The sequence below is a fragment of the Coffea arabica genome, chromosome 4c, assembly GCF_036785885.1.
Source record: "Coffea arabica cultivar ET-39 chromosome 4c, Coffea Arabica ET-39 HiFi, whole genome shotgun sequence".
Lineage (NCBI taxonomy): Eukaryota > Viridiplantae > Streptophyta > Magnoliopsida > Gentianales > Rubiaceae > Coffea > Coffea arabica.
The window spans coordinates 5,417,363-5,696,537 of record NC_092316.1 but is presented as its reverse complement, the minus strand read 5'-3'; the positions used below and the strand labels follow the sequence as shown (position 1 = coordinate 5,696,537).

General features: G+C 36.2%; 32 protein-coding genes, 1 long non-coding RNA gene, 4 other non-coding genes and 1 pseudogene across 56 annotated transcripts in view; 21 read left to right on the top strand and 17 right to left on the bottom strand.

Annotated features, from left to right (window-relative positions):
- Positions 1-4,375, bottom strand: part of LOC113740031 (uncharacterized) — a 5,929-nt gene extending 1,554 nt beyond the window's left edge. Inside the window, exons 1-7 of the mRNA XM_072045709.1 lie at positions 4,230-4,375; positions 3,559-3,796; positions 2,981-3,215; positions 2,571-2,740; positions 1,267-1,409; positions 924-1,101; positions 181-760 (exon numbers count right to left, since the gene is read on the bottom strand). Coding sequence (XP_071901810.1) covers positions 181-760; positions 924-1,101; positions 1,267-1,409; positions 2,571-2,740; positions 2,981-3,215; positions 3,559-3,785 — 1,533 coding nt within the window. The 5' untranslated portion in view covers positions 3,786-3,796; positions 4,230-4,375. The remainder of the gene's footprint in view (positions 1-180; positions 761-923; positions 1,102-1,266; positions 1,410-2,570; positions 2,741-2,980; positions 3,216-3,558; positions 3,797-4,229) is intronic.
- A 25,765-nt stretch (positions 4,376-30,140) lies between these two features.
- On the bottom strand, positions 30,141-32,058 carry LOC113741468 (transcription factor BEE 3-like). The gene is made up of 6 exons (XM_027269003.2): positions 31,596-32,058; positions 31,347-31,475; positions 31,094-31,159; positions 30,909-30,977; positions 30,742-30,819; positions 30,141-30,468 (listed from the first exon to the last, which is right to left on the bottom strand). The coding sequence occupies exons 1-6, from the start codon at positions 31,995-31,997 to the stop codon at positions 30,337-30,339; spliced, it is 876 nt and encodes a 291-aa protein (XP_027124804.2). The 5' UTR covers positions 31,998-32,058; the 3' UTR covers positions 30,141-30,336.
- Positions 32,059-33,445: 1,387 nt separating this feature from the next.
- TRNAN-GUU (transfer RNA asparagine (anticodon GUU)) lies at positions 33,446-33,519 on the top strand. Its single transcript has one exon. It is a non-coding gene; the product is annotated as a tRNA-Asn (tRNA).
- Positions 33,520-34,642: 1,123 nt separating this feature from the next.
- Positions 34,643-37,700, bottom strand: LOC140005196 (uncharacterized). Its single transcript, XR_011812954.1, has 2 exons — positions 36,526-37,700; positions 34,643-35,376 (listed from the first exon to the last, which is right to left on the bottom strand). It is a non-coding gene; the product is annotated as an uncharacterized lncRNA (long non-coding RNA).
- On the top strand, positions 34,934-35,838 carry LOC113741276 (uncharacterized). The gene is made up of 3 exons (XM_027268773.2): positions 34,934-35,075; positions 35,205-35,274; positions 35,504-35,838. Exons 1-3 carry the CDS (start codon positions 34,934-34,936, stop codon positions 35,646-35,648), a joined length of 357 nt encoding a protein of 118 aa, XP_027124574.1. The 3' UTR covers positions 35,649-35,838.
- Positions 37,701-41,549: 3,849 nt separating the features above from the next.
- Positions 41,550-43,309, top strand: LOC113741853 (uncharacterized). Its single transcript, XM_027269501.2, has 3 exons — positions 41,550-41,858; positions 41,969-42,098; positions 42,385-43,309. The coding sequence occupies exons 1-3, from the start codon at positions 41,693-41,695 to the stop codon at positions 43,034-43,036; spliced, it is 948 nt and encodes a 315-aa protein (XP_027125302.1). The 5' UTR covers positions 41,550-41,692; the 3' UTR covers positions 43,037-43,309.
- An 11,578-nt stretch (positions 43,310-54,887) lies between these two features.
- LOC113740149 (small ribosomal subunit protein eS7-like) lies at positions 54,888-57,889 on the top strand. The gene is made up of 6 exons (XM_072045708.1): positions 54,888-55,042; positions 56,093-56,177; positions 56,255-56,328; positions 56,416-56,539; positions 57,065-57,247; positions 57,611-57,889. Exons 2-6 carry the CDS (start codon positions 56,103-56,105, stop codon positions 57,728-57,730), a joined length of 576 nt encoding a protein of 191 aa, XP_071901809.1. The 5' UTR covers positions 54,888-55,042; positions 56,093-56,102; the 3' UTR covers positions 57,731-57,889.
- Positions 56,702-56,795, top strand: LOC113740468 (small nucleolar RNA snoR69Y). The gene has a single exon (XR_003460468.2). It is a non-coding gene; the product is annotated as a small nucleolar RNA snoR69Y (small nucleolar RNA).
- Positions 57,890-58,440: 551 nt separating the features above from the next.
- LOC113738679 (uncharacterized) lies at positions 58,441-61,708 on the bottom strand. 5 transcript variants are annotated; one of them, XM_027265919.2, is made up of 10 exons: positions 61,441-61,708; positions 60,954-61,049; positions 60,592-60,676; positions 60,359-60,480; positions 59,978-60,002; positions 59,806-59,889; positions 59,627-59,656; positions 59,439-59,544; positions 59,250-59,314; positions 58,441-58,821 (listed from the first exon to the last, which is right to left on the bottom strand). In XM_027265919.2, the coding sequence occupies exons 1-9, from the start codon at positions 61,480-61,482 to the stop codon at positions 59,251-59,253; spliced, it is 654 nt and encodes a 217-aa protein (XP_027121720.1). In that variant the 5' UTR covers positions 61,483-61,708; the 3' UTR covers positions 58,441-58,821; position 59,250. The 5 variants fall into 5 exon arrangements, with proteins under 5 accessions (XP_027121720.1, XP_027121719.1, XP_071901807.1 ...); XM_027265918.2 differs by having other exon boundaries at positions 61,393-61,707; XM_072045706.1 differs by lacking the exon at positions 61,441-61,708 and adding an exon at positions 60,769-60,881.
- Positions 61,709-63,048: 1,340 nt separating this feature from the next.
- LOC113739021 (cysteine-rich receptor-like protein kinase 10) lies at positions 63,049-66,602 on the bottom strand. 2 transcript variants are annotated; one of them, XM_072045703.1, is made up of 5 exons: positions 66,232-66,602; positions 64,491-64,701; positions 64,165-64,402; positions 63,898-64,048; positions 63,049-63,787 (listed from the first exon to the last, which is right to left on the bottom strand). In XM_072045703.1, exons 1-5 carry the CDS (start codon positions 66,427-66,429, stop codon positions 63,389-63,391), a joined length of 1,197 nt encoding a protein of 398 aa, XP_071901804.1. In that variant the 5' UTR covers positions 66,430-66,602; the 3' UTR covers positions 63,049-63,388. The 2 variants fall into 2 exon arrangements, with proteins under 2 accessions (XP_071901804.1, XP_071901805.1); XM_072045704.1 differs by having other exon boundaries at positions 63,236-63,787; positions 66,227-66,364.
- A 1,762-nt stretch (positions 66,603-68,364) lies between these two features.
- Positions 68,365-70,679, top strand: LOC113738435 (probable pre-mRNA-splicing factor ATP-dependent RNA helicase DEAH3; annotated as a pseudogene).
- Positions 70,680-88,148: 17,469 nt separating this feature from the next.
- Positions 88,149-94,211, top strand: LOC113739996 (AMSH-like ubiquitin thioesterase 1). The gene is made up of 14 exons (XM_027267452.2): positions 88,149-88,619; positions 90,022-90,086; positions 90,265-90,340; positions 90,413-90,577; positions 90,660-90,754; positions 91,278-91,383; positions 91,456-91,502; positions 91,697-92,054; positions 92,255-92,344; positions 92,447-92,509; positions 92,584-92,658; positions 93,366-93,428; positions 93,723-93,775; positions 93,858-94,211. The coding sequence occupies exons 1-14, from the start codon at positions 88,482-88,484 to the stop codon at positions 94,030-94,032; spliced, it is 1,569 nt and encodes a 522-aa protein (XP_027123253.1). The 5' UTR covers positions 88,149-88,481; the 3' UTR covers positions 94,033-94,211.
- Positions 94,212-99,323: 5,112 nt separating this feature from the next.
- On the top strand, positions 99,324-102,028 carry LOC113738624 (uncharacterized). The gene has a single exon (XM_072045702.1). It carries the CDS (start codon positions 99,884-99,886, stop codon positions 100,742-100,744), a length of 861 nt encoding a protein of 286 aa, XP_071901803.1. The 5' UTR covers positions 99,324-99,883; the 3' UTR covers positions 100,745-102,028.
- Positions 102,029-106,376: 4,348 nt separating this feature from the next.
- On the bottom strand, positions 106,377-107,988 carry LOC140004889 (uncharacterized). 2 transcript variants are annotated; one of them, XM_072045042.1, is made up of 3 exons: positions 106,915-107,988; positions 106,707-106,781; positions 106,377-106,581 (listed from the first exon to the last, which is right to left on the bottom strand). In XM_072045042.1, the coding sequence occupies exons 1-3, from the start codon at positions 107,560-107,562 to the stop codon at positions 106,567-106,569; spliced, it is 738 nt and encodes a 245-aa protein (XP_071901143.1). In that variant the 5' UTR covers positions 107,563-107,988; the 3' UTR covers positions 106,377-106,566. The 2 variants fall into 2 exon arrangements, with proteins under 2 accessions (XP_071901143.1, XP_071901144.1); XM_072045043.1 differs by lacking the exon at positions 106,707-106,781.
- A 3,214-nt stretch (positions 107,989-111,202) lies between these two features.
- Positions 111,203-123,017, bottom strand: LOC113740223 (zinc finger protein BRUTUS-like). The gene is made up of 14 exons (XM_072045701.1): positions 122,278-123,017; positions 119,132-119,341; positions 117,702-117,896; positions 117,184-117,554; positions 116,745-116,973; positions 116,263-116,431; positions 114,969-116,171; positions 114,678-114,849; positions 114,300-114,518; positions 114,085-114,222; positions 112,568-112,802; positions 112,365-112,424; positions 111,891-111,962; positions 111,203-111,536 (listed from the first exon to the last, which is right to left on the bottom strand). Exons 1-14 carry the CDS (start codon positions 122,599-122,601, stop codon positions 111,378-111,380), a joined length of 3,756 nt encoding a protein of 1,251 aa, XP_071901802.1. The 5' UTR covers positions 122,602-123,017; the 3' UTR covers positions 111,203-111,377.
- Positions 123,018-124,887: 1,870 nt separating this feature from the next.
- Positions 124,888-131,530, bottom strand: LOC113740120 (uncharacterized). 5 transcript variants are annotated; one of them, XM_072045696.1, is made up of 13 exons: positions 131,254-131,530; positions 130,661-130,851; positions 130,430-130,558; positions 129,188-129,352; positions 128,679-128,882; positions 128,429-128,506; positions 127,882-128,201; positions 127,663-127,773; positions 127,100-127,584; positions 126,511-126,679; positions 125,592-125,831; positions 125,359-125,493; positions 124,888-125,210 (listed from the first exon to the last, which is right to left on the bottom strand). In XM_072045696.1, exons 3-13 carry the CDS (start codon positions 130,545-130,547, stop codon positions 125,079-125,081), a joined length of 2,157 nt encoding a protein of 718 aa, XP_071901797.1. In that variant the 5' UTR covers positions 130,548-130,558; positions 130,661-130,851; positions 131,254-131,530; the 3' UTR covers positions 124,888-125,078. The 5 variants fall into 5 exon arrangements, with proteins under 5 accessions (XP_071901797.1, XP_071901798.1, XP_071901799.1 ...); XM_072045697.1 differs by having other exon boundaries at positions 131,288-131,530; XM_072045698.1 differs by lacking the exon at positions 131,254-131,530 and adding an exon at positions 131,103-131,241.
- A 941-nt stretch (positions 131,531-132,471) lies between these two features.
- Positions 132,472-135,833, top strand: LOC113740204 (AP-3 complex subunit delta-like). The gene has a single exon (XM_027267737.2). The coding sequence runs from the start codon at positions 132,696-132,698 to the stop codon at positions 135,624-135,626; it is 2,931 nt and encodes a 976-aa protein (XP_027123538.1). The 5' UTR covers positions 132,472-132,695; the 3' UTR covers positions 135,627-135,833.
- Positions 135,834-136,642: 809 nt separating this feature from the next.
- On the top strand, positions 136,643-138,803 carry LOC113740205 (uncharacterized). Its single transcript, XM_072045041.1, has 3 exons — positions 136,643-137,928; positions 138,212-138,244; positions 138,697-138,803. Exons 1-2 carry the CDS (start codon positions 137,356-137,358, stop codon positions 138,227-138,229), a joined length of 591 nt encoding a protein of 196 aa, XP_071901142.1. The 5' UTR covers positions 136,643-137,355; the 3' UTR covers positions 138,230-138,244; positions 138,697-138,803.
- LOC140005040 (glycosyltransferase BC10-like) lies at positions 138,721-139,345 on the top strand. The gene is made up of 2 exons (XM_072045112.1): positions 138,721-139,206; positions 139,310-139,345. The coding sequence occupies exons 1-2, from the start codon at positions 138,721-138,723 to the stop codon at positions 139,343-139,345; spliced, it is 522 nt and encodes a 173-aa protein (XP_071901213.1).
- Positions 139,346-143,521: 4,176 nt separating this feature from the next.
- LOC113740460 (glycosyltransferase BC10) lies at positions 143,522-148,965 on the top strand. The gene is made up of 2 exons (XM_027268089.2): positions 143,522-144,576; positions 148,076-148,965. The coding sequence occupies exons 1-2, from the start codon at positions 143,938-143,940 to the stop codon at positions 148,715-148,717; spliced, it is 1,281 nt and encodes a 426-aa protein (XP_027123890.2). The 5' UTR covers positions 143,522-143,937; the 3' UTR covers positions 148,718-148,965.
- Positions 148,966-155,782: 6,817 nt separating this feature from the next.
- LOC113739496 (protein SAR DEFICIENT 1) lies at positions 155,783-159,339 on the top strand. Its single transcript, XM_027266719.2, has 7 exons — positions 155,783-155,968; positions 156,133-156,208; positions 156,581-157,139; positions 157,684-157,844; positions 158,262-158,456; positions 158,606-158,702; positions 158,801-159,339. Exons 1-7 carry the CDS (start codon positions 155,874-155,876, stop codon positions 159,034-159,036), a joined length of 1,419 nt encoding a protein of 472 aa, XP_027122520.1. The 5' UTR covers positions 155,783-155,873; the 3' UTR covers positions 159,037-159,339.
- Positions 159,340-161,466: 2,127 nt separating this feature from the next.
- Positions 161,467-164,267, top strand: LOC113739400 (LEAF RUST 10 DISEASE-RESISTANCE LOCUS RECEPTOR-LIKE PROTEIN KINASE-like 2.4). The gene is made up of 3 exons (XM_027266609.2): positions 161,467-162,516; positions 162,712-162,783; positions 162,889-164,267. Exons 1-3 carry the CDS (start codon positions 161,628-161,630, stop codon positions 163,995-163,997), a joined length of 2,070 nt encoding a protein of 689 aa, XP_027122410.1. The 5' UTR covers positions 161,467-161,627; the 3' UTR covers positions 163,998-164,267.
- Positions 164,268-164,589: 322 nt separating this feature from the next.
- LOC140005195 (LEAF RUST 10 DISEASE-RESISTANCE LOCUS RECEPTOR-LIKE PROTEIN KINASE-like 2.1) lies at positions 164,590-168,255 on the top strand. Its single transcript, XM_072045695.1, has 3 exons — positions 164,590-165,729; positions 166,617-166,646; positions 166,728-168,255. The coding sequence occupies exons 1-3, from the start codon at positions 164,955-164,957 to the stop codon at positions 167,888-167,890; spliced, it is 1,968 nt and encodes a 655-aa protein (XP_071901796.1). The 5' UTR covers positions 164,590-164,954; the 3' UTR covers positions 167,891-168,255.
- A 5,638-nt stretch (positions 168,256-173,893) lies between these two features.
- LOC113740116 (LEAF RUST 10 DISEASE-RESISTANCE LOCUS RECEPTOR-LIKE PROTEIN KINASE-like 2.1) lies at positions 173,894-181,048 on the top strand. Of its 2 annotated transcripts, none has more exons than XM_072045694.1 (4): positions 173,894-176,046; positions 177,242-177,280; positions 177,368-178,507; positions 179,917-181,048. In XM_072045694.1, the coding sequence occupies exons 1-3, from the start codon at positions 175,275-175,277 to the stop codon at positions 178,492-178,494; spliced, it is 1,938 nt and encodes a 645-aa protein (XP_071901795.1). In that variant the 5' UTR covers positions 173,894-175,274; the 3' UTR covers positions 178,495-178,507; positions 179,917-181,048. The 2 variants fall into 2 exon arrangements, 1 of the variants encoding a protein (XP_071901795.1); XR_011812953.1 differs by having other exon boundaries at positions 173,895-176,046; positions 177,368-178,664.
- On the bottom strand, positions 179,851-188,598 carry LOC113739985 (LEAF RUST 10 DISEASE-RESISTANCE LOCUS RECEPTOR-LIKE PROTEIN KINASE-like 1.2). 2 transcript variants are annotated; one of them, XM_027267439.2, is made up of 4 exons: positions 187,751-188,598; positions 181,412-181,447; positions 181,038-181,298; positions 179,851-180,950 (listed from the first exon to the last, which is right to left on the bottom strand). In XM_027267439.2, the coding sequence occupies exons 1-4, from the start codon at positions 188,535-188,537 to the stop codon at positions 180,022-180,024; spliced, it is 2,013 nt and encodes a 670-aa protein (XP_027123240.2). In that variant the 5' UTR covers positions 188,538-188,598; the 3' UTR covers positions 179,851-180,021. The 2 variants fall into 2 exon arrangements, with proteins under 2 accessions (XP_027123240.2, XP_027123241.2); XM_027267440.2 differs by lacking the exon at positions 187,751-188,598 and adding an exon at positions 181,720-182,991.
- A 2,314-nt stretch (positions 188,599-190,912) lies between these two features.
- LOC113740441 (protein NPG1) lies at positions 190,913-196,385 on the bottom strand. Of its 5 annotated transcripts, none has more exons than XM_027268070.2 (6): positions 195,954-196,385; positions 195,151-195,337; positions 194,221-194,470; positions 192,828-194,038; positions 192,408-192,555; positions 190,913-191,390 (listed from the first exon to the last, which is right to left on the bottom strand). In XM_027268070.2, exons 2-6 carry the CDS (start codon positions 195,322-195,324, stop codon positions 191,071-191,073), a joined length of 2,103 nt encoding a protein of 700 aa, XP_027123871.1. In that variant the 5' UTR covers positions 195,325-195,337; positions 195,954-196,385; the 3' UTR covers positions 190,913-191,070. The 5 variants fall into 5 exon arrangements, with proteins under 5 accessions (XP_027123871.1, XP_071901794.1, XP_027123868.1 ...); XM_072045693.1 differs by having other exon boundaries at positions 195,151-195,672; positions 195,954-196,384; XM_027268067.2 differs by having other exon boundaries at positions 195,151-195,389; positions 195,954-196,384.
- A 2,190-nt stretch (positions 196,386-198,575) lies between these two features.
- LOC113738611 (kinesin-like protein NACK1) lies at positions 198,576-204,723 on the top strand. Its single transcript, XM_027265853.2, has 15 exons — positions 198,576-198,772; positions 199,576-199,959; positions 200,112-200,198; positions 200,280-200,380; positions 200,527-200,643; positions 200,738-200,819; positions 200,914-200,981; positions 201,082-201,141; positions 201,225-201,349; positions 202,003-202,201; positions 202,315-202,425; positions 202,527-202,616; positions 202,749-203,684; positions 203,831-204,156; positions 204,266-204,723. Exons 2-15 carry the CDS (start codon positions 199,722-199,724, stop codon positions 204,588-204,590), a joined length of 2,865 nt encoding a protein of 954 aa, XP_027121654.1. The 5' UTR covers positions 198,576-198,772; positions 199,576-199,721; the 3' UTR covers positions 204,591-204,723.
- Positions 204,724-206,802: 2,079 nt separating this feature from the next.
- LOC140005039 (non-specific lipid-transfer protein 2-like) lies at positions 206,803-207,087 on the bottom strand. Its single transcript, XM_072045111.1, has one exon. It carries the CDS (start codon positions 207,085-207,087, stop codon positions 206,803-206,805), a length of 285 nt encoding a protein of 94 aa, XP_071901212.1.
- Positions 207,088-210,107: 3,020 nt separating this feature from the next.
- On the bottom strand, positions 210,108-214,656 carry LOC113740094 (L-Ala-D/L-amino acid epimerase). Of its 2 annotated transcripts, none has more exons than XM_027267603.2 (7): positions 214,156-214,656; positions 212,953-213,063; positions 212,555-212,771; positions 211,985-212,318; positions 211,626-211,687; positions 211,424-211,496; positions 210,108-210,515 (listed from the first exon to the last, which is right to left on the bottom strand). In XM_027267603.2, the coding sequence occupies exons 1-7, from the start codon at positions 214,654-214,656 to the stop codon at positions 210,500-210,502; spliced, it is 1,314 nt and encodes a 437-aa protein (XP_027123404.1). In that variant the 3' UTR covers positions 210,108-210,499. The 2 variants fall into 2 exon arrangements, with proteins under 2 accessions (XP_027123404.1, XP_027123405.1); XM_027267604.2 differs by having other exon boundaries at positions 210,108-210,512.
- A 206-nt stretch (positions 214,657-214,862) lies between these two features.
- Positions 214,863-217,824, top strand: LOC113740096 (reticulon-like protein B9). The gene is made up of 6 exons (XM_027267605.2): positions 214,863-214,996; positions 215,861-216,296; positions 216,493-216,673; positions 216,952-217,093; positions 217,184-217,253; positions 217,337-217,824. Exons 2-6 carry the CDS (start codon positions 216,194-216,196, stop codon positions 217,504-217,506), a joined length of 666 nt encoding a protein of 221 aa, XP_027123406.2. The 5' UTR covers positions 214,863-214,996; positions 215,861-216,193; the 3' UTR covers positions 217,507-217,824.
- Positions 217,825-220,259: 2,435 nt separating this feature from the next.
- Positions 220,260-220,340, top strand: TRNAL-CAG (transfer RNA leucine (anticodon CAG)). Its single transcript has one exon. It is a non-coding gene; the product is annotated as a tRNA-Leu (tRNA).
- A 2,234-nt stretch (positions 220,341-222,574) lies between these two features.
- LOC113738447 (uncharacterized) lies at positions 222,575-226,309 on the bottom strand. The gene is made up of 4 exons (XM_027265653.2): positions 225,979-226,309; positions 224,938-225,336; positions 223,339-223,750; positions 222,575-223,029 (listed from the first exon to the last, which is right to left on the bottom strand). The coding sequence occupies exons 1-4, from the start codon at positions 226,211-226,213 to the stop codon at positions 222,828-222,830; spliced, it is 1,248 nt and encodes a 415-aa protein (XP_027121454.1). The 5' UTR covers positions 226,214-226,309; the 3' UTR covers positions 222,575-222,827.
- Positions 226,310-227,352: 1,043 nt separating this feature from the next.
- Positions 227,353-228,423, bottom strand: LOC113739490 (uncharacterized). Its single transcript, XM_027266709.2, has 2 exons — positions 228,099-228,423; positions 227,353-227,665 (listed from the first exon to the last, which is right to left on the bottom strand). Exons 1-2 carry the CDS (start codon positions 228,406-228,408, stop codon positions 227,469-227,471), a joined length of 507 nt encoding a protein of 168 aa, XP_027122510.2. The 5' UTR covers positions 228,409-228,423; the 3' UTR covers positions 227,353-227,468.
- A 6,799-nt stretch (positions 228,424-235,222) lies between these two features.
- On the top strand, positions 235,223-239,438 carry LOC113742096 (uncharacterized). The gene is made up of 5 exons (XM_027269802.2): positions 235,223-236,324; positions 237,065-237,220; positions 238,649-238,747; positions 238,849-239,004; positions 239,112-239,438. Exons 1-5 carry the CDS (start codon positions 235,671-235,673, stop codon positions 239,244-239,246), a joined length of 1,200 nt encoding a protein of 399 aa, XP_027125603.2. The 5' UTR covers positions 235,223-235,670; the 3' UTR covers positions 239,247-239,438.
- Positions 239,439-239,707: 269 nt separating this feature from the next.
- On the bottom strand, positions 239,708-245,050 carry LOC113742095 (uncharacterized). The gene is made up of 11 exons (XR_003460793.2): positions 243,754-245,050; positions 243,585-243,662; positions 242,903-242,987; positions 242,575-242,670; positions 242,242-242,449; positions 241,953-242,055; positions 241,113-241,213; positions 240,829-241,006; positions 240,237-240,407; positions 240,045-240,145; positions 239,708-239,962 (listed from the first exon to the last, which is right to left on the bottom strand). It is a non-coding gene; the product is annotated as an uncharacterized protein (transcript).
- A 588-nt stretch (positions 245,051-245,638) lies between these two features.
- LOC140005194 (uncharacterized) lies at positions 245,639-248,861 on the bottom strand. 3 transcript variants are annotated; one of them, XM_072045688.1, is made up of 5 exons: positions 248,399-248,861; positions 247,436-248,296; positions 247,179-247,287; positions 246,456-246,648; positions 245,639-246,130 (listed from the first exon to the last, which is right to left on the bottom strand). In XM_072045688.1, exons 1-5 carry the CDS (start codon positions 248,455-248,457, stop codon positions 246,018-246,020), a joined length of 1,335 nt encoding a protein of 444 aa, XP_071901789.1. In that variant the 5' UTR covers positions 248,458-248,861; the 3' UTR covers positions 245,639-246,017. The 3 variants fall into 3 exon arrangements, with proteins under 3 accessions (XP_071901789.1, XP_071901790.1, XP_071901791.1); XM_072045689.1 differs by having other exon boundaries at positions 246,513-246,648; XM_072045690.1 differs by lacking the exon at positions 245,639-246,130 and having other exon boundaries at positions 246,562-247,080.
- Positions 248,862-250,278: 1,417 nt separating this feature from the next.
- LOC113742067 (uncharacterized) lies at positions 250,279-253,250 on the bottom strand. Its single transcript, XM_027269771.2, has 2 exons — positions 251,911-253,250; positions 250,279-251,407 (listed from the first exon to the last, which is right to left on the bottom strand). Exons 1-2 carry the CDS (start codon positions 253,098-253,100, stop codon positions 250,558-250,560), a joined length of 2,040 nt encoding a protein of 679 aa, XP_027125572.2. The 5' UTR covers positions 253,101-253,250; the 3' UTR covers positions 250,279-250,557.
- A 3,142-nt stretch (positions 253,251-256,392) lies between these two features.
- LOC113741492 (lipid phosphate phosphatase 2-like) lies at positions 256,393-258,445 on the top strand. The gene is made up of 7 exons (XM_027269023.2): positions 256,393-256,635; positions 256,755-256,842; positions 256,942-257,051; positions 257,143-257,236; positions 257,587-257,775; positions 257,869-257,928; positions 258,211-258,445. Exons 1-7 carry the CDS (start codon positions 256,417-256,419, stop codon positions 258,363-258,365), a joined length of 915 nt encoding a protein of 304 aa, XP_027124824.2. The 5' UTR covers positions 256,393-256,416; the 3' UTR covers positions 258,366-258,445.
- The last annotated feature ends 20,730 nt before the right edge of the window (positions 258,446-279,175 follow it).

Genomic DNA, 279,175 nt, shown 5'->3' with positions numbered 1-279,175 from the left:
TTGTGAAACAGGCAAGAACTAGATTCTCCAACAAGGATTTGAGTCATTTTGAGCATGCTTTTCCAAGCAGTTGAGAACACCTTTTATCCCTTTCCTATGCTTGGAAACAACACCTTTTATCCCTTTCCTATGAAATAATAAACAAAATTGACACAAGAATGCACCATATATTAGAAATACCATCATGACTGCCAAGTTGGTGTCGATTCCGTCAACTCTAACTCCATCAACAGTAGCTTGTGCTTGTACCACTTTTTTGTAGCTGCTTCTAGATTCCATTACTGCTTTCTCCAATGGAGTAGTTTCACCTACTGCAATTTCACCAACAAGAAGTCCTGCTGGACTAGGAACAGTAGAACCTGTTCCAAACATAAAGTCCAGTGTATTAGCCATGGTCGAAGCTGAAGCAGAGTACATTCCACCTCTAGGACTACCAGAGTTAGATCGATCTAGTTCCCTCGTGGTTGACATGTTAGCAAGAGTTTCCAGTATGAGGTCCCGCCCAGGGAGTTGATCGCATATGTTGAACATGAGAAGGGTATCGAAACAAAGAGGGATAGTTGAACTCATTTCTTTCAGGGCTTGTACTCGCAGGATTCCAAATATAGCTTTCAGAAGAGCTTCATCCCGCTGAATTCCAGTGATTTGGAATTTGTGGATAAACCTTTGGACATAGAGAACTTCTCGAATAATGGCAAGCCAGTAATCACGCCGTGTATGTCCCTTAAGCTCAGGAAACTCCATAATAACTGGTTCTGATCTACAATAGAAAATTCAAATGCTTTCAAAAGCGTCCCCAAAAAATAAGAATATTTATAAAAATATGAGAGTGAAAGAAATTCTGTACTCTTTTCCTAAATCAATAAACACATGAAAGCTTCATTCGAAAGGTACATAAAAACATCAAATCTCCACTGCTTTACATGAAAGTTGACTTGTACAACACTGCCTTGTCGAAGAGTCGGGTTCCCAATGGTCCTGTAAGCTCAGGTCTAACAACCTGGTTTAAATCATCAGATAGATCATATACTTTTGCCTTATCATAAGAGACAACACGAAGAGCTTCAAAGTAGAGAGCCTGATCGGTCAGAGTTAATCGACCTGCAATCACAAGTATTTGCTCAGCATACTTAAACAACTTGATCTAGTCACACTGATGCAATAGTTTCCCCATACCCCAAAATATGTCTCATGCTAATAAAATATATTTAATTGATGGACCGCAGGTCTTGAACATTCAAACTATAGCATGGGCTAATGACATACCAGGCCATGCGGAAATTCCCACATGTTCAAGAACTGGTTGCCCTGTCACTGTGCCATCCACGTCCAGGATCTTCTCACCTCTAGCAGATCGTACGGCAGAAAGGAGTGAGGACTCAGATTGGGTCTTTAATTTTCTTACTGCCCTGCAGGCAGAAACCTCTCAGGTATAGGATTTGAAATAGCTTCACCTACCATGGATTTACAATGCCACATAATGGGAGAATAATGGATTGACTAGAAAATTTCCATTTGCATGTATAGAACTTCAAAGCTTTCACCACTACTGGAAGACAGAGTAAATTTTCTGTCCTTTTAAATTTCAACTTGATCAGACTACTACAATCTTTGCTGAAGGCAATAATGATAAAATTGCACCTACCTCACAATTCTGCTCTAATTCTCAGAATGAAAATTGCCTAGAAGTTCATATGTATCCCATTATGCTAAGCAGGCAAGTGGAGGAAAAACACACTCAGTAAGGTAAGCTATGAAATAATGGTTCAAGTTTGTGGGGCCAATTACAGGCCGACTACAATACCTTCAAGAGAAGAAACTTTTAGGCAATAAAGTGTGCTCTGGTAGGCTCTTACAAATAACTTCCAGGAAGGAGTTAATGCACTTTGTAAGTGGCTTTCTAATGACAAATGATGATACAAGAGTGATAGAGACATGTCAACAGTTGATGTAAGAGTAAAGAAAAAAGAAAGAAACAGAAGAGAGCACCTGATTCATGAAAGCATTATGAAAAATACTCAAATATTAAGTCCAATCTGTATAACAATAACCTAGACATGGATGAGAGGTGCTTGGAACGATATACTTTGTTAAGCTTGTGAGCTTGAATATGACTAGACATACAAAATTTTCAACATTAATCTCCCTGCTAGATATGTAGTTCTCTGCTAAAAATTCAACAAAAAATCAATCAGACAAGTTCGATGCTTAGGAAGTACATCATAGAACCATAATGACGATTATACACAAATAAGATGGTTTCTGATAACCACAACATACAATCAACTGGTAACCTATTTCTCGACCAATCAATTTTTTGCAACTAAACTAACCCTAATCCCCAGCAAAATAGGCCAAGATAATGTCAGATGAAATTCAAATGCATCACTCTAAAATTTCCACCAATAGAGAGAGAGATATAGAGAGAGGGAGAGTCAGTGTGTGTGTGTGTGTGTGACAGAGAGAGAGAGAGAGAGAGAGAGACTCTAGACAACTGATTCAGGTTAAACTTTCATTTCCATCATCATTGTGTTAATGAATATATGATTATCACAAAGGCAGACCAATACCTTGCCAATGCACCTAGGTACTTATCATAGACCGAGAAATGCAGCCTACCACCACTTGAGGCAGTAAGCACTTGAAAAAGCTTATGACTAACAATGACATCGGCAATGATGGGGACTGCAGGAGCAATTCGAGAAAAAGCCTCCAAGGCTACTGAAACATCCTCATCCATCTGCAATAGAATTTCTTTTGTGAACAAAAATGACAGGGCCTGTGCCTAACGGATTTCACATAAGGACAAAACCTACAATAACACGTAGACCCCTTCTTCTCATTGAACAGACTGTATTTGAGATTCTAGGAATTCATGGATATGTACATACACTGTAATGATAGAAATAACAAATTATAGAAGGTATCACCCAGTAAATAGTCCTAGAGATACACAAGATAACTTGTACAGTATGCTCACATTAAGAACTGGTTGGCTGCCAGCTGCAGGAATCTCCCATGCAACCATCATATCAAATGTAAGGCGGCGAAATTTTTTGTCTTCCAAATAACCAGCAACTTGAGCGGACAAAACAAGAGCCCTGAAGCTACTGTACTCCAAAAAGTTACGTGCATACTGAGATGGATGTTTTAAAGCACCAGAAGCCACTTCATCAAAATTTTCTTTGAGCTGCTCCATAGCAACACCAAGGATTCTACATCATTCACATTTGTTGTTTCAAGAAACAGAAATGAGAGTTACTAAGGAGATAGATTAAGGAAGCCATAACGAAAGTCGGTACAAAATTTTATTCTGGACTCAAGTATAGCCAATTTCAAGAAAAAAAATTCACCACACTGCGACTACCAGACTTAGGGGTTCGGTCCCGGGGAAAAATGCAAGAATTTCACTAGCTGTAAGATGATTCTGGCTATAGTGACTTGCTAATTACAAGAATGACATAAAGCACAATTTTGTCTTCCTCGATACACGTAGAAATAGTAAACTTTTGCAGTCAAATTTGAAGCAAGAAAAAGAAACATAAGACTTAAGCTTACTTTGAGCATCTACGGACCACCACATTTGCCACAGGAGAGAGGTCTGGCAACCAATTCTTCCCCGCTGATGGAGACCGTCCCATCTCCTCAATCGCTTCATCATATGCACTCCGGGTTCTTGTTAACCATTTGAAGGAGCCCTCCTTCACCAGACCCTCAAGCATGTTTCGGGTTTTGTTAGCCACAGCCATCCCCAAAACATCCCCTTTGTCAGCATCAAACTGCATTAAAACTAGGCCTGCCCAATCACAGAATCAACATCTCTTATCGTCCCATTTCAGAATGCAACTTAAATAATCCACGTTAACCACTTTCTGAGGAAATTATCCAAGAGAACGAAAAAAAGCCATTTTATCAAAATCCTTCCAGAAACCTCAATAATGGCAAAAACTTCAGCACCAAGCAACCAAGATATTGTTTTTCCAATAAATATGAATCAAGAAAGCTTCCCTAAATCATAACTCCAGCTCGCCACTTACTTTATTAATGATTATACCACATCAAAGCCGCAATTTGTCAAATAAAAACTGTCATGAATTCCCTCAACACATATTGAACTTTTCATAAGCGTCGGCATAGAAATGAGAACAATTTATAAACAAAATTAGAGTGATCTGCATCAAATTAATCACTAAATAAATTGTAGTAAAAGACGATCAAGATGAACTTACCTGAACAAAGAAGTGAAAATGAGAGAACCCTTTCAATATTGCTAGCTTTTCCTGGGAGTTGGATTGGATCAGAAAGAGTTAAGATGTTTTATGATTAACGCAGGTCGGCCGTTTGCGTAAAGTTTCGATCTTGGGCAGCAAAGTTCAGATTCTGTCGTCTTATGAGAGGCTAGGAACTTGGGACTAAATCCGACTTTTTTTTTAGAGATAATTGCATAAACCTCCTCTGAGGTTTCTGACATTTGCACTGACCTCCCCTGAGGTTACTAATCCTTTGCAAATTTAGTCCAAACGATTAAAATATTATTTTAGGGAGTGAAATTAGAATTTTGTACCAGATTTGCCCTTTGTTCTACATATCCAATGAATGACAAAGTATTATAAATCAATTAACAATTAATAAATTTTAAGGAGTATAATTTATGGGCAAACACGCATTACTCATTTAAACTACCAGCTCTTTACGAGTATTTTACTTTCAAATATTTAATTTATGATAAATATATCAATATTTGTAAGTAAAATTCAAAAATTGTCATAGTAATATTCTCGCAAAAAGGAAATCAATAGGTTATTTATTTAATATAAATTAAATATTTTTTTAAAAAATAAATGGCCCATAAAGTATTAATTTTTTATGGTTTTCATCTATTACACGAGTAAAGTATTCGCTCTTTATGTGCATTTTATTTTGAATCATTTAATTTATGTTAAATACATAAATGTTTGTAACTAAAATTGAAAAAATGTTATATTAATATTTTTACGGAAGAAAGATTGGTAGGTTTTGTATTTAACAAAAATTAAATATTTGAAAGTAAATACAAATCTGATTTGAGCGTAAATATTTGTATTAAATTAAATGTTTGAAAGTAAAATATCCTTAAAGAATCGGTACTTTAAATAGTTACCGGCTCTTTATAGGCAAACACGCATTACTCATTTAAAATATCAAATTTTTACGGATATTTTACTTTCAAATATTTAATTTATGATAAATATATCAATATTTGTTAGTAAAATTCAAAAAAGTGTTACAGTAATATTCTTGCAAAAAGAAAATCGGTAGGTTATTTATTTAATATAAATTAAATATTTTTTAAAAAATAATCCATAAAGTATTAATTCTTTATGGCTTTCATCCATTACGTGAGTAAAGTATTAGCTATTTATGGATATTTTATTGTGAATCATTTAATTTATGTTAAATACATAAATATTTGTAACTAAAATTGAAAAAGTGTTATATTAATATTTTTACAGAAGAGAGATTGGTAGTTTTTGTATTTAACAAAAATTAAATATTTGAAAGTAAATACAAATATATATTTGAGCGTAAATATTTGTATTAAATTAAATGTTTGAAAGTAAAATACCCATAAAGAGTTGGTACTTTAAATAGGTAATGCATATTTGCCTATAAACTATACTCTTTAAAGTTTATTAATTGTTAATTGATTTGTAGCATTTTGTCATTTATTGGACATGTAGTACAAAGGACAAATTTTGTAAAAAATTCTAATTTCACTCCCTAAAACAATATTTTAATCGTTTGGACTGAATTTGCAAAGGATTAGTAATCTCAAGGGAGGTCAGTGTAATTTTTCAAACCATAGGAGAGGTCAGTGCAAATGTCAGAAACCTCAGGGGAGGTTTCTGTAATTATCCCTTTTTTATATATATTTTTTGGGTCGGGGAAGTTAGGTGAATGTGTAAGAAAAAGGAAAAAGGGTCCGAAGGGGGATAATCGATGAGAATCGCGGCTACACCAAGCGGTGCATCCCATGTCACGTTCAGGGGTGGAAACGAGCCGAACCGAGTCAAATTTTAGTTTAATCGAATCGAATCTCCAGTTAATTTTATGAAACTCAAATTCGAACTCGAGTTCGACGAGTTTAAAATGTTAAGATCGAGCTCGAGTTCGAACTTAAAAAAATTAAAAATAATTATTATTTTTATTTTAAAATAATAATTATTTTATTTTAAAAAAATAATTATTTTATTTTTAAAAATGAATAAAATAATAATTTTTTAACAAATAATAAAATATTAAAGATACATATATGTAATTTTACTATTAAAATAAAAAATAAAAAATATATATATAATCGAGCTCGCGAGCCCCAACGAGTTTAAATCCGTATTCGAGCCGCTCGTGAACAGCCCTAGTTACGTCTCTATTTGATGCAGTGTGCTAATGTAACGCCCTTGTCTATGCTACACGCTAACGTCAATTTTAATAAAGAAAATGGAAAATGTTATCTAAAAAAAAAAATGCAGGAGAAGAAGGGAAATTATTTTGTTTTATGGTTTTAAATTAGATCCACAATCTAAGAAAAAAAATAGCTAGCCCATTATTCTGCCCTCTTTTGTAATTATAAATTATTAGAAGATTGTAATTGCAGAAATGGGAGTGAAATAGATTTTAGTTCCTTCAAAAAAAAAAAAAATTCATTAGTTCAAACTCTTGTTGAGATTCAACTGTGAAAATTTGGGTTTTGAAGGGCTCTGTCGATCTTCTATAAGTACAATTATTATCATATTGTACCATATCTATAATTGGATGATTCGGTCACTAATATGACCAGTATTGAAAAAGGAGCAAAAGTTCGTAAAATTCATAATCGGCTCAAATTGAGTTCCAGCAGTGCGGTTTAGTCGAGTAAAGATACCTAAATTTGAGCTAGATCAAATCGAAGGCATATCCCTATATGTACTTGCGTTAATGATAAAAGCCATCAAACAATATTGCTCAAAAGTTAAATAAGAAAATTCACAATGTTTCAAACATTAGGGGTGCAAGTAGATTTAATCCAAAACTATAATATAATTAATAAAAATAGGAAAATGCAGATAACCCCTTACATTTTACTATTGGTATTCAAACACCCAACCCAATGGAAATTGAAAGAACGTGCCAGTGCCCTGTGCATACACGATGACTCCCAGCAACCAGAAGCCTGCTCCTTCAGCTAACAAGAACTGAAAAGCTGTAAAATCATGAGTTCGTATCTACTGAAAATTGGTTGTATCGTTTCTACTTTCGTAGGCTGCTTTTATTTTTGCTCAAATTATATATTGTTCTTATCAGCCCCTCGGCGCCATTATGTAGTAGATCATTATGATCATCATATCCTTGAATTTTAGATTTTTCTTCTTGTTTTTGCCTTCTCTATCTTCAATTAGGTAGGAATTTTGACTCGTCAAACTAAAACGCTAGGTATTTGATTATTTTTGAGTTTATTAGATTTTGTGCATTACTAAGTTAATAGTTATTGAATCTTAAGAAAATAAAAAAAAACTAAAATATGATATATATATATATATAACTAAAATAAATATGATATACATATATATATATATATATATATATGAAAAAGAAATAATAATATAATAAAAAAAGTGACACAGAGAGTGTGGCACAAAAAATTGAATTTTCTCTTCCAAATCTATTCTGGTATCTTTGCTAGGCACTTCATTTGGATAGGAAATTATGTGAGATGATTTTTTTTAAAAAAAATACTATAGCACTTTTTTGATGTGATATATGTGAGGTAAAAATGTGATTGAAAAATATATTTATAATATAAGCAGATATATTTGTGGTAATAATTTGCTATCCAAATATACTCAGAGAAAGTTTACTTTAATTTTAAATTATTTATTTTATTAACGAGGACCAAGTTTTTCCTTTAAATAAGATCCTTGTACATTGATAGAAGCACAAGTCTGAAGGCCCGGCCGACTTGGTGATCTCCATGTGCATCAAAGTTGATATTCCTGCTCAATATGTTTCAAGTTGAAATTATCAGTCCCTCGTCCTCCTCTCATGTTTAACCACTTGGGCATTCCAGCTATACAGGAGGTAACGTTCCAGTTGGATTATAGATGATATCAAAGTATAATAAACAACCCGACTAACACCATATGGAAGATGTACAGTGCTGAGTAAGGTTTGGTCTAGCGGCTAAAAGGTTATGGGTTCAAATTTTTGTACCTCGTCCGTTTCTTAAATTTCACCCCTCTCTTGTCAAAAACAAAATGAAATATGTATGGTACCTAAACAAATTTTTGAAACAAGCACAAGGACATTTAGGTCGGTGCAAATCAACAAGATCGAGAACACACAACATATGTGATATCCTCAGATTGAAGTGATTAAGAAAAGAATAAGTGCTGTTTTTACGTCTTGATTTAGAGTTGCCATTATCTTTTCTGACCCTCCGCCACTCTCGGATGTGCTTTTGTTTTTCTAGTCATCCAATAATGTAGCCTACAGAGGTAGCCGTAAATAAACAAAGGTAATGTAGAAACACTTATTCACCACAAGAAAATTATTATATTAGCAAGATTTATTATGTAGACAAAAATGGCACGCTTGCATGCGAAAGCAAAAACCACACTGCATAGGCGTCATATAAGGTAATGTTCTCCTTTATAATGCAAGTAGATGTCTCACAAAGATAAATAAAGTCACAGCTACAAAGATGTCAAACCTAATGGGCTGTAACTGCAAAATGCAGCATCTCATCTCACACCCTAGGGAATTAACAAGTTTCATTTCTTAATTTTCTCTGCTAACATACGTTCAGGATAACTCAAAGAAGGAAATCATTTATGGGAAAAAATGTATGAGAGAAAAGTTATAGAGGATATAATTTCTAGATGCTTAGGTCAGGAAAACTGTCAGTTGGTCCAAATGGGGGAAGATGGATTTTGAGTTCAAAGGGAAACGAGACAGCAAAGATTGATGAACATATTAACTGCGCAAGAGAATAAAAGATTGCAAAAATTGAGACATTCAATTGTAACAAATAATCTGTTTCCAATGGGGTAAGGTAGATGGAACTACAATGTATTATATGTATTACCTATCGAGTTCATAACTTTGCCAAATACATTGTATTATATGTATTACCTATCGGAGGATGTGAAGTCATGAATTGCTTTGAATTGGAGTGGTCATTCGATGGAAGCTTCATCGCTGGTTTGTCAAAGAAAATTAAAGGCCAACCGAAGCTGAACCCGCAGAGGCGCCGGTGGAAAATATGTTCATGAAAAATGTAAAAAATTTTCTGCAGAAAATCACAATCCAAACAATATTATCTAACTCGTAAATGAAAGGAATATTATGATTAAATTCTCAATGTTAATGTAAACATCAAAGTGAAATTAGAACTTTACACTTCTTGAAACAATAAGAATTAGTACTTGTAAGGAGTTTACTTAAAAGGAAAAAAAGAAGAAGAAGAAGAATTTTTACACTGTGGACACGTGTCGCAACTCGTTTTCTGGTTTTCTTTGATGCGAATGCATTCATTAACATAAAGATTCCTATATATATATAAAAAGGAGTTGTTGTATGACTCTTGGGTGATTTTCATCTAACATTTGTAGGGGCGTTTTGGTAATGGTAAAAATATAACAGTATTAATTAAGAAAAATGCACAAGTTTCTGTTGCCTAATTTTGCCTGATTTACCTACTGTATCCTTTAATGGCTAATGGTTTGGCTACTTTGCCATTGATTTAGCAAAGTGGGTAGAAAAGCGAAATTAATTCCCCTCAAGTATGTTTAGCTGAATTGATTATGCAAATTAAATGCATTTAAGATAATATTGGTGCATAAGGCTAAACATGAATGCTTGAATTATAACCGTAGAAAGTTTCATCTTCTTCATCATTAAAGCTGAAGAACCATTAATTCAACTCTTGCAACAAATGGCACTTATTTGAATTAGTAACTGTAGCACATTGATGAGGCCATTAAAGTGTGAGAGGTAAAGAATCATTTGGAATAAATGTTACAAGAGTAATGCAGGACCTCCCATTTTCTTCAACATTTGCTCATCAATTTGTAACGTAGGTTACAATAATGGCTATTGTTAAGGTACAAAATTGTGGATTAAGAAGGTTTGCACAATACCAAAGTTGGGTTTGTAGAGGTATGCTCAATTTTGCTCTTGCTTTCTGGTCTATGAGTTGCATAGTTTCCATTTTATAAAATCCTGAATAAGCCTTTGTGCTTTCTATTGCAAGCGGGCGAAGTATGGAGAGATTTTGCTCTTAGATTGCACTTTACTACCGAAAGTACAAGGTAACTCTATATTCCCACTTCATGCATGTTATTTATTGATTAAATATTATTACAATTATACTTGATCCATTTGAATCATGTGCTTAAATGAACAAGTGTGTGAATGATTGTTCCACTTTGAAAATTATCTTGTAGTTGATGCAATTTATTGGTTCAATAGTTAAGTGACTGAGTTGTTGTGTGTGGATAGAAATTGCCATTTGAATAGATAAACGGCTATATTTACATGCTTTTTTATTTTTGTATTGAATTCTGTAGACCTGATAATTATTTGATATAAGTTAGTGTTTGTAATGAGGAAAATTAATTTGCTCTCTAATTATTTGTAGATGCATGTATTGATCGAAATAATGGTTCTTAGTTGTAGTAGTCAAGCAAACAAATGCTATATATAAATTTTCTATGTTTAAGTTTAGGGCTTGTGGGTTGAAATTTAGGATGGATCAAACAAACAATATTGAAAAACTTAATGCTAAAAAGCAATTTGGGAATCAAAAGGCAAGAAAAAGATATGTATTGTTATCAGTAGAAGAAAAAGATAAAGTACGATTGGAACAACAGAAAATAAGCGAAAAGCACTAAAAATTCATGTTCATTTTGTTAAAACTATTAAACAAAACAATGGTGAGTGTTCCTGATTGAACAACCTAATTTTGTTTGAAAGATTAAACTTAGGAGAAAATGATACATATGATAACACCATGAGTTTCCATTTGTATTAGACATGGAAAAGGAAAGTAAGGAACTGTGCCGTTATTGCTCAAGAAAAGAATCTAGCCAAGTACCAGAAAAATGTAATGCTAATTTTGACAATAGAAAGCTTAAAGAACATATAAGTGTGTTTCACTTGATATCAAGTTATCAAACACTGTTAAATTATTTGACCACACCACAGGTATCAATCCCCACGCTTCGCGTGGGACTTCCCTCTAGTATTGAAAGAAATGTCATGAGAATAAATTCAATGCTAATCTATAATCAAACAGACAACTATGATGGAAGTTCTATATATATGATATATGGCCAAAAATTTTAGTACTGGGTACCGAACGTCAATGTGGTGAAAATGAGGAAAAGAAAGAAGAGACAAAAGGAAATAATGCCAAACTGCGATAAAATAACTCTTCTTCTCTCAAATCATTTGGATATATCTAAGTCTGTCCTAAATTTAATTGGAGATTTCTTCTTTTTTAAGTCAGGGAAGAAAACATCAAGCACACCAAAATACACAATCTCATGAATTAAACACATTTACTGCCTTCCTCATAAGTGAAAAGGAACGGATCATTTCTTCTTCGAGCCGATAATAGTTGGACCATGCAACTTCCTTTTGTTAGCCATTCGGTCAATTTGAAAAATTTTTAACACTGCTTGGCATTATCCATTTGATTCTAAGGGAAACATTAGCAATTCGATCGATTTGAAAATCCATTTGCAATTAGGATCTTATTTGCTTGAAGTAAAAGTCGCTATTTTATCACGTACCCCATAAAGCTTTAAAGGTCGAAATAATATTTTGTCCTAACAATATCTGTGCATAAAATTTGTATAAAAATATGACATTTATAAGTTCCTATAGCTAGGATTGAGATTCTAAGAAATAATAATTAAATTTTAGTTTCAGATCTCCTTTCCTTGCTTTCTAAATCCCACTCCTCCACTGCTAATAAATAAATAAATAAAAAACACATCCAATTTATATAGAAAGTGAAAACAGGCCGAACTGTGAAAGCATCATTCACCATGAGTAATTGTAAAGTTTCTTGTCCGTCGCCGCATTCTAGCCCCCTCTATCATAATTTAAGTTCATAATTACCTTAGATTTGACACTTGCTAGATTCAGAAAATTGACCTGTAAATGTATATGTCATGAACCTCAAAAGAACTAAGCTCAAATTTCAAAAGAATTGAAATCAAATCCATCAATTTTGTTGCAGCCCATACCAAAGTATATGCTTATGATTCTAATTGTGATTTTTGAGTTATGAAACTACATAAATACCATAGTATTATTGGATTGAGTGTCGGGTGGTTTACATGATGGCGTGTATATATCTCTCAAAGGCTCAAATAGTAACAGAACAACTTTGCTTTCCTTTTTTTTTTATGATTCTCATTCTCTCCCCTAAAATAGAAAAAAAAAAAATCAATCTTTCAAATGCATTGCAGTTCGAAAAAAGCAATTAATTATTATCATATTGTACCATGCCTATAGTTGGATGATTCGTTCACTAATATGACTAATGTTGGTAAAGAAGCAAAAATCCGTAAAATTCATGAAGAAAGAGTGGAGGCTAAGGCTGTTATTGAGTCAAATTGAATTCGAGTAGTGCTGTCTACTCAAGTAAAGATACTTGAATTTTGTTGAACCCAATCAAGATTAAAGAGTCCTAAAAAGAGGAAAAAAAAGAATGAGCATAGGAGATTTTAGTTTCACTTTTGGTTGCAAAAAATGTTTGGATGGTTATTATTAAGAGCCAATGTGTGCTGCCGGGACTATAGATTACTTATAGGGTATCATCAGCCCATCTACTAATATAGCCCTTACATTGTCCACAAAAATTCTCACAACTTCTTTTGTTTGGGAAGTGATCCATCCTTATTAACGGGAGTCTATATCTATGTGTATTCAAGAAGGGGTTTTTAGCAAAAACCCTCTCAATGGCTTCTAAATTTCTCATTCTTTTTTCTAAATTTTTGTATTTATTTTAATACATAAGAAGTATGGGTTATAACCCACCTTATTACCAATTAAATTTAAATTTAAAATATTCCCACTATCTCTTAATTCATCCTACAACCACTCCTACAAATTCTCTAATCATCATCCCACGTTTCCCCCCACATTTCCTCCCACGTTTCCCACCCCAATTAAGAGTCCTCCAATTTAAAAATTTCACTGAAATTAAAACTCCTCCAAACATAGCATCATCCTTCAATTTAAATAATTAATTAATATGTTATTCAATATTTATAGATATTCGATATACACCTCTGATTTATCTGGACCTTCAAAGATGTACATGGAATGTAAAGGTTAGATTATTTATCTTGATTGATATGATGATATCTGGAGTGTTTCAGCGTTCAGGGTGCATCAAAATGCTTTTTATTGATGATCAGATAATCATTCAAATCATATCTTATTTATTATGTTGAGTTTTAATATTTACTAACTTTTTTTAAAAATTATTCGAAATTTGTCATGCAAAGAATAATAAGAGGGAGTAGTATGCTTAGTATTTTCGGAGAACACCTCTGTAAAGGTAAGATATATTTGTTTCAGAATCTATATCTATATGTATTCAAGAAGGGTTTTTTAGCAGAAACTCTCTCAATGGTTTCTAAACTTCTCATTCTTTTTTCTAAATTTTTGTATTTATTTTAATACATTAAAAGTAGTGGGTTATAACCCACCTTATCACCAATCAAATTTAAATTTAAAATATACCCACTATCTCTTAACTCATCCTACAACCAATCCTACAAATCCTCTAATCATCATCCCACGTTTCCCTCCACGTTTGCACTTATCAAAATTTTGTTAACACAGTGTGACAGTAGCTCGATTCATATTGTGGGATAAATTTGCTAATGATGATGATGAACGGTTGTATCAGTCTGCTATAAAAAATAATATTTTACTAGCATGCGGTATTTGCGTACGAAATTTTAGAGGTAAATAAATTGCTTTTACTTATATTCTATATATTTTGAATAGCTTTTGAGCGAGCATAACCATACTATGCAGGTCCATCACTGTGTACAATTGAAACTATCAAATTGTATATTAATCACAATTTAGATTTTGCTCGATATCTGCGCAGTTAGTGAGTTTCTCATTAACACTATATCAAACTATTAATATTGTTTCGTACTCTTATTGACATTTATTTCAAAAAAATTGCAGGTTTGAAAATAATACATGTGTCCGCAAGTTAGTTACGTGGTTGAGATCAAACAATTTCACAACACCACAAGCACTGTTGATAGCAAATTCAAAGAGAATATGGATATTTGAATGTACAATCATGCCTACGGTAAGCTTACTCAATTTTGATTAATTATTGAATGAATTTTTTTAAATTTATAATTATAACCTATATCTTTTTTCATTCTTATTAGGTTAAATATTTTCGAATACTTGCTTACATTCAGAGCATTAACATAGAAAATATGTTCTACAAGCTATGCAAAAATTGTGGACAATTATGTAAAGGTCTCAAAAACAGTGTGTATGCATTGTAATAACGCAATTGACACTGTTATTAGGTAATTAATTTCATATATATTTAACTTCAATATATTTTTCTGTATTGCAGGTAATATTTTATTTGTCAAACAGTTCCAATGTTAACATACAAATCAGAGATTCCAGTGGTAACATGCATCTTAATCTACAAGACAGACATGCACGATTTGTATTTGGTTGTGATGCTTCTTATCTCAGAGAATTACAAAGGAAAATAGAATTTCTTAATATATATTTATTTTTTATAGTACTATTTATAAACTAAATAAAAAAATACACTAATTTCGTACATTCTTAATTATCAGGAAAATGGTGATAGGTTGTTCAGCCAACAAATTAATTCATGCAAAGATCGCACATTTTCATTTATAGTATGCACTCCACAAAATTCAACAAAGTTAATTAAATCATCAATTTTGACTTTCGTACTAAAAGTGAATTGGTGTGAAGAGTGTTCGCACCTTTAAACAAGATTATCAAATCGAATGCTTAGTATTTGTAAGTATTTCATTTTAACAACATTCAATTACATTCATTTGTAGAAATATATTATTCCCCTTTTTAATATAAATTTTTATTTTTTTTTCAGAATCCATCTTCCGAAAAAAGACAGTTCTTGAATGATATACATATTCTATTATATTTCAAACTATTGTTAAACAGATATTACATTTTAATTTTGTTGGTTCAATTTTTTCACTTTTATTTGTTTACCATTTTATTTTATTTTTTTTAATAATGTCAGCACCGTGCATAGTATGGATATTCACACTAATATACATGTAATCCCAGCAGATGCCAAGTACCGGATTGCACCACATCAGTTCCAGTTGTCATTTGAGAATGATACAAAAATAGTGAAGATTTTAGATGATTGTGCAACCATCCCCCGTTTCAAGTTCAATTTGGTCAAATTGAGATGTATAGAACAGTACATGGATAATGATCTGCAATTGATAGGTACGTCCTCACAATTAATATCATTTTTATTATATTTCTGAAAATCACTTGCTATTATTTAAAATTTTTTATTTATTACAGATGTAATTGGTTTAGTTGTATCTGTTGGTTCATATTATCAGATATCTACCAATAACAAAATTGGTTGGGAGATACTATTAGTTGACAAAAGGTTAGTTAACAAATCTCGACATCTTTAAAACTTTTTATTTTTAGAGAATTTAGATTTGCACTTATTAAAATTTTGTTAACACAATTTGACAGTAGCTCGATTCATATTGTGGGATAAATTTGCTAATGATGATGATGAACGTTTATATCAGTCTGCTACAAAAATAATATTTTACTAGCGTGTGGTATTTGCGTACGAAATTTCAGAGGTAAATCAATTGTTTTTAGTTATATTTTATATATTTTGAATAGCTTTTGAGCGAACATAACCATACTATGCAGGACTATCACTGTGTACAATTGGAGCTAGCAAATTGTATATTAATCACAATTTAAATTTTGCTCGATACCTGCGTAGTTAGTGAGTTCCTTAGTAACACTATGTCAAACTATTAATATTGTTTCGTACTCTTATTGACATGTATTTTAAAAAAATTGCAGGTTTGAAAATAATACATGTGCCTGCAAGTTAGTTATGTGGCTGAGATCAAGCAATTTCACAACACCACAAGCACTGTTGATAGCAAATTCAAAGAGAATATGGATATCTGAATATACAATCGTGCCTACGGTAAGCTTACTTAATTTTAATTAATTACTGAATGAATTTTTTTAATTTATAATCATAACCTATATCTTCTTTCATTCTTATTAGGTTAAATATTTTCGAGCATTAATATAGAAAAAATGTTTTACGAGTTATGCAAAAATTGTGGACAACTATATGAAAGTCATTTTTCAAAGACAGTGTGTATGCATTGTAATGACGTGGTTGGCACTGTTATTAGGTAATTAATTTCATGTATATTTAATTTCAATATATTTTTTTGTATTGCATATAATATTTTATTTGTCAAACAGGTACAATGTTAACATACAAATCAGAGATTCCAGTGGTAACATGCATATTAATCTACAAGACAGACATCCACGATTTGTATTTGGTTGTGATGCTTCTTATCTCAGAGAATTACAAAGGAATGTAGAACTTCCTAATATATATTTATTTTTTATAGTACTATTTATAAACGTAAAAAAATACACTAATTTCGTACGTTCTTAATTATCAGAAAAATGGTGATAGATTGTTCGACCAACGAATTAATTCATGCAAAGATCGTGCATTTTCATTTGTAGTACGCACTCCACAAAATTCAACAGAGTTAATTAAATCACCAATTTTGGCATTCGTAATAAAAGTGGATTGGTGTGAAGAGTGTTCGCACCTTCAAGCAAGATTATCAAATCGAATGTTTAGTATTTGTAAGTATTTCATTTTAACAACATTCAATTACATTCATTTGTAGAAATATATCATTTCTTTTTTTTAATATAATTTTTTATTTTTTTTCAGGATCCATCTTCCGAAAAAAGACAATTCTTGAATAATATACACATTCTATTATATTTCAAACTATTGTTAAACAAATATTACATTTTAATTTTGTTGGTACAATTTTTTCACCTTTATTTGTTCACTATTTTATTTTTATTTTTTTCAATAATATCAGCACCGTGCGTAACACGGGTTTATATGTATTAGCGATTTTAATTTCACTGCAGCCTATGAAACTCTAGTGTATAACAGAAACGAGCCTAAAATAAATTTTCTCGATATCTATTAATTTGTTTTCCTTTTATGATATCTAATAATTTTCTCGATAGTAGTTCTTTTGTGAGTCTAGTAATGTAGGCCACTCGTACTCAAATCACAGGGGCGATCAGGCCCAATATATCTTAAGTTACCATCAGCCTTTAGCCCAAAAAGAACTTCTACTCCAATTTGGAAATAGCTTGAACTTGGAGTACCCTATCCAAATTTTTCTTTTTAAGTAGTACAACATTATTATAATTGGCCCTATAGTAAGGAAAAAGAGAGAAAATTAACCTATTAAATTTATTGAGAGATTTGAAGGAAATTCTAGAAAGGAAACGCAATAGAGGGATTTGACCGGACTTATTCCCTTATCTAATGGCCAACTAAGCCATGGGGGTAAAAGGGAAGGGAAATGAACTTATTAAATTTATTGAAAGATTTGAAGGAAAATAAATAATCTATGATCAAATTCCAGGAAATTTTATAAAGGAAAAACAATTAAGGGGATTCATCCTTGACCTCCACCTAGAGATCCCTCATCTGGTGGCCAACTTTGTTCCAATCTTTATCAATTGGGAGAGTTATTGGAGTATATAATGACGAGAGGATATAATTTGTGGGATTAGGAACCCACTGATACTATCAAACAAAAGAAAAGAGATTACTTGTGGTGTTCAGACTTGTAACTTCCCTCCTAGGGGAGGGCATTAATAACCTGCAAAAAATCACAAATATCAAACCTATGTTTTTAGAATCGGACCGGATATCGATTCGGTCGAGTTCAGGGGTCAGAAGTCAATGAGTTCAATCGGGTTCGATAGGGGTTGAACCGGATGACGTCATAAATAAATTTTATTTAAAAATTAAAATATTATATGTAAAATACTTAATAACATGTTAATATTAATAAAGGTATATTCATATATATTTGATTTTCAAATATATTTAATAAGAAAATACAAATAAATTAGAGCAATCAAGTAGCAATTTATATTATTTAATAAGCATTAACAAGTTTAGAATTAAAATTATGGATTTAATTGAAAAATAACACCAAACTTTAAGACAACATTTATAAAGTATGAAATATTTGACGTATGTTAATAATTTTTAACAACTTAAGGATCAAAAACTCAAATTAAAAATATTCTGCCCTTTCAAAAATAGTATTAAAAAAAAAAAAAGAGACCGGGTTCATTTTTCCGGTCAAATCAAGTCAAAACCCTTGTTTGACCGAATTTTTTATTTTCCGATTTTTAGGATTAACTCTGACCGGCCGGTCCGGTCCAGTCCGAGTTTAAAAACAGAGCAACAAACAAAGATCCACCATGCGCGTCCTTAGCCACAACACAACATACGTTGCAGCAAACTGCAATCTTAAAGAGAAATCATACCGTCTCGGCAACCTGAGTATGGGGTATGAATCCATGTCAAAATCAGCTATAGCCACTAATCATGCAATCATTCCCCGTCTGACGATCTGCTTTTTAACACAATCTAGGTAATCGGCAAATTGATTCAACTCACGAGGAATGTGAGAGACATGATAACCCTCCAAATCCCTTAACACAGCCAAAAGATCCATGAAATCATGGAACAAAATCTCTGGGATCTCAAATTTGCCCTCTATGATATTAACAAGGTACGCGGAATCACTCTGCAGTTGGATTTTAGGCTGTTTGCGAGCCTTAGCAAGTTCCAAACCCGCCTTCATAGCAATCAACTCATACTTCATTATGTATTGACTCTCCGTCATGCCCTCGGGTTTTTCTGTGTATGGAATACTGCCACAAGAGAAATCATATATTTTACCATTTGGCTTCCTCAACACTGCACCGAAACTGGTTTTTCCCGTCAAACCATGTTTTGGAACTGGTCTCAAAACGAATGCATCCGTTTGCAAAATATCATAATCTCGAATCACAAAGTTATGCCGAAACCTCCACAATCCCCCAGGCCTTTGCTTATCACGAATAACAGTTGGGTCTACCCCTAAATCTTTTTCTTGCATAAGAGAAGACACGGCACTCTAATCCTTCAAACGATTCTTAAATAGCGATTCTAAAAACATATTTATGCTAATGAAATGCAAAGGGCTCTCCATCTTCAAATATTTTTTTCTCGATATCTATTAATTTGTTTTCCTTTTATGATATCTAATAATTTTCTCGATAGTAGTTCTTTTGTGAGTCTAGTAATGTAGGCCACTCGTACTCAAATCACAGGGGCGATCAGGCCCAATATATCTTAAGTTACCGTCAGGCTTTAGCCCAAAAAGAACTTCTACTCCAATTTGGAAATAGCTTGAACTTGGAGTACCCTATCCAAATTTTTCTTTTTAAGTAGTACAACATTATTATAATTGGCCCTATAGTAAGGAAAAAGAGAGACGAATGAACCTATTAAATTTATTGAGAGGTTTGAAGGAAATTCTGGAAAGGAAATGCAATAGAGGGATTTGACCGGACTTATTCCCTTATCTAATGGCCAACTAAGCTATGGGGGTAGAAGGGAAGGGAAATGAACCTATTAAATTTATTGAAAGATTTGAAGGAAAATAAATAATCTATGATCATATTCCAGGAAATTTTAGAAAGGAAACACAATTAAGGGGATTCATCCTTAACCTCCACCTAGAGATCCCTCATCTGGTGGCCAACTTTGTTCCAATCTTTATCAATTGGGAGAGTTATTGGAGTATATAATGGCGAGAGGAAATAATTTGTGGGATCAGGAACCGATTGATACTATCAAAGAAAAGAAAACAGATTACTTGTGGTGCACAGACTTGTAACTTCCCTCCTAGGGGCGGACATTAATAACCTGCAAAAAACCACAAACATCAAACCTATGTTTTCAGAACCGGACTGGATATCGATTCGATCGACCTCAGGGGTCAGGGGTCAATGGGTTCAACCGGGTTCGATAGGGGTTGAACCGGATGACGTCATAAATAAATTTTATTTAAAAATTAAAATATTATATGTAAAATACTTAATAACATGTTAATACTAATAAAGGTATATTCATATATATTTGATGTTTCCAATATATTTAATAAGAAAATACAAATAAATTAGAGCAATCAAGTAGCAATTTATATTATTTAATAAGCATTAACAAGTTTAGAATTAAAATTATGGGCTTAATTGAAAAATAACACCAAACTTTAAGACAACATTTATAAAGTATGAAATATTTGACGTATGTTAATAATTTTTAACAACTTAAGGATCAAAACATCAAATTAAAAATATTCTGTACTTTCAAAAAAAGTATAAAAAAAAGAGACCGGGTATCCACCATGCGCGTCCTTAGCCACAACACAACATATGTTGCAGCAAATTGCAATCTTAAAGAGAAATCATACCGTCTCAGCAACCTGAGTATGGGGTATGAATCCATGTCAAAACCAGCTATAAGCACTAATTCTGCAATCATTCCTCGTCTGATGATCTGCTTTTTAACACAATCTAGGTAATCGACAAATTGATTCAACTCACGAGGAATGTGAGAGACATGATAACTAGGGGTGCAAACAAGCCAAACTCAACTAATCGACCTGAGTTCGAGTTAATTTTGTGAAGCTCGAACTCGACGAGTTCAAAATGTGAAACTCGAGCTCGAGTTCGACTCAAATTCGAGTCGAGCTCGAGCTTAAAAAATAAAAAAATAATTATTATTATTTTATTTTTAAAAAATAAAAATTAATTATTTATTTTTAAAAATGAATAAAACATTAATTTTTTAACAAATAATAAAATATTAGGGATATATATGTAATTTTACTATTAAAATAAAAAATAAAAAATATATATAATTGAACTCGCGAGCCAACGAGCTTAATGTTTTTTAACTCGAGATCGACTTAATTAGCTCGAGCTCGTATTCGAGCCGCTCGCGAGCCAATCGCGAACGACTCGATTCGCGAAACACCCCTAATGATAACCCTTTATCGCGAGCGGCTCGATTCACGAAACACCCCTAATATTTTTATTGATTATTGCTGTTATTATTTTTCGTCTTTAAATAGGAGTGAAATGTTAGGTAATAGATCATCGTTTTAGACTTATTTTTTCATGATTCAATAACAACTTATTACACAACGGTAAGTATAAAAATTTATTTTATGGTCAGAGCAATAGATGTCCATCACTGTTTTTATGTCATCTTTTTCCGTATGGCACAAGTATTAGTATTTGACTTTTGATGGAACTAAGTTCGCTCCACATACAAAAATGATGGAATTTGATATAAGAAATTTTTTAAAATAGAAAATTTACATCTTCAGATTGTTTGCGACTTAGTTTGGATTTTTGGAGTTCGATAACTATGTATAGTATTTGATATTGTCATAATGACAGTTTCCATACTTTTAGGTCTAAATAGTTAACGTTTCTCATCACAAAAAGATTGTCATTATCTGATTTTTTGTCACTTTGGTCTGCATTGTAATGACGTGGCCGACACTGTTGTTAGGTAATTAATTTCATATACTTTTAATTTCAACATATTTTTCTGTATTGTATATTACATTTTATTTGTCAAACAGGTATAATGTTAACATACAAATCAGAAATTCCAATGATAACATGCATCTTAATCTACAAGATAGACATGCACGATTCGTATTTGGTTGTGATGCTTCTTATCTCAGAAAATTACAAAGGAAAGTAGAATTTCTTGATATATATTTATTTTTTATAATCCTATTTATAAACTATATAAAAAATTACACTAATTTTGAATTTCGTACATACTTAATTCTCAAGAAAATGGTGATAGGTTATTCAACCAACGAATCAATCATGCAAAAATCGTGCATTTTCATTGGTAGTTCGCACTCCACAAAATTCAACAGAATTAATTAAATCACCAATTTTGACTTTCGTACTAAAAGTTGACTGGTGTGAAGAGTGTTCGCACCTTCATGCAAGATTATCAAATCGAATGCATAATATTTGTGAGTATTTCATTTTAACAACATTCAATTACATTCATGTTTATTCATATATCATTCATTTTCTAATATGAATTTTTATTATTTTTTCAGATCTATCTTTCTAAAAAAAGGTAGTTCTTGAATGATATACACATTCTATCATATTTTAAATTATTGTTAGACAGATATTACATTTTAATTGTGTTGATATAATTTTTTAACCTTTTTTTATTCACTATTTTATTTTCATTTTTTTTCAATAATGTCAGCACCGTGCGTAGTACAGGTATTCACGCTAGTTAAATCGTATTCCTGATAAACAAAAATATAATAAATACTTGCTAAATATAAGTAAAACTCGAAATAGAAAAAGAAAAACCGTCTAAAGTTACACAAACTCTACCGCTACTACTGAAAAGGGGGAAAAATACACCTATTATGATACACACTCCAACCACCAATATAATTAAAAAATCAACCAGAAAGCACTCCACAAATTAGGCTGCTTACATTTCTAATACTCAGCATCAACTTCTAATTCCTCCCTAAAAGATCGGCTATTAATCACAGACACCAAGTTCTTGGGTATACGGTTCTTCCAATTCCTGGTATGGAGGATTCAGCGTCCAGAGCTTAAGTTGTTTTGCATTTCGAAAGTTGAGCAAACAGATCTCAACTCTCAAGTTGAGAGAAACACAGAACTCTACACTGTACTCTTAGACTCTTACATTGTCAGTTTACAGACCGTTTAGGTTGTTTGATGACCGAGTAGAAATGGAGATCGGGTGAAATATGGGAGGAATTTGAGCGATCACCCATTAAACCGTCACATTTCCTCTGTACTAATGGAGAAAATAGATCATGCGTGGCTTGGTAGATTCAATTTTCCGGTGGTTGACAGTCAGGTGAAAACCCTTGTTAAGAGCATATTTTCTCTTAGGGATAATTTCAGATACCTCTCCTTAGGTTTCTGATAGTCTCACTCTCCTCCCTTGTAGTTTCAAAAATATCACAAACCCTCCTGTCAGAATTTAGGTCCCATTTGTTACATCATCATGGCCAAAAAGACTTAAATACCCTCACAAGTCAGCTAATTTTTCGTGATTATTAGGACAAATACATTCCAACTCACGTAATTACTTTTTTCTATGCTATATCTAATCTCTCTTTTACATATATACATATTCAAATAACTAACACCTAACATGATGTATATTTTTTTAACACCTAATCATTCCAAATTTATGCGTACCATTACACTATCTTTTATAGACGTACAGAGTCCAGTAACTAACATCTAATATAATGTATATATTTGTAAACTGGTTGTACTTCATAGATCACCCCGTGTAAAGTGTTTATAGGCAAATTAGTATTAGTCATATAGATAAAATTACATACCCACTGCAACTTGTAAGGAGATGCACAAGTGGGTCAAAGAACCAATAACCATTCCAAATGTATGCATACCATTGCACTATGCATATTGCTGCAATAACTAATTGCAATATGCATGTGAATAAATAATTGCATGTTCAATAATTTCTATGCATCGTACTTGGTCGATAACACGGTGTATATTATTTCAACTAGATTGTACATTCACTAAGTATTTATATACATGTTACTTATTGAAATAAACTATCTCTCTACTAAATATTTAATGCACTCTCATAAGTACTAATGGTTGATTTAATATGCAATTGCAACAAATATCCATATAGTAAAAGCTTTTTATATAATATTATTGATGAATAACATATTGTATTTGAAATTATCCCTTTTTTCTAATTTATTTTTGGTTTTTTATTAGTTTTCATTATTTCATTAATATAACTTGTACACTTATCTCAGGGGCATTTATGGAAACAAAATTCCCTCTCTTTTCTGAAAACACTTTTTTATGTTCACTTTTGATATCATGGACTGATTTCTTTACAAAATCCTAAACCTTAGGGGAGGTTTGTGATATTTTTAAAACCACAGGGGAGGAGAGTGAGACTGTCAGAAACCTCAGGGGAGGTTTCTGAAATTATCCCTTTCTCTTATTGGATCGACGCTGTCAAAAATGGATGAGTCGGCGTTGATGTCAAATTGGGCTCCGCAGACCCCAAATAATAAAAAAAAAAAAAAAAGAAAAAAGAAAAAGCGCCCACCTTAAAGTTCATTGCGCGTTGAGTTGTGGGATAATAATGATTGAGTAACAAATATTAGGAGCCCAGCCCGTATGGTAACTAATAGCCACTAATATCGAGGGGGAAAATTCAAAATAAAACCAACACAACTAAAAACAGCAGGGGAGAAGATTGTTACCGACCTAAACTACGTACATCCATGTAATCTACTTTTACGGTTAGGTTTCGTAATATTATTTGCTTTGGACAAGGACCGAGCAAAATGGATTAGTAGATAATGTCACAAGAGTCGGTCGGTATCTAATAATAACTAGGAATAAGGTATGATTATTTTGAATACACCATGCCTGAAAATGCGTTTCGAGTGGATAAAATTAAGGAATTGAAACTTGGAGGCAAAATAAGTGCAGTGATTAACACAATACCGTGTGATTCTTTTCTAGGGACCCATATAAAGCTTAGGATGTAATAAGCTTACGGTGCAATGACCTCTAAAAGGGTTGAACAACTTGTACTTCCCAGTTTATTATGTTTGCGCGAGTCATTTCATAACGAGATCAGTTTTCATAGTAGCTACCTAGTGGCATAAATTCAGGCTTCTTTTGGTCTTGATTTTTTTTCTTAGTGAGGGCATAAATTCGCACTGTTCCATCCTAACCCGTACCCATTCATCACTTGGGTACAATGACCTCTGCATACGTAACTATTATTGCTGTTCAAATTTGAGAACATTCCTCCACACACACGCACAAAAGGAAAACAAACAAAAAAAAAAAAAGAATAAATGAAATGTATATGCAGTGAATACTTTTCAATGAGATTTTCTTTTGCAATAAAGGGGGATTTGATCCCTTGACCTGCACCTACGGAGGAACTTATTTCCTCATCTAGTGGCCAACTGAGCGAGGAAACACAATCAAGGGGATTCGACCCCTTTACCTCCACCTAGGGAAGGACTTATTCCCTCATCTGGTGGCCAACTTTGTTCCAATCTTTATCAATTGGGAGAGTTATTGGAGTATATACTGGCATTAATTTATTGGAATTAATCTTTCTTGTCACCAAAATCTCAAAAGGTGGCCGCAAAAAAAAATATTTTTTTTTTTTTGGATTTGACTCTTGGTATTGCCATGAAATTATTGCTCATCTTGCCTAGAGAGAACTTTTAATGTATACTATATACTTTGTTAGGTTAATTTGTAACCCAACGAGTAGACAAAGTTACATTGTAAGTATATAACTAGTAGCTTTAATGTTCGTCTTTTTGCCATGACAAAGGTAGGAATACTTTATCTAACGTATAGATTGTCTCCCATCCCAATCGTATTAATTACACTTAGCATGTTAGTTAAACTACAGACCTGTTGTAAAAAGTTGTCAGCATCCGACAGCAAATCAAGTTATCAAATGCGAAAGGCCGTAATAATCTTTTCTAATCCTCGTACAATCTGCTCTACTGAATTATATTTATTATATAATAACAAGCCAGCTACTTCTTGTTCTTGCTTATGTTGATACAGGAGTTCATTAATACAATCGCTTTCTTTTTTCTTGTACAGATTAATGAAGTAGCTACTTATAAGTTATGGTCAATGGAATGAATCATGGGAATTAGCTTAAGTTTGTACCCCAAGCTTATTTTGTCTTTTATGGGGGGGGGGCCAAAAATGCCAAAAAAACAGTGTACTATAATACTTTAATTTACCCAAAATTTGAACCAACTCAGAGATCACCAACTAATTTATGCAAGCAAAGAATCAATAGCCAGCTAGTTGTGAATGTGTTTAGTAGTACATCAGACGCCACGAGTTTAAGCATCAACCAATCATTTGTTTTACTACTTTGTCAAGTGCTGTCCTACTTTAGTAATTTTTTTTTTTTTTTTGGTGTGAAGGGACATTGGTATATATGTAGATGAATCAAAAGACGGATAAAGAAAGGTGATTGCAGAAAAATTTGGCAAAGTAAAATGAGAGTGGGAGTACAAAATCGTGCTTGTGCTGCTGTTGTGATCTTCTGTGAATAAACTGGTAACAATGGCTGCTCTTATCTCCACCAAACAATACATATAATCTACAAGAACCTTTTGCCTTCTGGGCAATATATTATAGTTGTACATTAAGGTTCATGACTGGCTAACAAACTCCACCATCTCCAAGAATTGATGATAAAACTTTTGTAGTTTGGATCCTTGAACTCGCCCATATTAGTTAACTCCCAATCTGTCCCAAGAATCCACCTACTGGGCAAATGTATGTGTGTGCATGTGTGATCCTCAATCTATATTGGGAGTATGACTATATCCAATTTGCATTCAATTCAATAGATAGGGACCCATTGATTTCCCTTGTTCATGCATGCTCCAAGAAACAGGCAAAGAAAATGAGTCAAAAGGGGGTCAAAACAGAGAGATTGAGTTACCAAGAGAGAAACAAAAGTTGCTTTAAATGTTCATTCATAAGCTCTTATCATCATATCATTTTGGAAGGGTAATACGTTGGAGAACCCACAATTTTTGCCCCTTGCCCCATCCTCTTTTGGGCACGCTTTGGCCCATGTAAGCTGTCTTCCTCTTGCTCTCTCTGCTTGACGGATGCATTGAATCTGTACCAAAAACAATTTTCCCTAATAATAAATTTTAGAACCCACAAGCCACCAGTGAAAGTATATGTAAAATATTAGACAAAAAAAAAGCTGTTTTGTCTCGCAAAATTTTCCCTTTATCAATCATGCATTTGATGAATTGGCAACATCCATTAGATTTGGTGTATCCATCTATTTCGTGGGCACCACTTGCTTTCTTTAGCCGAAGTGGATTTGTCAAGTGTTTCATGTTACAAGAAATGCTGTTGTTCCTCGAATTGACACTCATTTTTAGCACCATTGAATCAGGACCTTAATTTGGGAGTGCTACAAGATAGAGTTGCTTGATTACAACAACAAACAGATTTTTCAAGTTGTTGTTGCTAGTGTATTAGTTAAATTTGGCCCTGCCCTACAAATAATTCCGAGATATTAATTGAACTTTTATCCATTTGCCCTGCCCTTCAACTTAAGGGGTCAGCGCGATAAAACGGCTTATAAGTCGTGTTTTATCTTCACATTATTCAGATATTGCATCTGTCGATGCCGACTTCGTCTGGATTGAACTACTTGGAAAAAGACGGTTTCTTATTTATCACAAAATACGTTTCCAATCATATTTTTATTTCATATACATTACATTTTAAAAAAGAAGTACTATACGAATAATGGTTTGGTCGGCAGGTACTGTATGGGCACTTATTTATGTGGATAAAGTTACTATAAACGAAGAATTTTAGAATTGAAGGGGCGATATATCGAATTTAGAAAAGTTTTGGAAAGGAAAATTTTTTAAAATGAAAAAAAAAGACTATTTCAAATAGGGTAATGTTATTTGCACTCCCACTATCTCATTTTCATCTTGATGAGATCATATTACCCCTGTTCTAATTTCTTTTCCTACCTTATCTTGTGTTCACGTGCAAGGAAGTTGGGCACAATTGTCGTACGTGTCTAAAAAGTAAAAAAATTTAACTTTTGCTTCTTTTTTTCTAATTCTACATAATTGTTTTAATTTATTTTTCATATTATTATTTCAATTTCAATTTTATAGATTTTTTACGAACACATTTGATGTTCCATTGCATCATCTGGATATTAGATGTTGTTATGCTTTTGTTGAAATATATTGGAAAGTTTCACTCCCTCTATGGTGGTTATATGACTTATTCTTAGTAGAATTTTTAAAGTATTAGTGTTTTATTTATGAGATATTGTAGTTATACTAAATTTTTGGTCATCTTTGACGCTCAGGATTTTTTATTTATTTATTTTTTAAGGCTTGAAGTTTGGAATCTGTTCATATTATATGTTTAGATTGATCTTTGGCATCATATAATTTTGCGAAGTTTTGTAGAAAAATACATAAATACATATTAGTGACAATTTTAAATTAGCCATTTAATGTGTAATGGAATAATCAATTGATTTTAAAATGTAAGAGAAAATCTAGTAAAGTTAACTCATAGGCAAGGAGATGAAATTAGGGAGGGGGTAATATGGTCTCATCAAATGAAAATAGAATAGTGGGAGTGTAAAAAACATATGGGAAGTGAAAAAAACATTACCCTTTCAAATAAACTAACAAAAATAGTGAAAATTTGACACGGTTATTTTTACTTTAGCTTCAATCCCTTCTTTTGGCTTTTCCTTTTTAAGTGTAGTTATCTTTTTTTTTTTTCAACATATGTTTAGAAATCTAATAATTCTTTTTCTTACAAATAAGAACAAAAATGTGGCTAACTTTGTGCTATTGTCTCTCGCTTTGTCTAAAAGAAGATACATAACATCGTCAATGTTCCTAAAATGACTTATTGTTTTATTTATTTTTTTTTTAACTATAAAGAGTAGCAGGTTCCCAAATTCTAAACCAAATCAAAATAAGATCATTACGGCTAACCCAAAAAAAATAAAAATAAAGAAGGACCATTATGAAATTGGAACTATTTTGACCATAAGATGGCAAATTGAAAGGAAAAAAATACAATTTATTTTGGAAGGAAACACAGAATAATAAAATTTTAAGACTTGTAAAAAAAAACACACAAAATAAATGGTAAGTAAGTTCTATAAAATTTGACAAAACTAGCAAATCGTGTATGATATGCTAATTCTCTTAATTAAACAAATTGTATCTGCTTGGTTTACTAGGTTTGTTTCTAGGAAAAGGGTTAGATATGTCATTTACATGTGAATAGCTTAAAAATAGCTTTCCAAAAGATGACATAATACATGCATTCATTAATTCTTAACCATATTAACTTGGCACTTATTAGAAAATCCCATTAGATAATACCAAAAAATTTTCTAGCTCTAGATACATCACATCATAACACTTATAAGATCTGTCAAGAACGGGTGAAGTAGGTAAATAATATCATATGATGCCTCAAGACATGAATTTAAAGGCTGCTTCTCTTTGTAAACCTTAAAAGAAAATGAATTATAGAAGAGGCCTCTTTTTCACCTCTTTAATTTATGCCAAGACTGACAATTCTGAATCACAAACGATGGGAAATTAAAAAATCTTCTTCTTTTTTTTTCTTTTTTGGGTGACATTGATCTATGATTCTCACGTCTTCAAGAAGAACGAAAGAGCCACAACTATGACTGCAGTTTTTATTTTACTCTTCTTTCTTTATAATTTTTGACAGGCATTTGAAAGAATTAGTGATGTATAACCTGTGATGCTGACAAAATACAAGTCATTATTATCATGTATTACCAACAATCCCTCGATTATTATATTTCCATCCAACAAGTGATGGCATTCCTTGACGAAGACAAAGAAGGAATTACATCAGTCTAATCATTGCTATCAAAATCAGAAAGCAAAGGATCACCACTAATCTTTGATAAAGGCCAAAACCAAATGACAAAACATTTAACGCTATTGCTCAATAGTTGTGCCCATTTCATGCTTAATGGGAAATTATTGGAGTTTAAAGTCAAAAACATGTTTAGGTGGTATGCAGTCGGCATTTGAGTTGAGAAGACATTGTAAGCATTTCTTGACTTCTTGTTGTAGTCCACCACTGATTAAAGCCATTAGGTGTTTAATCACACTTTGGATTGGAAGGCAAGATTGTAATACACATTATCAACTTGTCGGGAACCAACCACTCATTTCAATGTTTAAATCATTCCAATCAAGTGTCATCAACCAACATAGGAATAAGAAAAATGAGATTGTACACTTCATTAATTATTGGTTAATTTGCTACATTTGTGAGGAGGCATGATCATGCAAGTATAATTTTCATATCAGCTTGTGTAAAATTGAATAGAATCAAGTGGGGGCAATCCTCTTCTCCTTTCTTGGATTTGCTATAACAAGTGGGACAAATTTGATTAGGGAACATGGAACATCTTCATGTGTTGAATGGCAGTGAAGGATAACATCCAAAAGTCTGGTCAAGAGGTCCAACTTGAGTGGAAGGAACCCCATCAAACTCTTCCTTCATTAGCTTTTGCATCTTCATTGCTTCAAATGCCTTTGCTCTCTGATAAACAAAAAACATTCTCATTAGACACTCGAGGCAATGCACGAATCCACTGAAATTTTGTACTTTTAACTATATAACTTGGACTAAATCATATATAATGTGGCGCGAATTAATACATATTTGGGTTTACCAACAACATTGATATGGGACTTGAATTTGAGATAATTATATTCTTGCAAGTATAAAAGGAGCATGCAAGCTTTAATTAATAAGCAAAATTAATGAGCTATGCAATGCGATAGTTCAAATTTCTCCAAATAGTCAAAGCACCTGGAGTGTATCTATGGTGTCTGTTTCTCTGTTGAAGTCGTAGAAGTTGCTTGCTGCTGTAAGCTTCATGGACAAAAACTGAAACCGACCAAATTAATTAAACTGGTTAGTGCTTTGTTTTTTGTTTCTAAAATTGTGTAATACTTGATTAATTTGTTTCAACTCACTTCAACTTGATTTTGTAAGGACTGCACGTAATTAATTATCTCATCCAACATCACTGCCATGCCCATTGTCTGCAATTCAATGACGTACACCGTAGGTTTAATTAATACTGCACCTTTTTTTTTAGCATATTAATTGAATTAAAATCAGAAATAGAGCAATATAATACCATTAAAGAGACATATACCTTGTGGCAGCCTGGAACAATGTCTTGCAAGCACCTAAGCCTCTCATTGATTTTTCCTCTTCTGACCTGATCAATCGACAAATGTGTTGGTCTCATAATACAAAATTGTTATTCTCTATGATGAGTCGAGTGACACTAGCTTCTAGCAGACATTGACATTGTTGAAGAAAAAGGCAGAAAAAGGTAAAAGAAAAGGAACCTCTGACTTATCCAAAATGGGGAATTTGGTCGAAATAACATTTCAAAAACTTACCCTTTCTGCTAAACTGTGACTATCGGTAGCTTGGCCTCTTTTAGCTCTAACATGTACCACTTCTTTTGGTTTCTCTTCGTCCTTCCTATTGCTTCTTATCCTTTTTCCTTTTCCTGTAATCTGTGAACACTGAAGGCAATATAAACATGTCAATTCTACCTCAAATAAATGGCTATGAAAAAGATTGAATTCTAGAATGTTAAGAAATACGATGATTCATTGAAGTATTGAGAGACCTAAGAGCCTTACATTTTTTGTTCTGCTTCCATTTTCGGAGATTTGAGCAGATGAATTAGCTGAACTACTTTCCGGGGTGTCTGTTAATTTCCTTTTCTTGCCTTCATGAAGGGTATGATCATATGCAGGAGAACAGATGGGATCAGGAAGTGAGAGGACGTTCTTGAAATCGCTAGGGAAAATGCCAGGGAAGTTTTCTGCTAAATTTCCAGGGAACTGATCAAGGAGTTGACTGATATTACTTTCATGGAAAGAAAATCCCATTGAAGGCTGCACATTCGTAAAGTTTGAGGAATCTAAAGCTCCTGGATTCAACTCTGGAAACTGACTCATCATTTCCATGTTTGGATCAACATCAGATAAGGAGAATGATTGTCTGATGTTTTGCACATCCGAAATGAAGTGTTGAGCCATGAAAGATTATTGAATATATTGTATTGGCAGTTCTTTTGGTAGTGGGGGAGTCAGTGCCTTCTATATAGCGGAGAAATACTACTGATTACTACTACTGCTACTACCTTTTTTGTAAACGGTACTATTTTCTATAGCATTAGAAGATTGGAATGGTGCAGCATTTTAGAGGGCCACGTGGCTTTTTGAGTTTCTGTAGTTTTGTTCCCCGGGTAGGACCATCTTCAGGAGATAGATATCCAATTAATCTGGACCCATCAATTTCCCTTTGAGCTTTCCATATCAGAAAAACATACTTGCAAGGTAACAAACTTCATTAAGAAGAAGTCTAACCAACTGTTTCTTTTGGGGCACAATTTAAGTTGAGGGAGACGCATCCTTGCGGCTGAATATCATCAGTGAAAGTGGCAATGGAAACATCACAATTTGAAAGATCAGCTGAATAATTTTTACTCCTTTCTGATCTGAAGATGATCAAAAGTTGTGGACAAGTGTAAAAGCAAGATATAGTCCTATCCTGGAAAACAGTGGTTTGGTAGGCAGTTCCTTTTGCTACGTTTAAAACTGAACCATCTTAGTGCTATTCTGTGTGGAAATCTTGCAGACAGCATCAGAATAATTCATTTCACGGATGAGGTGAGACCATAAGAATGATTAGTATGCAATTCATTTGGTTATTAGCAATCGCTTTCAGAAGTGGTTGAGGACTACAGATTGAATTTTGATTGACCAAAATTATTTACATTGGTGAAAATGATCTTTCATCAGACAGACATGAGGATAAGATTCACCACAATTCCCCACTCTTCACTAAATGCAAGTGGTTGTTTGCTTATGACCAGAAAAAGGGAAAAGATTTCTAGTGGAATGAGATAAAAGATTAGATGTTTCATTTTCATTTGCCTTCAACTTTTAAAGAAACCCAATGGGTTCAACCCATCTAACAAATATTGTTAAAAAGTGATCAGAAATTAACATATTCAGAGGCAAGAGCTACTTTTCAGTCGGCTCCTTTTAAAAACTGGATCAAAGAATCATTAGCTAGCAGAAACGAGTTGTTTCTTTTTATTTCTTCAGTTTTCATGTTTCCACGTTGAGTATTCACTTTTTAGATGAATTTTCTGGGGCCGCCCTCTGTAATTTCATTTGCCTAATGTTTGACTCCTGATGCAATATGTGAGTGCAATTTTTGTATGCAATAACTTGAATTTCTTTGAAAGTTTTTTTTTTTTCATTGTTAAAACTTTACATAACTTCTTTCTTGTTTTGAGGAACCTTGACATAATTGAGCCTTTATGGCTTTATCTAACCGAAGCCTCTTTTTTTTTTTTTTGTCCCCTTAGGTTTTTGTGGGGGAAGGGAGGAGGGCTGGAATCTGGGCTGGAAATAGGAGTTTCATACAGCCCTGTCTACTAATTTAATAACTATAAATTTGACCTGCCACTAACAGAGCTGGAATAGCTCAGTTGGTTAGAGCGTGTGGCTGTTAACCACAAGGTCGGAGGTTCAAGCCCTCCTTCTAGCGTATAAATTCATTTTTTTTTGGTATTTGCTGTTTTTCAAGTTTGTAATAATTTATTTTTTTGGTATTTGCTGTTCCTCAAGTGTGTATTAATTTATTTTTTTGGTATTTGCTGTTCGGCAACTTTGTATGCTTTTGTAGTATTAGCACTTGCTGAGATTTGGTACTTGTTGTTCCTCAAATTTGTATGTTTTTTGAGGTATGAATTGGGGATGCTATCGAATCTAGTCAAGTTTGAGTATCGCTATACTTGAGTTTAAACACGGTCGATACTAGTGCTACTGACAAGTGCGTAACATTAAGGTCGAACTTGAATCAAGGCTATCGTAATTAAGTTTGAGCTCAAGAATATTATGAGCCTTTTCAAGTTCGAGCTCGATTTTTGCAAAGACATGAACATATAATAGTTAATTCATAATTAAAAAATATATATTATATAAATAATATAACTACTCAATTAGGCTTTTCGAACATTTGATGCTAAATACTAATGCTCGAACTCGACTTATTATATATATGAAACTGAGTTTGAACCGAGTGTATGGCCAAGTTGCTCACGAGCTACTGCTTGCCCAAGTTTGTATGAGCACTTGCTATTCCTCAAGTTTGTATGCTTTTGCAGTATGAGGCTATGAGCACCAACAATATACAGTCCTGTAGACTAGTTTTCTCACCCCTTTTTTGGATTTTGGTTAGTATAGTTATTTACCACAGTATCCACGAGACGAATCTGGTCATCAACACTTGGGTACTCGCATACAGATTAGTAATTCTAATTAAAATAAATAAATAAATCTTTGAGCATTATATCTCATCCCTCAAAGTGCAAATCTTCACTAGATAAGGACTGATGCATCAGCTCCATAATGATGTATTTCAAAAAGACAACTCCTTGTTGATTCACGCCTTTTTTTTAGGTCATGTGAAAACTTCAACTTAATCAATTGTACTAAGGTTAATGAATGGTTGATAAATATATTGAACTGTGATATTATTGCAGTCCTAATTATATCTTAAAAAATGGAAGCTAGTAACTATACAGAAAAATAGTGGGCTTAGTTGTTTATATATTTGCTAATAGTATGGTAATATGGTTTCCTCTTGGGTTGGGCTGAGCACAAGGGAAAACTTGGAAGCAACTACTTTATTAGGTCCAACCTCAGTCAAGCACAGGACAACAGATTTTCAGAGAGCCCAGAATGTGAATGTGCGCCACGTGTTCAAGACAAATTGATGTATGGATGAGGCACTTTTCTGTCTAGACTCCAGATATTGTAAAATAGAGGAAGATATCAGATATAACTGCAATCATATCCACAACTAACGAGATAGATTCCAGATATACATTTGATTTTGATGGTCTACTTATAATATCCACTTGAAAAATAACTCCTAGTGCTGATATTTTGCTGCAGCAATGGCAGCCAAGGTGGCAATTTCTTCTGCTCTAGTCACAAAATTTGCACCAACCCACAATCTCCTCTCTCCATCTTCTCAACCTAATGCTTTCAGCTCATCAAAGAGAAGGCAAAATTCTGTCCAAATATCTGCAAAATTGGGTAAGAGTGAAGTGTTGCTTATACATTTTTTTTTTAATTATGTTTTACTAATTTATGACTGTTTTTATGTGGTAATTGGAATGAGGCTAACGTTTAACTTGATGACCTTTTCCCCTTGATACTGATTAGGAGGAGAGGAGGGAGAAGTCAAGCAGGGAGGGAAGAAGAAATTCATCACTAAAGAAGAAGAACCAACGGAGTAAGCCTCTCAAAACTCTCAACCACTCGTTTACTTATCTTCCAGGAAGGGATAGCCTTTTCCTGGCTCACTTTCCTTGTCCACATTGGCAGCTGTGGCGACCTAATAGGATTATAATTAGTTAGTTTCAACAATGTATATAAATAAAGTATTTGAATATAGCATTAACTTTTCATAGCAGTATTTTTGTTGAGGGGATTAATTGGCATAAGATATTTGCTAAGTGTAGGTATTGGCAGACAGCAGGAGAAAGGGAAGGGGAGAATCCCATGAAGACGCCTCTACCTTACATTATCATATTTGGTATGTCGACACCCTTTGTAATCTTGGCCATTGCTTTTGCTAATGGTTGGATAAAGGTCCCAGCTCGATGATTCGTTACTGGCTAAGTAATGCAGGAGCAGGCATGGGTGCCAAAATTGCTATGACTTTGTTGTTCTGGCTTTTTCTTAATAATTTGAGTTTGTAAGTATAAGCATATCCATGTTCTGTACACATTTTCCGCTGATGACAACTATTTTGTGATAATAAAATGTGTAACACGCTTAGAGCCTTGACAAGGTATCTCCGTTCTCCATTGAGCTGTTTTGCCCTTGGCGGTATGAGTTCTCTCCATCATGTATGGTATAGCAGTTTCATTTAATGCCAGGTATATCAGTTCCTCGCTTCTCTTGTTCAAGCTCTCAAATATATTCGTATAGATGTTACACTTGCTTATTTTTCCTAGGCAGTTCCCTGTATGTTTTAATTTGCAACCTTGTTGAATCAATCCACATGAATTAGAACATAAATGGCAGATGTAGATGACAGATGAGAAAAGAAGAACCTCACTTGCGTACTTTAGTCTGTTCAATTAAGAAACTTATGCATTCACGCTGATATCTTAAAAAGATTGAGAAACAGCATATAATGTTCCATGCATGGATCATTACTTCATTCCGTAGTTGGCATTTTGAAGTTGAAAAAGATCAATGCAAATTTCGAGATAAGAATCATCAGCTATGCTAGTACAAATGTCTTGTCCAGTAGGGACTAGAACTGCATCATAATATGAAGGACAAATTACGAATTTAAACAAGTCTTGACAGCAATGCAGATTTAAATGTGTTGAACAATAAGTTTCCAGCAAGACATCAAGTAAAGCCCTTTAGAGTAAGTTCAATGGTGCATAAAAGTAGATGTCTTAACTCTGAACTTGAATTTTTAGCAGAAAGAGATTCAACTTTAGTGTAGATGCAGAGTGATGCTTACTGTTTGATAAGGAGAGGATGCACAGAACCAGAGGGTGCAAGAAAACATTTTGCTATTTTGGCTGATCAAGATTTGCTGCTAAAGACAACCCTTGCTGCATTGCCAGTTTATACCTCGTCCCATACAACTTTAGTCATATACCCCGTCCAATAAGCTGATCAAGATGGAGTCTCACTGGGAAGGCTAATTTGAAAGAGAATAATCCCAAGTCTATTTACGAAGCAAGTGTAAATCCAATAGGTACTCATCTGCAGTAGCATCCTAAAGAGAGAGACATCTGAGGGATGGGTTGGATAAAGAAATGGAAATTTGATGAATATCTTGGAAAACATTATTAATGGTTTACATCAATGTCAATTTCTCCGTCAAAAGGACTCAGGAGCTTAATCAGTAGGGTTCCCTTTCCTTCGAGTAATGCATTAATGAGGTGTTTGCAGTGGATGGAATTTTTTTTGTTCAATTATTGTCATTATCATGACACATTCTTGTGATGTCAGAATTTGGCCATCTGCATCAAAGATAATCTCAGAATTAACAAATTCTTGCCGTATACAACTTATTTTTCTTGTGATGACACAGTCACTATAAGGAAACAGTGCAGTATTTTGTCATTGATTTCATTTAGTTCTCAAGTAATACAAATCACGATTGCGCCATTGATCGCGCATGATTGATTATCTTGATTCTCATCCTTAAACTTCATTATCTTCATCCCATTGGTGTTAGAAGAAAAGAAAGAAAGAAAGAAAGAAATTGCTAATCTTCATCCATGGATTGCGTGGTCTTCTTGTGGTCTTTGTACAACTTCTGACTTGAGACTCCATGCCATGCCATCCTTTCTTCCTAGCTACTAATTAATCAAATCTTCAACATTCCTAGTCATATTTCATGATTGTTTGAAATGATTGGCGGAGTCTCTCTACTATGTATGAAGTAAATGTTTCCAGCGGCTAAGATTACGATTTTAACCCTTATCAAAAAAAAAAAAAAAGATATTTAGTTGTACCGTACAAGGTGAGAGAAAAATAACTTAGAAATGCGAATAAAAAAAAGAAGGGATACAAATGACGTAGAAAATCAATTAAAGAAGGAAAAAAAGAGTCCAAACTTCTGGAAGATCAGAGTTGCACTTCGACACCAAACCAAAATCACAAGACAACATTTGGAAACGTAACGCAACGTAATTGCAGGTGATGGCCATCGTGTTGAAATCAAGTCAAAGCTGTTTTTGCTGTCTTTCTTTTGAGCCAATTGGAATTTGATATGATATAAATATCTTTGCCTTTCTGTTCTTCTTAAATTCTTCTGAAAGATTAATAATACTGTAGTAGTATGTTAAGTAATCTTATCCGGTCATCCATCATTCTTCCATTCATACCCATGTTCGCCTGGCTTGTACTAAAATAGGCTCCGCTGGACTTCTCAACTTGAGGGAACTAATAATCTATTCTAGAATTACCAACCACAACATAATAGTAATAGTTTTGTGGGGAGAAGAAGAGAAGTCTTGGGCTTTCGAGTGCAACAACTCAGCTTTAAGACTAACCAGCTATAGGCTCTCTTTTTTTTTTTCTTTTTTTTGGGGGGGTAATGGATAAGTAGATGACAGTTCTCACTCACGGCCAGTTTGGAAGTTCAGGATAGAGAAAAGAAAAGAAGAGAAAATTTTATGAGAGAGAAGAAAAAAAAAAGAGAAAAATAAGAAAAGAAATAGAAGAGATGTACATACACTATTGAAATTTTGTTTAGTGGCCATCTAAGGAAGGCATTATTAGTATTTGAAAAAATTTTCTCCAATTTTGTGTCCAAATCAGTCCATAAATGGGCGGAAAAAGCTTTTAAAATTATAATAATGTTAAAATCAACTCGTCCAAATCAAGCCCTTTTTTTTTTTTTTAATCTTGAAAAATCTGGCTAAATGATGAAATGTTCCATTTCTCTCACTTTTTTTTTCTTTTCTCATCAAATATTGACTGCCAAACTAGTTGTTAAATTTGATTTACAGTTAAAAAATAATTTTTTTGGCTAGGTGTGGAAGTCACAAGTACCACTATGATGATGATAATTGATAAGTTCTCCTCCTCAATTAAAAAAAGCAAAAAACAAAAAACAAAAAAAGAATGTTGTGCTAACTGCTACGAAAGTCCAATTATTCTTCTTCCTGAGTTGTGAAGGGGGGGAGCATGTTGTCTTACCAAAAATAAATTATAAGTAAAAAGTGGTACGAAATTAAAAATAGAAATGCAATGAAGAGAACCACGACCCGCTTCCATCAGTCCAAACGAATAATTCCAATCGCTGACTCTCAAGTAAGATCGAGGAAACATGAGGAATTCTTTTTTTTTTTTTCTTATTGAAAATTTCTAGAAAAAAACGTGAGAATTTGATTGCTTTGCACTAGCATGTTCCTAATTGTTTTTTTTTTTTTTTTTTTTTTTGGTTTTTAAGTTAGTAAGTTAACGCCGTCCAAGCTATATACACTTAACCTTGACTAGAATCAGGAGACTCCAAAGTTGTACTGCGCTGGATATAGTAGCTTTGTATGAAGCATTGAATGGCATCTAGAAGCATAGAATCAGCTCATTCTTTATATATATTCCTTTAGGATTGTCGTCAGATGTTTATATTCTATTTGCCCTGAATCTTGACGAATTGCAGCCCTTCTGCGAATAGTATGTGACCTGTACTCGGGCTCTCAACGTGAAATACTAGTAGTAATTGCATTTACGGCAGAAATAATACCGTCACTAAAACAATTGGCTTCCATTAAAAGAAGGCTGCATATTATTATTATTATGGCAAGAGCATATCAGCAGAGAATAAGAGAATGCAAGAACCTTCATGAGCATCGCATCCAAGGGATTCCTGATATTCAAGGAGTCATCAACCCGAAACATGCATTGGAGGCAAGATGTAGATTATAAAAGTCAAATTTAGCTGCATTAAGCATTAGCAGCCTCTTACAATTGTCCTACTCCTCGCGTGTTTCCAAAATGGATGTATTCTGGAGAAACCAGAAGTCAAGTACCAAATACTTAAAAAACGTACCACTTCTGCTTGAAAAAGAAAACTACAACTCTTAAGCAAAATTGACAGAAAATCAGATGACAGCCATGCAATTGGAAAAGGGAACTGTGTTTTAAGATTCCAAGCAAAAGCTAGATGCCTAGAAATATGGTTGCCGCCCCTATCAGTTAGACGGACATAAATTAACCCACGTTTTGGTTTTGATTCAGGGTTTCATCTTGGTTAGTCAAGTACGTTTTTTATAATTGGAAGAAACTAGAAATGACAAACCGCGGAAGTTTTTAAAAACTAATTCCTTCTAATGATCGATTCAAGGTTTTGTAATTGTCATTGTCAAGAATGCTGTGTTGCCTTCAATTTCTTTGTCAAAACTGCCTTTTCTTTGATGATCTAGCTCTTCATTGATAACGGTGGGTATTATCTTTTTTTCCATGTAGGAACTTTAGGACTAGAGAATTATTTTTTAGTAGACCTATGATGTAATTAAAAAGGAACCCCAAGCCTCGTGGTATCTAAGCTGATTTAACAATTTCGCAAAATCACCCTATTCCTCCTATTTTCTTTTCAAGAAAATGGTTTGAGCTCGACTTTACCATATTGAAGAAGACCAAAAGCTATTTTGATCATTTACTTTACAAGGTAAAAGTCCTGATCCGGCCACCTTAATCGACCCTACTTTTGTTCCTTGATATTGATACTCTGTGTTACTTACGGGGATGGCATATTGAGATTTTCTTTAAGGTGGCATGCTGGGATTTTAATTGCCTCTAAAAGATTATTGTATTCCATTAAAAGTGCATGTAAAGCTTTAGTTCTCAACTTCACTACATAGGGGAAAATATTAGGTATCTTCATATTGTAAAATATAAAGTTTTGCTAGAATTAAAATAAAAAAAATGTTTGAAAATTATATTCAAAACACATTATTTAAAAAAAAAAAAAACATACACACACACATATTATATTAGGGGGAGGAAAGGGTTAGGTGGTATGGGAAGAAGGAAGTGTAAGTGAAAAATCTCGAGTTCGAGACCTTTTCAATTATACTAAAAAGCAAAAAAAAAAAAAAGAAAAGGAATTGTACTACTCTATATTGGCATATGGTGGATCTCTACTAAAAGCACAACTATTTTCATATTTCAATCTAGACATGGTCACGATTCCAAAACCGTTGGTTCCAATTTAAAAACCAAGGGTTTCGATTCTTTAGAAAGGTAGAACTTGAATTAGCCCATAGAGGGACGGTTACGGTTGCGATATTTGAACTCCTATATATATATATATATATATATATGTGTGTGTGTGTTTATTGCATTATCATGTGCGATGAAAAAGAAAAAATGTGTAAATTTTTTGAAAAATATCGCATTATTGATTAGATTAGATTGGTTTTAGATTTAGATTAATCATTGATTATAGATTTACTAAAAGAATGGGACAGTAGATTATTAGATTAGGACTTTAATTACTGGTATTAGGTGCTAACTATTGATATTGGACTCTAAACAAGACAAACAGGTTTAAGTAGTAAATATTTTTTTTAGACGATTTGAACAGATTCTAAACCGCCGGTTCTGGTTCAAAATTTTAGTGAATCTAAACTTGAACCTTTAGTCATGGTTATGATTTCGGTTTCGGTTTCGGTTTCCAAAACCTAATTCAACAAACCTTCGAGCTAATTTCGGTCCGATTTTGGTTTAAACCTAAACCATGGCCACCTCTATTTCAGTCCTTAATTTTCTCGATGTAGAAGAATAAAAGAAAAATTAACCTGGAATTCTGCTTGTGGGCGATGTTATAGGTACAATATTCCAGTGATTTCTTATGTTTTGACTGGTTGAAATTCTAAAGGAGAGTAAAAATTCCAATAGAAATCCTATGCTACATTGACCAAAAAAAAACAGAATAGGGAAAAGAAAAGAAGCTGTGCATTATAAAGTCTGCTTTCGCGGCTACTTCCTTTGAAAAGTAACATGTGAACAGTGGGTTAGAGTACTAAGACCTCGTACCTTATAAATCATGGATTTGCTGCTGTTGCGTCAGTGCTTCGCCTTCAAAGCTTAGACTCGTAAGCCCAATTATCAGTTTGTCTTGAAATTCCTCAAAATTCTCGGTACCCTACTCAAAATAGAAGCCAGCCATGTGTTCCCTGTCTAAGAGTACAACTACAAGCAGTTGTAGTGATGATGATGCCGCAGGTGGTGAGCTCAGGAGAGGTCCCTGGACTGTTGAAGAAGATTCTCTTCTTGTTCATTACATTGCTGCTCATGGTGAAGGCCGATGGAACTTGCTAGCGAAACGTTCAGGTAAGCACATATGTTCGTTGCCACGAAAGCTGAGCACAAAATCAATGTTTCTTTTCATCCAAAGTTTCAACTGTACAGTTTTGCTGAAATTTCGTGTTGTGTACACATAGGATTGAATAGAACTGGCAAGAGTTGTAGATTGAGATGGCTCAACTATCTTAAACCGGATGTTAAACGAGGAAATCTTAGTCCAGAGGAACAGCTCTTGATTCTTGAGCTTCATTCCAAGTGGGGCAACAGGTATTCATTTGGTAATTGGCTTTTTGCGCTCAAATGCACACTTTTAAGTCTGTTTAGATGAAATTTGCGCGGATTTGGGCCCGAATTTGCATCCTCATCCCTACCATTGCATGTTTCACCTTCTGCATTCGTACTTGTCCAGTCCCATATGATTTTGGATCCTGAAGTTGAAGTTGTACTCGGATGTGAAGAAAATTAAAAGGGCACGATTCAAATTCAATTTGCTTCCTAATACTGAATTTGGACGCCGATGAAGCTAATTTGTTTCTCATAAATGATAATGAAGGTGGTCAAAGATTGCACAACATCTTCCGGGAAGAACAGATAATGAAATCAAGAACTACTGGAGAACAAGAGTACAAAAGCAGGCCCGCCATCTGAAGATAGACTCCAACAGCAGTGAGTTTCAAGAACTAGTTCGCCGTGTCTGGATTCCTCGGTTGCTTCAAAAGGTACAAGGAAATATTGCATATTGGGACTCATCAGAACATGACAATTTAGCTGAAATTCAGGCAGCAGTTAGCAATTCAATGGCAGCAAAACAACCGCAACAGGTACCATACAGTTTCCCGGATAGTCATCAGAGAAACATGATTAGCAGCAGCCCATCAAGCATGTCTTCATCAGAATCCACGAATATCTCTCCGGTCCCTCAATTTTCCGAATACATAGAAAATCCCTTTTATGACATGGCTCCCAACAATTCCTATGGTCATTCTCAAAATGAATGTTACAATGTTGACAGCACTAGTTATCAAGATATGGAAAACTTGAGCTCAGCAGCACCTGTTACAGCGATGGGCGGCTCTACAGGGCCAGCTGGTGATAACTACTGTGCACAAAACAATTGGCTGAGTGACGATCTGGGATATTGCTTGTGGAATATGGATGATCTCTGCCAATTGAAGCAATCGCAAGAAAGATGCACTCAGATTTGATCGTGAAATAATCCCAGGAAAGCAAATTTGTCGTTTATAGGGATGATTAGATATTTTTTAGGCAGAGTGATATTTTTCTTTACGCAACATACAAGATGAGGACGATTAAATGTAGAATACAGATTTAGACAGAAAGACTTCAGTGATCATTTGGAGATTCCTTTCGAGCTTTGGACATTAAGCACACAGTCCAAAAATCCCGTAACACATGTGGGTTGTCTGTTTTGCATTATGTGTATAAAATAAGATTGGGAGAAATAATTTGTATAGGAATTGTAGACCTGTTCTTTCAATGTAAGCTTTTTTTTTTCTAAATAATTGTTATATTCAAGATTGGAAGTATAAAAAAAAAGGTTAATTTTTCTTACACTGACAGTGTATACACCGTCAGCATTGGATGAACGATAACTATATAAAATTTAAATTTAAAATTTAACTTTGGCACACGTGTCATAAATCCAATGATAATAGTGTATACATTGTCAGTGTATATAAGATTTAATCAAAAAAAAAAGAAAAAGAATTATGAACAATGATATATAGGCAAATTGAGCTAATTTTGGAGAGAGAGAGGGAGAGATAGGCTGCTTTATTTGTGCTTCATTTGATTATTGTGGTTATTGTCTTATTTAAGTTTTATCCCTCTCCAGGCTACTATTCATATTTACCAAGTTTCAATCAAAGATTTTCATCCACGAGCAGGGAAATTACTAGTTTGCGGGATTTTGGGAACTAAAGCACATTTTATTGTAACAATTTCAATTGACTTGGTAAGAATCAATAAAGCATATTTTTTTCTGCAAACATGTGCCAGTTATAACCAGCTTTTTTTTTTTTTTTTTTTAAATATAAAGAGAACGTCTCATTTAGCAAAATTCAACAATTAAAACCTGTTGATATTGAACTACTCCAACTCATCTAAATAAATTATCTGAATTGTCTCTCGGTTTTATTTTAGAAAATTTTTACTCGTTGTCTTTTAGCCAACAATCAAATTTTGGTATACTGTCAAGTAGCAATGTTTGATCACAATCTTTGGGTCCTAACAGGCCCACGACAAGTGATACGTTTTTTTTTTTCTGTTTGTTTACCTCTCACCCTTCCTAATCTCAACTATTAAGTTTAGGTTTCGAATTCTGAACCTAAAAACTAGAATTCAAATCCTGAAGAGTTCTTCCGAATTACTAGACCAATTTCAGTGATTCCCTAACCTCAACTATTAAACATAGATTTCCAATGTAAACTTAAAAACTAAAATTCGAATTCTAAAACTGACAATAGAGAGAATTCTAAGAGCTCTCAGCAATCACTGGACGGATACGTTGTTAACTTATAGCTGTTGTTAAAGTCTCAATTATACGTTAGTACGTAAGATAATGCTTCCCAACTTCATTATTTAGGTTCCTGGGACCAATCCTAGGAAACAAGGTTCTGATTTCCCGTAATCATCATCACCACCTCCACTACATAAGAGACTTTTTTTTTTCCCGCAGACTCCGCATTCTTTGAAAAATGAAAGGCTTTCCAGAACGATAACCACGACGGAGAAATTTGGTGTGATAATAAGAAGAACGAAGAAAAAGTCCGAAGTTACATATCTTTAAGAATTCGGTTTGTGAACACGTTCGAGTTTGAAAAGATTGGAATTAAGTATGTGAGTGTTTTTTTTTTTTTTCCTTGGTTTGGCCTGTGGCGCGGCGAACATTGCACATGTTACCTCACGAATTTCGTTAATGGGGATAGTCAACATCGTGGTCTAACTAATGATTAATTGTGACATCACGTTAATCCCAAACTTTGATGCAAATAAATCATCATTACATGATGCATGTGAAGTTTAGAGGATTCGGTTGGAATAATATACATTCTATTTTCTGCTAGAAACAAAAGCAATATGTATGTTTGAATTGTGTCTGCCTCCAAAGTCAAGGTGCCTTTGATAAAATTGAAGTCTGAAATCTGAAATCTTGAAGTCTGAATTCATTAAATTATTAAATTATTAAGTATTAAATCTAATATATTTAAGTTTATATTATATTTAGTGATAAGTAAATAATTTATCACTTAATTTTAGGAGCAAATTTTATCTAGAAAATTCAGCGTCACTTAATGATGTTCAATTTTTTGTTATTAAACGCGTATGAATATGTTAAGGTCTGAATTCATTAAATTTAAGTAATGAATTGAATTTTTAAACATGGGTTAAGTGAGGATCGTGTTCAATGGCTCATATATATATCATATATATATAGTTCATCTTATCTTATATATAACAATTCACCTAGCCAAATGGCCATGAAATAACATGTTAAGCCCTGGAATTGAATTATCCAACCAATGGTCCAACACAAGCACTTCTGCAAACCACTCCTTCATGGTGGACTAACATAAATTATTTGTCTTTACGGGTTTAAATTTTTCGAATTGCAATTATTGACGGTCTATCTTTTGGGCTAAAACTTGTTTTATGTGATCAAAGCGTGCAGATCAAAACACACTACTATGTCAACAACTTAGGTCAGAAATTTGGGCAAATTCTACTTTGGCTGCTTAAACTAATAATAAAGATGCAGTCTCTCACTTTGGTCTTTGTACTTGTAGGTTACATATGGAATCTATCACAGTTTAGTTCGTAAACTTCACTTGAATATTTTATTCCTTAAAGTATGAAACCAATCTCATAAAATTGTCAAGACTAACAGAATGATAAGTAAACGATGCTCAAAGTTCAAGAATTAAAACAGGACGGATTTCATACTTTAGAGAATAATTAAAATATCCAAAATTGAAGTAAAGGAATAAAATGAACTAAAAAACCTGTCATACCTCAAGTAATTAATCCCACGAAAGAAAATGCGCTCAATCAAATAGTAGTAATTAAGAATGGAAGACCGTTGGCCTCTTAACTGAGTGCCATTATGTATTAATGTTTGTATAATTTTACTTAAAAGTTTCAACTCCCCGGTGCTCTTTTTCGTTGTCTCTCCTAACCTTGCCGTTCTTTTTTCACCTCTCCACTTGAATGTGGAGCGTGGAAAAGTAGTGCTGAACCATGTCAAAATTAGATAAATTAGAAAATCGATCCAGTTCAACCCGAATCTCGTTTGAAGTGTTCAAATAACACACTGAGCTGATCCTTTCCAACCATTGACTTTTTGTTTTGAACAAAAAAAAAACACACAATTTCTTTACTGCTTGATAGTTATATTTTGACTTCCAGTGAGATGTCATCTTAAAACACCAATAACAGATAAGCTTGCTGTTGCTGGTGAAGAACATACCAACTTAATAATAATGATGCTTGAAATTTGAAGCTATGGAGCGTTAATGTGACAACATGAAGAACCATCAATCAATCTTAGTCTAATATTCGTTTGAATATATACTTCATTTGCGGCGAATAATTCTGTAAAGAATCAAAGACGTGCTAACCAAGAAAACCGAGTGATGACTGATGATTATATCATATCAGACATAATAGACTCAGTAATTCGTATGAGAGATTCAGAGTGACGCGTCTTGAACTGTAATTGAAACACAACGGGAAATTTTTGAAAATTGGGAATAGGAAAATGAAATAGTCATAAGAAGAGCGTAACTTGTCTTTTGATAGATAATGTGTGAATGGGAATGGGCTATTATTCGCACATTTAAATAGGTAATAAATTTACCATTAAATGACTGGATCAGCCTCATAATAATGTGTACCTTGTTCAATAACACTGCTATACAGTTACTCAGCTTAATAAATAAAAATATGCATTTTGATGAACATACGTGCACGCGTGCGCATATATATATATATATATATATATATGAATATGCATATTCAAAACCATATATGTGCACGTATGTATACTGAATTATGCATTTTAAAAATTTTTAATAGTTATATCCTACTTATGAATTTTTAATCGCCTTGTTTTCTTTTTTCAAATTTTCCCAAGATATTGATGATTGAAATGGTGCAAGTTTCTACAGCCGTATAATTCTTCGCTGCTAGGCGACAAAAAAAAAAAAAAAAAAAAAGGCCTTCACTGGAGGCTATGTATTACCGGCACTCATTGCACCACGTGTGTACTTAATAACTACAGACTTTTCGTTTGGTAAGTTAATATTCTGTCAAAGTATACGAAAGTTCGTCTTAACTAATTGCTTAATAACCACATTCTTTTCGTTTGGTAAGTTAATTTTCTGTCAAAGTATACGAAAGCTAGTTTAGTTCGTCTTAACTAATTGGGTGTGCGTGTTCTTTCTGTCCATGGAAAAAACAAACCATTTATTTGACGAGGATGTGCTCGGGAGGGCCCACATCGAAAGATTATGGGTTCTTTAATGAATCTGGGTTTAAGGTCATTAACCGCACCTCCTGTCACCAATTGGTTGGAAGGTGTTGGTTTGTGGGTCCCCCTTAGATTAGTCTCTGACTCAATTTGGCGATGACTTTCTGAGCATTCTAATCTAATTGGGTGTGTGTGTTCTTTCTGTCTATAGAAAAAACTAATTGCTTACATGTTTCATTTGCTGAGTAGCTTTTGCAACCATTTGGAGTTGATGAACTATTGCATCTTGCGGTTGGCTTTTAAGTTTTAACAGTTAATCAGAGGACATTGTTGACCCCTGTGAAATTTTTTTTTCCAAAATTTGTCAAATGAATTGTGCTGGACGATTTTCAACAATCTAATTAATAAAATTGCTATTCTTTGCTACCGAAAAGTAAGTTGGACCAATATATTTAGGTAATCCATAGATTATTAGTATTATCAATCGTCATGCATTAGTGGAGAATGCTTATTGGCAAGCAGAAAGCTGAGAAGCACCCTTAAGGCTAAAGCAATCGTTGATCCCATCCATCTTATCTAATCTAACCAAAAAGGTCAAGTGATTTTTCACAAACAACTTCATTTCGATTTTTTTATTTGCATTCACAAATCACGTTTTCAGTGTCTTTCTTGTTTTCAAGCTATTAAAAGCTGATCTTGATCGTGATAACTGATAATGGTCAAGTTGGACTGGTAGATGTTGAAAAGAATAGGTGGCTGCCAGCACTGGAGAAAAATTGACAAATCCATGGAGAATCGGGTTCCCAGAATTAGAGAGAAAATTCTCAAATATGGAATGAGGTAGCTGTCACTGGATTAGGATGATGACCCACCAAAGCTTAGATTTGATTTGAATTTGGTGACATTTCTCCATGACCATGGGTCACAAATTAAAAATCGACTTAGTCTATAGTGGACTCGTGGAGTGAAAGATTGGAAAACACGTACCTACAATACATTAATTACTTATAAACTTCCCATTGTGAGTGAGTTTGACAACCCCCTTTTGCTAATTTGCTCCCTTCTCTTTATATTTTTCGCTAAAAACAATTTTAATGTCGGGAACGCTAACGATTACTCTACCAGCAACATCATCACGTAGGTGAAAACAATAAACGGTAAAAACGTTGATCATGCTTGTTACATTCTACTGTCTAATTTCACAGCGCACAAAATTTCTTTAGGCTAATATCACGTTAAACAAAACATCTTCAAGATTCCAAAGTTTTGAGAATTGTGAAATGTCCCCCGGCGATGGTGTAAAGATCAAACAACAATTTACCATTTTCTTCTTAGGTGATTTCAAACTAGGGATAATATCAAAAAACCTCCATAGGTTTCTCCTAATATCACTTATCGGTTTTAAATTAACCACTTACGTCCTCCTAATAATTGTAAAATGACTATATCAACTCTCATTTGATACATTATTCACATATCAAAGAGATGGAGTTTAAAAAATTAAAGAAAAAGAAACAAAAGTCACTTTCTTGATTCTCTTTTTCCCTTTCTTCAACACTCTTTCTGACTCTTTTTTTTTTTTTGGATAACTATGCTATCTTTTATTTGTAAATTATAGTAAATTGAGTTTTGTTCGCCTTTTTCATTTTGTAATTGTAATAGAGTGGCGTATGATTTTTGTATTTATTTTAAGCTGATTTTTATAATGATTTAGCACAATCTAAAAGTTTGGCCATGGGTCGATGGAGAAGAGGTTGGCGGAAAAAGAATCAGGCTCATAAAAAATCAAATTTGAACATATAAAATGAATTGATACTAGTGATATTTTTAAAACTTTGGAAGAGTTAAGTGATATTAAGAAGAACCTCAGGAGGGAGGTTTCTGATATTATCCTTCAAACTATCAAAATTAATGCTAGCAAATAAGAATGCCGACGTTTCATCTTCTCGGCCACTAAGCTGCACGGACAAATTGTGTGTAATCCAATAAAAATGGAATTGCCGAAGCGGCTCCCTCATGGGTTTCGAATAACCTTCTTCATTCTATTGTCGCAATCCCAAATCCGTGATAAGACTGAACTCTCATGATCCGTCTTCTTCTGCAGTTGTTACTTTTCAGTGCTCACAATCTTCTGAACCCCAAAAGCAACGAAAAGCCATCACAGTTTTCACAACACAAAAGATTTCTTCACAGAAGTCGGTGGATTCGAGTTAAGATGCATGAATGGAGAGATTGACTTTCTTCTATTACAGCGCTCCTGCTGCTCCTGGGAACCTTCATATAATTCCATATGGTCCACATGCAATTTTAAGTGGGAGGAAATCATGACTTCAAAAAAGGAGTTGAATTTCCTTTTGGTTGAGCAGACTTTATGTCTGTAAGTTTTCGAAGGTTTTATCAAATAAAAGAAACGTTTTTACTAGATATTATGAGGAAATTAGAATGTCAAGTAAATATTCAAATGATTGATCTTTCATACATATTAATGCGCCTAGAAGAGATGCATGCACGCCATATTTAAATTTGAATTCCAAATTTTGTGCATCTTGCATGCAGTTAGACTCCTTTTGTATACCTTATGAGTGTAAAAAGGATTAATTCGTATTCAATACGTACAATTTAAGAAACTGAAACAAATTCAAAGTTTTTTTCTTGCAAGCAAAGACTACGACTTTAAAACTATTAAAGCCAACTACCATATTGTCCCGTCTGAATTTTCACAACTTTTTCCTGTATGGGCATTGGAAAAACTAAAGAGGTGACATTGAAAGAGGACAGCATTTGTGTGGGGACGGCTGAATACTATCTTTGACCTTTCCTAGTCATAAACACATACCTAAGGGGGGGGGGGGGGGGGAGATACATCAGAAATGAGTGGAAAATAATCGATGTCAACCCCAATCACCATTTGGAAATCGTACTAAACAAGTGAAAAGCTGAGACAAATAAGCGTGCGTGAAGTTGCCAACCAAGATGGCTAGCTAGAAAGCCTTGTTGGTCTACTAGACGGGATGTTGAGATAAGAAATCACAAACGAGGGACATTTTCATTTTGGATTTGGCTTCATCCTCGATGAATAGGTCTTTTATGACTCATTTTTTAAAAAAAATAAAAATATTACTGAACCGAAGTGGAAAGAAAGAAGTAGGTTTTTTTTTTTTTTTTTGGTAGGTTTAGGTTTAAATTGTAATTGTACCATTATATCATATGCTAAAATAGGTATTACTCAATGTGCAGGGGTCTTTAGGTTATTAGGGTCACGCTCATTGCATCTATTACTGTTATATTGGACTAAAAGGAAATTCAAAAGTGCATATGATCAGGGAGTAAGAGTCATTTAACGCGATGAGGCTAGTCAAAAAACTAAATTAGGCAGCCTGACTCGGCAACCTGCAAGTACTTTTGGACCAGAAAGAGAGGAAAAAAGGGTAGTCTACATTGCTATTTTCCCTAGGTCGCAATTTTAACTTTAGGAATTGTCGTACCAAAGTAATCTCTGTGTGGTAATGATTTGAAAGCTCATTCAATGGATTGATATTGCTAGACAAAAATCTAGCGTTTCTGAGCGTCTTATTGCATGTTTTAGCACATTGCAATTTGTGCTCTGTTCTGAAGAAACATCAGAACATGCATGCGGTTGTTGAAGGTCTTCTTGATGAAAAGCTTGCACGTTACTGCCTTTTATCTTGACTTGATAATCTTTGGACTCCGTAATCAACTTCTGAAATTTCATTAATGATCTATTCCTTTGATAGCTTATTTTATATTTCAATTGTACCCTTTTTGGGCAACCGTATTCCAATATTTTCTTTAGGAATTTAAGGGTTTTTTCTTTGCTCAGCGAATTTTAAAATTTGAAATCAATAAGTCAGAATTTAGTCAAACATTCAGATGTTTCGACTTAGAAATAGTCGAATTAGGATACATTACGATTTTGAGATTTTTCATTTCAAAATCACTGATTTCGAACTTAATCAAAAACAATTGAAATCAGTAAGTCTGAGTCAAATATTCGGATGTTTCCACTTAGAAATAGTCGAATTAGGATACATTATGATTTTGAGATTTCTCATTTCAAAACCACTGATTTTGAACTCAATCAAAAAGCGTAGAATTCTTGTATAGGTAGAGGCATTAAATAATAAATCTTAAAAAAGAGCACATAAATGAAAGGGAAAAAAAACCGCTCAAACGTTATCGCCAAAGCACTAACCCAACGGCAACAAACCGCCATGCACAATGCTCACATTCTTGAAACGACATCACAACCATTATGCTAGCAATAGCATATTCCTCCACAAGTCGGTCGGTTATGTAAAAGTAGATCATGACTTTATTATATTGAGCCATCGTTTGGCATAGAGCATTAATTAATGCCTTCAAGTAACTTAAATTATTTCGAACTTTTTATGTTGCAAGATATTACTTTGAATTCAAACCTTACAGAACCTGCTGCACTAATATTTGTCCTTCAACGTTATCTCGCAAAATAAGTTTGAAATTATTTTTTTTTATTCACGTAAACTTTCAGAATAAACTAAAGTTGACTTGGAAAGATGATGATAACGCTCAGGATGGATCGTTGGATACCATGTGCGTGACCTTACAAGTCATAACATAAATGGAACGCAGATATAAAATTGGAAAACGATTTAATTATCAACCCCAACAACCCCATTTGGAAGTCATACTAACCAACCAAAATGTTCAGAAAAATAGGAATGTCAACGGACTAGACTTTTTTTTTTTAAAAGAATTAAATTAGACAAAATTTCTCCCCGTTACGCCTCAAAAAATTAATTTAAAAATAACACCGTTCATAATATATTTCATTAATTCTTTTACTTGTACATAAAATTTCATATAAAATTGATTAGGGTTTGCTACTTGATTAATTGTTACGAATTTTGTTACAATTTTAACCTATTTTTCACCATTCAAATATATTGTTTTTTTTTTTGTAAATCAAATGCTAAAATATTTTCAGAAGAATATCATTGTTTAGAATCTTGGTCTAGAGATCAATAGAGATCATATGAATAATCTAGATATGAATAAACGGAGAGATGAATGAAGAGCATCCTAATCCAATGTCAACCCGGATAAAGCTTTTGTCGGTCTAATTGCAAGAGCTATTGAGGTAAGAAATTATTAGCAGCAATTCATTCAGCATTCGGTTTCATCTTGATGACATAGGTCTTTTAGACTCGTGATGAGTTATTATTTAAATCATCTTTATTGACCCAAAGTTGAATGAGGCAGGATTTTGCGCGCAGTTTAGAGTTGTACATCTACATGCCTAACAAGAATGATTGTAGGTTAAGATTTGCGTAATACCATTATATCATGCTAAAATAGGTATCATATACTGTGAAAAGAAAAACAAAAAGGAGTATATGAAAGGGTGAGAGTCGATTAACACGACTAGGCTTGGTGTCGAATATAGTCACAATGCTGATTTTTTTTTTTTGTTTTGTCAGCAACGATACATTTGTATAATCTACTCTATCCTAATCTAGAGGAAGTGGGAGCCTAAGGAAACTGTTGTAGGGACTAGTGGGTATACATATCCAACTAGATTGAGTGCTATAATACAACTCTTAAATTTTTTTGCTGCTAATGAGGTTCACCAACAGCCCAAGAAAGGACTTAAGTCCCTCCTTGGTGGTCACTGAGCCATTGGCCCAGTGGTTGTCAAAATGCTGATTCAGGCAGCCTCATTTAGTGCCCTGCAAGAACTTTTGGATACTGGGACCTGCTTTTTCCTGACATCGCAGTTTCAACTTGTAGGAATTGTCGTGCCGAATTAATTTCTACGAGGTAATAATAGCAAAGCTCATTCAAAAGATTTTGATTTTGCTAGACGAAATAAAATATCAATCTTTTGTTACTATGTTTTACTACACAGCTTGTGTTCTGTCTGAAGAAACGTCAGGATGTAGACGACAGACTGAAGTGTGACTCAGTCTAAGAATATGCATGCAGTTCTCGAAGGTCTTCTCAGTGGCCAACTTGAGCATTGTTGTTTTCTATCTTCATGATGATCTTGTGGACTCCAAGATCGGTTTCTGGATTTTCATGAGTGGTCTTATTGTTTCCTCGTGGCTTTGGTGGAAAAGGAAGTTTTCCTTGTGAAACTTGCCATGAAATCATAATCGCAAGAAGAAATTCGTTTGACCTGATCAATCAAGAAGAGTTATTGGAATAATTAGCTATTTACGGTGGTCGCATGAGTTTCTCGGTGCCACCTTCTAGTGATAACTCAGTGCGACTTCTATATCTATACAAATTATCGTATTTATTTAAATTATCAAGTGCTCTTTAATCTTTTAATAATTTAAATTGATTTGGTTTAACTCAAATTTTCTTTTATTCTTAAATAATAAGTGAAATTGACACTCGATTTAACACCAACCAGTGATATCGACAATCCCAACTGATTTAGAGTACCTCTTTAATGTTTTTATACGTTAACACGACACAATTTGTTGCTAGGCCTTTTCTTTTGGTTGTTTAGTAACTTTAGTTCAAGGTAGGCTCCAAAAAGAAATTCTTCTGTCAGGCTTCATAAATGCACAAAATTGGTCCATCACATATTCAAATTTTATTATACGGAGGCCTTCACACCACAACCACCTCTTTTTGCTCTCCCCTGCCAAAAAAAAAACAACACTCTCTTGGGCTTTTCCATATGTTTTCATTCTCTCTCCTTGCTAGATTTGGAGTGTTCTAGTTTATTAACTGGATTTGTTCGTGGGTGAGATGGGTTATTAAGTGGTTTGGACTTGCAAATTTCGTTAACAAAACAGCCTCCGTGCGATGTCTCGAGTGATTTGAACAAAACCAGATACACATGGGCTTCCTCAATTGCTTCACTTGCTACTCTTTTCTTTTTCTTTTTTTTTTTTTGAAACTCTAATCAACACTAACCAACACCTCGGAGGAATTTAAGTTTCTCTCGGTGATCACTGAACCAAAACTCGGTGATTACTCACTTGTTGCTTGGTTAACAATTTTCTCGTCATTTGGCCACCGCCATTTGAATTACTCTTTTTCCGACATTTGCATAATGTTTGTTTCATAATCCTTTCAAGAGACCCAATAGGGAACTATAATATAATGGTTAAACAACAATAACTCAATTAACCATTTTTAACTAACTCATCTTCAACGAATTTACCATATCATTGGGAGGTTAACCATTTTAGGGACGCAATTTGGCAATGGACAACCATGAATACGAAAATTTTAAGGGCCACTATACTTATGCATCAAGAAGAGTGGGAAAAAAGACAAACAACCAATAGAGATCAATTCCAAAAAAACACCAAATCCATTATTTAAAAAAAAAAAAAAAAAACCTGTGCAATTGGGCCTCTCCCAAAATTGTGGAACCACTTTTGGAAACCTTGAACGCATTCTGGGCCTCACAATTTATTGCATTAGGACCTATTCAAACTTCATTGGGCCTGTTTGGAGAAATATAATCGGACCATCCGTCATTCTCATCCTCAAAATATTGCACATGAGTTGCTTGCATTCTTACTCACGAAAGCCCACGCGATCCCCACCGTTGATTCTCCACCAGAGATGAATATATATCATCCCTCTAAACCCTAGTCTTCTCTTTGAGTTTCACTTCTGAAGACAAAGTAAGAGCTGGGCTTTGCCGTTCCCTCCGGCTTATTAGCAGATCTGCTCTCTCTCTTCTCTTCCCCAGAAGGTACTACAAAACTTCTCATCCTCAATTTATTGATTGGTCAAAACCATATTTTTCTCGAATCAACGCCCCCATTTTTTGGGTTTTCCTCTGGTGGGAAGAAGATGGCAGAAGAGAAAGCATGGAAATTAACGTTTTATGATGAGATAAAAGAGACCCTCTACTCTGTTTTTGTTACATCCAATGATTTAGAAGTAAATGATGTTTGTTTCGTGAAGAAAAGTTGAGCTTCTTTTGATTTTTGCTTGTTGAGAAAAGTGTTAAACTAGGTGAGAAACTATGATAATTCTATATGTTTACGTGGAAAAATAGGACCTTTTATTATTGCATGGGGTTAATTGATGAAACATTTCTGGATGGCTGGGTAGTGTTTGATTTCGGCTCTTATATCTGGTACTGAATACATTTATTTTGTTGCTTGTTTGTCTGGGGAAGCGTGGGAAATTGTGCTTACAGGCGTTTAATGGAACTCGTTGCAAAATGTTAATCTGATTAAGTTCGGATGTTGATGTGGGATGTGACACTTAGTAGTTCTTTTTTGTTGCCTCAGAATGCTGATTTAAATTTTTAAGCCTTATTTTGCACGATATAAGAATTAGGCTAGAGTTCCTTGGGCTTGTTTTCTTTTTGCACAAAACACGAGCATTTCAGCGTCTCTTCTGCTACCAAGATGTTTTGGAGCACTTCATTTTACTTTTGCTTGTGCTCTTAGTTTTTCATTATATTAGAAAAGGCCGTTCATAAGTTATTGCTGACAAGTGTGATTCTTTAAGTAGATCCTATGTTTTGAAACTTAGAGGCCAAGTCCATGATTTTTGTACATCTTCATCTGGAGTTTATTCAGTTATCTTGACTAGTTGTAGATGAGCTAAAGCTAAATGCAAAAGTAAACCCACTTGCTCGTTTTTGTGCTTCCATGAATGCTTCTGTTAGGCAATATTTGACTATTTTCCTACATAGTCTCTGAACAAGAATGGACCTTCCTTCTTTTATACTGGTTTTCTTTTCTCCATTTGAATATACTTGTGACTCGCAATCAATCATTTCAAATAGGTCTGTGAAGATGTATACATCGAGGAAAAAGATCCACAAGGATAAGGATGCTGAACCTTCAGAATTTGAAGAGTCTGTGGCACAGGTTCTCTTGCTTTTTGCTAAGCCAAATTTGTTAGTTGTGCATTTGGGCATACTGGTTTTGACAACTTTCTAATGCAGGCCTTGTTTGATTTGGAGAACACCAACCAAGAGCTCAAAAGTGACTTGAAGGATTTGTACATCAATTCAGCTATGTAAGAATAGCTTAATATTTGCAGCCACTTGAAGGTATTTGGCCTTTGAATGGTTCTGATGTTTAATTCCTTGTCGTCTTTCTGCAGCCAAATTGATGTCTCAGGAAATAGGAAAGCTGTTGTAATCCATGTGCCTTACAGACTGAGAAAAGCTTTCCGAAAGATTCATGTTAGGCTTGTCAGGGAGCTGGAGAAGAAGTTCAGTGGGAAGGTACCTGTATTATTTTGCCTTTCTTTTTCTACTTGAAATTTTTTAGGTCATTCAGAGTGAGTCACATATTTCCTTGAACATTGTCTTGTGCATATATGTTCACTGCTCAACATACGTATGATACCTTTGTGGGAACAATTCTCTTCTCCACTAGATCATATGATGTGGCAATGATGATAAGTGTTAATCCCAGCTCATTATGAGACCTTCCTAGGTCAGGGAATTGAACTGATTAAACATCTTTCTGAGCTTACATTTTGGCTCAAGGCTTTATGACTAATAAAAGTTTTGTTGTGGAGGGCATTAATTAATGAGTTCGAGCATTTATTTCTAATTATACTATAATTTGTAAAATTTGGAGTGCTTCTGAAGTGGCTGTCCTTATCATAACTCCCTCTCTTTGTAGTTTGTACTGTATAAGAACAACATTCTGGGTTGCTTATTGAACCATAACATTTGATTTGTGTGTGCATAACTTGAAGCTCTTTCTGTAATGCTGTCCTAACTGTGAACTATGACTTCTAGGATGTGATTTTGATTGCAACCCGTAGGATTCTGAGGCCCCCAAAGAAAGGTTCTGCTGTTCAGCGCCCCCGCAGCAGGACTCTAACTGCTGTGCATGATGCCATGCTAGAGGATGTTGTTGTCCCTGCTGAGATTGTTGGGAAGCGTGTTAGGTATCGCATTGATGGATCTAAGATAATGAAGGTATGTGTTTGGTAATGATTAGCATACCTCTGTACAGTTTTTTGGTTGTTTAGTGATCAAGTTAATTGGTGTAGTGGGATTAGATGCTCAATTGATGACAGTCAAAAGTAGTCACTGTCATAATTTTTCTTTGACTTGAAGTGTATATGCATCTTTCGTTGCAGAAGATTACTCTAAAAAGTATGACATAAAGACACTACTTTGGAGGCTTTCTGATTTTTATTTATGAAGTCTTTTCTTCCTTTTGACACTTTTCCTTCTTGTGGAGCATGAGTATGGTTCACAGTAATGGTGTACACTATAATGTTTGTTTAATAATCAAAATTTAGAAGATTAGCCCTTATTTGTTGCCTTTCTTGACAGGTTTTCTTGGACCCCAAGGAAAGAAACAACACAGAATACAAGCTAGAGACCTTTGCTGCTGTTTACAGAAAGCTTTCTGGCAAAGATGTCGTGTTTGAGTTCCCAATGGCGGAAGCTTAGATTTAGTACCAGATTATTTTGCGTAGATCTTTAAGATCCTACAATTGGTGTAACTCTTTTGAAATTTTGATGCTCAAATTTATGTTTTAGAATATGCTGAACTTGTGACGCTTGCCAACGAGTTTTCTTTCTTTTCAATATATAGCGGTTGTTCTGGGATTCTGAATGGTTGAAGAAGTTTTTCAATTCTTTGCAATGGATTCGTCAGGCAAACCTCTCACTGCTGAACATTATATACTTGGATGGTACACTGCTTGTGTTGTATGGAAGATGTTCGTGGAAAAGTATGAAATGTTGGTTCTCAATCTGTATCGTTCTGCTCTCAAGCCAAAAATGTCTGCTGAGATTATTATGCCCTCTCGGATCTTTATTTGTCAATTTATTAAATTATGCATGCAAGACGCCTGCAAATTCTGATATCCGATGTCCCAAGTCTTTGATAGAGTCTCAATCTAGATTTAATGCCCTAGGTTTTCTAGTGGTGTCACTTTCAAGTTCCTTGTTCTGTTCTGAGTCTTAGTTCGCGATCTTCTTGTCACCCAAAGTTCAGAAAAAGAAAATTCTTGTCCTTTGATACATTTGATCCCTTGTATTTCTTCGCCTTGCATTAGTTTTTGTCGAAATGGCATGATTTTACCAATATTCAAATTAGCAAATACGTTAGTATGGAGACAAAACGCTAAGTTCGGAAGATAAAGAGCACGAGAGACTTAATAATATGTTGTAGTTGCATCTAAATATGCATCTGTATAAACACGAGACAATAACTAGCCCGTGGCATATGATGTCAAACAATTTGTATAATCCATCATGAAAGCTACAAGGCACAGCAATTTGGCAAACAACCAACTCGTGGTTCCCTAGAATGTTGGCATATTAACTTTGTAACACGGCTACGCTATCCAATGAATGTTCCTCAAAGATCAGATATTGAGCTTCTTCATGAGGTCCAGAAGAGTATAAACTTGATTCTGGAATCTTGTATCTGCAGTTGACCCTGTACTAGTAGGGCAGTTTCATGGAAGTGCACCCGTGTTGCTCCTTTGTCTCACAGTTGTCACTTGCGTCTATAAAGGGTTGGTTTGACAAGGCTGCAGGAGAAAAATCTCATGTCAAAATGGAGATAAAACCCAGAAACATGACAGTTCTGCCTATGAATGGCAGGGTCCCTAACTTTCTATCCCTGCTTTTCTCCCATTCTCTTGTCCTTGGAGAAAGTGTGTTTTCACGTTAGTGGAATTTACTAAGGGGATTAGCACCTTTTGGGAGAGTTGGTGAATACAAATGTTGGCAGGGAATAAGCTCTGCCTATATATGTGTGCATAGATCCAGCCAGCAAAATAGTATTAGAAACATGGCACATGAATAAGCACAAAAGATATCTAAAACTTTCTCCTGCATTCTATGATCAGTGAATGCAATGTGTGCATTATGCACCTGTTTACTTGTTTTATGTCTATGTTGTGTAGCAAGCAGTTTTGGTGAAGTGTTCAGAACTTCTATAGAGCTTTAGCCATACCTCAGGACAGGATCACCATACCAAGATATGCAGCCGCACAAAGAAAAAGCAAAGAAATAAATCCCCTGAAAATGAAATTTTTGAATGATTGAAGTCATCAATGTAACATCAATCTAAAAACTTTAAAACTAGTGAGGGAGAAAGATCTTCTGATTGATGTTCCTACAGGGTACTAACAACTATGCTCACCAGATGACACCCCAACCAACGCCATTGCAAGGACATGGGCACACCTCAGCAAACTTCTCAGCATCACTAATGTGGACTCTACGAGATATCAGATCACCATATATGTCTGCAAAAATCCAATATGTGAACCTATAATTATCCAGCATTTGGTGCACATGTTATGAGTTTTCTATATGTGTAAATCATACCATAAATGGAAAACAAGCTGTTCATGACACCTGCATTTTGCCAAACAAAGTAATCAAATGTCATATCGCCACAGTATGGAGAAGTCTCTCTCTGAGTTCTGTGCGTGTCTACGGTCAGGGGAGGATAGGGCAGTTACATGCGTTATCTTAAGCAGGAAATGCAAGGAGAACACACATACCAATGAATAGGATGATGTACCGAAGAATGCGAATCCTTGTTGTTTCTTGCAGAACCCAGACAATAGCAATGAAAACTATAAATCCTGTTAATTTGAATCGAAGATATCAGTAAGATCAGTACTTTTTTAAGTTCCAGATGATGGAATATCTGCCGGATCTGAAAGGTTTTACCAATACAAAGCCCGCGAAGTGTCCACTGTTAACCAATAAAATAGCCATAATTAGTGGATTACATATGTTTGGATGACTCTAAAGGGCAATCATAAGCAAACGAGACGAATGATCACAAATTTCATTAATGAACAAGCTTCCTGCTTACTGTACATGCAAATAAACAACATTCCTATCTTCCTAAAATCAATTCAGACAATGTTCTCTCATTACCATTAAGACATGCTTTTCATTCCCAGTTTAGCTCATTCAGGTGCAAAGTCCCACCATGCAGATTTTGCAGATCTAGGCTTAGAAACTAAGAGCAACATGCAATGTCCAAAAGCCGCTGCAGCATCATATGCATAACAGAGAAACTTATTGAAATCATTGATCACTTACATTCTTTGCAATAAAAAGTACAATGACTAAAGCTACAGCTAAACATCCAGCAGCAATTCTAGCTGTAAGAAGATTTGTAGAAGCAAGTATCAAAACCATTCCCCAAAATGACGAACCAAGATCTGTAGAAGCCAAAGAACGTATTTTGATTCCATTATATTGTTACATAATCAACGACTATATCTTATAATTTTCGAGTTAGAAGATGTTATCAAGAATATGAGAGGAATTACATCCAGCAGGCAGGATAAACCAGTATACTCCACCACGTGTATGCGTAGCGCCACCTTCATCAGCATGAACCTGTATCCCTTCCACCTGAATAGCAACACACACAACTATTCTCATACAGGTAAATCATATATAGACCAGCACAGGAACCTCATATGATGAACATGGTAACATTGTACCACAGCGTTGCCAAAAAGGTCGAAGTAACTACTGCAACAAGTTGCCATGAACTTTGGGATCCATCTTTCACTTAGTACTCAAATGCCAGGTTGCCAAATCAGTAATCTACACGCTATGGTCAAGATTTTTGGATATCCTTTCAAGTCGAAACTCAAAATATGACAGAGAGAGAATCAGTTCTTACATGGCCACAAGTAAGTTTGCAAGCAATGGCATGGCTAGCTTCGTGAATAAAGACAGTTATAAGTTTGAACGGCATCATCAATACAGTCCTCCAAAGCTGCAGTCCAGATAAAGTATTCACAAACTGATAAACAAGGACTAGATAATTGATTGTAATGACTAGATAAACAAGGACAGATAAAGTAATAATAATTCTTAGGAAGGCCATGAAACACCAGTTAATGGACTACAATTTTTAGCGCAAAAGATGCACAAAAACGGTTAAAGTATAAACCTTTTTACATTTTTTTCAGAAGAAACCCATCAAATGGACCACAAAAATGAAGTGCATTTTAACAAATTAATAAACTTTATTCCATTCACAGCATATTTAAGAATCAACCCTGCGTTTTCGTGTGTGTGTGAGGTAGAGAAACAGAGAGGGAGAGAGAGATGAGTACAGCAAGGATGACAACACTACAGACACCAAGAAAGGTGAGGAAGACCACTTGCTCATGGTTGCAGCAATGCTTCAACTCCCAATTGGCCATTGAATATCAGTACAAAATCCTTTTACTGCGCTCGTATTAATCTAGTACGTAGCAATCGGCACCCAAGCATATAACTATGTTCTTCAAATTGAGAAGAAGCCCAGCTGGGCTTCTCCTACAAACTAAATACTGGTCAGTTGTGCTTCCTTTGTTTGATTTTGAAGATTTGGAAACTGAAGAACGATCTATTGAAGTGGGTGTTTTTGGGAGTTGAGCTGAAAAAGTGAAATACATTTTTTAAAGAGAAAATTGCAGTTTTGGTATCAAATGTTTGGAACATTGGCAGTTTTAGTTCTTAAAGTTTGGACAAAAGCAAAACTAGTTTTAAATGTTTTAATTCCTATGATTTTGTCAAACAGTTACTGGAATTCGGCCACATGAGTAGCAAGTGTCGGCAATTGAATTTTAAAAAAGAAAAACAAAAAGAAAAAATTTTAGTGATCATAATTTGTAATTAAAGAGTACTAATTACTAGTATGTAGAGTAGTCATATGGTTAAAGAATAAATATTAATTATTCAGCATGTGACTAATTAGAGCCCTTTAATTTTAGATTATGGCTACCAGTACTTTTTCCTTTTTTTCTAATTTTGTTTCAAAATTTAGCAGCCGACACTTGCTACTGAGATGATCAAATTCTGGTAACAATTTGCTGAAACCATATGTGCTTGCAAACTGACACATTTAGGACTACATTTGCTTTTGTCCAAATTTTAAGGACTAAAATCGTGGATGCTCCAAACATATGATACCAAATTGCAATTTTCTCTTCTTTGAAAAAGATTCCTAACTAGCTAACTAGAGATACACGCCGTATTATTTTTTGTACTGACGCGAAATGGGCAGCGGGAACGGTGTTCCTGACCGCTGCACCGCCCAACTAGGAAAATTACATCAATTGTCCTGTTTTCGGCCAATTTCTAGCATTTGTTGAAGGGTTATTTGACCAAATCTTGCCATTTTAATCGTAATAATAATAAAATCTGGATACTTTATTTTGTCTTCCAAAATTGAGGAAGTTGATTTTCAGAATATCAAACCAAAGAGCTGGCATGGACTTCAGTTGAAAATAAAAAGTAAATAAAAAATTGTATGAAAACTATTATTGTTTACTTTAATTTATCTTCCAAAAGTGAGGAAATTGATTTTCAGAATATCAGATCAAAGAGCTGATATAGACTTCAGCTGAAAATAGAAAGTGTAAAAAAAAAAAAAAAAATTTGTAATCTGTAGAAAGTTGTGACTTCGAACATTAAAAAGTCTTTTTCTTAGCATCAGTTGCAGTCTTCTGATTAGAAGGAGATCAGGAAAACACGTTGAACAACTGGAATATTGAACTTCATAGTTACTCTTCCTTTGCATGGATGAGAAGTAACTATTGGTGAACAATTTAATTTAGCATACAAAAGCTAGGTAATATATCAGATCAGCATAGCCTTGTTCTTGTTTGCTTTTAAATTTTGGAAAATCTGAGAAGTGATTAGGGAGAATAATTACAATCACCAAAAGCTACTGATCGGTTGATTATGAATTTTAATTTTTTTTAACTATAATCTAAATATAAAAGTAAACAAGAACATTACAAAAAATTTATTACCCAAAATCAGAATTTATAATAATCAGTTAAAATAATTAACCGAGGACAAGCCATCTTTCCTAGACAACATCAAATATTAATTGTACATCTTCTTCTAGTACTACAAACAACGAACTTTGGGGGGAGGGGGAGGGGGAGGGGGAGGGGGAGGATATACTGAGAAAGAATGAATGTTAACATTCTACAAAATAACTCGAAAAGGAAACAAATCGCGAAAGGCGGTGCGAGGGAGAGGAAAAAGGAGGAAGAAGGGAGAAAAGCTATCCTGTCTATTCTGGAAAAATAAAATGATAAAAAGCTCACGCATATTTCATCTGCCTTCGTCCAGAGAAGAATAGGAGATTGAATTCCTGGAAAATTCCTCGAGAAAACTATTAGCTGAGGAAACCTTGGTGGCACCAGTATGTGTGGTGGTAGTGTTGGTGTTGGTGTTGGCGTTGGTGTTGGTTTTATCAGTAAAAGCTGTGGAACCAGTTTGAGAAAACCGTCCTACACGGCCTTGAATCCCAGGTTTTCCCGGTCTGGGTAGGCTAAACGAGTCACTAGACAATGTGAGGTGAACTGAATTCATATCCAACCTCTCTGCAACACTAGCTTGACAACATAGCAAACCCAACTGGATGCACATTGCTGCTTCAACAGCATTGTACTTGTTAAGGCCTGCATCAACTAATTCCAATGCATTCTCAGCTTGATAAAGTGTCCAAGCCTGGAAAAGAACCAAGTGATCAGATTCTTAAACTTCTATTATCAGCACATGAATCCTATGTGGACTAACAATTCAGCATTTGACTGCTTAAACATGGGAACGTTGCTTACATAGTTTAAGAGGTCCGCCTTTTCAGCTCCTAGCCGCCCATCAAGATTCTTCCTTCCACTTACCATCTCCAAAACCAAAACACCGAAGCTAAAAACGTCCGTCTTCACAGATAAATATCCATGCAGTGCATATTCTGGTGCCATATAACCACTGCAGTGATAGATAGAGATGCTAGGTTCTCAGAACATTATGCCGACAACACTTTATCAGTGACAGTGAGTGGTACTGAGTGGAGAATAAACAGAAGAAGATAATTGGAAACTTACTGAGTACCAGATATCCTAAACGTATTCAAATGGGTGTCATCCCCCGGAAAAAGTCTTGCCAGACCAAAATCTGAGATCTTTGGATTCAGTTGATCATCCAACAATATATTACTAGCTTTGATATCCCTGTGGATAATCCTTTCAGGGGCTTCCTCATGTAGATAGAGAAGCCCCCTTGCAACACCTGTAATTATTTGCAGCCTTTTTGTCCAATCCAAGGATGGAGACTTCTCTTTATCTGCAAAGCACCAGCTTACAAACTTTTGTAATGCTTTGAGAGGATGGAGTGTTTGATTAAAATTTCTTAAAATGGACAAGATATTTACCAAAAAGGAAAAAGTCAAGGCTCTTATTTGGAAGATATTCATATACAAGCATCTTCTCAGGTCCTTCTATACAACACCCCAGCAATGTGACTAGGTTTTTATGCTGAATTTTCAGTAAAAGTTTCACTTCATTAGCGAATTCCCTTACTCCTTGTCTAGAGTCCAATGATAATTTCTTCACAGCTACTTCTTCACCATTTGGCATCAATCCCTGAAGGTGGAGGGAAATTATGAAGATTCAATTAAAGGATGTACTTAGGACTAAGAGACTCTTGTTTAAGGAAAAGAAGAAACCAATACGAGTGGTTTAGTTCAATGGCTTAATCAACAAAATGAGAATAGATTAGTCAAAGTTGTTCACTTCAATCAACCTAATTGTAAAAATAAACCCAACCATTAGTCCCATCAGCAAAAAGAACGGGTACTCAAAACTGAAAAAGGACTCTTTAACTACATTCTGGTATCATATTGTTTCATACTTGTCTCTTATACAAATATCATCTCATGGTTCAAATCAACCCAAATCGAGTTGAAACGCATCAGAAATGTCAATTTTTTCATATACTTATGCAGGCAAATGTGATCGTCCTGCAATATTTCTTAAGGCAATATAATAGATTCTCCCTTGTAGAAATTCTTGACAGGAAGTTTATCAATTAGGTTTCCCCGTTTCTGTTCCTTGCAACTACTAAAGTAGAAAGGCAACAAAAAGAGTGCACGAAATGCTTGCTACCATTTAAGATCTTTTGTTTTCTATCTCCTTATAAACGCTTGAACTCTCTCGCCTCCTCACAAATGCTTCATAAACTGAAACTATATCTGAGGCAGGTCCACAGCAAGGACATGGCTTTCTTCTACTATCGCTGTGAGCGCAAAAAATTTAATCGTAAAAAATGTAACTGCACAAGAACTAGTCATAAGCTAGATCTATATAGTCAAACCCTCGTTCAAATTCAAAGCAGGTCGTGGAAGAAGTTCCAAAGAAATTAACTTGTTACATTTTTTACTGGCTGGTCAAATACAACCTAGTTGAAATCTCTATAATGATCCAAACTCTATCAATTTGTCATTAGGTGCAACCAAATCCATGTTATTTTCAACGGTCAAAGTACATAACCCACGTACCTAAAACTCTGACCCAGTAAGAATATATGGCAGGGAAAGTCACAACAACCACAAACAGAAAACATACATATCCAACATGCCCTGGTTAAAAATGGTGGGGAATTCCATATTCTGTAAATTTTTTTCCGACTTTGTCCACTATTATGTATGGTACTAGCATAAATCTGCAGACAAATTTATACATTCAGTGGAAGAGAAATTGACTACCATTAAATGTGTAACAACTCACAATGAATAGAGGTTATAGTACTGTACTAAAAACCTAACTAGACAAACAACGTATTCACTTGACTGTATCTCAATTCCATGTCCAAGATTGTTACATTTAACGTAGGAAGTTAATGAATCACAGGAAATAGTATGACAGAATCAATGTCATAATTATGAAGCTAAATAACCAATTTGCCAAGCATGCAGAAAAATATGTGCTACAATAATCATGAAAGAGGTCTAACAAGAACTAATTATGGGAATTCACTGCTAGGACAACACGAAAAGAATGAAAATTAACAAATCTCTGAACAGAAAATGACATGTATGTTTAAAAGCAGGAAATCTCCTATTTCACAAAGATAAATGAAGGAAATCTGAATTTCTTGATTAATGATTACCTTACCTTGTAAACAGGGCCAAAGCCACCATGACCGAGCCGGTTTAAATCAGAAAAGAAATTGGTAGCAATCTGCAGAGCCGTGAGCTGGAAAAACAAACCCGATGCAGCTTCTTCATCAGCGTCATCCTCGTCGGCCTTGGAGGAGGCACCCCGCCTCAGGAATTTAGCCAAGCAAGAACAGCAATTCGAGATCAAACCCATGTAGACTTGAATCAAGAATCCCTGCAACTCCAAATTAGGACAAGAATCTACTCTCCATACTACTGTACTTCTTTAGAAAATTTTGAGCGGAACCCAACAACAGTAACGGCTAAGAATGAGAAGAGAAGATGAATGGAGACAACGAAGATAGACAACTAAATTTGGTTTTGAATTGTACTCAGAAGTTTCCCGGGACGGGGATGAATGTATAATTTGAAGTTCTGGACACGTTTACACAATTTAGTTTCCCCGTTGACTTTTCAGACGGGCAATAATTACAGACCTTCTCCTTCTGCTGTCTATACTCTGTACTAGTTTGCCGGATTGGGTTGGTTGGCAGTGGCACTTGGCAGTAAGTTTTATGTTTCATCGACCAATACAAGTGGGGTTGTCAAAGCAGGTGACGTTTTGTTGTCCCATCATACACTTTAATTGCAAGTTGGAATTGGACTACTTGATCCATTCTCTGTTCAAGTCTAGCGTTTGATTCCTTCAAAACAACAAAAAAAAAAAAAAAAAAAAAGTCTAGATTTTGACAAATCAAAAAAGAAAAGAAGAAGAAAAGAAAAGTAGACGGGTAGCTAATAATAATTCAGAAAGCTAAATTTTTTTTAAATAATATTTCGCTTAAATTATAAATATATTTTTTAACTTATCTTTTTTTATATTTTTTAACTATCTTTTCATTTTACATATATCATATCATAAAAAATATTACAATAATTATTTTAAATAGTACTCTATCCAAACACACTCGATTAACTCCAACTTTTTAAAAAAGTTAGGGACGTCCCTTTTGATTTTGTTTGGATAGAGAATTTTTTAGACTAACATACTATTGGGGCCAAAATGCAGTTAAGAAACTATAAATGAACTGAGACAAATCTTTTACTAATTAATTAGAACAATTGTTTTATAACCTCCTTACTACGATAGATATTTATTTAGAATGAATTTATTACTTGTGGAAATGTATCATAATGGATATTTTTTTAATAGGTGTGTAATAGTTAATCATTAATATGTCTAAATCGCACTCAACCCACTATGTGAATTTGAATGCATACGATAACAATTATTACCCTTAAAACATTTTGTACGTGATAACAAAATGGAAGGAGATTCAAGATTGTAGAAAGTAAAAAAAAAAAATTGTGAAGAGTTCGGAATTAAAATTGTATAGGAATTATAGCATGGAATTGAGAAACGGAAAAGTGAAATAGTTATGAATAGTAGGGTAATTTGAATGCAAATAAAAAATATTCTAATTTAGAAAGCGATTCATTTTTCAAAATAATTGGACCACTTTACCCTTACGACTGAAGATATAGATAGGAGTTCTAAAATTGCCCACCATTAACATCAAATTTTATGGGTTTGTTTGGTTCACAGACTAAATGCTATTGCCTTGGACTTATTTCGACCAAATTTTCTTTTCCACCAAAAAGGGGCTGAGAAAATGGAACAGCAACAGGAGTAATTGGGCACAACAACAAAGTCCATAACTTTTAGGTCGGTCCAATTAACAACACATGGGTAGCTGATTGAATGAATCGGTAGGCGTGTTCTATTTGGAACCAGTGTGACTTGGCTGTCGAAGCCCAGATTAAGCGCTGCAATTTTCCATTTTTTTCCTCGTTGTCTTTCAGAAAATGGCATGTTTGTCGAGTTTCTGTACTTCTCCGAAATTTTCACGTTCTCTTCCAGGTTGAAAATTAAATCGGTGGATGAACCTTATCCCTTCTAGGACTCAAGAACTTCACTACCCTGTATATATACATATATCTTTTTCTGTAACCTTCTTATCATTGTAGTAGAAATTAGGTTTTGTCTCCAAAATTAGTAATTGAATATGGTCAGTCATCTATTGCTGATCAAGAGTCATCAATTTATTCTCTCTACCTATTAAGGATTTTAGGGGCGTGTTTGTATCAGATGGAAATTGGGACGGAAATTGAACTTGCGAAGTTGGTCGGCGAGGGTGGACACGTGGCGGAGGCGACTAGAAACTTTGGCCGGAGATGCAGTAGGTGGGGCCTGCACAATGAGGTTCTGGGGAAGAGGGGTAATCTCCCAATTTGGCAGCACAAGGATGAGTTCCTGAAGGTCTTTACACGACATCAAGCCCTAATCTTGGTCACTGAACCTAGTAGCGGCAAATCCACCCAAGTATGTCTCTGTCTAGCTCTCGGTTATCTAGATTTTTACTACTTTATATTGCAGACCTTAGTGTTATGTCTTTCTTTCAAGGATTCTGCGATCGAGTTAATTTTTTGACTCTACCTCAGCCTTCTGGTTCTTTAATCCTCTACCTACTGGCCTATAGGACTGTGTATATACGGTCCCGTAAGTTCGATTGGTTGGGTCAATAGCATTACATGATTTACTGACTCTTGTATGGTTGGCTTGTTGTGTTGTTGGGAGCCATCTATAGAGTTTGTGATTGGTAACGAGCTAGAATTGGACCCCTCATTAGGTTTTGTTGTTTTCCTTTGTTTTGTTGGTGTCGGCTATTTTTCCTAATCTGCAAAGTACTGGCATTTTTTTTTCTTTGTTCAGCTCCCTAATATGCATGTCTACGTTAGTTGAGCTTTTTGTGCTTTAGGACCTACTAGTATATTTGTTTCTTATCCACTTCTCTCGTACAGGTTTCTCAATTTGTGCTGGAGGCTGTTACTAATGATACCCAGACCACCACCTCAGAGAGTCAGGGGAGCAAGTACATGATTGGCTGCACCCAGCCTCAAAGGGTTGCTGCGATGTTTGCTTCTCAACGAGTTGCTAAAGAGATGGATATGACCCTTGGAGAGGAAGTTGATTACTCTGTTCGTTTGAAGACTACACTAGTGCAACTACTATTTTGAACTACTTAACAGATGTTATGCTTCTGAGAGAGGCTATGACAGATCCAATGCTGGAAAGGTACAAAGTGATCATTTTTGATGAGGCCCACCAACGAACGCTGGAAATAGATGTTCTCCTTGCGCTACTTAAGAAACTGCTGAAAAAAAGACCCGATGATCTCAAGCTAGTGGTTATGAGTGCCACTAATCACGAAGCTGAAAAGTTTAGAGGGTATTTTTGTGGTGCATCTGTCGTGGAAGTCCCTCAAAGGCTTCACCCTGCAGATATCGTCTACTCACTTCAGGAGCAACAACCTGAAACTAATCACCTGGAGGCAGTTATTCAGACTCTTTCGCAGATTCATAGTTTTGAACCCCCTGGAGACATACTTGTTTTTCTCAATGAGGAAGAAGAGGAGATTTAAGATGTTTGTCGTAGGATTGCCTTGGAAATGGTAAATTTAGGAAGTCAGGTTGGACCTGTAAAAGTTGTTCCTGTTTGCTCTACACTTCCTCTGGCCATGCAACAGGATGTCTTTGAACCTGCTCCTGCTTCACTGCTGAAAGGTGGTGCTGCTGGAAGGAAGATTGTTATCTCTGCAAATATTGCTGAAATTTCTTTGGCCATAGATGGGATAGTTTATGTTGTAGATTTGGATTTCTCCAAGCAAAAAGTACGCCCTCGAATAGGCACAGAGTACCTTGTTTCTTGGATATCAAAGACAAGTGCTCACCAAAGATCCAGTTGTGCTGGAAGAACACAACCAGGAAATGTTTTAGGCTCTACATAGAGAAAAACTTTCACAATGACCTCGAGCCACATACAACACCAGAAATAACTCGATCTAATCTGGTAAGCATTGTTCTTACTTTGAAGAAACTTGGGATAGATGACATAGTCCATTTTAATTTCATGGACCCTTCAACCCGGGTGTCATTACTGAGCGTAATGGAGGTATTGAAGTACTTGAATGCCTTGGATAATGATAGGAACATGACCAGACTGGGTGAGATTTTGAGTGAATTTCTCGTGGATCCATATATGGCTAAAATGCTTGTTATCAGCTTAGGTTTTTACTGCTCCAATGAACCTCTCTCTGTTTCTGCCATGCTTCTGGTTCCAAATTGCTTTATCCGGCCTCAGGAGGCTTAAATTGCTGCTGATGATGCAAGAGCTTGCTTCCCTCATGGTGATGAGGATCATCTCATGCTGTTAAATGTTTATAATGGATACAGGCAGAACAAGGAGGACCTGTTTTGGTGTGAAAGAAATTTTATAAATCGCAGAGTACTTGTAGATGCTGAAAGTGCAAGAGAGCACCTATCTCGCATCATGGTCAGGTCTGGACTTAAGTTATGTAGCACAGACGTGAACAACCCTGACTATTATATCAACATTAGAAAAGCCATGTTAGCTGGCTATGTCACGCAGATGGCTCGCTTAGAGCACCCAACTGGCTACTACTTGACTGACTGTCAATCAAATAGTTAAATTGCACCCTTCAAATTGCCTTGGCCACAAAGCCGAGTGGGTTGTTTATTTTGATTATTTATCAACTACTGGAAGAAAGAAGTTTATCCGTATGGTAACGGATGTTCGTGGGATATGGTTGGCCGACTTAACCTTACATTAATTTGATCTCACAAAGTTGCAGAATAGTTTGGCTAAGTGTTTTCTTGAGAGACTATACAAGTAGCAGCAGGAGAAAAGAAGAAGGGAGTGCAGAAGGTGTGAGGCGAAGCATGTTCTTGAGATACTGAAGGAGCAGCAGGAGAAAGAGCTGGAGCTGACCAAGAAGGAAATGTGCATTGCCAAAATGGGGCTTGGATTGATGTCCTACCGTTATTAACAAATATGTATTAATCATTTTGATAGGCCGTTGTTGCTTTTGATAATTTAAGTTGTTAATATCGGCTGGATAGATGTAATGACTCGGTGGGGGTTGAAGAAAGAGAAAAGGGAAAGAAGAAGAAATTGGGTGAGAAGAGAGAGAATTTTTATTGAGAGGATAAGTAGTAGTTACATCAAGAATCAACTATCAGGCCTTTCTCTAATTCCCTTATTCATACAAAGTAATTATCGGTCACTACTATATGTCGGTCACTATCTATACAATTGTTTACGTGGATTCCATGACTAACCACCGACACAACAGACTTGTAATAGCATCTAATTGGGATGTTACAACTGCCTTCTCCTAAAACAATCCTAGTCTCTAGGATTAACTTTAGCAAATTCTGGAAATTGAACATCGAAAGTGACCCAATCTTCCCAGGTAGAATCCTCTGCTGTCATCCCATTCCAATGCACTAGTACTTGTTTTGCAGAACGTTCCCTCTTGTTAACCATCCTCTGATCGAGAATAGCTAAGGGTAATACCTTCCCAGCATTTTTATCTATCACTTGAGGTAGCAGGCCCTTTACTGCAGCTCTTTTAGTGGACTTCTTTAACATGAAAACATGAAATACTGGATGAATCAAAGAGTTCTCTAGCAATTTTAGTTTGTAAGCTACAGTCCCCACTTTTTGTAGGATCTCATAGGGTCCATAGTACTTAGCGGAAAGTTTAAATTCTTCCTTATAGCAGCCGAGCTCTGCCTATAAGGTTGTAGTTTAAGGTAAACTTAGTCCCCAATCTCAAAACTCCTGTCAGTCCTGTTTATATCAGCCAATTGTTTGATCCGATTATGTGCTTTAAGTAAATTCTCTCAAAGCACAATATTTAACTGTTGTCTTTCTTTACACCAATCATCAACAACAGCCACTACTGACGTACTAGGTGAAATGGCCAATTGAAGTGGAGGGTACCCGTATAGGGCTTGGAAGGGAGTCATCTTCAGTGAGGTGTGATAGTTGGTATTAAACCACCACTCAGCAGCTGCTAAGAACTGCTTCCACTTGTGAGGTTGATAGAAACACATGCATCTTAAGTAGGTCTCAAGGCAACGGTTCACTCTTTCTGTCTGTCTGTCAGATTCTGGATGATTGGCCGTAGAGAGATTTAACCTAGTCCCCAATTTCGTAAACAACTCCTACCAAAAAATACTGGTAAAAACCTTATCTCTGTCAGTCACCAAGCTCCTAGGGAGTCCATGTAATCTGTGGATTTGATCAAAATATAGTTGGGCCACACTTTTGGCAGTATAGTGAGCAGTTAAGGGCAGAAAATGGCTGTACTTAGTGAACCTATTCACTACTACCAAGATCACATCCGACCCTAAGGATTTTGGCAATCCTTCTACAAAATCCATTGACACATCTTGCCAAGCTTGCTCTGGAATTGGTAGGGGCTGTAGCAATCCAGGAGGCTTGCAATGCTCATTTTTGTTCCTCTTGCAAGTATCACATTTTTGTACAAATGCTTCTACTGACTTTTTTAGACCAAGCCAATAAAAGAAATCCTTCATTCTTTGATAAGTCCCCAACATACCAGAATGACCACCCACCATGGACGCATGCATGTATTCCAGTAGCTTTGCTCTTAATCCATTGCTTTCTCCAACATATATCCTCCCTTTATATTTGATAATGCCATCCTTATAAGAATACTCAGGTATATCCACTGCTTTTGTAGCCAGATCCATCAACAAGGAAGTAGTCTTGTTATCCCCCGTATATGAACCAGAGACTTCAGATAGCCACGCTAGTTTGACCGCTGACAAGGCCGATATAGCAGCAACATTTTCCTTCCTCTTAACCAGAGGATCTCCCTCAGAAATTCTCCTAGAGAGGGTATCAGCTACCACATTCTCTTTGCCCCTCTTGAACTGTATCTCATAATCCATTCCTAATAGCTTGGTAAGCCATTTTTGCTGCAAAGGAGTGGAAATCTTCTGTTCCAATAGGTATTTGAGGCTCTCATGGTCAATTTTGATAACAAAATGAGACCCCAGCAGATAATGTCTCCATTTTGTCATTGCAGTGATTAAAGACAATAGCTCTTCTCATATATAGAAAGCCCCTGATTCTTCGGTCCCAACACCTGGCTCAGGAATGAAATGGGCCTTCTCTGTTGCATGAAGATTGCCCCTATGGCTTTAGTGCTAGCATCTGTCTCTAACACAAAAGGTTTGGAGAAATCAGGTAGAGCCAGTACTGGAACAGAGCATATGGCCAATTTCAGCTTTTCAAATGCTAGTGCTGCCTCATCATTCCAGCAAAAGCCGTCCTTCTTTAGGAGATCCGTTAGAGGTTTTGCAATTTCACCATACTCTCTAACGAACCTCCGATAATACCCTATCAAGCCGAGAAATCCCCTCAATGCTTTGATGTCCTGTGGTATGGGCCAATCTCTCATACATTGAGTTTTGGCAGGGTCAGCTATGACACCATCAACAATAACTATGTGGCCAAGATACTCTACTTGAGTACAATCGAATAAGCATTTGGAGAGTTTAGCATAAAGTTGGTGGGTTCTTAAGATTTTTAAGGCTGTTTTGAGGTGTTTAAGGTGGGACTGGACTATATACGAGTATGTTGTCAAAAAAGACTAATATGAATTTTCTGAGATAGGGAGCAAAAATGGAGTTCATGAGAGCTTGAAAGGTGGCTGGAACATTGGTAAGCCCAAAGGGCATTACCAAGAATTCATAATGCCCTTGGTGAGTACGAAAAGTTGTTTTAGGAATATCTTCTAGTTTCATTCGTATTTGGTGATAATCGGTACGAAGATCAATTTTTGTAAAAAATTTGGCTCTAAACAATTCATTCAAGAGGTCATCTATAATAGGTATAGGAAACTTGTCTTTCACTATGATGTTGTTGAGCTATCTATTGTCAATGCATAATCTCCAAGTGCCATCTTTTTTTCCGAACTATTAGCACTGGGGAAGCGTAAGGGTTGTGGCTGGCTCTAATAATCGCAGATTCTAACATGGAGGCTGTTCGTTTTTCTATCTCAGATTTTTGCATGTGGGGATATCTATAGGGGGCTAGTTTAAAGGGTTTAGAATCAGAGATTAGTGTAATATGATGATCAAATTCTCTGGAGGGAGGTAAGGAGCGAGGTTTTTCAAACACATCATCAAATTGAGTCAAGAGAGTAGTAATGGCCTCAAGAATTACCTGATGATTGTTAGCTGTCTCACTGCCAGTACTCAGTAGAAAGGTGCATGGATCATAAAGTTGCCGCCTATGCCTGTTATGGATCCTGGATGCTCTGTCCCCCTTATGCAATGTCACACCAGCAGTCTCTAAATCTCCTTGCAAGGTAACCAATTCCTGTTCCTTATCAAAGACTAATTGTAATTTCTTGAAATCAAAAGTAAGAGGGCTGCGTGCTTTCATCCAATCAACACCAATGATCATATCATAAGGTTCTATATCCAGTATGTAGAAATCATGTGAGAATTTATGGCCCTGCATTTCCCATTGCAACTGTGGTATCCGTTTATTACACAATAAATTATCTCTATTAGCTACCTTTGTGACGATCCCACCTCCCCCTAAGGCGTACCAAAGGGTTCGGCGGAGCGCCTGCCCAGCTCTCGCCAGGACTCACTCACTATCTCAATCGAGTCATGTACACACATCCATGAACCATAAATAATATCCGCAATTCAAGCTTATAATTTACATTGATAGAAATCGAGGTACAAAGCCTCATTACACCAAACTAGTTCAAAACCTATACAATCCAAGTACAACATGTTCCATTCGAGGAATAGCGCGAGTACAAGACCAAAAGTCAAAAGTCAAAACAAAAGGCTACGCTAGTCTTTTACAAGTCTCACGCGTCACTCGTACCCCCTGTAAGGAAAACAAATAGGTGGTATGAGCTAAAAGCCCAGTGACGTTCCAAATAGCAAATTGACCATTATTTATAAGTACAAGTTTTCGATATAGCAAAGTAACGAGCACGAAGAGTTCATAAATGTGAGCAATAACACGTCAAGTAGCAATCTTAAAATGAGCGAGTGTAGAAGTTTTTCAAAAGAAACAATAATCCAATAAACAATAATCACTCCAAAGTATAAGGATACGGATGGCTCTCAGGAGCCAAATTCCCATTGCATTACCAGAAGCTTGATCACGTAGTAGTTGACACTCCGTCAACTTTCAAGTAAGTAACCAATCCAGTAGAACACCACTTACACGACTCTCCGTCCACCGTTCAAACCCCCAGCTGGGCCCAAAATCCTCAAGAAAGACGGGTGGTAATACTCGAGTATACCGATTAGTCGAGAAGATATCACTCCACTCGACAATACAAGAGACCCAGGGTTCGTTACCCAATCGACCAAGCCCTTGCCGGCTCGACTAGAGTAACTCGCCACAGGGTTTCTGGAATTCCAGGGAGTGCGCGCATCATAACAAGTATGTCAAGTCAATTGCAACCATAAACAAGTGTATATCATGTAAGGGCAAGTGCGATAAAGTACACTCTTGCCCTAACAATTCACGTATATAACAGGTAATCATATTGGTCACATATCAAGTTCAAGTATCAAGTTCAATTCGGTATTTGAAAGCACTCACCAAAAGATATAGTGCCTTCACTGGTCACTTTCAAGTTATACTCCGGGTTCGGAGTTCAAAATCTGCGATAAAACTTAGTTTGAGAACTTTGAAACATGACTAAAATTCGAAACTTATACGTTTCGTTCAATAAGAATCAAGAAATGGAAATTCACTTGGAGAATACTCGTGAAATACTCGCTCACTTTTTAAATGATAAAACTTTGTAACATTTATACTTGAAATGGTCATGCGAGTCGAAAGTACAAGGAAAACGTACTTTGAGCAATCATTATTTCATTTCTCAAGGGTACAAGTTCGGCCAAGTCCTTATTTATATATCTTGGGACAAGAAGACTTAAGTACCCTAGACGGTTCAAGCAATAATCACTCTTAACCCTTACTCAAGTTGCAAGTAGTTCTCTAGTCTTCGAGCGTAAATTTGGGCAGCATGCCCTTTGTGTTTACCTAATTTTCCAGCCTTTTAGGCTTCATTGTTTTCTCAACAAGAACCCAACATCACACATAAAACAATTCAAGCCAAGAGCCGTTCCCTAGGCTCACAATATCATAACAACAAGAATTGCATCAAGTACAAGTGCAGAAATTCAATGTGGCACAAGACAGATTTGACGTATAAAAGCGGAAATAACTTGTCCGAGGCTACGCTTATCGGATTAAGGCGAAACCTATGCCGTTTCGAAGCTAAGACACAAAGCTACAACATTCATGAAGGTCACTTAGTCCATTTCCTAATGTAACTTAGTCAAAATCTCAGATTACTAAACCAGAAACCAATTCACCGGCTGTTTAAACGCAGAACACTGTAATGGACATAACTCAGTGCACACAAGTCCGAATCAGGTTTTCTTTGAGGCATTTTAAAGCTACTTCAGAACACTACAACTTTTATGTTTTAGCCCAGAGCTAAATCAGAATGGATCCTGGTCAAAAATCGTGATAAACTGGACTGAACTGAAGAAACGGACTGCTGGGAAATTCTTAAAATAGTAGGGGTATTTTGGACTTTTCACGTTCTACGTTGCTCCGTTTGAGCTGAAATTTTGTAGGCACCTATAAAATGTCATTTTCTACAACTTTTATTCTTTGACCTAAGGCCAAAACAGCCTCTAGCATATAGATAAAAATTCGGACAGAATGTTAAGACCATTTTCCAGATTTTGGAAATTTTAAGTTTCTAGTGAATCTTTCCTCAATTTCTTGGTCCAATCACTACCAAAACACCATATAACACCTCAATTGCAACATATAAACATCATACAATCATTTGGGCAGAATTTCCATAAGCCCTAGTGCATCAAATAAATTGGGGAAAACTACTAAAACATGCTCATCATCCATAATCTCACCATAAAATCAAGTTACTAGGCTTAATATAACAAGATTAGAAATAAAACTTGGAGAGATAAACTCTCTTACCTTGAATAAAAGTCACCAAGAGTAGCACAAGCTCTCCCCCTCAAGAATCACTCCACAACTCACTAGCTAGTCACTAGAAAACAAGTTTAATCGGTTTACTTTGCTCGATTCCTCACTTATTTGTTGGATTTGGAGATGAAATGAAAGATTTTCCTTTGGAGTTTCTCTCCTTGTTGTTCTCAGCCAGCCCAGCAGAAATGAAGAAGAAATTGCTAAGTGTTGGATTTAAATGGTTACTAATGGTCTTGGTTAAGAAGCCATGAGGTGGTGACAAGTGTCACCACCACCACCCTTTCTTTTTCTCTTTCTTTCTTACCTTTCTTGGCCACTAATTTCGGTCAAGGCTGCTACAATATAAGAAGATATTATGTACAAAGTCAACAAACTTGTTGGGTAAGAAAAATGGTGGTCAAGCAGTGCGTTCAATCGGTAATGCGCGGGACCCGCCGGTTCGCGCCGTTTTTCTTAAAACTCACGTACTAGGATTTTTACTTCTCATTCACTAACCTTATATCATTGCTACTACTCACATATTATTTCTCACTTAAAAGTCACTTTTAATCACCCAATTTGGTCCTTGCTTCGTACCGAAAATTCATCCGGCAGAAAATCGCGAAAACCCTAATTTTGCTCCAAACTTGAAACCGAAGAATAAAACCTTATTTTCTAGGTTTATTTACACTTATCATGGAATAATTGGATAGTAGGGTTTTAATAAATGATAATTTTCAAATAAAAAGAAATTTTTAAGAAAACGTGAGGAATTTTCCAATTCCAGTAATTTAAAATTAGGGTTTCAATTAAAATATGAGAGATTTAGGAAAACCTATTAGTCACAAGTAAACTAGGGTTTTGGGCTACAATATTAGGGTTTCTAGTCTTTTTAAAACAAAATTAGGTTTTAAATCAACCCAAAGAAATGCACTTTAATATTTTCTTCATAACCAACCTCCTAATATTCGGGATGTTACAACCTTCACCCTAAAGGGCTTAATTTTCCTGATCAACTCAGGATGTTGAAAGGCTACTGAAGCCTTAATAAAACTATGGGAACTGCCCCTATCTACCAGGATTGAAACCTTATTGCCCAACCAATCTCCTCGCACCTTGATGGTGTTTTGCACCATAATTCCTGGAATAGAGTGTAGGGTGAGTTCAACATGATTTTCAGTTTTCCTTCCTTGGTATTTAATCTCTTCCTCAATCATTTCCTCCTACTGTCTCAACAACCTCATCCACCACCAGCAAGTGCACCTCCTTATTCCCACATTTATGATTAGGAGCGTACTTCTCGCCACATCTGAAACATAACCCCTTTGCCCTCCTATGTTGAATCTCTGCTAGGGTGATTTTCTTAAAAGAAAATGGTTCCGATTTCCTGTTTGGGTCACCCGATAGAGTTGAGGCTCCCCCGCCTTTGAAATTCCTTCCCCTACTGCTCGTTGATGGGAAAGTAGCAATTTTGCTACTGGGCCTATACTTCTTGGCATAAGCCTTATTTGCAGATTCTTGGAGTTTAGCTTTTTTAAAGACTTCACTCAAAGAACCTATGTCATGTATCTTTACCGTCGACCTGATCTCATCGTTCAATTCGCTAAGAAAACAGGAAATGTAAAAAGACTCTGGAAGGGATGGTGCCACAATCACCACTTCGGCCATCAATTCCTCAAACTTCTCCTGATATGCTTGGACGGTGGAAGTTTGTTGCAGCTTGTTAAATTCTTCCACAAGATCCATTTGCTTCACGTTTTCGAACCTTTTAATGAGTTCCACAGTAAAATTTTCCCAATTGGTCACTCCCCTGCTGATTTTGAACCCCTAATACCAAATGTCTGCCTTTCCTTCCAAGAATATCTCTACCATATCCATCTTCTGAGAATCGGGAATATGGAATGTATGGAAATATTTTTGACTTTTTCGGATCCATTCCCTCAGGTTTCCTCCATCAATGACTATGAATTCCATTCTTGGAATGGCCAATTGCAAAAACTGCCTATTTCCTCCGAAATTTTCTTCGGTATGCCCCAAGTGATTTTGCTTGTCTGAATACCCTATAGATGTCTGCAAAATTCCTCTATCACCATGAACCGTCCTCATCGTAGCTCCGAATTGATTGGATAGAGCTGCAATTAAGTTCTTCAATTCATTGTTGGAAGATTCGATTTTCTCTTCCAAATGTTGCCGATCAGCCGCCATCACATCCCTCAATTGCTTCTCTGCCGCAATCCAGCTATCTATTATTCCTTAGGTTCTGATTTCCTGCCTTTTGAGTTGTTCCTCTAGACCTTTCAATCTAGTTCCTTCCGCCATAGTGGAACTACCTACCTCAGATCAGGCCGAGAAAAGGTAGCTCTGATACCATCTTGTAATGACTCGATGGAGGGTTGAAGAAAGAGAAAAGGGAAAGAAGAAGAAATTGGGTAAGAAGAGAGAGAATTTTTATTGAGAGGATAAGAAGTAGTTACATCAAGAATCAACTATCAAGCCTTTCTCTAATTCCCTTATTTATACAAAGCAATTGTCGGTCACTACTATATGTCGGTCACTATCTATACAATTGCTTACGTGGATTCCATGACTAACAACCGACACAACAGACTTGTAATGGCTTCTAATTGGGATATTACAATAGATGAACAAGTACTCTGGTCTTGGAGACTGTTATTGTTGTAATGCTGGAGTGGCTTTTTTGGCTTGCAATGCTGGAGTGCGCTTACATTTTTGTTGGCTTAATTTTTTTTCTTTTTCCTTTTGTGCGTGAAAGTACATATGCTAGCAATTATAATAAGCTTTTTCTGCCGTACTTAGATACGTGACAGACCACCAGTTTCTTGTTTCGTTAATGAAAATAGTAGATGGGAGGGCCATAAGCATTGTCGTTCGATTAGGATTGCATGTCTAAATGAAAACACTAATACCATATGCCCAGAAATGCTAGCCAATTTAATGAGTTTATGAAATGACAGATAAACAGCTCAAGATAGAGTAGTGATACTCTAGAAATAATCCAGGGATCCGTAATGGTTAGCAGCAAGAAATATTCAGGAAAAACAGAAAAAGAAAGAAAGAATTGAAAAAGGAATGTTTTGTCATTTTTTATCAGATAGTGGACGCATGTGAAAGCTAGAGATTTCTAGACAATAAAGCAAAAGAATTATAGAGCATAGACAAATGAACTTTTGTAGTCTTTTGTCTATTCTCTCCCCTTATTCTTCTCTTCTTGTAGTCTCAAGTAAATTATATAAAATGGTGTAGTAGTTTCTGACATTTTTATGGTAAAGATATTTTGAACCACTAGAAACTAAACAACACAACAAACACAGATTCATATGTGGTGTTAAATAGGACATTCACAAACTAGGGTTATGTTTATGGTGAAAAATTCACTTTTCTGCCCATAGTAGGCAGAAGCAATGCAAGGAGACCAACTGTGTTCTATGGGGACACACAAAGACAGGCAGAGAAATAATGTACCGAGCACAAGAGAAAGTCGGTTGTGCTTGAATGAAACAATGCAATAAATTTTAAAATTGCAATAAAAGCCCTCTTAAAAATTTGTTCATCATCTAATGTCTATTACTTAGAAAATATTTTGTGAACACTTCAACCGAGATACAGTTCCCAATGAATAGTAAAGAGCGAAAAAGTGAATGTCAAAGAAATGTGGAAAACAAATGTATGAAATGATAGACGAAATTATTGTAATAGAAAATAGGTGAAATTTTTAACATTATTTAGTGAATTTTGTACATGCCAAAACAAATATTGTAGTAGTTTTTATTTTTTTAATTGAGTTTGATATTTGAAATAATTGAAGCATAAATATGAAATGAAGAGTTAGGATATCAAACATAATTAAAATAAAGGAAGATGTGCAATTTTGGTCCCCCAACATTTGGTTTATGAGTTAAACTAGTTCCTGATATTTTGACCAAATAAAATATGGTCCCAAATTTTTTATTTTAGGCAAACTGAGGACAATTAATAGAAAACTACAATATCTAACTGTCAAAATCAAGTTAAAATTAGTCAAAAGTTTGACTTTATATTTTTTGGTCCCTTATATTTGAAAATTTAATCAATATGGTCCCTTTATATTTCAAATGAAATAAAAATGTGAATTAGATTAAATGCATAAAAATGTGTTATAAATCTCATTAAAATCCTTAAAAGTAATCCACATTGTCAAAACATATCATTTACCCTAAAGAGCATCTTTTCATTAAGAGCGAATTGCGCGAAATGTCACGAAACTATTTCAAAGTGCCGGTTCTGGTCACTACACTCTTTTATTAGCGCAAAATGTCACCGAACTAGTAAATTTGTACCATTTTGGTCACTCTATGTATTTGTACCGTTAGGAGAGACGGAAATCAACTTTTTAAGGGGCAAATTCGTCTGCACAGCCTTTTCCTTGAAGCTTTTACATAATCAATGGTTCGTATTCGGCAAAGACATAAAGGAGATGGCCGATTTGAATGGCGGCACCGTCAAACTTCAACCAAAAAATGCAGGCACTATTTTTCAATTGGAAATTGGTCTCTGACTCTCTGCCTCTTTCAGTTACCCACTGCCCAGTCTTGATTTTTGTATTCTTTCACCATTTGTAACAAAACCACAGAGCACCAGCTCCAAACGGTAAAAATTGGAAATTGGGATTTGGGATGTGGGGACTGGCTTCTTTTAGATTTTAGATACTCTTGATTCCTTTTCCTTTTTTTCTCCTTTTTAACATTTGGGAAGGGGATTGCCTTCCTCTTGTCTTTATTTTCCCTTTTTTCATACACCAGAACTTATTCAACCTAATTGCTTCTTAGGAAATAATTTTTGTCCCATTATGCAGAAAAGAAGAAAACCCTTTTTCTTATTTAAGGGTTTAACATGGTGGGTTTGAAGTTTAACTTTGGAATCTGCTTTTATGCAGAAGTACAAAAGCTCCCTAGATGCATTTGCTCAGATCTTAAAGAATGAGGGTGCAAGGTCTCTTTTCAAGGAAGCTGGTGTAAACATCTTACTGATTTTGAAGAATGAGGGTTCAAGAGTTGGTTTTTTTCCTCAAGATTTCAAAGATTAGGCAATGAGAAAATCTCCCATCTCAGAGAAGTTTTAACCTATCCAACAAATCAGAGATTCCAAAATAGTTGGTAAACCCATCTCAGATTTGGGCACAAAATCACAAGAGTCTGATGGAAAGTTCAACTTTGAACATGAAATATGCATCTGTTAGAATATGGAGTACCTTCTACAGCAGTTGTGTCAATCCTGAATCTGTTAGTGAAATGCTAACTGGACTTATTTATTGCATTGGTCAACACGGGAAAGACGAGAAGGAAACCTTTGTTAGTGGAAGCACAGTTTACTCGTATGGAAATGCCCAGGCAGTCATTTTTCAGATTATGCCAAGGTCCCTACCATGAAGATTGGCTTTCCATCTCATGTTTTATTTACAGTTGGGAAAGGTAAGTAACGATAAAGGGTGTTCTTTGTTGCAAATGGTGGAAGAGGAAGGAGGAGGAAGAAGAAAAGAAAAAGGCAGAGGAAGGAGAGTAGAGGTGGAGGTGATGGCGATGGGTGGCAATGTAGGTAATGGGTGGTTGTGGGTGAAGAAGAATGAGGGCATAATTTTTTTAACAATTGTGCAGACGAATTTGCCCCTCAAAAAGTTGATTTCCGTCTCTCCTAACGGCACAAATATACGGAGTGACCAAAACGGTGCAGATTTACTCGTTCAGTGACATTTCGCACTAATAAAAAAGTTTAGTGATCAGAACCGACACTTTGAAATAGTTTAGTGATATTTCGCGCAATTCGCTCTTTCATTAAATTAATTACAAACAAATGATAACACATAAATCATATTAAAAAAAATTAGTAGAAAAAAGAGAATTTTAATTTGAGTATATAGTAAGTTTAATTGTAAACAGTATAACACAAAATCGTTGCACGACCTGTGGATATGAGTTTCAATCGGTTATGATTAGGTATGGTGATTACAATAACAAGTAAACGTGATTACCAATATAAAGTACTCACATGAATTCTTAAAAAATTTCTTGCTATTTCTTCTTATCTTTCCTTCATATTAAATCAAATATTTCAATAATACAATTTAATGTATTTATATTTATGTTCATCTTAAATTGATAATTTTATTGAATAATTTAAATAATTATAAAATCTTTATTTCAATTAAAACTTAATTGACAACTAGTTGAAATGCCAAAAAAAGAAAAAGAAAATATTATTCAATCAACTCAATGACATATAGTTGTTTATATTATAATAGAATATTTAATTAACTGTTTTAATTTATCAAATATAAGTATTGGGCATTAGATGATAAACAAATTTTTAAGAGTACTTTTGTTGTGATTTTAAAATATATTACATTTTTCATCCACGCACGACTGTCATTCTCTAGTAGTGCCCAGATATCCTTCTTTGTGCGTCCCCACTAGGGGTGCAAATGAGTCGAGTCGAGTCGAGTTTTAAAATTATAAAGTCGAGTTAGGTTTATTTATGTGCCAGCTCGAGTTCAAACTCGAGCTCGTCAAGTTCGTATAATGAAGCTCAAGGTCGGCTCAATTTAGGAAAAGACAAGTTCGAGATCAACTCGCTTACGGCTCGCGAGCCTAACTCGAATTCTGGCTTGCGAGCAACTTGAGTTTCGCTCAATTTTCTAGCTCGTGTTTTGCTCGAATTTAGCTAGATTTCTGGCTCGTTAGGAGCTTGAAATCAGCTTGAGTTTGTCTACAAAAGAAACAAAAGATAGTCCAGCAAAAGAAACCAGCAAAAAAATAGTCCATTGCTTGGTTTGTCTGCCACTACTTCAAATGTTTGTCTGCCACTACTTGGTTTGCCTAACTTCTTTGAAGATGACTCTAAATTTCTTCCACTCATATTCACGAGAGCCATCAGCCCTCCCCGGACCTAGAACTTTTCCTAGCAACTTCGTTGTTAAAGAGAAGGAAAATAAAAAAAGCAAGACAGAGTGAGAAGACATCGGCTAGATATCTAAGACCGGGTGAAGAAGCCTCTCCAGGTGGTGAGACAAAGCAAAGCTTTGGCCCTGTTCTTCGCTATTGAAGGAAGAAGCCTTGCACAGGTTTGCTGCTTTGACTTGTTCATTTTTTTGTGATGAAAGAAAACAAAGAAACTCAACTTCTTGCGTGGCTTGGAGGTTGCTGAAGTGGAGCTGGCGGAAGTGGTGGAGATGGAGCTAGCAGAGATAGCATGGCGGAAATGGGAATTAGGAGTTTGGGACTTGGGACTTGGGACTTGGGACAGTCAGCAGAGAAAGCTTGGAGGTTGCTGAGGAGCTGGCGGAAGTGGTGGAGGTGGAGCTAGCAGAGATGATGGTTGCGGAAGTACGAATTAGGAGTTTGGCAGCTAGGACAGTCGGTGGAGGAAGAAGTTCGATTGGAGAAAGTGAGGAAGGAAAATTAGGTAACCTAATAGAGGAAGTGAGAAACAAAATAAGTTGTAAATTTTAATTGATTCAGGGGTATTTTTATAATTTCACATTTACTCGAGCCTAACGAGCGGCTCGTCGAGCTATCGAGCCTAAGAAACGAAGACTCGAGCTCACCTCGTTTGTATTAACGAACGGCTCGAGCTCTGCTCGAACTTGTGTTGATCGAGTTCGAGCCAAGTTTTGACTGGCCTAGTCCCCACAGAGCACAGTTGGCCTCCTTGCATTGCTTCTGCCTATTATGGGTAGAAAAGTGAAGTTTCCACCGTAAACGTAACCCATAAACTAGAAACCAAGTGCTCTATTCAATGGCAGTAATAAAAGTTTGGGACCTACATAATATGACTATTAAAGAAAGTCAACTAACTAGTTTGGCCATTGGTAAATTTCGTTTAGCCCTTTGAACTCCAAAATCTCAATTTAATTGAGTTAAATTGGAAACGTTTTATTTGGTCCTTTGACATACTCTGAAAGTATCAATTTGGTCCCTAACACAAAATCTCAATTTGAATTAAAGACTTCAGTTTAGTCATATGAAGTGAGAAGATTTTTTGATTTAGTCTTCCAAATATATAATAAATCTTATATATATATATATATATATATATATATATATATATCATCAATGTAAATTATACTAATAAAAGTATGGAAAAATGATCGGTTTCATCCTTCACATTTTATAAAAATATTCTTTTTGTCTCTCACTTTTAAAACAAAACAATTTCGTTCTTGACATTTAAAAACTGAAGTTATTATATCTCTGAACCCAAATTTCAATCTGAATCAAATCACCAATCAACCTGATTACAAATTTTGGGAGTGTAATTGGTAGATCATTTGATTAACTCAACTTGATATTCATGTGAAATTTAATGAACCTAAAAATAAAAAATAAAAAATTATAACATAAAAAAGAAAAATTAATCTTTCCTACATTATCATTGTATACACTGACGATTTTATGTACCGTCATATCATTTTAATTTAAATTTAAATGTTAAAATTTATATTTATGATACACATCTAGATTCGCAATCGAAAATACTAATAGTGCATGAAAAGATTTACAAAAAAAAAAAACTCTACTATTCCAAGACAAAAAATGGTCTTTTATGTTATAAATTTTTTTGGTTTAATAAATGTCATGTAAATATGATGAAATTGACCGAGTGATCTGTCAATTTTATTTTTGAAATTTATTACTGGGTTATTGGATGATTTGATTCAGATTGAAAATTAGATTCAGGGATATAATAGTTTTAATTTTTAAATGTTAAGGACAAATTTGCTCCATTTTAAAAGTGATGGACGAAAAAAATATTTTTACGAAATGTGAGGGATGAAACAAGTCATTTTCTCTAAACGTATCTCCTTTTGCTGCGTGAAAGTATATGTGCTAGCAATTATAATGAAAGTATCCCCTTTTGTCTATTCTCTATTCCCTTAAGAGTAAATGTACCAACCTTACGTCATCTACCTTTGAAACTATCACACCCATTGATTTGTTAATTGCCACATGGGATTGCATGTTTGATTTCTTCCATTAATTTTTTCTTAAGCAAATAATCAAACCTCAATGTCAAAATTTGAAAACATAAACCCAATGTTTTTGAAAATATAGTCCAGGTGGGAGGATTCTTGCTACTTTCTTCATATTTTCAATGTCCTCATAGACTTGTTGAGTGGCCTCATGGACAGAACTATAATCTTGTAGTAGGGTTCGAAGGTTTCTGTGCATTGTACAGAAGTTGAGTTGTATATGTGCGGGGTCCAAGATATCAAATTGAAATTCATTCTTCGCCATCTGATTTCCCGTGATGAAGCTGTGATTGACAAGACTAGACCTGATCAAAATTCATATACAACTAAATTTAAAAAATTAAACTCTTTTCGGATGAACTAACCTGGTGACCAACAAGATTCTCAAGATCATCGCCATTTCCGCCTTCATCATCTAAAAACTCCAAACAAAATAAAATAAGAAATAAAAATTAACCAAAGACAAACAGAAAAAAAGGAGAGGAGAAGAAGAATGTACTTATGCCAGAGTCCATGGCTGCAACGAGGGAAAGGGCAAGTAAGTTGTCTGGGACTCTGGGTTTTTTCTTATGCACGTATGTGACTGCCTGGACCTTTTTTTCTTTTTTCCAAGTTGCACCACCAACGGGTAGCTTAATTTAAATATTTTTTATGGGATAATTTAAGAAACTTTCTCTGAGGTTTTCGACAATTTCACTCGACTCCCTTGAAGTTTACATAATTACAAAGACCCTCTTATTGTGATAAAAAAACAATAATGCTCTTTATTAATTGTCAAAAACTCTATCAAATATTAAAACTCTCTCATCTATTATTAACCAATAATTCAAACCACAATTTTTTCTATTAACTATTTATTCTCTTCCTCATATATCTATTTTTCTTTTAAACTCATTTATTTATTATTATCAACCAAATGTGTACTATCGCTAATAATAAAATCGCCATACACATTAATCCACCGATATTTATATATCTTGGTATCTATTCCCAATTCTTGATTTTCTATTATTAGTAAATAATTTCCTTGCGCCCATTTTTGTTTCCAAATTTTGATAGGTATTAGCAAATTGAAATTGTCAAATAACAAGTTGAGTGTTAATTTCTTTATCAAATTAGATGGAGATAAAGATAGTGACAGTGATAAAAAATTAAAATTAAGGATAAGAAGTGGAATAGGAACTAAATATAGGTTATACTGTTATGGTTATCATGGAAAAAAGTGTTTTTGATATATATTTATAACTGCATTGTGGTTCAATTTTTTTATTTACAATTATTGATATTATTCCTATAGAGAGAATTTGATAGATTTTGAACTTTGTGCCAATGGAATATATTGGATACTGATATTAGTAGTGATGGTTTAGATTATTTTGTATTAAAAAGGTGGCACCCATGGAATTGAAATTTAGGAATATTGATGAATATTGTAGTATATTAAGTAAAATCTGATATTGTTATAAAATTGTAGATAAGTTTTTGGGTATATGATGTAGCATTTATAGTTGATACAATGGTCTGCATCAGAAATTTTTAGGTAAAAGCGGAACATTAGAACAAAAATAAGTGTTTATTTAGTGGTGATTTAGATGTCGATAAGTAGGTAATAGTTGTAAGAAATAAAGATAAATGAAATAGAAACTGTAAACTATTTTTTTTCTTTACATTTTTGTTGTGAATTATAATTCAAGGGCATTATAAGAATTTTGGAAAAAAGTATAACCTTTTGGGTCTAGAATGTTACTTAAATAGTGAAAATAGGGGAGGTAGGTATAATTTTTAGAAATTGAGGGAAGTTTTCTGCAATTGTTAAAAACCTCAGGGGAGGTATGTGAAATTAACCCATTTTTTATTGTTATTGTTTGAGTGATTTATGATGGCGAGGCTTTCCTGGGGTTTTTTTTTTTCTTTTTTTTTTTGGGTTATTGTTTGAGTGATTTTTTTTTGGGCCGTCGTTGTGAGAGTGATTTATGCTGACGAGGTTTCTTGGGTTTTTTTTTTTGAGTGATTTATGATTTTAAGAATTTCTTGGTTTGATTCTTGCTTATTGTCTGTTGTACGTAATCTTTTGTGACCCATTTTTACCCTTCTACGTCTTTGCTGACCTGTCGCAGCCCAAATACTCCCCCAGCTCTGCCGTTTAGAGCGATCTGGAGCTCCGCCGCTGAGAAATCGGGTACATAGCCCACCAGAACTCTCCGATCCGACCCTGAACATGCTTTTCACCCTTGCCCACCAACGATTCCCCCATAACCCAATAATAGAAAAGAAAGGTAAATAGTGAAGTCGCAGAAGCATGTTGACTCGGTCGTCGTCATCGTCGTCGACGGCGGCGGTGAGGATCAACATCGCCTCCAGTGCTCGGAAACTCGACGTCAACAATCGAATCGCTCTGGGATTCTATTATCGCATCGCCGATAATGTCCTCAAGCAGGTGAACTATGCACCCATGAGTATGATTATGCCAGTAACGGGACAATTAGAAACAACAACAACTTATAATCCTATTTATTTATTTTTTGGTGAATTATGCATTAATTTACACATTAGCGGAATTCTGCGGAGAACTTGCTTGCATTTCAGCTGGAGACTTGCATATTTAGGAGCAAAATTATGATTAGCTAGAGTTTTTAGGACTAGTCAAAGAAGAGTAGATGTTTCAGCAATTTTGACTTGTAGGTTGAATGTTGAAATACTTCTAAAATTGAATTGCTTAAGGTGTTCTGAGTTTGAAAAATTGAAATGGTTAGGTTGCTTGATTTATTCGTCCAAGGTCTTAGCTTTGATGCACAAACACTTGATATTGTAGTATAGGCAGAGGATAAATAACTAGAATAAAGTAGGGAACTTTTCAACTCTGGGAAGTTTGTGAAGGAGTTTGTTGGTATTTATGCTCGTGTTATATTTCATATCAAATGGGTGCTAAGTATAGTTTATCGGTTAGAAACTAGTTCTGGGTCGCTTTGGAAATGTGCTTTGAGTTGGACTTTGATATAGGCATGCTTTGTTATACCAGTGAAGTGGTTGATGTGGCTGCAATGCTAACAGATTATGTAAGAAATTTGGATGTAGTGGAGCTCGGATTTGAAAATAGAAGGCAAAAATGAGGATATATTAGGATTTCAAGGCTACCCTCAGTTTTGTGTTTCTTTTTTGCAAGATATTGGAATATTATTGGTTTCTTAAGAAATCAGTTCAAAGATTTTTTTTCCTTTGCTCGTGTTCTTTGATAGTTGCACATGGGTTCAAATTGAACCTCAAACTTGGTTGAAGCAGCATGACCAAGGCTTATATATACTGTGATAATCACAACCATGTTGTCAATTTGTTTGTTTTCAAGTTTGCACTGTCAGATGTGTAATGGTCTTGAAACCAGCTCTACACTGGGCATGAAACAATTATAAAAGAACCTGAGATATGAGAGAGCTTGCAGTGTCTGATGATTTATGTATACAAGCACTAAATCAACAGAAGAGAGCTTATACGACACTGCAGTTCTAGCTGTTGTCATACTAGTCTTGCCATTTCCCATTTCCCATTTCCCATTTCCTCTATTATTCTTGTATAATGCTGTCCTGGTTTTTTAGTAAAATTAATCCATTATCAATTTTTACTAGATATATGATTGGATATCCATTATCCATTAGCTTATGTTCTTTCAGTCTCATCCTTTGCGAATTTCAGTTCTTTCTTAAAGGAACTATCAAAGACATAATCTTTGTTAATCAAATGCATTCGAATTGTATAAACTAGCAGAAGTTTATGTGCATGCGCATCCTTTTTTTTTTTTGGCTATAAATGGACCCAACAAAAGCTGACACTTTTTGTTGTTTTAGGCTAACATCTTTCGGGAAGAGGATAATATAATTGATTTGTACATTATGCTCCTAAGGTATTCAAGGTGAGATTGAGTTTTAGTGACTTAAGGTCAGTATTTGGTCGCTTTGTGTATTGTGTTCCCTGATTGGCATGTATTGCTATCTAGTATGGTAGGAAAATGGTGCTTTCAAGTTTGTGGATGTCTGAAATTCATTTTGAAGTGGCACATGTAATTGACCTTCATTGTTCTTGCGTTCTAGTTTGGTCTCTGAGACAATACCATGTCATCGTGATTATAGAGCAGCTCTGCAAAGTGACAAGATTTATTTGAAGAAGGTACACTTGTTTATCTGCTCCTGTAATTGTTTTATGGGTTTATACCTCACAATGGTCTTTTTTTATATGCAGAAACTAATGAATGCCTTGGCTGAGCTTGAGAAACTTAAGCCAGTTGTTCAAAGGAAGCTTGAAGACATTAACCAACAACAGAGGGGTTATCAGCCTCAATTGAATTTGTCACTTGTTAACCATCCTGGCAAACAGCAAAATTTGAATAGTTATGCCATGACTAAGGTAACACTTCCTCTATAATGTGGACATCACAAATCTCAGATTTAAGAAACTATTATTAGAAATTCTCGTCTTCTTTTGATAGACTTCACCATACGTTGCTCGACAATGCAATCATCAAGCTCCAAGTACTCAGCAATGGTCTCTTACTAAGCCAGTAGATGAACAGTTTCGCCAAATGTAAGTCTTCTACTAGGAACTCACAAGCTTTGTTGGTTCCGCTGCCTCAAAATGTAGTAAAATTTTATGTAAAACTAGGTATTTTGTCGTTTGTTATATACTTGTTCTTGCTGTTTCTGTACTTCTCTAAGCAGATATTCCTTCTTTCCAAATGTTTTCTATAATTTGTTGATATTCATGGAAAATAGGACCAGAGAAGTTGCAATTCTGTGTTACTCTTTTAGGTTTAAGTGATATGTACGGCTCTGATGCTTTATATAAATGTTGATAATTTCTGCATCACATTGCTGTACTAAATGAATTTCATCTGAATAACATTACAGTTCCTGAATCAACTTTATTTGTGCTAGTGTACCCTTTTATGCTTTAAAGACATTTTAAAAGTTCATGAGACCGTGTTTTCCTAATTTGGGTGTACTTTGATGTTAATAAGCATCTTTTTTTAGGCTCGTCTGATGTTTGTATTAGCCTCCATAAATTATTTTTCTCCATTATGCATTACTTACATTTATCACTACTGTAGAAGATTAAGTATTCCCCGTCCAAAGGAGGAAACTCTTTCCAGACATTCCGTTTTCGGCCCGAATGGGCTTAATGGGCAATGGCAACCTCCACCTAGTGATACAGGGGTATGATGATTTTCTTCTTTGTCTTCAATTTCTCAGAAGCCGATAAAGGTTTAACTCTCATACTTAATGCAGGTGCGCTATCCAAGTAATATAGACTTTTCACCTGTTGAGATCCCAAGGTTAGGCTCCAAATGGATTTATTGTCGACTATTATTCAAATTATATCTCCATTAGTGTAAGATTTCGGTTGAAGAAATTAATCCTTATGTTATGACAACTTTACAATGGAAATTGATTAAAACTTTCTTGTGGGACCTTACATATTTCTAATTAGTGTCTCTTTTGTCCTTTCTGCTTATGCTAATTAATCTAGGACATTTGCTGATATTTCACGAGAAAGCAATGGCCAGAAGCCTGTGCATGATGGTACCTCAATAAAAAAGCATGATAACAACTTAGAATCTGAAGTATCAAAATTGAAACCATTGGACCTGGAAAGCAAAGATGACAAAAAAGATCAGGTTGAAGAACCTGATTCCTTGATTTCCTTTGAAACAATGGAAAGTCCTGTGCAAACGAAAATCATCAGACAGCCTTCTCCTCCTCCTGTTCTTGCTGAGATACAAGATTTGATCCCATCTACTTCACCTGCAGTTGTGGACAGGGATTGCGGACTGACTTCTAATGCTGATGGTGTCATCTGTGCTGAAGCTCCTCTGGAACTGCACATTGTGAGGATCTTTATCAACTTTTTGTGTTTTTCCCTAATTTTTTGGTGTCCCCCCCCCCCCCCCCTTTGTATCAAACTTGGATTTCTTCTGGGATGTTTGGTTGTCACCTGTGCTCTCAGGCACCTGGTTGGAACTCTCTGGAGGTTAGATTAAATAAGGAAATTGATAGTAGATTATTCTATCTATGTTTGTTTTGACAGTCAACTGCATTGATGGACAGTTTTATGAGGCTGGCTAAGTCAAATACGGACAAGAATTTGGAGACTTGTGGTGTTCTTGCTGGTTCACTTGTATGTGACATCAACTTAATGGCACAGTTGACCTGATGTTCCATGTATTACTTGTTATCTTAACAGATTATCTATTGTCATTGTTTAATTTGTTGTGTACAGAAAAACCGAAGATTTAGTGTTACTGCTCTTATCATCCCGAAGCAAGAATCAACATCAGATTCGGTAAGTTTTAATGTCATTTGCCCCTGCCAACCCTGTTTAAAATGTTATTCTCATTTACTTGTTTCTCTGAGCAGTGTCAAACAACAAATGAGGAAGAAATATTTGAAGTGCAGGATAAGCAATCTCTTTTCCCTTTAGGGTGGATTCATGTAAGCGCAATTATTGGTAATTGAAGTCTGGTTGCACTTTGTTCAACTTTTGCATAATATTACAATGACAGATGACTGCTTTAGGTTGATACAACAATTTAAAACCTGGCATGCGTTTATTTGCAAATATTAATATTACCATCTAGATATTAACTGAGAGGTCTCCTCTAGATATAATTTTGTGTAGTGGAATTACCTGTCTGAGAATATATAAGAAAGATACTTGGGAACACTTGTATTTACCTTCAAGAACAAGGACAAAAATCTCTGCTGTCAACTTTTTCTTTGGAGTTGCTAGCTGATAATTTTCCTTCAAGAGTTCTATTTTATTAATTCAACCTAAACTTTTAGAGGTCATTATTCATTTTTAAGTATTCAAGTAGCTAATAAATTTGATAAACGTTCCTGGAACTTTTTTGCTTTTGGTATTCACTTGTTGATTTTTTCGAAGAGCTATTTTTAAAAATTCATTGCTCTTCTTAATATGTTCTCAATTACTAAAGAAGATCAATTGAAAATTAAAGCTGCATTTCACTTCCATAAGATGAGTCCAGAAAAAGGGGAAGGAGAGTTTGGTTTGTAGCTGCAAGGATCTGGCAGTTTCTTTTGTTAATCTTCTTTAATGTCCTAAACATGTACAACTTGTCAGTTTTTGTGCAATTATAATTTTTGGAGTTATTGATTGCATGATGTTTATTCTATTGCAGACGCATCCCACACAATCGTGTTTTATGTCATCGATAGATGTTCACACTCAATACTCTTATCAGGTTTTGTACTCTCTTAAGATACCTCATCATTATCCTTACACGGTTCCGTATTCTTATTTTTACTTCCTCATCTTGTTTTGGTCTGTGGAAATTTATTTATTTTGCATAGAGAAGTTGGGATTTAGCATGCTATGCCTGTTCATGCTTCCACCTAAAAATCTTCTCTGACGCTTGCACCAATATAACGAGTTTTTGAGTTGTTTTTGATCAGTTTAATGCCCTTTGTCTTGGAAAGATTTCACTTCCTATAGATGCTGGAAATCTGTTCTTACACTCTATTGATTTCCTAAACAGATCATGTTGCCCGAAGCTATTGCAATTGTGATGGCGCCGAAAGATGGCTTGAGGTGAATGTAGTAGCTATACATACTTTGATAGTTAAAGAAATTCAATTTGATTACGAGTAACTCTAGATTTTCCATCATGCAGAACCCATGGCATATTCCGGTTAACAACTCCAGGTGGCATGAATGTCATAAGGCAATGCCCTAGACGTGGTTTTCATGCTCATGACCCTCCGTCTGATGGTAGCCCAATTTACAAGCAATGTACAGACGTTTATATGAATCCTAAGCAGAAGTTCGACGTAATCGATCTGCGATGACAACGGTTACACATTGTTTCATTTGATTTGCAAATTTATTTACTCCATAAGTGAATTTGGTTTTGGCCGTGGTGTTTGGTCCATCCATGAGATGTAAAAGTACACTCTCGTGTAACAGTAAAATATGCTACCTTCTTTGCAATTGTGCAGTAAAAAATATGGAATTTCATATTCTGGTACCCTTGCGTTCATTTAATTTTTTTTTTTTTGGTTTTATAATAGAAACCTTCAAATTGTTTACAGTAGAATTTAATTGACTTATCATGGAAAAGCACACAAGTAACCTTCTTGCACAGAATTACAAGGTGCAATGGATCTAACAGGTACCTTGCCAGATTCACGACTGCAACACACTAGTTGGAGAAATGCATACAGCACTGGATTCGGTTCAAGCATTCCTCTGTTCCTTCTCGAGACAAAGTAGTTGCAAAAAAGAAGTATCAGTGCTTGGATAATGTGCAACAGTTGCTGTTTTAATCATTTAGATCAACAGCTTGTGTTGCTGTTGGGTATTGATAAGGACTAAAGAGAGGTCCATTATTCCTCTGATATGTCTCTAAATTAACGATCTTTCGCTTTCCAGACTTGAATCGAAGCATTTGGGGAGGGAGCAAAAGCATAACCAGAGAGACAAAAATCACATTCGTTTTTAAGTGGTTCTGTTTTCTGGACATCACAACAACAATAATCCGCATTCCATGTGCACCTTTTTACAATTACAATTTGCGGTCATAGGCAAGATTGGTTGGACATGTTGGTTTAGTTGCAAAATTTTTGATTTGCTTCTAGTGCTTGGCCATTCGCAGATAAAGTTGTAGTCTTATGCTCTGCTAGAAGATGCTTATAGGACCCCCTTATCTGGTAGGGGTGGGGCAGTCCAAGGTTGTGGCTAGGCAGGGGGGAAAACACTTGCAGCAAAGGAGCCATGTCTCTTCATTGTCTAGGCAGACAGCTCCCACACATGACAAGTAACAATTGTGGCTCACCTGTCAAAACTAAAACAATGGCATAAAATAGTGGTGATATGCCTCCCATCGTTCTCCCCCATGCCATAGGTGCATCATCAGATCAGTGACCTCGAGTTCACAGCAGCCTCAACAGGGCTGCTCTTCTTAACCCGTTTGGATTGTTATCTTCTGACCTGTTTATAGAAAAATATACTGTAACAATTTGACGCATGTGATGTAAAAAAAGCGATTGAAAAATATGATCACGAAAAATGTAAACATATTTTGTTAAAAAACAGCAATCCGAGTTCTGATAAAAATTTGTAGATCAGTCAGTCGTGATTATTTATTAATGTTTTTCTACAATATTTGTAGTTCAACCGTATTCTTGGGGTTTAAAATAGTGATGATGAACTTGCCAATTATTAGGCAAATGACCAGATTCAGTTGTAGTTAATCCTCAAACTCGTTCGATGATTTCAATATATATATGGAATTGATGATCTACAAATACTAATATCTGAGGTCGAGAGCATGAAATAATGCTGTTTGTTGTGCAATAATTGTTTCGGTAACGTGTTGTCTTTGTTCCACGTATTCTTTTCTGACCAAATATATATATATATATATATATATATATATATATATATATATTATATTTCATGATATCTCGTATTGTTGGAATTTGGAACAATATTAATTGCTCATTTTGACACGTATCATGTACTGAATAATAGTAAGTACACTTCAAAACTTAAACACGTAATTAGCAAAGCATGCCAGAACTTCATTAATCAATTGTCGGGGGATGATCCTATGTTAAAAAGTTAATAATATTGTCTTCTTGGCTCGACACGTTTGCCACTCGGAGGCAAGTATGCTGTTGAACGGCTTCAAATCCTCTGTTTTGTTTTCAAAGTAGTCTCTGTCCCTTGTTTATACAGCTGTCACGTGTCTCTAATCTTTTATTAACCTAAACTCAAATAAATCATGGGTTTGTTTACATGAAAAGCAAGCTTTTAATTAGATATTATGCTGATATAATTTTTTTTGAGTCTTGATGATATAATTATTCATTTATATTTTTTATTTTTAAGCATGTGCATGAAGGTCCTACTGGTAGTAGAGATAGTTTAAACATATGGGAACCAAATAGCCAACGTATGTTGTGCTCAACGCAATTGTCACAGGTAGGCCTGTCAATCGGGCCTAATGAGCCGGGCTTTGATGAGTTCAAGCTCAGCTCATTTAATTTGAAACATTTTCGAGCTTCGGGCTATGAGTTTCGGATTCGTAAATGTGAAGCTCATACTCAACTCACATAATATTCGGGTTGTGAGCCTTAATCGGGCTTAGCCCAAGCTCACTTATTATTCCTTAATTTTCTTAATATAATTACTATAACTATTAAGTTGTAAAACTAAGTTAACATTTACAAGACTATAATATTAAAACTAAACATGAACAAATAATAGTTCTTAAAAAGTATATAAACCAAAATTTTTTTCAACAATATTTATATTTAATCCATTTAAAATGCATGAAAAATAGTAATAAAACATGCGATCATAAGCCAATACATCTTTAAAAGTTGAAACTTTTTTTATAATCTTGTGATTTAAATCCAAATATGCTTGATGATTTTTGTATTTGTAGACCAAAAAAAATCAACCAATAATATGCCAATACAAAAATTTACTCAACCAATAAGAAAAATTAGAGATTTAGTTATGCATTACTAATATTGGCTCTCAAGAAATCTCATGAAAGAATCTTTAGATGTATTTTTGTATTTTATAATTTATATATATATTTAGTATTTAGTAAAAATATATTTGGATATATAAATATACATAATATCAAAATATAAATATTATATATATAGGTAATTAAAGGGCCGGGCCTATATCGGGTTTGAGCCTAATAAGGCCCAAGCTCGGCTCACATTTAATTCGGGCCTATTTTTTAGGCTCAATCTCAGACCGGCTCACTAAATGATCGGGGCTCATCGGGCTTTCTGTCGGGCCGAACGAGCCGAGCTCGGGTTGGCCCAGCCCCATTGACAGTCCTAGTCACAAGTAATATTTTCTTGTTTATAATTAAATTTTAGTTATTCCAAAATTCACTTGTTTGCAAGAAATAGTTATTTTATCTAAAATTTATTTGAGTTTAGGTTAACAAAAGATTAGAAACACGTGACAACTGTATAAATAAGGGACAGAGAGAACAGAGACTACTTTGGGGACAGAGGATTTGAAGCCCTGTTGAACTGTGTGGTTAATCAAATCAAACCCATTCTAAGTCTTTTTAAGCCTAATAACGATAATAATTTGAATCATAAACAGGTGAAGGCACCCCAAAGCCTACAATTTCTACATTTGCACATGCCACGGTAACTGGTTTATGAATTATGATATTAACAGCTCACTAGCTAATCATTGCTCCAAAATTTTGTGTTAAATTCAAATTCAAATGTCCATGTATCATCTAATTTAGCATTCTAATTGCTCCAAAGGCCCCTGTCAAACTTTTCAACTAGTTTCAATCAAATGAAACTTCATCTTGAATAAAATATCATATCTTATTCCTATTATCTTGAAGTTTATCTGCTTTTAATTTGGTCTTTTTCTTTTTTAAGTGAGTGTTCTTGAATTCAAAATCTCTTATTTACAATCTCTCTTTCATTACAATCCAATGCAATCCTCCCCCATGTAACCCCGTTGTTGTTAATTTCTCCCTTTGCGTGGTAATTTAAAATTTGTTTCTCCTAATAAAATTTTACTGGAGTGTTGAACTTGAAAATATGTGACTGTCAAATCGACGGTTTTTAGCCCATTCCCATTAATGAATTTGCTGGAAAAAACAAATACTCAACACTCAAAGATAATAAAAACCCAAATTACAAGAAACCTTGATTTTGTTTTGTTGGAAAAGAAAACAACTCCAGTCGGTTGTTGAGATGGCAGGCCACCAAAACTTCAATCATGCAAGAAAAAGGGGTTTAACCACACCCCAACCTTTTTTCTCTCAAAATTGTGTATTTCGATGCTCATCCTGTTTCAAATGTACATACATGCATATACACGTCATTCTATTGCAGATACAAATGTAATGTTCAAACACTGAATCCGAAGTTCAGTTATGCAGTACCCCTTGCAAATGAAGGATAGGTGCTGTTACTCAATACTTTTTTCAATTTCATCAGCCATAAAAAGAAATTATGTCATTAAGATGCAACAATTCCTCTGGATTGTCATACTCTGTGTCGGTCGGATGATGAAATAAGAGTTTTTTTTTACAAAAAAAAAAACTTTTGAATTGCAAAAATTTCAAATGTTTTAATATGTGAATCACTACGATTGTTAAGTGATATGGCAACTAACCATCGGACCTAAATCGAGGAAATGGTTTTCTAAAGGAATTATGGAATTTTCCTCCTAAAATGATTTATTACATTGGCTTTTTATTTTTTAGCATGTTATCTAATACTGCTCGTTCGGCGACATTTCAAAAGATTCATTAAATTATAGAGTAAATCTTATATACATTGACAATGTATACATTATTATGGTTGGATGCATGACACATGTACAAAATTTGGGTTTCAAATTTAAATTCGGATTATGTATCATGCATCGAACGGTGAAAGTGTATACACTGTCAGTGTATAGAATATTACTTCTAAATTATATAGTGTCAAATTTGGCAAATAATATAGAACTAAAGTAGCGACGAATATCTTAGTAATATACAATAAGGTGGCTTTTTTTATTCTCTTAGATATGATCATAAAAATCATGAAAGTTTCAATAATAAATGTATTACAGAACAATTTTCACTAAAATATATTTTTGATCCATTTGTTTTTAATTGACCCCTCGATCGGTTTGTTTGGATGGTGTTTTATTTGCTAAAATTATTTGTTTACATCAGTAATACATTTTTTAACTACCTTTTTATCTCACACACTATCACATAAAAAAAGTGCTACACTGTTCTTTTTTTTTTAAAAAAAAATTTATTCCAAATAAAGTACTAAAGTGCCACGGTATTTTGCTAGAATCAGCTCGAAAGCCACCGAGTCTTTTGCTTTAAATGCTAATCTAGTGCTGCCAATGCTTAAATACATGTTGCTCGGATCAATCTTGTCATTTAGTATGGAATACTATTAAGCAGTATTAGATCTTCAATCAAGAAACAGGACATTGTGAAGATTCAGAAGAAATAACACATTCTGACAATTATCTCAGGATCACAAATACTTACAAAAGATTTGTCTTCCTAAATAAGTGGCAACAATTTTTTCAAATTTTTTTTTTTTGACATTTGGTTCGGAAGTCAAAAGCCTACTGAGTCAATAAGCACCAGAATTTAGCCAACAAAAAAGGAGGCTTAAGAGTAGATGATGAGGTGCTTGTACTGACTGACTGGTCTACTACTTAAACTCCTCAAATCAGTTTTTCTTTGCCGTTGTAAGAAGGAAACTCTCTGAGTGCGATGAAACTTTTCTACCACCTTGCATCTCTCTCTTCCTCTTTTTTCTGTCTTTTTGCCTTCTCCTCTACTCTTTCTCAAACTATTCCTTTCCCAAAACAGTCATAGTTGGAAAATTCTCTGATCTGTAGTCACTGAGCACTTGTAATATTTATCCATGAAAGTAATCCTAGCAGTCCACCAGAAGCCCGAAATTTTGGACACTGTCAAAGCTCAGCTGACGTTTCTTCTTTGGCTTGTTAAACAATCTTGTCAATTTTCTGTTTCTTCAAGCGGCTGTCGTCCCACAACTTTTTTGAATCCTTAAAAAAATTTTTGTTTTCTAAGTACAAGAATCCCATTTAGATTTATCCTGGATGCGCTTTTTATCATCAGGTCTCCCAAATTCTTGAGGCAAAAGTTAGTTAACCATGGCAATTGATACGAGCACAGAGAATTCAAGCTTGAATACAAGTCCAAGAATTTCATTTTCTCATGATCTTTGCCAAACAGATGAGGCCGCGGCTGTCGAAGATAAACCTTATCGCCTAGATTCTATGCTACAGCTTGACTCAGACTCGGATGATTTTGCTTTCTGCATCACCAGCAATAGCACTGGGGCTCATGAAACTTCTTCAGCTGAGGAGCTTTTCTCAGGTGGCTTAATTCGCCCTGTTCAGCTCCAAGAAAGGTTTGTTCATACTCCAAAAAATGCTTCGAAATCTAAAGCTCAGGCTCACCAGGTGCCTTCTCTTCCACCTCTTCCGTTTGTTCCTCAGGCAAATGGAGGCTCAAAGCAAGAGATTTTGCAAGAAAAAGAATCCACCTTGACAAATATTGAACCAGAGCAGAAGAATCAGTCAAAATCTTTTTGGGGTATCAAGAGAAGTAGTAGCCTTCATTGTGACAATGGTCACAAAAAGAGCTCATTTTGGTCATTACCACTGTTGTCTAGGAGCAATTCAACTGGTTCTGTACCAAATTCAAAACAGGGCTTGAGGGAAAGTCAGAAACAGAATGCATCTTCCAAACAGCAGAAGAATCTTATGGGGATTTCCGCTTCCGCCTCTGCAAGTTCAAATGCAACATCAGCCCCTAGCTTTTATGTCTATCCATTGTCACAAAAACCTCCTCTCAGGAAGAATTATATGGGGTCTAATGGAAATGGGATCCGGATTAGCCCAGTGCTCAATGTGCCAGTTCCATCATCTCATATTTCCAAGGGAACTGCCAATCTCCTTGGTCTGGGGTCTTTTTTCCGAAACGGAAAAGATAAGAAGATGAAAAAATGATGATGCTTTTGCAGTGTTGGCTGTAACATCATAATTCATCGTTATCTTCGAGCAAATGAACCATCTTGCAAGACCTTTTTACACGGTAGGTCTTAATTCAATCTATGCTAGTAGCCTGAAGAATTTGCTCATTTTAGGTTGTTGATGATGGATTGGCATATGCTAATGGTACGCTAAACATCCAAATTTTTTGCCATATGACATGATCAGAGATTCCACCTTGTCATGCTTATTAGGAAAGTAACCATCTTTTGATGAATTATATTGTCAAAATTTTGAAATATTATTGTACAAAGATATTTGATGAAGAAAAGTAGAGGGATATAGAGAATGGAAGATTTGGAAAGGTCATGGTAGTGCATATCCGCATGTCACCAGCTTGGGGGACATAGAAGCAGGTAACCTTTATTCAGGGGCAGGCCTTTTCCTTCCCTCTTTTGGGTTCTCTATGACATGCTCTCCTCTAGATTTTCGAGTCTGCAGCTTTCCGGGGCTTACTCTGATTAGATGTTTGTAAATCATGTATTATGGGAATTAGGTCCTTCTTTGCTTAGATTTGCTTTGTCTTTGCTTTTTGTTTGTTTCTGAGGAATGTGATTTATGCGCTAATGACTAGCGGATTTGGAGGACCAAATCAAACAGGAAAGGCCCTTCTAGGCTCTTTTAGGCTTTAACCTGCTTTTATATTTTAAACTGTTGCGGGCCATGTTTTGGATACCTAACTCCATACTTTCCTCTTTGTTGAAACTCGAATAATTTATGCCTCTGGGATCGATAAGTGAAGCTTTACATCAAGTCTTCCCAGTTTGCAACTCCAGCTTTTTTGACCACCGGATCCAGAAGAATAAAGAAATCTTGTACCAAGTGAGGGACAAAGAAATCCTTAATAGGCCTAACTTTTCTATAATCTAATAACTAGCAACCTTGAACGCTTTTGCCGACTGTGATCATTCCAAATATTTTTGGCTCCCCGTGAATCATTGAAGCCTTTGAAGGAATTTGCTCGAAGCTATTGATCATGCCAACAGGTTCATAATTTATACTGTATCATTATTTTCAGTCCATATAACATGACAATAATGCATGTCAAGTCAAGCTATTAATGCTTCAGCATCTTGAGTAGTTACTGCTTTGTTTAGTGCCATGTAACCAATGCTGAAGCTGAAGAAAACTAGAAGAGTCCTTGATCAGATAATTTTCCGACAGTGAGTTATTTCTCTAATCTGTATTGGACCCTGTTTTCGGCTATTGAATGCAGAAATCTCTTTCCCTTTGTTCTACAAATGTTCCAGGTATCAAGAATATGACGAGTTTCCACTTGACTTGACATTGATGTTGTATCCTTGCATATGTAATGTAAGTCAGCGTCCGTAATATATTGTTGATGTAAATACTACACCAACTTCAAGCCCTACCATACCATACTATTTCAATAGTTCCCGTTGAACCACTTCTGAAAATGAAGTGTCAAAATTTGTTGAAGGGGGTAAAACAACCTGGCTATGAAAAACCCGTAGATTTGCTACTGAGTTGCAAATCCTGCTTTGGTCCCCAGGACCCAAAAATAAAATTTGAAAAAGTGGAACATGGTGCATCCGCATTTTGCCTCCCACTGCAAAATCAGGGGGCTATAGAATCCGTTGATGGAGGGCAACCAGAATTCAGTAGACATTTTTCTGGTGTTCGTTTGACTACCTTGGTTCTAATTTAGGTTTGTAGACTCAGCGGTGGAGCTTTTTTCATTAATGATGCAAGAATAGTAAACTTTTGGGGCGAAAGCACTAGTTTCATACCATTCTCAGTGGACAGAAAAAACTGTAGAAAATTCTTTACTTTTTGGCAGTCAAAGACCACCAGCATCAATCTTACGGTCAATTGTCGAGACATCTGCGTCGCGATTCCCTTGTCTGTACACATTGTATCGCAAGTGGTTGGACAAAAATGGTTGCCACCACCCTGCCTGTAGTCTCTAAAAACGGCTATTTTTTTTATTGCAATGATAATAAATATTTGTATAACCTATTCTATTCTAATCTTCTAAATCTAAAGGAAGAGAAAATTGACGGAATTTTTTCGTCAGAAAAAATCACAATATAATGGCAAGGTGGGGGTCAAAGATTGAATCTTTGACCTTTCACCCTTGCTAAGATTTAAATGTCTTGGTGGTATCAATAGCCAAAAGGATGTTGGCTCTAAAAATGGCTACTGAGCCGGTGAATTTGGACATGAATTGTGAAACTTCTATAAGGAAGGAACTTGTTCACTAGTCAATGGTTCACCATAGGTTCAATGAATAAAATTTCAGAACGCCAGAGGTTCCACCATATGTTCAACATCAATTCATTAATTGTGCATGACATTTGAATCTCAGACTGCTAACCCTTTGAATCGGTGTCCTTGCCGATTGATGTTGGGACCGGATTGAATAATTATGCAACAGAGAGTCAATAAGGAAAAAGGAAAGAAGAAAAACAGAGAAACAGAAACTGAAATTGCCATTTGCCACCCCACTTCCACATTACATACATATTAGCTTCTCATTTCCTCTCGTACATTTGTGCCTATGCTGGTGGTTTGCAAGATTCCCAAATCCAGCACCTGCATAGCACCTGGTCTACACAGATGTAGGACCCTCCCTCTTCCAAATGGACCAAATTTCAACCATGGATTTAGATATGAATTCAAAAATTTCCAGGACAGGATCAGTGGAGTGCCTTTTACCTTGCATGCACAAAATTTTTGTTGGAATCAAGAATGTGCATAGGACAAGGAAGAAGTAAAGAGAGACTCGTCCACGTGAACGCATCCCAGTTCAATCCAGTGAAGTGTCCTATCTACCTCTGTCTGAGGGGATATTCAAACGAATAGTCCTATAAACTTGGGGATCATTTTGACCAAAACTTTATCTGATGCGTGCAAATGAATAGAAGATCATAGGCATAGCTTCGTAAGGTAATGCATGACTCTTGAAAGGTAAAAAGTAAAACCGTATTTTCCTGCTCGAAACAAGACAATCCTCGATGCATCAGAAAGGGGAGGCACAAAAAGGACAAGGTCCTATGAAAGATCAATTACCTACTGCAGGTCACTATTATAAAGCACAAGGCATGTAAAAGGGGACTAAGTTCTTCTTTTGGTTTGGGCTGAATGTCAAAGATTTGGGCTCCAGTTGCACAGTGAAAAAAAATTTAAAAGAGCACTCCTTTAATCTAGTCAGATTCTTATACCTGCTAGCCCCCTATATACAGTCTATCTATTTAGGCTCTCCTTCCTCTAGATTAGAATATATTAAATTATAAAAATGTTATCGTTACAGTAAAAAAAATATATAAAGATGAATTACAGCTACATTATGGTACTATTTCTTGTAGTGTAACAGGGTATATACCTTGGTCACGGCATATGCTTCACTATACTTAATAAGAAAGATAGGCATTGCTTTCTGTGACTAACTCCACTTGCTTCAAGAGATGGATTGAGTAAAAATCAATCCAACTCTGTAGCTTCGATGAACATGGCTTTTTGAATTTTGTCTCCTTTTCAAGGGTGGCAAAGCAGAATAATTAGCCAAACATCATCAATGCACCATATATACTTGAGAATTTTTAGCAATTATTTTTGGTTGGGGCTCTGTTTTTTTTCTTTTTAATTAAACTCATAGACATACGCTGATACACGTCTGCAAGGACAAAATGCCGTAGCAACATCATCAGTGGTATTGCATAATTACCTGGACCACCTTCACTGGAAAAATGTACAAGATTGGGTGAAATGTTTCTCGGATAATTCAATGTTCATTAATGACAATCATATGCTCTAAAATAGTAAGTTGCAGGTGTCTAGATTTACTTACCTTAGTCTGGTTAATATTTTCTGGGCAATCTTCCTTCTTGGTTTTTGGGGTTTTAATGTTTTTTGAGGGGTACAGAAAATTCAATAGCTATTGTTTCCTTTTTTTTTTTTTTAATTTTTAATAAAAATGATTACACCTCATAAACAAGTCACAATTAAGCCGTATTTGTTTTATAAAAACGTAAACACATTCTCAATCTATTTTCATTCTACTGCACTAGTTATTCATGTAAGTTTGACCTTGTATTATCTAAGCGATGATCTCTACTTTGCATCCTAGATTTCCATCCTTTTGTTAATCTATTTTAGGACAAAGCAATTTGTTGCAAATTCTTCATTATATTTTTATACTACGCTAAAATCAAAAGGAGCAAATCTTATATACACTGACAGTGTATATATTATCACGATTAGATACACGATACACATGCAAAATTTGAGTTTCAAATTCAAATTCAGATTATGTGTCATGGATCCAATGGTAAGAGTGTATACACTGGCAGTGTATAGAAGATTAATTCAACCAAAAAATCAAGAGAAGAAGAGATAGTGCCATTGTAATGTCAATGGCTAACCTTTCAAGAAAAATAGAGTATTTGGATTGGAGATTATTTGGGATAATTTTTTTAAAAAATACACATTTTTTTGATGTGATATATGTGAGATAAAAAGGTGGTTAGAAAATGTGTTGATAATGCAAGCAGATCAGTGTGTGTAATATAAGATGTAAATTATGTGCAATTCAAACAAACTCGTGGATTCGTCCGTGATTCACTATTTTTTTATTTTCTAATAAAATACGGTAGTAACAGCTGAGGAACAGAGCTATTCATTTCCTATTTCGTACGTTATTCATTTTCCCCATAATTGCTACATAAAATTGAGATGTCAGAAAAATCTACCCAATAATGAAATTTGGATTTGTACATTACTTGTCTACTAATTGTTGCACAGAACTGTCAGGTTACATTCACGTTTATAAGTTGTTGGAGCTTCACGATTTCCAACTCGCTGGTCGAAGTCTAGCCCAAGGTTGAACTTGCAATTTTCCCTCGGTTGGCCCAAATAAAATAAGTGTCGATTGACGAGTCCATAGTCCTAGGATTTGGTCAGTAGTCCTGGCCGAGACTTTGTAATCCAGTCGTAAGCTTAAAAAAAAAAAAAATTTCGGCGTAAGTGAAAAGATTCGGACCCGAAACACCTTACTTACACTTTCATTCCATACAAAAATTATGTCAAGAACAAAAATTAAAATGTCATTAAATTTGGTTTGACGTGACTATTTTATAACTTTGCAAAATGAATATAATGATGATGTTTAAGTAGTAACTTAAAAATTAAAATAGTCTGTAATTTTTGTCAGAAATACATAAAAGAATTTACCCCCCATTGAGCCCAATTAATCCTCTACATTGTACTAAATGATTTTGTGATACAGGTTAAATAATGACGACCAAAGAAACACAAGATGCTGAAGCTCAAAATACGGAAAAAAAACGGATGAACTTTTTTGTGTCATTTTGCATACAATTCAAGTGCCCAAAAGCTAATCAATTTCTGTTCAGAAAATCAAACTGCATCTACTTGGTTTTCAAAAATGAAATCCAAATTACTTATTTAAAATTGATACCGCATTTTTTTTCTCATTTTATGAGATCAAATGAAATGATCATGAAGGGAAACAAAGTTTATAAACTTTCACGTTTATTTGTCCAAATAAAAAGGTTTAAACGATCTAACTTGATGCTATAACTACAACGCAAAATAAAACTAGGATTGAGATTCCAAATTCATTTTTATCACAATCGGAATAGCAAATTCTACATCAGTACTGCCATGGTACTCTATGTCACCACTCCCTAACAAACCCTAGCAGAAGGCTAGAACAGAAGAAAAGCTAAAAAATGTTTGTCTCATATTTGCTTAATAAGAACATAGGATCTTCAACATCCATTGCTTTCATCTTCTTCTCATTTGTCGGCCTGCTGCTAGAACACAATCGTACAAGCACGAAATACAAAGTAAAAGAAGGAAAAAAATTAGGTGGTTTTATTTAAATCCAAGTGAATTAATCTAAACCAATAAACACAGAAAACTACATAATTTCAACCTTTGGTTCAAGATGCTCCAGAACTTTATAATTCTCTGGTGTTATCACATTCAGCCAAGAACCAGGAAACAATCTCTATAATCATTTGAAGGAGAGAAAAAAAAAAAAGAAATACTGTTAAATCTAGAATCAATGAATGATTATTCTAGCAGACCACATATATGCATGCTTTAGGTAAAAATCACAAGAAAAAAATGAGGTAACTTACATCAAGCTGTTTCTGAAGCGACTTCTGAAGCGACCTAGACCTTTTCTTAGGCCTACGAGGTGGATTTGCCCCAGTCATGAGCAAGAAGTCGGTCTCAATCTCTTCCTTTGAAAGAGTGGCTGAGAACTTTGGCCTTTGCAGCCCCCCTAAACTCTTGCTAGCCTCCCCATCATTCCATTTCTGTGACTGCCGCATGGCGGGGGACAAACCTACGTTTGACACACCATGCCCAGCCTTACCGATAGCCAGACGACTTCGCAAGTTCCAGGGCAATCCCTCCTCAAAGGGTTTTTTGTTACCCTCCCGACGATACTTATGATGGGATTTTTTATCTTTCTCTTGATCATCGAACATCCTCAGTTTCAGGTGATTATCTATCGTGACTTTGAGGTCGGTCACCAGCTTCTCACGTACGGCTTCAATGTCGGTGGTTGTGTCCCCTCTTCCACTTGCTATTATTGTTGCTGAGTGCATGGTGGAAATGGTTGGCAGAAGTTTTCCTTTAGGGGTTTTTTTTGGAGAGGGACTGGCTGAGGTAGAGGAGGAGGTATGGGATGATTTGACACATCGGAGATGCTTTTGGCGACCCCATTTGAGCTGAGAGTGTAACATGAAGTTATGAAGGCTTCTTTCCGCAGCACCATCCATGTCGAAATAAAGGAAAAATATATGCTTAAAAAGCTTGCCTCCGTTGATTTAACTGTGTAGATTTTGTTTGGAGTGTGTAAACGGGAGAGGGAGGAGCGTTTATATAGAAAGAAAGGATGAAGAGTAGAAATGGTTCAAAAAAACCAAAAATTTTGAATAATGGTTTTTGGATGTTTGCGATGATTTTTAGAGCTTTTGCACTAGATTTTGATGAGGGCGGTTACAAACTTTGTTTTCTCTCAATGCCTTTATGAGAAAGATTAAATACAGTTGAGGAAACGATGGATTTGAGTTAGGGGATCCAATTGTGAGCAAGTGGTTTTATGGGGAAGGGAAAAGAGGGCAGATGATTCAACTGCAATCATCCTAATTTGGCCAGATATTGTAATAATTTTGACACATCTTTGCTCTTGGAGTTTAATTTTCCTTCCGCCTTTGCTTGGCCAGCCACAATAATACATATGGAAGTTATTGATGGCAATTTAACAGGCTAAATTAGGGAAAAAAACAAATATTTTTGGTTGATGTGGACTGCTCTTTCACACATATGGTGTATTTTCGTCATCTAGAATTGCAATGATAATTTATCTACCTATTATAGGTGTGAGCACAAATATTAGGATAAATAATCATTTCTTTTTGTTTTTTCTTTGTATATGGGCTTTATTAAATTTAATTTAATTTCAAATACTAGATAAATTCTTATTTCCAAACTACAGAACTAGCTGTTGATAGATTATTGTTAGGGGTTTCACTTTCCTTTTTTAGCTTTACAAGGAGCAAACAGTACTGACATTAAATATTTCGATCATTAATATTCATACTATTGATTATCACATCTATCAAAAAAAAAAAAATTCCTTAATGGAGCTTTTCTGACAATAATGTAAAATCTAGTTAAGTGATTCAAAATCTAATTTTGGACTTTTTAAATTAAAAAAGTTAATAAGCAAAAAATTTTTTTAAACTATTTTTGCGAAGCGGATGAGGCTCACCTATAGGGAGATTATGAGAATTGATACATATTAATATTGGTTTATCGGACCTGTACATGTTTATAATATTAATACTCGAGGCACCAATTAATTAATGAGTGTTATCAAAGCATCTTGAGACAAACACAGTAATGTCGTAAACATTTGTTTTTTTTTTTTTTTCACTTTGGTCTTAATTCGTTATTTTGTGTCTATCATGGAAGTTAATAAAATTATAATTAATGTTAAACCATGAAAATGCTTTTTCAAGCTTTTGACAACCATAAAGTAACTTCTTAGTTTCCCCCCCCCCCTAAACATGAGGTAACTTTATATGTTAATTCTTGAAATCAAATTCTATGATAAGTTACTGGATAAGATTCAATTGCAATTTTAGTCCCTATTTTTTGAATTGTAAGCCGTTCTGACCTCTAATGTTTCACTAGAACATAGTTTGTCAACTTTTTTGTTGTGACTAATGGAGGACAATTAACAAATTATACAATTGCTGATATAGACGATCAAATGTGTGTTCTTTTTGGAGGCAAATTCCTAGTAGTATGATTGTTTTGATTTCTACTATTTGGGGTGTTGAACAATTTGCCCTCAAATTTTACCAAAATTTGATATTTATGAAACATTTGGGACCATATTGCAGTAATTGCCTTGAATATCTTAGACCTAAATTGCAATTTCCCTGTAAAATGGTTTTGAATAACAACATGACTATGAATCTATGATAGATATTCGGTATCTAATATTTGATAATGGCCCCATTTTTATTGTAATTTTTTTCTCTCAAAATAGGGAGGAAGGAATTGGAGTTTTACCAACAGAAGATGGATTTCTCATGTCACTAACCTAAAAGCCTATAAATTACTTTGTTAATAGATACCAATGAGTTCTTTTTGTGGATACAGGGATCACTTTTTTGACGTGTCGTATTGATATTCTTCCTCAAGTTATGAATATGTGAGTGCAAAAAAAAAAAAAAAAATCTAATTTTGTCATGAATAAAGTGATAGCTTTCCTTGTGAAAATTCATCATGGATCTCTTTCCAATTTAGTCTCTCATCTCCAAAAAATAAAGTCAATATAGGACTTGTAACAAAAGGTTGGAAAATTCTAACAATATTTGTTGCATGCTTGAGATGCGCATCATTAAAAACTATTTTGGCATATTTCTTTGGTGTCGTAGATAATTTGGTCTCTTATGAGTCATTTCCTAACAATTTAATTACACTATTTACACAAAAAATAAAGTTAATGGAGGACTTTTTTCCTTACATAGTTGAACACGTACATAACATAACATATGCATCATTAAAACATGGCCCACATTTACCCTTTCATTATTTCTTTTTTCCCACCAAACATAAAAAGAAGAAATTGAAATAAAAAATAGATAAATAAGAACTAGAAAATACCATTAAACATTTGATTTAAAAACCTATAATGATATTTGTAATAAAAAAAGATTTGGTATTTTTTGTTTCTTATTTATTTGTCTTTTATATTTGGAGAAAATTAAAATTTTGTGCACCAAAGTATATGTTTTCAAAATCGGCTCTTCTCTTTCAAGAGAGGGAGAGATAGAGGGCAAAAAGGAAAAGGAAAAAGAAGAAAGAAAAAGAGACAGTGAAAGGATGAATTTGTCAATTTATCAGTTTAATTTTTACCGTTGACCATTAGTTTTAACGAAAAAATTAATGATGACATTTTAACTCAAATCATGAAAGCTATATATAGGTTTTTAAATCATATATGGATTATGTGTCAAGCATCAAAATCACAAAAGGGGTAAAAGGTAAGTTACCCTTTCTCAGGCCTACGAGGTGGCTCTGCCCCAACCATGAAATCTTTCTTTCAAAAGCGTTGGAGGAAATTTAGGCTTTTGCAGCCTTGCTCCCCTCCCGCTGGCCTCTTTATGTGACTGCGTGGGAGGGACAAACTTGCGTCCATCTCTTCTTATTAAAATAAGTTTTAGAGTATGCCGTATAATACTAATGTAACTGAAGTACACAGGACCCATATCAACACTAGCTCAATACTATAATATTTTTTTTTTCTATAAAATAATACTTACAACAATTTTTCATGAATTCCGTTATATTCAAGAGACATTACTTCATTGACCCACGGTCATACTCAAAAGGGGTCATATCATTAAAAAAACGGTTGCACTAATAACCTTTCTCCTGTCCCCTCAGCCCCAACAACCGCGCTTGCCAATCCATTCATTAAATTAGATCTATGGTTCACAGAACTATCTTATTCGAGGTTGGGGGTGGAATGGGGTTGATCAAGCGTTACAGGCTCTATGCTAATTGAATTTTTAATTTGTAACTCCAACACTTGATTGTATTTGGATTGCATTTTTCATAATTTTTCATAGAAAAATTACTGTAGCGATTTGATATATGTGAGGAAAAAAGGTAATAAGAAAATGAAATCACGAAAAATGACGTAATTTTTCGATAAAAAACAGCAATCCAAAGGTTCTGTTCGGTTCCTCACCTTGCTTTGCGCTTTGCACTAGAAGCCGTAGAAGGAAATTTACAGCAACCTACATCCCACGGTTTGGACTATGATCACCAGCCCTATTCACAAGAAGCAGAAACTGTGCAAACTATAAACGTCAATAAGTCATGTCCAAAGCTGAGACATTTACCATCTAAAGTATGTTATTAACCGAGATGGGGTAATTTTCCCAATAATTTGTCAGCTAATATGACAACTACTCTCTCTACAAACTTCAAAAAAAGAAGAGGGGGGAATGGTTACAAAAATTTTGCAATTCCTGTACAGTGCTATTTACAAGTTCAGATTCTCTGACCCGTTTCAAGAGGGTTCAACCTCATGATTGGATGTAGAGCATTCAAAATTTGCAGATGCAGCCTTGATGACCCTTGTATTATATGATCCACAGAATCCACACTTGTGATATAACCAATGGAATTGAGCTGTACCTTTCCGCTGACAATCGTTACAGAGGATATCCTAAACGACAATTACAACAGAGCAATTTAGGAAAAATAAAACTAATTTAAAAGGCATAACCTAGCAAAGAACAAACATCTGCGGCAAGATGCAAGCTACCTTTAATGGATATTAAGTTAAATCTAGAACAAAAGGTGTTTCTATATAATTGAATTACAGAAGGATCGTTAACAACTACCAATTAATGACTTGGATAAAAAGTCCTGCCTGTTTTCCTCCACTTGCATGCTTGCGAGTGTCTGTGCATGTTTGTGTGTGTTTGCATGTATCCCTATGTGTATCTAACTAAAACTGCCCATAGCTTCTCACTGAAGAAGCATAGGTCTCAAGGCATGAAAAAGAATGTGCTCAGACCTGCTGATGGCTCCTATATTCGTCTGGAAGCACCTCATTGGCCAGTAAAGCATCGAGCATGCCAAAGTATACCTGGACGAAAAGGCAGTTATAGATAAACCATAAGACATCAACATATTCACCTATAGAGTTCTTTGAAAAATGAGTTAGTCACGTGAAAGTCTAAAATGACAAAGCAGCCACTCCCAACCATTCAAGCAGAATGCTATACATCATTAAAGAATACAAAGTCTGAAAATCTTGTAGCCTATTTAAATGGTAAAAAGATGTTGAAAAAAGAAAAACTTGGACAGATTATCAGGTACCAACAGCACAGAAGAACAGGGGAAATGATCATTATATAATGAAATAGTTCCATCATCAATGCAAAAACACGTACGAGCCTTTGCTTTCTTGCAAGTATGGCACCTATAAGGTTATTTATACCAAGAAGAAACAAATATACATAAGAGGGAAGGAAAAAGTATTTCTTACCGCCATGTCACCCATGGATTTACTGCATATTGGACATATATAGTTACTGCGAGCATATGCCTAGAATATGACAAAAAGTAAACATAATGAGAGTCAAGAGACAATCAGTGGTGTATGAGGGCATTTTAATCTATGTAAAATAGAAGCAACAGACCGAGCATAACAAAAAATAGAGAATGCTAAATATTCAGAAAACTTAAAACCTGAAAGCATGCTGAATGCATGTAATGACCACAAGGTAGACATCTAACTGTTGCGCTGGAAGTGAACAAAAATTCACAGCAAATGGGGCAATTTGTCTCCAGAGCCTTCTCCAAGCACTTGTGATCTTCCAACTTCATAGCCAGACAACAATTGCATTTCATGCAGTGAAAAACGTCAACTCCAAGACCCTTCCCAAGACGGCATAAATTGCAAGATGGACAATGATAAACATCCCTGCAACAGGGAAGAAAAGAAGAAGAACTACTGAGTGCATTTGTTATGAAAACAACATAAAAATCACTAAGTAACAAAGTCCAAAAGATTTCTAAATTAATCAAAATGCTGAACAGGCATGAAAACTTCCAAATTGGCATGAGTACTAAAACTACTGAGAACACTCTAGTGTAAAACAACAGAGAGAGAGTGTGTGTGTGTATCTGTGTTTTGTTTTACAGTATACTAATTCCTTTATCTCTCCCTACAGGTGCACAATTATAGTCATTATTTAAATGTTAAAACAGCCAATTCAATCCCCAACCGAAAAAAAAAAAAAAAAGAGAACAGAAAACATATTTTGAACCTTGACATAGACCAATAAACATACAAAATCAATACCACAAAGCATTATAATCCACATTCAATACAAAAACCATCATATCTGCAAAAAATTCCACTATAATAAGCATCACAGGATTCATTGTTTCAGTGCTTATTGTGACAAATTTGACAGTGCTTAAAGTCTGTAAGTACAATCTATCATAAAAGTTTTGTTAGATGGTCGAAATTAGGGGAACAAAGCTAGGAAGCATAAAAGTCAATAGAACAAAGACGAATTCAAAAGTATATCCTGGCCTTTCTTAGCTTCTCCTAGCTATCAATATTTTAAAAGAACAAACCATCGAAGATAAGACTCCTTTTTATAAAAATACTCACAAAGATTCATGCAAGTGAAGCGGGGGCACAGCACACAGGACGGAGAAGAGATAGAGAAACAAGAAACCCAAAGAACTTCTGATTAAATTGTTCTAAGCTTCATTAAATGTTAATATTGCATATCCCATCCTTTTTCTCCTTCCAGCGGACCATATACTGAATTTCTAATGTTCACCAACCAAAGACAATGCTGAGATAAACCTGTTGTAAAACACATCTTATGGTGCCTTACTCTGTTTATGGATTATGAAAACACGAGTAGAAACTAAAATGACAATCCTGATTTGCATCATCGCACACTTGTTCAATGGAAACAATGCTGCATCACTTATCTGTCATGTAAGTTTAACTTTAATTGTGGGTGAACAGGAATAATTCCACCACTAAACAAGTTTTATGGTGGTGGTACAAAGAAATACAATAAAGTGACTACGAGATTACAATGAGGTGTTTCTCTTATTGATTTGTAAATATTGTTATCATGATTTTCATTCATGGATATCCATTATCTCGGTTATTGGTTTTTATGGAAGAAAAAGAGCAAAGAACAACTTTTGCTTTAAGAAGTGGCAAATTCATCTACCTTTCATCATCAAAAAATTTGCATATGCTGCAATAGTATTTTGCCATGGAAAATCCATTGCATGAAGGTGTTGAGCAAACTGGGCCAATTGGTTGAATCTTCTGGCAAACCATACACATCATCTCTACTGTTGCTTTCCTGCAAAGGTGGAATGAGAATGAATAATGGAAATAAAGGGCAGTATAGAGATCCTTAATTATGCAACTTTTCTTTACCTTTCCATGGAGTGGTCGCTCACTTCATCATGACAGTATCTACATGTGAACAACTTCCCACAGCAAGCAGCACGGAGTTTACAGTTTCTCTTATAGTGTTCACACCCAAAAACTTGTTTATGTGTATCCCGAAATGAAGGTGAAAGTCCAAGAGTTTCGTCACTGACTGAATTTTCATCCATTGATACTTGTGATTTCTGCTGAGAAGCTATCCAACGACTACAAACAAAAACCAATGAAAAATGCTACTTTCAGAGACCATAAAGCAATTTATCAACATCTAAGTATTTAAAAACAAATAGATAAAAATCAGTGACACCAGTAAATAGAAGAACCCACATTTTGCCAAAAATTTGAGAGTACAGTTTTGAAGCATACCTAGTCATAAGATTCTGAATCAGGTATGCTTTTCTCCTGGGATCAAGAGTGGAGTCTCTGTGCACCTTTCTAATCTCTGATTCAAGTTCAGTTTGATTCATGCGGAAAATATCTTTCCAACCTGGTTTAAACATCTGATCACCCTGATCCAAGGTTTCCTGAGACTGAGTACCTATAGAATGTTTGAAACTAGACTTGTAATTCTGACAGAATATATCCTTAGAATAAATAACTAATGGAAAATCATAGTTTTCAACAGGACAGGAACGCAGGGCAAGAATTATATGAAACCTGTACTAGAACTGCTGCTATCTGATTTGTCAGGTTGCCCAGATAATTCAGGAGTTCTTTTATAGCAATCATTAAGCCATTCACTGAACATTGTGTTTCTTGTAGCCTGCTTCAGTGTGTCCATCAGATTATTTTGTTCATCCTGTGTTAGAGCAGAAGTCACCCAAGGCAGCATTGACTGAAGTACTTCAGCACCAGTGGTTCCAATTATCCGACCAACAATTTTGTCCTGCTCCTCCACGGAAAAATGTTTGCCAAACAGAGGCCAGAGCTCAAGTTCTTCCCGATATATATGCTGATGCAGGCTGACTCTGATTGATTTGCACATGCCTTGAAGTTTTGTTGCCAGCTCAGTGTATTTTCTCCAGCAATCCTCACCGTAGACAGAATTATCTAAGGAAGTCAGGTTAAGATCCTCAATCTTACTATTTCTATTCATGCCTTCATGAAGTTCTGATAGGTCACACAGCACGCAAGATATGTCTTCAAATAATTCTTCCTCCTGCTTATGGTCTAATGTATAGGAGTGACTTACATTATGGAGGGCCTCTTTAGATTCAAGTGCTGGGAACACTATTTCATCCTCGGCATTACTATGTGCTCTATATAAACCCCAAAGTAGTTGGAACCTTCCAACGAACTGCTGAAGGGTAGTCACGTCACAGTAACTAAGCTTACCAGATTCAACATCTAAATACTCCAAATCTTTCAGTATTGCTTTATGAAACTTAAATATAGTATCAATTGGATGCACGATGCGGTCAACACCAGGAGAGCTATTATCAGTCTCCCAGATAAAAAGGCTGGAGTTAAGAGAAGGTGCAGAAGAACTGAAGGACAGCGGACAAAAAGACTTTGGGGTAGAAATAGTGTTCAGTCGCAAATTATTACCATTAACTCCCAACCCTGGAACACAACAGGACTGTTCATTACCAGCTGAATGAAGAGAGTTTTCATCTACTGAATTTCCACACAAAGTCTCCTCTGTACTAGGAATTGGGAGATTTCTTTTTACTGGTCGTTCACTCTGAAAAACATTTGTGCATGGACAGGATCCTCGGATGTAGTTCTCTTCTATATCAAGGTTAGTATATCGTCTCACCAAGCAGCCAGTGACATTAGAGGACAAGCATATGCCTTTATGTTGACCTTTACATGCCCAACCAGAGTATAGAGTAACCAAAGCAGCATCAGGTGGTGGTGCTGTGCAATCAAATACATGCAAGTTAGAAGAGAAATGACTATAACTTTTTGGATTAAAACCCAGACAATTAATCATACATAAATGCATTACCTGCCAATTGCATATTCTTCAGGAAATTCCTTGCTTCATCCTCAGTCAAATATCCTACCAACCATGGCAAGACACGCTCAATCAACTTTAATGGCATCAAACTCAGGCTCTGGTACAAAAGATCCCTCTGTCTTTTGAAGGAAAAATGCATTCGAGCAAGAGGAAGAACCTAAATATTTTCCAAAAGCATAATCAATGAGCATTCAAGTCTTGAAGGAAATATTCAGTGACAGAAGTTAAAAGCCATTCACAACTACATAATCTGAATTTGTCCTACTAATTAGTCTTGAAGTATTGAATGTTAGTTGTAATTCACAAATAGATCAGATCATGAGTCCTCACATATAAAGTACATCTAACGTATTTTTTGCAAGTCGAACTCTGGTGATTTTCATCCACATATGCAAGTTTATTTTGCTGCTCCATGACCTTGTTATCAAAGCATACATTGCAAATCCGACTACTGCTAAGAATGAGCGTACCTCTGTTTCCTCATTTTGGAAGTGTCTCTTGATGGTTTCAATTATTAAATCAGCTTGGGAACATAGCTTGGTGAAAAAGTCAGCAGCTGAAGCTGAATTGGCACCTGAATTCTGAATATTTTCAATCAAGCACCGTAGCTCATTAAATTGGCTTTCTTCCTCAGCATGCTCCTCGAAAAAGGAGACTCCTCCATCTACAGCAGGGAATATTACTTTGTCCTCAGCAACACTGCAATTTATAACACAAAACCTTACTACTAAGTCAGAAACAGAAATGCAATCTGATTTTAATGACAGAAATTTCTTTGGGAACTTAAAGAGTTATCGACAAAAGATATGTTCCATATGGAACTCGACATCATGAGTGCAAACATAATCTGACAGCATCTTATTTGCAGTAAAATTGAGAAGAAAAAGCAATCATGCACAACTTTAATACCTGTGAAAGATGCAAACCTCAGCAATAAACTGTAGTCTTTCATAGAATGATGTCAGATCAGAAAAATCTCCACAGAGCTCAATTTTCCTAGCCTCATCTGCAATGTCTTCTAGCTCTTGTTTAATAGCATTATGCCAATGCAATATTTCATTTATCGGATGATCACCATCCAAATCAGATGCATCATTCACAGCAACTGTATGTTTTCTTTTGCCAGTCCTTGAAGGTATACATACACACTTTTTTCCCCCCGAATGTTCGTGACTCGCTTTGCTAGCACAAGAATATAAGGAGCGTTGGATCTGAGGGCTGACACTATTGCTTGTAACAGTAGTGGTGGGTTCTCTATGTTTTATCCATGAGAAAATTACCTTCAACCAAAGATTAGTCATCAGCCAGAGAGTTGCTAGCATAAAGGCAACGGAAACTTGAGAGAGAGAAAGAGAAAGAGAAAGAGAGAGTTCACAGAATTTAATTAACAAATATAACCATATGTCTCTTATCGAACACGAGACTACCTGTTGAAGGAGTATTTCCCTTGGAATAATCCTACACAAGCACTTCTGCATCTCCTCATTCTCATCAGGTGAAATAGAAAAGGAAAGCCAGGGAAGGAATTCTTTCAGCTTATCTACTGGAATGCTACACAAAAACTGCCAAACCAGGGATGCCTGCTCTTCAACTGAGAACTTTTCTATGAGCAGAGGAAAGACCTGTATGGAATAATACTCTAAGTCAAGCCCCAACATATCAAGCCCAAAAGCTGGTGTTCTTGAAATTCAAAATTCAACAACCAATCAAAAATGCCAGATGCAAGGTGATGAATAATTCAAATAACAGAAAACAAATCTCCAGTTATAAATCACCAAATGACAAGCTCAAGTCGGAACAGTACTCCACATAAGCAAAAGGAACACAATTGAATAAAATTGACAATTTTCCATCACCCAGAGATGGTCCATTTGCATCTGCGATTATGGAAGCATGACAGTCTGAGCTTTTAAACCCAAAATTCCACTAATTTTCTGACCAATGGCAATTTACAGATTGACACAAAATGAAATAAGATTTGACCCCATTACCATCCAAAGACGTAATCAGATTGATGTTGAGTAAAAAAGAGTTAAATATACAGCATTGCAACTTCTTGGGTAATGACAGATGTCATGGTCCTCTGTAAAGCACATGATGTTTTACATACAAGTGATTAGGCAGCCATCCCACGGCATATGAAGCACATTTATGGCGGACATGAATAAATTAACTCTTGCACTTTCCCATCTCGCGGGAAAAAGTTTCAGAAATTGCTGAACCACGCAGCTTGTTCTTAAGGAATTCAATTTGGAGGCTTTACTGGTGAAAATTCTCAAAAGGATATAAGGCTTCGGATCATTAAGAGATTCTCCATAGCTATATGGATGCCAGAAAAACTCACAAAGTAAGTATTCTGCTCTCTGGACAAAAAAAAAAGTTCCTCAACAGGCAGAAGAATTAAGTTATCCAAAGAAAATTATTGACAACTATACGTATTAGTTACTAGAGTTTGCTTATAGAGTTCAAAGCACCAAAAACAAGATTCCAGTTGAAGAAAGGAAAAAGCAAGAAAATATGAGCATCACAGACTTTAAGCATATAAGGAAAGTAATAATCAAAAGGAATAACAAATTATCCAGAAGCTACCAATTATGTTAAGCTGGCGGTAAAGAATATGCAAGTTAGATAAATGACAAAACCAGAAGGAGCTGGTATATAGCTATTACATGTCCTTCTGATTTGAAAAACCCAATGAAAACATTAGGATATCTAAACTGACAATTTAAGAAAATGTTATACACTCCTGAGAAATTCAAACAAGCAACAAAATCTGAGAAGTGTTTTTTTTTTTTTTTTTGCAAAAGATCTCCAGAACATTCTGATCAAGAAAAGCATCGAAATAGCTGTTGAATACCTGTTCCTCTTCCTTGGACATATGCTGGCCAATTGATGTTTGGAGTGCTCCACTGCAAGATGCTAACTCCCTTGCAAAATTCTCATTTTTCTGTTTGTTAGGATTTAGCAGCTCAAACAAGTGATCAAAAAGGTCACTTTCACCTTTGTGCTCCAGGGAGTATGTTGGGGCTACATTCTTCACACGTATATCAAGAGCTGGAAAAATGACCTGGTATGACAAAATTTTGAGCAATTAGTTTCCGAAAACACAAAAACTGAGATTGCTCAAGAACAAGCTCCTTTCTTATGTTGCTTCAAACTAGTTATCAGTAACAAAGGCAACCTCAAATGTAACATCAAGCAAATTTACTTGCACTGAAAGTGGTCAACACAAAAGTTGGATGTTAAAAGGTCAGATTCTTATAGGAACAGGCTCTGTGTACATTATATACTGGAATGCTTGATTCCTTAATGCAGGCAGAATAATACCAAAAGGAAGCTCTCACTTTGTGCTTGTGTACATAGGGCATCTACAGAGGGTACTATAGTCTTCTTGCCAATTAAATGAATGTAGGTGATTCTTTCAATTATAACCACAAAACAAATAAAATAGTAGGAATAAGTAGCCTAAGTTGGCCACCATGTGTAAATGTGTTTCACCCTTTTGAGATACAATCTTGCATTTTCAAAGAAAAAAATCTTTGCATTTTCGCCCTTTCCAAGTGCATAATCAGTATCCTGGATATATAACATAAAACTAAGTGAAGGGGCAAGGCAAGGTCAAGAAACTAAACAAGGTAGAACCTCAGCTTCAAATTATGGAGGGTCCTAAATAATTTGAAACTAAGTACATTAGATAAGCAATACAAGATAAAATAAAGATGCAGATAAGTGAATAATCAGATTTATGATAAGGAGAGACTTCTATCCAAACCGAATGTTATGAGAGCAACAATCTTCCATGTATCTCCTACTGAAAGACCTATTACCACACAGAATTCTGAAAATTCAGAAGCTCATGTTATTTTATAGCTTACAACATTCAGTGGTTCCAGAAATGTTTGCTGCCCACCCAACCAGAATCAATCTCTTCCTTCAAGACCTACATCCTCCATTAACTACAGACATTTTAAAAGTTCCACATTACGCACCTCTAGGTTTCAACACAAAGTTCATTGATATTACCATTCCGGGTATTAGCTGAACTCCTTTTGCCTTCTTCAAAACAAGAAAAAATAAATCTCAATGACACTTGTTTTGCTACGCAATCATTACAGTAATCAGGAACAATCAAGTGACCAGAGCAGGTAATAGGGCATGTGCCTTATCCTTCAAGAGAGATATTGACTGTGTCAATATGCTGGACGTTACTTATCTCTTGTCAGTCAAAAAGAGATCGAAACTACTTCAATGTGGATCCTCATTACTAGATTAGAGCCCGTCAGAAGAGGAAAACTATGGTATAATCATATCCCTAACACGCTACTAGCTCCTTCAAAATAAATTCCAAAGGCTAAAGGGAAACAAACACCTTTTGCAGAATCAGATGCCGAAGACTCAGCAACACAAAAACACTTTTTGGCACCTGCACTTTCTTCTAGTCACTCGAGTAAAGTCATGCAATGTGTAGCTGCTACAATATACCTTTATGTCCTACTTCACACTAAACTCCAAGAAGAATCTCCATTCATCATCATTGAATGGTTTATCTCAAACAAAAGGAGAGGTAGTACTCATGCTCCAAAGTAAATGTACATCTGGGTCTAAATGCTAACAAATAAATGGAGAAGCTCCACAGCCTCTCAAGTCTCAACACGTGGGACCATAATTGTGAGACCATCTTGGTATCTACCGTACAAGGAAGAGAGATTAAGGAAAGGGGAGAGCAAGGAAAATGATGTTTTTCCTCTCCTTCAAAGTGAATCCCTAGCAACTGCAATTTTACAGCCTTCAAGATATCAATAGCTTTCCTTTAAATGTTAATCGCTATCTCCATTAATTGAGATGCTTTGGAGAGAAATCAACAAACTTTCAACATTAGTATTTCCATTAATATTGCTGAAAAAGATATTAGATTTAACCATTTTACATTGGCTTCCAAATACTAGAATCACAATAAACACAGAAAAAAAGAAGAAGAAGAATAAGAAGATAAATCAGATACTGATGTTGGTGTCTCTTGTGGCTATACTTTTTTCTCATTTATTGCAAGTGTCCGACATATCACTAGACCGACATAGTAAATGCAGCTCCAGGAAAACATTTTAACAGCTAAAACACAGGCAATCATAAAACTTGAATAATTTACAACACACAAAATGTTCCTTTCGCAATCGATATTTTGCTGCCCGATCCATAATGCCTTTATTTCCCAAAACCACATAAAATTAAAACAATCAATAATTTACGCTGAACTAGCAAAACACAATTTAAAACTGAAACCCAAAAATGTCAAACAACATCATTTATCTGCAAACAACAATGTCCACTCCATTAAATGCATTTAGCTTGAAATAAAATGATGTTGCATGAAAATTTCAAGTGCGAATACGAGTTTCTGCAAACAAACTAAACAAAACCAAAGAGGAAACTCCAATACCAAATGTAAATCTACATGTCCATGACTAAAATGTACAATGGCAAAATATTCTGATCACATGATCCGTAGATGCATACAGCACGCATTTAGGTATCTATATTATCGACGTTCAAACACAATTTTCAATAACCACATTCAGAAAACTTCACAAAATCTCATCTAAAGAGACAAACTTTAGCTGCAAATCCAGGTGATCACATACATATTGAACACGCACCCGACTGAAATGGGAAATACCACTCTGAAATATATATTCAACAAATTCCGTATACTGACAAATCTTCTAATCAGGTGACCCAGCCATAAACACATGCACGGGTATCAGTATCTTACAGAACTAACATTTATATACAAATTTCGAAAACCACACACAAAATCCGATGAAAAAAACTTGGATACTTCCACCCATGCATATAATCGTTGCTCTTGTACTTCCACGTATAAACAAAACTCCGTCGCTAGACAACCAATTCAGAAGTAAGAAATGAATTCAAAGCAGTAGTCTTTATGAATTTAGCAGCTAAAAGAGAGCCAAAAAAAGAGGCAAATGAAATTAAGCTACATACCTCATCTTCAGCATTCGAGTGATGCTTATAAATTGACCTAAGAAAATGGTACCGCTCCACCAGCGACTGTATATCAACCAATTTCCCAGTCGCAAACGCCAACGCCGAGCGGTGCAGACAGTCCAGCTCCAACCTAATTGCCTTATGAAAAAATAGAAAAAACAGGATCGGTGAATTCGAATTCTGCTCAGAATTTTCCTCCACAGTTCCTCCATCATCGGGCGCCGGAGCTGGAGACAGCGAGTCCAACGCATTGCTAACCGCTCCGCCACACAACACCACCGCCACTCCACCTCCACCTCCCTCTCCTCCCTGCGCGGCCATTCCGCCTCGCAAAAACTCTCACAACCCTCAAGTCTTCACTTCCTTACGACCGAAACGAAAACATATCGAAAATTTTATGCAGCATAGCAAAATGTTTTTTCGGAAGCTTTAAATATATGCAGAAAACTGTAGGCATCAATTACAGTTTTCTCTGGAGCTGACTTCAAACACACACTCTCTCTCTCTCTCCCTCTAGAAAATTCTTTTCTTTTTGAGACTTCTGTCCTGTTTTATATTTATCTGTGAATGTTTGTCCTGCTGTGGAGCTGTTGAATTTTTTAAACTCGTTCAACGTTGAAGAGGATGATGACGGGATGAGGTGGAGACTGAGGGAGCATCGAAGTCGGTGGGCTTCAGCTGCACCGGATATTGGATTATTTTCCGTTGACAAAAGCTACTATAGTAATTTCCGTCTATTTCTAACGTTTCCGGAAAAAAAAAAAAAAAAAAAATTCCGTCTAGGTTGGGGGGGTTGTACGGCAGGTCAAAGGGTAGTAATTTGGAAGAGAGGTACAATCTGTGATGCGGGATTAGAAGGAGGGAATTCTCTGGTGTGAGGGTTGACTCGGATCCACGTAGTTTAAATTAAGCCACGTAGGATGGATGGTTTCAAGGGGAGACCAAGCTGACACGTGCCTGTGGCACGTGAGGGAGATGGATTGGCGTGGTTCCACGTGCTGTGAGGGGCTACGTAGATGTGGATGTAAAGAGTAGAGTAGTAGCGTATAGGATTAGCATGTAGGGCAATTTGCAAATTTAGTCCTGTACCAATTTTAAAATCCAAGGGAGGCCCCTTTAATTTTATTCTAAAGCCATTATAACCTATTTCAGTTTAAACTTCTTTTTTTTTTTTTTTTTGTGTTTGTTTTGTTTTGTTGTGGGAGGGGGGGGGGGGCACTCAAGCTATCATGTTGCTAGTTAGTGTGCATTTTGTTGAGCCAAAAAAAAAAATGAAGTTCAAAATGAAGCTCATTTTTTCGTGCATCTCAACAAAAATGATCAAATTACATTCACATAATTTTACATATTTTGTACATAAAAAAGCTTATCATTAATTGTTACGTTTACAAAAACTATGTATCTTTTCTTCTTGCACAGATTAAGCATTTCATTAATACTCACGGGAACTTAGAAATTTAATGACAGTTTTGACATTCAATCTTTAAGATAAAATATGCGAGTTTTTATCCCATTTCTTAAAAGCAAACATAAACTGTCGGTCTTTATCATTGGAGGAGAATCAGAATATCATGATCAGTTGATCATAAATTCCCTATCAAGTTGTCTACTGATTGGTAATGGATACCAGCATGATTAACATCATGAACATCAGTCATCCAAAAAGTTAGTACTAGGTTAATTTGATACCATCATCTCCTGAAAATTTGACAAGACCTTATTCTTTTGGGGAAAAAAAAAGACCTAATTCTTGTTCACTTTAAATTTTGCTTAAGTTGATTATGAAAGTGATTATAAAGAATAATCTGAATCAGCAAAAGCTATTCTTTGGTGTATTATAAATTTTAGCTTTTTTTAAATATTAAAAAAAGTATAATCTAAATACAAAGAGCAAACAAGAACATAATTTAAAAAAAAAAACTAATTTTTAAAAATCAGAGTCTATAATCAATCAAAATAACCTACCAAAAAACAAGCCAAAGTGACAAACTTTCTTTTCCAGTGTAGAATGATCAGCAATAACCAAAAATGTGGAGCTTAAGTGTAACTGATTAATATTTGTAATAGGTGTTGATTAGTTTTTCAAAGGGTTAGGCAACAAGATGGCACACAAGAGGCATGTGTCCAGAGCGTGGGATGGATTAGTTGACCAATTTGAGTCGTGCCCTCGAAGGACTAAACGGTTCTTGGCTTTTCCTTTACACGTTCTCAGTCGGTCTACTGATTTTTACGTTTTCTCGGCCAATCTACAAAATCTATACTCCACAAGGAAAGGAGGAGGAACTTAATTGGAATGGAATGTAAAAAGGGCTATAGAGGGAAGACCAGCATTTTCTATTAACATTCAGGCTGTTTCATGCTTTCATTTCTCATTTCTACTGATATTCTGGGTTCAGCCTCACCTCTACGATTTTGCGAAATCCCCCACCCCACCCCAACAGAGAAGGCCGCCATCTTTTCCTCATACTTCCACAACTTAACCGTAAATAAGATCAATGTCATGTCAATATTCTCCAAAGAGCCTGTACTCGTGGATTCTAAAAAATTTTGTGTGTATGTTGCTTGTATTCAGGGAAAAGAAAGAGAGAGGAAAAAAAAACAAGAGGATAGACAAAGGGGGTGTGACTAGCAAATTTACCAAAATTGGATCAGCAATAATGTACAGTGAAGAATACCCAATACAGGGTGCTAACTCTGCACTACACCATGGGTTTCAGGCTAGAGATGCTGGCAGTCAGCAGCTATTCGGGCGTGGGCTCTGGCCGACATGCAAAAATTCCTTTGTATTTGCAATGAAACTACTGCTCATTTTGTACAATCTTAGTAACAACACCAAGCGCTATCGTTCTCCCTGATGCTCTAAGGGATACCCTTCCTAAGGCTTTACATCTCGAGTATTCTTCAACGCAGACCTCCTCTTCCAGAGCCACCTAAACATGAGAAGCAAAACAAACCATCAAATTCTTTAAATGCTTGCGAGTATATCGCAAATTGGCGAACCAACGATAATCACAGGCTCTCTCCTTCCGCAAGAGAGAGAGAGAGAGAGATAGAAGCATTACTGGAAATTGTACAAACCTCAATTACAGCATTCTGCTTCGATAACAGACATCTTGGCGACTTCTTTGACACCTTTCCAGTCTTTGGGTCAAGCAGGGACAAAATCTTGACAACTCTAGCTACCTCCTTTGTGTGATGTATGTGAAATTCCAACTATCCATACCACAAATATTATACACATAAATATCTAGAAGAAATTGAATGGACAAGTAATATCCAGGACGAGAATCTTAAATTAAATTAACTTCCACCTGAGAACCAATCAGAATTGGAGTTGTAACATCCAGCACAACAATCTTTAATTCGAAATGCTTAGAAACTGCAACAGGGAAATCAGGGTGACACAACACACCCCCAGCTGTCACTCGATTCGGATCAACACCTTGCAGACTGACTGTCACATTATCTCCAGCTCTCGCAATGTTGCAGACATGGTTGTCCCGTTCCAAAGAACGCACTGTTGCTATTTCTCCAGATGGCATAACTAAAACCTATGCCAATAAACATGACTGAAAACATTAAAACCAGCAACTGTTTCTAGAAACTCAAATCACTCTGCAGTCTCCAAGCCACCTAAACCTTAGAAGTTACACAACAATGATTGAGATAGACTGGAGCGAAGTACTATAGCAACCCAAAGAAAAAGAGAACCATGGTCAGGCAAAAGAGGGAGAGGAAACCACATTAAGAGGGCCAAATCAACTGCACAATAAAGAAAGAAGAAAGTTTGAGAAATGGAGAAAATGGTAGTCCATGTCTTCGTCCCTTGCTTCGACCGACTTGTAACTTACAGCACTGATGGTTTTACATATTATTGCCACTATCAACTAGGGCTTTTAGTGTTAGTTGCTAGTTGATATGTCTGAGGCTGATTATATGCGTATGGTTGGATAAAGCTTTGAAACTCTGTACTTAACAAAATGGAAAAGAAGAAGGCTTTCAATCAGATGAATGTGAAAGATCAATAGAGAATGAGCATCTGAAAAATTCCTTGCCAAAATAAGCCACATAAAGTTGGATTTAAGCAAACCACTGCCAACGTCAAGAATCCAGAAAACCAAAATTTTTTTTCACCCCTAGAAATTTCAAGGACATTATGAAGACGGTATGATATCAACTAACAAAATTTTCTTTTGCAAATGACAACTGAAATTAGCCATCAATATTTACCTTGTATCCAGAACGAAGAGCTCCATTCTCCACTTTCCCCACTACAGACAGTTGTCCTTGTGATTGTGACTTTATAACATCACAAATTGGCAGAAGTAGAGGCTTTGAATAGTCCCTAACAGGAGGCTGGAGAGAATCTATTGCATCCAACAGACAAAGTCCCTGGTACCTGCAAAGTCCAATCACCCTGAACTTTTCAGCAACTATAAACATGATTAAAGTTCTGTTCTCTATACATCTGATTAACCAGTTTTTGGGAACACACCATAATTAAAAGGCTACTAAAAATATAGTTTAAAATGGTCATTGTGTCAAACAAGAAAAGAAGAAAAATGTTTCAGAAATTCATGACATCAATTCGGTATAGTGGGGCTAGATGAAATTCTAAACTCACATTGAAATACTTAAATTGAGTTACAAAGCAGATAGGATGACATCCATATCAGATTCACAGAGAACTAGTAAAATTAGACTATCATTCCTGACCAAGAAAGGATACACTATAAATTGCTCTCCCTTCAAATTTAGCTATCCTTATGAATTTTGGAAGACGAAGGACTTCAGAGAAGGCAAGCACAAGTAAACTAACCAGGATAATCGTGTATCAGAAGGAACATCAACCAAATTTTGGTTTTCCATGGCACTCATGGGAATCCACAATATAGAAGATTCCTTGAAACTGCAGGAGCGAAGAAATACACCCAGCTTCTGCTTAATAATATCAAATCTCTCCCTGGAGTATTCCACAGCATCCATTTTGTTAACTGCAACTATAATCTGATCTGCGCCAAAGCTTCTAATCAGTTGTGTGTGCTCCCTTGTTTGCCCTCCAGAAGCATCCATTCCTGCTTCAAATGCACCCACTGAAGCATCAATAACAAGAATTGCAGCATCGGCCTGTGTTGCCCCAGATATCATGTTTGGAACAAAGTCTTTGTGGCCAGGTGAGTCAAGTAGAACAATGTGATATTTTTTGGTATCGAAGAATGCAACAGCTACAGTCATAGTTATCCCCCTTTCTCTTTCTTCAGCACTCTCATCTAATGCCCATGCATAAGCAAAGGACCCTTTTCCCTGATAGAACAACATAGGGTTCACCAATCTTAGAAGCCAACCTACCATTATGAATATAACAAATGCTAGCTTAACTACCAGTTGTTTGGCCTCTCTCTCATATTTGTGAAATTCCTTCTGGGATATACGCCCTAAAAGATGCAGCAGTCTTCCTGAGAGTGTGGACTTTCCAGAATCAACGTGGCCGACCTATGAATATAGTAAAAAGAAGATGAATTAAAATCTACAGCAAACAGCAGGAAATGCACATGGAGAGATATCTATTAGTCGCAAAAGGAAAACAAATGGATAACTTACAATTGCGAGATTTAGTTGACTCAATTTATCTTCAATCTGGTCAGGAAGCATCCATTTCTCAGGTTTAAATGGTGCACTTACCGAAGCTCTTGCACGATTGGCATTTTTTGCACTTCCAGACTTCGAAGATATTGACATCTTCATCATATCACCAGAAATGATTTGAGGTTTGCCCTCAATCTTCAAAAGAGGACCCTTCTTCTTTGATGTTGATGCGGAAGAGCTATCATGCCCTTCAATACTTATTTCTCTTTCTACTTCAATCTTAAGCTCTTTTTCTTTTCTAGAAACATCTGGCGATGAAGAAGTCTTAAAATTGGCTGCAGTAGAAAATAGGCAGCATATCAGGAAGATACATCCTTCCAAAGTTAAACAACACATCATTTCACTTAATGAGTAAAAAATGTGAAACATAAAATCGCTTAGTCTTTGCAGAAAAATTTGGCAAAGCTGAGAGCAAATGTATCAGCACAGATGAAAACTATCGCATAGACCAAAGACAAATGAGCCAACATGAAAAGAAGAAAGAGCAGGAAAAAAATGAAACCTTTAGAACCCAGTGTGGAGGAACGCATTCCACTCGACACCAAGTCATCTGGAGATGGACCATCAAACTTATAAGGGGCTGCCATAACAAATAGTACAAGTAAGAACATTCATATATGGATGCTATCCGATGATATGACTCTAATAATGGCCAAGCAAAGGAGCAAAAACTGAGAGAAAGAGACTACACTTTTGGAGTTTGAAAATTTTCCTGTCATTAATTATTTTCCTGTATCAGAGTATGTCCAAACCTATATTAAACTTGTATTTGTTTTGAGAGCTAAAAGCCCTATGGAAATCATGAAAGTCCCCAAGTATATTTCCAGGTTCCCCTTTCAAAAGAGCACCATTCATTGCTTCAAAGACTACGGCCTTTTTGGGTTTGTGTTGCGGCAATGATGCAAAAAGAGACTTGGCCATTATGGATACTGCAGAGTCTTTGCATATGCCACCAACTGCATAGAAACGATCTACTCTATGAAGGAGCTAGCAAATTTAGATACAAATTGAATAAAAACAGAGATAAAAATAGGTCTCGTTGGGCAAATTAGAAGCAAGCTATCGGTAAACCACTCCCCATTGTTTAAAGATCAAACTCGATCATAACAAGGAAATGAAAAAACTGAACAAGAAGGGTTCAAACTCCTGTTTCTTTTCACTTGAATAATAGTTCTTACAGCAGCGTACTCTTACAAATAGCATTGCATACATGTCAAAAAGTATATAGAAAATGATACAGAGTATTTGAGGAGGTGCTTACCTGGGCCAGAACTACTCTTATTATGGCCCTTAACCAGTGGATTACGAAGGACCCCACATATTTCACATGCAGACATATCATCTTCATTATCATATGTACATATTGGACAGCGCCAAATCCCAATCTTCGCTGCTTCTTGTATTTCCTTAGTCTCAGGCACTACACCTGTTTCAGTAGTTATCACCAAGCAATTAATTCAATTTGGAGAAGATTTTTAGTTGTTAGGTCCGAAATTAGAATATAATACAAGTAGGTCTACATAGCATTTGATTGGTGGAAAAATTTGAAAGCTGTTTCCTAAAAGATTTCCATTGAAGAAATCGCCCTTGCAGTGCAATAACTATCTGATATATATATCCATAAATGTGTACCCTACAAATATGCAAAACACAACACCATAGAAAATGAGATAAAGCAAATCCTATTCCAGATTTGATCTTTAAAACAAGTTCCCCATTGCTAGTAATTTATCCACAACAAGAAACCATAAGCTTAGCAATCACATACTCATTGTTATGTCAGAAACATAGATGATAAACTGAGGGATGAGCATTCCACAACAGACCTTCTAGGAATAGCAATCCTTATCCATCCAAACAGAATCTTGGCTCTTAACTCCATTGATTTTGAGAATTACAAATTCTTTCCTTACATATACAGACATATTACATGAAAGATGTATTATTAGATTTGTTACACATGCGATACGACAGTGAAAAAAGGACCTTTTGAGAAAAAGTTAACAACCCTTGCAGGAAGTTGCTTATTATGGTTAGTATTTAATTTTAGAAAATGAATTCGTACTCTTCTCAACCAAGACATAATTTGCCTTATCCTATAGCATCCTGCTGCTCACTTTACCAGTCTCCCAACTAATCATGCTTTATTCAAGATGTAATGCCCAAATTCCACATAAGTTGCACCCTATCCAGATGTACTTCTACTTCTCCTGCTTCTGAGATTGTCCTCCCTAGTTATTCACAAATCCATGTAAATTTCCAAAATCACATTTTAATCTAGAAAACAGTACCAAAAGAACTTTTTCGTCTACTTTCTTCCCGATAGCTTAATGCAAAAGAAAATTGTGGACTCTTAGAACTTTTACTCCAAAGGACCTGAAACTTCAAGTCACAAGTACAGGTAAAACTCTGACCTGTTTGCCAAAATTTCCATGCCAAAGACAGTATAAGCCCCGCATTTAGCGGGTGAGCAAGAAAACCAAGTTGAAAAGACAATCTTTACCATTTTCCTTGGCATTGTAACCATCATCATAGTCATTCTCGTTGTCATAGTACTCATAATCTTCATACGCATCATAGTCATCTTCATAATCAACTCGATAATTTCCCTTACGAGGCATCTTGCTAATTTCTGTCAAATGACAAAAAGAAAGCTTACGTTAAAATTCCAGAATCCCAATGATATGCAAATTTTACATGTGAAAAGGCTAACCAATTTCCAGAAACAACATACCTTAACGTTGATTTTTACTTAAAATTGTGTTAGAACATAGACATCCTGGAAAGCTGATGAAAATGCAACCCACAATAACTTTTCAACCTACATTCAATCAACTCGCAATCCTTCCATTCACTTGATCAACAAATCTCACAATTTCCGCTGCTCTTAAACAGAATTCCTGTAACGCTCCACAGTTGTGTAAGCTGCAGGAAAATAGAATTGTAAAGCCTCTATTTAGTAGCAATAATTTCTACTTCATTCTCCGGAATACTAATACTACTACAATTCTTGATTACTAGTGAAACATAATTCAACACTACTTCTAGACCAAATTCAGTAAATTTACAACAAGCCCACTAAAACGAAATCAAAATGAGCAGAATTAAGATAATTAAATTGCGCCCACAACCCAAGTCATCATTTTTTTTTTCTTTTTAGGAATAAAAAACCCAGCTCTAATTTAGGCCACGGAAGTCATTTGGCTATTGGGGTTGCTCCAAAATGCTCATACATTGCCGCAGGATTTTGATGGGCGTGCAGCTATGGGCACTTGAGGACAGTTAAAAGAATAAAAAAGATTAGGGTTTTAGTAAAGACATGAAAACCTGGAAGAGGAGAGAAGGAAGGCTAAAGATTTACTCCACAATTTTCTTCTGGAAGGCCAAAGCCCTCTTTCCAGCTGGTGACAAGTGGTGCTTTTTGGCTGATGTTTCCTTTGCTTATTTATGGCTATCTTAAGCTTCTAGCAGTCGGTGATCTTCATTCTTCTCTTCTATGGATCTCTTCACCTTTATTTCTACTCTTCCCCTTGTTCTTTCCTTATTGATTGATTTGCGATTTTGTATTATAGTATGTGCAACATCCATAAATCTAACCGAAGCAATAACCAAACTAATAAAATCCATATTAATATTAATAATAACAATAACAGTACAAGTGCAACATTGTTAGTATTTTATATTGATTTTGTTTTCTATTTTTATTTTTGAAAATCATGTTAAATTATTTGGCATGTGATAGTAATTGTGTTTGTGTCAAGAAAAAATCCACTTTTTTTTTTTTTTTATTTAGTATCTAATGAACAAGATAGTGATGTGGTAAAGTACTACAAACAGTAATGAATAAGTTAAAAGATTAATTACACGAAAATTCTTTTTCAACTTTCAATTTTATATACTCAATTTTTGTGTCATAAAAGAATAAAAGAAGAAATTTCCTTCCCTACATTATTTGGGAAGAAGCTAAACTATTATTATTACTATAAGTATTTATAGAAAAGTATATTATAACGATTTGATTTATATCAAATAAAAAAATAATTTAAAAATATGCACGTGATAAACATACAAATTTTTTTATGAAAAATTACAATTCAAAATATAACGAGATCGCACCACAATTAAAAGCTCTGAAATATGAACCTCGACAAATTGTGAGTTTGTTCTAGTTTTAACGTTCATATTTGTTCCATCAAATATAAGAGTTTAATTTGAATAAGTTGTACGAATTCGTTTTACCCATTTTACAGTTATGAGTTGCTTACAAATTATCGGGTCTGTTTGGATTGTAAGTTATTTGGGATTATTTGATATATTTTTACTGTAGCACTTTTTGTGATATGATGTATGTGAGATAAAAAGATATTGGGAAGATAAAAAGGTGTATTGAAAATTATAAAGATGATGTAAGCAAATAAAATTGAGGAAATATGAAGCAATCCAAACAAATCATTTCAGTTTGCTTATTGCACTGTGACAAATCATTGGCTCCGTTAACAAAAATGATTCCATCAACGATGAGTTCAAGCTCCAATGACTCCACATTTCAGCCAAAAGTCGTGGTATTTGATAAACTCGTGCAGCTTCAAACGACTTTATTTGAAAAGCTCACGCACCAGTTTTTTTCTTCCTTCTCCCTCATTCCTTCAGCCTTCAGAACCCTCTCATGATCATCATGGCATCCCAAAAACACACACTCACACACTAAACCTCATCAAACTCCATATAATCGGACGTTGTCTTCAATTCATTAGCCTTCCCCAAATTTAATGGCCGGAGGTCCTTCACTAATGGATTCCTTGTTCCAACGATCCTTGGAGGATTTAATCAAAGGCCTCCGTCTCCACAACCTCGCTGCCGGCACCGCTGCCGGAACACCCGAATCCTCCACTTTTCTCTCGAAATCCATCGATGAGGTTCGCCGCGAGATCAAATCAACAGACCAACAAACCAAAACCACCGCGCTTCAAAAGCTTACCTATCTTCACTCCCTCTATGCCATCGACATGTCCTGGGCCGCTTTCCATGCAATCGAGCTCTCCTCCTCCACCATCTTCAATTCAAAACGGACCGGTTATCTTGCCGCCTCGATTTCCTTCAACTCCTCCACGGATGTCATACTCCTCCTCACCCATCAGCTCCGGAAAGACCTCAATTCGGGCAACCCCCATGAGGTAAGCCTCGCTCTTCAGACGCTTTCTTCGATTTGTACTCCCGATTTAGCACGCGATTTGACGCCCGAATTGTTTACTTTATTGAATAGCAATAAGGGGTTTATTAAGAAGAAAGCTATTGCTACTGTTTTGAGGGTTTTTGAATTGTACCCAGATTCCGTGAGGGTGTGTTTTAAGCGATTAGTCGAGAATTTAGAGAATGCTGATGTGGGTATTGTTTCCGCCATCGTTGGAGTGTTTTGTGAGCTAGCTAATAAAGAACCTAGATCGTATTTGCCTCTAGCCCCCGAGTTTTATAGGATTTTGGTGGATTCTAGGAACAATTGGGTTTTGATTAAGGTTTTGAAGATCTTTGCCAAGTTGGTGCCTTTAGAGCCAAGGTTGGGGAAAAGAGTTGTGGAGCCGATTTGTGAGCATTTGAGGCGTACTGGGGCAAAATCGTTGGCTTTTGAGTGTATTAGGACGATTGTGTGTAGTTTAACTCAGCATGAGTTAGCCGTGAAGCTTGCAGCTGAGAAGATTAGGGAGTTTTTGACTGAAGACGATCCGAATCTTAAGTATCTTGGATTGCAAGCGCTTGCTGCTATTGCACCTAAGTCCTTGAATGCTGTTGTGGAGAATAAGGAGGTTGTGATTAAGTCCTTGAGTGATGAGGATGTCAATATTAAATTTGAGGCCCTAAGGCTTGTAATGGCTATGGTTTCAGAGGACAATGTAGCAGAAATTTGTAGAGTTTTGATTAATTATGCACTCAAATCTGACCCAGAATTTTGTAATGAGATCCTAGGGTCTATCTTGTCAACTTGTTCGAGAAATTATTATGAGACAATTGTTGATTTTGACTGGTATGTTTCACTTCTTGGGGAAATGGCGAGGGTTCCACATTGCCAGAAGGGAGAGGAAATTGAGAACCAGCTTGTAGACATTGGCATGAGAGTTAGGGATGTTAGACCGGAGGTTGTTCATGTTGGGCGTGATTTATTGATTGATCCTGCGTTGCTTGGAAATCCTTTCATCCACAGAATTTTATCTGCGGCTGCTTGGGTTTCTGGGGAGTATGTTGAATTCTGCAAAAATCCATTTGAGCTCATGGAAGCATTATTGCAACCAAGAACCAATCTTTTGCCACCTTCAGTGAGGGCTGTGTATATCCAGTCTGCATTTAAGGTATTGACATTCGCTGCGTATTTTTATTTCTATCCAGAAGAAGCTCTTGCTGCATCTATCTCAGGAGTGGGAGAGTCTGTACACAATGGTTGGTGTGAACAAAGTTCTGATTCTGTAAGTGGTCAAACTGTTACTTTTAGTGAACCAGATGAGGGGTTTAATCCAAGAATGCTGCATCAACCGCAAAAAGATGCTTCTGGAAATGATGGGAAGAAAATGATTAGCGATCTTGAGCAGGTGTCTTCCTGTTCTGTGAAGATGGGTCATTTCACCAAAGATTGTTTGGTTGGGATGGTAAATCTTGTTGAATCAACACTGAGACCAATGGCAGGTAGTCATGAAGTGGAGATACAGGATAGGGTGAAGAATGTCCTTGGTTTGATTGAGTTGATTCGACAAGAAATACATGGTTGCTTGGTCCCAAAGGAAGAAGAAAATGATAGGGGAGAACTGAAAGCCTGTGAAATTGTCAGAGTGATGCACGATGCCTTCTCTGAAGAGCTTGGGCCAGTTTCGTTGAGTGCTCAAGGCAGGGTGCCTCTTCCTGATGGTTTGGAGCTTAAGGAGAATCTCAGCGACTTAGAAGCAATATGTGGTGATTTTAGAATACCTGTTTTGAGTTCATTTTCCCTTGAAAAACCTCGATCCCTGGAAAAGGATGTGGTTACGGTTTCTGACCAACAAAATGAGGAAGAGTGCGAACCGTCAAGTGAGTCAACATCTCTACTCACGGAGCATCGCAAACGGCATGGGATATATTATCTTCCTTCAGAGAAAAAGGAAAAAGTTCCAAATGATTATCCACCTGCTAATGACCTCAGTATGCAAGATAAAGTAAATGATGAGGTAGATTATCTGGTTAAACTTACAGAGAAATCACTTGTCCCTAAGAAAAAGCCAATAGCAAAACCTAGGCCTGTGGTTGTAAAATTGGATGATGGAGATAGAATACACATCAATGAGACGCTACCTGAGCTGAAAGAGGATTTAATCTCTGATGCTGTGCAAGAGGTACTTCTAGGCAGTCAAGCTGTGGCATCATCGTCACGGACTGACAAGTCTGACAAATCATCAAATAGGCGAAGTAGGAAGGAGACCTTTAGGCCTTTGGAATCAAATGCTGATTCAACAACTGTGGAGATTGCTGAGCTTGGAAACAAGAATTCTAGAAGGATCAAACACCGTACTCATGGTAAAGAGAGAAGCCATAGAAGTTCAAAAAAGGCAACTGGTGAATCTGATCGATCAGATAGGCCTAATAGTAGTCATCCCCATGGCAAGCACAAGTCACGGCAAAGAGCAGATGGAATGGAGAATGTGGCAGCAGAGTCTCCGGTGATTCCTGATTTTCTTCTATAGCATTAGAGGACTGGGGTATTTTCTCTCACCCAGAGATTGACTATCCTTGTATTAAACTTCTTTTTGTCTGAGGTCAGTTTTCTTGTAAATTGTATAGAAATTTTTTCCCTAAAAGAAATTGTGGTTTGTTTCAAAATTTTCATTTCCTTTGTTGATTTTTTGTGTACGATAGAATTCATTCAATACAGAATGATTTTGGTTTGAGCATTTCTTGATCTTGCTGCTTGTCAGATGAAATGTGTCAAGGATTGATGGTTTTCTTGTTTTTATTTGTATATGCTCCTGTTCAAAGCCTCAGTTGATATTTATTTGCTTGCGGAATCCTAGTGAAATAACTAATACTTTTGTCACCCTAAAACTGGGAAAGGAATCCTATTGAATAACTAGTACTTTGTCACTCTCAAACTGGAAAAGGTACAGCTTTTAATCTTTGCGTCTTTTACCAGTTGGTGAGTGAATGCTTTTGAGTGGTTAGGAACCACTCAAAATTGCTGTCTGATACCAAAATTGCTGGTCAGGGTACAGAAGGGGCAATTGGTATATTCTTTTCGAGCAACAATCAAACTCTTTTAATTAAAGACTAGATCGGAAGATTGTACAAGAGGTAGAAACCTCAGTTACATCAGAAGTACTCTATTCTATTACACAAGACAATTAAATAATGTCCCCATTCTAATACTAAGTACCAATTTTCCTTCATGCGAGGATGGCCAGCCTGGTAGGCAGTAACCGAGGAGGTCCGGAACTAGTGGCTAAGGTTAAGACTCTAAGAATTAGAGGTCATAAATTCAAAATTTTTGTACCCCTCTCCTCTTCTTAAATCCCCTCTTACCCTCCTCCCTTGTCTGGGGGAAAAAAATAACCGAACAGTTTCAAATATGATTAATAGAAGAACTTCGTTTTAAGCAAGCTATTATGGTTAATTTACACAATTAGTCTCCCAAATGGGATTTACTGGATGAGGTTCACCTCAGATTATTTCTTTCTTCATCCATTTTTAGCTGGCAAGCAATTACGTCACCTAAAAAAGACTCAAAATACAACCACATGCTATATTTGTGTTGGTTGCTAATAGCTATTTTTGAAGACTTTTTTCAGAACCTTCGTATAATCTGCTAGTGCGTGATCCAGCGAACTGTTTTGTTTTTTAAGTTAGTCCAGTTTGCAAGCCCTGGCTTAGGCATAAAACAAAGCACCATATAGTCCTCTCTAACGTTTTCTCTTGTTCTTGGACACATGACTTCATCAGTAGAATATGAAATAGGTAGAGGAAACAAATGTCGAGGTCTACAGAAACTTTTCGGAATTGGAAAGATGGTGCAACTTGCCGGGGCATTGAATGTACTCGTTTAGTTTTCTTGGTCTACTCTATATATCGAGGTCTACTCAAAGAATCAAACTAGGTATTAATACTAGGTAAGAGGTAACTTGTCGAAGCATCATACCATTGTGAATTTGGCTCACAATGTAAAAGGGTTTCGATCTTGTATTCTGCCAGTGACCATTAACGTGCTTAAGCAAGCCAACCAAAGTTGACCCGATGCTTGAGGGGTGACCGGGAGGTGCTTATCGCCCGGTATCTGAGGATTCTTGGACATATCGTTTCATCTTACCTTGCGGTTGAAGTGATGTTACAAGTTGGCCAATGAGTCCGTCCCTTAATAATGGGGCAGAGCTACTGCTTCATATTCATTGTATGCTAAAGCTCTCTTCTTCATCTCTCTGATGAATGGAAGAGCAACGTCAATTCATGGCTAAGCTTTATATTGCACGATTAGTGCAGTTGCATCATGCATTTGGTGTTCTGTATTTTGTCATTGGCTTGTCTTTGGGAGTCACCGGTGGTATGTATCTTGAGAGATTTCTTTCACTAGAGAACATTAACTCAATTCCCAATCTTACATCGTTCCAACAGGCATCAACCCTGATAGAATTACCATTCAAACAGCCAAGAACATCACCACTGCCTCCACCATCCCCGCACGAAGGCGGTATTCCCCCGCCTGCTATTAGTAGTTTCGTGCCGGAGGATCAGTTGCAATTTCTTAGGCACAAAATGGACGACAGTGAACTGTTTTGGCGTGCATCTATGGTGCCTATGGTTGAGGAGTTTGCTTACGAGTATGCTCCGAAGGTTGCTTTCATGTTCTTGGCCAAAGGGCCGATACCATTGGCTCCCTTGTGGGAGAGGTTTTTTCATGGACACAATGGATCATACTCTATTTATGTTCATTCAGACCCCTCTTACATTGGAGAAGAGCCTGAAGATTCTGTTTTCCATCGAAGAAGAGTTCCTAGCAAGGTTCGTAACGCTTTGATACGTTAGACTGCATTTTAGCCTTCGAGAATTAAAAGGTTGGTTTGAATAGTGAATTCTTTCTCAATACAATATATTTTCCTAATTTTTTTCAAAATGCCCAAGCATTAGGATCAAATCAAATGGCTCTTTTCTCAAAGACTTTTACCTCCAACTTTCGTTTGTGTTCCATTCGTCAACTTCATAAATTCCAAGTTATTACACAACACAGTTACACGGAGCTGGGTTCTGTGCTGCTCTGATGAAGTTGCTACTTTTTTTACCGCAGAAAACTGGGGAAGCATGAGCAGAAGGTATACAGGTTAATTGCACAATGCCCCATTGAACTACCACTCCTTTGCAATTTCGTGCCCTGTACATTACAATGAACCCAAAAATGTTATGCAAAATATCCTCACAAATGTACAACAACTTGCAATTAATTTTATTAGGGAGGGAGCTGTAATGATGCTTTGAACAACTTGCAATTAATTTCAATGAGATGTAGTATGATAAATCATATTGTTATAAAAAGAATATTTTTTTTAATTGCAGGGAGGGAGATAGGTAGAATTTAAAAAATTAAGACAGACGTGAGATTAACATCTAGAACTTCTAATTATTAAGGGGCTGCAAAAAGAACATTTAATAACTGATTTTCTTCCTTTCTCTTGAATGAATAACAAGATTGAGGTAAATTCCATTTGACTCTGCCTTAAGAAACTAAAATCAACCGTGCAAGTGACAGAGTACTCATTTTGCATTTGACCGCAGCCGGTGCAATGGGGAACAGCATCAATGATAGATGCTGAGCGACGACTTCTAGCCAATGCACTGCTTGACTTCACGAATGAAAGATTTGTGCTGCTATCAGAAACGTGCATTCCTTTGTTCAACTTCACAACAATTTACAACTACCTAATAAGGTCAAATCACAGTTTCATTGGCTCAGCTGACGATCCAAGAAAAAGTGGTCGTGGCAGATATAATAAAGCAATGTCGCCTGCAATATCAATATCTCAATGGCGAAAAGGGTCCCAGTGGTTTGAGGTCAACCGCAAGGTTGCCATAAGAATTATATCAGACAGAAAATATTACCCCATTTTTGCTGAGCATTGCAGCCCTCCATGCTATAATGATGAGCACTACATTCCCACGCTTGTGAATATTCTATTGCCAGAAGAGAACTCGAACAGGAGCGTGACTTGGGTAGATTGGTCCAGAGAAGGTCCTCATCCGGGAAGATTTGACTGGAGAAATGTCAATGCAGAGTTTATGAATCAGGTAAGGTTTGGTACTACGAACTGTACTTACAATGGTAAGAACTCTTCCTCATGTTTTTTGTTTGCTAGAAAATTTGTTCCCAATTCTCTTAAACGTTTGCTAGAGCTTTCTCCGTTGTTGTTTGGCTGAAACTCTTTGAAATACGGCATATTTCAATCTAATCACAGGTTACATTTCATTTCTACGAGCGATTTCTGATCTCTGTCTTTTGCTGATTTCTCATAACGTGCCTACACTTTCAAAATCTATAACAAGGAAAGAACAGAAGAATTAATGCTTAGTTACTCGTGCTAATCACGTAATTGTTAATGTAATTTATATTTAATCTCTTTTTGGTTCATCGATGTATCAAAAAATCAATACCTGAGTTCATAAACTATTTCAATCATGTAAATACGGGTTTCAACTTGCGATAATCATCAAGATTACCAGTCATTTGGATTGTTGTGTAATTATACCCCCCCCCCCCAAAACAACAAAAAAAACCATAGTTATTAAACCCAACCCGGGAAGGAACCCGGCGAAGGAGGTGGGTCAACGGGTTACTGGTTGAACCGGTGGGTGAGTGGTTGAACCGGTGGGTCACTACATATATTTAAATATTATATTTCATAATTATTTATATAAGATATATGATATAAATTGTAATAAATAATGTCATAACAAAAGCTCATTTAATTTAATTTGTTATAAAATAATTAATTCATATAAGAATCAATCAAATATAAAGTTATTTATTAATATACCAAACTTCAAGTGTAAAATTTTATCTATATTTAGTGTAATTATCTAGCTTATTTATGAATTTTAAGTGTAAAAATTTATTAAAAATAATATTTGTCTTTAAATGAATTATGTAATATGTTATTTTTGGAATCCATTTTATAACTTATAGAGTTTGGAGGGTAATAAATTTTTATTAAAAGATTCCAAATAAATTTGTTTTAGAGAAAAAAAGATAGAATTGAAAAACATTTATATATCTTACTAAAACTACTATATCAACATATTTAGAAGTAGTTTGGTGGTAAGCAAGTGGTAGTGCGGGGGCAGAGGTCGGAAATTCGATTTCCAACAATAGCAGTATAATTTTTCCACAAAATCCGGTTAGTGACAAAACTGGCCAAAACCGGCCGGGTTTCCGGTTTAACCCGGTTCGACCGCCGGGTCGTTGACTAAGTCAACGGTCTCTTTGCACAAACGATCTGATTCCAAACCCGGTCCGGTCCAATGACCGGTCCACTGATTTGACCGGTTCGACTGCCGGGGCGGGCCGGGTTTAATAACTATGAAAAAAACACATTTCTAATGTATAATCATCAGTATTATATATATATAAATATATAAACATCGGTACTAGGTTGACAAAAATATAATTTACGAGTGATTTAATATATTAATTTTCTAATAAAGTCTAATAAATCATCGGTACTAGGTTGACAAAAATATATATTAATTTTTTAATGTATAATCATCAGTATTTTATCATAAAGTGTCATGCATTTTGAACTTATTAGGGAGTAAGTAGAGTCCGCATAATCAAATGACGGACCAGATTAGATACATTTCGGCTTGAGAATTGCGTATTATATATGGCTTGAAAAGTGATGAAGGTCACAGTCCTTGTAGCCATGTTCTGAGGATGGCACATTAAAGACTGGTGCATATCTGGGACTGGTGTTCTTTGTTTTTGGAACGACTAGCTAGACTTCATGTGATCAAAGACGTAAAAAAACTAGACGGAGAAGACGTCAACTTTTGTAGCCTCCGATAAAGGAAAGCTGGTAATCGATCTATGGCGTGGTTTAGCCGGCGTTGAACACATGATGGATTTTTGGACAATGACGGGATAATCTCCTTAATTACTTGGGTTGCTACCTGTCAAGAGATCGCGCGACGCGCGGTGACAAGCAGTAACAAAAAAGGTCCATATCCAGCATCTTGTCAGCAACTAATTTTCTAATTACGCTGATGGGCTAAGCCAAAAGGCTTTTGTCATTCTTGTAGTATTTTTTTTATATATATATAAAAAACATCATCATTCATCAAATCTACATTAATAGCAAAAATTATATATAAACAGATCTGAAGAACATAAATCTCACTAGTTATCAGACTATTACACTGTGAAAACAAGTTCATATATTAATGTGAGATCCAACGAGATAGTTCTAAAAAAATTCTAATTTCATAACCAAATCTGAGAAAACTTAGATTAATAAAGAAATGTAAAAATTAACAAAACTCTCCGTTAGAATTTCGAAAAGAAGAGAAAACTCTCACCAGAAATTCTTAGAAAAAGGAGAAAACTCTCATTATGAATCTCTAGGGGAAAGAAAACTCTCACTAGGATCCTAGGAGACTTCATTTCAAAAAAAAAAAAAAAAAAAAAAAGGAGACCAATTCCATGGGAGACCAATTCCATGAGAAAAAGACGTTTTGTCTGCAAGATTAGAAAAAAGGTTAGAGAAGAGGAGAAACATAATTTTCTTCTAGGACATCTAAGTCTGGGCTAACCAAGAAGGGAAAATGTTGTTTTTGTAACCCAATAATTTTTCAGAATAAATTACAAGATAAAATACTTCAGTTAAACTTTTACAGATAATTATATATTAAGTCTATCTCTTATCATGTGCTCTTCGGACAAACAATAGAAGAATTCATACATTCTTTTTAACCAATGTGGATGAGTATCACAATTTTGGATTATTCGAATGCATAATTTCTTCTTTTCTAGAATTGGATAGACATAACATGTGAGTATGAGAAGGGGCTGTGGCTGATGACAATGATTCCTCATATCAAAAGTTTTCTTCTGGTTCAAATGTAAGCCATTTAAACGTAAACCTTATAGCAGCCTGCGTGGAAAAGCAAGAGGAAATGAGAGAAAAGAAAGCAACCCATGCAGCTTCTTTTGAATTGCAGACAATGTTGAATATTAGTCGCTGGCAAATCACATGTATTTGAGAAAAGTTGAAAGGGATTTCCTTCCCATCAAAAGTGGAAATCAGAAATTGAACGCCCAGATGCCATTTTCGCAAGAACTAGTCATGACCACGTTAAGAAAACCTTTATACTCTCATATCTAAATGCTTTGGTACGTACTGCCCTTGCCGTGTTCATTGGTTAAGGTATGTAGCCGAGACATGCAGCAACCAATAATTTTTAAGCACAAGGACATTTGCCTATTTAAGATATATATATAGTGTGTGTGTGTGTGTGAAAAAAAGATAACAAAGTAGAAAATGCTCATAGGCCATGAAGTTGCATTTTGAGTGATTGTTTTTCTTCCCTTCTCCCAAGTCTATACCCACTAGTCTAATTGCTATTTTCCAGTGGTTGCTGTTTTACAAATGACTGCCACCACTCAATAAAAACTTTAAAGAGTAGACGGCCAGATAGGAAAATTTGATTTAATCTAGTTCTTGCAGACTGTTTTATTGGTTTTCTAGAGATCGAGTTAACTATAAGGTGTAACAGATCCACAAAATTTTTTTTAATGCATTAGATAGTTGAGGCTAAAATTGCGGACAAACTTTACTAGGAAAATTGAAGAGAAAGATGAGGTATATTGACCTTTGAACTCCCCAAGTTCAGGAGCTTGTATAGTGGCTTAGACATTTGCATTCCACTTGGAATGTTACATTCATCTCGCTTTCATGACAAGACATCAATTCGCTCGCTCTCTCCACACAGACAAAAAGCGCACACACTTATACACAGGCAAAAACACGCTCACGAGCGACCCCCAGCTTCTTGTTCCTTCTGTCTTGTTCCAAGAGGCACGGCCAATTGCATTTTTCAGATTACTTGATTTGGAGAAATAGGTACTTTTTTGAGTTATTCATTTGCAATTGGAAAGGCCTTTCCATTTAAAGAACAGGCGGCTTATTGCAACAGGTAAAATTATCAAGTCAAAAGGCAGTTAGATTCCTTTTTTTCTTTCTTTCTTTTTTTCATCACAGCAAAGATTGATCGTCTTGATTGTTCTAGGGTATCTCAAGAATTGCGTGATAATACTCGCCTTTGACCGTTTGAGAAGCATGTTGGAATAAGACAAGAAGGAAGAGATTAACCTTTTTATCCGCCTAGCTAAAAAAAGTGGCTTATCTCCAATTAATTTTACATGTCTGTCAAGGTGATTTACAACTTTTACATACATACATACATGATCTTCTTTTTATCTACTCTATAGCCCGTGAAGTTCTTTGACCACAGTTCCAGCACCACCCTCAAGAGAAGAGGTTAAACTCATTGTACCCAACTTCAACAATCTAGCTTCTTTTCCTCCCCATCTCTCGCTCTCTGCATGTGTTAGTGCGTGTGTGTGTGTGTGACGCCCAAAACAAAGCTGTTCCACATCCCTGTAAAAAGGCACTACGTACTCTATAGCAATAGTATATGCCTTTCGTCAGGGGCAAACAACTTAGGTTGGTTTGATGCGCGAATTTATTGATAAACTATGTGGTGTATTCAATAGCCACATAGTTGTATGATGATATGACAGAAATGAAAATCAGCAGGAAGGAAATGTCAAGTAACTATTGAATACATCACGTTTCACAAGTAGACCCGTATATAGATCGGGTCTACTAGGCATATATATATATATATGTTCTTCAACATATATCTTTCAACAGAACAGAGAAAACCTCTATTGTAAACCTCCCTTTAGTCCTCACAATTATTCTCTCCCATCGAACACGGCAGAAATAAGACACACCCGAGAAGATGAAACAGGGTCATCAGCAACAACAGCAGCAGCAGCAACAACAATTGCAAATATCAAATTTGTTCAGCTTCCAAAGATATCTCCATAACCTTGTACTCTATTTTATGTTCTTTGGCACTGGATTAGTTATTGGAGTAAGTCTAAGTTTTTATCTAGCCGAGAATCCCTTCAACTTGCAATTCAAGTTATTCTCTACCAGCCAATCAACTCTACCACTGCCACCACCTCCGCCACCTTCGCCATCCCCTCCACCTCCTCCGCCACCTGTATTATGTCCTGCACCTGCACCGGTACCCGGTTCCTATCCGCCGCCGATAGTGTTTCCACCACCACAACCTCCAAGATTGATCACACTAAAAGATTTCACGACCCCAAAAAATTTGACGCACCAGATGACCGATGAGCAGTTGCTTTGGAGGGCTTCAATGGTGCCCCGGATCAATGAATATCCATTCAAGCGCACCCCTAAGGTTGCATTCATGTTTCTTGTTAGAGGAGAATTGCCACTGGCACGCCTTTGGGAACGATTTTTCAAAGGGCATGAAGGGCTTTACTCCATTTATATTCATTCCTCCCCATCTTACAACGGTACAATGCCTGACGGTTCAGTGTTTCATGGCCGAAACATCCCTAGTAAGGTACGTCTCAAGCAATTCTCCACACACATTCATTTTCTAAATCATCTTCATCATGTTGTACGTTAATCATTAGGGATTGTGCATTTTTGTGTAGTTAATATCTGGCATTATTAATTGTTTTATGTTATGCGAATTTTGGCGTTCTTCGTGGTCCCTTTTTTTTTTTTAAAAAAAAAAAAAAAATCTACTCATAGCTCATAGATCAAGGTATTCAAAAAAGAATGCATGGAGATCTAACGAGAGAGGACGCGAAATACAAGTGGTTAAAAATCATGTCTAATAGTAGGAACATTAATTTACATTCATGACATTGTTTTATCGACCGCTTAATATGATTAGAATTTTGAGATTAGATTGCAAAGAATGTTCCTTCTTAATTACATTGCGTGTCACTGGGTGTTTGCTTATAGTTTTTTAAATTTAGACAAACGTGACAAGTTAAAAAAAAAAAAAACAATTGTAATAGCAAATGCTCCTATAATTCAATAATTTGAATCCTGAAAGAGTTAAATTACTAGAATATTTGAAGTTAAAGGGGTGTTTTCATAATTTACCAAAATTACAATCTCCAGCTGCCAGCAATGAAAATAAATCATAGTACTATTTCTTTTTTTTTTTTTTTGACTGATCATCTTCTTAACTGATCTGATATGTCTGTCCTCCTTCAAAGTTAAAAGAAGAAAATAAAGACAGCAAAACATCTGGTGTTATAGCAAGTGGATTATAAGTTTTCAATGGTCTCGTAGAAATTATAGGAAGTAGCTAGTCAAAGCTTACGGCCATTAACAGGGCTAAGCGCGTAAAATTTTCCTATAAAAAAGCACTAACATAAGATGTGAAGTCAGTGCACTTAGGCTTGACAAGTGGACTTTTTTCTCTTTTTTTTTTTTGGGGGCAAATTATTGGCACCAACATATATATATATATATATATTGATGTGCCTAACTATACAGCAAAATTGGAAACCTGTCCAGATGAACCCAAATCACTATTGGGTTCAGAAGACAATTTAAATAGAATTTTGGGATGGATGGTCAACTCCTGCAAATAGTGGATGTAATCAAGAAGTTGGGTATCTATCATTTTCAGTCTTGGGAAATTTTGGGAGAAGATGGATCCTAGTTTTCTTACGGACAAGCTTAAAGTTAACAGTTTAATGATCTTTTAAGAAAAACAAAAAAAAATAATAGAACATAAAATTTCTAGTTCTAAGGAGTGAGATTTGAGGTGCAAACGTGTAAATTATTGAAATTGGAAAAGCAATTGCATCCCAGGAAAGACTTTTAGATAATTTTTCTGTGCCTTAGCATTTTAATAAGGTTTATTACACATACATCACATAATAATCTTTTACGTATTTCAATGTTGCGGTTTAGTGCTTCGGTGGAAGGCCACCAATCACTGGCTAGTTTAGTTAGTTGAGTACTACAGTATCAATTACGAATTTTTGACTGAAATCATTTTTGTGGACTTCTTTTTTAATGATAAAAAGAAGTTGAAATTCGTCCTTTTCAGGAGAGAAGTTGAATTTTAGGGATGAAAACGACTTTCAAAATTTTCACTGTCAAGGTCCTAGTCAATCTAGACTAAAACCCGAAAAAAAGTAAGGAAAAGAAAAAAAAAAAAAAAGAGAAAGTCTTGGCCTGTATTAACCTTGTAGGTTCCATCCAATAAACAAACAGCCTCTCTGCAATCTTGAATCTTTCGAGACAATGTTCATACTCGCGACATGCGCGAACCTAAAGCAAGCTGAGGCAATCAACCTACAGTGATTTCAGGAATGGGCAAAGTTCATGTTACTTAGGTTCCACTCCTTTGAAACCAAAGGAAATTAAATTCTTTCCTTTCAATTTTCTATAAAAGTTTCCAAAATTCCTTTCTTCATGCAAGAAAGAGATTAAGAAAAGTCACGGCAAAAGAGAAAGCAAAGGAAAACTCACTAGGGGAATGTTATACGGCCCTATGTTATTATATGTTGTTTCGCTTTATCCCGGCATAAATTCTTGTATTGACAAATTGGTTGGCCCTAGGAAGTAAGAGCACGCAAGTAGCTGATCAAACCCTCTCTTATTTGTACATAAGCCTTTTATTCATGTGATATCAGAGAAGATTTAGATGCGGTAAACATGACCAAAAACTTGAGTAAACCTGATTTTTATATATCCAATGGTTCATATTATACCACACCATCTCAACAAGGGGTGTGATACAATCTGGACCAGTGGATCTATGAAGACCAGATCTACCCAAGTGTGAACGGCTAAACATAGCATATTCTATGAAGTTCCAAATCATGAGCCAAAAGAGTTGTTAATCGTTCACCAATTGGAAGTCATTTTAGTCAAAGTCATGTTCAACAACTTGATTACTATTATTTTAAGACTAAATCTTATATACACTGACATTGTATAAATTATCACCGTTTGATTCATGACATGTGTGTGTAAAAGTTGAATTTTAAATTCAAATTTTACACAGTTGTCATTCATCCAACGCTGATAGTGTATACACTGTCAGTGCAGGAAAGATTAATCCTTATTTTAATACAGCAATACATCAACTTAAGATGTACTTTGGGGAACTAATTACTTTTGGAGATACACAGTGCTTTTTTTTTCTTGATTCAAATGAAACTTTAACTGTAAGATTAAGAGTCGACAGTCAAACTACAAATCTCGCACTTTTCAGTTGGTTAATGACATTAAGTACTTTGAGGCGTTCTCCTAGTGTTCAACCCGATTTCCATATTTGTTGGCCAGGGCCGGCCAATCTTCCTAAGTTTAAAAGGCCTAGTTTGAGAAGGCCTTAGGTGCAGGCCTGCCAACGTTGGCATCTTGCTGATTACTTTTGGAGATAATTTCAGAAACCTCCCCTGAGGGCTATTTATTTTTTAGTTATTATTGCTATATTGTTGATTTTAATATCAAAACAAACAAACAAACAAGAGCTGCTAATTAAAAAATTAATTGATATTCAAAGCTATCAAAAATGTAGTATTAGTTTGACATTTAATCACGATGGAGACTGGGGACTGATAGTATTGTGATTTTGGTAACAAAGTATAAGAGTGATGAACAAGAAGGGAAATCGAAAAATGAAAAAGTATAAAATCCATCCTTTGTACAAAGCATAGCAAAGTATATAGTAAACAAAGGAGTTTCATTAGAATGTTAATGTTTGTATTGTCATTTTAAATGGGTAAGAGGGGTTGGTGTAATTTTTAAAATGTCAAAAATGTTAAGTGAAATTGTCGGAAACACCAGGGGAGGTTTCTAAAATTATCCCTTACTTTTACTGCATAGGTTACTATTTGGAAGGGCAAACTGTTATACCAGTACATGGTTACCTTCATATCTATTTCATTAGCGTACGAAACTGCTAGAGAGAATATGATTTTTTATTTGGATCACATTTCTTTTTCTTGAACTTTCCTTTTGCTGGATCCGGGACCAAACCGGAGTCTTAGAATCTCAAACTATTCGTGCCCACGTTCATGCAGGACGTTGAGTGGGGAAAAGTGAACATGATCGAAGCAGAAAGGCGTTTGCTAGCCAATGCTTTGCTTGATTTCTCTAACCAAAGATTTGTTCTTCTCTCAGAATCATGCATACCCTTGTTCAATTTCTCTACAATTTATAGTTACCTCATTAACTCGACCGAAACCTTTGTGGACTCCTACGATCTACCCGGTCCAACCGGCCAAGGCCGATACAACAAGAAGATGAAACCGGTTATCAACAAATCAGACTGGAGAAAAGGCGCCCAATGGTTCGAAATGGACCGGGAACTCGCAATCCAGGTGGTTTCAGACCGGATTTATTTCCCATTGTTCAAAAGATATTGCAAGTCTAGTTGTTATGCAGATGAACATTATTTGCCAACTTTTGTTGGGATGAAATATGGGAGGAAAAATTCTGATAGGACGTTGACTTGGGTTGACTGGTCAAAGGGTGGAGCCCACCCCCATAGATTCAGTAGATATGAGATCACCCCTGATTTCTTGAATCGGATGAGGAATGGACAAACTTGCGAGTATAATGGGCGGAAGACCAATATTTGCCACTTATTTGCAAGGAAGTTTTCGTGGACGGCTTTGGATAGGCTACTCATGTATGCTCCAAAGGTTATGGAGTTCAACTGACAGCATAGGTATAAAATATAAAGGTTCATTTTTGTGTTTGTAAGATTCTTTGGGGGTCGATTTTTAATTTGTACACACAGCAATTCATAGTTTTGAGAGGGTTAGTGTCTGACTGTACGTGCATAGGTATATTGTCGTCAAATTGATGACGCTAATTGATTAGATCTCATGGTTTGTGATAGGGGTGGACAAAATTATCCGCTAATCCAAAAATCCGTCGTATCCGATCCGAAAATTAGGATATCTGATTTTTATTATTTGATCGGGTCAAAAGAGGGTCGGGTACCCGCTAAGATGCGGTGCGGGTTAGGATCACATAATTAAAAACCCGCGAGTATCCGATCCGCCCCGCATATATATATTTATTTATTTATTTTATTTTTATTTTTATGCACACACTATAAAATAATAAGAACTAAATAAGTAATTTTATTGAACAAATTGCATTACAAATATGAGAGACTAGTTTATTTACAAGATTCATTTGTAGAGGCCATGATCTTATATTTTACAGAAAAAAGTTTAATTAATGTGGAATATATATATTAAAAATTGTGCTACTTATTTCAAACTTTTATTGATTTCGAATTCTTTTAATTTTTTTCCTTGATCTTATATTTTCCTCACATGCTTGTTTCTTGGTAGGAAACCTTTTTTTAGAAAAAAAATATTTCTTAAATCTTAAATGAATGTGTAAAATATAAAATTAAATTGGTATAAATCATTTTTTTTAAATTAAATGATAAATGGGGCGGGGCGGGTACCCATTGACCCGATCCTATCTCAGCGGGTGCCCGATAATATGCGGGGCGGGTAAGGGTCAAAAAATGGCTGACCCGTAAGGTGCGGGTCGGGACAGTCAAATGGTGAATGGGGCGGGTACCCGACCCGCGCCCACCCCTAGTTTGTGATTCACAATGTAATCTTTCTTATTTTATAATTCTGTTACATCTAATAATTTTTTAAATTAGATAGATATACCTGTGACATGTTCTATGTATTTTTTACTATTAGTGTAGTTTTCTTTATTAAGCAAATCGTATTGAACGATTTTCAACTACTTTATTAATAATAATATTGGCTTCTATTTTATCCAGGAAAAAAAAAAAAAGATTGCAGGATGATTCTTGTAAACCAATTCAAATTGAACCTTTTCTCATTAACCCCCACAGAAAGTTTTAATAACTTTTTTCATTTTACCCCCACATGATTTAATTGGATCACATTTTCCTAAATTAATGTAATCAACCCTAGCAACAAATCCATTGGATATTTGACGAGAAAAGAAAAGAGAAAACAATCCATTGGATTTTGTTGTGTAAAATGTATATGTTGAACAGAAAATAAATGCACTGATTTGGTTAGAAATGAGTCACATCACATGTAGGAAAATTAAAAAAAAAAATCAAAATAAGTTCCCATTGAAAATAACTACTATTTGCGAGCAAATGTGCCATCATGTGCATATAGCTTAACCCCACATTCACCAAATAATTACTTTTATGAAGTTTTTATTTGTACTTTCGTGCAAAATACGTTGGTCATATGATGAAATCGGATTTAAATTGAGAATGCTTGATTGATCTTATAAATATTTATTATTATGTCCATGCTTATTCTTATGTGTGTCTACCTAATCATGCATGGGAGTTAAAATTCACAAACCCAAATCATTCTACCAACTCCTCAATCTCTTCAACCTTTGCGATGCTGCTCCTAGAGCATTCATATGAAAGTAATGGAAAAAAAAAAAAAACTTGAAAACTAATCGTCGGATGGTTTTAGTCTGGTAGTTAAAATTGAAATTTCAGAATTCAGAAATTGTGGATTCAAATATATATCCTCTCCTCACTTTTTAAATCTCAAATAGGTTTCCAACTTTCCATAAATGCGCTTGATTGATAGTAGAATATACGATGAAGTTTCGTGGTAACTTTGGCAAGACCACCACCACCAAGGCTACTTTTGATTGCACTGACAGAGGCAGAACACCACGTAAATTCTCGCAGTCCAATGCATCGTTGATGTAGCAATCAAGTAGTAATGACTAGATATTCCTATGCCTCTCTTTCCTTTTTTTTAATCTAGTCAAAATATGAATATAATCTACTAGTTAGTTATAATCTTCAGTAGGACGTCGTTAACATCGTAGCAATATAAACAAAAAACTAATTATCTGTTGCCCTCCTCAACGTTAAACACCAAATTTTTACCATATGTCTTTCTTGTCTTGATGAATCTTATCACCTTTCTATAATCATGTTATTAATTAAGTTTCCCACTCTATTTACCACAATCACAGCAAAAGCGACACATAGAGAAAACAAATCGCGTTATGCTTTCAAAAACACACACAAGCGCGCGGCCGCACACACACAAACACACAATCGCGTTGTGGTTTAAAAAATGTCACACGTCTTCACCAGAAACCGTGTAAAGGGTCGGACAAGAAAGTGCCCAAAAGGGGTGTTGATTTTTAGTGGGTCAACTTGGAAAAAATCTCAATAGAGTTCAAATGATAACGACCATTCCCGTCTGCCCTATGACAAATTATGTCGTTAGATGTGTGATATGTCTCCTTCGAAATTGACGAAGTTCTTGTTCAAGGATCATGACATGTACCTCTAGTAGATTTTAATTGGAGACTTAGCAGCTAAAGTAAATTGGAAATATATGTGAAAGATTGTTGTTTTAATCAAATGAATGTGCGGTTGCAAGTTAGTTTGTTGTCAAGTACTCAGGTTGAATTTTTTTCACAAGATCTTCAGATTAGATGAAAGGGAAAAGATCTTCTTCTTCTTCATTTTGATTGTGCAAGAATATGATAAGATTACCAACTTTAGCACATTTCATGTCCTACACGATTTTCGAAAACTAGCAAACGTGTTGAACAAATAAGGACAAATTCATTCGGGAAAAAAGAACAAACAGAGAAAATATCCCAAGCGCAGAATATTCACCAACCCAAACAGAAACCAACAAATCCATTCATTATTTGCCTCTTCCATGAAGCCACAAACTATGGAGCTTCGATCAGTTTCGTCTTTACTACTACTATTAGTTCATGGTTTGAAATTTGAGGAATTCCTGGTACACGCCGTTGACAAACGAACAAACCCTTCTTGTCGATCTCTATAATACTGACGAGACACCCACCCCCTTACCTTCTTTCTGAATTATTTTTTTTTTCTCTCTCAAACAAATAAATGTGTGCTAAAAATAGAAAAGATATGCTACAAGTTGAATTTTACGTAAAGGGAGAGAGACTCAAAATTTGACATTAAAAAAATTCGATTAGGTGTTTTGGAGACCAGAATCAAGTACACGAATTGATTGATGGCTTTATAAAATTATAAAGACCTCATGAAAATGAAAGTAACGCGGATCCGCGTCATAATAAGTTTTTCTACTTCCATACATTTGAACTCTCTCTCTCTCTCTCTCTCTATCTATATATATACATCAAAAATGGTTTAAATATTGAGACGTGCCGTTCTATAATAGTATGTAATAATCAACTTTCAACTTTAGTGTAATCGATTGGGTGGGACTACTCTATGTAGGGCTGTCAACGGGTCGGGTTCGGGCCGGAATTCATTATTCCGGACCCGGACCCGAATTACTATGCCGGATCCGGCGGTCCCGGATCCGGATCCGGGTCTACCCGAACAAATTTACCAAATTTTATAATTTCTAATAAAAATGAGAAAAAAATATACTTGTAAACTAATTTCTAACTAATGCAAAGAAAAAATCAAATAAGAAAAGAAATCAAATTAACTTTATTAAAATACATCACCCTAATCAAATTATATTGATAAATATATATTTTTTAAATTATTAATTCATTTATATCCGGATCCGGGTCTAATACGGGCCGGAATACAATATTCCGTATCCGACCCGTTTTTTTGTTTGACAAAACGGATCCGGATCCGGATCCGGGAAACGGAATTAAATCCCTACCCATACCCGCAATAATTTCACGGATCCGGTCCGGATCCGGGTCTAGACCCGACCCATTGACAGGCCTAACTCTATGCAGGGCGAAAATGCATTTTTTTTTTTAATTCTTGGTCGTTAGTTAATTAGGATTGTTCATTGTCTAATCAAATCCAAAAAGTATCTAACTTTTGTATCTCTAATGCCAAACACTTTTATAAGTTTATGTTTAATTTATAATGTATTTCATATCCTGAATGATTATTAAATATAAGACCAATGGTTTTTGATACGAGTAAATCTTATCACTGTTGGATTTTTAAGAGGGAACAAAAATAAAACAGTTTTCTTTATTGGCTGGATTAGGGATTTCATCCACTGCTTTGTTCGTTCGTTCGTCTCAGAACTTGAGAGTTCTTAGGTTTAAATCCCTTTTCTCTTTCCAACTTCTTAAATTCCACCTCTCTCCTACTAGAAATTTTTTTTTTAAAAGCAAAACGAATTATAGGAAACTCTCATAAAAGATCTTCATTTAATTCTGTATGATTTGCATGGTACTAAAAACTAATGAACATGAAAATCACACTATAAAATTCTAGAGTGGCAGTTAACTATGTACAACCGAATGATGATAAAAACTAAGGCCTTGTTTGGCAGATAAGTTTGTTGCCAAGCTTGTCTGCTGCAAGTTTTTAAAAACTTTAGCTGCAGTAACCTCAAAAAAATTTTTAAAAATTTTAAACTATACACTTCTAAATATTCAAAAAAAAAAAACATATTTCAAAAATTTTTTTAAAAACTTCTGCAGTAAATTATAGTAAAGTTTTAGACAAACACCCAAAAAACTAACATGCTAAACAGGCCTAAGTGCTGACGACCAAGACTTCAAGGTTGCTAATGTTTGTTATAAATTGTAATAACCTAGACTACAAAATCAACACACAGTTTCATATATCTGGTCAAATGGCTTTTCATAACCACATACAATCTCCTCTCATTTTGTTGGAAACTACACAATTTCCTTGCCTCCCAAGCATCTTCCTCATAATTTCCCCAGACTACCTTTTCTCTCGTCTTGCTCTAAACTAATTCTTGCCTCAGAGAATGAAATTAAAAGTTCTTAAGATGACTCACGCTTTGCCAACAAATAATGGGTTAACAGATCTGCACCGTTATATCGATCACTGTTGTATGTGTTTGCAAATAGTTACCATGCACTTGTCATTTTATATCAAATGCAAAAATGTTTTCCAGAGAATGATGAGAAGAAACCAAAATTTAGCAAAACCCCATGTGATGTCGAGAATTAAGATGGGTTAGGTTAGCAAAGAAACAGAGTATGCTTAAAAAGAGGGAAGGGACAAGTTGAATGGATTTGAGTCAAAAGAGGAAAAACACGTCCCACATCACTTCAATGTAGCATTTGATAATCAGAATCAAGTACGATGAACAGTGTACTATACTGATGTTTCATAGTTTGATTTAGACTCAACGCAAAAGAAAATTAAAGTAACGCGCATCCGCGTATACATATTCCGTCCGTTTTCCTTGTACCTCTACGACGAACAATTTATGGTTTTAATATTGGGCCATTCCTGTCTTAATTATGAGTGACACGCAGTCTTCCAAATCTCTATATGCTGGATTGAGCATCATTTTTCAACTCTTGCTTTGCTATTTTAGACTCCAACCAATTGAAGAAATCCAACAAGTATCGAGTTTTCGAGTGTTTAATTTTGTAGGAGACACTTTGCTTATTTGTGACTGTACCTATACGTGTTACGTATGTTGGACTCAATTAATTTAATTGGTTTTGTTAGAGAAAGAGAGGAAATTAATTATAAAACAGAAACCAAAAAAAAAAAAAATGCAAGGATTTTCTTTATTGGCTTGACTTGCAATTTTATGCGTTGCTTTGTTCAAGGGACTTACTTATTCGGAGCAGTTGTCAACCATTGGCAAGAAACTGTAACAAAAAAAAAAAAAATGGTCTTTCAATCCTGAAATTTAGGGCTGTAGAGATAGCAGAAGTTAATTAACTTAGGGAATCGCGACAAATTAGGATGATAATTCTTACGATCTAATAATAATGATTAATGAAAGCCAAACAGTTGAAGACCAAGACTTCATGTTTGCAAGTGTTTGTTATTGTAGGATAGATAGTAATCACCTAAATTAATTATAGGATACGAGTGTGATCCAACCAAATGACTTTTACGAACTACCAAGAATTTCCTCTCATCTTATTAGAAACTACCACTTTCCTAGTATGTCAAGTATCTTCCTCATAATTTCCATTCACTTCCCTTTTCTCTTGAATTCTTGTCTACTTCTATCCTGACTTGTACAAGCATGAACTACGTAGGTGCTAATTGCAACATGCACTGTGTATAATTTTGATAGAGCTATTACAAAATTGGGTCTGTCTAATGGACAGTCGTTAAGATATATATATTAAGTGTCATATTTTTTTAAAATATAAGATTAATTAAAATAAATAAATAAATATAAAAAAGAATAGGTAAGATTAAATAGCGACAGTATATGAAGGTATTCTATTTTTTAAAAAGTAAGATTAATTAGAAAAAATAAATAAATACAAATAAGAGTAGGTAAGATTAAATATGGACGATATGTAAATATAAGAAAAAATAATAATTATTAGTATGCATATATACATAATAGTTTCGGTGAATTTTAGATATGTTAACAAAACACCCATTAAAAAACCCTTACAAATTTGGTCTATCAATGTATTGGATCTCGCGGCCTGGAGTATTAATTCACCGTTTAAAGCTTAAAACAATTGCCCCTGCTCAGTGCACTTGTCCCTATTTGTGTGTGTATCAATGTGTGTATAGAGTGTGGCTTTTGGGAGCGAGCGTTGACTCAGACATCAGTTGACGTCAAAGTCGTTACATCATCAAAACTAGTAAACTTAGCTCATTTCATAGCTACGATCCTACCTCGCTGGTTCTTCCATCGTTCCTGGAAATTTCTATTTACGCTATTGTATTAGTAAATCGAGAGTGTTATACCCTTTTTGCCCTTCATCAGGAAGGGAGAGAGAGAGAGAGGTTCTTCCCTTTAAGTATTCCAAATCCTTCCTCAAAATCTTCTGCCCTCTTCTCCCCTTTGTTCTTATCTCTTTCTCTCAACATTTGTCAGTTACACCTACGCTGCACCAGAAATCATTGGAATCATTTCCTAAAGAATGGCTGCCAAACGGTTGTTTGATGATTCCGACAATGATCATTCCGACCAATCTAACCCCAAGCGCATCAAAACTACCAAACCAACTTTTGCTTCGTATGTTCTACGTTTTATTCTTGATTTATCACATTTTATTCTTCATTTCAATCACAAGAAGGTCTAATATCTTGAGTTTAAAAATGATCCCATCTTGTTTGGTATTGTTATTTGATCTAAAGTTTGAAATAACTTTTTCTTCTCCTTTTGTTTTGATCTAACAGTGTGATTAAAGAGGTGGTTACACTTAATTTCTTGGAGAACTTCTGCTCATCTTTAGAGCCAATGCTCAGAAGAGTGGTATGGTTGTTAGCTCTCATTTTTCATCAACTACCTGATCTAGTTTACCATTCTAAGTTCTTCGAATCAATAATATTTCCTTGAAATTCATCTTGATCGATCTTTTTTTGTTTTTCTTAGTTCTATGGCTTCTCTTAGAAAGTTTCTTCAAGTTAATTACATTTAAGCAAAAACCACCAACATCTCTATGGTTTGATAAGGGATAATTCTGACGTAGCAATACAAAAAGACCGAAGAAATGTTACTATAGTTTTCAAAATTAAAAGGCATAGATAAACAATTAAACATCAAGGGAGGCCAATATAATTTAGGCATTGGTTTACCGTTTTTATTCCTCATGAATAACGGAGCTTCATATGACAATTGTATCAGGTGAATGAAGAGGTGGAAAACGGCCTAAGACGCAATCTTCGATCTCTAACAAAGGCTCCATCACTTCGAATCCAAGCCATTGATGAGCTACCGACCCTACAACTGATATTCAACAAAAAGCTTTTACTCCCAATATTCACTGGAAGCAAAATTACAGACACCGACAGCAACCATCTTCAAGTCGTCCTCGTTGACACTAGAGGTGATGGAAAGGTCCCAGCATTTCTTCCCTACTCCCTTAAGATTGAAATCGTGGTTCTGGATGGCGACTTCCCCGCTGGGGACAGTGAAAATTGGACTAACGAAGAATTCGACAAGCATATTGTGAAAGAAAGAACTGGGAAGAGGCCTTTGCTTGCTGGAGAATTGAATGCCATCATGAGGGATGGATTGTGCTCATTTGGTGATATTGAATTTACTGACAATTCGAGCTGGATTCGGAGTAGAAGATTCAGGCTTGGTGCAAAAGTGGTTCAAGGGACCAGTGCTGCCGGTCAAGTTGCCAGAGTTCGACCTGCCATGTCTGAATCCTTTGTTGTCAAAGATCACCGTGGTGAATGTAAGTGTATTCTCCCCTTCTCTAATTACACATTCTTTTATTCCAAAATCCCATTTCGTGCTTTAATTTATGTATTTTTTTTCTTTAATTTGGATTGATGGGGTAGGTACTTACACCGTTCGTGCATGAAGATAATTCTTAATGCAATACTTAATCTTTATTGGTTATGAAAACCCTAGGACTTAAATGGTATTACATTAAAATTTCCTTTCCAAGAAAATAAAATCATTATTGTGAAGTCTTAAGTAGGTTGCTGCATTGTCCTACCTTGTTTCATTTTCCAATTCGCAGCCTGCATTTGTTTAGCCGCGTTACAGTTATTGAAGGGACAAAATTATATACTGTAACCAAAGCTTAACACCCGAGAGCATGCAGCTTCTGAAAAAGAACAGAAATATGAATGATGCATCTAACATTCGACTTTGTTCAACAAATCTTGTTCTAAGTTCTAACTAGGGGTTACATGTATGGTCCTTGTTGCTGCTCCCTCTGCCTTTAATTGGACTCAGATTTAGAACTTAAAAATGGTTTTGTTGTCTCGCAGTGTACAAGAAACATTATCCACCATCACTACATGATGATGTATGGCGTCTGGAAAAGATTGGAAAAGATGGAGCTTTCCACAAGAAACTATCTGCAGAAGGTGTAAACACTGTGCAAGATTTCTTGAAGCTCAATGTCATTGACCCCCAAAAGCTTAAAAAGGTACTGCAAAAGCATTTTATATTTATGCAGACATTATTATAACTATGGGATTTGTCTTATGTTTAAAAAAAAAACAAAGAAAAAACCTGCACATTTGCTAACCTGGATCGTTCTTGTATGTGCCAAACTAAATGCTTGGAGATTAGGTGCTCACGTGTCAAGCTTACATACCTGTTTATGTTTAAAAAAATTTGACACCAACACTATATATATTACTGATAGGACTTGATTGACTTGAAAGTGTTTTTATTCATATGTTATGTACACCTAACTTGTTACTATTTTATTCACTTCCTTATCAGTCCAAAACACAAGAAACATACAACAAATACGCAAGTTTTTTTTTTTTTTTTTGGTACAGAAAATTTGTGTTTCATCAACATATATAAAGTGGAATCATTTCTTTGGATTCAACAGATACTTGGACTTGGGATGTCGGAGAAGATGTGGGAGGTGACGTTGAAACATGCGTGGACTTGTAACTTGGGGACAAAGCTCTACATATCCCGGGGATCCAATTACATAGTCATCCTTAATCCAGTTTGTCAAGTTGTTAAGGCTGTCATCAATGGACAACATTATGTTCTTCGTGATTTAAAGATGATGAATAAGGTATGACAGAGATTGATTATATTCTTAATCACATGTAATCATTCATAGCTGTTTTTTTTTTCCTTCTCTTTTCTTTTCTCGTCGGAAAGCTATTACGATGAGTACATCCATAATTTGGCACTGATTAAGTTGCTCGCTATCATCATCAGGGCTATGTCGAGAAGTTGGGCCAAGATGCTTATGCAAATTGGAAATCTTTGGAAGAAATCGAAGGTCAAGTTAACGAGACTGCATTATTAACCATGGGTAGGTAACTCAACATGGTCTTATATATATATGATGACAGTGAGGTATTTTGAAAGGAAAGAATTTGTTGACAATTAAATCTCGTGATGCAAAAACAGGTGAAATTGGGGACCAAGTTCCAAATCATCAGCAGCCAAAAATGGGCAGTTCTTATCAGGGTGGACAAGCACTTTTACTTGATGGATCCACAAATCAGATGGCATCAATTGCAAACAATAATGAACAAGTGACCTATAATAATGACTGGGGTCTCAATTGCAGCTACCTGTGGACTCCCGGGCAGAACAGTGGCCGCTATTTCCCCGAGTCCTCCTCCGAGGGTGACTTGCATTAAAATGGCTGGTTATACCATTTGTGCCGAGGCTCAAGATGCAGCAGTTGTACATAATTATCAAGTCTTTTTTTTTTTCTGAGCAAGTAGAAACTTTTAATTTATGCCACCCCTTTGTAAAATGTTGTGGTTTGGCATTAGGATTGTTTTTTTTTTTCTGATGGAGAGTTCCTAGTAATGTGATGCAGTCAACTGTCATTGATCTTTTTTCTTCTTGTACAAAGGAGAAGATCAAATAGTTAAATCAATAATTTGTACGAAGCAAGCAAATAAATCAGATATTTGTCCCTTTGTACATGTTGAAAATTGATCTTATACACCAACCTTAACTGATGAGTATCTCTTTATTGCAATTTCTCGAGTTCGATCGCAATTTTTTTTGCAAATAAAGTGGAAGATGTTTTTGAAGACTTAGGGTGGGGTGCTATCCTACAACGATTAATGAGTTTTAGGGGGGGAATTTTTCTCTTGGGCTAACTAATTGTGACTGCTAGGGAAAAACATCATCGATATCTCAAGGCTACTGTTGGGGTAGAAATTCCCAACAACATCGAGCATTGGTACGTATCAGAGTCCGATTACCTAAAAAATAATTGGGCAATCCAATTTTGGATTAACTTCATATGCAAAAAAGGTGGTGAGGTTTAATCCTGTAAATTTTTCTATGCACGAAGTTGCAATATTAGGGGGGCAAAAGTTAAATAAAGTGGCATAAAGAAGTAAGGGACTCAATGTAAAGCAAGAAATAAAGTTGGTCAAGTAAAAGAGAACACAACATATCCGGGCTTTTGGCTACCCCATCAAGAAAATTCAAACAAGTTTCGCTGGCAACTTTTGCTTTAGTCAATTCCTTCTTGTTTTCCAGCCCTTTTCTCAGATGTTTACAGATAAATTAATGAGTCTAGTAAATTGATCAGGGCACCCTGTGGGGTTTCTATCCCACATCGATTGGGGGGGTTTGGGTGTTGGGTTTATAAGTCTCCTCAGTACCCTCACTAGTTACCATGGCTTTTGAGGTGTATTGTGGACTAAGGGTTGTAAAGTCAATAGTCGGGTTTCTACCAACTGACAAAAAAAAAGTAAATTGATCAGGAGAATACTTTTTTTTTTTTATGATACGATAAATTTTATTCTACACATATTTCTACTTTATATTAAGGAGAGGAGGATCTAAGATGATCAAAGAGGAATCCAGTAAATCACCGTCGATTCAGACGAGTTGCCTGTTGATCCGCCGTTGAAATTTTAAAAAAAAAATCTGAACATTAGAATGTTGGCTCGAGGAGGGATCAGGAGAATACTTAAAAAAGAAGTGGCTCTCTCTGTCACTGGATCGTACGAAGAGTCTCTGCTTTCTGCGCTCTTTCCAGCAAGTTTAATTGGAACTTGAACGGTGGTCCGAGATTTTCCCCCTTTCTTATTTTTTGGGATAATTAATATGGAGGGTCATCGAACATCACAACTTAATAATAATAATAAGTAATAAGCACAAAGAGATACTAAAATGTACAGTATTATTTAAATACAAAAGAGATGCTAATATTCACCACCCAAATGCTTAAGCTTAAAAAAAAAAAAAAAAAAAAAAAAGTCAGTGAGAAAGTGCTCAACATTTTTCTTCTTCTCCTTTGAACGGATAAACTACTTAAATCAATCCAACCCAAATTTCCTCTACCTATTTTGGACCTACAACACGAAAGAGGTCATTTCTTTCCTTCTTTCTTTTTTTTTTTTAGGATATTATCATGGTTAAAGTTTTAGAGGGTTTATTTGTTCCCAATTTGATCTGTCCTAAGTAAACCGTTTCGGGTTTATTTAGTGGTTTAAATGGTTCATTTTCTTCTCTTTGCTAGGGGTGCTTATTTGCAATTTGCAAATTTGCATGGTCAAAGTTCGTTTGAATGAAATCGTGTTCCAATAGACTTGAAAGTTTGTCAAACTTCATAAATTCTCAACAAACACACAATTTTATTTAAGGGTCACACTAATCACGAGACATAATTATATTTGGCAGATTTAATAATGCAAAAAGATGGAATGACCCAAAATTTATTTTTTTGATATTTCAGTGGATAAATACGTACTTTTAAAAGTTCAATGATAAAAAAATTTTCATCGAAAAGTTTGAAGGTTACCTGGGTAATTTGCTCTAATTTATATTACACAAACTCGATTGAGGTAGGTTCGATCGAGTCCAAACTCAAGATTGAGTAAATTAAAACTATATCAAACTTGACTAATGATCTACTCGAGCTCGATTCAATTTGTTTACCCGCCCTGCTATGTCCAGTGTGTCCATGTGGGGAGAGGAAGTGCTGTATACGGAAGTTTCAAAACATTGGCGACAGAGTATGAAGCTAAGCTCATTCATTATAACATTATAGTTTTCCATTTGATATCTAAGATTAAATGAAACACAAATTTCTGCTGAAAAGTAAGTCCATATTCACTGCCAGACCAGGTGGCAGTGGGTCAGAAATTCTGTCCCTTATACCAGAATCCTTACTGTTGCGCATTTCATTTACTCGTTGACAAGAGAAGACTAGTATCGGTCTTCTCCTGTTAAAGTGCCCATCTATAATTCTTGAAGAAAAATGAGTGCTGCTTCAGTTCGTTTCCTAAAATCTAAGATGAGTACCGTTCAACCCTTTGGTTCTTACAATTTGCAAATGATGTTTCCAATTATCAGCATTCTCATGATCTCAACCATGATTCAATCCTCTTATTGTGCCATTAGCAATGAATCCTCCTGTGACGGATTGTTCTACAACTGTGGAAACCTACAGGGCATAGCTCATCCTTTCTGGGGAGGAAATCGACCTGAATCATGTGGGATCCGTGATTTTCAGCTGCAATGTGTAGAAGAACAGCAAACCCTGATTCTTTTTGATGATATACAAAAGTTCAGGCTCCTAAACATCGATCAGCCTGCTGGAAGTATGACTCTTGCACGCACCGACATCTGCGACAATGCATGTCCACAGGGATACACAAACATTTCTTTGCCAACAGACGGTTTTCTCAAGTACAAGGAGCAAACTGTTAGCAATCTCATAATTTACTACGGTTGCAGCTTGGATCTTACATCACTTGGCTGGGATAGCAGTTCGAATCAGACGCAGTACAACACAACTGACAACTTTCACAGTTGCTGCTATCAGCAGATCACGAACTCGATAGCAAGCAGAGTTTGTTTTGCTGATTATTATCCACATAGCCAAGAGTGTAGCTCTCTTGCTGTAGTTCCAGTTCTTAAGGAAGCTTCTGACGAACTCTGGGCCTCGAAAGACTTACTGTCAGCTGCAGAAGCTCTATTGCAAGAAACTATCAATCAAGGTTTTGATGTTGAGTACAGGGAATTAGTAACTGCTTGCTCAGGTTGTGAGGCTTCTGGAGGAAACTGTGGATCTAACAAAGATGGACAAGTTAATTGCCACTGTCAAGATCAAATTCACCCAACAATATGTCCAAATTCGCCTAACGGTATATATGGTGTATCTTCTTTACGGTCAAGCGTGCTTTCTGTTCTGTTGCATACTAGTAAAATCTTTTATTCTTTTGGAATTCTTTTTAGATTTCAATAGGATATTTAATATAGAAAAAAATCAAGACTACCCAACTGTCCAATCAACATGTTATTAATGAAGGAGTAATTATCAATTTTTCCTCCCGTCACAGGAAATCAGTCTTTTGGCTCCCCTCCTAGCAACCATGGAAACAATGATCTTCTAGTGAAGAAGCCAGTAGTAGGTATGAAATTACTCTCCTTCGTATTGTCGTTAATTTGTTTTGCTAATGTTCTAGCCTTTTGAGTCACAAGCTGAGAATACCGCATTTCTTTGATTCCTTTTGCAGCTGGAATAGTAATAGCAGGAATAATACTAGTAGTAGGTATGTGTATAGTTATCTGGTGCTGTAAAATCAAGAAAGGGCAACATGGCCGAGCCATTTTGTTACCGTTTAAAAGAATTTCGAAAGATTTCCAAAATCTTGACGAATTGATGGAGCAACATGGACCTCTGGCCCTAAGAAGATACAATTATTCAGATATTAAAAAAATGACAAGCTCATTTAAGGATAAACTTGGAGAAGGAGGATTCGGCGAAGTCTACAAGGGAAATCTTTCCAATGGTCGGGATATTGCAGTAAAGATCCTACGAGAATCCAAAAAAGATGGAGAAGCGTTCTTCAATGAGGTCTTAAGCATTAGTAAGACTTCCCATGTCAACATCGTCACCCTTCTGGGATTTTGCCTGGACAGGCAAAAAAGAGCTCTTGTCTATGAATACATGCCAAAAGGGTCTCTAGACAAATATATCCATGGGGAAACTGTAACTAAGACTGAAAATCACCTGGGATGGGAAACGCTTCATCGGATTGCAGTTGGAATAGCTCGAGGACTAGACTACTTGCATAAGGGGTGCAACACTCGAATTTTGCATTTTGACATAAAACCTCATAACATTCTTCTGGATGAAGATTGCTATCCTAAGATATCTGACTTTGGGTTAGCACAGCTATGTACTAAAAAAGGAGGTATCGTATCAAACATAAGAGCTAGAGGAACTCCAGGTTATACTGCCCCAGAATTTGGCAGCAGGGACTCTGGGGGAGCTTCCGAGAAGTCTGATGTTTATAGCTACGGAATGATGCTTATGGAAATGGTTGGAGGAAGAAGGAACATTGAGGTGGATGTAAGTCGTATAAGTCGAATCGATTATCCCTCTTGGGTTTACCAGCGCGTGGTGCTTGATGAAGACTTGGAACTACAGGGCATCAAGACTAAAGAAGAAGACGAAATGGCAAGGAAAATGTTGCTAGTAGGTTTGTGGTGTATACAAAAAGATCCGTCTAGAAGGCCAGAAATGAGCAAAGTGATCGAAATGCTCGAAGGTAGTTTGCAGGCCTTAGAGAAACCTCCAAAACCTTTTGATGGTGGTATTTCTTCTCCAGTTCTGCAATAGACTAACAGAATTGTTTAAACCCATCAAATTTCTTTTACATTTTTGTTCAACTTCTCCTCCATTAGTTATATAATGTACTGATCACATAAATTCACCGGCAAGGACTCATCAAAGTTGTATAACGTCTGCTCCTCCAAAGTTCAAAACTATAGGGGAAGTTAATATCTGACAAACTCATGACATTAGGTTGTAGATCAAAATTTCGATGGCACGAAAGGTTAAAGTGCCTAAGTTTTATTGTTATACATATCAGAATAATTTGATCCGTTATTTCACATATATGTCAGTGGCCCTTCTTATCAGTGTCATGATCAGTAGATTGGCATAGCGAACATTGGCTTCAGTAACTGGCACCGACTTGCACGTCATCTTTGTATTTGCAAGTCGAAGAAAACAGCAGCCTATCCGAACAAGTTAGTAGTTAAGAAAAGTCATCTGCTAGCATCTTCGACATCTTAAAAAGGGATTAGATTTTATAGTGCCAGAGATAATACATCTTGATGAATGAAATGGACTAATGCATGTGGATTTTGAAGGACATAATAAAAAGAGTAACCTAAAACAAAGCATCTTTCTTCCTTTAGGGGAAAAAAATTTTGTGCTACTGTCCTGGGCTAGTTTCGGGCACACCGTCTATTATTCCCTTTGCGGTCTACCTTCGGAGCCAATCTCAAAGACGAACACCAGCAGTATTTGGAGTCAAACAAGTAGGAGTATTATATTAGAGAACCAAAAGGCAAGTTGACGCTCAATTTCTTGATAATTTAATGCAAAGTCAAGTCGTGACCGTGCGGGTCATCAAAAATGAGTTAGGAACTGTAGGACCTGGTTACAGTAGTATTAGTACAACAAATCATGAAATAATCGAGATAGAATTCCAAAGAGTCATAGGAGGAAAGGATTAATGCCTTTTGGGTTTAAGTTCAGCTTTATCTATCAGCCTTTCCTGTTTCAGTTATGAGCATTGACCATTTTCATTCATCTATGACGAATTCACAATTGATCATAACCATTTTCTTTATCTTGTCCGTCATTTCATTTTGTTATACTGCCAAGGGTGACCAATTCAAAAACTGTAGCCTTCTTTACAATTGTGGAACCTTAAAGGGCATAGGATATCCTTTCTGGGGAGGTGATCGGCCAAACTATTGTGGTCGCAGAGGCTTCGAACTGTTCTGTGCGAATGACCAGTACACGCATATTTGGTTTGATCTTGTAGCTTACCGTGTATTAGGAATTGATCCACTAGTTCGCAAGATGACAGTTGCTCGGCTTGATCTTTGGGATGATATTTGTCCGGTATCAGTTAATCGAATTAAAGATTCCACCTTGTCAAAATTAAATCCCGGTTCAGACAGAAGGTTTAGGAACATCCACATTTTCTATGGTTGCACTTCTGAGGTTATTGCCAAAGTGCAAATTCAGAGTAATTTGTCGTGTTCAATATTTGGAGAGAACAGTGGTGTCTTTTTTGCAGGTGAATTTGTATCTAGTGCTCCTGGATGTATGACCAGCATGGTTGTTTCCATTCAGTTTGCAGCTTATATTGATCTCTGGGACAGAAAAATAACACTTCAACAAGCTCTTAAACAGGGAGTTGATGTGGAGTATGATACCTTGGAAGCTTGCTCATCATGTGAGGCTTCGGGTGGTAAATGTGGATCTGATTCAACTAATGAATTTATTTGTATCTGTCAAGATCAATCCCATCCAAAGGTTTGCCCTAAACATGGTATGTAAGGGTTTCTTTCTTTTATCTTTTTTTTTTCATGCGTTCATTTTGGTTTTGCGTTCTTGTGTTTCTGTCATTGCTGATCTCTGTTATAAACCGTCGTTGGGAATGGCAGCATGATTTTGACCTTACACAGCATTACTTGAAAAACTTAAGTGCAAATGAGATACTGAGAACTGAGAAGATTCAAGTAAACACAAAACGTTAGAGACAAATTAGCACCGCCTCTACCGTAGAGATTGCTAGTACTCAACTTTATGCCTTTCCAAATGAATATATTAGAAAAATCTAAAAGGCATTCCAAATTGAGATACAGCAGCAGTACATTGATAGTTCTACAAAGAAATGGAATTCCTTTCAGTCTGGACTTCTAGTAACTTATGAAAGGAGACCAATCTGGTGCAAAGAGTGGCCTTGGATTGTAGATACAGGTAGAAGAGAGGAAAGAATTCAAATGTGTCCCACTCAGTGATGCTACGAGCACTAAACATGTCCTTCAAGCTAATTGCTATTGTGTTCGCTAGGAAATTATCCAAATGAAATGAATAAAAATTTGACCATGTAAGCATAATATCAATAATTCTCTAAAGTTCAGAAAAAATGACATGTTTAAGCATCAGAATCTGTCAAAATGAGTAATCTAGAAAATTGTTGCTTTGTCCTGTTTATCACAATGCTGAGTTCCTGGTATTTATAGCAACTTGGTCAGCATGACTAAGATGGTTCGTGTCTCTTTTGCCACTTTTTGTTGAGCAAGCCAGATTTTCTTTTGCTACATGGTGATTTAGTTAATACACATGGAGGGACATGAAGAAAGCCAATAAATAGGAAGGAACCAATCTTTGCAGTCTTGGCTCTTCCTTATGCATGTTTTATTCGCCTTGCAGGAAAGGGGCGTTGGTTGAAGCGGATGATTGGTAGGTACCTCAACAATTTTTTCTCTTAATTGCCACCGACATTAAAAGAATCTCAAGCGGTGTCCCTTTCTCTGCGTGCAGGAGCTATAGTGGCTGGAATAGGAATACTATCATGTTCAGTAATCTGCTATTGTTATTACAAAAAATATTCAAAGAAAACTGCGCTTTTCTTGTTTTCAAGAAAAACAGATGATAAAGAACTCGAAGCCTTTCTTGAAGAACATGGATCTCTCGTACCTAAAAGATACAGCTACACTGATATCAAGAAAATGACACATTACTTCAAAGAGAAACTTGGTCATGGAGGATATGGTGAGGTCTACCGAGGAAATCTTTTTGACAAGCGTCCAGTGGCAATAAAAGTTTTAAGTATGACCAAAGGAAATGGAGAGGAATTTATTACTGAGGTTGTAAGCATTAGCAAAACTTCCCATGTTAATGTGGTCAATCTTGTTGGATTTTGCCTTGATGGTCGTAAAAGAGCTCTAGTGTATGAATTCATGCCAAATGGATCACTTGAAAAGTATATCCATCATGACAGCAAGTCCTATTTGGGATTGGAAAGGCTGCATGAAATTGCTATTGGAATAGCTCGAGGGCTAGAGTACTTGCATGGAGGATGCAACACGCGCATTTTACACTTGGACATAAAACCTCATAATATTCTGCTTGATGAAGAATATTGTCCTAAGATATCTGATTTTGGGCTGGCGAAACTATGTGCTCGAAAAGAGAGTGTTGTATCGATGTCAGGAGCTAGAGGAACCATTGGCTATATTGCTCCTGAAGTGTTCAGTAGGAACTTTGGTGGAGTCTCCTATAAATCTGATGTCTATAGCTATGGAATGATGATCCTTGAAATGGCTGGCGGAAGGAAAAATGCAATAAACGTTCAATTAAGCAATTCAAGTGAGGCATATTTTCCAGATTGGCTATATGATCGAGTTCTGATTGATGAAGACCTAAAACTGCATGGTCATACTATGACAAAAGAAGAAAATGACATTGCAAGGAAGATGATATTGGTAGGCCTATGGTGTATACAGACTAATCCATCGCATAGGCCGAAAATGAGCAAGGTTATTGATATGCTGGAAGGTAGCTTAATGTCGTTGGAAGTTCCCCCAAAACCATTCTTCTCTTCACCTTCAAGATCAGAAGGAGGATCTTTGGAGATGACATTGCTGCCACAAACAATTTTACCTACCTCTTCTAGTTCACCAGCTGATTCTGGCACCAGATAAGCATAAATCACACTTTTAATGTATTTTTAAGCCAAAAGTAGACACTTCAGTATATATGCTAGTCTTTGAAGCATCAACAAAATTTATGCAACACATGGATGCAGACTTGGAAAGTTCATCAATCGATGGGAACTTCACAAATTCAGTCTGCAATGATTGTATCTGCTGAGCACTGGTAAGCACAAGAAAATTGATTGGATGACAATATGTCTCTGGTTTTTCCGGGCTTCTGGGATTTAACATTCACATCAGATAGGAGAAAATTCCTATAATTTGTAACTCTGTTATAGCAAAGAAGAATATTTCGTAAGTCTGCAGTCCATAATTTGGGTCAGACTTTTATATTCAAATACTATTAACTTGCCATTTGCAAAAACTTCGATTTCGTTCACAAATTATACATGTGCTCGAGCAGTAAAGCGATGGGTACTTATTAAAACCAACCCGGCAGGAGGACTGGGTTGGCGGTTCAATCGCTGTTCAAGTAGTTGAACCGTTGGATCACACTATATAATAAAATAAATATATAAATTATAATATAAGTACATAAATTCTTAAATATTAACAAGCTATAACCTTGTTCATACACACAAGCCATACTCATACGAGGTTCTAAGTTCATAAATTCATATTGATATTATACACAAACAAAAATGATAAATCTATGTGTAAAAGAAAGAAAGAAACCCTAATTTCCAAATCTTTTTTAGATTTTTCTCATCTAATTGGCTGCATAATGTCGAAAAGACGACAATGCTCATACTGGTGTAACTAGTCAAATTAAAAAATTGGGTAAAAAGGTAATTTCAGGAAAAATTTTAAAACCCGATAGGTTCATCAATAACCACCGGATTTGACAGGTCATTGGTTTCGATCACTCAAGTCAAACAGTTCCAAACGAATTATCTGCAAGTTCGATCTAATTGCTAAACTAGCCCAGTTTCATGGCCGATTCACCGATTTGATCGGTTCAACTATTGGGTCGAGTCGGATATAATAACTATGATGAATACTACTCAACTAATTAACGCAATAAATCGAGCCACTGGCAGAGTCAAGACAATTGGGAAGGTTGCAATTAATCACTTTTTTATAAATTTCTTGTGGTTGGTTAGAAAATGAAAATGATCCTATAAAGTTTTATTTTCTTATGAAGGTCAAACTTAGACACTACAAATATTTAACTTTATTCAGCATAAGATTATTTTAAAAAAAATCTCCAAAAATATCTTTCAAATTGTTGATGAGCGTTCCAGAAAGGTGTACAATTTTTTTTGTCCCACTATGGGGGAAATTGTGGGGAGGGAAGTGGTATTCTCAAATTTTAGAGAGCGCAAACATAAAGCAATTTGCAAAATAACATCAACTCTGGGTCATTTTGTAATTTTTCACGAATGGTTTTTATTGAGTGCGATTTTTTGTTTAGCGGTAAACCGATAACTGGCTCACCTGAATGCAATTCCGCCAATGAATCCAGCTGATACAATCGGTTGGACGGCAAACAATTGGTAGTCAAGTTCGGACTGCGACCATTCAATTTATACTTGAAAGCCATACTTAAGTTGAGGAATTATAACAGGGCAAAAATAAAAAGTATGGCAGACTACAAAAACAAAGTATCAGACTTTTTATGAAATTTTTAATGCATTTTTGTTTTATTTGTCATTTTAACCTCTTGTATTTTGGTTAATGAAACTTGAACAGATAAAAAATAAATTAAAATAAAATTTTTGTGAAGAAAAAATGGCAATATAATGCAAGGTAGAACAGAAACTGAATGAATAGAAAGTAAAACAAAAGACCGATTGAATAATAATTTCGTAAAGCCCGTCATGTCAATAATTTCATAGTGATTTAAGTTGCTAATTAATGTTAGCTGCTTAATAATTTCGTAGTGATTCAGTTTAGATATCCCATATATCAGGTCATTTTCATCATGGATATCATAAACGTTTCAAGGATATGAAATAGGAATTGTTTGGTTCTCCATATGAACCGGAAATGGACTGCAGTAGGAGTTGTTTTGTAGTCTTATCAACCTACGCACTCTTTTGTTTTCATTTTCAAGTGTATTAAAGCTACTTATTCTATTCCAATACAAAGAACAAAACTAAGACGAAAAAGATGAAGAAACTCATGACAGATAAGGGACACACATTTCCACAGGCACTTGCTGCAAAAACCAATAAATGTGTCTTTGACTCTTGAAGAAACGAAACGGAAAAACATCCCGATTCTCTCTCGATAGCCTCCTAACGTTAAAAACCTCTTCAATCCTTGCTCCAATTCAATCTCTCTACTGTTCAATTGGGCATTGCAATATATGTTTTTTTTTTCCCGGTTCATGATACCCAGAAATTTGACAAATAAATCATGAAAGTAATAAGTTGTGCGTCCTCAATCTTCAGTTGCGAGTCTCGCTCTTGACCTCTATCCTCCCTGTTTTATGGTTTGAAATGGCTTAGGCCTCCATTTTGTAAAATAAAAAATAAAAAAGTAAAAACTGGTACCAAAATGTTAAACGCCTGAACTGTACTCCAAATCCTTCTTCACTAGTTAGGATGGTAGTCGGAAAAAATCGTAAAGACTCGGCACAATAATTTGATCGAACGTTACACTTCTAGTGTCGGTGTCTCTTTTTTCCCTGCCATGATCTGTAAATTGGAATTGGTCATTGGCTTCAGCGACGTACTGGGACTTTTGTCTCTGCGGTTTTAGTCAAAGTAAACGGCATCTTATCCTTATTAGTGTAGTCAGAAACTTATCACCTATTTTTTTAGAGTAAGTTTTATTTAAGTAATACAAATGTTCTATTTTTAATTATCAAACACATTTATCTTAACCTATTAAATTGAATTATCAAACAATATATTGCCGACGGAAATCTAGATCTTGATGAATGAATGAGGTTAAATACTACTATTTGAATTCGGTAAAATGGAATCAATACAATCACCAAGAAACTCATCCTCTTCTTTTTTTTTTTTTTTCTTTTTTGTTCCCCACTTGGTTTTTAAAATTTGTGGTAGCATCCTGGGCCCGTTTGCGCCCATCTTATAGTAATTGGCTAATTGCCCATGAAGCCGGGACAAAACACACAGGACCAAGATCAACTCGACACCCGATTTTTTTTTTTTTTTAATTTTATTAATTGCAAAGGCATGTCGTGAGGAGTAGCTCATGAAAAATGTAAAAAGACTTCTGGAGTAAATTGCAAAGCCATTTATTGTTTGCAGTGTGGTGCTATTTATTGTTTGCAGGTGGGGTTTCTTGACTTGATGAAGACCTCGAACAAGAGCCGGCAATTATACCCAAAATCCAACAATGCAACCAATCCATCCACTAATTTGAGAGGTTAGGTTGGGTAAGTTCAATTTTGGGTTAATTTTGGATTGGGTAATAAAAATTCATATATATTTTGGGTGATTTGGGTATTTGTGTTGGGCACCCATTACCCAACTTAAGTTAAAAAAAAAATTAACAAATTAAAATCAAGAAACAAAAAAAAAAAAAAAAAAACCAGCCTTGTTGGATCAAGCAAAACCCATATATGTACTGGTATGTATAATTATCATATATATGCTACTACTACACACTGAGAAGGATGATCAACGAGTAATGCTTAAAAAGAACAAAAATTGAGAAATGAACGGTGCAGCACAAATGTCAGTAGGATTTTTTTAAAAAAAAGAAAATCCTTGTACTCTTTGCTCTTCACATCCATCCTTTTGCCGAGTTCCGGAAAAATGCATCCTACTGTTCTTCTATTTCTTTTTCTTTTTTTCATTCAAAATGAAAAAATAAGCCCCCCCCCCCCCAATTTATTTATCACTTCATCGAGATCTCTTAGTTTTGTTCCACCCAAAATTGTTGCTTCGGTCTCTTAGTTTGGACCAAAACTATACCCAATTTAAAAATGCTTACTTGTATAAAAAATAGTGAGTTCATCCAAGTAGTTTAAATAGTTAGTATGTGTGTGTATTTGTGAAAGTATATTAATGTGTATTATAATGTGTTTGTATGTGTAAAAATAACGTATTTCAAAAGAGTTTAAAAAGTGAGTGTGTGTGTGTCTATGAGTGTTTTAGTGTGTAAAAATATGTCTATCTATGTGAAAATGTGTTTATGTGTGTGAAATTTTTTTTTTTTTGTATGTGAAAATGTATTTGAGAGAGTTTATGTATCAAAATCTATTAATTAATATATTGGGTCATAATTGGGTCATGGGTTTGAGATAACCCAATTCAAAATTAACCCAATCTAAAATTGAGCGGATTAGGTGTCACCCATTTAAATGAAAATCCAATATTAATCCGCCCAAAAATCGTCCAACCCGCCCAATTGCCAAGTATACCTGGAACTACAAAGCAAGCGACTGAAATTTGGAGGGGCCGAAGCCGAAGACGAAGACGACTTCTTCTAATGTGGCTTCAAGTTTTGTACGAGGAAATTGCCCCTTTTTACCAATTCAACTACTAATAGAGAACAAATATCGGCTTCAAGGAAATAACGAAGAAGTTGGGCACTTTTGTTTGTTCTTGGACGCTAAGATGGAATTGATCAATGAATTTTGCCAAATTTCTTCACTCATCGGATCAAGTCTCAATTCATTCACTGGAGAAAAGTAAAAAGGTTCAATCACATGGACCACTTTTATTTTTTTTTTCTTACATTTTCTTACCGAAAGTAAGAGTTACGCAAATAAACCTAGATCCCGTGAGTAACCTCAAAAGCCGGCAACTTTTGAGGTCCTCACAGGGACTTATCTACCCAACCCAACCCCCCCTAATACCGATGTGGGATTGAAACCCCGACAGAGGCAAGCCCAGTGGGCCGTCACTGCTAAGGAATAAAGACCCCCCACGAACCCTGTCCTGTTGACCGACCCCTAGAGAGTTTCTTTCTTACATTTTCTTACTGAAAGTAAGAGTTACGCAAATAAACCTAGATCCCGTGAGAAATCTCAAAAGCCGGCAACTTTTGAGGTCCTCACAGGGACTTATCTACCCAACCCCAACCCCCCTAATACCGATGTGGGATTGAAACCCCGACAGGGCATGGACCACTTTTATTTAATACGGCAGAAGATGCAAAACAGATTTTCATATGAACACTTAATAATAATAATATATTCCAAGGAGTACTTAGAATGGAGGTGTGTGTTGTTTTTGGATTGATTCAAGTGGCCGCGTGGACTGTTGACATGCATTCCTTTCATCTGCGGAGTTGACTCCATTCACCCCTTCACTTATAATATATATTTGAAGGCACCACTATTGATCTTTTTATTTTTATTTTTGACATGTATTGATCTTTAAACCTTGAAAAACCAATTAATTGATCCCCGGTAGGGGCAAAAACCGGAAAAGAAAAATGAAAATTTGAAAATTTCCAACTGGCCTCAAAAAACAGTGTAGTATTAGTTATTTTGTCTCCCCCCTTTATGGGTTCTTGAAGATTTTTCGTGTAAAAACTTTTGCATTCTAGAGGTCGATTTTTTCATATACGGACTTTGTAACATATATTGGATAGAGTATTATTTGGAATAAATACTATCGCACTTTTTGTGATACGATGTATGTGAACTTAAAAGTCGATTGATAATATAAAAGATGGATTGAAAAATATGTTTATGATACAAGTAAAATATTATTTAAAAAATTTTGACACCCAAACAAACCTTTAGTCCGGCAACATTTCAAATGAAAGTTCCAAACACTTTCTCTCGATTCTTGGCCATGCTAGGTAGTATCTTGGGTGCCAAAATGGACAGAAATTAATTTTAGTAGCATGGATTTCCTATATTTGACTACTTGATAAACATCTACTCTTTTTTTTTTTTTCTTGCCTTCCTTTTGCCAAAGGTTCGCCGATTAGTATGGTGGACAATTTATAAATTAGCATAACTTTCACCATCCAAGTTGCACTAAAATCCCAAACACCTATTCAGCCATCTACCATTTCTACCCCTATTTGGACAAAGTTACAATTTGTCAAACTTCAAAGGCAGCAAGTCGAAGAGAATTTGCTGTCAATATGATACACGAACCCCACCCCTACTCCCCCACGCATCCCACCAAATTTATATTTTATAAGCAGCCATAGACAAAATAACGGGCCTGTTTGGAAGTCTAGTTTTTTAGCAAGTTTGTATTATACTAGTTTTTTAACAACTTTTGCTACAGGAACCCTAAAAACTTATCAAAATTTTTAACCTACACACTTAAAATATCCAAAAACACAAAAAAAAAAAAAAATTCCATTCCCACAAAGCTTCTTCTTCCTCCCCCACCACCACCTTCGTCGCCGCCCACAACCTTTGCCACCGATTCCGGCACCGATCACCTCTTCCGGTGCCGGTCTTCTTTTTCTTTTTTTTTTTCCCTTTTCCCCTCTTCCTCCCCAGCCATCCTCCCCCTCTGTCTTTTTTTTTCTCCCTGCGTCTCCCCCACCAACCTTCCCCTTCCCCTCTGCCCGATCTGGTCGCGAGAGAATCATTTCATTGGTTTTTGCCCCAGAAAATCACACTTGCAGGCCGCTGTGTTTGTTTCTCTGCCAGCTACCAACTTAAAAAATCTGACCAAGAAGATACGGCAGAGGTCCTCTTAAGTAGTTTGCACTTAAAACTTTGCAGAAAAATTGGTCGTCCTTGCACTTGGGAAATCTTCATCGAATCCTCCTTCTGCTAGTCTCAATCAACCACAGTGGCTGTGGTGCACCACCACCACGCAGCTCTTTCCCCATCTTGAATGTTCAAGCGACACACTAAAACCTCGCAACGGGGTAATTAGCATTTAGCATCAATCATGCAAGTATATAAGAACCTTGCAAGGAGTTAGGGGAAAAAGGAAAATTGCCAAAAAAAAAAAATCATTTCGCTGCTTTATCTGCCGGCAAGAGCAAGGAGAGGAGAGGGGAGGAGAGGGAGAGGGAAAATGTGAAAAAAAAAAGAAAGAAATCAGGCATGGTGAGAAGCGGGAAGGAGAAGGGGGTGGCGGGGTAGAGGGATAAGGTGCAGAGGGAGGTGGCGGGGGGAGGGGAGGAGAAGGGGAAAGGGAGGAGAGGGGTGGCGGGAGGTGGCATTGGTGGAGTTACTGCTGGGGGTGGCGGAGGTAACGGGGAAGAAGAAGAAAAAGAAAAGAAAGAAAAAGAAAGAGAAAGAGAAAAAGAAAAAGAAAGAAAAAAAAAGAAAATGAAAAAAAAAATTTTCACCTTACAAAAACTTCTATAAAATTTTTCACCGTACAAAAACTTCTATAAAATTTTTTCAAAAACTTCTACAGTGCACTACAGTAAAGTTTTAGACAAACTCTCAAAAAACTTAGGTTCCAAACAGGCCCAACATCCCAATCCTTGTCCAAAATCTTCATTCAAACATTTCAACATGCCCCATCAACCTCTCCTCTTCCTCCATCTTCTCCCTTTCTTCATCTCCTTCGTTTTCATGAAATCATGCGCCGGCAATAATAACTCCTCCATTTGGCCACACTGTCCGGCGTCCAAATGCGGTAACATTGAAGTCAGGTATCCATTTTGGATTAAATCCAACGATACGGCCATCCAATACTGTGGCTATGAAGGCTTCGGCCTAGACTGCACGCCATCTTCAGTTCCCGGCAATTATAACCTCACTCTTCACCTCCCCCCCGTTGATTTCCACGTACAAAATATAAACTACCCAGATTACAAGCTAACCCTTGTCGATGCCGACGTCACAACAAATTTATCGTGCCCAAGACCACGCCACAACCTTACTCTTGAGGACTTGCCATTAAACTATTCCACACAAGATTTGAACCTCACTTTTTACTTCAACTGTACTGTTCCTAGCCTTCCTTTTTCTGCTTATCCTGTGGATTGTCTGAAGTCTGGTGGGAACATGTCCTTTGTTTCATTAGAAACTGGTACTAAATCTGATCCTGATTGGTTTAAGTTCTGTGAGGAAAAAGTAGTAGTAACAGTGACTAAAGGGGAGATTGAAGGGAATGCTAATGGTATTTGGGAGAGTACGTTCGCTGGATTTGTGCTTGATTGGTATAGCGGATTTGAGTGTGCCGGGTGCGAGAATTCTAGTGGCCGCTGCGGCCACAACAACACCACCACCGAGTTCTTGTGTTTTTGCAATGACGGCACAATTACGCATGATCACTGCAAAGGTACGCTGCACTTTCTCGAGTCTATTGAAAAGTTTTTTACAGTGACAATAATATTGTAAGGAATATAGTCCTTTGCCATAGTGTTATACCCTTTTCCTTTACAATCGCGTTATTACCTTTGCTTGGAATTATAAGACTTCATTAATTTTAATAAATAGTCCCCCAGCGAGAGAACGAAAGAGTACAGAAGAGAAGGTTGACAAGGAATTTGCAGGTGGGAGTTTTGCAGAATTAGATAGTTCCAGCTGTGAGATTAAAAATCAGCGTCACATGCAAATATCCAAAGTGCAAAATCATTTGGATAAAAGCGTTGAAAATATGCAAAGTGCTATCACTTTGGATATGCATCCAGTTGAGGCTGTGCTAAGCCTAGTACTTATCTATATGACCAAGACCACAAAAGGGTAGTACATAGACAAATTCAGAGTCAATGGGGATTTTTTTGGCTTGTCATCAAAATGGTTGGCAGAGAAAATTGAATCTTGCAATAGAGTAATTTGATCTCCACCTGATTTGCACCTCCTAAGTACTAGTAGCATGAACTATGAAGTCAAAACACAGCCTTGCGTTGACCTTTTTTTTTTTGTTTTTTCCTTGTTTTGAACTTTGACAACTTTTAGTTCAGTTGATTTGGTTCTTTATAAGTTTCAAGTACCCTGTATCCTATAGGCGGCGGACAAGGTTTTTCCGAAACCAAATTGTACAACTTTCTATTGTTACGCAAAGTTACAGTGTGTAAATCCTGTACTACACACGATTACCGTTAAGATTATGTAGTATCTCAATTTAATCTGTTAGTGTTAAGTCGGTTGACCTTTTTTCCCTTTTTTTTGGGGGGCCAATTAGCCTCTGCAATTTCGACTTAATGCCAGAGAGAGAGAGAGAGAGAGAGAGGTTTACGAAACATGCTATGCATATGTATCAGAATCTCCTGTTAAAATTCACAAAGGTGTTTTGCTGTCTGTCCTGTTATCCTACTATAGAATTGCTGGAATGTATACTTAACCAGCAACCCGTGTCTCTTTTTCGCTTTTGATTGAGATATCAGAATTTTCTGTAGCTACTTCATGACTTAGCAAATGGATTCGAAATGGTTAAAGTACCAAGTACAAAGAAGAACAGCCAAATAACCTTAAATGAGACCAATTGTCACTTGTCTTAGCTCTTCCTTACTGACATTGTATTAGTCTTGCAGGTGCTCATGACTTGGGTCGTTTGTTGAAGGTGCTCATTGGTATGTTATCTTTCCATCATTGTTTCAAAGGAATTGCCGATATCAGTGATTAAAGAATATTAAGCAGTATCCCTTCTGTGGTTGCAGGAGCAATGATGGCTGGAGTGGGAATACTGTCCTTCTCAATAATATGCTACCGTTATTATAAGAAAAGGAAAAATGATAAACAACTCGAGGCCTTCATCAAGGAATTTGTATCTCTCAAACCAAGAAGATACAGCTACTCTGATATCAAGAAAATGACAAATTACTTCAAAGAGAAACTTGGTCAAGGAGGGTATGGTGAGGTCTACAGAGGAAATCTTTTTGACAAACGTCCTGTTGCAGTAAAAGTCCTGAGAACCAACAAAGGCAATGGCGAGGAATTCATTAATGAGGTTGCAAGCATCAGCAGAACTTCCCATGTTAACGTTGTCACTCTTCTAGGATTTTGCCTTGATAGTCGCAAAAGAGCTCTCATATATGAATTCATGCCAAATGGATCGCTTGATAAATATATCCATCATGAGTCTGAGCCCCGCTTGGGTTTCGAGAGAGTGCATGAAATTGCAATTGGGATAGCTAAGGGACTTCATTACTTGCATGGAGGTTGCAACACACGCATTTTACATTTCGACATAAAACCTCAAAATATTCTTCTTGATGAAGAATTTTGTCCTAAGATAGCTGATTTTGGACTGGCAAAGTTGTGCGCCCGAAGAGAGAGTATTGTGTCGATGTTAGGAGCTAGAGGAACAATTGGCTATATTGCTCCTGAAGTGTTTTGCAGGAACTTTGGTGGAGTCTCCTATAAATCTGATGTCTACAGTTATGGTATGATGATCCTTGAAATGGCTGGAGGAAGGAAAAATGCAATAAACGTTCAATTAAGCAATTCAAGTGAGGCATATTTTCCACATTGGCTATATGATCGAGTTCTGATTGATGGAGACCTAAAACTGCATGGTCATATTATGACAAAAGAAGAAAATGACATTGCAAGGAAGATGATATTGGTAGGACTATGGTGTATACAGACTAATCCATTGCATAGGCCGACAATGAGCAAGGTTATTGATATGCTGGAAGGTAGCTTAATGTCGTTGGAAGTTCCCCCAAAACCATTCTTCTCTTCACCTTCAAGATCAGAAGAAGGATCTTTGGACATGACATTGCTGCCACAAACAATTTTACCTACCTCTTCAAGTTCACCAGCTGATTCTGGCACCAGATAAGCATAACAGAACTGTAAGGTTTAAGCCTAAAGTAGACATTTTTTCATATTTGCGATCTTTGATGCATCAAGGAGAAGTTATGCAACACGTGGATGCGGATTTGAAAAAGTTCGTCAATCAACCCAAACTTCACTAGTTGAGTCTGCAATAATTGTATCTTTTGATCACTGGTAAGCACAAGAAAATTGACTGGATGACAAAGTCTCTGATTTTTACGGACTTCTGGCATTTAAATTCAAGATAGTAGGAGAATGACAAAAAGAAAAAAAAAATTCCTTTACTTTGCTATAGATTTCGTAACGCTACAGCCCATAATTTGGGGCAAGATGCCATGATCTGTGGGTTTAATGTGAGAAAAGTACTATTTCCTTTTTTTCAGTTGATAATCTCATTTTTTCCTTTAATCCTCTGGTGGTTTCCTACTTTCTGTGTGCAAAATTAGTGTGTCACTCGAGAAAACTCCTCTAATATTAGGAACAATTGAAATTGTTAGTAAAGTTTGGTTCTAACATATCCATCTTTGCGGGGCAGATGGGATAAAAACAGTCCTTAAAAAATAAAAAGAAAATTTTGCAGATTCTTCAATAGATGCAGGTCGATTTTGATATGTCAAACCTTTTAATAATCATTTTAGTCAATCACATGATTTACATTTTTGCTACATGGTACACACCTTGAAATGATTTTACGTAGAACCGGACTCTTTCAATCAGATTAAAGTCCCCTAAATTTGTAGCCTCAACCATGGAAAAACACAAACTCTGGTAGCCTCTAAAATGTAAAATTAGAGCTCTGCAATTACAATAATAATGACTTTCTGTTGAGATATGCAACTTTTCCTACATATTTTGCTAGATTATGTTTGATATCAAAATAATTTAGTTATTAGAAAAATAAGGATATTTGTTAACAAAAGATCATGTTGGTTTGTTAACAGATATTTTAGATAAGATTTGCTAGTAGAAGGAGATTATATTTTGTTGAGATTTCTAGGATAATTGTTAGTTGGATATTTTGCTAGTTTGTTTCATGTAATCACTATAAATAGTGAGTTGATGAATGTAGAACAAAAAGCTCATTTTCCACCTTCAATACAAGTCTCTTATAAGCTTTTTTTGCAACACTAAGGTGTTGTTTCTTAGTTCATGCCCCAAAAAACCAACACTTTCCTTTTCATTTAACTTGAACTTTGGTAGATGTAACGGCTCTGGAACAGTTGTTCTCACTTGATGAAACAGTTGACAGAATTTTGTTTTGCTCTTGGGTATATATATGGCTAACTGACATAGTTTGCAGTTTCCATAGTGGACAGCATCAACATAAGAGATGAAAATGGGTGCATTGGATACATGTTAATTTGTAGGACAAAAATGAATGAGTGGAATCAATTTAACTAATGCTGCTACATCCTTATATGTACAGCTCCTTTAAGGTGCAAATATCTGGCAGATCGAAGCAAGCAAAATTCAAAAATCACAAAAGGGATATGACATACATGCGACTAGTTAGGGAAAGCCAGGCAGATATTCAGGTACTGGTACTAGTGGTTGTTGAACTGCTCACTGAATTTGTAAGGATTGAATCTGGCGAGCTAGTTAACTGATTAATTTTCAACAATACAACGTCATCTGCTTGATTATCCATTTCTTCTTTCTTTTCTGCATTGTAATCCTTGTTTTGGATTTCCAGCAGTGCTTGTAGAACCTCCTGCATAGTCGGTCTCATGTCCCTCTCATATTGTAGACATTGAAATGCTAACTCTGCTACATCCTCAATCATTGCTGTCAGCTTGTAATCTGAACCATATCCAAGATTATCATCCACAAGTTCATGCAACAAGTGGTTTTGGATCCTGTGAACAGCTATGTTTGACAAATTTATTTCATGCCGATGCCTGGTGATGTCTACTGCTGGCATTGATGATATGAGCTCAATCAACACAACTCCAAAACTGAAGACATCACTCTTATCTGTAAGGTGATAGCATTGATGATACTCAGGGTCTACATATCCTGGAGTTCCTTGTGGAGCAGTTGAAACATGTGTAGCATTAATTGGGAAGAGGCGAGATAGACCAAAATCTGCTACTTTAACGCAGAAATTGTTGTCCAGGAGGATATTGTTGGTCTTAACATCTCGGTGGATAACATCAGAGGCATGTAGGTAGGACAATGCACTTGCAGTTTCAATGGCGATGTTCATTCTAGTACTCCATGGAAGGGATCCGGGCCTTGCTAATGGACCGTGAAGATGATCAGCAATGGTGCCATTAGGAATGTACTCATACACAAGCAAGAGTTCACGGCAGTGGCGAGAAGTGCATCCATATAAAGAAACCAGGTTCCTATGGCGCAAGCGTGTCAAGATTTCAACTTCATTCCTGAAGTGCTCAACTCTTTTGAAGTTGCTTTCATATAATCGTTTCACAGCAACTTCACGCCCATCTCTCAGTTTGCCTAGCCAAAATGTGCATTGGTATATATGTCAATCAAATTGTGATGCCCATAAAGATCAGGCATACAGTAATATTCATGTCTGCTCACCTTTGTAGACAGTGCCAAAGCCGCCATCTCCAAGCTCTTTATTCGGATCAAAACAATTAGTGGCTTCTTCTAGTTCGGTGTAAGCAAAGATGTGCACTCCAAGGTAGCCGCTAGCCCTTTCAGGATCTATCACTGAAGAGGAATAGGAAGAAATGTCTCGAGATATCAACGTTGAACCAGAATCGCGGTTTTTATGCCTACGTTGATAGACAAAGAATATAACGCAAAGAATAAGGGCACTCCCTGCAGCAGCACCAAAGCCTGCAAGGAAATTGTAGGATTTAAAAGGAATTATTTATAGTTATTGACTCTTAAATAAACGAAATAGTTAAAGAAAGGGACAAAAACTCAGTCCAAGGAGGAAGGGGATTTACCAATTCCAATCTTCAGTCGCAAATTTGACCCTCCACCTGCAGTATTCAATCATACGGAACAATATGTAAGTACCATTTGGAAAGATTTCAATTGTTGGTAACATGGTAAATCATGCTGAATAGCACCAACGCATGAGGGTTGATGGGCACAATTAATTCCATAACTTTAGGTACAGCAAGAAAAGGATTGTTTTTCAAGCAACACACTAAATAGATCCAAGTATTGAAATAGACAGCATTCAACCAATAATACTTGTATTGAATGTCCAAAAAGTTATGTTTATCCTAGTAAGCTCTACTGTTGTTACCATCATCACAGGTTTTTGGATGGATATGGTCATCACAGTAACACACAAAATCATCGTAATAGGAACCGCATTCCCCTCCACTCCTCCTGCATTTGCTGCAGCTATCTCCATCCCACTGCAGAACAAATCCTTTCTTCAAAACATCAGTATAATTCATCGCTAACAATCTATTCAAGCTGTCAGTAGCTACTGGCGCATTCACTGGAGGCTGACATGACTGTTCTGAATGGTTCCGGTGATCAAGGATTTCAGTATGGAAAACAGCAAAAGCATGATGACTAGCATTACAAGCACAATCCAAGGGGTATGTCTCTTCCTGATACGGCTCAGTGCAATTGTAGAAGAAGAAAAGATCCACAGTTTCAGGGCCATAGCTGAATGGAGTTCCTCCGGTGCTAAAATTATGTTGTGGGGCTGGACACTGGTCACTAACATTATACAACTCAGCTGGAGATAGCAAAATTGAATCATTCGTGTAAAATATGTCCCTGATGATATAATCATCATCAGAGATTTTCAGGATGGGGTTTCTGTCCCTGCAGGTGACATTGAACATTGGTGAGCCACAATATGACTCTTGCCTGCCTGGAATCCAGAAGGGATATTCTATCTTCAATCCATTCCCACAGTTTTGAGGCTCGCAAGCACTTGAATTTGTGTAAAAGCATGCAATTCCATCCATCAAAATAGTGAAGAGAATGGCTATAATTTGAATACAATGACATTTGTAGGAAGTTCTATGATCCATTAGTATGGAAAAGAAAGAAAACAGCAGAAGAGAGCCAAGGGATGTATGAAGTTAGGCACTGGAGTGCAAGGAAGCATTGGCATCAAAATTCAAAAAGCAGCTGCCTTGATCAAATTTCAAAAGGAAGTCTTAGCTTCGCCTTTGGTTTGTTGTACCTTACGAACTGAGGTTTGACATTCTTCAGAAGAAGGACAAATTTTTCTTCAAGACTTTAAGCAAAAACAAAAGAATAATTATCTCTCTCTTGGTGAATGAGGTGTAGGTGAATGATAGACCACCTCTTGTTTTTGAATAATTATTCACCAAGAGAATAATTATTCAAAAGCAAATGGTCTATCATTCAACCGGGGTGCAGGTGAATGATAGACCACCAAGATGACACGATGTTTGACTTCATGAATACCCTAGTACAAGACTTCTTCTTGTTGGTTAAAAATTTTGGAATATTATCCCAGCAAAAATAAGGAATACTTAATCCTTGCACCCCTATTCCTAACCTTGATCTCACTCTTTATTACTCTCTATTATCAAACCACAACCCCCCCCCCCCCCCCCCAAAAAAAACAACAAGGCCTAAGTTTAAGCAGTAAAAAATCTTTTATGCATTGACTAGCATGATGAAACCTCGGATTTTTTCACAGTTACAAATGCTCATTGCTTTTCCCTAATAATAACAAAAATTAAAAAGCCAATGCATAGATGGTCCATGAGCAAAGGTTGAAGCGTGACCGAGTGGAGAACAATTCAGGCCAATGACGTTTACAAACACTACTATATCCTATAAAAAGTCCAAACTAGTGATGGGAAACCAATTGCAGATGGAGATACGAACAAACTAATAAATATAAAACGTCAAAAAGTTTCTTTCATATGCACGACTTCGCTTCAGGGATTGGGTTGGTGAACCGAAAGGGACGAAATGAGGATGGAGGAAGCTCCCCTGGTCAACCTTTTCACATGGGGCTTAATCATGGAACTGGAAAATGACCGTTTACTTGGACAAAGACGACCACGCGCTTACGCAACTCTTCTCTGTCCTGGCTTTATCTTGCTTTTCCGGTAAGTTCCGATCCCGGGAAAGATGTAATAGCAGGTATTTGTTTTCTTCCCATGGAATGATTTGATAGCTATTCGGCTGTGCCTACGTGCTCACTACAGGTGACTTGTGAACTTCTAAAGCATGTCTAGTGTCTACCATGGACATCTTCAACAATTAAGAGCCCATTCAAATTGTTATTTTTAGAAATTTTTTTTAAAAAAAAAAGAATTATAAAAATTTAATATATTTAAAATAAAAAAGATGATTAAAAGATGTGACTGTAAAAATTGTTTAAGAAAAAATGGCAATCCAAACACATTAATGATCACATTATGATGACAAAGATTGTGATATAAAAATGATGCATAGACAGCATAGTATGTGAACTCAAGAATGATTATTGTCCCAAGTGTCACCAAAGTCAAACTGAGATGGCATCTTTCCATACCATGAGAATCATTTTATGACGCAATATGATAAGTAGATTTAAAATGCAAAGTCTACTGCCCTACTTTTATTAAGGCAATATCTTAGAGGCACATTGCAACGAATAAAATTAAAAAATATTTGCAAATTTTATTTTTCTTCAAAATTAGAGTATTAAAAGGGAAAATTTCTATGGGTTGAAGTAATTTTTGAAAACAAGAAAACATAAATAAAGGAAACAGAAAAAGATAGCCGCTGGTATGTGTAATTTTAAAGATTGTTAGAAATAGATAGTGGATAAATATAAAAGAGTTGTGCTTGTAAGTCAACATGGAGAAGTGATAATGATGAAAAATGGATAGAAAATTACAACTTTTTTTTTTTTTTTTTGGGTCAATGATTTGTCAAGCTCGTCTACTTGGTTCCAGGGACAAGGCCATCAAAAAGATCCATTCCCAGTTTGATCTGGGCCTAAAACTTTTCGTCCAAAATCTCAAGTCTAAGAGAGTTACAATTAATTTGCATAAGATTGATTAACGAATGCTAACTTATTGGCAAAGCCTTTGAGCCTGGTGTTACCCATTACACTTGTTGGGCTGCTGAAAACCCACTACTTAAATTGGAGACCAAGCCCACCTTAGCTCCATCAGCTATACAATTAGGCCCATACAACTATCACCCCAAAATTCTAGGAGAAAGGAAGATGAAGGGATTAAAGAAATCCCAGAAGATCCCATCCACGGACAGTGGACATTTTCAGACTTCAGAGCCAACTAAGGTTTAGAAGTTATAGAACAAGAAGATTCAATAAGCTAAGCATGGAGATTCAAGAAATCATTTAAATGTGGATATCATTTGAAAATGAATAGTTCAGAAGAATCGAACTTTTCGATTGATTCTGGTACTTGGCATCCTATGAATGAAGACATGGCCTCTTTGAATCCTACTGAATTTCATTCGAAGGAGGAAGCTTATAAAGATTGTATTGATACGGTCCCCAAGAACCCCCAAGCATGCACTTGACTATTTGAAACATACCACATTGAATGGAACTAAGCCAATTGAGCCTAAATTTCACAAAACACAACAACATATTGCTCCTTACCTTATTTAAATCATAAACTTTCACTGATGAGTTAGAACTTCCATATGTTTTAATTCTTTTGAAAATTATTAACTGCAATTTTCAGTCCACCTATGTCAACCTGGTACAGGGCCAACAAACACTAAAGTACTAAAGCCACGAGTGCAAAAAGTTCTGCATCCTATCCTATTAGTGCTATGCCAATTTTATGAATGTGCAACGGCAGAAGTGTATCAGTCAGTATCTCGTATATACGGTTTGTTCAGCTCCTCCGCAGTCCAGATTGGCTGATTTGGCCTTTGGCCCCTAGAGATTTATTTAGCTTATGATTGTAAAGAAAGCGCAGTAATTAATTAACCCGAAGACACAAAACCAGCTATCTAGATTTGCCATTAATCATTTTATCCAAGGCCTAGAAGACACAAAACCAGCTATCTCGTTTGAGGTTCCTTCAAACTGAGAAAACCTTGTTCCTTAGGGGACAGTTCTATTAACTAGAAACTAGCAAATATTTGAACATGATGGCAGATAGAAAGAATTAAAGACACACACACCTCCATAACTAGAGCATATGAATTGAGGAGTTCCATCGGGGCAAAGGCAGGTAGGTGAAGTTGAATTTGTCCGAGACCAACGCTACCCGCTTGATCTCTCACAAACTAACAAGCTGTGCTATTTATATTGTACTTCAAATTGATATTTGAACCCCTGATTCAGTAGCTCCTGTAAGCTCAGTGATGCATTGCTTATGAATTGCTCTAATTCCCTTATCATAACAGGGACACTAACGTCCGGTTCGAATCTCTCAATTGAAGCCTCAACAAATAGAGCTAACCCATTCTTTGTATGACCATTACCGGTGCAAGAAAGTTTCAACATTACCATCACAAGCATAGTACAAGGTAATATCTTGGACATCAGGTCCAGGGCGAAAAAGGGATGGATTAATGGACGTTCTCTGGTAGTTTTCAGGACAAACATCATCCCAAAGATCATCGCGGGCAATCCTGAGGCTAAGAACCCGAAAAGTTTGACTACTGATATCTGTAGTAAGATGATGATCATCTTGGTGGTACTCGACCTCAATTCCTGGTAGGCAGCGTTCTTGAGACTTATTGCCTTCCCAGAAAGGATAGGTGATGTTGGGAAAATTCTTGCCACAGCTGAAGAGGGCATTACAATTCAAGAATAGTTCATCTTCATCGCCAAAGGATGTTGAGGAAATGATCAAGATGAATATGATGGCTGAGATTGAGTGGAGCAGTAGGGAAGGATGGTTTTGATTATGCATTTCCTAAATTTGTTGGTTTTGAGGGAAAATATGAAATCGGACTTGGTACGATCATATATGAAGAAGGATGTTGATTTTGATGTAGACAGAAAACAATAGTTGGAGAAAGTCGAACACTATTCAAAGGAAGAGAGGGAATGGTAAGGTTGCCTGTACTAAGTAACAACTCCTATTTTTCAAATGTACAAAGGTTGACTAGGCAATTGTATTTGACAAAGAAAGGAGTCAGAATGTACATGAGAATAAGGAAACCAGAAGGCGGACTGCTTCATGCTAATTGGATTCTCTTTAAAATCAGCAAAAAGAAAAAAAAAGTATTAACCTTTTCGAGATTGAGAATTTATTTTGTTTTATTTTAATACTTTTAGCAGGTGTTTCTTGGGGATAGGACCAATTCCGTTCCACACAAGGTTTTTGGACTTTGACCGAGAAAATTTAACAATTTGGAAAAGTTGAAGGGTATGAATGCATAAATAAGAGTAGAAAAAACAGCTGTAAGTTGAAGGGTTTTGTCTTTGATTAATTAGTTAATTAATATTCAATCCGAACTCACCGAACATCGCTAAATCAGCCGAATAAAAGACTTCCGATGCTGACAGCTCAGACTAATCAACTTGGCGGCATGCATTGTCCGCTTTTAAACAACTGGTCAAAGAATTCGCCCGCCTTAAACTTCGGTTTCACCCCGGAAACACCATCACCTCCTTACCTAGCTATGCTTTCCCGTTACCAACAAATTTATTTCTGCCCTTCTATATATGCCTTGTCAGCCGCCTATAGGATACAGGGTACTTGAAACTTTCAGAGAACCAAATCAACTGAACTAAAAGTTGTCAAAGTTCAAAACAAGGGGGAAAAAAAGAAAAGTCAATGCAAGGCTGTGTTTTGACTTCACAGTTCATGCTACTAGTACTTAGGAGGTGAAAATCAGGTGGAGATGAAATTACTCTATTGCAAGATTCAATTTTCTCTGCCAACCATTTTGATGACAAGCCAAAAAACGCCATTGACTCTGAATTTGTCCATGTACTACCCCTTTTGTGGGCTTGGTCATATAGGCAAGTACTAGGCTTAGCACAGCCTCAACCGGATGCATATCCAAAGTGATAGCACTTTGCATATTTTCAATGCTTTTATCCTAATGATTATGCACTTTGGATGTTTGCGTGTGAGGCTGATTTTTAATCTCACAGCTGGAACTATCTAATTCTGCAAAACTCCCACCTGCAAATTTCTTGTAAACCTTCTCTTTTGTACTTTTTCGGTCACTCGCAGGGGGACCATACATTAAAATTAACGAAGTCTTGTAATTCTAAGCAAAGGTAATAACGCGATGGTAAAGGAAAAGCGTATAAATAACACTATGGCAAAGGATTGATATTTCTTACAACATTATTGTCACTGTAAAAAACTTTTCAATAGACTCGAGAAAGTGCAGCGTACCTTTGCAGTGATCATGCGTAATTGTGCCGTCATTGCAAAAACACAAGAACTCCTCGGTGGTGGTGTTGTTGTGGCCGCAGCGCCCACCAGAATTCTCGCACCCGGCACACTCAAATCCGCTATACCAATCAAGCACAAATCCAGCGAACGTACTCTCCCAAATACCATTAGCGTTCCAATTAATCACCCCTTCAATCTCCTCTTTAGTCACTGTTACTACTACTTTTTCCTCACAGAACTTAAACCAATCAGGATCAGAATTAGTACCAGTTTCTAATGAAACAAAGGACATGTTCCCACCAGACTTCAGACAATCCACAGGATAAGCAGAAAAAGGAAGGCGAGCAACTGTACAGTTGAAGTAAAAAGTGAGGTTCAAATCTTGTGTGGTATAGTTTAATGGCAAGTCTTCAAGAGTAAGGTTGTGGCGTGGTCTTGGGCACGATAAGTTTGTTGTGGCATCGGCATCGACAAGGGTTAGCTTGTAATCTGCGTAGTTTATATTTTGTACGTGGAAATCAACGGGGGGGAGGTGAAGAGTGAGGTTATAATTGCCGGGAACTGAAGATGGCGTGCAGTCTAAGCCGAAGCCTTCATAGCCACAGTATTGGATGGCCGTATCGTTGGATTTAATCCAAAATGGATACTTGACTTCAATGTTACCGCATTTGGACGCCGGACAGTGTGGCCAAATGGAGGAGTTATTATTGCCGGCGCATGATTTCATGAAAACGAAGGAGATGAAGAAAGGGAGAAGAGGGAGGAAGAGGAGAGGTTGATGGGGCATGTTGAAATGTTTGAATGAAGATTTTGGACAAGGATTGGGATGTTATTTTGTCTATGGCTGCTTATAAAATATAAATTTGGTGGGATCCGTGGGGGAGTAGGGGTGGGGTTCGTGTATCATAGATTCATAGTGACAGCAAATTCTCTTTGACTTGCTGCCTTTGAAGTTTGACAAATTGTAACTTTGTCCAAATAGGGGTAGAAATGGTAGATGGCTGAATAGGTGTTTGGGATTTTAGTGCAACTTGGATGGTGAAAGTTATGCTAATTTATAAATTGTCCACCGTACTAATTGGTGAACCTTTGGCAAAAGGAAGGCAAGAAAAAAAAAAAAGAGTAGATGTTTATCAAGTAGTCAAATATAGGAAATCCATGCTACTAAAATTAATTTCTGTCCATTTTGGCACCCAAGATACAACCTAGCATAGCCAAGAATCGAGAGAAAGTGTTTGGAACTTTCATTTGAAATGTTGCCGGACTAAAGGTTTGTTTGGGTGTCAAATTTTTTCAAATAATATTTTACTTGTATCATAAACATATTTTTGAACCCATCTTTTATATTATCGATCGCCTTTTAAGTTCACATACATCGTATCACAAACTTCACTTTACCCTCCTGTGGTTTAGCGTTTTTTCACATAACCCCCATGTGATTTCAAAAGCTATACATAACCCCCTCATGGTTTGGATTAAAGTGTCAAAGTAACGGAAATGGTCACTCGTAACGGCGTCACCTAAAATGTCAAAAATACCCTTATGTAAGGTTGAAATTTATGTATTAACCAAGGGGGGTTATGTGTATATTTTGAAAAGTATAAGGGGGTTATATGATAAAGTATTAAACCATAAGGGGGTTATATGGTAAAATATAAAAATCATAGGGGGTTAATGTGTCATGTATTTATAAGGGTAATTTCGACATTTTTAGAAGTTCCGTTACGAGTGACTATTTCTGTTACTTTGACACTTTAATCCAAGACATGAGGGGGTTATGTATAGCTTTTGAAATCATAGGGGGGTTATGTGAAAAAACGCTAAACCACAGGGGAATAAAGTGGAATTTACCCTATTCCAAATAATACTCTATCCAATATATGTTACAAAGTCCGTATATGAAAAAATCGACCTCTAGAATGCAAAAGTTTTTACACGAAAAATCTTCAGGAACCCAAAACAAGGGGGGAGACAAAATAACTAATACTACACTGTTTTTTGAGCCCAGTTGGAAATTTTCAAATTTTCATTTTCCTTTTCCGGTTTTTGCCCCTACAGGGGATCAATTAATTGGTTTTTCAAGGTTTAAAGATCAATACATGTCAAAAATAAAAATAAAAAGATCAATAGTGGTGCCTTCAAATATATATTATAAGTGAAGGGGTGAATGGAGTCAACTCCGCAGATAAAAGGAATGCATGTTAACAATCCACGCGGCCACTTGAATCAATCCGAAAACAACACACGCCTCCATTCTAAGTACTCCTTGGAATTATTATTATAGTGTTCATATGAAAATCTGTTTTGCATCTTCTGCCATATCAAATAAAAGTCCGGTCTATGTGATTGAACCTTTTTACTTTTCTGCAGTGAATGAATTGAGATTTGATCCGATGAGTGAAGAATGAAATTTCATTACCAATTTGGCAAAATTCATTGATCAATTCCATCTTAGCGTCCAAGAACAAACAAAAGTGCCCAACTTCCTCGTTATTTCCTTGAAGCCGATATTTGTTCTCTATTAGTAGTTGAATTGGTAAAAAGGGGCAATTTCCTCGTACAAAAATTGAAGCCACATTAGAAGAAGTCGTCTTCGGCTTCGTCTTCGGCCCCTCCAACCTTCATTCGCTTGCTTTGTAGGTTCCAGGTCTTCTTCATCAAGAAACCCCACCTGGAACAACAAATACCTCACTCCAAGATAAGATTGACATCTTTTTTTCTTTTCCCATCATTTCTTGAAGCAATCATGCCACCATGGCTACAGACATCAGACTTTTCCGAAACTCAATACAAACAAGAGCTCTTCTATCCGACCTTGGAGGCAAAATACTAAGTAAAAGAGTGGCAAATAATAATGTTTAACTAATGAAATTCTATTCATTCTTGCACCTTCGTTAATGCATTCTTCTCCACCCACTTGCATTAACAATGAAGAAGGTATGCTCGGATAAGATGCCCTCGAAGCCTTCTAAGGTTCAAAACTCAACTGGTGGCAGCCATGCACCATGCTGACTGCATATGAATGACCTAATTCAGCCTTTGGCTGAGGATATATTGCGCATATTCTGAACCTCCATATTTGATACAAAAGTTTCTCTTTTTCACTTAAATGGAAACATGTCCTCTTATTATCCTTCTTTAGACAACATAGATAGCAAGATCTGGAAAAATAAAGGTGGAATAAAAAATATTCCCAAAAAAATATCCCTAAGCATTGGTCTTTATAGTAGTAATGCTCAGTAATGCAACAACTTATACACAGGGCTAGGGGAAAAGAATGAAAGAATGAACATCTGAACCTTTTGTTGATGAAAGGTTCATCATAGAATGGAAGTGAAGCTCTCAACTGGATCAGATTCTTCAAGCATGGAAGCTGCCTGGAAGCAGTCTACAGCATCAGCCATCCGACCATCATCCCTATGAACCAAACCCAAGTGGTGCCAGGCTGTGCGATTGGTAGGTTCAATCCGTAGTGCATCAGAGAGTAGAGTTCTAGCTAATGGCAACATCTTAAGACCCATCTTACATAACAAAGATCCAAGCAGAATCTTGCAAGGTACATAACTCGGTTCCAATAAAAGGGCATTAGTGTAAGCACTCAAAGCTTCATGAAGTTCTCCACGTCTTTCGAGCATCAGACCTGACACAGTTACAAAAGAAAGGATATAGAAATTACTCTTAAGGCCATAAATGGACTGAGCCAACACCATTAATAGAAACCAACCAAGCCAACACTATTATGCAAGCCTTTTTTGGTATTGCAAGTTGCAGATAGCTTGAAAACTATGTCAAGCTTTGCGTGTTAACTATTCATGATTCTTTTGTATGTGGTCTCTGGGATTTGCTTATCGTTAAGTAGCTTTTGCTAAGTTAAACAAATCAATCTAACACTGCCTGTAGCAAGTTGAGTTTCAAGTAGTTTGGTTCCTATTTCAACCCTAAACACTGATGATTTTTGACACCAAGATTTTCACATTCCTACCTTGAACGGACAGAGATGTTAGTCATCTAAGAAAAGAAGTACGAATAACAAAACAACTGAATGACTACTTATTACACACAGGCCTTCATCAAAATAAAAGCAAACTGATATTCTAAATCTTTGAAAATACTAGCGCTCAATGGCCTTGCTTCCACCTCTTGGAATGGTTGTTCGATTCTCGATACATCCATCTAGCTCCTCCACTCATATGTCTTCCAAAAGAATGCGAAATGAAAATTCCACTTCTTTAGCAATAGGTAAGAAGCAATGAAAACTCACATCCTGTAGTATATGCATATGCTATCATAGCTGAGGGTCACGTCCAATCATTTTCAACAAATTTGTCAGATAAATGTGTGATCAACCAATATTAACATATTTGGCAATTTAAAAGAGAGAAGAAGTAGAAATTTCAGCATTAGTCATGCTTCTAAAACTGCACCTTAGCAATACTATCTCTCAATCTATTGTCTAATGTGCTAGCAAAATTATAGAGGCCTTCTGCTCAAGAATCAATTTTGAGCAGATACCAGCCTTGTGATAACTAGCCAATCCTGGTCTTGGATAATCAGAATCATATGGATTTTACTCACAAACAGCACCAGGAAATGGCCTTGAATAACTGATAAAGAATAGAAGACAATATGTAAAAATTCTCAAAGTTTTGTGTCTTGCCTTCAGCGTGCAACGTATCTGCTGAAAACTCTACAAGAGCTCTAGCTTTCCCCAAGCAAATCTCTGCATCCTTCCAATGTGAAAGACTAGAGTATAAGTTTGCCAGGCCATGCCAAACATCATATTCGTTTACTTTATCATCCTCAACCTACAATTAACAAAAGAGAAAACCTGAATAATCCCAAAATGATTAACTCCCCCAATATTTAACAATTAGCATAGCTTAGATGCCATGCATTGCTTCAAACTTCTGGACAAAATGAAGCTTAATACCAAAAGAGAGGGATGCACTATGCAGCATGAAATAGAATTTGTGAAACCAAGAGAGGTAGCATTCTCCAGGGTACACAAGAAAACATTTAAATCTGTAAGAAGCAAACAGGAAAGTAAGACATCAAAAGGGGAAGTTTTCAATGGCACCTGAGGAAAAACTCTAAGAGGTCCATAAGATTTCCTCTGCGCTTGGACTAATGCAAGCAGGTAACGATAAGTTTCAATGGCATCCGTATGTAGGGACTGGGAAATTTGCAGCTTTGCTTTCATCCTGAGCAGCGGTCCTTGATCCCATTTTGCTGTCTCATCTAAAGCAGCATCAATAACAACCACGGCCTCTGAATAACGCTGTTGAGCAGACAAAACTAAAGCAAGCAGCCTCCAGCCTCCTAGTACAGATCCTCCTGTTGCATCAATATAACGCCTCGCATATCGCAAAGCTGCATTGAGATTTCGGTGCTCTGCATATTGAACTCCTAGTTCAAGAATCAGATCAGTGTTTTCTTTCTCTAAAGCTGTTGCGCTAGCTAATGATCTTAGTGCTTCTGACTGAAGACGGGATCTTTCAAAATCTGAAGAAGAAACTTTTGCTTGCTTTCCTAAACAAAGACCTAACACGCGGAAACCTACACCTTTCAAATGTTCATTCAGTCCAGAAGAGTTGGCAATTGCCCTCTGTGCATATTCCACGCCCTCAGCTGCAAGAAAGGTGTCTTCACTACAAATTTTTGCAGCCAACAACAAGGAAAAAATATCATCTGGATCTTCATGTTTGTGTAGAGACTTTCTCAGGAGATTTAGGGCAGTATCATTTTGTCCTGCTCCACTATGGCAGAGTGCCAATGTTTTCCAGCGGTCAGTACGATGAATTACTCCTGGCATGACCTCTTCTAGTTGCTTTGCTAAAACAGAAGTTTGGCCACATAAAGATAGTGCAAAAGTAAGGTGCTCTATAATTGATGGATCCCATTTGATCTTGCCAATGTAAAACTTTCTCATAAGAATCATGAAAAGCAAAATTGCTTCTTCAAGATTGTTTCTCGGGACGTAGGAACCATCAATTTGTACAGCTAAACTGGGTGGGCCAAACTCTACACCGCTATATAGCAAAAACACAGCAAATGCTTTCTGAATCCTTGCACAGCAGTCATTGTCGAGATTCCACTGGCTGAGAAGAGCACGTCTATAAGCAGACATTGCTTCAGAGTTGGATCCAGCTTGCTTCCAAAGCTCTGGAAGGAGCTCAACTGCATGGCTAACTGTTTCTTGCAACTTACTGTCAACTAATACATCAGGTATGCCATCACAGAATATCTTCTCTACTGCGTCGAGTACACTTTTACACTCCTGAGCAGCTTCTACAAAATCCCAGCAAAACGAAGTTCTGTAAATAACAAATCAAGGAATTATAAATGAACAGAACTCTACATCTAATTCTTTATACAACTGGGAATCACTATATAATTAGCAAGTGGAGAGATGAAAATGGCAGGTACATTTCCACAGAAGTCTGAAATAAATTTTGGTTTAATTTATGTACCATTTACTCTGCCAAGCTTTTGAAGAGATTTTGCTTTTAAGTACACAGCCTCAAGGACAAGGCTTGCAGCATGCTGTGAGCCAGCATGAACAGAATCAGAGCGAGATCGGCCCTTCTTCGAAGGCGGCTTCTCAGCCTGAGGTTGCATCCTCTGTATAGCAGCCTGAAGATCGATACCATCGAAAACCCGTAGCGCACCTTCAACATTTCCTCTTTGATATTCTAACCTTCCAAGAAGAGCTCTTGCTTCCTATAACAAAATGACCGATCCATTATCCTGATGCATTGTAGATAAATTAATCTAGAAAAAGCTGCACAGTGACATGAGTAATGACAATCCAAGACATACTAATATTAATGCAATGATGACATATATTTAGGAAATGCATGGACAAACCAAAATGCTATGGGATCTGTTTCTTTTACTGCATAAATGTCAAACTACAGAAACCACAAAAGGTTCCATACTATCACTATTCAGCTAATACGCAGCAGACCATGCTTAAAGGGTGTTAGGAGAATAAAAGGCTTTCTGAGAACTGCTCATCACAGCTCCACATTAAACCATTGGCTAAAAATGCAGAGTATTTAGATGCATACTAGGTTTAGTAAAAAGCATCTGTACTGTAAAAGCCACTTTAGAAGGCATAAGCTATAGACTGCAAACACTAGATTGCTAGTACCAACAACTACTGCATCATTAGTAACTTCTTGATTTGCAAGGACCACATTGGTTACACAACCAACCGATTGTAAGGCCAAATAAATGCATAAATAATTCTTCATGTATATGACTTAAATTGTTTGATCTACACAACAACCACCTCAAGTTTTGTTTGTCGCATCATATACACATAAACCAGACAACATATCACAAGCCACACCATGAACATTCAACTGAACAGACGATTTCAAAGTTAGGATTCCAACCTCAAAATTGAGCGATAAGCCTTCACGTAAGGCAGATTCAGCCTCCTGAATATTGCCCTCATCGAGCTTGGCTTCTACTACAGTTGTCTGCATACAAATCCCATTTGCACATACTTGCCGGACAGATGGATCGATCTCAAGCTGACCAAATTCTTCGGATTCCCCTTCAGACATTTCTGACTTCTCCCTATGCTCACAATAACAAACAAAAACAGCAGCGTCCCATCATCTTTTAGTCCCTTCAAACAACCACCCCGTGATCACATATAAAAACCCTCATCAATTATAACTCCAATTACGCATCCAGTTTTTACGAGGATAACATAAATTAAATAAACAAATAAAGAAGCTGCTTGCTTGGTACATGTATACTCATATAACTCAAAAATACACAATTGCACGTGTATTCGTATAGATTCTAAAAGATTATGTGGGTGTCATAGTTGTGGGACATCAATTTAATAGAACCCTTTTCATTTTGGACTAATTTATCCAAAAAAGAGAGCTTTTTTTTTTTGTTTCCTGCAAAAATAAAAGCATTAGTTCGTTACAATGAAACATTAGAACTTGATATAGCACAATTAAATTTGTATTTATGAATCTACAGACAAAATGGTGCTAGAAAAAATCTCTCTAACAATAGAGATTTGAAAAACGCTAACCTGGACACTGGATTGGAGATAATATCATTATTATCAAGCAAAAATATTCCAGGTTGCAGAAAACGAGAAAATTGACAAACATTAGAACATTCAAATGCGAGAGAGAGAGAGAGAGAGATCTTTTTTCGCCGTGCTTTTTACCTCTGATTTTGGAGCAGCAGCCAAGCAATGTCCTTGTTGTTGTCTATTGGCAAATATACGGAAAGAATGAGGAAAAAGAGGATTACATTAGAGGAGGAGAAAGGGATGGAAGGAAGAATTCTGGATTCAGCATCAGAGACTCAGAAGAATGAAATCAGAAAAGGGTACTGTTCTATTTCTTTTTTTTTAATTTTCTTGTTTATTGATCGATCTTTTCTGGTCTTGTTTTTTGAGATTTTGACTTATGACACGAATTTCAACGAACACAATACACAAACAAAGAGAGATGAAAGTGCTACTTTTTTAGTACAACGGCCCACCCTCTAACGCTCTCGTACTCTCCCCATCACAATTGGAATTGGAAGGAAATATTCAGATTATGATTATTAGTTTAAGGATGCTGCCGGCTTTGTCTTTTTAATTTTCCCTTTCGTTTTTCTAATGGGGTAACTCGCAAGAATGCCGGCTTATTCATCTTCTTCTTTTTTTTTTTTTTGGGGTTGTTCTTTTTCCTTGGTTTTTTTCATTTTTGGCCTTGTTTTAGACAGGGGGAAAATGAACAAATCTTTGCCAATTCACATTCACCATGACCAACTAGGCTCATCTTTAGTTAAGGAAATTTTTTTAACTTTTGTGACCCATACTAGAAACCTATGCAGTTGTCATTTGTTTGATGAGCAAATTTTAATTCTTGATGGTGTCAAAGTTTTCGAACATCAAATTTGTCAAAATGTATATTATGTATAAAGGAGTCCTATTATAGTCATGTTAATTAGTAATTTACTATCAAAGAGTATTGATTTTATCCTCTTAAACACTCATGTTTAGTTTTTGGCACTTATTCTTTGACTTCCGAACGCTATCAAAATTAAACTTTTTGATATTTAAGAATTTGTCTTAAAGATTTGAAAGTTATTAATAATGAGTGTGTTTGGATAGGAGATTATTAGAAATAATATTTGAAAAAATAATGCAGCGCTTTTTATAATGTGATATATGTAAGATAAACAAGTAATTGAAAAGATAAAAAAATATTTAAAAATATGTTTTTTTGATGCAATCAAATAATTTTATGTAAATAAAATCATAGTCAAATAAATCCAATATTTATTTAGATGAGGCCTCATGAAAATCAAAAAAGTAAATTCTAGCAGTCCTATTCTTCTTCTTCTTTGAAGTCCAATGGTAATACTAATGCTTAGCGCACACAATGTCATAATACATTTTTGTAATAAGTTTTGTGAGTTAGGGTTAAGATGAAATTTGGGTTTCCAAAAAAAATTAGAAACTTGTATTGAAATTTGTCATATCTCATCTCAAAATGAATTGCTAGAGATTTTTATCTCGTGAACAGATAAAATATTTCAAAAAGACAACGAAAAAAAAAGCGTTCACATTTTGATAAAAGTACTTTTATTTGGTGCTACTAAATAAAGTTTAGTAGACATTATTCATTTTCGAGTTGGTCAGTGATTGATAATTTGGCTGTTAAAATGGATCAATAATGTATGAGTGACAGCTTTAGTGGAGAAATTTTAAGACAACAATAATGTCATGATGCACATTTACATTTGACAATCATACTTGTGGATGTTGACAATGAGTGGTGAAATTATGCATGCAAAGCATCATGACAACTTTAGCATGGCTAGCTGTAACAGCAATTGATGCATCTCCTTGTATCCGCCATTGAAATTTCCAAAGGGAAAAAGAACCTAAACTGCAAAATTAGCTATTCTCTAATATCTTTTTACCCTCTATAATTTTGGCATATCAACCCATTAAAAAAAAAAAACACTTCTCTATAAAAGAACCAAAAAGATGACACAATAAAGCATTAAGTAGTTAGCATGTAGGTACTAACATTATGATAAGTATTTTTTTTTTGTCTTTAAAAAAGAAGAGAAAAGAAAAAGGCTATACTAAAAAATGCAGAGAAATGCTCAATAGTGGAGCTTGAGATTTTTTACTGAAATCCGCAACTTGTTACCATTAGGTTATAACATGTAAATGTCTTAATTGATAAATGATCTTTTGGTATACAAAATTTCTCCATACAAGGATAGAAAGAAAAAAAGGAATTAATTGATGTTTTTAGATCAAGTGACAAGAACTTTTTAATAGCAATTTTGCACATTTCAATAGCCAAAAAAGTTATGTTTGATGCCCTTTAGCATTCATGGTTTTGATGGCCAATGTTGTTCAAGAATATTGCAACAAGAAGTAATCTCACTTCTTAATTGATAGTGCTAAATTTTACACTATAATTATCTCTATATTAAAATTTTGTGCAGTAAACAAACAAAATAATAAGTTTACATATCTATCCTATCGTCTTCAGTCACTTACATTAAGTTAATCACTCACAAAATATAAAATTCAAACAAGAAAATTCTCTCCTCTTACTTGCTAATTTCTCCATAACATCTCACACCATATGGAAAAGAAATAGAAAATAAATGAGCTGAACCGTAATTCCTATAGAATTTGGGGATTAAGGTGGCAAATCTCATGCTGCTTTACTCCTTTGTCGGGGAACGAAATTAATAGCGATAACCCACAAAACCCGTTAAGAAAGCGCCGCTGGAGCCGACGATATTTTGACGACACGTAATTAAATACCTCGAGAAATTGAACTAGCCGTTAGTGGTCTCAAAATTCAAAAATCTAATAATCAATCACTCTCACTCTCACTCTCACAAATCAGATTTAGCTTTCCTTTCTCTTCCTTTCTCTCCATTCTCAGTTTCTCGCTTCCTCCGAGATTTGCTCTGCTTAATTGGATCCAGATTACCAAAGCAATCAGCTCTAATTTTCAGGTAAGTTTCGGGATTCTTTTTAGTATTGTATTTCCTCAGATTCCTTAATTTATCAAGCTAAAATTTGCTTTAGAAAATGTTTGATAATTTCCTCCCAAATCCGGTTGTATAAGTGGAAAGTGTAATAGTTTCCAATTTTTCTTCTGGTTTACCGATCGGGGATTAGAATTTAGGGTTTTGGGGCTGCAAATAAATACTTTGAGAAATGTGCGCAATTTTAATCACTTGGTAGCAGTTAGAAACAATTAGAACTAAGTATGGAGATAAAATGGTCTCAAAATTAGGAATATTTCGTAAAAATTGCATATTTGTAAAGAAATTTTTAAATTTATTTTAAGGAGATTAAAATCAGGACTTTATCTACTTGTTTATACTAAATTAATTTTCGATTGGATCATATTCAAACAAGAACGTGACATATTCAGATAATCGGGTAGAGATTAATAAATTAGGAAACTCTGCTAAAAATTCTGGAGGAGGGGGGATTTTTTTTTTGGTTGGGGGGGGGGTGAAGGACTTGGAGAAGTGGAGATGAAATCTTTTTCAAGATTTGGTGGATGCTTTTCTAGGGTATGTTATAAGATAATGAGGTCCTCAATTTGGGTGTTCACGAGGTATCTGAATTTGCTGGTTCAAATTGGTTGAAATTGCTTAGTCTACATGGATTAACAGAGCTCCTATGCTTCAGAAATCAAAGCTAATGACATTGTGCCTAAAGATTAAAGATTTGAAAAATTGATTAATGCATAATGTCTTCATTAATGGGCTGTTCAATTTTTAATCTTATATTCACTATGATTAAGGTCATTGGATTGTGCACTGTACCAGTTGTCCATTGGTCCACTTCACTCAGAAGCCAGTTTTACTGCTTAAGCTCCTTGGGAAGAGACCTTTACCTCTTGAGGTGAGGCCTTGACCTCTTCAAGGACTACTATAATTTCTATTCAAGATGACAGTTAAAACTCCTGGCACACCTGCTTCAAAGATAGACAGGACCCCAGCAACCACCCCTGGTGGTCACAAAGGAAAGGAGGAGAAAATTGTTGTGACAGTGAGGTTGAGACCACTGAATAAAAGGGAACAATCAGCAAAAGACCATGTAGCATGGCACTGTATTGATGATCACACCATTGTCTATAAACCAGCACCCCAGGAGCGTGCAGCTCAACCGGCCTCATTTACATTTGGTAAGTCATATCCTGTCATTTTGTTCAGCACCTATTCATGGCATTTTGTAAGTTGAGTCGGACTCTTCTGCTGTATATCTTTTTTTTTTCCTCCTTCTGTTGTATATTATGTAGCATTAAGTACAGACTAATGCCTTTTAATAAACTTTCAGATAAAGTCTTCAGTCCTGAGTGTTCAACTGAAACGGTATATGATGGAGTAAAGGATGTGGCTTTGTCTGCTTTAATGGGTATCAATGGTAATTCTCATCTTCATGTTCTTTCCTCCATGCATATTTCGTCACTCAATGTTGAGCAATTACCTATCATGTGTACTGCAGCAACAATATTTGCCTATGGACAAACAAGCAGTGGGAAGACTTATACAATGAGAGGGATCACGGAAAAAGCAGTCAATGATATCTATATGCATATTTTGAATGTAAGCTGTGCCGAAAGTCTGTCGCTTTGGCGTATTTATCCTTTGAGATTGCATTTTTTGTCTGGACAAGTAGATTGATATTATTTATACTTTTCTCCGCCACATACCTTACGCTGATGTAATTGTAAATTTTGACTTTTTCACAGACTCCAGAAAGAGAGTTCAGGATAAAGATATCTGGATTAGAAATTTACAATGAGAATGTAAGAGACCTTTTGAATTCAGAGTCTGGCCGTAATCTCAAACTTTTAGATGATCCAGAGGTAATTTGATGAGAAACATTGGCTAACTTTTCTTTTCTTGTACTTGGTTGCTTTCGGAATCTTCCCTGATGCATTCCATTTTATTCTCCTACAGAAAGGAACCATGGTTGAGAAATTGGTAGAAGAAACAGTGAATGATGATCAACATCTAAGAAGCTTAATCTGTATTTGTGAAGGTAAGTGCATCTAACGCTTTTGGTACAAATTAGTTGGAGTCCTTCTACCTATCAAATTAAAGGTGTGGAGTTCATATTTGTAAACAATTTGCAGCGCAAAGACAAGTTGGCGAGACTGCCTTAAACGATACCAGTTCAAGATCACACCAGATAATCAGGCTGGTATGTAGTGGCTTAAAGTCTTTTCCAGTTTTTGGGAATCAATATAGTTAGACAAACTCCTTTTCTGTCACTCAATAAAATTCCTTTTGATGGTATGCAGACAATAGAAAGTACACTTCGTGAAAGTGCAGATTGTGTCCGATCCTATGTTGCTAGTTTGGTAAAAATCCTTACTTTGGCTTTTATATATAAAATATGATTTATTACAAAGCTTTCATATGAATCTTTTATTTGTCTCTGCAGAACTTTGTTGACTTGGCAGGAAGTGAAAGAGCCTCGCAGACAAATGCAGATGGTGCTAGACTTAGGGAAGGCTGCCATATAAACCTTAGTTTGATGACTCTTACCACTGTGATCAGGAAGTTGAGGTAAAGATCTCCATACACTATCCTACAAGATAGATGATATGATTGTGTGTCTAGTATTCTTAAAGCCACGTTCTTTCTTATGCCAAATCTCTGGCAGAAGTAATAAAGTATTGTAAGTTTCACATTCAGTTTGATACAATCTCTAAGCAGGACTGGGCCTACACAAACCCAACAATCTGTTAGCAGGACTGGACCTACACAAACTCACATAAGATTATATTTTCATCCCTGTGAAATTTGTAGGATAATTGCACAAACAATAAATAATGCTAAAAGATAATGTGCATAATTCTTATTATATCTAAGTCACAGTGTAAATAGAAGCAATACACTTTTGCTTTTTACTTTTCATGTGGGACAATTGAAATCACTACTACTCTTGTGATTGCTCCAGTTTGCAATTGCATTCATGATATAAAATTCACTTGGCTTACCTTCTTCAGACCTTGACCAATAAAGGGCCAATTGGGAGTTTCTTATACAGTTCCTTAAGTGTAAAGGGTCTGATGGAGTTTCTACATTGTAAAGGGCCTTCACTCCTCTTTTTGTATCTTTTGCTGTTTTAAATTGGTTATCATGCATGTTATTGTCAAATGAGTTCTCACTAAATGTGAAGTGAAAACCTTCTGGTCTTATCATGATCTTATTTGCAGTGTGGGAAAAAGAAGTGGTCACATACCCTATAGAGATTCAAAGTTGACTCGCATATTGCAACATTCACTTGGTGGAAATGCCCGTACTGCCATCATATGTACTCTCAGTCCAGCATCTAGTCACGTAGAGCAAACCCGCAACACTCTCCTGTTTGCTACACGTGCAAAGGAAGTGACAAATAGTGCACAAGTTAACATGGTAACTCGAGAATCTGTTTACCTATTCAGATAAATTCAGAAAATTAACTGTTTTTGCTTTGTTCTTTTCTTTTCTGGAAATACGACCTTAAGTTTCTTCGAACTTTCTATCAGGTGGTTTCAGAAAAACAGCTGGTTAAGCATTTGCAAAAGGAAGTAGCCAGATTAGAAGCAGAACTACGCACACCTGATCCATCTAATGAGAAAGATTTTAAAATTCGTCAGGTTCATCATTGACTACATCTAGCTTAGTATGTGTGCATTTTTTTTTATCTCAAATGTTTATCCTGTCATACTTGAACATGGCTTATGCATGTTGCATTTAGATGGAGATGGAGATGGAGGAACTGAGGCGCCAAAGGGATCTTGCACAATCAGAAGTAGATGACCTGCGCCGAAAACTGCAGGATGAACAGGTCTGTTTTAAGTGTATATTGGTCTGTTGGTGTTAACTGTCAGTGTTTTTACAATTTCTATTAGTTCCTTTACTTATCATTCTTAAATCAGAATATGTTTTTCATTTGTGTATCTGGTCTTTACTTTTTCAGCGGCTGAAGCCCTCTGAGTCATCAAGCCCAGTTGCAAAGAAGTGTCTTTCATTTTCTGCAGTACTGTCTTCGAACCTTGACGGACAGGAGCCAGGTCGTCTTGATAGAACTAGAAATACCATGGGAAGGCAGACAATGAGACAATCATCAACTGCTCCTTTCACACTTATGCATGAAATTAGGAAACTTGAGCATCTCCAAGAGCAACTTGGAGAAGAAGCAAATCGAGCACTGGAAATACTGCAGAAGGAGGTAGCATGCCACAGGCTAGGTAACCAAGATGCTGCAGAGACTATTGCTAAACTGCAAGCAGAGATAAGGGAGATGCGTTCTGTCAAGCCAGCTCCCAAGGAAGTTGAAGTCAATAATGTTGTTGCTGTCAATAAGAGTGTCGGAGCAAACCTCAAGGAAGAGATAACTAGACTTCACTCGCAAGGAAGCACCATTGCTGATCTCGAAGAGCAGCTGGAAAATGTTCAGAGATCAATTGACAAATTGGTTATGTCTCTTCCTGCCAACACAGAACAGGAACCGAACTCTGAGAACTCGCCTCTGAAGTCCAAGAATCAATTGAAAAGGAAAAAGTTGCTTCCACTTGCTTCAAGCAACAGTATAAACAGGCCGAACTTCATAAGATCACCATGCTCTCCACTGTCGGCTACTCAAGATGTATTGGATAATGATATAGAAAATCATGCTCCACAATATGATGAAGCTCAACCAGTGGCTGAGAAAGAGACTCCCTCAAAGAGTGAAGATACTTCTTCAAAGGAAGGGACTCCGTACAGACGTTCAAGTTCTGTTAACATGAGGAAAATGCAGAAGATGTTTCAAAATGCAGCAGAAGAGAATGTTAGAAGCATAAAAGCATATGTTACTGAACTTAAAGAGCGTGTTGCCAAGCTCCAGTACCAAAAGCAACTTCTTGTATGCCAGGTATTTCCATTTTCAAGATACATTCTTCTTGAAATCTGTTTCTAAGTGAAGAAATGCATGACTGGTTAACTGAGGAGAGTTCTTTTCCTTGTCATCTATCCACAAATACAAAGATTAGTTTGATTTTGATCTACATATGCATTCAGGTACTTGAGCTTGAAGCAAATGAAGCAGCTGGATATGATTTGGAGAATGATGAAGGCATCCCTCCAATCCAAGAGGAATCTCCAGCATCTTGGCAAGCAATTTTTAGAGAGCAAAGACAGCAGATTATTGAATTATGGGATGTTTGTCATGTTTCCATAATTCATAGGACACAGTTTTACTTATTGTTTAAAGGTGACCCTGCTGACCAGATATACTTGGAAGTAGAACTGAGGCGTTTGACTTGGCTGCAACAGCATCTAGCAGAGCTTGGAAATGCAAGCCCGGCTCACACGGGAAATGAGCCCACAATCTCTTTGTCATCCAGGTTCTTTCTCATTTCTAGACATGGAATGTGGTGTTTTTTTACCTTTGACGATTGCAACATAGATCACACGTTGCTTTGTTGTTTATTGCAAACATTGTTCTCTGTTCAGCATCCGAGCATTGAAGCGGGAAAGGGAGTTTCTTGCGAAGAGGTTGAAGCGTTTGCCAGAGGAAGAAAGAGATGCACTGTACATAAAATGGGATGTTCCACTGGAAGGACAGCAAAGGAGGATCCAGTTCATCAATAAGCTCTGGAGGAATCCACATGATGAAATGCATGTTAAAGAGAGTGCCGACATAGTTGCTAAGCTTGTAGGGTTATGCGAAAGTGGAAATATGTCAAAAGAGATGTTTGAGCTCAATTTCGTGCTTCCATCTGATAAGAGGCCATGGATTGTCGGTTGGAACCAAATCTCAGATCTTCTTCATCTGTGAAAGATAACAATTCCTTTGTGTAATTAGATTAGGGAATTATGTTCTTTTCCTGTATATTGATTTTGGAGACTCCTAGAATTTTGGAGTCTATTGGATTTGTTCTTGTTAATTACATGCTGCTGAATTCCATTCACCTTTCATTATTGAATTTGAGTGCACCAAGGATTTTTACAAGTTACTTTATACAACAGCAATGTTTACGTACCTGATTGATGAATAACAATAATATCCAACCAGAGAGTTAAGTGTGAGATTTTCCGCAAGAGTCGAGGATATGGTGTGCAAGGACCCTTTTCGCCTTTTTATTTTTATGGTAACCTCCCTTAAGGTTTCTAACAATTTCACTTAACATCCTTAATTTTTTTTAACAAAATCACTTACCTCCAAGCAATAGAGATATACCAGAGAGAATGTATAACAAGTTAGTTCTTTGAAATAGACACACAAAACGAGCTTCAGATTCCAGTTACCACATGTGAGTTTCTTTCAACATACACTAGTATAAATCTCAATGTTTTGTGGGTTAATTTTGTCATTCATAATAATGACATTTTGATGCATACATATGCTAACGAATTTCAACACTTTGATATGGGGTCTTCTGTCACAATAATCGAAAATGAGGCTATTTTCTCTCGTTTGAAGTGACAAAAAACAAAAAGCACAGTACTCATGAAATACGTAAAGAACTTTGTAATTATGTGGTCGGCGAGGGCGGACGCCTTATCCAATGATTTGTTAACATTAGGTGTTAACTGTTAAATCATTGAAGCACGATGAGAATTTTTATCCAATTCCTGAACCTGTTAACAAAGATTTGGGCTCCTGAGCTTGTATTAATAATAGGAGTCATTAATGCAATTCCATAATTGGCTTGGACTAGTGAAAGCAAACCTACAACAGTGTAGCGGTAGGGGGATCCCGTGACTTCATTATTTAGTAACCTTAGCTTGTATAACTTGTAATTTGAGATGACCTAAGGTGTGCGCATAAAAATGCGAATATTCCAAATATGGGTCAGTAGAAATTGATTCTTTGCCTTGTTCGGTTGATATCAAGAATTTTAATTTTAATTATTTGTCGCGTATTCAACAGTATTTGTTATCAGTATATATAAAATTTATTCTTCAATAAAAAGCAGAGAGGAAATACCATCCGAAGGAGGAGAAAATTAATAAAACACAGCAGTTTGGCGAAATTCCATCTCTGCGGATATGGACGGATTGCAGAGCAGCAATTGAGATGAAAAATTGGGTCATTTGCTCCTCCGTAGTGTCCGGCTTCAAACTAGTCACCTAAACCGTAGCATAGAGTACAGATGGTGTTTGGAGGTTTGGTGGTGATTCCATCTACTTATGAAATTAGATATAGTCTTGGTTGCTGTTTTCTTTGTCTGAAAAATAACGTTCTACTTGTGAAATATCAACATTATGCAACTTTTTTTTTTTTTTGGTTGAATAATAACTTTATACAACTGATGCGTTGGGACAAGAACTTAAGTAGATTCGGTCGAAAGGTACACAATTCATCATGTCATAAATAAGAATCACTTCACACGCTGCTCCTATTTCTTTTCTCCTCCTCTCCTCAGTTTAACAATGGCTTTATCAGACTCTCAATTCTTCTTCTATTATAATTTCTTAAAAACTAATAAACATGAGGATGTATCTATTATGTAAGCATTTCTTTTTTCTTCAAATGGGCTCTGCTTTTTGTGATGGGCTTACTTTTTGGCTTGTTGTTAGACGAACTTCTGCAGACATACGGGGAAAAATAAATTATACTTCCTTCTATGTTTGCAGTGATGCATGTTCTAATCATGGTTCGTCGTCTCGGTCAAAACATAACCGGAACGATGGAAATCGGTATGATATTTAGCTCTATTCAAGATGACTCACAATAATTCGGTCGATATCAGACGAATTGCGTATTGTTGATAAATCGACGAGTTGGGCTGAGTTGTATCGAATTGCTAAAGAAATTTATTAATGCGCCTGGCAAACATTTTGTAGTATATATTAGTGCTAGTGCACCATTGTACAAAAGATAAACACAGAAGCATAGAGGCCACAACTGAGTGACATTATTGTGTGAAATACATCACGAAAGGCAACTGGGGATACTATTATTTTAGCTAGAAATTGAAGCTGTAAGATACGGAACATTATTTGGGAATTCCAGCAGGGGAAGACTCTCCTATATGGTAGTATCTTTAGGGACACTTGGGGATGGGAATGTTGCAAGCTTTAGAAATTTTCTTGGCAATGGGAGAGTCAAGAAAAGCTCGATACTTGGGGTCTGTGGCATACTTGCAAAAGCAAGGCTCCTGCTCCTTGATCTTAATACAGCAAGTTTGACTCACCGGTGATGTGAAAGCCGAAGCGCAAGGTCTCAGCCCATTTGGATTTGGGTCACATGTTACTGCGATCGAGACATTTGGCTGATCAGACAGGAAGAGGACCAGCATGGCAAAGACTGCGAGGTATGATGCCTTCATTTTTGGTTTAGCTTTCTGAAGAGTGCGCTCTGAATTCGGTAATCAGAGTTGGAGGGGAGTTTTCTTGGATGAGTTTCGTTCATTTGCCTCTACTAATGCTCACCTCAATTTATAGATGAGTGAATGACTGTCACATTCCCTTGCAACTTACAACCCCTACCAAACTCCTCTCAAGAAAGGGTTAAGAGAGAAGACAAAATGTGTTGGATAGGTGGCTTCTTTTAATTCTTCTTTTATTCCGCTTATTCACTTACCCCATGTCTAGGCTGAGGAGGCTGTACTGTTCACATTTATTTTAATTTGTTAAGTAGGTTAGAAAAATCATCATGTTCTTGGAATATATATATATTTTTTTAAACATTGTCCAGGCATTGAGCATGCAAATGAGGAAGACATATTTGACTCCTTAATTTGTCCTCGATATCCTTAAAATTTTCAGGCTTTCTGGGGCTTGGCCAGAAAGCTTAATCGATTAGTCATTTATCAGCTCCTATTTTTTTTTTTTTTTTTGTAAAATTTTTTTTACCACTTCGTTTCACTTTGATATTGCACTCTTTCTGTCGTTTGGAATTAATATTTTTCTCACCTGTACTCCAAAGTATTGGCCAAGGTGATAAAAAAAGAAAGATGTTGCTACTACACAATTAATTATTGTTACTCTTGCATCCGCTGCCGGTAATAATCAATAAAATAGGGACCAAACTAGAATTTAATTCAAAAGTTGGATGCTTCATGCATTCAAAATAGTAGTACATCATAACACCAATTTTCTCACAAACACCATTTGTGGTGTGCCATTATTCGCAAGCATAGATATTCTTTCCACAACACTGCTGAGTTGTGCAAGATAGATTCGTTAACCATGCATACAGCTATATGTAGAAGCTAGAAGACGCAAAGTCCCTCGAGAACAGGCTTTAATTCAGTCTCGTGTTTTTTCAACACTTAGGGATGGGAACCCCACAAGTTTTAGCAACTTTCTGGGCACTGGGAGAGGCAACAAACTGTTTGAACGTAGGGTTCTTGACGTACTGGCAAAGGCAAGGCTTCTGCTCTTTGATCTTGCTGCAGCATTGTGAACTTGGTGGGGAGGACGATCCGATTGCCCCAGCACAAGGGTTCAGCTCATTTGGATTGCACGTTACAGCTTCTGAGACGTTGGCTTCAACCAACAAAAGCAGCATTAGCACAGCACCAATTGTGTTGAATGGCGATGCCTTCATTTTTGTTAGCTAGCCCTGTTGAAGGATTTTGCCAAGTTAATTGTTGAGTGAGGCTCTAGTTTAGGTGGGGGAGGACTAGAAGTAGGGAGTTGGTACGAGATTCATTTGGGCTAAGTTGTTGAGCTCAATTTATAGGCGAAGTTAGCCTCCCCTTGTGAAAAAATGCAAGGGGTTTAACTACTTTTGCTCAATTTACGTGCAGCATTAATAAATATCCCATCAATGTGGTTAATGGTCATGCAAGAAATAAATGGTTACTTCGAATTTAATATTCTCCTTTGGTTGGTGGTGAAAGATCACTTTCAAAGTATACTGGGATGAAATAAGAGGCACCTGCTTAATTACCAATCTGATCTTGCCTCGTCCAAAGTATGGAATAATTTTATTTACCATGGACGGAGTTGCACGTTACTAAATAGTATAGTCATTCTAGAATTTTAAAAGTTTGTCTTCACAAGAGAATTTAATATTGTTGGTTTTTTGAACTCAATGCACCCAAGTTTCCGGAATATTTTCGGAGATAGTTTAGTTCTCTTCGAATTCTCGATGGTTTAGTTGAGTCCGTTGCTATTCCCCTCCTCCTTTGCCATAGTACAGGACCAGTTGTCAAAATGTTGTACTAAAACGAAGAAAAACTACACGATTTTAAGTTTGGCTGGAAAATGGGAGCACTAGAGACGTTAGCTGTAAGCACAATTGCATGCATGGTACTTGCCGATGGGTTTCTGCAGCCAAAGTGTGGCTTTTGCAAGTGCCACGTTCAGATGTCGATATGAGAATTAAATCACCGACTTTATTGGAAGCAATTTTTCAGCAACTTTTTTAAAATTTTTTTTGAAGTAAATTTGAAGAACCTTCTGATTCGACTTTGATGCATTACAATTAACCCAAGTGTTCTCAGACTTCCTACAAGAAGCAACACAAAGTTGGGTCTGCGGTATTATTCTGATGGACATGGGCATGAACGGTTGCAGAAACAACCATTTCTGAAGGTTACGTGCATTTTGCATACGGCGTAACTTTGTTTGCACACAATATAATTTACTTTCAACAATGTGAAACTTTAGAACAAAATTTTATGGATCTCCCACGTGTTGTTAAAAACGAGGTACGAGATAAAATCTGAACCTTATAATTTTTTTTAGCCAAATCTTGACCATTAACTGATAGGAACGGTTGCAACAGTTCCTGCCCCTCTTCCTATTCTGACATATATACCAGACTAGTCAGAAATACTTCTGCTGCAGTTTTACCCATTGTAAACCTTTTGTTCTGATGATTGAAACTTACCATTGTTTCTCCAAACGAGATATGCATCGCTGGTATGGGGGATAGAAAATGTGTAGCACTCTTTGTAAATTGTAATTAAACAGCCGTAAGAATCAATTGATACACCATGGGTTGGAGGGTGGTGGCACCTTAGTAAGCTTGCCACCAAAAAGTACAGTACTCATTAGAACCCATGATTTGGATTTTGTTTTCTCAAGCACCTGACAAACTAGTTCATTGAAAACATCAGCTTTTTCACCTATCACGGGAGTAAATTCAGCTCCCTCAAGATTGTCTAACCTCCATTTCTCTTGTACTCCAGCCTTTAATGACCATTGATGAATAAGTAGTTTCAACATTGTGTAAAATCACTTTGCATCAGATTTACATTGAAAGATGAAAAAACATGTTATGCAGGTCATTTATCTGTTATCCGTGACAAAGAGGAAATTCTTATGTTAAACCATTAACCAAACAAAATGGATGAGCATAGAGATCGTTCCTGTCAAACTGAAAAGAAATACTATATGAGGATGTTAATAGAAGAAATTTTACATAGACATCATAATTTGTACAGGGCAGTTTAGAAAGCATCATCCATGATTTGAAGTAAAATGAGAACTGCTTCAGAAAGTACTCTGCATTTTAGTAACATCTGTAGGAACACAAAGCTGCTCCAAGTGTATTATAGTCTCTGGATCTATCCATGTAAAAGGGATTCTTCTGCACTTGCAGATCACGTTCATTACTCATCATCATACAGAAACTTTCATATTTGGACTCTGCCTCGGACCCCAAGTTATTTGTAAGAAAACCCATCCTCAATAGATTGTCCCAGCCCTAACCTTCTGAAAATAGGCAGCATTTGGATCTCAAAGAAGCACAGCTCTTTGGCAGTCCGGAGAAGAGAGTGAGCAAAACTAGTTCACTTTTCTGCTAAGCATCAAATGTTCATTAGTCATATTATTGCTGCTGAAATACAAGAATATAAAAGGGAAAATATGCCAAATACCACATTATGAGGTGGACCATACTAATTTAATCGTTTCAGAGATTTTTAATTTGAAGTATCAAAATGTAGAGCAAATTTTAGAGTATCATTGTCCTTATCCAACACAAAGTAAGTTACACAGATGAACGAACAACACACAGGTTTACCATATATCTTCCTTGTAATTTGCATCATAATTTTACGGATTTAGGTAATGTGGGCTCTTGCCCTGCCCCAGCTGACTTGACTCCCACCAACACAATGTCTAATTGAATTTGATAACTTCTAGATGACGCCATATTAGCAAAAAATAAGAGGTACTGCAGCAGATTGAATGTATATATAGAATGCTGATCCATACTTCAACTATTAGTACAGATATCCAATTATCTTTTCATACTTATACTCACTTTATGAAGATTCTGTGGTTAGCCAATCCAAAGTTATTGTGTCAGATTAGAAGCGGGAATTTTAATTTGTCATCAGGAGCTAAAAAAGGCAGAACAAGTTTTGACTATCATTAGTTTTATTTCTAAGTCAATATAATTTATTATGTAGCTAACTTTTTGGTTGATCTTATACCAGAAAAGCATAGAAAACATTGATACTCGAGCTATCAGTTTCTCCTATTAGGATTAGGAAACGACATAGTTATAAACTTTTATGCCACTTGAACCATCCTCAACTCCATGACCAAAATGTGTAATCTGATTCACACTTTTTAGATGACAGCATATCTAAAATCAGAGGTGATGCAAGTGCATGAACATGAAAGTATGTTAGTACATGGAGAGATTATCCATCTTGAAATTCTGAATGAAGTCAACGTGAACATCAAAAGTCACAGACTCACCATGCAACATTTTTCCAATGAAGGTAACCACCATGGCCTCTAGCATTTGAGAACTTGTAATTTGGCCCAGACACTATCCACAGAAAAAGTTCAAGTTATTAATTAGAGGAAGATGTCACTGCAGAAGCTACAAGCATCACACAAGAATATCAATTCATTTTCATACAGATGGACTCGGAAGAAATTTCATGAGTTGATATACCTTCATAACCCTCAAGAACTGGATCCTCTGCTAACAGAAGGGGTGTATCCAAATCAATGAATCTGCATCATCGAAACAAGAACAAGAACATACGAACAATCGTTTTAGTAATGGAGTTTATCATCAATAATTTATCCTTGAAAATTGCATATGCCATCTCCTAAACACCAAACCTAGCTTAGTTCCCATAATGCTAGAAGTTATGCAATACCACCATGCTCAAATGTACTCTGAGAAGTATGTAGAAATTTGATTTGATAAGTGCATGTCTTGGAGCAACGAACACTTTCAATGAGAATTTTATATAATCACAAAATATACAAGATACTTGGTAAAATGAAAGGAGAATTAGTGCTTACTTGAAACACCCAAAGCCAGCAGCAAGATGACTAGCAAAGCCCATTCCTAGTCTAGTCTCAACCATACCACCAATCATCAGATCCAATCCAGATGCCCTTGCAAACTCAATTATTTCTAGAGCACCAAGTACCCCAACTTTAGCAAGCTTGATGTTAACCACATCTGCAAGCTTCTCTTTCACTATCCTCTGAACATCAGCTAAACTCCGACAGCTTTCATCAGCTGCAACCGACACCCCATATTTGTCTGTTGCAATGGCTGTAACCTGACCAAGACCTTCCCAATCATCTCTATGAACAGGTTGCTCGAAAAGGATAGGAGTCACGTCCATTTCTGCATGATGGCAATGATAGTCATGTTATGATGCTTAAATCACAAAAGCATGGCTGAGGGTGTACTTTACTCTCGTACACAGTAGTTACAACCACACACAAAGAAACAGGCGGACAATATTTTTCTATCTTTTCATTTTCTCCTTCAAATTAAGAATGAACAGCTACATAACAGAAGATTTTCATTCGTTTCCTCACATTTGGGGATACAATAACTTATTTTGAACGACATTTTACCATGTAGTTTTTCCAGAACTTCAATAGCTTCCTTGGACGTGTAGCCTTCATTTGCATCTAAGATGAACAAGCAATCTGGGTGGGCCTTGCGGATGGCTTGAAGCACTTCAATGTCTCCACATTGATTCTTACCTACTTTGAGCTTCAATGTTTTAAATCCTCGAGTACGATACTTTGAAGCTAGCTCAGATGCTTCAGCAGCCGAAACTATTGGAATCTATAAAGATCATAAGCTTATAACTTAGATTGATACATCAAAGAACATTTATTTTTGGTTCCATTATCACAATATTCGCTAGCATATGCATTTGACAGCTACAACCTATCTGATTCATTTGATGTTAATAGAAGTAATAAATTATATTACTGTTCATGTAGTAGAAAAATTAGAACTGAACTGTTATATCAGTGGTAATTGTATTTGAAGCTCCACCGAACAGTCTCCACAAAGGTATTCCAGTGCTGGTTGCAGCTGCATCAATCAATGCCATCTCAATTCCAGCTCTTACCTTCAGTGACAAATGTAACCGGGTGAGTACCACAAAACCATTCAGAACACTAAAATGATTGAAAGGATTTTTTTTGTTGCATTTTATGCCAATTGAATGTTTCTGCATGTTATTGTAGACTAGAGGTGTTTTACAAGCAATTTTTGTAGATGGGCCTAATGTAGAAAAGGTCGTGGCAATAGGCATTTAGGGATTTCAAGGAAGTGAACACTGTTGAGTAATTCCAAGGGCTTAGACAGCTTTTGGTTTGGCTTGTCATGAGGCTAGTTACTAGTTCGAGTTTAACAAACTTCATGTGTTTATGGAAATTCTATATAATAATGTCTCGTTTGCTGAAGTAGAAATATTCACCAATTACACTTTTTTCTCTCTCCTGATTTTCAGTGAAAAGGGTCTAGAAACTGTAGCAAGTGAAATTCTGAAGTTAATGGGAAACAAATTCAACTAGTCAACATGGTATCATACTTGAAAAGTGAACAAAATAAATGAATTTTTTTTTTCAGTTTGCCAGTAACTGGAAACAATGGAGAAACAGAATAGAAGGAGCCCCGTAGTAGGCAATTGATACTTCTTGTGACATGTATGACATAGAACTTGACAGCCACAAACTAAAAGCATAGATTGATACCTCATTGAAACCTAGTACTAAATTAAGTGACTAAGAGATCCTTGGTTTGACTCTCGACACATCTACTTTTTGGCAAGAAAACTGGCAACAGAGGATGTCTTAGAGACGTATGTTTGAGGCAGTAAAATGGTAATGCTTCTTTCTTCCATAAATTAACTGAGAAAAACACAGCATTTTCTCCTACAAAGATTGTGTGATATATTGGTTTGCAAATAGTGCACCTTTTAAAACAATTTCATGACAGACAAAAATCATCGCATAAAGAAAAGTAATGCAGCAAGATGATCACCAAGTATCCAATTTTGTCAATCAAATGCCCAGATGCGTGTCTTTTTATTTTTGGTATCCAAGATATCCCAGATGCCCATTAAAGTGCAATACTATCAACCACAGGGAAAATGATATTGTTTTTGAGTCAATAGGAAAATGATACTGGTAAACAAATAAACTGTACTGTAACTCACAGAAGCAAATTGATATCCCGGAAGAATTTGACCAATCTCCCCCAATATGAAACACATACTTTTCCCAGAACTCTGCCTCAGAAACTCGCATGCCTCTTCTGCCTTGGCTAAAGCTGTAGGCTGATCTTCTGCCGTCACAAATGGAAGAATTGGAGCCTCACCCCACCCCACACACCCATTACTCAACTCAATCCTGATTGCCACATTCTCCACTTTATCAAGCCTTGATGTGGCAATTGTAAAAGGGGCAATCAAAGGCACATTCAGGCGCCTCCCCTCTGCTCTATGAACATTAACTGTGAACGTTGCCATCAAATTCTTGAACCCAAAGGTTGTACCTTTACCTTTCTGCACCGTCTCCATGCAAGAAGCTGTAATTCTGGGGGCGGATTTCTTGACATTGGGCGCAAAGTTTGGGGCTTTATATATTCTTGCAAGCAGGGGAGAAGAGAGGGAGAGGGATTGAGATGGGGAGCATAGAGAAAACCCAATTGGACCCATTTGGTATAGAGGAACTTCGGATTGGTTTGGGGTGATTCGGCAGTGTTTGATTGGGTTCCGAAACCGAAAGGGAAAAGCTGATGCGAAGAGCTGCCATTGTTATATACTGTAATTTCTTGTATTGTATTAGGTGACCAGGAAGAATTGAAAAGTGGAGCGCTTTTTTTTTTTAATTCAAAAAGTGAGTTTTTTTAGCATAAAAATTTCATCTTTCTTTGTTTCATCATGCATGTGCTGGTTTTTCCGATGCCCTTTGTCCGGCTTTGGCGGCGGCCAGAACTTGGGACCATCATTAGGGTGCTAGTGGAAGGATGGCAGCCATTATTCAGCCAAGGTCATGGTAAAGAAAGCGTTTTCCGTTTTTTTTTTTCCGCTTCTTTTTTCCGTGCTAATGCAACTAAAATACTTTTTTTTATTTTTAGTAAAAATACTTCCATTTTATGGTATCAAGAATTTGAGTTGCATGCTAGTTTGCTTGTCCAGGTAATGATATATTAGACTTGTAGTGATTGTGTTTATAATCAATCAGTATGTGCTTAGCCTAGTTACTCTCTCAAGTCAATAACACAAAATTTAATATCATTTTGTAAATTTAATATCGCTTGGCAAACATTATTGTTGTACCTAGGTATATTCTGATTTTGGATTCTACGCCAGCTTGATTTGAGGTTCAATAACCTTGCATAGTGTGGTAGACAAAGGAACCGAAGATTAATCTTTTTTCCTTTAGGAAATTATTATATGGAGCTGTTAGTAGTCATTTAATGTCTCTTAAATTCCTCCTAAGGCTGCTTTCTTAATTTGTGATCATGTGGTTCAGCAGAATAATGAACGACCATTAATATCCCTATTTTGGCACAAAGCGGCTCCAACGTCCTCACATGCGTCAATGCCGTCCCGTCTGGCAAAAAATATATAATTATGTTGACAGAGGAAAATTGCAACCATGTGGAAACTGTTTTGAAGCTTTTTTTTTTTTCAGAGGCAGAGATTGTTGTGGAGTTAGGAAGTGTCTGTTGTATTTCGCTGTGTTCCATTTCTTGTATCTTTGCATCCTGGCAAGATGCAAATCGACATTCCCAGTTTTAAGTTGATAGCTTTTGACCTTGTAAATGATGATTCTTTTGATACTATATAGATCAAATCAAAGAAAAGGAAGATTCTTTAACTGTTGTGATCAACTTGTAAATGTAATTTATGGCAGATTGGCATTTATCGGATTAGTGTTTTTTATGGAGAGAAGCAGAAGAACAATCACAAAGTAAAGTCACTCGTATGTTCTATAACTGGACCCAAGAAGCCACCAAGGAAAGGATGCGTGTATGTTACCTTTTGTCAGACACCAAAAAGCATAACCAATCTGTGAAATGCGGGAATGTGAAGTTAATACAAAAATCATGCTCAAGAAATCCCTTTCTTCTGGCATTGTTACTTCCTTTGTTAACAAGCTTGGAACCGGCCAATCTACTATAAACTCAAATCTGATAACTTTTGGTGGGATGAATTCCATCTCGGTTCATAACTTCCCGTTCTTAACATGGCTTCTCGTCTGCGTGCTTCTGACAATGGAACAGCAACAAAGGTGAAGCTATTTGGCCGTGGCCAAAGGTCAATTCATGATGCTCTAGGAGGTGGCAAAGGTATTATGAATCCAAGCACATTGAACTTGCTGGTACGAGAAAATATGTACTATTTTCGCATATTGGATGCTAACTCCACTCAGTTTGCTCAAAATTCATGGACACTACCCAAATATACATATCCTATGGTTTTAGTTTAATCCTTCTTTTTTCTGCATTTGATTGATGAAAGGGTCATGATGATTTGAGTTTGCAGCTGCTGATTTGTTGTTATGGAGGAAGAAAAGAGTTGCAGGTGCTGTTCTAGCTGGAGTTGCAGTTGTGTGGTATCTGTTTGAGGTTGTTGAGTACAACTTCATAACTCTGCTCTGCCATGTCTTGATCACTTCAATGTTAGCATTGTTCATTTGGTCTACAGCGGCAAACTTCTTCCAATGGTAACTTCTTTACTTGATATTATGCGTGTTACCACCTCTTTATTCTACATTCGCATTTGAAGTATGAAAGTTCATGGAATTGAATAGAGTAAACACAAGGGGTAATTTGCCAGAAATAATTTACTTCATCATATATATATATATATATATATATATATATATATATATTTTTTTTTTTTTTTTTTTTTTTTTTTTTTTTTTTGCATCTGGATTGTTGGATGAAACTTAACTTTTGGGGGGGGGGGGGGGGGGGGGGGGGGGGGGTTATCTTTCTTCAGGACTCCTCCAAACATTCCCAAAACCGCATTGAAAGAGTCCACATTTACAGAAGTTGCTTCAACCTTCCACTCAAAATTTAACCAGATTTTATCTGAACTTCTTCGTGTAGCCTGTGGAAATGAACCAAAGCTCTTCTTTCTGGTAAGTGAAGAAATGAATAATTCTGATGCTCCATCAGACAAGAACTTGCAAAAAATTATGACTGCTTCCTCACTTTTTGTTAATTTCCAGGGATTGATTTCTCTCTGGATCCTCGGAGTAATAGGGAATTATATAAGCACCTTGAACCTCCTGTTTTTCAGTAAGAAAGTTCCTCCACCCTCCATTTTTTGAGTGATGATCATTGAGCTGATTTTGTCATGAATTTTCAATGATTTCAACCAGGCATACTCTGTGCGGAAACCCTACCATTCCTCTACGAGCAATACGAGGACGAAGCAGATAATCTTGCTGGTAAACTGTACAAACAGATGAGGAGCACATATAGGAAAGTTGAAACTGATGTTCTTGCAAAAATACCTAGAGGACCACTGAAGGAGAAAAAGGAGACCTAGTATGGGAAGACACAATTTGAGTGAATTTTCCAACTGTTCTCCAATTGGAGTTCCACATCACCACAAAGCGAAGTGTACATAATTGGTTTATGTATTGCGTCCATGAAAGTTATTTGCTGAGACGGACCAACATACAATATAATGGCATGCAATACAAGCATGCCAAAACCATAAGTATGACTGTGTTATAAGGCTTTTAGTTGCAGAAGATAGAATGTTTATCAATTCACAAAAGGGTGCAAGAAAATATCTTTTCAAATTGGCATAGAAGATTTTGCGTAATGTTTGATGAATTAAGACCTGGTGCAATTTTCAAGAGGTGATGCAATACAAACAAATAAAGTCTGAGAAAATTGCTTCATAAAATTTTACGTTCTATATGAAGATTGTTAGCTTTCAACTGGATCTATCCAAAAAGAAGACATGTTCACAAGATCTCCATGATTAGCAAAAGGGGGAAATCTGGCTATTCCAGAATGCAAATGCTAGAATAAACCACCACTCAGTGATACAGGTCATTTGCATGGTAGTTGTCGCATACTTAATTCGATTTCGCATTTTGTTTTTACTACCTTGTGGGGTGTACAGTCATCACCATAAAAAGAAAATCACAGCTGATATGCTACATATCCCCATCACTTTGAATAAGACAGCCACAAAGAAAATCTTTTACTAGGTTTTTCTGGATTTATCCATTTCATCAAAGAAGTTACGAGGTACATAGACCATCCATTTCCCTCTGAAAAGCTCAAACGACGCTTATGTCAACTGTTTTTATTTGAGTGTTCTAAGCTTATCAGTAACCAAAATTTCTGGTAACTGTAGGTCTCTATTGTGCCAACAGGAATGAAACATAGCTTTATACAAATGTAGAAGTAAGGTCAGATCTTTATATAACTATTTGAGATAAATTCAGAAAGGGCAAGAAGAAACAAAGACAGAAGAGACTGCAAGTTCTAGCTTCCAAAGATTTCCTGCCTAAAAGCAACGGAATTGGTGACACATGGAACTGTTTCTGCTACTGTTACAAATATCCCATTATTACAAAGATGCCAACTTTAAGATGACTAGAGGAGGGCACTGAATCAAATGTCTGCAGGCTATATAGGCACTCATTATGGATAAGATCAACCAACACTGAATCAAACCTGCCCATGTTAAAGTCGGTAATAAAGTTAAACAAAGTGTGTGATGGGGAGAAAAGGTTCAAATTATTGAACCTTGCTAGTGCCAGATGCCAATCACACATTTCTGTCAAGAAACGTGATCCTTGTTTAACTTTCATCATGTAAAAGTGTTTTACAACGGTCGTAGATTGCTACTTTTCTTGCACATTATCCACAGTGACAAGCAAGAGTGGAACCAGGAGTGCCAACAAACACAAACTTCATATATAGTGGTGGTATTGACCCACAGGCTCAATGGAAGACCCATTGCTTGCGTGAAGGTCTGAGTAGACAATGATTATAAATCTATAATAACCGTTTAGGAAGAAGGAAAGGTCGTTGGAGAACAGTTAAATTGACTCTTCGAGCAACTATAAAAGGCTATATTCTTGTCAACTCTTCACAATACAAGGAGATATTCCTTCAGACATACACACAGAGGAGAGTTAAATATAAAGAAATGGCTAGGGAATGGAAAGAATTGATAGATAGAGGAGGAGAAAATGGTTTTGGTGGTAATGTTTTTGTGGTCTTGTGGCTATCTCTTACCACCATTGTTCTCATCTCAATCATAGTCTTCTCTTGTGCTGATGGTGCGGTACCAAGAAACAAAGATGATGCTGCAGAATCAAGTGTTTATGTTGGTGCTCCTCCTAGTGGATGTGCTGCTGCGTGTGGTGCAGCCTGCGGTGCCTGAATTCGCCCTCTATTGATCATCAGCATCTCCCAAACTTGACCAGCAGCAGTGGTCAGGACAGTTCTACTGATTCACTCACCCCACCTTAACCTACTACGATCATCGTCATTTTGTCAACTCAAGAGGACTAGACCATGTCACTTCACAGTCATGAGTGACACCTTTCATGTTTCTTCTCTTTACTTCTTTCTTCTATTTAGTCTTGATGTCCACTTTATGCAGTGATTCTTGGGAGTAAAAATCATGTCCAGTGTCTCCATGATGTATCCTAGATGTAAGTAACCATTCCTTGTGCAGACAAACTGCAGCACTGAATAAGTCTCCTCCTTAAAAAATCACGTCAAATATTATTTTCGCCATGGGAGTTTCTGCTCTGTTGCCGCCATGAGTTCATGATTTAATAATGAAACCATTTATTGGGATTGTAATTTGTAGTTGGTATGCCAATGTTTGCTGACACCAATATATTCTACGAGAAAAGAACTGATGGAGAAGGAATTGTGGTAAAGCTGTTTCTAAAGTGGACTTATTACAGCAACCAACCTAATGAGATGTCAAGAAGATAGTTTTTGAGCCCTCTTTTCTTCTTGTTACAGAAGATTGGTGATTCTTTTCCTTCTCATCAAGAAAGAAAAAAGAAAAAAAAAAGAGCATCCCGAGCCGTGAATGAGAGACTAAGCTAAGCTGCCTAAATTACTGCTACTTCAAGTTCTAGCCAAGAAATGTAATATACAGTGTCTTTGGGTGGACACGAATGATATACCAACCTACGTCCAAAGTGGGCCAACATCAGATTCCAACTTCCATTTTGTCCGCATTCCCGCTTTTGAGATGATGCAATCGGGCCAGGAAGGGAAGAAATAAAGACACGAGGCATCCCTAAACATCAAGTCAAGATGGCCGAGTTGGTCTAAGGCGCCAGTTTCAGGTACTGGTCCGAAAGGGCATGGGTTCGAATCCCATTCTTGACATCCAAAAATTTTTATCTACGCACACGCTGATGCTAAACTACTAAAATCCCCTTGCAAGGGATTGCAAGTAAAAATGATGCCGTTCCCTACCCTTTCCTTTCCTAATGAAACCTGGGAAGAAAACTTGAAATCAAAGTAATGAATTTTTCCCCTCAACAGCAGCAAGCTTTCTTTTGGGTGATACCGTAATAGGAATAAGTTTCAAACCCCCCCCCCCCCCCCCCCCCACAATCAAGAAAAACAAAGAACTACTTGTTAACAAGAACGAGGATATGCTAAGTTTAGGATCAAGAGCATAATTTCCACCTCTTCTTGGCAGGAGAAATAATGTCCTTGCAAGAATCATTCCCCTTAGGCATGTAATCATCAGAATCCATATCTGAGAATGATGAATATGATGCATGCATCCTCCTTTGTGATCCAAAACAACAAGAAGCTCCCTTCTTAGCTTGCTGTGCCAAACTCCACCCAATCTTGCAAGGCATCTTGACACAACACCAAACCGTAGACAATGGACAGCATACGCTGAACAGGCACATGCTACACACGCACTCTCCCACCTTGTACCAGCAAGACGTTGTGCCCTTGAAAGGAGAGGAAGAAGTGGTAGTAGCAAGACTGGCGTAGGAAAACTGCCCAGAAGAAGAGCAAGAATTTGGACCCCCCCTTTGAGCCATTTGCAGACTCCCAAGAACTACTTGTTAACAAGAACGAGGATATGCTAAGTTTAGGATCAAGAGCATAATTTCCACCTCTTCTTGGCAGGAGAAATAATGTCCTTGCAAGAATCATTCCCCTTAGGCATGTAATCATCAGAATCCATATCTGAGAATGATGAATATGATGCATGCATCCTCCTTTGTGATCCAAAACAACAAGAAGCTCCCTTCTTAGCTTGCTGTGCCAAACTCCACCCAATCTTGCAAGGCATCTTGACACAACACCAAACCGTAGACAATGGACAGCATACGCTGAACAGGCACATGCTACACACGCACTCTCCCACCTTGTACCAGCAAGACGTTGTGCCCTTGAAAGGAGAGGAAGAAGTGGTAGTAGCAAGACTGGCGTAGGAAAACTGCCCAGAAGAAGAGCAAGAATTTGGACCCCCCCTTTGAGCCATTTGCAGACTCCCAAGAGGCACTGCAGCAGCTTATCTCCTGAGCAAGCAACCAAAGCATGAATATGTCATTAATTATATGGATCAAAATTGTACCCTCAATCATACTTGCTTTTTCTCTCTTTTTCTTGCTTTTATTCCTTCAACGTGAAGAGAGAATATTTCCTTGACATTCCTTATGCTAAATTAGTGTCGGGAGAAAGACCGCTCTTTCAGGCCACATGCGTATAACCTCAAAAGTTACGTTCATATTTGATAGTTCATCACTTTTCTGTTTTCTTTCTCCTTTTTTTTTTTTGGGTGATAAAAGCTTGAAAGTTAACAAATGTCATCAAACCCCTCAGAAGTTCTCCCTACAGAATCACTCATATCTTGGTGTTATGCTATCATGATCGAAATAGGATCATAACAACACATTTTACGCTTCAAACTTTTTGGTCATCTTTGTTCTTTCTCTTTGCCTTTTCATTCCTTTAGTTTCAAGGTGGAATATCTTTTTGCCGTCCGCATGTCAGGTTCCATGGTGATAAAGATATTCCGTGCAGGTAGCCCTTACCTTAGGCCCATAATCCTACTACCAAGAGAACAGGCACAATTGTTCACGGCCTGAAGTTATGTCCAGGTCGTTTGATAGCTACTCCCACACGGCCTGAAGTTTAACTGGAGAAATGTATTTTACCCAGAGACAATCCAAATATGCATGTTCTAAAATTCCAATCTCACTAACATTCACAAGTTTACAACCAAAAGTAAAACCACCCCACCCCACATCTCCCCCCCCCCCCCCCCGGGCAACTCCCAAATGGAAAACAGAAGCCAGATAAAAGTCTCACGTTTTTGTTTTTCCACCCATGGCATCATTAAAATCCAAATGAAAAACAGAAGCCAGAACAAAATTATAAAGAATTTTAATAAAGCTTAAATTTGAAAATAAACTTTTATCTGTTATATAACTTGCACACTTTTCTAATCTCTTTTTCTCTTTTTTATTTGTTCATTACCTTTTTTTTTTTGGAAGAATTAAAACTCCGTATTTATACTTTATGGGCTCTTCATCTTTATTGAACGGAACCAGGCCCAATTGACATTCTCAGGACAGCACATTACTGTACAATTGGAAAAAACCCGTCCCTGCTCCCCAGGACAACTTCATTTCAACAGGCACGTTAGGGACCAAGTCTCCCTTCAGTCTTCTTCCAAACAAATTAGCCACGAGGGGCTGAAAAAATAGCTAACAAAAAGAGACAATGCTCGAAAATTCCTGTTCAAAAACTTCCCACATAAGTAATGCAAAGACTAGGAGCAGAAGCCATTGTCCATCTTTAACTTGAAACTTCAAAGCCAGTGCATTGTCGAGGCAATCTGTTTCATGCAGATGATAGGCTCAATTCCCCTTTTCTCGTAATCTTCGCGTTTAACCTCCCCATGAAATGTGGATTAGATCTAAGTCTCTCCTTCAAATATGAAGTTCGAGCATCGTCTACCAGCTTGTTTGCCTTCCCAGCCTCCTCAATTAAAGAAAGCAGTGTCCTGAGACAATCCTTTCTGTTCTCTTCCCGATGCTCAAACCTGATGAACAGAATGTAAGAGAGTGTTATTCTTAAAAAGGCAAGCAAGGGAGAAATAGTATTGCACTAATAATCTGTATGCAGAACCTAGCCACTAGACACAAGGTCATGACTATTAGTAGATACAGTGTCAAATTACACCAAAATCAAAATCTGAATAGCATATGATTCTGAATAGTATTGCAAGAACCTAAAGACCAGATGCAAAGCCATACTCTTCTGCTGAACGGAACAAAGTTCTGCACAAATTTATAATAAGTGCAAACATTTACGTTGATAAGGTAAACAGCAACTTGCACGGATGACTTACCTCTCACTGGTTATAGTGAGCTCATCTTTGCCTGGATGGTACCGCTTTCCAACCAGTTCTCTGAGACGGCGGAACTGATGCTTTGACAGCCCAAGCTCTTTCACAGTAACAGCCAATTTCACTTTGCGATTTTTTGGGTGCCATGCATCACCCCCTGGAGCGAAGACCGCACGTGTTTGCCACCTAAGAATCGGACCCTCACCAGGTGGATCATCCAAATCCTTCTTCTTATCAGGCACAGTACTGTCATCAAAATGTGGAGCCTCTGCCTCCATTAGTTTAGCACATTCCATGACCATCTGGTCCTCGTACTCCTTGAACAGAGCATAACCTTCTTCAACTTCAAGTTCACCATTTTCAACCCTAGCTGCTATCTCATCAAATTTCTTTTCCACCAGAAGCTTAATCTCGTCTGAGGGTCAATACGAAAAGAAAAACATGACTAAATATAATATGGACAGCACAAATTTATAAACAACATCTACTTCGAACGCACGCATAATAAATTTGTTGAATAGGTTTATAGAACATAAAACATAAGTTTCCAGTACTCTCGATTTCCCTACTAAGCTTCAGACTGAGTAATAGTGCTCCCAATTTGCAACATAACTAAAGATCCAAATCCATATATGATGACAACTAATTAGAATCCAACCATCACAAGCAAATGGATCAAAGAAAAGAACATTATATAGACTGATGAAACTTACAAGTCCCCTGAATAATAGCATGATACCAAAACAAAACAAAAAAAAAAAGGGAAAACTAACAGCAGAACATGGTAATCCTAGATTGAAGCACTGCCTGAGCAAAAACAATTTTTACTCCACATGCAACAGCAATATCCACCTCCTTTGATGAAATAGAAGATGTCGTGGAGAGGTTTTACACTGGCATAGAAGCACATGATCATGCTCACCGAAGCCCTAGAAGGTTTCTACAAGCCTCCTTGCAAATGGTACACTTTCCATGACAATTTCCCAGGTTAAGTGTAGGCACTTTGGGTAAAATCTGTTTCCACCTTCAATCCACATTTGTCCAGATAGACAGCAGCCATACCTCACTCTGTTTATCTAATTCAATCTGATCTCAGGAGTCAGCTAGCCTCTTTTTTTCAGAAATTGCCTATTGACTCCACTCCAAACCACAAAGACCATTCAAATTCTCATTGTATTCTTCTTCTGCTTAAAAAGGTTCTTCTCTATGTAAATGCAAATTTTTAATCATCTAAGACCCAAAAGGGAACTTGACAGGAGTAGAACACAACTCTCTGAAGCAGAATAAATAATCTTAAAAGATAGGGCCCAGCATCTGACCAAGCAGAATGAAAATTGGTAGAATGAACTTGACAGCCAAACCAAGCATCTTAAACACCAAGTTCAGCGAGCCACATTAACTTAGAGCGAATCAGAAGAGTTTATTGTCATGCATAAAAGAAACAAAGAAATAAATGTCACATAAAAAAGTTTTAAAAACAAAAATAACTAAATAGAAAACAAGGAGGACTAGCGTTCAAGCTCCATGAGCATCAATTAAACAGTCAAATCAAACCTTAAAATCTGCATTGAAAGAGAATCTGTGGGACATTGAGAGTTCTACCTGGTAGAAGCTTGTCCCAGTTAAGCATATCCTCTAGTATCTCCTCACACTCCTTTGTATCCTTGAGATAACCCTTCTCAGTTGCCTCTCTAACCATGTCATCCCATTTCCTGTCATCCATATTGAAATACTCATCTTGAACCATCCTCTTTGTCACAATATCCCTTGCATTGTACAAGTCTTCAATCTCCTCATCAGTCTCATAGACCTCCTCAAAATCTGATTCAAAATCTTGGTCCTTTACGTCATCAAGTGGTTGCATTTGTAATTCACTTATCACTTCATCATCTGTTTCCTCATGCTTCCCAGTCAACCTCCTCTGTAAGATCGCTTCAAAGATCGATGGCAGTGCCTCTTCATTCCCTTTCTTGAAATAATCATCTATCCGCAGCTTCAGCTCTGAAACCAGAGAAAACAAGATGAATCATCATTAAATAGAACATGAGATCACAGTAGGTTTCAATTAGCATGCTAAAACTTCGGAATAATTAACTACTTAACAGGCATGTTAATCAATCTACTCAAACAATCGACAAGCATGTTAAACAAGCTTCTTTCTGAAAAACCTAACAACATAGCAAAGCAGAAGAAAAGCAATATCCATTATTCTCACCAACCCTATTCCCCTTCCTAGTTATTTCTTCAGTCCCCAACCCTCCCCTTCTAAATCAGTGATAAGTACATATTATAAACAAAAGTTTAACTAGAGAAATGTAATTTACCCAGATATAACCCAAATATGTATATTCGAAAATTCCAATCTCACTACATTTTCTAACGTTCACAAGTTCACAACCAAAGTAAAACCCAACTAGCAAACCAAGCCGTTGAAATTCTAAATGCAATAACTTTGAATAATTAAGCTTAAAGCAGCTACTTAATTGACAAGATAACTCCACAGCCAAATAAAAGTCCCATCTTTTTTCCTTTTTACCCATGGCATCATTAAAATCCCAATTAAAAACAGAAAGCAGACAATAATTATGAAGAATTTCAATAATAAAGACTAAACATTTCATCCTGAATTCCTACGTTACATACCTTTGTTATCGACATCTTCAAGCGCGAGCTCTTTCTCTTCGGGTTGGTCCAACTTGGTTTCGGGTTGTGGGGTTGGGTTCGGATGAGGGGTCGTTTGGTTAGAGGAATCATTTCCAGTTTCTGAGGAAGAAGAGAAAAATCTGAGCTTTTTGGGGTGGTTCAGATTGTTAGGGTATAGTTTGAGGTGGGGAGATTGGTGGAGATTGCGAAGACAGAGAGATAAAGCTCTCCGCATCTTTCTTGGGTTTTTTCAGGGTTTTAGTTCCAGAAATTACCCAGCTCCGGCTGTTAGTGAACCAGTGGCTTCCTGTTTACTGGAGCATAGTGAACGGGAAAGCGAAGGACGATGTCGTTTAGTAGCGGAAATATGCGAGGGGGAGGCAACAATTATTTTTTTATTTTTTTTTTAAATTCCCTCTTGGTGGCGAAAGAAGGAGTGAATTTGGGAAAATCTTTAATACAATGAGGGGAAATAAATTGTCTATTTAGTTTAATACAACGAGGGGAAATATTGTGTTGATGTCACGCCTAACTAATATTTGTTTTTGCGGAAAAAAGAAAACATCTCAGTGTAAAAGTACAGCAAAACCTCTCTAAATTAATAACTTCTATTAAATAATAAATTTTTCTAGTCTCGACTTAACCTACAAAGCTAAATTAATATTTTTAATAAAATAATAAGATAATATTTTTTTAAAGCTTTATATAATCCTTTGGTTCCATTCATATCATAAATTAATAATTCACTAAAATTACATAGTGTATTTTCTTAAAATCTCATATTGCAATAAGAAATTATGAAAAATTATTGATGCTTTGAAAAATTATGTAACAAACTCCAAAAGTTTTTTCCACTGTTAATGTGTTAATATTCATCCAGGAAAAGGGGAAATCTCCGAGCGCATTACTTGAATTCCATGATCAATTGGAGGAGAAATATAAGGTGTAATTGCAATTTTATTTGCACACAATGCATCTTGGCCAAGAAAATGAATGCACAATAAACTACTCTGCATTACTTCTATTATCAGTTGAGTAGCTTGAGTTCATCCAGCCAACAAACATCTCGATCTGGGGGCAAGAACCAGAGGTACTAAACCATGCTGACATTAATCAGAGTTCTACATTCTGCACTGTGATTAGCCTTGAAGAACTAAACCAGATAATTAATGTGATCCTCTAGGGAGATTTTTGCTCCAGTTGGCATATGAATGTCTCCGTTATCCAAAATCAGCCAAGATATAATCAACCAGAAGACACGAAAAAAGGGACAAATTTGAAGCCTTGAATTCTTGCAGCATGAAGCCGTGCTTGTGAGTGAGTATGAGAGTTATAAACCTCATACATGACTCTATGTCCAATGAAAATCCTGAATTAACGAGAGGCACCATCACCATACATTAAGAAACGAACTATCCATCATAATTGATAAATTATACTTCAACCAACATTTACTAATTATCTTTCTAATTCATCAAGAAACAATTGATCTAATCAGAATCGGTGTCAGTCTCTTGATCATCACTCTCCTCACCATCCACTCCTGGCTGGTTCGGCAATTCCTTTATCAGCTCCTCATCTATCTCATCAGTCTTCCCTGACAACTTCCTCCTCAATATTGCTTCAAAAACTGATGCAAATGCCTCTTCATCCCCGCCATACAACTTCTCTATCTGCTGTTTCAGCTCTGAAACACAAAAACACACGCAAACACAAAGACCCCACATTTAATCCCCGATATTGTTTGATTTTTTCTTCCCCCAGAGTCAATCAATCAATTTGAGAACACATCATAGGATAAAAGCATGTACCAAGAATCTATTTCCATCTTCAACCCTCCAAAATCTTTAGCAGCCAGCTTTCTTACAGAATGAATGGTTAATGTTGAAAACTCACCATTTACTAACTCCATCACTGACCCTAATATCAAAATCAAATTCTTTCCAAATATCAAATAATTGAAAACCAAAAAATAAAAAAATAAAAAAGGTAAGAAAGTCCCTCCTTTTTATCACTTAATCCACGAGAAATTTAACTAATTCACCTTCTATTTCCGCAATTTCTTGAATATAAGCTACCAAATTGGTGGAGCTGAAACTTCAATTCTATAAAACACTTACCTTGGTTGCTGAGTTTGTCTGCATCATCACTGCCCTCGGATGGGCCCAAATTTGAGTCAGACGGCTTAGAAACTTCCGACGAGAAGAGCCTGTTGTAGTTCCAGGAAGATAAAGAAGAGAAAGTAGAGCAGACGGGTGAGGAGAAATGAAGAAGGTTTGGTGCAGAAGTAGAACGGAAAGGGAGAACGAGATTGGCAGCGTACGAGGAGATGTTTCTAGCAAGAATTCGATTCATGGTTCCAATTTTCCTCTGTAGTTTTGCGGGGGTTTTAGAAGGGGTTTTGATCTTTGTAGTTGTCCTCTTGGGCATTATTTATCATGGTTTTTAACTTCATTTTAATTTTTATTTTCACATTTTTTTGGGCCAAGAAGGAAAATAAAAATAAACATATTTAAATAAAATTAAGCTTATTTAAAACTTTGTAATTCCAATTTAGGGGAAAAATGAGGAAAGAAGAATTATTGCCTCATTGCTACATTTTCACCCAATGCCACCTAAATTGTAAAATTAGATGACTGAAACCTGCAACGTAAAAAATGGCAAACAGTTCTTAATACTTTTTCCCAATGCTTTCACTTTGGTGGGTTAAGAACAAGTTTAAAGAAATATAGTTGGCTTACGAAGCCCATGGTCCAATCTCATCATGGAGCTCACCCCTGAAGTTTATCAGGAACAGTTAAAAGTATCATGAATAGTTTAAAGACCTGCGCCAGTGCATTGGAAATTAGTAGGCTTTCGCCACGAGTGTTGATAAAAGTCTACAAGGGATTTGGTTTGTTTGCCATATGGTAAAATCCCTTTAGATTAGTAGGACAGCATCCATTGATTCGCCCCTACTTTGACACGGATTGATGACTTCCAAGGTTCTGCCTTTGTCAATACTGGAAAGAAAAAGGCAAAAAAAAAAGAGTCAAATTATTCGTTGCTTCTTCTAAATTCATACGATGCATAGTACGTAGATCTATCTAATTTAATGGTGGTTCAATTCTCATCGATTTCTCTGAATCCTATTAGGCCTCTCCTCTTCCAATATAAACTAGAATAGGAGTAGGAATAGGAATTAATTAGACTAGATATTATCGTCTGATTAAAAAAAAGTGAGAAAAAGATGATGAAAAATTGCCCCATGCACTTGAAATAAAATGATGAACAGATATTTCATCCAAATATGTGTTTGGACAGCCAATTATTTGGCCAAATATATTTGCTGACATCACCATTACAATTTCCAATACACCTTTTTATCTTCCCAATTACCTTTTTATCTCACATACATCACATCACAAAAAGTGCTACAGTAAAAATATTTCAAATAACTTACAATCCAAACACACTAAGTATGTCTTGTTTTCACTTTTAACACTAATCTTTCCCTTCTTAACAGTCCATTCTGCTAAAACATACAGATCATATTAAAAGTATGGTTGCATATGTATATATCCTTGAACTGGATTAGGGTCAGCTGAGGCAGGTGGCTTGGCAATATTGGACTTATTCAACCAATCTACAGTAGGTTCAAAGTGCCAATTTCTACACCTTCTGCAGAAGAAACATAAGGGATATAGTCTACCCTTTTGGACGTATGGACTCTACACTTAGTCAATCAAAATGTCTCTTCACTCTTTCAGACTACTTCAGAGCCTTGCGAGCTTGGTAAGGGTTGGTCACTTGCCTTTTTGTCTTTGCCTTTACATGATGTATGAGAAGATTACTTTACACTTTGGATGTACCTAAAGAAAAAATTTTGGTTATGAATTGATTTGCTGATGGGGGTGGCAAATGACGATTGATGGAGGTCAAGAAAATTTCTAAACTGGGTTCTGCTAAAATAGTAGTATTATAAAGTTCAAACTTCAAACAGAGTAATTTGTAAAGAAAGAACAATGATGGGTACAAAAATTAAAGAATTTAAATTTTTGACATTTAAGGAGGCGACAGTTTGAAAATCTATCGGTTCAACCACTGCGTTTCATTAAACAAAGCATACCCAAAGTCATACTATTACATTCACTAGGCAAAGCCAAGATATGCTACAAGAAATTATTCTTCCAACCGCTGCGTTTCATTCGAGGGATGCTGATATTGACACCGCCGGATGTGGTTTTATTTCTAGGATTAATTTAATACGATAAAAAAAAATACAAAATTGAATTTATCTTTATAAGCAAATATGAGTAATATTTCATCTCTTAAGAGTTAGTAATGAACTCGTTTGGAGTTGCGATAGTACTTTCACAATCGAACCTTTAGTAAAAGTACTTATTAAATAATAAGTCTATTTTTAAGCGTACTGTTCGGATATATAGTTCAATAAGTACTTATTGTATTGGATAGTGTGTGATTTAAAAATTTTTAAATGTATTTATCTCTTTATTTAGTTTATAATATAAGATTAAATAATTAAATTTAATATTTTATTTTTTTTAAATCACAAAAGCTACTCTAAAAAATTGCTTTTAACATAAAAAATTCTATTTCTAATTTTATGGGATAAAATTTATCAAAAGTTTTAAAAATATTTTTAACGTACTTTTTATCAAAAACACCGCAACCCCGAACAACAACGAAGCTAAAAGGGATACAGTTGTGATGGAACCGAAATGCTATTATCAGTATCATCAGGAATGGTGCTCTTTTTTGGAAAAGATGACTTTTTTTTTTCTAATCACACGTAGTCTACAGAAGGTAGATACATTAAAATCAATTATGACGCATCAAGCGGTCGAATTGGGTTATTCCTTTTCTAGCCGAATTGAATGGATTGGGCCGAAGAGCCAGCAGTCACATTTGAATGCGTCTATCATGAATTTGATACAACTGTAATATCACATGAAACCCTGTCATGATTATCACCCACAGTCTCACCTCTCACTGCTGTATTAGTTAGCATCATAAGCAATGAAGAGACGTTCTAATAAAGTTTCCTAATGGGTTAGAAATTCATCTCCAAAATCCAAATTCCACTGATACTCCTATGATGATCCTTAATTAATGGATTCTTTATATATATATATATATATAGAAAAGATCATTTTATTTAAATAAATCTGCCATTAATTTCAAATCTATTTGTATTAGTGTCACGTTTGTTTGATGTATTTTCTGTCATCATCGGTTCTTGAATATACAATTTGGAAAGACGCTGACATCTATCTTCTCAGACTACTGTGACTATACAAACCATACATGCTCCACTGTTGAGCTTCTAATAAATCAATTTTGCTTAATCAACAGCGGCTTGCTTTTATGTTAGCAATCCACCTAATTGCTAGCAAAAACGGTGGAAGAAACTACATAGCATAGAGTAGACTAGCATGCAAGTGTCTTCTAATCTTCTACTTAAGTATAATATTATTCCTAACAAATCCAAAAGTAGTTGTCCTTTCTAAGCTAATCGCGAGGAGGAAGAATAGTAGTATAAGATAACGCGGTGCTCGATTAATTTTTTGCAGCTATGGTGTTGACAAGTTAGAAAAAGAAGAAGAAGGGGAAAAAAAAAAACATTTTGGGGAGCAGTGAAAATATGATGATTGGCATCACCAATGGAAAAAAAAAAAAAAAAGAAAGGTCAAAAAGCAGAATGGTTAACTCCGTCAGCTTTGCTACCAAATGAAAAGTACCAATCAGCTTCTCTTCTTTTTGTAGTTTCACATTTGTCAATAAAATCACTTTCACTTTCACTTTCACCGTTTGGTTGCTTTCTTTGTCAAAAGTTTCAATTTTCAAACCAAGCAATAACCAAAACAATGCAAATAAAAGGGTCTTAAAAATCCCCCTTTTTCTTTTTTTGGGCTACAAAATTTTCTTCTTCTACGGAACAAAAGATGTGAAGCGTGTGGGATGCCTCCATCTTGGATTTTCTAGCAGATCACATAATGAGACCTTTTTTCCAAAAAGCTTTGCTTTGATAAAAGACAGAATACACACTAGAAAAAGTGCCAGGCAACAATTTGGGAAATATATCTTTGCAAGTGAGTTAGAGGGTACGTACTAAATCAGAATGAAGCGTAATTATTTTGAAAGTGAACTGAGACATGCATAATCTTCTTGTTTGTTTCTAATAAGCATAACCTTATTCCTTCCGCTAACGTAAAGCAATGGATAAAGAACAATATAATTACAGGGTCGGGTTCTTAATCCCTAAAACAGTGTTAGTATTATTATGATAGAGCAATAATAATAATATTGACTAGTAATAAACAATGCAGAGGCGGTCAATCCATGGGATGGGAGTATCAGTATCAGTTTTGTTTTTGTGGAGGTAAATTGCACACTTGTCTTTCGGATTTTTGTGTGTCCCCTTTGTGGCACTCAACATTATGCAAAAGAAATAATGTCTTGAGAAACTAATTAATGTCTATTTTATGAATGAGGAAAAAAAGAAGGCACAATGCCTTGGATACTAGTACTTGTCTAATTAGCTTTACAGGCATAAATAAAACAAATTTAAATGGCTCCATCCAAATTAATGAATCCAACACACTCAATAATAATGTTTTGAGCCCCATTTTCTTATTATTGCTTTGCCGGTTCTTTATTGTACACTAGAAGAATAAATGAAAGAAGGCCATCCTTCCCTCTACCCAATTATGCAGTGTTTTTTTTTTTTTTTTGTCCTTTTCAATAATAAATGAATTCAAGTGTGTTTGGATAGGAATTATCTGCTCAAAAATTATTACGTGAATCACTAAATGATCGATGTTTCATATTTATTCTTTTTTTTTGTCGGAGACGACAATTATTGTATAATCTAATTTATTCTACTTTAAGGGGGAGGGAGCGGACCTAAGGAGACCCAGAAATAATCCGAAAAGAACTAAATCACCACCGAATCAAATGGGTGCACAATACATTCGGCTGAATTTTTTGAAACAAACCACTTAAATGTAACATTTTGGTGCCACCAAGCTAGGTGGTGGCTACCAGCATGTTTCATATTTATTCACTCAAAGACATCACTCAATTTTAGATCAAAGTACAAAAAGTCAGAAGTACGTTTAAGCTGCAATATGAGGTCATGGCACAAACCTAAAGTACAATGTCGCCGTGCATGAGAAAATAATGTCCGACTTCCACCGTGAGAAGCCTCAACATTAAGGCAAGTTCTTTCTGCAGCCAAAGTTGCACCTTAGTCCTACACGTTTTTGATCTTTACTTTTCACATAATTATAGTAAAAAAGAAAAAAAAAATCTCAAAATTGCATTTACATGTTGCACTAACGCGTATGAGAAGAAAGTTTTGTGGTCCAAACTAAGGATGCATCACCTTTAATTACTAGCACTTCATATTTACGAGCGCATCAATTGAAAGAAAAAGAAATTTACATCAACCATCATTATCTTCTTTCCACCAAAAACACTATCGAGTTTGTCTGGACAGTGCTTTATTTGTCAAAATTTATTTGTCGATTGATATCATCAACATATTTTCTAATTATATTTTTATCTCATATATATAACGTTAAAATAATGCTATAATATTTTTTTTTTCAAAAAGTCATTTCATATAATCTAACTTTGCTTGTGAGATGTACGTGACTAAACCTGCATTTCTGTAAAGTCTCGAGGGAGGAAGACTTTGGTCTTATTTGGCAAGCAAGTTTTTGGTCAAGTTTATTTGCTACAAGTTTTTTAACAATTTTAACTATAATAACCTTAAAAAACTTTTTCAAGTTTTTAAACTATGCATTTCTTTTTTTTTTTCAGACTTTTGAATTATACATTGCAAAATATTAAAAAATTTATACACTACAAAAAATTTTTTATAACTTTTACAATAAATTACAGTTAAATTTTAAACAAATATCTAAAAAATTCAATTGACAAACAGGTCCTTTGTGTTGAAACAATTCTTGTCCATAATGGAAAATAATTCGCTTTGCTAGTAAAATTTTACTGCTCACATATCACCGTCATTTGATAAAAGTAGGAAATAGCCTGTATAGAGCAGAGGGCATGAAGGAAAATTGGACTGATGTATCATGTATGAACAATTGGCAACAATCCCATCAATGCATTCCTACCATCATTTAATGTTCTCCTTTTTTTTTTTTTTTTTATCAGCAATGATATATTTATATAACTTACTCTATCCTAATTTAGGAGCGAAACTGTGATAGGAGGCCAGTAGATATACAGACCTAACTAGATTAAGAGAATGCTATAATATAATTTTTAAATTTTTTTTACTGTAAGTGAGATTTGAACTCTCACTTACAGTTTAAGGAAGGACTTAAGTCCCTCTCTGGTGGTGGGATTGGCTCAGTGGTTATTTAATGCACTCTTATCTGGGTCCTCAAATACGACGCAAAAAGAGCTGGAATTACCAAGAAAGAAACTCAGAAGAATGACAGTCCAAAGACTACGCAGGAGCCTCCTCATTGGACCCTCCCTTTCTGCTTGTTTGATGCTTTCCATTGAAGACATCCCAAGAGTCAATACAGACTTTCCTCGCATGATTAAATCTGTTCTTTCCCTAACAAACTGCGAGGATGATATCATGGTGCATTAAGTACTTACGCTAGTCATGATTGTTGACTCTTCTTCTTCCTCATGTGACAAAAGATGTGAATTTGCAGCAGGCTCTCCTCCCAACAGAGACAGTCTTTTATCAAACACATGAATTATCGTGTGCTCCTAATCCAATTAGCTAGAATTAATGATCGTTTAACATTCAGTTCGATTATTCACGTTCCGAGTTTAAGTTCAAATGCACCTAGATGGGGTATGACTTGAAGGAAAAAAAGGAAGAAACTTCAAAATTTAAATCACAGGGAACAAGAATTGCTTGCTACATGCATGGTATGGAAAAGAGACAGAATCCAAATAAAGAGGAGGGAGGGATACAGGTCTTTATCATTTTGTTAAAGTGTAGTATTTTCCTTCTAATTTAAATCATTAAGCTATATGCTAAAGCAAAAGCAAATTTCTAGTAAAAAAATAGACGTACAATTGCAGGAATTCAGACCTAAGGACTGCAGCCTGCCCGCAGGCCTCTCGCCTCTGCACTGCAGCCACATATGGCTACTATTTAAGTCGTTGAGTCGCCCACACTGCCAACAAGAAGACAAAACTGAGCCCACTTATGACGTTTCCAATCTATAAAGAAAAGAAATGTGCTCATCCTTCTCTGCACCTTTACCAAATTCAACTCTAATCAAATAAAGAGAAATCCCATATCTCCAAACAAATTCCAATTCTTTACTCCACCTCCCCATCCCACTACTGTCTTCAAATCTCTTTTCCCGTATTCCCTCCTGCTTCTAATTCCATTCCTCCTCCACTATTTGAGCATCCATTTTTCTTGCTTTCTCATCTCACAAACTTCTCACTTTCTACTGCAGCTCATTCCCTTTAACATTTCTCCTCTTTCTCACGCACAAACGCCCTTTCAAATCACGCACGCTACACGCAATCGAGAAACAGGCTCCTATTGGGGGGGAGAGATATAAAATTTTTTCTGTTCTTTCAATTTCTTCATCAAAACAAAAGTGGCCCTCTTCCTCTGTCTCTGTCTAGAGATCATTTCAAACTGGGGTGCTGTCTATCCTTTTCTTCCTCCCTACACAGCCATGCCAATGGTGATACCGGAAAGCTCAGCAATTGGTGATACCGGTAGATATAGAAGATCAAGAAACCTTAACTTCAGCCAAAATCAACACCAACCCATCTCAGAAACAGATCCAATCCCTTCACTCGTCGACTCAAATCGCTCAAAATCAACCATTTCCTCTCTACTTTTTCCCACCAATGACCATCACACATCAGCCTCTCATAAAAAGAAGAACTTTTCATCAGCAACTTTCAGGGGATTGGGCTGTACTGCATCATCACAAGTCTCAGTTCCTGCTGTTATCAGAACATCAGCTGATTGGGACCCCAAGAAAGTCAAGAAGAAAAAGCAGAAGAGCAAGAAAAACAAGGACCACAGTTCTTCAGCAGCTGCAGCTGCAGCTGTCGTTTTGGGCGGAACAAATATTAATTCAACGACATCTTTGACTAATACTAACACCAGCAATAGTAATCATAATAATAATAATAATCACAACAACAATACCAATCCTTTATCATTATCATTATCTTCGAGTTGTGTGGCTGTACCTGATGTTTGGTGTGGTCCTGGAATGGGGTTAACCACTGATGCTGCTTCTGTGGATTGTGTTGTTTCAAGAAGGCCTGTCACTGGGAGAGGAAAAGTTGATGTTGAAAAGACGAGCCATAGGGAGGTAATCTTTGGCTTCTGTGGCAAATTGCCTTATTCTTTTTGTTTTCTTTCTGGAAAGAAATTGTATCCAAGATAGCACTTTTGTTTGCTTAGGAATTGGGCTTGTGCATTTTTTGTGTCCATTTGCTGCTTCGTTTGGTCTTGGTTTGTGATAATACGTGGTTCCCATGTTTTATTTGTACTTTGTTTATGTGCCTTGACATGTCTTTGTCAAGGATGATAGCTATACTCTGGGATTTGTTTAAGAAAAATTGAATCTTGGGAGGATTAGTTAATTAGTTTGAAGAGGCATTTTTTCCGGCCCTCCATTCGGGCTGAGTAATTGTTTCCACTGGTCTGTTTTTGGATGGCTAGGTTATTTTTCTTTCAATTTCTTATGTTGTAGGAGTCTGTAATTTTAGGCCATTTGAATTATTTCGGAAAGATAGCTTTTCATGTCGTGTGGTAATCACCTTACTATGTACTCTATTGCTTTTGCAATCTGCACCAACGAGTTAGTCAATGTTTAGTTTTGCATCTAGATTTTTAATTTATGGCTACTGCATTTTTCCACTTGATGGTCTTTCCCCTCATTGCAGTTGTCAAATATTCCTTACTCACTGTCAATCTTTGGATTCCTTTTTCGTGGCTTGTACCTTTGTTTCCTTCCTTCTTGTGGGACCTTACTGTTTTGAGTGGTTTGGAATTTGTAATGGACTTTCTTTTCTTTTGTATTCTTGAACTGACTCTGTTTTTTGCCAGCGTCCTTCATATTCTGTAAGGAGGATGGTGACCCCTGAGGAGATCCCTTTTCTTGATTCTGATGCTACATTTTCCATCCCACGCTCTCGGTTAGATGCATTTGGATCTAGGCGTCATCGCCATGCTCGGCATGGTTTCCCAGAAGGGCTTGCTGAGGTTTGTCTATGCTTTGTTTCATTGATTAGTCTTTTCTGTATTGAGAACAAAATCTGTTTTAATGCTTCCCTCAATATCTTGCACCATGACATTTCAACTCTGAAGCAAATCAAATTCCATTTGGATAGAGAGGCCATACTGACTGATCCTTGAGGTTGCATGCTTCTGCAGTCTTGATTAGCGTTCTTGTATATAATGCCTCTAGCGTTACCATCTATACTTGGCACATTGCTTGCCCATGAGGAATTTTTTCATTAGTGCGATAAAGCTATATACACTTTTACTACAGGACTTCTGATATGCAAGGTTGCAGAGGACAACCTTACTTTGGATTAGAGATTTAGAGCCACTGAGCATGTGAATGTCAAATGTCTCACTTCAGGCAAAGCTCTATGAGCCCAATACCGTTGTGGCATCATAGGCTAGGTTGTCTACCATGACTGCAGTTGCCAAATCCTCTGAGATGTGTAGTTTTGGCATTATTGCAATAATGCAGTCTTGCCACTTAAAATCAAGTCCAAGAGTTGAAAACTAGTGAATCCTAAGATGGAAAAAATGCTTCAATGTGTTTTTTCCTCAAAGCTTCTACTGCAAGCTATGTAGATAAAATGGCAAAAAGCTTTCTCGTTGCAATTAAATCATTATTTGAAGACAGTATATATTGAAGAATCCTAATCCACAAAAAGCACAAAATCATACCCAATTACTATATAATAGATGAATGGTTTCTGTACAACACTCAGGCTCCTTTCCTATTCTCTATGTAGATAGTGCAACTTGTTTTGTGATGTGTCACGTTAACTTGCACAAAAGAACCTATGGTCCAATTATCATTATTATTTTGCAATTATTCTCCCTACAATCCCTTATATTTTGTCTGTCGTTCCTTTTGACATTTGGAAACGTTAGAATTAGCAAAATTCATGTACAGTTTTTGGCATAACCAGTCCATACATGGAATTCAATAAAATTCTAGAATAATTTAAACCATGATATGTAGGATTGGTCCAAAATTGACTAGTTGAGAACCACAATTCAATCCAGGAGACTAGGAATCCTTTTGGTTACTTACCTTTATATGATCTAAAAGAGGTAAAATCTTGCCTACACCAAGGTTCATGATATGGCCCGCAACTCTTGTAAGCTGCCACACGATTAATTAGTCATGTGGGTCCCCTTGCTTAATTCTACGCTCCTTGTGAGATTCCAAAAAGAAAGGATGGTATTTGATACGTGGTAGGATTAATGTTGGATTTGATTCCATAAATATAGATGTCACAAGTTCTATGGGATGCTGTTTCTTGAAAAAGTCGTGTCCCTGTATGCAATAAATTCGAAGTTCTAAGTTTAACACGCAAATCATCAGCTAGTTTTATAGTCTCTGTTGAGTGTACGAGTAATAGCTGAAGTCTAAATGTCTAAATACAGATTGTGATGCTACAAAGTAATCTTCTGATGGGAGGAAGATCAGGAGGTGCAGATCGATTTAGGGATTGGAGACTTGATATTGATAGTATGTCGTACGAGGTGAGAGAGTTTATCATGAATATTGTGCTTGTTTTGATTGGTTTTGCATTCACTTTTATATAGCATCTGACACACATGCAATCTTGGCCCGGGATAAACAGGAATTGCTGGAACTTGGTGATAGAATTGGGTATGTAAGCACAGGATTGAGAGAAGATGATATAACTCATTGTCTGAGGAGAACGAGAAACCCTGTTACGGATAATTTGCGGTCCAGTTTGATCATAGAAGTGGAAAAGAAGTGCAGTGTCTGTCAGGTTTGTTTTGCAAAAATATTGGTTGCCGTAGTTCTTGATTTTGAGTTTCATCCATCGGCTGCATCTTTTTTATTTTCATAAATTTTGCTTCTGTGTTTCTTGTATAGGAGGAATATGATGCTGATGATGAGATGGGCAAGCTGAACTGCGGACATCAATTTCACATTCAATGCATAAAGAAGTGGCTTAGCCAAAAAAATGCCTGTCCTATTTGTAAGACTGAGGCTGTTTCCCGTGGTTAGATTAGATGAAGCTTGCAGACGGTTAATGTTTTCATTGTATAGAATTCATCATGTTGAAAATCAAAGTTATTCTTTGAGGTGGTATCTCAATTCAATATGCTCAGCAAATTGATGAGCTTTTTGTTTTCAGCAACCTCATCATCATGTAAGATTGTGGTTATGAAATTCTGAGAGCATGACTTGAGCTTTCAACAGTCTTGCATTACATATGTTATACATTTTCTTCCATATGCCTCCAAAACTGGGTGTTTTAGATGGACATACAGTGTCATTCTGTAGATTCAGTGAACCAAAACTTGGTGCTTTTTGGGTTCTTGAGAGCTTCGGGCTTGAAGTCCTTAATTGAAAGTGAATTAATGGACTCCGGAACAATTAGAATGCTGAAGATCGAGTGTGTGTTTGGTTATCATACTTTCCCCCAGAAACATTGCTATAACACAGCCAAAAAAGACTACTGCAAGTTGGAAGGAAAAGCAGTAGAATAGGTTGATGCACATAGACATCAGCAATTCTTCATTACAAGATATCAGTACATTTTCAGATTAATGTAATTGGCCAGTACTTTTTTACAGAATTTCTGGCGCAATTCTTCATTTGGCTACCCTCCTTATCAACAGAGACAGACATCATATGCACTTTGTGGTCTCCCGAAGATTTCAAGTCAGATCGTGATGCTGAAGAAATTCTACAATGCATGGGTAAACTTCTTTTGGTGCCTGCAGTTGGAATTTGCTCCAATAATGAATTGCATTGAGGAACCAAAAATCTGCAGACTGGAAGGTTACAGAATGGACATACCAAGCGACCGCCAACTAGATCATAGTGAGCATAGTGTGGACCTCTCGGCTCTCCAAGAACTTTGAATTTCACAAACCTTCCCGGAACTAGCTTTACAGTTTCTAGTCAACGTGAAAAGAGGTAGAGAGAACATAAAGAATAGGTTGATACAATCTTCTATAACATCTACAGATAAGTGCAGTGAGTTTCTACCATATACAGCTTCAGGAGGACATATGAGGTCTTGGTCTCCCGCAAGTGCCAAAATGGGAACCTTGCTCTTGTTCAGATGATGCTTGTAAATGAAAGTTTCGTTCCTATTACGTAGTCCACCCTCTTGGAATACTGTTCTTAATTGCACGAGAAGCTTAGCAGGTATAGTGCCTGCATATCATACAGCTTTAAAGCATATGATAGCACAATGATATTAAGAATAAGTGCAATAAAATAATAGCAGAAGAAATATTTGGTAGAAGGGCTGCACAGGATTTCAACTCCAAGGGGTTAAGTGCAGTGGTCTACAGTGTTGCAAACAAGTTGACTTAAAACTAGCTGTAGGTGTTAATTTTGCTTTGACAGGAAACGATTGGCATTTCAAACTAGTTCAGAAGCACTTGCAAAGGCACGAAGCCACTTCATTTCCTTAATGCTCAAGTTTGAAGGCTGCTCCTAAGTAGAGTGTTAGAGAAGAAATCATGCCAAGGTCAGCAAACTTTTCCAGCATTTAATCACCAAATAACGAGTTTGATTTCAATAAATTATCCCCTGAATAGTTGAGAGAGAAGAAAAATGCTCTCATACTTACAGAAATTGTTCAAGACAAGCTTCTCAAGCATCTCTGGTCGCATCATGTTTTGTGCAGAAACCTGTAGGTTTAACCAAGACAAAAAGTACGGAGGGCCTTAAGATGCAAGAGGAAAAGCAGCTGCCATGAATGCTCCTAATGGAACAACAGGGACACTCAAAGCTTGTGCAGGATCTACCTGTGAAAGAAGACCATCTTCTCGTAAGGTTTGATGAATGCACAAAGGAGCCACCCTTGAGAAATTTAGAAGTAGGAAGAAGCAGGATATGTTTCTTTTGACTTACTAGGGGCAACAGTAGTCTAAGTGATGATCTTGAAGTAGAGTAATCAAGAGATGATCCCAGCGTGACAATTGATGCCAACTCAGAGTGCCGTCCTTTGTAACCTTCAGGAGTGAATAAATATTGCTTATTTAACAACGTAATTTGATACAATACTAGCAGACTACAGAGGATATCTTTAGATCTATGAACCGGGTATGCAATGTCCACATTGAAAAGCCAAGAGATCAAAATTCTGGAAAATAAGTTCCACCAATAAATAAATGCTCAAATCAGACAAGGTGTGCATTATATGAAGGATGTTCAAAAGTATTGCGATGAGAACTGTCAGTGTCTATTATTGCCAGCTAAATGGCTCCGTGTATTCCTTTCTCTTGAGTCATCTCTTGACGTCAAATTAGGGCTTGAATATCGAACTTCAACCTCCTAAGATCAACCCGTCTGTTAGAAAAGTTAAAAAAGGATTCTTTCTTTCATGCTTTCCTTTCTTCTCTTTTTTGTAGTCAAGTGAGCAATTTCTACACATAAATAGATGGATGGATACAGAAAAGAGCTTCACTGGACCATTCGCGTTTAGGAGCTTCAACTCTCCCACTTTATGCCATCACATTTGAGTTTAACATATCACATCCATGACCTTTTGAATTAAGGTAAATTGAGGGGCCAAAATGTGCTAAATACTACCAAAGAATAACAATCATGATAGCACACAGGAGCAATTATATTCCGTTGAAGCTGAAAATCAGCAGAACAAAGTCCTCAAAAGTAAACTTAACAATTGCATCAATATCTCTTAACGGTATGGACAGGAAAAAGATTGAGGAAATAATCATAAAATCATACCATTCTGAGAAAGCATTGCATATAACAGGATGCCTCCCATGGAGTGGCCAATTGCAAGCAACCTATCATCCTTTGGTTTACATTGGGTCCTTACATACTCCATCTGTATTAATAGAAACTTTAACTTGAATTGACGCATACAATATTATCCAATATCAAGATTCTCTTGAATTTGCACATATAAAATATTTAAAATCAAGATAAGTACTAAATAGAAATATAACTTAAACAGAAGAAGAGAGTTTGTATGAGGTCTAAACTCATCAATAATGGGGAAATGTCACCTCACCGCAGCAGGCACATCCTCCTCCAGATAGTGATCAAAGTCCCAATTGTACTGAGAATGAGATCAAGCTGTTTCTGAAAGTCATCCATCAGCAAAGAAAACTGCTCCTGCAGACCAACTGATTTTTGACCACCTGCAAAGATGTTTCCAAGCTTTTGGCTCCAATTCCTTACTTGGTTTGCAGCAGAATCTTGTCTGGCTCGTGCTAAGGCTGATAGGTTGCCAAGTGCAATTGGTTTCAAACTACTGAGCATCTTTAATAAGTTTGATAATTTAGTAACTATATTCTGCGCTTCTATGTTTCATTCAAACACCTAAAGCACACAACCAGCTCACCTTCATTCAGCAAGTTAGAGAATCCTTCAGCTATATGCACAAAAGCATCCTTCAGTTTCTCCCTTAAGAGAAAATCATCAGATCTATTCACTGCTTCTGATTTCTGTACTTAAAGTGAACAAAATTTCTGGATTTTTCGGAAGCATGGGAATTAATATTTGCCAGTAATTCTTTGCGAAATGTTTATAACTTAAGCAACTTGGATAAAAAATTAGCTTGGAAAGTTAACCACATGATTTCTTTGGATGATTGATTCTTTGCGTAATGTTTATATTTGAAGCAACTTGATAAAAAGTAGCATTGAAGCGCAGGTATTAATTATGGATACCATCATTTTCACTCAAGCCTGCACCTCGGACTTCCAGAATCCAAGTATCAAATCCTTGAACGGACATGAAGCGTGCAAAAGAAGACTGCAATAAGGTTAGTTCATGCCCGAAGAATGTAAATACATGATGCCCAAAACAATACAATGACGTGCAATGACAAGGTCAGCTAGCAGTTAGCTTGGCAGTAAAAGGACAAAGCTCGGCAAAAGGCCAATCTACAAATACAGGATAATAGAGCGCTTCTTGTGGAGATGGCTAGCATGGCTGTTCTGATTTCTAGTGTATACTCTTATCCAATTCCAAGCGTTGACAAACCAATTTTCTGCCCTTGAAGTACTGGTAATTTTCACGAGCAACAAGAATGAAAGAACGGTAATGAGTCAGCTTTGATCTAGTAAACTGAAAAATGTTTGTTTTCCACAAACCCATCTATAATCACCAGGGGAAAAAAATGAACATAAATCCAAGTTATTCAATAGAATGGCCAAAAACTGGTACCAATTCAACTTTAAAGTTGATTTCTGAGGAATAGACGTCTACATACTCATGGAAATAAGTATCAGCAGTTTTGTAATATGGATTTTAAAAAAAAGGAGCAATCAAGGTGAAAATAGCCCAAAGAAGGCTAAAACAGAAAGAAAAAGCTAAAAAAAGGCCAAGAAAAAAATCAAGGAAACTCACCCCAGGAGCAAGATCATAGCCAATTGCATTTGTTCCCAATCCAGACAACAATAACAGGGGATGGTTCCTCTTAATCCCCTACCAAAGAAAAAGATAGCCAGCACAAAACTAAATTTCGTAAAAGTGCAGGAAGGCAAATAAGAAAACGGACGTTAATTTAAATGCATACCGCAGGGGAGGAGGGCCTGTAGCGCCATAGAGCGAGGCGCCAATGGGAGTCCGGCACCGGTACGTAGTGGAGCTCGTCAGCTGTACAAATGGAGGGCTTATCGGAAACCTTTCCGCCGGCGCCGGCAATGCTCCTAACAGCTCGCATGTTAAGTTTCGCCGCCGAATGCACGATGACAGGGGCATCAGGTCTGGGGCTACCGGCTGGGAAGTGGGTCGGCGACCGGACTTCCAATCGGAGAAAACCAACATGTTTCATGATTGGGTCTTTTCACAAGTTCTCTCAAATCTAAATGTGCATTGGTTCTTCATTAGTTAGTAGATATTTGTGGAGAAAATAGTCAAGTGTCTTTTTTTCCAAGGAAGAGGTACAGTTGCTTTGGGGACAGCCAACATTACTGCTTCTGGAGATATTACGTGCATGGTCGCAACATGGCCTACCATACCTTTAAATCGTTTTCTTCATACGTACAAATCATCGTCTAAAATTTGAAGTGGAATTAACTTCTTCTCTTTTTAGGTCAAAACAAAATTTATTTAACTTGCTCGTTGACACAAATGGATTTATTTTTTGAAGGTAGGAAGAAAAAGGAAAATAACACCTATATTTTGGTGAAGGGCTGACAGTTATTTCTCCATTTAATTTTAGCAGTTAAATTGAATTTAATAGAAGTAGAGATGTTAAACCTTCTTGTTTCTAATTTCTTAGAATGTGGCTTATCATGTATTCCTATCTATTAACCAACGGCCATCCAGGCTATTAGCCATCACTCAAGATTTAAAGTTTTGATAGGGTAGAAAGTCAAGGGTTGCCTCTTTGCCTCCTATTACTTGCCACTATATATGCACCATCGTCGTCTGTGCTTTCATCTGATTTAATGATCGTTCAGTTCTCGTTAGTTTCCAATGAGCTTAGTTGGATCGATACTTAATGTAACAATGTACATTACATTATTGTTTTTCTTCCTCTTCTAATATGAAAGAAATTAATAAGAACCGTCAGCATTAGAAAATCATGAATTAGGTTAATGATCCATAGTAATTGAAACAATTAATAAGTTCTTCGCTATGGCTGGAGACTGAAACAGACATCAGCAAGCAGTTTCAGTTTGTTGGTAGGAGGTGGAATAGGTGCAATCAAATGCACATTGGCAGGAAATATTTGAATGAAAGCAACTGCAGACAAACTGAGTAATGGCATGCATGTGAAACTCCAAATGCTTTCACGCACTTGCCTCTGCAAACGTTGTCATCGCAGTTGGGCAGTGGTAATATTTTGAAGCACTTCTTTGGTGTACTTGAACGCCTAATGAGTACAAAAACATAACACGCGCGGTTAAAGCTTTCTTAAATAGAGATTCAAGAAAAGAAAGGACCAAAACAGGCAAAGCAACTTTCGAAGTATTTTATTTCTTTATCTTTGGAAAAGTGTAGAAATAAAAGAAGGCCTTTAAGAAAATTGTCAAAAAAAAAAGAAGAAAAAAGAAAATCTGTGCTTGAATGTTTTAAACCAAACTTAGATAATTAATATACTAAGTTCTGGGTTAGTTTGGCAAGTTCTATAGCAATTGTGTCCTAGTACATTTGGTGGACGAAACTTGTTGAATAACTTCTTGGCATATGATCTCCTTTGTCGAAAAGCTCAAACACGTCCACCCACACTTCATTATGCACTCAATTTTCATACATTGCAACTAGTTTTTTCTCGTTAGTCCTCTAAATTCTCTTCTTTTGGTAGTGCTGTCAGTTTTGGGATCTAATCCAATGCACACAAATTAATTAGCCATGATTAAAAAGGTATTATGTTGTTAAAGCAATGATTAGATACAATGTAATAAAATAATCATGAAGTGAAAGCAAAATGTCAATCAGGACAAAACCAAGCATGATAAGAAACGAATCAGTTGAAATGATTAATAAATTCTTCCTGTATACGTATCTCTCATCGTGGTAAGAAAAAGAAAAGCATCAAGCAAGATCCACAATTTTGATAATGTGTCTAAATTGGTAGATTGAGCCCAGCAACAGCAAGAAGTCTCACCCAACGGGAATACTCAGCAACCATCTCAAGACTTAGAATTGCAGATCAGTCTTCGGGACAAGTCTTCTGACCTCCAGTGAGATACCTATCTGATTGGTTCAAGAATCCTTAATCACTTTAAATGGTCAAAAGAAATGGCAGTCTCTGAAGTTGACACACCTTGATTCTGTCAGAACTGTTGAACATTAAGTTTCACATCCTCCACAGATTCACCTTCATTTTGTTCACTTTGATGAACTGACAACAGAAAGAATGTATTGAGCAATTTCACTGGAGGCATTTGGCTTTGCAGCCTGGAGAGCCCTCTGAGACATCTCTACCATCAAGCTCTCATTGTCTGCATATATCGAAGTATGTACACTATTCAGTGGTATAGCACTGTTGGAGTAAGGAAATGGATCACTATGGAAGCAAAGATATTCAGTCCACAAAGGAATATTGCTACTGAACAAATATGCTAGGACTATACTAAGGGTTCTCTTTGGCAAGAACACAGCTGCATTTGTACGAATATATACAAAAATATACTGGAGCAGACACTAGATAAGATAACTACGTTCTGATTTTCTGATAGATTGCGCATACATGACCTTCAAAAGACAGAAGGATAAGCATAAATATGTCAGAGCCATCAAAACAACTGCATGAGTGAAATAACTCACATTTTTTCTTCTGAACTACTGTAGCAAGGATCTTACAGGGTGGTAAACTGATTATACCTAGAATTTCTTCAACGGCAGTTCTGAGGGTTGTTGAGTCAAGTTCATCTTCTGTTATAACTCTTGAACCAGCTAAATCAGCCATCAAAAATGCATTTTTAAGCTGATGCCCTTCATCAACGTTGGGTGATGGTATCTACAAAACTCAAAAGATGGTTAACAATCATGGTTGAACTCATCAATAGAGTTTGTATGGATAGTTGTTTTTCTAATTATCTAATAATGTAAATACCACAACTACAGCTTATAGATCAGCAATGAAATTCCCAAGAAATTCTTCTATTATGATTAGCAATGAAGGAGTATTTAGTTATCAATACAAATTGCAGAGCTTAACTTCTGCAGTCAGCGAAACCTATCAAAGACTTTGCAACGTTTTGCTAATCGTCATGAGCATGCAATAGTTGTCCTCGAATGGAAGGATAGTACTATCAGAAGAAATCATGTGTCTTCTCTAAGGTTATTCAAGAAGTAGGGGAATATCTTTGGGTCCAGAGGAGAGGGGTGTGTGAGGTGAAGGGAACCAAAGCTGCAACCTAGTGGCATCAAAATTCTCAGGGTTGGAAACCTGGCAACCAAGAAATCATAGCTTGGCACGATGAATCATTTAACTAAATCAACTAACCACATTTGATACATATCAGACAACTAAGAATTCTTTAATACCAGTATACAAGGTTTTCCGGTTGCCAAAATCTCAGAACAAGTCATTGCCCCAGCCCTTGATATGATTAGGTCTGCTGCAGCATATGCCAAATGCATAGAATGCAAGAACCTTCACAATACAAAAGCTAATCAGAATCCAAAAAAATAACGAGAAACAGAGAACATTGGCCCTAAAACGATGTAAGGACTAACCGTAATCCAAGCAAATGAGAATGAATAAGAAAACAAGAAAGCATTCGAGAGAGACAAAAACTCACGACTTCAGAATCAGTCTAGGATGGTTCTTGACAAGACTTTCCATTTCATCAAATGATTCCACCCCAGTTTGCCAAATGATGAATAAATCCTCACGCTGATTCAACATCTCAAAATAAGAATTCAACAATGCAATATTGATCGCACTGGCACCCAAAGATCCTCCAAGAACCAAAACTACCTTCCCTTGTCGCTTCCCTGTACCCTCAACTGCCTTAGGGAAAAAATGCTTTCTTGCATCAGCCTTCACCACATTCTTGCTCAAAGAAAACCTCACTGGATTCCCACAGACTATACACTTATTCCTTTGCCAAAAACAGTCCACACTAGAATTAAATGCTACAAAAACTTTCTCAGCAAATAAAGAAAGCACCCAATTTGCAATTCCAGGAACTGAATTTTGCTCTTGTATTACCAATTTTAAACCTTTCATTGCTGCAGCTAGGCAAATGGGGAAAGAAACATAGCCACCAGTGCCGATTACTATTTGTGGGCTGAACTCTTGAAGGGTTTGGAAGCTTTTGACGAGGGATTTTGTCAGAAGGAAAGGAAGGATGAAGATGTTGTGAACAGAGATTAAAGGGCGGGCTAAAGGGGCTGCCGGGATGGCGACAAATGGGTAGCCGGCGAAGGGGACGGCGGCGCTTTCCATCCCGGTCGGGGTGCCTATGAAGAGGATTTGGATGTCAGGGTTTTGGTTTTTAAGCTCATCTGCAATTGCCACAGCGGGGGATATGTGGCCTCCGGTCCCACCGGCGGCGAATGCAACTTTGAGAGTTTCTGAGGTGGCTGCCGCTGCTGAGGCATTGGTGGTTTTTGCACTAGGTTGATTGAGAGAAAGACAGCCGTTGGTCTTGAAATTCCTGCTTAAGAAGAAAAGGGAAAAACGGTTAGTTTACCTTGATTTGAAGCTTTTAAGCATCTGTTATGGTGAACTTGGCACTTTCAGAAAGACTAGAGCTTGCCTGGAACAGTGGAGCGTTGAGAGCTTAGGAGTGGAAAGAGAGTAGGAAATGGTTGCCATTTTACAGTGTGTGAAATTGAAGGTGAACTAGTGTGTGAAACATCTTTCGCTTTCAGTTTGCTGGGGTTGCTCTTGATACTTCCAAGGATTAAAATCCAGATGTTACTAGATTCCAATTTGTATCATCACGAGGACAGAACTCAAAAACTACAAAAGTCATGATGCTTTCTTAGGATTTTAGTCATGGATGGGTCCCCAAGTACAAGTTTAGATGTTGTTTATACTTTATACATCGTACCCCAACAAAAATAAAATAAAATGTTGTTCATACTTGACGAGCTTTCTTTGCATCACGTCCTCAATATTGGGAGTGTGGAAATTGGGACTGGAATAATCAGACAATAACATAACATATGTTGGTCGTACATGTGAAGTAAATGCTGTAAGAGGTTCTTTTGTTAATTGGTGCTACACGTCGTCTTTTTCATTCCTGTTGAGGAGGACTCTCTTCAAACACAGCCCAACTTAACACTAAAATACTACCAGTCTCATAAAACAACAATCAAGAACAAATGCAAAAATTAAAACTCAAACAATAAGCGCCAGATGTCCGAAGACGCAGAGCCAATCGTTAAATTAGAAAACTTGGAGTCTGATGCTAATTGAAACCAACAGCAAACAAAGAGTACAAATAAAAAGTAAAAAATATACCAGGCTAGTACCCATTATCTCACCATTAATTATTTTAGGGCAAATTATCCAATTGGCCCTTGAACTCTTTGCCTAGGTAAAAATAAGCCCCTCATCTATTTTTTGCTGACTTTAAACCCTCGAACTTGTAAAATTGGGTACCTGTGACCCTTTTAGCCAGTTTCTCCGGTTTTGCAACCGGGAGGCCAATTCACACGAATATCAGTGTGCTTCTTCAAAGGGCATTTTTGTCCGCATTTCCTAAGCAAAAAGGGAACAACCCCCTTCTTTCCTCCATTTCTGCAAAATCCCCCCAACTTCTTCAGCTTTCCTTGGAATGTCAGCAAAAGACTTTGACACCGCCATGGCTGCAGCACCGGTTGCATGTCAGGGTTGGTACCAACAATTCTACCATCCGGGGTTGCCTCGCCAAGATACGGGTCAATTTTGCTCAATTGCCTGACCCAACTCGGCTCTGCGAATAAATAAAATCATCACAGCCTCCTTTCATGGTAAATACAGGACAGCCATTTAGCATGATCCACAGCAGGAGGAGGTAGTAAGCGTTCAGCATGTAGGGGGTGTAAAGTGAAATTGTCAGAAACCTCAATGGAAGTACAAGAATTATTTCTGCAGTTTGCTAAATCAAAGGGCTGTTGGTTTGCTTGCGTTTGAAATCTTAGGCTTAAAACAGAGAGGGGGCAACCACCCTTTACAGAAATCCCACTCTCTCCCTGTTTGCCGCACTAGTGAAGAAGCATTTGAGAGCATTAACCCAGAAATTATTTTTTCAGGTTTAATTGTAAGATACACCCTCAACTTTCTTCAGGTTGCAAAGCGCCCCTTTCTTCAAGTTGACTTGATGGAAGCAAGGTCCTTGAGCTGCCGGAGGGTTCTCGATTTGCGAACCAAAAAGGCTCTGAAATGGGTTTGAATGATATGGGCGGCGATTGAGAAAGCTACGGCGAGGGTTTTGCAGAAATAGAGGGAAGAAGGAGGAGTTTCCTTTTTGTTTAGAAAATGCGGACAAAAATGCCCTTTAAAAAAGCACACCGGTATTCGTGTGAATTGGCCTTCCGGTTGCAAAACCGGAGAAACTGGCTAAAAGGGTCACAGGTACCCAATTTTACAAGTTCGAGGGTTTAAAGTCAGCAAAAAATAGATGAGGGGCTTATTTTTACCTAGGCAAAGAGTTCAAGGGCCAATTGGATAATTTGCCCATTATTTTATAATCCACCAACTGAACCATAAGGGCACAAATGATTATGAAGGACAAATACGTAATTAGACAATAATTTAGCAGCCACATTCACCACCACCCAACACATGAAAGACACAATCCTATTGCAACCACATCCAAAATGCCAAAACAGCCCACAACTCCCAATCCAAATTACCACATTGCCTGCAAAGAAACGGTCCAATCAGAGCCTGAATAAGTGGAGCACCTCAATCGAATCTTCGTTCGATCTATAATTGTGTGCTACTTATTTGTTGTGAGGTGTCGTCTGTAGCCAATTGAGTAGAAGTCTGTGATAACATTATTGCTGCAGCTGGGGAAATTGTTTGGTACCGGGGTAGTGTTGCAGTTGGATGCTGAGCATAGTATGCCTGATCATGTGTTGGGTGAGCATATTCATAGCCATAATTTGTAACAGAAGCAGAAACAGCTGGAATGGACTGTGATGGAGGAGGCATTTGAGAAAGGCTATAGTATTGTTGCTGAAACTGGTTGGCAGGAACTTGAACTAATGTTGGGGTTGCAGTACCAGCTGTTCTGTATAAATTGGCTGGCACTTCAGGCTTTGTTGTAACTGTTTTTGCAGGGTAAATTTGTGGAGCAATTTCCTTGTAAGCAGTGGAAAGAACATAGTTTGGAGTTGGCGTTGGTGGTCGGGCTGCGGCTACTGATGTTGCATCAACTATATTGGACTGCACTGCTAGGTTGTAAGGTTGGGTTTGAGTAACAGGCAGCAAGTACACTGGATACTGCTGATCAATTTGTTGATGAATTGCCTGTTGCGGTGGGGGTGCATAAACGGGATAGTAAGATGAGACTGGCACTTGACCCGTTGCAGCATGCTGGATATAATGTGCACTGGTTTGAATGAACTGTTGTTGGAGCTGGTTTTGCTGCGAGGGTGGCAGAACCATTGTCTCTTGAACTTGCTGCATTTGAAATAGAGGGCTTGGATCCGTAATATTACTCTGGTGATCAACCCCAGAAGAAGGAATTCTATTCTCTCTGGTTGCAGAGGAAGCAGGGTCCTGGTAAATTGTGTGTTTGGAAAGAGAGGCGGAAGATGCAATGCTTGAATCACTGGAAAATGAAATCGTTAATGTAAGTCAATGAAACGTCTCATGCTAGAAAGAGAAAATTATCCTGAAGTTCAACAGATTTTTCTTGTCAGATAGAATTAGGAACTCCAATCTCTGGTTCATTTCCAACAATACCTAAACCATTGTGAGAAAATAACCCTGTATATGTCACTTTGTTCCATCCATCAAATTTTGGGTCCTAATTCCTAAAAGGAATGGTCTCACCCTAATTTGAGGATTGTCTGTAGCACATGCTACATAACTACATTTCTACTTTTAACAAATCGAGACGCAAATGTGGCATAAGGAAGAAAATGGTAAAAGATCTGATAAATGTTGAGACTTTTTCTACAGCTGTTATATTTGAAAGTGATGGAGACGAGCTTGTGAGTCTGATTGAGCCGCCTCTATAATCCCTTTAGGCTATTTAGTCCCCTTTGAACTTGTTCAGCCGAAAAAAATAAGGTACTCAAGAAACAGAGAACATCATAGAGATTGTGTTACCTGGCTACAGAATCAGGTGAAGGCAAGTTGTAACCTACAGCATGTTTCGAATCTGGTGATGGCAAATTATAAGCATCTCCAAATTTTCTTGGTACAGACTGCAAAGGCAGAGGTGGTTTCCGGGGTCCACCAGGTGGTGCTCCAAGATCTGATTTCTCATCATCTGAGATAATGCGAGTCACATTCTCCCCTGTAACAGCTCCAGAGTGCACCCCAACCCCACCAACGATTATAGGAATAGGTGGTTGTGAAGTTCCCATATGAATGGATCGATCATCTTGCTTTTGTGCATTTGAAGCAACATTCATCTGAGAGAGCTGTTCATCCAATCCACCCAATCTTGCATTTGTCTCATCAATCCTAACCTTAATAGGAGGAAGATTCGACATGGATGGAGACGAAACACTAGACTCAAATGAAGAGGTTGTTTGCACCATAGGTGAATCAGAAAATGTTGATTGTACATCCTGAATGGCGTTATTAATCGCTTGCTTGTTGCCACCTGAAGTCAAATTTTGAGCCTCTATAACTGTACCAGAATCCACATTTACTCGAGGCTCATCAAGTTCCAGCAACTTATCAACAGCAGCTGAATCTGAAAGTCCTCTAGGAAGCAAACCAGCACCATTTAAAGCATCAACAAACCACGTTTCAGACTTTGCATCGTCAAGCAGGCATCCCATTGAAGCTGCAGTTTCAGGCTTGACAGCAAAGAGAAATAAGCGAAGGCGAGGAGGTTTCAAGGGTGAAGCTGAGTTTATTCTATCATACTCTTCTATCATGTTTTCCAGGTCCTCATCAGTAGTGATGGAGACAAGGGAGTCCAGGTCTTCATTGGGAAGCTGATACTTGAGAACGAATTGGCGGCCATTGAGGAGTGTCTGGGAGAGCCTCGAATGGAAGTCTGAGAGAGAGGCATGGCGGTCCACCACGACAATGCGTGTATCACCACCTACATAGCAGAGAGACTTGTCATGGGGACGAGGAATAATGTGACCTCCATAGCTGCACATCAGGCGCAACTTGGCACCCGGAACTGGTGGTAGAGGTTCATCCCATGTGTCTATATGTTGAGACCGTGGCGAAGAGTTCGTTGAATCAGGGTAGTTCTGGTGAATCTGGTGATTATTGGTGGTTGTAGCAGTTTGAATAGATGCAGGTATCATGGAAGGATGGGGTGGTGGATCCATCAGCCTGGTGTTGAAAGGATGGTGGCTTTTCACAAAAGAAAAAAGGGTTGTGACCTTTTAGATGGGGAACACTAGTGTAAAAGATGTACAAGGACCAGCTGAATCCTGAATGCTTGATTTTTACTGATGTCCTGTACTATTTTTACAACTCCTAAAAGTGCTTTTGGATTACTCAATGGATACAGCTTGCCTATCTGCACAATCCAAAGTAAATTTAAATTTACATCTAGTAGTTGCAAGTGAGGCTTAGCACTTAACGCAGCAAAAAAGTCCACACCATGTTTACATCTTAGCTTTTTTGCTTTGTTCGAGGGTTAGTTAAAAAGCACACAAAAATTTACTACTTACCAAACAACAGAAATGGCGAGCACGATAAAAGTGATTTCACCAAACTAATGAACAAAATGTACATGGTTCAGCTGATCTTAAGCTGACAAATTTGTGGGTTTTTTTTTTTTTTTGAGGGGGGGGGGGGGGGGGGGGGGGGAGGATGTTTGAGTTGCTATACAAAGGAAAGGGAATGTAATTGTCAACTACTGTTAATTTCTGCTGAATGTGGTGTGCCATTCTAAGTTCGGTTAAAAAAAAAAAAACCCATTGGATCCACATAAATCACATATTGATCAACTATGAAACTTGTGTAATTTTCTGCAGATTTTGAGTTGAAATTGGATGGATAATCAATGCATATGCCACTTTCTCACGAGCAGTGCAAGTAGCATAAAACGTATTTTGTGATCCTTTCTTTGAAGTTTAAAGTTCATTTTCTTTTTTACTCTCTCTGAAGTCTCAATAGTATATCCACACGAAACAAAAAACTTCATGTTAGGCAAAAGAAATATAGGATCCCACATTGATATAATACTTGTATGATCAACTTACAACTGTCAAGAAAGAATAGGCTAGAAAAACACGCTAGGAGAAAGGATCACGTGTGGTACAATAGAAAATATGATAAAAGAATGAATTGATGCAGATGAATGGTGACCTAAAAATATGGTAAATGCATGAATAATAGTGAGTAAAATGGCGGGCAATTAAAGCAATCCTCAAATCTATGAAATCTTCTGGCTTTGTGCTTCCTTAAGATTTGCGAACTTGTGATGGTTGAGTCGAGAGTGGATCCCAAGAGAGTTAACGATTTGTAGGGAAGACTGCACACAGTAGCCAGCCAGTGGGCAATGGAACCATCCCAATCTATTTGGTGAAACTCGAAATTTAATTGTTGAGGGCCAGTACTTTTAAGGATGTTATAGCCCATTCATTGCATTGGTAGTTAACACTTTCAAATCTCTCTGAGTTTGATCACACACACAAAAAAAAAAAAGTATACAATTGAGCCACTTTCTCAACAAAAGTCAATGTGTTTTGAATCCTGCTGCCGATGAAGCGAGAACTGTATTGATAAGCGATTAATAAGAATCTAAACTTCTTTTTTAACCAAAATAAATAAATAAATAAATAAATATATATATATATATATACACATATTTGCATGCACTTAGTAGGTTTCACCTCATGGTTGCATGTTTAATTCATTTGCAATAATAGTTGCGTAAACCACAAGCCATTGTATCCTGTAAGGGGCTATAATCATAGGTTCGGTGTCATTGTGTCAAGTGATTAATTATGGCTTAAACCAAACAATCGAGTAAAAACTCTGAAAATCATGCTAGTAGCTAGAGGACGTTAATTAGCTGTACATTGTTTACCCTTTTTGATCACCTTTTCTCCTATCACTAAATAGAATGAAGTGAATTATGGGATATATATCTTTTTGCTGTGAAATGGATAAAGCAAAATGTAGCAAGGATTATGAGATCAAAAAGTGAAAAAAAAAAAAAATTTGACCATACCAACCTTTGATATGCATAATTCCTGCAGATGTATCCTAATAGACACGTCAAGTAAGTTCTACCAAACACAATATGCTTAGCCATTCTAAAATGATCTTCTTCTTTATCTTCAGGACTGGATGCTGTCTTCAGATAGTATGGGTGCTAGGCTAGCAAACCTCCTCAAGTATTATATGGGCATAAAGAATAATGCCGTTCCAAAAATTTAAGATTAGGGGGCTTCCTATTATATAGCAGTACTAATTGGCATACAGCATCCAAGTATCACATGCACGTAAAACTCTCCCCCACTAGAAATAATCCTGGACACTCTCTGGAATGTGTTGGACGTCAGGATTTGGTTCCTTTCTTCTAGCCACAATCATAGGTGCATCAATAATTTATTTCCACTTACACTATTTTTCTAGGATGTGTTAATGATATATGCTAAAGTTACCTTAATTTTTTTTTCCCCAAAAGTCAGCACTTTAAGAAATTTTTAGGAAATTTACAAGATTTTCGAGCATCCTATTCAGGTTTTCTTCTTGTTGCCGATTTCAATGGATAACCAACTTTTAAACAATTATGCCATAAACCCTTTTGAGAATCTTATTCATCTATTCAGTTATCGAATTTCAGGTCATTGCATGTGTTCTTCATAGCCACATTCCGAGGAGTCCCCCCATGTTCGCGCGCTCTCTTGTAATCCCTGGATTAGTTTTCCGTAAAGTACGAATTCCCCCTTTCATTTTAGTAATGTCAGAAGCAGAAATGCTTAGCATTTATGATTTGATTGATGATTTACTGGATTTCTTTGAGGATATGAGAGGCTATTCCTCCTCGCATAAATTTATTTCAAGAATAAAATCGTCCATTCATCTGTCTCAGAAGTCATACGGGTCTAATTCTTCTTGAATTTGATGCTGTTTCAGCTCAGGTCATTTCTACCATATAGACATAATGTTGGTGATTACATATAGTTAACTAAATAGTACGTATCTTCTTGTTTTTGCTTGTTTACAAAATCAATTAAGCCTTGATTGTGAAAAACACTAGCATTGGTTCACAGTTCATTCTGGTTGAAAAAGGACATTAATACTGCAATAAGGATATTGTTACAGTTTAAGTGTATCTGCATAGTTATCCATGTATTGCAATAAACATTTGATGCTAAAACCTTCACAGAGTCCTTTCATTCCATTCACCCCTAGGAAAGACATGCGCTTTTGCATTATTGCATACAGTTCTTAGTTCTTAAGAAGTGTATTTTGGACTTTCCATCTCATGCTTCAAGTTTCCTGTTCAAGGCTGTTACGGAAATCAAAGTACCAGAACTTCCTCTTTGTAATTTAGTTGAGTTCTTGTCATGGTTGAATTAGCTTCCCTCTTACACGTCTAAGATGCTATTTGAATGCTTTATTCCTTGTTGTCAAGTTTTAGTGCTTACAATTCAATTCTGTTGATGCAGATTACTTGTAAAGATGCCAGGAATTCAATTTGGGGGGCACACTTTGAAATCCCATGGAACAAAGGTTGCAAGAGTCCACTTGCATGACTGGATAATTCTCCTGCTCTTGGTACTAATAGATGCTGGCTTAAATCTTATAGAACCATTTCATCGCTACGTGGGGCCTGAGATGATGACAGATCTGAAATACCCCTTGAAAATTCCAGACACTATACCATTTTGGGCAGTTCCAGTACGTAAGCCAATCCTACAAATCTTGCTTTGGCCTACGCAAAACTGCCTTTGGAATTTGTAGCTTTCTATGAAATATTATCGCCTGTCGTGTTCCTGATCATGCTATCTGTATAACAGATTTTTGCAATAATTGTCCCCTGCACAATATTTCTCATCTATTATCTCATCAGAAGGGATGTTTATGATTTGCATCATGCTACATTAGGTAATACTTACAGTTAACTGAAACTAAGATTTCATTATTCTTTGGTTTTTGCTCGTCTAAAGTAGTTCATTTTGTCATTGATGGGCAATCCTATTGCAGGCATTCTATTTTCGATACTCGTAACTGCAGTCATCACGGATTCCATCAAAGATGCCGTTGGTCGACCACGCCCTGACTTTTTCTGGAGGTGCTTCCCTGATGGAGTGCCGGTGCGTACTATACATTGCTCAAGCACAGGGCTTATGCTTATGCCAGTCTTTATGTATTACCTGCTAAATGGATTGTCTTGTTAATGTCTAGGTGTTTAAGAAGGGAATTGGGGATGTGCTGTGCTCAGGAGACCAAAGTATTATCAAAGAAGGATACAAAAGCTTTCCAAGTGGGCATACTTCATGTAAGTCAGAATACCTGTCAGTATCAGATGATTCTTCAGTCTGGATATCAAAAATCTGCCTTCAGTTAATCAATAATCAGCTGTGATTTCTCATACAAGCTTTCTTGCTTTTAATCTCTTTAACAGATAGCACATGCACTTTTCTTGTCACCAGTTCATGATACCATTTGAAGACAATAATATGTTTGGAAAATGTGTTTGTAATTGTAGTATTTTGGTATCGGTCACCCCCTTAAGTAAAAGGTCACATCTGACTAGAGCCTACAGACACAAAACGTAATTGTGCTCATGTTTCTTTCTTCCATCTAATTAACTTCTGATAATCTAATCGAAGTACCCTCCCTATGCAGGGTCCTTTGCAGGCCTTGGTTTCTTGTCATGGTACTTATGCGGGAAAATTAAGGCATTTGATCAGAGGGGGCATGTGGCAAAACTCTGCCTTGTCATTCTTCCTCTTCTTGTTGCTGCACTAATTGGTATTTCACGTGTGGATGACTATTGGCATCACTGGACGGATGTATTTGCTGGAGCTTTAATAGGTTTGTCAAACTAACTAAACGAAAGTTAAAAAGAGTTCTTCTTTGAGCTAGCACTGTAAAGATCTCTTAATGGTAACCTGTTGCAAAATGCAGGATCAGTAGTTTGCTCTTTGTGCTACCTGCAGTTCTTCCCCTTTCCGCATGGCATAAATGGTGAGTTTAAACAACTTGCCCGTGGCTCTGGGAAAGTTATTTTTCCAGAATACGAGCTGAATCCCTTCAGCTAATAAGTTAAGCATTTGGTCCCTGTTGATTGAAATGTTCAGCTTATCAGAAAAAACGAAGCATGTATTCGAAGTCATCCCCGGAGGCCTTGATCACATTAACTTTAAAAATCCATAATTCTGTTTTTCGAATGTCCATTTTGATCTTGAATAAAGATTGTATAGGAACTCTTCAGTAATTTGACTCTCTTACTCTTTCTGCAAAATGCAGGTGGGGCTACTCATACATTTCTTCGACTGCTGGAGGAAAATGGTTCAAAGAATTCAACAAACATAGAAATGGATCACATGCGAAACCACGTAACAGCAACTCCTGAATCCAGAAGCCAAGATTTAGATGCAATGGAAAATGGAAGGAGATATTGATTGCAAATTCTCAGATTCAGTACATATTATGTTAGACCTGGCTGCTACATAGGAATTATCAATATATAGCTTCTACAAATTCTTTGTTTGTACTTGTAAAATCTCAATCTGGTTATCAGAAGCGGTAAGAGAATCAAGTACAACCTACAGCCTCAAAGATCACACATAACCTTATCCCCCTTCGCCAATTATCCCACACTTTTGGGCTCTTTCTGTAGCTATGCAGATATTGCTTAAATTCAATTTTGATTTGACAGGAAACCTCAAGCTGCAAAATCCTGAATTATTACATTCTCCTTACTGTTCATTGGAGGCTGCAAAGTACCAAGTCGAGAAAGCTGATTACTCGCATAAGTTTGAGAAAAGGAGAACATAACCTGTTCAAAGCAGGTAACAAGAACACATCCAACTGTTAACATGCAATGTGCCAGAAAGGCTACTCATCCTACAGTTGAACATTAAATTACCTTGTTTGGATTGCCATTTTTCCTCAAAAATTTTTACGTTTTTCATGAACACATTTTTCAATTATTTTTTTATCTCACGTACAGCGAATCGCTGCAATATATCTTTCTACAAAGAACTCCAGAAAATAGTAATCCAAACGCCGGGCGATAGAAACATTTTCCCGTGTACACGCAAAATTTGCTGTCCTGGATTCACCTGGTCTCTTGTTGCCATGATCATTGCTTTCAAGACCGCCACATGTAAATTGTGCAGAGAATTCACAATTTGTCGGCTTTCCAGTTCTTGGAGCCCATCATCAAGGAGATCCAACCATTTGACTTGGGCTAAGAAATCTTGGGATGATTGTATTCCATGCGGCAAGTTGAGATAAGATGTGTCAGCCCAGTTACACTAATGCTACCAAATTCAGGCATGTTCGTTTGGTCCATAAAGTTGATGGGAATTAATGTTCTGGGCGTTGGTGGCTCTTGCCACTCCCGCAGGAATGAGGAATCAAAATTCCATTCCAATTTCCTTAATTTATCGTACGTTATTTTTAATAAAAACCGGTATTATGTGCAAAAATTAGTATAATTATGGGAGATAAAGATGGCACTCTCTTTTTCATCGATGGCATTTCTCTTCGCTTTTTTTTTTTTTAATTCGTATAAGATGATAAAAATATCGCCACTCTTTTTTTTTATTTTTATAATTATAACTTTATACACGCAAATGATTGTAAATTCAATGGAGAATAGGGATATTTATTCCCAATTCGAATGATCAAAAGGGTAAAAGAAGTACGATTAATAGTCCTTTATAAATTCGGAATCTTCTGCAATTCCATGGTTTAAGATTTTGCTAGGATTATGGTCTAGAATGAAAAGACCTGTAAGTATCATACTTGGCAAGATCGAGAGTATTTTATTATGATTCATCTATATATGTAAATCAGAATTGAAACTTCGAAGAGAAATTAACTTTCACGAAATATATATATATATACCTAATTAACAAGTCAAAGTATTGGTTGAAACAAATGAACAGAGTTAGAAAAATTTTCGACATTTGAGTTAGCAGGTAATACCTTTAATTTCTATCATTGGTTTTTTTTTTTTTTGGGGTAGATTAATTTCTGTTACTTTGCTAGCACATAGAATCAACCAAGAGCTTGATAAACGATGATGACACAAATCTTGAATCCATAATCTCCAACAACCTAATAAGCTACCTAAGGAATTTTGTTGAATGAGATTTTCATACAACAATATTAATCCTGGATAATAAATATAACTACAAACATGGCTTAGAATGAAAAGATCTATCTGTAAGTGCAAATGTAAACTTTGTCACAGTCAATCGTGCGCATTGCGTGCCACAGCAGAATTCACAACGCAATGTTACTTTAACAAAATATTTGAATCTTGGAGCAAACCTCTATGACCCCCAAAAAAAAAAAAAAAAAAAAAAAAAAAAAAAAAACTTTACAATACCACAGAAAATGAAGCGAGACTACGAGGGTAACATGTTTTTGTGCCCAGCAAAATCTTTTATTCCTGGCCTTGTGAAAATGGAAGGTAATAAAGAAGGGGCAATTTGCCAGGGACGAAAGAAATGGCAGAGCAAAAGTTGGCAGAGAATGACATACGAGGAGCTACGAGATTTGCTTCCAAAGCTCAAAGCCTGTTTCTTGAACTAGAGGGTCTTTCGGGAGACACTTGTTATATATGCTGCTTCTGAGACAAAGGTGAATGGAGTAGTGGACTGGTATGAGATCCTTGGTCGTCGGTGTGATTGACGAGACAATAAAGAAACAGTATGGGAAATTAGCTCTTGCTCTCCACCCTGATAAGAACAAGGCTGCTGGATTAAATTAGAAAAAAAAAAAAGCCGAAACATACAAAATTTAAGGACTGTTATGGCCAGTTTGGGAGTATAGGATAGAAAAGAAAAGATATGGAAATGCCTCTAATGCTTTGTAGAACGAAAATTGCACGTTCCAATGTGAATTGCACTAGCTAGAGTTTATCAATGAATAAAACATTTGATTTTACCTCACGACTTCCAATTGGTATATAGTTAATTTGTTAGTCAAAGTTTTTTGTGCAGTATAAAAAAAAAAAAAAGAAAAGAAAAACCAGTTTGGCATTTCTCTTCAATTTATTTTAATTCGTATAAAATGATATTTTTATCATTTTTGTTTCTATCCCCTCAATAGAATACGTGCCGTGGTTCCATAATCCTTTCCATATTCATAAGCCATCCGATTGCTTTCTCATAACATATAGTAGTAGTTCACTATGCAATTTTCATTTTGATAGGCATAAAAAAATTTGTGAGAGTTGTAAGGAGATATTATAGTATTTCGTTTATCGAAAATGAAAATTAATGCAATAAATTTGATAAACGAAGAGGAAGTTACATACGAGTGGGAACACTTTAATTTAGAAAAGAAAAAAGGGGAGCTATAAAGGGAGAGAAATGGAGGAAAAATCATGAGCAAGGTCATAGAAAAATAATTCAATGAAACACAATGGAAGTGCATTTTAGCTTAAATTTGGCTTTTAGAAGAAAATGACCTTCTAGCTTGAAATTAGTTTTTAGACTAGCAGGTTAGATGAATGACGCTTATATAAACTCTATTTAAAATTAAAATTCTTTTAGTGATAAAATGAACTCTAAGCTGATATAATTAATGCTATGAAAAAAGTATGGATTAACTTTTTATGCGCCGACAATGTAGTAATTTTATTACATTAGTAGCAATGGATATGTGCCACGTGTGTATGATTTTAATTTTAATTTAAATTCATATTAAGTAACATGATCTAAACTTTTTTAGTATATAAAAAAAAAAATCGTACGCTGAAAATGTATAAAAAAAACTTACTCAAAATCAAAAGTATTTTTACCTATAAATGTCCAATATAAGCTCTTGCAATTGGATTTAAACTCGGCCCATGTTGGTGAATTGTACGAGCTAAATGTCTAAACATGTCCTTTGGAATTGTTGTGGGGATAAAAGCCCAAGTTCTAGTTCTTTGGACTTTAGGATCCAAAAAGAAGATGGACATTGACAACAAGAGAAGCAAACTTGTTGCCCACCACGAGACGTTTATCTTTTATTAACGCATATGGCGTAAAATTTGTTGCGACAAGAAGGGGGGGAAAAATACATCCAACGGAAGAAAAAGAAAATGACGTCATGTTTTCTTTTTTTTCAATGATATCAAGATTAATTGTTTTCTAAAGAGCATGTAAACAATGCCTACAAAGCAAAAAAAAAAATTAAAAGAGAGAATTACATCCAACGGAATGAAAGAAATAACATCATGTTTTGCTTTTTTTTTTTTTATGATATCGTGATTAATAGTCTTCTAAAGAACATGTAAACAGTGGCTACAAAAAAATTTTCAATTCAAAGCACTTTCTTTATTCGTGCAATTTTGGTGTTATGCATGGAAATTAATGGAATCCAACATGTCAATATTTTAATCAAAATCATTTTTTTTATGCTCTGTCTTCAAAAACAATAATAATAAAAGTTTCAATTTGAGGGCAAGCAAAAAAGGTAGAGAGTCAAGAATGGTGTTTCTATCATGAAAGAAAAAACAAGAACATGATAATGAGTGATATCTAACACTTTGTCTGATATGTGTAGTTAGGAGAAGATTATTGATTAATCCACAACAACCCAATAGATTATTCTGCCATTAACGTCCTTTTAGATGTCGACAAGGCCTAATCCAGTTTTCAGACATCAATCCCAAAACATCCTGTTCAGCTTCGTCAATTTATACGGATGTTTGCTTGTCTGCAAAATTGGTTGGATGAATATAATATGCAATGGTGGCATGATGGTTTTATTATTTCTTTCAAATAATGACAATGCTGCTCTGATAACTTTTTTTTTTTTTTTGTCTACACAGAGGTTACTGGATCCATGAACTGGTTACCGTACGATCCAACTAATCCTCTGCGGGTCGGGAGAGACTGCCCAACATCACCGACCGTAGCACCCATGATTCGAACGTTTGCGGTGATACTCACCTAACTAGGCTACTATCAAAATAAATAGTGAATTACGTGCCAAGCATCTATCAAAATCGTTCAAACAACCCATAAGATCTGAGAGAATTTCAAATTCTTTATTAAATCCCTTAATGCAAAGGAAAATGTATTTATTGTGCTAAAAGCTGCTCCTATTTTACTTGGACTATCCACTGAGCATATAACTATTTCTGAACACAAATTAGAAGGACCGACAAAAAAAAAAGAGAGAGAGAGAGAGAGAGCAGATAAACAGTAAATTAGAAGAAAAATGCAACTAACACTCGGAAGTTGGCCCCATCTGCAGTATCAGAATGAGCAATTATAATAAGAAGATAAAGCTTTGACTTCAGTGCAGAGGTGGAGGGCCGAAGAACTAGCTGTCCAAAATATTTCAATCATGCAAGTCAGCTTTTCACATGGTTGATTAGGTTTAGTGACTAATTCAGTTCAGCATTTTCTGCGAAAGGTTTGAAATAGAAAAGAATAAATTAATTTTCTTTGAAGGCTATTTTAATTTATTTGTCTTCAAAAGCAGTTTAAAAAAAAAAAATTTTCTTTCATAAACTAATTTTTTTTTTCTTTGAAAGAGTCATCTGTCCACTCTTCATTGTTAATTATAAGGCCCGTCAATTTAATGCAATGAAAATTAATTATGTCAATTGGCGATATATGACTGATGTTATTAGTTATTTTACTCCTCTTCTAACAAATGAATGATGAACAGAACCCTGTTTTTCTTCCATTTTTGTTTTTTGAAGAAAAATTCGTTTTATTACTTTTCCTAGTTTCAGAAACAATCAGGTTGTACCTCTCTGGAATGTGAAAATCATGAAGATCATAAAAAAGAAAAAGGAAACCGAAGTTGCTTGAAATTTAATCAATCGTGCAAAACTCGTGGGAACCAATTGAAAAGCTATAATCAATTTTTAGCTACCAGAGACAAATACTTCCTGACGTATAACTTTTTTTCATTTTCCAAATCTACAAAGCATATTTTTCTCAATTTAAGTAACTAAATAATCATTTATCTAGGATTCTAAAATAAGAGAGCGATAGATGACTCATACCGAATTCCAAAGGAACTAAATGACTGATGAATATAGCGAATGAATCATAAAGTATAAGTAGCAACTTCTAAGGGAACTAATTAAATGGCCGAATTAGAAACTTTCACCCATTTTCATTGAATTAAAATATTTGTGTTGTGTATATTTAGCTTTTTAATATTTAGTCGAGATTATCTTAGTTATTCCTTGATGTTTAAACTGAAAATTGTACGTAAAGATGAATTTAATGGTCTACACTTTTGATTTTCATCTGCAACTTTATCTACTAAAGAACATAATTAAGCCATAATGTATCAATTTCCAAGCCGCTTAATTAATGTAGATATATAAATCTGGGACCTAAAAATACCACAATTATGAGAACCAATCCTAGTCAAGCTCAGACTGATACGTGTTACCGTTTGGATTGAAGTTTTTCTCAGAACAATTTTTTTTATAAAAATCACATTTCTTGAATCGCTATTGAACTTTTTACCTTACATACACGTTAAATCGCTATTATATATTTTTTTATATGAAAAAATTTCAAAAAATAAGTAATCCAGACAAATATAATATTATCAACAGGGCAACACGTTTTCCCATACTTTGACCAGGAGACACAAAGGAGAGCCAAGGTCACACGAGTCATGACCAATAATGTCTAAACACTTGACTTCAGTTAAACTAATAAATGCCTTCAAGGATGAACAGGAAAATCCTTTGATCTCTCTCATCAAGAAAATCAAACAAACTTGCATGACCATAGCTAAGTTAAGCTGCTTACAAATATAAACGTTTGACATCTCTGCAAAGGGTTTAAGGACCCACCTAGCTATGCAGATATTTCAATCAAGTCGACTTTTCACAATTCAATATAGGGCAAATTATTCAATTGGCCCTTGAACTTTTTGTCTAGATAAAAATAAACCCCTCATCTATTTTTTACTGACTTTAAGCCCTCGAATATGTAAAATTGGGAACCCGTGGCCCTTTTAGCCAGTTTCTCCGATTTTGTAACCGGAGGACCAATTCACACGAATACCAGCATGTTTCTTCAAAGGGCATTTTTATCCGCATGTTCTAAGCAAAATGGCACACATAGTCCACCTTTCTGATTTGATTTCCCTCACATCCCTTATTCTTCCCTGCGCAACCCCCATGCAATCCCATGGCCGCTTCTGTCGCCACCGTAGCAGCCACCGCCGCCGCAGCCTCCCAGAAGCTTTCTCCGCTTACAACCCCTCCTCATGACAAACCCTTCTGCTCTTTCTTCTCAAAAACCCTCCTAAAACCCTGCCACCACATCACCCACACTCGCAAAGTCCACTGGATCGGTGTCTCGGCCGCTTCCAAGAATCTTATCTCCGATGTCTTTGACGATTATGACGACAAATCCAGAGAGGAGTGCGGCATGGTGGGCATCTATGGCGACCCCGAAGCTTCTCGCCTGTGCTATTTAGCCCTCCACGCTCTCCAGCACTACGGCCAAGAAGGCGCCAACATCGTCTCCGTCCATGACAACGTATTCAAATAGATTACTCATCCGGAGCCTAAGTCTTGCATCTTTGAGCATATTTATTTTTCTTACCCAATTCAGTAGTTTTTGGGAAGTTTGTTTACGAATCTAGGCGGTCATTTGGGGAAATTTTAGCCACTATATTCCTCGTTGATTTCTAAGCCAGTGAAGGGAAGGAGGAGGAGTTGTGCCCTTTTTGCTTAGAATATGCGGACAAAAATGCCCTTTGAAGAAGCACACTGGCGTTCGTGTGAATTGATCCTCTGGTCGCAAAACTGGAGAAACTGGCTAAAAGGGTCATGGATTCCCAATTTTACAAGTTCGAAGGCTTAAAGTCAGCAAAAAATAGATGAGGGACTTATTTTTACCTAAAAAAAAGTTCAAGGGCCAATTGGATAATTTGCCCTTCAATATATGTTTGATTAATAAATTAGTTTCGTTTGGAGGCTATTTGAATTTCATATTTGAGTACAAATAAATGTTTTGTAGTTCAGAAAAAAACTTTCAATTCCAACTTGCGAGTCAAGAACTTGTGAGTCAAGAACTTGCGAGTCAAGAAAATGCTCTCAATTGAAATTAGTGTTGATAGGGAAAACGAATCCATATATTAAGGTTTGTTTGGATTGCTTCATATTTTCCCAATTTTATTTGCTTACATCATCTTTACAATTTTCAATACACTTTTTTATCTTCCCAATATCTTTTTATCTCACATACATCACATCACAAAAAGTACTACAGTAAAAATATCTCAAATAATCCTAAATAACTTACAATTATCTATTTTCTTTCAAAACAAAAGAATACCCTGTAATAGTTATCTTTTTTTTTTTTTTGTTTTAATAAGGTAAGAAAGAGTTTGATGGCCAGAAGACCACAATTTTCCCGTCATGGCTCCCTCCTGTGTATCTCAGTCGAGGAAGAAAACACTTGAGCACAATCCAAGCATAAACAAGAAATATCCTTCTTTCCTTTCGAGAATTATTAAATTTATGAGGATCTTCATTGTGATAATTTTCATCGCAGAACAGCTTCATCAAGTCACAGCAGGTATGAATTATCATCTCTACCCACCTTAGTCTATTCTGCTGCTAATTTTTTTTTTTTTCTGTTTCTTCCACGACCAAACTTATAAGTAAACTAGAATTTTTGCAAATTTTCCCATATAGTGATATAAATGGCTAGGATTAGAGGTGTCAAATAAAACCATTTAATTAATTTTACCCATACCCGTCCATTAATAACTGGATATGGGTACATTAAATTTTTATATATGAATATAAATGGGTTACCCAATTATACCCATTTATTAAATGGGTATAATTGGGTAACCCATCTAACCCATTTAACCCATTTAACTTACATTCCCAAACCTTCTGTAAGTTTGCAGCAAAGTAGAAGCAAGCAAATCAAGCCCAATAGCACAATGGCTAGCACAGATGCATTCTGTAACTTAACTTTCATGGGAAAAGAGGAGAAATCACACGAGTAGTCGTGCTCTTGACAATTTTTTCTTAAAGAGTTTCTTTTGACTTTATCATATTTACATTTTCAGTTTCTTGTATATCTTGTATAATCCAACCTACCTGTGAGCATAATGAGGGATGAGTTTTGAGTGTCATGGCGCAGGTTGATTTCTTTGAAAAGGCAAATGAGAGCTGATAAATTGATAATTAATCTTCAGGAACTCTGGAAGAAATATGAAGGCCTTGATTACTCATAGTACTGTTGAGTAATTTACATATATTGACTTCAGGTTGATATTTGTATGCTAAATGAAGTGGTCGCTAGTCTTCATAAGGATTTTTAACTATTTTTTATGTTAAGTATTTTTGTTTTATTTATTATATTTATTTGTTGGTTTTATCTTATCGCTTTATTTCCTTGTAATCTATTAATTTGATCATTTTTTAGCATCATCAATTTATGACAAATTTTAGCTTCCTTTCTTACCTTTTCAAATGAAATTTTAAATTTATAAACGAAAAAATACTAGGGGTTCAAAGTTTTGGATTAAATTTTTTTGTTAACTTTCATATTATTTAGTCCAAATTTTTAGATTCTCATTGTTCAATTATTAAATAATATGTAATTTTGCAACATGGCACGCGGAAGGAAAAAAAATTGATAATTAGACTTATTTGGCATAATAAGTAAATATTTAAAATTAATGATGGGTGTAAAATGGTATAAATTGATAATTTAGTTTACAAAATGAATTTATATGAGCTTGTAAAAAATTAGAATAAATGGGTTATAAATGGATAATTGGGTTACCCAACTCATTTTTTGACTTACCCATTTATACCCATCTAATTAAATGGATATAAATGGGTTGACTCACTTATACCCATTACCCATTTTACCCAACCCAAACCCACTCAAATCACCCATTTTGCCACCTCTAGCCTAGGATGAACAAACTTTACTCCATTTAAATCCTTTTCCCGTTTTCAGATAAAAAAATATATCAGGTAATAACTTTCTGGAAAAATGGAAATCATGAAGATCATTTACTTCTTGACGAGAAATAGTCATTCTGATTAGCATTAATATATTCCGAGACTGAGTATCAGAAAGCTGGAATAAAACTATTACTTCTTGTTTTGGTGTCATTCTTTCTTTCTTGGGTCAAGAAAACAAATTTCGGCCTTGAAATTGCAGGTTATGATCCAATTGTGGATAGAGTGTTGCCAAGCCCACCGCCTCCAGTTCACAACAAAATGCAGCATAATCTTCCCAACGCGGGGGAATCACCCTCCCCTTCACCGCCTTCCTAAAGATTACTCATATTTCTTTCTCTCATTCAATTGTTTCTAAGGTGATCGAAAGCGATCCTCTTATCTTATTTGAATGATAACAATCGCGTTGGCGGATCATTTTTATTGACCTGTTAAGCTTGAGAATAGCCCTTGAGGGGAAAATTCTGTGCTGCTACAGTTTATACAGACCCTTAGACTACTCAACTCTCTTTACTTCGTTTTACTTTTCTTCTTTTAAGTTTTTTTTTTTTTTAGGGACAAAATGCTTTTGCATGAAAAATGAATTTGTTGATTGTTCAATCCAAAAATTGAAAGTATAAACGAGTGACTCGCATGTTTTACTTACTCCAATTGTGTTTGAAAATTAAGAAGGGTTTAATAAGCTTCGTACCCCTTCTATTTTCAGCTATTTTCAACTAACACCTCAAGGTTATAAGAATTCTAAGTTAAATGGTGCCTTTAGGGTGTAAACTGTCTAGAATAAAAGTTCGGCGTGCAATATAGTAGATATTTATAACTTTACAGTGCAGAATTTTCAAAATAAAAGTTAAGGTACAAATTCAGAATCTGTGCAAAACATTAGGGATGCAAAATTGTATCATTCCAATTAGGAACAAAAGGATCTCAACAATTATCAACACGAGATATGGTACAATTTCATTCAATAAATTAATATAGGATTCAAATTCGGCAACTATTTTTTTTTCCCCATAGACAGAAATAAACACACACACCCAATTAGATTAGAACGCTCAGAAAGTCATCGTCAAATTGAATTAGAGACTAATTTAAGGGGGACCCACAAACTAACACCATCCAGTCAATTGATGACAGGAGATGCGGCTGAAGATTTTAAATCCAGGATGAAGAACCCACAATCGATGGATGTGGGACGGAGATTCAAATCCGACTAGATATTCATTTTTGCGATGTTCAACAAACTATAATGAAACCAATTGCTGGCTTGTGGGCGGCTACATCTACAATCCAATCATTCAATAGCACCTTCTAGTGTTTTTGTTTTTGTTTTTGTTTTTGTTTTTGTTCCTTTGTCTTTACCCTTCGGCAGGTTGATAGACAAAGCTTTCAATAATTCAATGCTGCTTCCTGAATCCGGATATATACATATATGTTCACAAATTTGACTTTGCAATTGACAAGACAGTGGACACTACCAGTTGCCGATAGAATCCAATTGCAGCCGCACATCGGCACATGAAGGTTTTGGAACGTGTATGAGCCATCAGCCATGTGAATGTTTTTGTTTTTTTTCAAAAAAAAAAAAAAAAACTCTCATCCTGGACTTTACCCTCCATGAACTTGTCACAAAGAATAAAAGCATCAAGCCCTTTTCTTTAGATGGACTTTACTTTAGATGAATTATTTTCTTATGTCTGCGGTCAGCCCTTGATATTTACAACCATGCATTATTAATTTTTCCACTTTTCAAGTGGGCTAACTCCGTTTTCAACATTTGGGCGATACACTACTAGTTCACAGCTGATCGATTAAAATTGACTAATCAGTGATGCAATAAAACTGCTTAAAAAGTAGATAAGGATGTAATTGCAAGCTCTCAGTTTTAGAAGAGAAGTAATGGTTGGATTAATCTTATATATATTGTCAGTGTATATATTATTACGCTTGTATGGATGATACAATGAACAAATTTGGGTTTTAAATTCAAATTTTACTCGTATAATATATCTAATGGTGATAATATATACACTGACAGCGTATATAAGATTTACTCTTCTATAATTTGTAGACAAAGTCCGAACGCTTATATTTCTCGATCGCAATTGAATTGAGATTCGTGAAGGGAAAAAACTTTGCACAGGCAATGAATGAAACATGACTTCAAGAGTAACTTGATTACGTCCTTTGAATGCTGAATGCTGAACAGCCTGAACTGAAAGTTACCTTTCGCGTGGACTTCCGTTGAATTTCTTCATTACTATTGGTCAACTTTCTTGAATGGCGTCCTTGACTGGTCCAAATTGAAAGGCAACGGGACTTTGAATTTTCGCAATGTATGCGCGCGCCCGCACAGATATTTGAAAGTCAGACATCTTTACTTTAAATTCTTTTCATCTTATTATCCAATCAAATCATTCTCTAATATTTTATTTCATATCCCTTGTTCAATGAAAAATGGTCAAATTCTATAGGATCAAACCTACGGGACTTAAAGAATGATATTTTTTTAAAAAAAGAGAGGACAAATGTTAAATTTAAATAAATGTAAAGAAGAAGAATTTAGATTCCAAATGAACAAATTCAAATTTGAAAAAAATCTCGAAAAGTGAGGGGGTAAAGATCTCTTGTTCTTATTACAAGATCATAATTGGACTCGTATATGTCTGTTAAAAAGAATAATCTTCTCTCTTGAGGATAATAAAAAGTGGAAAATGTTCAATTGGAACATGAAAAGATGACTAAATTGGTCCAAGTTACTTTACTCTTCGAGACGAAGTGTAAGAAGGGAGGGAATTCTCAAACGCAGAAAGGGATTCAATGAATTCGAAAGAATTGAACGAGAAGCGGTATGATGAGGCTATCAAAAATACAATCAGTTATCACAATCCATATATTAGGCTACCAAAAATGCAGTCAGTTATCATAAAATTTTAGGTACTATATTACCAAAAAAGGAAAAAGAAGACAACAACAGTAGTTAAGATTGTCTAGCCCTCGTAATTCTTTCCTTTTGTCAAAGCAGCATCCTATTTCTTCAACCCTTAAACTTCTGCACTTTTTGTGTGGATCCTAAATCCAACTTGGTGACAAGGATGAAACCTCTTCACCCCATAACTAGTACTAACAGACTAACAGTAGTATAACAATGCCATTGGTCATTTTATGGAGTAGTTTATATCACAAAGAGATACTATTATTCTTAAAATTGAAGAAAACGCAAATCATACAACGAAAGTGGTGAATTCTTGACAGAGAAGAGCTGGTTTTTATTCAAAAATTAGTCCAAGTAACTCAACATATTAAAATTAATTCTTACCAAAAGTTGGCATCTTCATTCTGAGCTGTAAATGCAGACTCCACAATGCAGAAACAAAGATTTTAGATTCTTGATGGCAAAGTGAAACTTGTCCTCTATTACATGGAGTATCAGAACAAGAAACGAAAGCTAGTGCCCGCTGCTTAAGTGCCCACCTATGATTCAACCCAGTACTAGTAGGTTGCGGCGTGGTTTTCACGCTAACAGTGGATCGCGTGAGCATCAGAATATCTAAGACCAGTCAAAATTATTGATCCTTGATGGGCATAGGTGCTTGAGAACAAATAAAGATTGGGAGAAAGTTCTTCTATCTTCCGTCCACTCTTCATATGGAGGAAGATGCAAGATACCCTCTATGTATGATGCGTGAAGGATCTGGAATGCGGACAACTTTTCTACCTTTTGGCCACTAATGCACCAGCTACGGACATTTTCACGGCTAATGCAAGATACCCTTTAATTTTGTTTTAGCTAAGATGATTATTATATACCTACACGTAAAAAAAAAAGATATATATATATATATATATATATATATATATATATATATATATATATGAAGAAAAGGGGCAGTTATCCCCAAAATCTTGGAATCTTACGTTGCACTTACAAATTTAGAATTTAATCTCGATTGGGAGAATATAAATGATGTTTATTCCCTTTCAAGTCGCTACTTTTGTTCATGTTTGACTTTGTCCACGAACGAGTCTTTGTTTTGTTGAAAAGGCAAGTGATTTGGTGGATGCTAATATGGGGATCGAGTAATTTATGCCATTGTTGGATGCGTATCTACTTTGATTTAGACGGATGAGAGTTGATCGTGAGACACAATTTTTGATTAGTGAGAATAAGATTTATTTATTTATTTTTTGCATGTTTTGTCTTAGTACATATATTTATTTTGTCACACAAATTGTAAGTTGTAACTAAAATGAGCAATTATAGAAGCGTCGGATCCACAATATTGTGAACTACACGAAAACCAATAGTATCAGCCATTAGATGAATAAAAAGCATTATATGTCATTTTTAGAAAGGAAAATTAAAAGCATATGTATAACCTACAACACCTCTGTATATTTTTTTTTTTCAGTAATGATAACATTTTAATAACCCAATCTACCTTATTCTATAAAGAGGGGGAGCCTAAAGAGACCGTGTAAGGAATTAGTAGGTATACAAGTCTAGCTAGATCAAAGGAGTGTTTCAGCACCTCCTTTGAGTTTTTTTCACTGCAAGTAAGATTCGAATCTTGACCTACAGTCCAATGAGGATTTCATGGCCATTGAACCAAAGTTCAGTGATTTTACGAGACTTCTATTTCGCTCCCTCTAGAATTCAAATTCAGCCTAACTTTCTGTTGGATGTTTGTGTACAGTTTCAAAATGTCTCTGGCTTTAAATGTTTCCGTCAACCTAAGGCCTGGTCTCCGTCAGTGGTTATGAACTTCTAATAAATAGATGTAAATCCCACAAAAAATTGTACTTAAGCATTATGATTAGCTGCAATTATTTCAAATGGGCACTGGTGATCAGATCTTGGCCACCAAACGTTGAGAATCGAATTATACATGTCCAGCCTCAAATGAATTGAGGTCCCATCTAAATGAGTAAGCATCAATGGATCAATATTCAATAGCAGTAGTGTGAGAGCGTGTTTAATTTGCAGTGCGCTCCATTTCCACTGCTCAAAATAGGGGAAACAAAAAAAGAACCGGGACACACAAATAAAGGGGGGTAAAGGCAACAAATTGTAGATGCTGCTCATGAAATGGTTACACAATGAAGTATGGCATTTCATATTTCCTTACACTAAAAGCCCCATAAAGGGCTAGGCAATTAGGCATGCAGTTGGGCCTACAGCCACAAAATTCTTTTTGTTTTTGCAGCCACAAAATTCTTGAGAGCAAATCTCCTCTCATCATCTGCCCCTGTGGGGGTTCTTTCCCACGTCGGTACTGGGGGGGGAGGTTTGGAAATGGGTAGATAAATCCCCTGGGCGCCTTCAAAAGTTGTCGGTTTTTGAAGGTTGCTCGGGGAACTAGGTTTATCTTGCCGTATTCTTGGGTTTTCCACAAGAAAATGTTAGAAAAAAACAATTCTGCTGGGGTGCTTTCCGGGGTTAGTGGGGGTTAGTTAACTCTTAGTAGCAGCTGCCCTGCTGGGCTTGCCCCTGTGGGGGGTTCTTTCCCACATCGGTACTGGGGGGGTTTGGGAATGGGTAGATAAGTCCCCTGGGCGCCTTCAAAAGTTGCCGGTTTTTGAAGGTTGCTCGGGGAACTAGGTTTATCTTGCCGTATTCTTGGGTTTTCCACAAGAAAATGTTAGAAAAAAACAATTCTGCTGGGGTGCTTTCCGGGGTTAGTGGGGGTTAGTTAACTCTTAGTAGCAGCTGCCCTGCTGGGCTTGCCCCTGTGGGGGGTTCTTTCCCACATCGGTACTGGGGGGGTTTGGGAATGGGTAGATAAGTCCCCTGGGCGCCTTCAAAAGTTGCCGGCTTTTGAAGGTTGCTCGGGAACCTAGGTTTATCTTGCCGTATTCTTGGGTTTTCCACAAGAAAATGTTAGAAAAAAAATCTCCTCTCATCATCATCTAATCTAATCGTCATAGAGCGACCTACTGTGTGGGACATGCACACAGCTCACACACTTAGTTGTAGCATTTCACATTTTCACTACTGCATAAATTAAAGGGCAAATTATCCTGTTAGCCCTTTAATTTTTAGTTTAGATAAATATAAGCTCTCAAACTATTTGTAATCAATTTTAAGCCTTTGAACTTGTAAAATTAGGAACCTATAACTCTTTTGACTAGTTTATCTGATTTTACAACTGGAAAGTCAAATCACACGACTTTGCAGTATCATCCCAGTACATTTACCTCTATTTGTAGCATCCTAGCAGAAACTCCACCTCTTTTTTCTCTATAAGCATCATTATTATAGCAACCAACCAACTCATCATAAGCACCCTTATAAGAAACTTATTCAACCATTTCTACCACCGTAGATGCTCCTCTGTTTCCCTTAATTTTGCTTTCAACTCAGTAGCTTTTGCTTCAGATCTTGATGTTGCAGTTTCAAATTCCTCTTTTTGCTTTTTTGTTGCATTGATCCTCCTTAGAAGGCCTCGTATCAACTCAATAGAACGCCGGCAGATCTCCTCATTAATCCAATCCCAATACCTCACAGCTACCAACTTCTTGTGAGCAAACGACATACCTTCTCCCTAGGTTTCTGTCAGTCCACGAAATAATCATCTTTGTAACTTTATTGCAAGGACAAATAGGAAGTGGAGGGCTGCGATATTTGCGCATTTTTGCTTGTTTCATGGCACAATTCTCTCCCTTCCCTTTGCAATTCGTCTGTTGAGATCTATTAGCGATTTGGGTTAGGAAAAGGGAAGAAGATGGAGTTGTTCACTTTTTGCATATTTCTATGCAGACAAAAAGACCCTTCTTTAAAGCATACTGCCATTCATGTGATTTGACTTTCCGGTTGCAAAACCGGATAAATTAGCCAAAAGGGCCATGGGTTTCCAATTTTACAAGTTCGAGGGTTAAAAGTTGACTATAAATAGTTAGAGGGTTTAATTTTACCTAAACTAAAAGTTCAAGGGTCAAAGGGATAATTTGTCCTAAACTGAAATGTAGGTGTCTATATGCAATTCTACATAAAGCAAATTAAAATATGCATCAATTTGTGTGCTTTGAGGGAGAAGAGAAAAGGGTTTCAACGGGTTTGGGTAATTCCACAACCACATTGCCAGCGTTACAGATTTTTGTAAACATAGCATCAAAGTCTCTTTTATCCTTGTCTAAGAAGAACAAAGGACAAAGCCCCACAATAAGTGAACGAGGCAGTGGGGTATTGACACGTTAAGCAGGATTATATCAAGCTGTTGGAAGAATACATCAAACATACCATTGAGTGTCTGTTTCCCTACGCATCACTGCTTTTAATAAGGAAAGCAGTTTGGTCTGGATAAGGCTTGTGTGTTGAGGGTTGATTTGGCCTCCATGCTTCTTGGCAACTGGGAACATTGCCAATTTACTCAAATGGCTACAAACCAAACCTCTTTTTCTCCATATCGCCATCTCTTTTCTATCACCACACCGGCAATAGAGCATGCACATCCAAACATCCAATGATTCTCTATGTTTGACGCCCACGAGTCTTCTGGCTCCTCTCCTATCAACTCACAATCATCCCCCATTACCCCCTCATGTACCAACAATAAATAGAAAATATACCAAAATCCGATCACTAATTCTCAGGATTAGATACAGGGGTTGCAGGACCACTGCAGTATAGGAGGGGGAAAAAAACAAGCAAACAAAAATATCTATCATTGCTGAATTACAAGAAATTTCGGCCCCGTACGGATTAGGGTGTAACAGTTGAAATGAAAAGCTGATTTTACGTTGCATCAGTTGGGCAACTAGGTCTGCCACCAAATGCGGCTTCCATCCCTTAGATGCATGCATTTGCTCACTCTTTAAATTTGACAAACATTTCAGTTCGCCATCATTTTAAGTCGGCATCTACATAAAAAAAAAAATAGTGGAGGTAAGGGGGAGTGCTGTTGGAAATACGCTATCCCCAATTATGTTCTTGAACATGGATTCGATTCTCGCCTCAAACTCCTTAACCAACACAAATCAGACATGAGGGTTTAGAAAAAAAAAAATTGCTTTTGAAGTTCTTAATTATAGAGCATATGCCCATCCTTGTACAAATTTGTGACGGGAACATCTATCTGCCTTGATGTTCGAATTTTGCTAAAAAAAAAAAAAGGGGGGGGGGTGAAGGAAAGGAGATAAAGTAGAATGATAAATATTACTTTACTGCGCCTCAAATAGAAAACATAAAAAAGAAAAAGAAAATGTGAAAAGCCTAGATCCAATCTTTCCACACTAACTTGCCCAATTAAACAACTAGATGGTAATGCCCTTTATCCTACATTTTTTTGGTAGAGTCCAAAGCTTCATCTTAATTACAAGGTAAAGGGAGACAAAAGGCATGGAATTCACATTCATATTTTGTACTATTTTTGTCCATGTTCATTCTCTATAAATTCCATTTTTGTTATTCCGTCAAGGTTTTTTTTTTTTTTTTTTGGCGAAAATCATCAAGAAATTTAAGTTGCTCTGTAGATGCAACAATAATAATTCACTTCTTCTACTCTCTTTATTATTTAAAATAACTTATCATTTATATATATATATATATATATATATATATATATATATATATATATATATATAATAAAGTCGTATTCTCATTCTTATCCCTTCATGTTTTCTCTTTCCTACGTGGCTTAACGAGACGTCAAGTAGTTTCCTACATGGCTTGCTTCTTTCTTCTTCTCTATAAAAGATGACTGGCATTGATATAATTAATAGAGGATAGTACCACAAAAGAGGAAGTCTAATTGCCCAATCCTTATCTTGTGCATTATCAGAAGGGAATCATCATAAACATTTGATATGCGCAGACGTACTTATTTATAATGAAATAGTTATACTATTATTATTTAGATCAGTATACTGATGATTAAGGTTTTTGTCATTGTGTGTAGTTGAGAGTAGCAGCATATAAATTTTTTTCATTGTGCAAATCGATCCTGCTTTTAGAATCATTCAAGGCATCAGTTCATAGATTATATACAAAGTAATATATATATTTCTGAGTTTTAGTAGGGCGTGGGCGGATCGACTCGGCAAAAAAGTTATGCTGCATAATCCCAGATTCCCAAGAAAAGATGATTGGTTCCTTCACTATCTTCTGATCTCTTTGTTCTGCAAGAATCACGGCATTGATCACCAGATAAGGAAATGTACAAGTTGCAGGAGGTTCATTTTTGTTTTTTAATCAGAAACAAAAGTAAACAGTGGGGAAATTAAAAAAAAAAAAACAAAGTAATGCACATGGGATTCAGTATCTGGGACTCGAGAGAATATCATTATTCATATCCATATAAAGCAAGATATGGCTTTCAAATTCCTTTTCACTGGAGATGGTAAGAGACAATGTATCATAATAGGCGTGGACCAATAGCTTTTGAAACCAAACTACCAAAGAAAGGAAATGGGGCTACCAGTACTCAATTATATTCTCTTCCAGTTGAAAGCTTTGTTCCTTTTGCATAACCAACCATGTATTTGCTTTTGCTTTTTGTTTTTGTGATTTATAATGACGTATTCGTTTTCATATAGGATATTCTCAAACACAACTGCGATCAATGTTTTTGGCTTTTCATGTAGAAAAATTTTGCGGCTAGCCAATCCAATAACTTTGAGAGCAATATTACAGAAGCAGACTAATCTTTTTAGATTTCCAGCACTATCAAATTCAAGATTGAAAAGGATGGCACCATAATCATGCCTCTTTATCACTATTCTATTCAGTTTTTATTTGGTTCTAGCCAAAAATCAATTCATGTAAACCTAAAAGCAATTATTGGTCAATTATTTATTTGCTCTACGAGGGTTCCATTTAATTTAACTTGACCAATTTTACTAAGTCATGACATATTCTCCATTGTATTTTGCTCATAACCATTTTGATCGTCTCAATGCATTGTTAGAAAGTAATTTGACCTATTTTGAAGCCCAAAAAGACTTAATTTTGCAGTTAGCTATTTCGACTTGAAGATATGCAAATAATTAATGACTATTATATATATAAAAGGTTTAACCAATAATCATTTGCAAAAAATGCGTTGATGATCGTATATGTTAAGGGTACGTAGGATTGTGATTGAGCAGACTAATAGAAAGATAGTTTTGTCTCACAGGGAGCTAAGTGATACAAAATAAAAAGATTAGGGGGTTAAAGTGATAATAATGGTATATATATCTCTTACGGGGATTAAGTGTAATGAGAACATGTCCGAATAGTCTTGATTGTATAAGGTTCTACTCGTCTTAAAAATCAAACCATGAAATCAGAATATATACTTTCATTTGTTTTATTAAAAAAATAGCTTCTGAAATTTCTTGATTTCAATTCGTTTACTGTAGTTTAAGGGCACATAAATTGATCTTCTTCAAGGATAGGACCTTCCTTCTAAAGGAAATCACAATAATCTATTTTCTTTCCTTAGTTTGACCCTTCAATTTTGAAGACACGATCCCTTTCACAGTATCCACAAGAATTTGAAAAATATGCCGACTGAAGGGAGTTCCTTTTGCTTCCATAATCGAAAGATATGTTTCCATAAATGATCATTGCAAACTTCGAGCAATTTTACTGTACTACTCCTCACAAAGTTGGACACGGACCCCATATGGTTTTAGGAGGCCCGGGGACCCACATGATATTCACTGCATCTTCCAAATATGAGTTTTTGTTTTTTAATATCAGAACATAGAGATATTTAATTTCTATTTCTAAAATATTATTTATACAATATTGTTTTAAACCTTGAAAGATATGCGTGAAGGCTCGATATACAAGAAAACTACACTGTATATGACAATACGCTAGCTGTACATACACGTAAACTGTTCATGTTTTCTTTGGTAAATACAAAAAAAAAAAAAGAAATACACTGTATTTTTATCCTTATACTATATAAAAATAAGTCGTGGTCAAAGTGAGGTTTGAATTTCAACCACATGGACAGGGGCATTTTAGAAATGTGAAATGTTGTGGAGTTTTTTTAAAACTTTTGGTCCAATCGAGAGCAGCATGTGTTTAGATATATTTACCGAAATGTCCTTATTTTTGATACCTTTAAAGTTTTGATTTATGAAGACATTTGAATATTTTTGAAAAATGAAATTATTTTGCAACCGTTTTTGCATCGAGTACAACTCATATAAACTTATGTGTTGGTGTAATTTCTGAAATAATGTTATAGACACATTTAATTGGAGTGTACCTTTTGTTGTGCAATTAACACATTGCTATAACTAGTCGTTGGAGGATATTTCTTTGTGAACCAACTTATGTCTGCTCTTGGA

Excerpts from the sequence above, each read along its gene's own strand:
- LOC113742096 (XM_027269802.2), top strand. The coding sequence starts at position 235,671 with ATGCCAATGGTGATACCGGAAAGCTCAGCAATTGGTGATACCGGTAGA. Across the intron at positions 236,325-237,064 it reads AAAAGACGAGCCATAGGGAG|CGTCCTTCATATTCTGTAAG; the intron begins GTAATCTTTGGC and ends GTTTTTTGCCAG. Across the intron at positions 238,748-238,848 it reads TTGATAGTATGTCGTACGAG|GAATTGCTGGAACTTGGTGA; the intron begins GTGAGAGAGTTT and ends CGGGATAAACAG.
- LOC113741276 (XM_027268773.2), top strand. The coding sequence starts at position 34,934 with ATGGCAGCCAAGGTGGCAATTTCTTCTGCTCTAGTCACAAAATTTGCA. Across the intron at positions 35,076-35,204 it reads CCAAATATCTGCAAAATTGG|GAGGAGAGGAGGGAGAAGTC; the intron begins GTAAGAGTGAAG and ends GATACTGATTAG. Across the intron at positions 35,275-35,503 it reads AAAGAAGAAGAACCAACGGA|GTATTGGCAGACAGCAGGAG; the intron begins GTAAGCCTCTCA and ends TGCTAAGTGTAG.
- LOC113740460 (XM_027268089.2), top strand. The coding sequence starts at position 143,938 with ATGAAACAGGGTCATCAGCAACAACAGCAGCAGCAGCAACAACAATTG. Across the intron at positions 144,577-148,075 it reads GCCGAAACATCCCTAGTAAG|GACGTTGAGTGGGGAAAAGT; the intron begins GTACGTCTCAAG and ends ACGTTCATGCAG.
- LOC113742067 (XM_027269771.2), bottom strand. The coding sequence starts at position 253,100 with ATGGATCCACCACCCCATCCTTCCATGATACCTGCATCTATTCAAACT. Across the intron at positions 251,408-251,910 it reads TCACCTGATTCTGTAGCCAG|TGATTCAAGCATTGCATCTT; the intron begins GTAACACAATCT and ends TTCATTTTCCAG.
- LOC113740149 (XM_072045708.1), top strand. The coding sequence starts at position 56,103 with ATGTATACATCGAGGAAAAAGATCCACAAGGATAAGGATGCTGAACCT. Across the intron at positions 56,178-56,254 it reads TTGAAGAGTCTGTGGCACAG|GCCTTGTTTGATTTGGAGAA; the intron begins GTTCTCTTGCTT and ends TTTCTAATGCAG. Across the intron at positions 56,329-56,415 it reads TTGTACATCAATTCAGCTAT|CCAAATTGATGTCTCAGGAA; the intron begins GTAAGAATAGCT and ends GTCTTTCTGCAG.
- LOC113739400 (XM_027266609.2), top strand. The coding sequence starts at position 161,628 with ATGAGTGCTGCTTCAGTTCGTTTCCTAAAATCTAAGATGAGTACCGTT. Across the intron at positions 162,517-162,711 it reads ATGTCCAAATTCGCCTAACG|GAAATCAGTCTTTTGGCTCC; the intron begins GTATATATGGTG and ends CTCCCGTCACAG. Across the intron at positions 162,784-162,888 it reads AGTGAAGAAGCCAGTAGTAG|CTGGAATAGTAATAGCAGGA; the intron begins GTATGAAATTAC and ends TTCCTTTTGCAG.
- LOC140005039 (XM_072045111.1), bottom strand. The coding sequence starts at position 207,087 with ATGAAGGCATCATACCTCGCAGTCTTTGCCATGCTGGTCCTCTTCCTG.
- LOC113740223 (XM_072045701.1), bottom strand. The coding sequence starts at position 122,601 with ATGGCCGCGCAGGGAGGAGAGGGAGGTGGAGGTGGAGTGGCGGTGGTG. Across the intron at positions 116,432-116,744 it reads TCCAAAATGAGGAAACAGAG|GTTCTTCCTCTTGCTCGAAT; the intron begins GTACGCTCATTC and ends GAAAATATTTAG. Across the intron at positions 112,803-114,084 it reads AAATTTTTTGATGATGAAAG|GGATGTTTATCATTGTCCAT; the intron begins GTAGATGAATTT and ends TCCCTGTTGCAG.
- LOC113738447 (XM_027265653.2), bottom strand. The coding sequence starts at position 226,213 with ATGCGGAGAGCTTTATCTCTCTGTCTTCGCAATCTCCACCAATCTCCC. Across the intron at positions 225,337-225,978 it reads TGAAGATGTCGATAACAAAG|AGCTGAAGCTGCGGATAGAT; the intron begins GTATGTAACGTA and ends CTCTGGTTTCAG. Across the intron at positions 223,751-224,937 it reads CTGGGACAAGCTTCTACCAG|ACGAGATTAAGCTTCTGGTG; the intron begins GTAGAACTCTCA and ends ATTGACCCTCAG.
- LOC113739985 (XM_027267439.2), bottom strand. The coding sequence starts at position 188,537 with ATGCCCCATCAACCTCTCCTCTTCCTCCCTCTTCTCCCTTTCTTCATC. Across the intron at positions 181,448-187,750 it reads TACGCATGATCACTGCAAAG|GTGGAGGGTCAAATTTGCGA; the intron begins GTACGCTGCACT and ends TGAATACTGCAG. Across the intron at positions 181,299-181,411 it reads GCGACTGAAGATTGGAATTG|GCTTTGGTGCTGCTGCAGGG; the intron begins GTAAATCCCCTT and ends ATTTCCTTGCAG.
- LOC113738611 (XM_027265853.2), top strand. The coding sequence starts at position 199,722 with ATGACAGTTAAAACTCCTGGCACACCTGCTTCAAAGATAGACAGGACC. Across the intron at positions 201,142-201,224 it reads GATCCTATGTTGCTAGTTTG|AACTTTGTTGACTTGGCAGG; the intron begins GTAAAAATCCTT and ends TTGTCTCTGCAG. Across the intron at positions 203,685-203,830 it reads AGCAACTTCTTGTATGCCAG|GTACTTGAGCTTGAAGCAAA; the intron begins GTATTTCCATTT and ends ATATGCATTCAG.
- LOC113740204 (XM_027267737.2), top strand. The coding sequence starts at position 132,696 with ATGGCCGGAGGTCCTTCACTAATGGATTCCTTGTTCCAACGATCCTTG.
- LOC113740120 (XM_072045696.1), bottom strand. The coding sequence starts at position 130,547 with ATGCCTCGTAAGGGAAATTATCGAGTTGATTATGAAGATGACTATGAT. Across the intron at positions 128,202-128,428 it reads CTCCACACTGGGTTCTAAAG|CCAATTTTAAGACTTCTTCA; the intron begins GTTTCATTTTTT and ends TTTCTACTGCAG. Across the intron at positions 125,832-126,510 it reads CTCTTCGTTCTGGATACAAG|GTTTTAGTTATGCCATCTGG; the intron begins GTAAATATTGAT and ends TTATTGGCATAG.
- LOC113741853 (XM_027269501.2), top strand. The coding sequence starts at position 41,693 with ATGTGTTCCCTGTCTAAGAGTACAACTACAAGCAGTTGTAGTGATGAT. Across the intron at positions 41,859-41,968 it reads CTTGCTAGCGAAACGTTCAG|GATTGAATAGAACTGGCAAG; the intron begins GTAAGCACATAT and ends GTGTACACATAG. Across the intron at positions 42,099-42,384 it reads CATTCCAAGTGGGGCAACAG|GTGGTCAAAGATTGCACAAC; the intron begins GTATTCATTTGG and ends ATGATAATGAAG.
- LOC113739021 (XM_072045703.1), bottom strand. The coding sequence starts at position 66,429 with ATGGGTTTGATCTCGAATTGCTGTTCTTGCTTGGCTAAATTCCTGAGG. Across the intron at positions 64,403-64,490 it reads CCTTGACTTTTTCCTTTTTG|ATAAAGAGAAGTCTCCATCC; the intron begins GTAAATATCTTG and ends GGTGCTTTGCAG. Across the intron at positions 64,049-64,164 it reads TTTAGGATATCTGGTACTCA|TGGTTATATGGCACCAGAAT; the intron begins GTAAGTTTCCAA and ends CTATCACTGCAG.
- LOC113738624 (XM_072045702.1), top strand. The coding sequence starts at position 99,884 with ATGGCAATTGATACGAGCACAGAGAATTCAAGCTTGAATACAAGTCCA.
- LOC113738679 (XM_027265918.2), bottom strand. The coding sequence starts at position 61,482 with ATGGCCAATTGGGAGTTGAAGCATTGCTGCAACCATGAGCAAGTGGTC. Across the intron at positions 61,050-61,392 it reads GTAGTGTTGTCATCCTTGCT|CTTTGGAGGACTGTATTGAT; the intron begins GTACTCATCTCT and ends TCTGGACTGCAG. Across the intron at positions 60,677-60,953 it reads GCAAACTTACTTGTGGCCAT|GTGGAAGGGATACAGGTTCA; the intron begins GTAAGAACTGAT and ends GTTGCTATTCAG.
- LOC113740441 (XM_027268070.2), bottom strand. The coding sequence starts at position 195,324 with ATGTCTGAAGGGGAATCCGAAGAATTTGGTCAGCTTGAGATCGATCCA. Across the intron at positions 194,039-194,220 it reads AAAGCTTGGCAGAGTAAATG|AAGCTGCTCAGGAGTGTAAA; the intron begins GTACATAAATTA and ends GGGATTTTGTAG. Across the intron at positions 192,556-192,827 it reads CTCTTAGAGTTTTTCCTCAG|GTTGAGGATGATAAAGTAAA; the intron begins GTGCCATTGAAA and ends TGTTAATTGTAG.
- LOC140005194 (XM_072045688.1), bottom strand. The coding sequence starts at position 248,457 with ATGGCAACCATTTCCTACTCTCTTTCCACTCCTAAGCTCTCAACGCTC. Across the intron at positions 248,297-248,398 it reads TCAACGCTCCACTGTTCCAG|GAATTTCAAGACCAACGGCT; the intron begins GCAAGCTCTAGT and ends CTTCTTAAGCAG. Across the intron at positions 246,649-247,178 it reads CCGGAAAACCTTGTATACTG|ATACCATCACCCAACGTTGA; the intron begins GTATTAAAGAAT and ends TGAGTTTTGTAG.
- LOC113739996 (XM_027267452.2), top strand. The coding sequence starts at position 88,482 with ATGTTGACTCGGTCGTCGTCATCGTCGTCGACGGCGGCGGTGAGGATC. Across the intron at positions 90,341-90,412 it reads ACAAGATTTATTTGAAGAAG|AAACTAATGAATGCCTTGGC; the intron begins GTACACTTGTTT and ends TTTTATATGCAG. Across the intron at positions 92,055-92,254 it reads CTCCTCTGGAACTGCACATT|TCAACTGCATTGATGGACAG; the intron begins GTGAGGATCTTT and ends TTGTTTTGACAG.
- LOC113741492 (XM_027269023.2), top strand. The coding sequence starts at position 256,417 with ATGCCAGGAATTCAATTTGGGGGGCACACTTTGAAATCCCATGGAACA. Across the intron at positions 256,843-256,941 it reads TTTGCATCATGCTACATTAG|GCATTCTATTTTCGATACTC; the intron begins GTAATACTTACA and ends ATCCTATTGCAG. Across the intron at positions 257,237-257,586 it reads TCCAAGTGGGCATACTTCAT|GGTCCTTTGCAGGCCTTGGT; the intron begins GTAAGTCAGAAT and ends CTCCCTATGCAG.
- LOC113741468 (XM_027269003.2), bottom strand. The coding sequence starts at position 31,997 with ATGGCTCAACACTTCATTTCGGATGTGCAAAACATCAGACAATCATTC. Across the intron at positions 30,978-31,093 it reads TTGTTCCAGGCTGCCACAAG|ACAATGGGCATGGCAGTGAT; the intron begins GTATATGTCTCT and ends ATTGAATTGCAG. Across the intron at positions 30,469-30,741 it reads ACACCATAGATACACTCCAG|AGAGCAAAGGCATTTGAAGC; the intron begins GTGCTTTGACTA and ends TTTGTTTATCAG.
- LOC113739490 (XM_027266709.2), bottom strand. The coding sequence starts at position 228,408 with ATGCCCAAGAGGACAACTACAAAGATCAAAACCCCTTCTAAAACCCCC. Across the intron at positions 227,666-228,098 it reads AGACAAACTCAGCAACCAAG|AGCTGAAACAGCAGATAGAG; the intron begins GTAAGTGTTTTA and ends TTTGTGTTTCAG.
- LOC140005040 (XM_072045112.1), top strand. The coding sequence starts at position 138,721 with ATGATAGATGCTGAGCGACGACTTCTAGCCAATGCACTGCTTGACTTC. Across the intron at positions 139,207-139,309 it reads ATGCAGAGTTTATGAATCAG|AGCTTTCTCCGTTGTTGTTT; the intron begins GTAAGGTTTGGT and ends AACGTTTGCTAG.
- LOC113739496 (XM_027266719.2), top strand. The coding sequence starts at position 155,874 with ATGGCTGCCAAACGGTTGTTTGATGATTCCGACAATGATCATTCCGAC. Across the intron at positions 157,140-157,683 it reads CAAAGATCACCGTGGTGAAT|TGTACAAGAAACATTATCCA; the intron begins GTAAGTGTATTC and ends GTTGTCTCGCAG. Across the intron at positions 158,703-158,800 it reads GACTGCATTATTAACCATGG|GTGAAATTGGGGACCAAGTT; the intron begins GTAGGTAACTCA and ends ATGCAAAAACAG.
- LOC113740094 (XM_027267603.2), bottom strand. The coding sequence starts at position 214,656 with ATGGGTCCAATTGGGTTTTCTCTATGCTCCCCATCTCAATCCCTCTCC. Across the intron at positions 212,772-212,952 it reads CAATTACCACTGATATAACA|ATTCCAATAGTTTCGGCTGC; the intron begins GTTCAGTTCTAA and ends TGATCTTTATAG. Across the intron at positions 212,319-212,554 it reads AGTTCTGGAAAAACTACATG|AAATGGACGTGACTCCTATC; the intron begins GTAAAATGTCGT and ends GCCATCATGCAG.
- LOC140005195 (XM_072045695.1), top strand. The coding sequence starts at position 164,955 with ATGAGCATTGACCATTTTCATTCATCTATGACGAATTCACAATTGATC. Across the intron at positions 165,730-166,616 it reads AAAGGTTTGCCCTAAACATG|GAAAGGGGCGTTGGTTGAAG; the intron begins GTATGTAAGGGT and ends TTCGCCTTGCAG. Across the intron at positions 166,647-166,727 it reads TTGGTTGAAGCGGATGATTG|GAGCTATAGTGGCTGGAATA; the intron begins GTAGGTACCTCA and ends CTCTGCGTGCAG.
- LOC140004889 (XM_072045042.1), bottom strand. The coding sequence starts at position 107,562 with ATGGATGGTGCTGCGGAAAGAAGCCTTCATAACTTCATGTTACACTCT. Across the intron at positions 106,782-106,914 it reads CGCTTCAGAAACAGCTTGAT|AGATTGTTTCCTGGTTCTTG; the intron begins GTAAGTTACCTC and ends AAATGATTATAG.
- LOC113740096 (XM_027267605.2), top strand. The coding sequence starts at position 216,194 with ATGGCTTCTCGTCTGCGTGCTTCTGACAATGGAACAGCAACAAAGGTG. Across the intron at positions 217,094-217,183 it reads AACCAAAGCTCTTCTTTCTG|GGATTGATTTCTCTCTGGAT; the intron begins GTAAGTGAAGAA and ends GTTAATTTCCAG. Across the intron at positions 217,254-217,336 it reads CTTGAACCTCCTGTTTTTCA|GCATACTCTGTGCGGAAACC; the intron begins GTAAGAAAGTTC and ends GATTTCAACCAG.
- LOC113740116 (XM_072045694.1), top strand. The coding sequence starts at position 175,275 with ATGCCCCATCAACCTCTCCTCTTCCTCCATCTTCTCCCTTTCTTCATC. Across the intron at positions 176,047-177,241 it reads TACGCATGATCACTGCAAAG|GTGCTCATGACTTGGGTCGT; the intron begins GTACGCTGCACT and ends TTAGTCTTGCAG. Across the intron at positions 177,281-177,367 it reads TTTGTTGAAGGTGCTCATTG|GAGCAATGATGGCTGGAGTG; the intron begins GTATGTTATCTT and ends CTGTGGTTGCAG.
- LOC113740205 (XM_072045041.1), top strand. The coding sequence starts at position 137,356 with ATGGAAGAGCAACGTCAATTCATGGCTAAGCTTTATATTGCACGATTA.